The 283,911-nt window shown below is 34.7% G+C and overlaps 10 protein-coding genes and 1 long non-coding RNA gene across 13 annotated transcripts; 5 read left to right on the forward strand and 6 right to left on the reverse strand.

The window, feature by feature from the left end:
* The first annotated feature begins 1,158 nt into the window (after window positions 1-1,158).
* On the forward strand, window positions 1,159-2,059 carry LOC114367425 (glycine-rich protein 23-like). The gene is made up of 2 exons (XM_028324605.1): window positions 1,159-1,702; window positions 1,832-2,059. The coding sequence occupies exons 1-2, from the start codon at window positions 1,225-1,227 to the stop codon at window positions 1,903-1,905; spliced, it is 552 nt and encodes a 183-aa protein (XP_028180406.1). The 5' UTR covers window positions 1,159-1,224; the 3' UTR covers window positions 1,906-2,059.
* An 8,176-nt stretch (window positions 2,060-10,235) lies between these two features.
* LOC114367801 (187-kDa microtubule-associated protein AIR9-like) lies at window positions 10,236-103,866 on the reverse strand. 2 transcript variants are annotated; one of them, XM_028324998.1, is made up of 37 exons: window positions 103,701-103,866; window positions 102,746-103,531; window positions 102,274-102,345; window positions 98,552-98,617; window positions 98,387-98,458; window positions 98,199-98,264; window positions 98,036-98,098; window positions 97,872-97,937; window positions 77,722-77,821; window positions 77,200-77,534; window positions 76,988-77,102; window positions 64,206-64,326; window positions 63,895-64,070; window positions 58,523-58,658; window positions 58,178-58,278; window positions 58,047-58,094; window positions 57,020-57,201; window positions 56,814-56,931; window positions 56,494-56,621; window positions 50,079-50,244; window positions 40,001-40,119; window positions 33,898-34,066; window positions 33,673-33,757; window positions 33,497-33,570; window positions 33,293-33,415; window positions 32,153-32,345; window positions 31,945-32,066; window positions 31,441-31,648; window positions 24,517-24,590; window positions 24,242-24,377; window positions 19,400-19,581; window positions 17,805-17,960; window positions 15,353-15,484; window positions 12,083-12,141; window positions 11,082-11,114; window positions 10,854-10,985; window positions 10,236-10,744 (listed from the first exon to the last, which is right to left on the reverse strand). In XM_028324998.1, the coding sequence occupies exons 2-37, from the start codon at window positions 103,520-103,522 to the stop codon at window positions 10,568-10,570; spliced, it is 5,082 nt and encodes a 1,693-aa protein (XP_028180799.1). In that variant the 5' UTR covers window positions 103,523-103,531; window positions 103,701-103,866; the 3' UTR covers window positions 10,236-10,567. The 2 variants fall into 2 exon arrangements, with proteins under 2 accessions (XP_028180799.1, XP_028180800.1); XM_028324999.1 differs by having other exon boundaries at window positions 33,293-33,412; window positions 103,701-103,865.
* A 1,697-nt stretch (window positions 103,867-105,563) lies between these two features.
* Window positions 105,564-111,865, reverse strand: LOC114367911 (periodic tryptophan protein 2-like). Its single transcript, XM_028325166.1, has 7 exons — window positions 110,513-111,865; window positions 110,105-110,356; window positions 109,925-110,017; window positions 109,240-109,611; window positions 106,995-107,339; window positions 106,239-106,466; window positions 105,564-106,151 (listed from the first exon to the last, which is right to left on the reverse strand). The coding sequence occupies exons 1-7, from the start codon at window positions 111,764-111,766 to the stop codon at window positions 105,981-105,983; spliced, it is 2,715 nt and encodes a 904-aa protein (XP_028180967.1). The 5' UTR covers window positions 111,767-111,865; the 3' UTR covers window positions 105,564-105,980.
* Window positions 111,866-117,177: 5,312 nt separating this feature from the next.
* Window positions 117,178-118,497, reverse strand: LOC114368150. Its single transcript, XM_028325491.1, has 4 exons — window positions 118,276-118,497; window positions 117,958-118,096; window positions 117,761-117,828; window positions 117,178-117,336 (listed from the first exon to the last, which is right to left on the reverse strand). Exons 1-4 carry the CDS (start codon window positions 118,495-118,497, stop codon window positions 117,178-117,180), a joined length of 588 nt encoding a protein of 195 aa, XP_028181292.1.
* A 3,554-nt stretch (window positions 118,498-122,051) lies between these two features.
* On the forward strand, window positions 122,052-127,246 carry LOC114367515. The gene is made up of 5 exons (XR_003657230.1): window positions 122,052-122,146; window positions 122,613-122,698; window positions 122,785-122,874; window positions 126,403-126,843; window positions 126,932-127,246. It is a non-coding gene; the product is annotated as an uncharacterized LOC114367515 (long non-coding RNA).
* A 14,831-nt stretch (window positions 127,247-142,077) lies between these two features.
* Window positions 142,078-146,208, reverse strand: LOC114367530 (cationic amino acid transporter 1-like). The gene is made up of 2 exons (XM_028324728.1): window positions 145,784-146,208; window positions 142,078-143,605 (listed from the first exon to the last, which is right to left on the reverse strand). Exons 1-2 carry the CDS (start codon window positions 146,202-146,204, stop codon window positions 142,242-142,244), a joined length of 1,785 nt encoding a protein of 594 aa, XP_028180529.1. The 5' UTR covers window positions 146,205-146,208; the 3' UTR covers window positions 142,078-142,241.
* An 11,520-nt stretch (window positions 146,209-157,728) lies between these two features.
* On the forward strand, window positions 157,729-162,583 carry LOC114367802. Its single transcript, XM_028325000.1, has 4 exons — window positions 157,729-157,988; window positions 158,780-158,995; window positions 160,601-161,011; window positions 161,141-162,583. Exons 1-4 carry the CDS (start codon window positions 157,782-157,784, stop codon window positions 162,152-162,154), a joined length of 1,848 nt encoding a protein of 615 aa, XP_028180801.1. The 5' UTR covers window positions 157,729-157,781; the 3' UTR covers window positions 162,155-162,583.
* A 5,702-nt stretch (window positions 162,584-168,285) lies between these two features.
* Window positions 168,286-169,277, forward strand: LOC114368152. The gene is made up of 2 exons (XM_028325492.1): window positions 168,286-168,410; window positions 168,506-169,277. Exons 1-2 carry the CDS (start codon window positions 168,286-168,288, stop codon window positions 169,275-169,277), a joined length of 897 nt encoding a protein of 298 aa, XP_028181293.1.
* Window positions 169,278-173,761: 4,484 nt separating this feature from the next.
* LOC114368153 (putative lipid-binding protein AIR1) lies at window positions 173,762-174,136 on the reverse strand. The gene has a single exon (XM_028325494.1). It carries the CDS (start codon window positions 174,134-174,136, stop codon window positions 173,762-173,764), a length of 375 nt encoding a protein of 124 aa, XP_028181295.1.
* Window positions 174,137-179,028: 4,892 nt separating this feature from the next.
* Window positions 179,029-179,486, forward strand: LOC114368154. The gene has a single exon (XM_028325495.1). It carries the CDS (start codon window positions 179,079-179,081, stop codon window positions 179,484-179,486), a length of 408 nt encoding a protein of 135 aa, XP_028181296.1. The 5' UTR covers window positions 179,029-179,078.
* Window positions 179,487-244,658: 65,172 nt separating this feature from the next.
* LOC114368807 (nitrate regulatory gene2 protein-like) lies at window positions 244,659-250,363 on the reverse strand. Of its 2 annotated transcripts, none has more exons than XM_028326069.1 (6): window positions 250,139-250,363; window positions 248,421-249,363; window positions 247,827-248,011; window positions 247,043-247,266; window positions 246,034-246,421; window positions 244,659-245,435 (listed from the first exon to the last, which is right to left on the reverse strand). In XM_028326069.1, the coding sequence occupies exons 2-6, from the start codon at window positions 249,154-249,156 to the stop codon at window positions 245,034-245,036; spliced, it is 1,935 nt and encodes a 644-aa protein (XP_028181870.1). In that variant the 5' UTR covers window positions 249,157-249,363; window positions 250,139-250,363; the 3' UTR covers window positions 244,659-245,033. The 2 variants fall into 2 exon arrangements, with proteins under 2 accessions (XP_028181870.1, XP_028181869.1); XM_028326068.1 differs by having other exon boundaries at window positions 250,000-250,363.
* Window positions 250,364-283,911: the final 33,548 nt, after the last annotated feature.

The following is a 283,911-nucleotide window of genomic DNA, read 5'->3' on the forward strand; positions in this document are numbered from 1 at the left end:
TAATGATGATTGTATCACAGCATGTTTCGAAATTTAATATAAAGAAAAATAATCTTTATATATATATATATATATGCTTTTATTATTTTTTACTACAAATAAAAATCTTGATAAGTTAAAGTGAATGTAAATCAACAATCTCTTTAAAGAGATTTTGTGTCACTAGACTGCGTAATTTGATAATTGATAATATTAGATATATTACTCATGTCATATATGTTTCCTATTGGCGTAATCTTAATTACTTAATATCCCAGAAACTTATTACTTTACATGATACTTAATAAACATGTTATGAAGTGATAAAATTTTCTGCACGTGTCTTTTTCTTAATACCTAAATATGTATGAAACAACTTCTACATCTACTGGGGTGGAAAATAAAATATAAAGCCCACCAACGTAATTGTTTCTAAAATAAACTAATCACACTCTGGGAGTTGTTGTTATAAACTTTTAATAGTGATCATGACTAAGTAGTTTACAGTAAATCTTAGTTAATATTAAATGGAGGAGGTAATTATTGAACTAATGGGTCAAGATGAAAAGATAGGGCCAATAATTCATTTTCAAGTTAGCACTAACATATAAAACAAGTTTCTTAAGAAGGTTAAGTTGGACAACCTTTTACTATTTTCCTTGTTTTTAATCTTTCGTTAGTAGCAATAAGATTCTTGGAAATTTAGTTAATTAGGAGATATACACGATACGCACACAATTTTGAATTTATTTTTTCTTATTATGTGTAAATTTTATAGCAGTCTTAAAAGATAAAAATTAAAATTCATATAATTTGACAAATGATATACATATGTAAATTTTATTAATTCATTCAGCAATAATATTTTTTTAAAATCAGTTGCATTCTTGGAGTTTTAGGTAATTAGCAAATATAGAAGTGGCTCCATGTGCACCCATATTCTTAAGTGTCAAACATTGAAAGGTAAAAAAAATATGAAAATCTCCTTGTGAGTTTTTCAAATTAAAAAGTTGGTAAAATAGGAACGTACAGTTAAGTTTGAATTTTGTGATCTAGTGTTGGATACCAGCAGCACCAATCAACATGGGTAGGCATACTGCAGGGAAAGAGAGATCTCAACTACTTATATTAGCTTTTTGCACTACTACTATAAATACTACTCCTTGTTAGGTTTTAAATTTCAAGTAAAACAAACATATCTATCTATTTAATTAGCTTTATTTGATTTGGGTGGTTGTAGAAATTATGGGGAAAATACATGGTGGTGTGTTGCTTCTTCTATTGGTGATCATAGGAGTGGCAGATTGCCGAAAAGTGAAAGAAGTATTTGTTGACATTGAAGAAGGTGATGATCATGGAGGTGCTAGTATTGGATTTAGTGGAGTTTTTGAGGAATGTGGAGGAGGAGGAAGTAATGGAGGCAGCACCACTTGCCATAGCCAAGGTGGTGGTGGTGGTGGTGTCGAAGGGGGTGCTGGTCATGTTGGAGGCAACAAAACAATCATTGGTTTTGGAGGAGAAGTTGTTTTTGGTGGAGGAAATGGTGGTGGCATTGGGGGAGGAGTTGAAGGTGGAGCAGCTATAGGGCATGGAGGTGCTGATGGAGTTGGAGGTGGTGCTGCTTTAGGGTTTGGAGGTGCTGATGGAGTTGGAGGTGGTGCTGCTTTAGGGCATGGAGGTGCTGGTCATGGAGTTGGAGGTGGTGCTGCTTTAGGGCATGGAGGTGCTGATGGAGTTGGAGGTGGTGCTGCTTTAGGGTTTGGAGGTGCTGATGGAGTTGGAGGTGGTGCTGCTTTAGGGCATGGAGGTGCTGGTCATGGAGTTGGAGGTGGTGCTGCTTTAGGGCATGGAGGTGCTGGTGGAGTTGGAGGTGCTGCTGCTTTAGGGTTTGGAGGTGCTGCTGCTGGCTTTGGAGGTCATCCATAAGTGCAGCAACCATATACTATAAGATAAAATAAATAAAAAAGAATGAGTTCTGGATGCTAGCTCGTTCTCATAATCTCATGGATGCAAATGAGTTATTAATGTATAATAATATTAAATACATATAAATCCGAGTTTTATTATGATCTTATGCTTATTATTTTTGTTTTTCCTACTATCTAGCTACTCTTAGCTCACACTGCTAGTTTTGATTTACTCTACATCAACATGAACCGCGACAGCCACAATTAGCAGTACAAACGGCGAATCTAGAAAATTCTTTTAGTGGAAGCACAAAAATGTATATGATATTTTTACAAACAAAAATATTTTAAATATTTATAAAATACACAATTTCATGATAAAAACAACTAAAATACCTAAGTTTTTATAAATTCAATGAAATAAAATAGATAAAATTAGTATCAATTTATTTTTTCTTTTGTCTTTCAATTTTTTTACATTCTTTTCTTTTTAAAAAAATCATTTTATGGGGGCAATTCTCATTTTTTTATGGGGCAAAATAATAACTATTAATATAATAAAGTCAATAATTTACTTTGTGGGGACCATTATCCCATAATCAACCATGTGTATCTACCCTTACTTAAAAGAATCCAGTTCAATAATACTTGAATCATTGATAAACATGTAATTAATACTTGAATCAATGATAAACATGTAATTAAGCATAACAAACACATAAAGCAACCCCAAAAAAATCACCTATATAATGTGACATGTTTCTTATTTAACTTGGCGTCATTCTTGTTATGCACAAGATATATCAATTTTGCATCTATAAATTGTTAATAATTTACATAGCCCAAATTGATTATAAATAAATAACTTTCCTATAAAATTTTGAAAGAGATACTAGTCTTGTGTAAATTTGAAATAATGTAATAACTTTTTATTTCTAAATGTGAACATTTTTTGTGTACAATAATTATATTTTCTATGGCACACATTACACGGTTCTACTTTTGAATCTATATATATATATATAAAATAAGGATATGTAGTGATAACCTTTTTGAATAAGTTATATTTATATATTTAACAATCTTTTCAAAAAGATTTTATGTCACCCTAACTATTATATTTTTATAATAGTTAGGTTTGTGTAACAGTAAGTAAATAGGAAGAGAGTATATGCATATTTTTATTCATAAATGTAATTTTTATTCCATGAATAAATATTTTTTTATCAGGTGAATGGAAATAAAAATACACCCCATTTGATCATGTAAAAATATACTAAAAGATAAGCATGCCATGGAACAAAATTATAATATACTAAAAATATATTAAGTTGTGGAGAAAATTATATTATTTATTGAAAAATTTGAATTGATACATTATAGGATCAGATATATATATACAGAGGTGTCTCTCCCTCATTCTCAAAGATCTAACAAACTTTTCTAACAATTTTCTAACAAACTATAACAGAAAAACTAAAAGTTAAAATACATGTGTGTGTTGATACTCCCCCTCAAGTTGGAAGATATATATCTAAAGTACCCAACTTGGATATGAGGGACTGAAACAGTGGTCTGTGCAATGCTTTTGCCATAGGATCAGCTAATTGGTCTTGAGACTTAACTTGGACAAGGTTGATGAAGCCAATCTGGACATGTTCCCTGATAAAATGACAGTCTATATCAATGTGTTTCGAACGTTCATTGCATGTGGGATTGCTTGCAAGTTGTATAGCAGATTTACTATCGTAGAAAACAACACTTGCCTGTAAAGGCATATCAAAAGATCACAGCAGTTGCTTAATCCACAAAAGCTTAGAAGTCAGTGTTGCTAAGGCTCTGTATTCTGCCTTTGCAGATGAACGAGCCACCGTGGGCTGTTTCTTGGACTTCTATGCAATGAGTGATGAACCGAGAAACACACAAAAACCGGTGGTGGAACGACGGGTGACTTGGCAACTGCCCCAGTCGCCGTCCACATATGCAGAAACCCGCATGGATGATGATGAGGGAAATAGAATGCCTTAGCCAGGTGAGGACTTCAGGTACTGCAACAGATGATAAATTGCATGTAGATGAGGAGTTCTCGGCTTGGACATGAACTGGCTTAGGCGATTAACGACAAATGAGATGTTTGGGCGCGAGATTGTAAGGTACATTAACCTCCCAATTAGCCTACGGTATTGAGAGGCATCCTCCAATGGATCACCATCAGTTTCATTTAGCTGTGAATTAGGATCCATGGGGACAGATTGAGGCTTTGATGCTGCAAAGCCGGTTTCAGTCAGGAGTTGCAAAGTATATTTACGTTGGCAAAGATGGATGCCACGAGGAGACTTGGAAATTTCCAAGCCTAGAAAATACTTGAGATCACCAATCACTTTGATTTTGAAGTGTTTGGCAAGCATTTGTTGGGTTTCCGCAATCAACTTTTGATCTGGCCCAACAATGATAATGTCGTCAATGTACACCAACAATGTGACTAGAGTTGCTCCACTCCCTCTGGTGAACAAAGAGTGATCTGCAGGGCATTGCTGAAATCCTTGATCAAGGATGGTGGTGGAGAACTTGTGAAACCATTGTCGGGAAGCTTGACGTAGACCATACAAAGATTTTGTGAGTTTACAAACCATGTTATCATTCTTGACAGGATAACCAAGAGGCATGTCCATGTATACTTCCTCAATCAAATCACCATTGAGAAATGCGTTATATATATCAAGCTGCAACATGTTCCAATTTCTATGAGCTGCAATGGAAAGAAGCACTCTCACTAAGCTTGGCAATAGGTGAGAAAGTGTCCAAAAAATTGATCCTTGCTTGTTGTGTGTACCCTTTCGCAATGAGACGGGCCTTGTATCTATCAAGGAAGCCATCTGCTCTATACTTGACCTTATAAATCCATTTGCAACCAATGGTTCTCTTACCGGGTGGTAGAGGTTGAACAACCAAAGTGTTGTTCATTTCAAGGGCCTAAATCTCCTCATTCATGGCTTGACTCCATTCAGCAAATCGAATTGCTTGATGATAGAACTGAGGCTCATAAATTTTTGAGACTTTAAACACATAGTCTCTGTAAGTTGGAGAAAGGTTGTTGTACGTGAGGTGATTCTGGATGGGGTAAGTGACATTAGAGACATAGTCATGAAGATGAGTAGGTGGTCTAATGACTTTGGTTGACCTGCTCACATGTGCATTGGGTAGAACATCAGGTTGGGCAAGGTCTGGTTCTATCTCAAGTTGTGGTTTAGGTTCAGGTGGTGGTTGAGGAGTGGGGTTTGGATTAGGAAGCATGTCAAGAAAAGGTCTGAGTACAACAAGGTTTGGAAACATATCAGATGTTGTATATGTGCTTGTGGCAAAAGGAAAGCTATTTTCCTGGAAAGTCACATCTCTAGATATAAGGAATTTATGATTGTCTAAATCATAGAGCTTGTATCCTTTGTAACCAAACAGATACCTAAGGAACACACATTTAATGGCCCGAGGAGTGAACTTATGTCTTTGAGCAGGGATAGTGGCTACATAGCACAAGCACCCAAACACCTTTATCAAATCTTAGGCTGGTACTTTACCATATAACAACTCATATGGTGACTGGTTCTGCAGATTTGAGCTTGGTGTTCTATTGATGATGTAAGCTTTCATGGATACACACTCTCCCCAAAAATAAATTGGCAACTGAGCTTGAAACATTAAAGCACATGCTACATTCAATAGGTGTTGATGGCGCCTCTCTACTACCGAATTTTGTTGGGGTCTGTGTGGGCAAGAAAACTGGTGAACTACTCTTGCATTCTGCAAAAAATTAGTCAAGGCTAATTCTTTAGCATTATCAGACTGCAACCTTAATGCTTTTGGAAAATTGCGTCTGAACAAGCTTGAAGAAAGCTTGTAATAGATGTGGTGCCTCAGACTTGTTTCTCATCAAATGAACCCAATTGTACCGTGAATTATCATCCACAATGGTTAAGAAATATTTCTTGCCATCATGAGTGTCATGAGGAAATGGTCCCCAAATGTCACAGTGGATTAAGTCAAAAGGCGACTTAGAAAAATTATTATGAAAATCAAAAGACAAATGTTTAAATTTTGACTGAGGACAAATCGAGCAACAATTAGATGAGAAATCTTTTGGAATATGAAATGAAATTTTATTACTCAGAATTTTTAGAACATTGTCTGATAAATGTCCCATTCGGGCATGCCAAACATTGGCATCTACAACATTATTACATTGACTCAAAATAGCAGTGTGCATGAAACTACATGCATATTCACTGTGTGGTTGGAAGTGGTAGAGACCTTGATGGAGGTTACCCTTGCCAATCACTCTGTTCTGTTGCTTGTCCTGAAGCAAGAAACAGTTACCAGAAAAAATACACATGAGTTAGTGTTTGAGCACATAAAAGAACTGACGAAAATTATATTGACATGGAATTGAGGGATGTACAAAACATTGGACAGTTTTATCAAATGAGTGAGAGTGACTAAACCAATTGCTTTCACATTTATTTTGTAATTATTTGGAAGTGTGATAGTTCAATTTGACAACTGAGTATATTGATCAAACAGTTTAAGATCATGACATATATGAGATGTAGCTCTTGAATCTATAATCCAAGAACTAGAGTTAATGCCAAAAGATTGACCATGAGTTGAAAAGATCATACCAAGATTTGACTGATCCGACTGTGATGTCTCTGAATTCATTGCCCGAGCCATCTGACTCTGTATGAAATTCAGCAGTTGTTGGCATTGGGCGATGTTGAAAGAGTTTGAAGACTCTCCTTGATTGTCATTGACAAGATTAACCGTGCTCTTGTGCTTCTTGTGACCTGGAGGATATTTAATAATCTTGAAGCACTTGTCCTTAGTGTGCCCAAGGAGACCGCAATGTGTGCAGAGTGGATGACCTTTGTCCTTCTTGTTGCCAGATTTTGAATTCTGAGAGCCTTGAACAACACATGCCAATTGTGAATCCAAGGGAGTTTGCACATTACCTACCTCCCGCTGCTTTTCTTTTTGAATCACCAGAGAGAAAGCACGTTGAATGGAGGAAAATGGATCCATGGTGAGAATCTGGCCACGAATCGGATTGTAACTTTCATTGAGGCCTAGCAGAAATGTGAGGACATACTCAAAATGAAAGTGATCTAAGAGTGGTTGAACACCACCACAGTGACAGTGATGTACAGGCTTGTACTCACTGAGTTCTTCCTAGATCGATTTCATCTTTGTGTAATATTGCAAAACAGAGCGGGAACCTTGCAAGCAATTTGACAAATCACGTTTGAGTTGAAGGATGCGAGGTCCATTGTTTTGCTGGAAGCGATCCTCAAGATCCTTCCATATTGCTGCTGCATTTGAGGAATATGTGACACTCACAACAACTTCTTTTGAAATGGAATTCATGAGCCATGATGCAACAATGTTGTTGTTACGGAGCCACGCATGATGCAAAGGATCTTTAGGATCAGGTGGAGGAATTGTTCCATCAACAAATTCGAGTTTGTTTCTTCTACCAAGAGCCATGAGCATTGCTCGTTTCCATGAGTTCCAATTCTCCAATGTGAGAGGCTTTGATACGAGAATCAGACCAGGACTATTAGCATTGTTCATGATGTAAGGATCATATGGATCGTCCATGGCAGAAAGCTCGAATGGTTGAAGAACTTTGGAGATGAAAGATGAAGAGAGGAGAAGAGAGAAAAAAGGTTACGAAATTTACACTTCTGATACCATATTAAGTTATGGAGAACATTATATCATTCATTGAAAAATTTGAATTGATACATTATAGGATCAAGTATATATACACAGAGGTGTCTCCCTTTCATTCTTAAAGATCTAACAAACTTTTCTAACAATTTTTCTAACAATTTCCTAACAAATTGTAACAGAAAAACTGGAAGTTAAAATACACGTGTGTGTTGATATAAATATTTTTTATCTTGTGAATGGAAATAAAAATACACCCCATTTGATCATATAAAAATATACTAAAAGATAAGCTTTCATATCAATATGAATGAGAATTATTTGTTATAAGGCCTGATGACTTATTTGGTTCTTTATTTTATTTATTTTTTATTTAATTTAATTTTTTATCTTTTAGAAAGTTCATTTCAATTCTTTATCTTTTTAAAATGATTCAAATTGATTCTTTTGTCCATGAAAAAGTAACACAATTAACTATTGAAAAATATTAATGGATAAAAACGATCACACAATATGTTTCTTCTCCTTCTGATAGAACACATAAGAAAAAATTCGTTTGTCTTACCCCTTCTGTCACCCTGACACCGCTACCATCACTGACTCCATCAAGCGTTGCCTTGCAAGTGACTCAATGCCACTCTTTCCATTGCTCCTTCGTTGAGTGAGGAAATCACATATATTATTCGAGACAACTACTACTTCCGCACCCAGCACTCTGCACTACTCTTTCTATTGCTCCTTCGTTACACGTTGTCGCTACTTCTACTATTTATACTCCTTCCCATAATGAAATGCACCACCCCCTATCACCTGGATCATAAAACCCAACCCAATTTATCACTACGCCTTCTTGTTCTGCACGAATCCAACCCCTTATTCCCACTCATCACTTTTCAAACATGAAGCAAAAGAACAACAATTATCATTTTACTCCTCTATTGAAAACACTTCACCCCCTCTTTCTTTCTCCCTTCCACTTATCCGTGCCCTTCTTCTCCTCACTCATTTAATAACGAAAACATGATTTCGTTGTAATCTTTGTTGAAATACACAATCAAATCGCATTTTTGTTTTGTATTTTTTTGTTGAAAAAAAAAACATAACGGAATCATATTTTTCGTTGTGTTTATTTTTTTTGTTTTTATGATTTTTTATTAATTATGAATGCAAGTTACCTTTTTTAAAGTACTCAAATTAATTGATATAATTTACCATTTTTGATAGTACTCTATATTTTTTTAATTAAAATTAAATTAACTGAATGCAAATTATCATTTATAAAGATAATCAAATTAATTATTATAAGAATTACCTTTGTTAATCGTAATCAAATCAATTTATGATATTATTTTGATTACAATTAAAAAAAGCAATTTATGTTATCATTAATTTAAATTTAAATAAAAAGGTAATTTATACAACTATTAAAAAAAGTAATGTGTGTTTTCATTAATATAATTTGTATTAAAATTAATTCAAAGAAAAAATAACTTAATTCTGCAATTGATTTTTTGTGAAAAAATACCTAATAGGAAAACTTTTTCGTTGTATAAAAAGAGGTGCAAAAAATTACACAATAAAAAATGTTTCCATTTTAAATTATGTACATGAAAACATATTTTCGTTGAATATTTTATATGAAACCTCTATACTACAACAAAAGCATGTTTCTATTGTGATATTTTATATTATTTTGTTTGAAATCTTAATTCCCTTGTGTTACATAAATTATTATGCAAAAACTTGATTTCATTGTATAACAAGACTTGTAGGCCGAATTTTGCACCTTGCACCACAATGGTAAAGGTAATGGACACCTAAAGCCCACTCATGACAAAGGCATTATAATCAACACATGCAAGTTTTCAAATAAATACAATTTCATCCAATTAAAAGATCCCAATATGTAATAGACCTTTATAGACAATTCAGTCATGAAAATCATTAAATGTGCATCCAATTAATTTTATGAGTGTACCATAATACATATCAAACATTTATATGTATTAATGTATTAAGTAAGGTTTACTCTATAATCTATTATTAGAGCAATTATGATTAGTTAGAAATAATTGTGATTTTGTTATTTCTGTTATTATATTAGAGTTGTTATTTGTGTTATTTTGTTAGAACAATAATTAACTATGATTACTTAATCAAGTTAAGTGTAACCATGTTTATTTCCTCTATAAATAGACAAACATAATTAATTATAATTGACTTTTCATTCTAAATCAATAATAATATCTTTAACTTTTTTTCTCTCTCTCAAACTCTATGACTATGAAGTTGTACAACGAAATCTTCCTTCCGTTGTACATTTTTTTTTCTAGGAAAAAAAGTGCAACAAAATAGTAATTCTATTACACATTATACAATAGAATTTCAGTTCGTTGAACATGTTTTTATAGAATAAAAATCAACAAAAGTGTGATTTCATTGTACACTGTATAACAAAATCACACTTTTGTTGTACAATATTCATTTAACTCACTTTTTTCACAAATCAAGATGCACAAATGGAATTGTAAATTCACTGCACTAGAAATCTTGATTTCGTTGTGCATTTTAGAGATGGATAATTTTGAAATTTTGAGGGATGTTAGGGACCAATAGCAACTCCCAAACTAGAATACTGTCATGCATGCAAACGCAGCTGACAAATCTGTATACGCTAGCGAGCAAACTACAACAGAGTAAACCCTACTTGTGTTTCATTAAATTGCATGTCATTCAGACATCTAAAATATGCACGAAAATCTTAATGCAAAACCTTTAAATGGTCTTGCGTTAAGCCACACACACAGATTTACCGAGCAATGGCCAGCAATGAACACGGCATTAAAAACTGTTCTCTTAATATAACAATACTTACACTTAGGACAAGCAAAATGTGAGAAAACTGGCCTCAACAACCCAGTTTCCCATATCAATATGATGACTATACAATGTAACATAATTTATGCCTCTATCTTGAGAAGGGAATTGAGGGAAGTACTATTGAATCGCTGAGCAAGTCCTCGAATCACAAGAACAATAACATCCCGAATGTGTCGCGAGTGCACCATCAAATCTGCTTCTCTCTCGCTGTCCACTACTATACGTAGACGGTGTTGATCATTCCTGAAAAGCTCCACCTGATACATTTAAGATCAATACAAGAAAATCAAGGATATGATAGCCCAAATTTAAAACTACATACATAATGGATGAGGGAAAATGAGTTTCCAAGGAAATCAAACTTACATGAAAGGGAGGGGCATAACTACCACGAATTTCTGTAGTTGGAAAAGAAGTCTTAGTGGCAGGCTTTACCACCTTGACTCTTTTCCTGTTAATTTCAAGGATACGTCTCTCGTATGTTCCCACTGATGAAATCTGAAATAGAAATAATGATAAAATTGGTACTAGTCCCTTATAGGCTTTTCCACCACTTAAAAATGAATACATTAACATCAGAAGACTATAAAATACCTTTTTTGAGGTTTGGTCTTTGTCACACAATACCTGTCACCGAAGACAAGTAATGAACTTATGAAGGATAAAAACTAAGGTAAAAAGAGAGAAAAGTACAAAGCTTAAGAAGACCAAAGTTGAGACGGAGAGCTATCAAATTTTAGATGATATTATTCAATGAACAATATCTCAAACTCATACAATGAATCAATGAGATACAGGAAGACTCCAAAGGGAAGAGACATGGCAGTCAATCTATCCCAAAAATAATTTTAACATTTCAGAAACCAGAACACCAGTAGAGCTGTATCTTGGAGCATTTAACCAACCATGTGACCACACTTGAGTAACCATCAAATTATTTTTCTCCTGTATAATTAACTTTTATTCAGTTGTCATAGCTATATAGGTTTCTTGTTCCGATAAGCACATATCAACTTAGTTGGACTAGAATCTCCAGACCGAACTTAATAACTAATCATCCACACAAATATATCACAAAGTTTTCATTTTGTTGATATACCTAGTGATGGGGGTAATGAGAACATTTAATAAAAAAGAATTGCTTACAATACACTCTTTTAACACGCTTTTTACTATTGAATGAAATTCATTGGAAATTACTAAACTACTAATAGAGGTTTTCATTAAATAAGGAGAGTGAGACAGACAATATTTTGATTTCCAATAAATTACAGCAAGTAATAAAAAGTGTTTTAAAGTTTTATTGTATTACAAGTGTATTACAAGCATTTCTCAATCCACGAGACATTTTCAGACCATGGTTATTGTAAGAAAAGTATTTACTGTGTTGCCTTGTGTGTATCAAGGATGACCACACTAAGCCTTTATTTATAATAAACAAATAGGATCAATATTGATTACATAGGATCAATCTAATAATGAGAAATAAGGACTAAATCACTAATTACTATCTAATCATAAATAGCATAATAATATGTAATCTTAACAGTTATTATGCCAATAAAACCAAACTTTTATATATATATATATCCCACCTCAAACTTCACTGATCCAAGTTCAAGGTTCTGCTTTACTTCTTTAAGAACATCAGGCTCTGCATTGAATTAAAGATCAGATACAATGTTTAGTGTGGAAATTCTTAGAAAAATGCTAGAACTGAAAAGAAATCCAACTATCCATACCCACAAACCAAAGAAACAAAACTGCAAAAGACAGTAGAAAATATAGAAAGATGAAAAGATACGCACAAAAAGAAACACCACTGCATGTGGAATACTTGCAATTGCAAATACAATAAACGACAAGACTGAGTCCCATTCAATTATTTGTAATACCCATACCACACATGACAATAATAACACCAGGAATGGGATTTCCTTATTCCAATTGTTTAATTTATCTTAAGATTTTTGGGTGAATCTGAAGCAGTATAAAAACTTGGTGTTTTGCTCTCTTAACTTTACATCCTTAATCGTTGCATCATAACTGGTGTCCACTCACAGCACTACTTGTTGAGAAAGCAGAAACCAAATAGCAAGAACACATGAGGAATAGGAGGTTCCTCCTCACAAGCAAGAGATCTCAATAAAAAAAACTATAATCCTTGGCATGAAAGACTCCCCCTTTACCTATAGTACTAAGGTTTTAAGAAGGAAAGAAACTAGATGTGTTAGGAAGGTACGTAATGCATTGCATTTCATAACATATTTTTCAGTGTTTTTAGTTATTTGCATGCACTTTGTTGTTAATTTAGGATTAGATTTGTTAATAATTCTTTCTTTTTTCATTCTTGTTCTTTGTTATGCATATTTGTGTTAATTAAACAAGGGGTCAATCAAGTTAAGTGATAAATCAAATAGGAAATCATTGTGTGAAACCACAATCCAAGGAATATTCCTATCATTAATTTTATCTTTATGTTGAATTTAATCTTTTTCACCCTCAACCTTTTATAATTTAATTATTACTCAATTTGCAATAATATTTAAGCCAAACAAGTAATCCTTGTGGAGACAATCTTATAATTTTATTACTTGACGATGACCGACTGTACCACTTGCAATTTTCTGACATCAGTATGTCAGTGAGAGCAACAAGACTCGAACACAATCCCACTTAGTCATATGTGTAGGCATTATAGAGAGAGAACGAGTAGAGAGAGAAACAGTGGGTATGTTAGAGTTAGGAACAGAGGAAGTGTTAGAGAGAGTGGTAGTGTGAGGTTGAGAGAGGATCCCCGACATAACTACACCGGGAACAAGGATGGACAACAACATTGCTCTACTCGGGCAAACTAGAGGGATCAGAATGACATCTCATCCTTCTATTTCACGCAATTCCCAGAAGACGCAACCGAGAAGGACCTATGATACCAGTTCAAAAAGTGGGGGGATGTGAAGGAAATTTTCATCTCCAAACAAAGAAACAAAAACGGAAGGATGTACGGTTTTGCACGATTTAAGGGAGTGAATGATGTGCACAGCTTAGAATGGCAGTTGGACAATATCGTCATTGGAGGTTTAAAGTTGTATGTCAACATTCCAAAATATGGGAGAGTTAAAAGTATAAGAAATACCAGAAAACAAAGCAAAGGGGTATGAGAGACACCAAAATGAAGCAGCTCGACGAAGACAACCACAACAGAGAATAAATCCAGTCTCGTATGCAATGGTGGTGGCAAGAAACACCAGGAACTCAAGGCAAAGGTGGACACAAGACAATGAGCCTTACAGTCGTGAAGGTTCACTCTCATTGGTACACCTTGATATCCCAATGGACGAGAAGAAGTGGTTCAGCGATGCTTGGGTGGGGCGATTGAAGAACTTGGTGCTGTTTGATAGAGTTGAAGACGAACTATCGTGGGATATAGGAGCAGACATAGCATCAAAGTACATAGGGGATGATTTGGTTCTTCTACTTGGCCTCACTGATGTCAGAGCAAAACAAATGATCAAGGAAGAAATCACGAGTGGAGCTTCCTTATTAAGTGATTAATCTAATAGGAAATCAGTTCTTTCAACAGATGGGAGCTCACACGGATAAAGGATGAGAGTGAGATTTTATATGGAGGAGACCACTGTTTGACAATGAGATCGACATGGCTGACAGTTTCTTAAGAGATATTGAAGGCAATCAAATCCAGCCACATAGAAGAGATGATTGGGTCTGGAAAGCAAACCCAATGCTTACAATCTGTTGATGGGGGAAACAATAGAGGAGACAAAGGATGGAACTTTTGAGGAATTATGGAAATTAAAGATCCCAAGCAAAACATCAATCTTTGCGTTGAGGTTAATTAGAGATCGACTGTCAACAAAATTAAATCTGCGAAGGAGACATGTAGAGATTAATGATATGTTATGCCCATTCTGCAAGAACAGGGAGAAGGGTGCAACTCATTTATTTTTCCATTGCAGCAAAATCCTTCCTATATGGTGAAAATCTTTGTCTTGGGTGAACATTTTAGGTGCTTTCCCGCCAAATCCGAGGCAACACTTCCTTCAACATGTACATGTGTTGGATGATGGAATAAGGGTTAACAAGCGGAAGTGTTGGTGGATGGCTATGACATGGACTATATGACAGCAGAGGAACAAGATAGTTTACTCCAACGACACCTTCAATGGCAACAAACTGTTGGATGATGCAATATTCTTACTTTGGATATGGCTCAGAAATATGGAGAAAGATTTTGTAATCCATTTTAATCAATGGTCAAGTAACCTTAGAGATGGTTTTTGTTATCAGCGGAGGGTAGCAGTTATAGGATATCAGTAGCCTATAAATTAATATGTATGTAGCTTTTGATTCCTATCAAGACTGTATTAAGTCTGATTTTGGAACCAAATGACTGGACAATCCCAAATATGTAACTTTTGTACCTTAGGTGTATATATATATATATATATATAATTTATCTTTGCTGATAAAAAAGAAAACTTAGTCTCTAGGAAGTAATATACATGAACCTACCATTTCCTTAGTACAATAAATGTCATTATTTTCAACATGAGGGATTGAAGGCTGACACAGGATTAATTAGTGCAAAAGAACCAGGCATTAAAGGTTGTAGTTGTGGGATCCGCAAGAATAGGGTTTGATGGGAATAGCCCGACACCCATTTTTCTAAGGGTATCGATACTCTGGATAAGTGCCTGTTAATCATATTTAATGAATTCATTAACATTTAGCTAAAAGTAAAAATGAACAAATTTTTCAACACTTGCCCTGGATTACTAATGTCAAGGATAATTTAATTATATACACAAACTATGTTATTGATTAGATTAAGAATTTCAGCTTACCAACTGCAATTGGCTCTGTTGATACCGAAATTGATTGCCCTTCTACTCCATCCTCTCTTACAGGAGTATAGATGGCCACCAGCCTATAGCCAACATCATCAACATTCGCTTCATACATTCTGCCAGTTTCTCCTGTAGTTTAATTATTGAAAAGAAAAAAGCAGTTGGATTAATGAAGATATATAACAAGTAATATAAGCAATGGAAGATGTTGAAAGGAAGAGAAAACGAGACAATAGAATTTGTGTGTATTACACAACAGAGAATATTATCCTCTATATATATTGAGATTCTGTTTTGATATTATTCCTAATATTATATTTATTATTAGAATATTATATTTCCTATTGATCAGTAATTGATTTCCTTTTCCATATTATAATTACATGAGGTAAGGTCTACATTGAGACACAACACTATACAGTAAAACATTATTACATATATATATATATTTATTTATTTAGAAAAGTTAGCTTGAATGAGAGTGCTTTTAGAATTTTTCTTCAATGAAAACATTTTTAGGAATTTTTCTTAGTGTCTTATCTCTTTCGATTTATGTTTTTCATCTTTATTTCTAAATTGAATTTCAATATTTTTTTAAAAGAATTTATCAATAATTAAAAATAACCTTGTATCACAATATAAAATATAATTTATATGTTTTAAAATATTTATTTATCACAAACTTTAACAAAAATATAATTTATATATTTAAAAGTATTTATTTTCTTTATAGATTTTAGTTATATAAAATAAAACATTTAACATGTGCATCGCATGAGATAAAATACAATGAGGGTTTATATTTAAAGAAAGACTTGAAAGAAACCTGAATTGTACTTTTGACTTGAGTTTATAGAGAGATTACATATGGTATTTATTCACGGCATCTCACCTAATTAAGGAAATAAAAAGGAATAAAAAAATATACAAATCACATCAAATCTGCCTAATTCTAAGAAATGCAAATCAGTCTAGTCCTAGTAATAAATCTTCAGTTCAGCCTAACTTTAGGAACAACTTAATTTTCCCTAATTATATTTCAACACTTCCCCCCTAAACATGGTGAATGGATATATATATTATTCCTAGCTTTATGTGGAAAGTCCCTTAGTGAATATAGGCTAAACTCTCGTTAGCGAGGGGATCTAGCTCAGTTGGTTAAATAAGATGTGAGTTGTTATAAACCCCAGGTACTTGTCTTCAATTCCTACATCAAGAAAAGGCTAAGCTCTCATTGGAAAATAACTTTGTATACCAGTACCTTCTAATAGTGGTTTCAGTTTATCAGAGGTGCAACAATGAAGTCTTCATTATAGAAGGGGAATAATGAAGGTGCCAAAAGTTGCAACGAAGGCAGCAAAAATGGGAAAAAGAAGGTGGCAAATGTTGCAATGAAGGTAAGCTAGACAAAGAGAAAAAACACAATGAAGGCAATAAAAAAGGGACTATCAACAGAAACTAAGGCAGCAGCCAAACAAGTGAATCTTTTGAAAAAGAGATCCAAAGACTAAACAAGGTCAAAACAAAACAGCAAGAGCCAAATAGTTGTAAATGTTCATCAACAAACAAAATTAGATCTACAATGTAGAAAAGGAAACAATGGCATGAATGATGAGTAATTTGAAGATAGAAACATGAAATTAAAGTAAAACTCCAAAATTTTGGGAGCTCTGCAGCAAAGTAGTGGTGGGACAAGTCATAGAGGATGATCTGCTTTGATACTGTTGAGAATAAGGAATTTAATGTATAATGATGTGAAAGGATATGATATCTGATTTAGAAGAAATTGAATATCCTCTAATTATGTGTAATCAATACTATTTGTCTATATAAACAAGCATCCGTTGTGTATTCTGACACACAGTTTCAATCTATCATCCCTCTATATTTGTTCTCATTTTACATGGTATATCTCTTTTCTCTCATTTTACAAATACCATCCCATGTGTACATGGACATACGGATTGAGTAATGTCTCTTGCTCTTCTTTTCAACAAGCTTTTGGGTCATTTATGACCCCCCCCCCCCCCCCCCCCCCAACAAAAAAGGAAAACTTTTACGCAATCAAGAATATTCTCAAAACCAAGTGATCTCAAGTTTGATCCTTGTCAGTTGCCACTCCTTTCTCAAATTCCAATACTTAAACAAGAGAAATGCTACCATATTGTTGACTGAAATTTATTGAAAATCATGAAAAATTTGTAGGTCCCACTTCTCATTTAATGAGCTGAACTCATGATTTTGTAGATTTTCATAAATTTTGACGAACGATAGAAAGTGTTAGGAGTGCGTTAAAAAGTGTATTGCTAGCACTCCTCATCAAACAATAGGACAAGGTAAAATTTCAAAATATGCAATATGGACCCTGTGTTGAAATAAATCATGATACTTCTCGATTTCTTTGATTGGAAACATCTTAGTTTTAACTAACTTAAAGCATTTAACATACCTGGTATAGAGATAAGGTCAGGACTTCCAACCATTGATCTAAGCCATTGAACTCTACTTTTGCCTTCCTTCCCACCACTGTAAATGCCACGAACAGCATAGAGATTGGTATGAAATCCCATTCCCTCAATCTCCAGCTTGTGTATTCTAGGAATCCCTAAGAATGCACGCATAATACTTACACAAAGGGATAGTACAAAACAATTTTTTTTAAGAAAAATAAATTACAAAAGAAATGGCAATAATGTTTAAAACACTACAATCTTTATTACATAGCAAACTGCATGTATTTTAGTGGGAAATGATGGGATGAAGAATCACATGGCTGGGTATCAAACAATACAATTTCAATTTTCCATTTACAAAGCCATTGTGTTTCCTTTGAGAAAGGGAAACAGGTCTTTGATGTGGGCAACTGGGCAACTGGGCAACATGAATGCCTAAGAAGTATTTCAGAGACAAAATCTTTGTTGGAACTGTATGTGTAATAAGGAGTTTAAAGCACAAGCATCGTCACTATCACAATTAGAGATGATCATGTAATCAGTTGACACCATAAGAAAAATGTTCAAAACCAGACATGTGGACATCCAAAGGGGCAATGCCCAATAGGAGTGTTCATGGGTTCAGGTTGACCTGTGACCCAACCCGACCCAATTATATTGGGTTGGGTTTTAAAAGTGTTGGGGTCAAACTCAACCTGACCCAATATAGCCCTGATTGATTATATTTGGGTTGGGCAACGGATTATGAATTGTCAATCCGTGACCCAACCGAACCCGGTCATATAATAATAAAAAAATATTAATAAGAATATAATAAAAGCTAAATTGTAATATTTTGATTCTCCTAATTTTTCAAATCCATAATTTTGGTTCCCTTGATTTTTAATTGTAACATTTAGTCCCCAAGTTTTAAAAATTAGCAATTTTGGTCCCCTTGGTAGATCATTAACAAATCATTATGATTAATAGAGTTATTCAGTTAACTATAAATTAATTAAAAAATTCATTAAAATTTTTTTAACTCTAACTCTCCACAACATCATGTTCCTCCTCTTCTCCATAAACACCTCTTTCACCTCCACCGCCGCATGTGAGTCCACTAACAACAACACCGCATTAGGGTTTATAATCTTTTATTAAATTTTTTGAATGATTAACAGTTTTTATTTAATTTATAACTAATTTAATAACTCTATTAATCATAATTATTAACAAGCTGGGTTATAATCATGTTCACTAAAGCTCCGGGTTATAATCAGGTTACTTATATTTTTAACAAGCTGGGCCTGATAGCATCTGGGTAATGGCTAGAAAGAGTTCTAAACTAAAAATATTATTAGATTTATAAGGAAGGGCTTTGTTCATGCTACATTTGAAACTGATCTTGTTCTTTTCATATAAATACATAGATAGGAAGCCTATCACATAAAGTTACTGCATTCCATTCTCCCTCTATATACTTCTCTATACCCAACTGACTCTTTGTTGCTGTAGACATGTCAAGAAGACCCAACTAAACAGGCAGACTAAAGAAAATGCAAAGAGGAATAAAATTCTAAAGTAAGAATGCTTAAGTATTCAAAGCAATTACCTGGCAATATAGGTGTTGTCTCAATGCATACCGCCTCACCTGACCTTCCAAACACATCAGTAACAATACACTCGCATTTCAAATGATGACCAATATCCTCTAGCTGCACCTTATAGGAGCAAGAACTCTGATTAGGTAATGGATCATATGAAAGATTGTCTGCCACTTCTGAAGAACAAAACCTGAAATGATGTTAATGTGATACATATAATCAGCATTGATTACAAGCACTGTTGAGTTTGCATTTAGCATTCTCCTGATAATAAAAAAGAACCACTGCAATAATTGTTACTTTGTTAGATATACATGCCATCACCCAACAGCTTCAGCATTTGGGAGAATTGATCTTTGACATGGGAGTATGGAACAAAGTCTACTGACATGGTTAATTGTATGATCATTGATGCCCTCACACTCTTCAAAATTGAAAGAAACTAGATTTAGGCACATGCGATGCACAGAAGCAGTAAAAAATAGGTTAAATTTAGGGTGCGTTTGACTTCCATTTTTAAAAACTGTTTTTACTTTTGAAAAATTAAAAATAGAAAAACTTGTTTGATTGGCAGAAACAGCTTTTAGTTAGTTTAAAATGTAAATAGCTGCTGGGATTGTGTGAGCGTTGCCTGCTACCATTTTTCTTTTTCTTTTTGTCGGTAGATATTTGTTCCTCACATGATATCATCGAGTCTTGCTTGCTGCTGGCTGCTGAGTCACTCAGGCCCTGTAGAAAGGGGCCTCACTGCTGCGTCACTCCAACCCAGTATATATTTTAACTCACGTGGTGCCATTGACATTGAGAAGTGAAAACGTAAACATCTTCCAGCTGTTACTCTTTTTTAGTTTTTTAAAACACTTCTTTTGGAAACCAATTGATAAATAAAGTAGATTTTTTTTTTAAAAAAAGTTTTTAAAACAAAAATTGAAAAGGAAATCAAACACACCCTTAGGATTTTTCTATTAATTTTCATGCGTGATACATGCTTTGATTCCTGTAGAACAAGGTCTTGGGTTCAAATCTTGTGTATGAAAAAAACCCATTGAAAGAGCTAACCCTAACCCCACTATGTAAGGGATGTTCCTGATTTAAATAAGATTGTCTCTCATAAAGGATAGATAATACCTATAATTATAATAAATAATATTTCCCCAAATTTACAAAACACATACAATTCACAATATTTCATAATATCCCTAATCCCTAATTACAAATTTACAATATTTGCATAATCTCTAATATTTCTCTTAGAATATAGATTTGAACCAAAAATCCAACCCTACAAAACCAACTTGTAAGGTAAGGGTTACCTCCCACTTATATACTCTATCTTAACACTATCTCTAGCCGAGGTGAAACTTGAATTTTTTCCAATACATTCCTTCACACCAAGTACTTTTGGGTTTGGTACGTAGATAATATGATAGGTGCCCTGTTTAATAAATATAACATAGGCTCTAATACCATCTTACAATTTGGGTTTATGACTAATTCAACCCCAAAAGCTAGCTCAAAAGGTGAAGGTAACCCCCCACTTATATACATTATTGGCACTATCTCTAGCCAATATGAAACTTGGAGTTTTCCTTCATGTCCAACATTATTGGGCTTGGTGCGTGGATAATATGACAGACAACCCAATAACAAATCTATAATAGGCTCTGATACTATCTAAGAATGTGGGCTTAGGCTTAAATCAATCTTACAAAATCAGCTTGTAAGACCCCCACATATATATATATATTCTATCTTGACACTGACTCTAACCAATGTAGGGCTTGAGTTTTCCTGATCATTTTATTTTCTGTTACCAAAATCTATTATTTTCTAAGTGGATAACTTATTCAAAAATGAAAAGACATCACTGTCCATGGTGATCATTTCTTTTACCTATTTATTTGGCTATGCTTTTAAGCTACTTATCAGCACTTAAAGTTGCCTATTACATGTTAACTAACACAAACGATTTTTTTTCGTTTAATCTTGATTATTCATTTGTTTATGGTACAGTATTTCAAAATTATTCAGATTATTATTTTTGTAGGTTCTTAATATTTTAAAAGTATTTTCATTCTAGCAAATCTTTGGTGTGGCAGCCACTCTGAGATCTGCTATCTAGTATAGCATTTAATTTTGGTTGGCTGCTCACACTGCCATCTAAGATTAATCATAGTGGTAAATGAATCTCACCTGGGAAATAAAAATTAAATTTGTTAATTGGGCAACATGAAAATAACTTGCTGGTGGACATCTTCACTGAGGAAGAAATAAGGAGAGGGGTATGGGATTGTGGTAGTGAAAAGAGCCCGGGCCCGGATGGACTCAATTTCAAGTTTATTAAGCACTTCTGGCAGATCATGAAATCTGATATCCTGCGCTTCCTATGCGAATTCCATGCTCACGGCAGCTTTCCAAGAGGAGGCAATGCCTCTTTCATTGCTTTGATCCCTAAGGTGCAGGACCCACAAGATTTGAACAGCTTCAGGCCTATTTCGCTTATAGGATGTGTCTATAAGATAGTGGCTAAGGTGCTAGCAAACAGATTAAAAAAGATCATGCCAACAATTATTGATGAAAGACAATCCGCCTTTATAGCTGGAAGACACTTACTACATAGTGCAGCAATTGCTAATGAAGTGGTGGATGAAGCAAGGAAGACGAAAAAACCATGCCTAATATTTAAAGTTGACTTTGAAAGGGGTTATGACTCAGTATCGTGGAATTTTCTCTTCCATATCCTAAGGATGATGGGATTTTGTGATAAATGGATTCAATGGATGGAAGGCTGCCTTAAATCAGCCTCTATATCGGTGCTAGTAAATGGCAGCCCAACACTTGAATTTAGCCCACAAAAAGGACTCAGACAAGGTGACCCCCTGGCACCCCTTCTATTCAACATAGCTGTGGAGGCCCTAACTGGTCTCATGAGGGAAGCAATAAAAAAGAAGCTGTTCACTGAATTTCTGGTGGGAGCAAATAAGGTACCGATTAGCATCCTACAATATGCTGACGATACCATATTTTTCGGAAAGGCTACTATGCAGAATGTTAAGACAATAAAATCCATTCTCAGAGCTTTTAAACTAGCATCTGGACTTAAAATAAACTACGCAAAGAGCTGTTTTGGGACTGTGGGACAGACACAACAGTGGACAATGCAGGCTGCCAAGTATTTGAATTGCAAAATTCTGTCTATGCCTTTCACATACTTGGGTATTCCAATAGGGGCTAATCCAAGACGTAGTCAGCTGTGGGATCCGATCCTTAGAAAGAGTGAGAGAAAATTAGCTAGGTGGAAACAAAAACACTTATCATTCGAGGGGCGAGTGACTGTCATAAGATCAATCCTAACATCTATTCCAATTTATTTTCTCTCTTTTTTCAGGATCCCCGCTAAAGTGGCAGCTAAGCTGACTCAAATTCAGAGAAGGTTCTTATGGGGTGGAGGGCTGGACCATAAGAAAATTGCGTGGGTTAAATGGGAAACCATTTGCCTACCAAAAGAAAAAGGTGGCTTGGGCATAAAAGACATCACAACCTTTAACAGAGTGCTGTTGGGTAAATGGAGGTGGAATATGATGCAGCAAAGTTTAGACCTTTGGGCTAAAATATTGGACTCAAAATACGGAGGGTGGCAGTCTCTAGCTGACGGCAGAAGATCAAGCAACGGATCCTTATGGTGGCAGGATTTAATGGAGGTCACACATGAACACCAGCTAAATAACATAATCCAACAAGAAACAATTTGGAAGGTTGGGTGTGGAGACAAAGCCAGATTTTGGGAGGATAAATGGGCTAGTGATGGGGAGACATTAATGATGAAGTGCCCAAGGCTTTACCAAATATCCAGCCAGCAACACCAAACTGTTCAACAAATGGGAAGACATACCGACACAGCATGGGAATGGAATTTTCAATGGAGAAGACCTCTATTTGATTGTGAAATTGAGACAGCTACCAGATTTTTGGAAGATACAACAAAGATTCATATTCATCCACACTCAGTAGATTGCTGGAAATGGAGAGCAGAACCTAATGGACAGTACACAACAAGGAGTGCATACCTTTTGATGCAAGGAGAAACAACTGAGGAAAATAGTGATGGAGTGTTTACGGAGATATGGAAATTACAAATCCCAGCATAAACAACCATCTTTGCATGGAGATAGGTTAAAGACAGACTGCCAACCAAGCTTAATCTAAGAAGAAGACAAATACAGCTAAGTGATCATCTATGCCCATTCTGCAGGAATAAGGAAGAGGATGCTTCTCATTTATTCTTCAACTGCCCAAAAACACAACCCTTGTGGTGGGAATCCCTCTCTTGGATTAACACACTGGGAGTAATGCCAGTCAATCCGAGGCAGCACTTCATACAGCATCCAAACAGCTTACATGGGAAGAAACAATACAGCAGATGGAAAGTTTGGTGGGTTGCCTTGAATTTCACAATTTGGCAACACAGAAATTGGCTCATTTTCTCCAATGAACCATTCAATGGCAGCAAGCTGATGGAGGAAGCAGTGTTTTTAGTATGGTCTTGGTTCAGACAGTTGGAGAAAGGGTTCACAGCACATTATAACTACTGGTCTAGCAATCTACCAGCAGCTTTTTGCAATTAGGATAGATGGGCTGTTTTGACTATTGTAACTATGTACCTAGCTTAGATTTTAATTGTGAACCAAACATCATATCTGTCTATTATTTGTACTCTTAGTACCCCTGGTACTTTCCCCATATATATATATATATATATATATATATATAAATATTACTTTTGCCGATCAAAAACAAAATTGAGAAAAATATCAGAGCATGCAGCATCAGTGTAATGTATATCCTCATACCATTGGTATCTTATATCTTTCTTGTACTTGCTCCAAACATGTTGAGTCTCACTATTTGGAATCACTTCAACAGCTGTAAGTATGTCACCTTCAACTGTGTTTCCAGTCAGAGCAAGCATCTCCACATATGGAAGCTCTAGAGGAAAATGCAAGAACCACACTTATTTTCTATGAACAACTTCAACATCTTGAAGGACAAGGTCCTTCACTATTTAAAATAAATGAAATGTAAAAAAGCAAGGCTTGCACAAACATGGGAAATGGACAATAGTTACCTGGGAGAACAATGTTAGTTGGATCAGATAAGACAAGTTCTCCCACAACTGAATCTGAACGAACAGGTGTATATCTAGGGAAAAAATGATGAAAATGTTAACATCAACAGGATATATAGGTTGAAATTACAGGGTGGGGAAGAAAGAAAAGAGACTGTCACAATAATTAGATATTTGACTGATATGACATGTAATGATGTGATACAAGACGTTACAATCATCCTCTTTACACTAATAATTAGGTCAAGCACCAACGTAATAATACTAGCACAAGCTCAGCCCACTAATAGAATAAGACTATTAACCCTAATTAAATTAAGTGGAAAATTAGGGAACTCCAAAAATTGCTTCTTTCAGCAATCAATCATCTAATTTGTTTTTTTTTTTGCACAGCAAAAGATAATTTATATTATAATTAAATGTCAGTACTAGATGTACTGATGATTACAACATATACCATAGACATTGGGAATCACTGCTCAAATAAGATTAAATACAATGACATTAGTACTGATGATTACAACATATACCATAGACATTGGGAATCACTGCCCAAATAAGATTAAATACAATGACAGGATAAGTCAGCCCCCCCTAGTAGAATTCCTCCCTTAAATTAGATGACCAGTGATTAAAGTGGTCATTAAAATCCTTCTCCATACATCTTAGCCACGACCAGGTATGGAATAGTGCCTCGTCCATGACTTTTTCGGGAGTGAAAAGCTGGTTGTTGAAGACCATGCTGTTTTTGTGTTTCCAAATGGTCATAGACAGTGCTATCCATAATGCTTCCCATCTTTTGTCCGTGCTTCTTTGCGTGTTCCAGTGTGAGAACTGCAAGAAATGGTTCTTTGGTTCTGTGGGGAGAGGACCCACTCTATTGACCCAGCTCATAGCCTCCCACCAAAGGATCGTTGTTTTAGTGCAGTTGAACAACACATGGCTAGTAGTTTCCTCTGCAGATTCACATAAGGGACAGCTATATGATGGCATCTCCACCTGTCTTCTTCTCAAATTAGCCCTGGTGGAAATCCTATTTTTGAATAATCTACATGAAAACGCCTTTGCTCGTGGAGGGATGTGTAAGGACCAAATTATCTTCGATGCATTGTCCTCAAGAGCCTCCCTGCCAGCTTCCTGCAGCAGTATATAAGCTGACTTTGTAGAGTAGTTACCATTAGGGTCAGGTTGCCAAATTAGAGAATCCCTGCTGGACTGAGTAATGTGAACATTGTCAAGCTCAGCCAAGAAAGCTGCTACCGTTTGGATTTCATGGTAAAAAAGATTCTTCCTTCATTTGAACTTCCATTCCCACCTTTTTGCTACCAATTTCCCCATTAGGTTGATTGTAGAGGACTGTTGGCCACTGATTTGATACAAAGTAGGATATTTCTGTTGGAGAGTCAGATTATGGTGCAGCCATTTATCCTTCCAAAAACTAATTTTATCACCCAATCCCAGCTTCCACTTCAAGTGATTGCAGATTGTGTTGCTTGGCTGCTGCTTGAAGACAACCTTGAGATCTTTCCACCAAGGAGAAGCTACACTGCAGTTCCTACCAGAAATCAATTCCTTCCATCCACCATATTTGGACAATAGAATTCTGGTCCAGAATTGATTCTGATTATTTGCCAACTCCCACTCCCATTTGGCAAGCAAAGCCTCATTAAATTTAGTCAAATCTTTGATCCCTAACCCCCCTTTACTCTTAGGTAGGCAAATTGTGTCCCACCTCACCCAAGGAATCTTGATGGAGTCTTGGTGACTTCCCCATAAAAAATTCCTTTGAATAGATGTAATCTTTTGCACCACATGTTTAGGAATCTTGAAGAAGGAGAGCAAATAGATGGGTAAGGCTGTTAAGACTGAATTAATGAGAGTTATTCTACCCCCCATAGATAGATTTCTTTGCTTCCATGTTGCAAGCTTGGCCTCAAACTTGCTAATAATAGGCTGCCACACAGACCGACATTTAGAGCTTACCCCTAAAGGAATACCAAGGTAAGAAAAAGGAAATTCCAGTTGGCTGCAATTGAGAGAAGAAGCTGCCTCCCTACACCAGCCCACAGATTTACCCAAACACCCAAATTGGCTCTTATTATAGTTTATCTTTAAACCAGAAACCAATTCAAAGCTTTTCAGGATACACTTTAAAACTTTAACATTATCATTAGTGGCAGTCCCAAAGAACAAGGTGTCATCAGCATATTGAAGTATATTAACTTCCTCTTTTTTCTTTCCCACTTGGCAGCTATTGAAGAGATTTTTTTCTACTGCTGATCTCATCAACCCAGTAATGCCTTCCACCACTATATTAAATAGCAAAGGTGCAAGGGGGTCACCTTGCCTTAAGCCTCTCATAGGTACAAATTCCTGAGAAGGACTTCCATTAATTAAAATGGAAATTGTTGTAGAAGACATACAGACATTAATCCATTTCCTCCATCTTTCACAAAAGCCCATCCTCTTCAGCATATAGTCTAGAAAACCCCAAGAGACCGAGTCATAGGCCTTTTCAAAATCCTCTTTGAAGACCATGCAAGGTTTTTTCTTTAATTTGGCCTCGGTTATAACTTCATTGGCAATCAATACACCATGAAGAATGTGCCTCCCCTTCATAAACGCTGTTTGCCTTTCATCAATAAGATGAGGCAACACAAGGGCCAGCCTTTTAGCCAGAATTTTGGCCACAATTTTATAGATACAACCTATGAGAGATATGGGCCTATAATCATTAAGGGATTGAGGGTCTTTGATCTTTGGGATGAGAGCTATAAACGATGCATTACTGCCTTTTGGAAAGGAAGCATTAGTGTAAAACTCATCCATGAACCTTATGAAGTCAGGTTTCAAAGTCTCCCAAAACAGCTTAATGAAGTTGAAATTCAGCCCATCCGGGCCCAGGCTTTTGTCCCCACCACAATCCCACACATCAGATTTAATCTCCTCTTCTGAAAATCTAGCTGTAAGACTTTCCTTTTCTCTTTGAGGAAGAAAAGGAAACTGTACACCATCTAGGGTTGGCCTACTAATATTCTCCTCAGCAAATTTGCTGTTGAAGTATTGAAGAGCTGCAGATTTTACACTTGCAGGGTCATGCACCCATACTCCGTTTATGGAAAGCCCTTGAATAGAGTTTTGTCTCCTTCTGTAGTTGATTAATCTGTGGAAATAATTGGAGTTGTTGTCCCCTTCTTTTAGCCATTTCACTCTAGCTTTTTGTCTCAACATAGATTCAACTGCATAGGCTGCATTCCAGAGTTGTTCCTGGAGTGATTTCCTAAGATTGACTTCATCTTGGGATAAGATTCTGTTGTTGAAGCCATCCTCCAAAACATTCAACTCCCTTTTTAGGTTAAGGACTTTTCTAGGGCTGATGTGACCCTGAGATATGCTCCACTGCCTTATTTTCTGTTTGATGAACTTGATTTTCTGTTTCAAAACTAAACCCCCCCATCCCGGGGGGTGATAATTACCCCATTCAAGTTTCACCAAATCCTGAAACCCTCTATCCTTTAACCACTAGTCGATAATTCTGAAAGGTTTAGGCCCCCAATCAATGGTTCTAGCCTTCAGAAGGATAGGGCAATGGTCAGAGAAATCCCTTTCCATCACAAATTGAGTAGAATCCGGCCATTGGGTCAGCCACTCATCAAAGAGTAAGAACCTGTCCAATTTGCTCATGACACTGCCATTAGGTCTACACCATGTGAATCTTCTCCCAATAGACTTAACCTCCTCTAAAGCCATATTTGAGATCCAGGAATTAAATTCAGATATGCTGGGTGGAGTATCCCTTGTCTGAGATGAGCTGAGCCTCTCCTCTCGATACCTTATGGAGTTAAAATCTCCCAAGACACACCAAAGGCCTGCTGGATAGGGTGATCTCAGCTGCAGTAATTCATCCCACTGCTCTCTCTTTCTTTGAAGATCGCAGGGGGCGTAAACATTGATAATAACAACCTTCTTATCCTCTTTTAACCAAGTGCCTTCCAGCATTATGAAACCTCTCCCCAGCACCCGCCTATCAACTAAGAATGATCCATTATTCCAAATGCATAATAGTCCTCCAGCAGTGTTGAAGGAAGGAAGACACTCCCAAGAAGCACTGTTGTCACCCCACAGGTACTGACATAGTTTTGCATCAACAGATTCCTTTTTAGTCTCTTGAATACAAAGAACATCTATGTTGTTTGCCATAGTCAATTTTCTGATGGCTGACCATTTGACGCCATTCCCCAGCCCTCTAGAATTGTAGGACAAAATATTCATGAGGCATTGTCTTCATTTCCCAACACATCTGCTGATTTTGTTGAATTTTCAGTATTGTCCATATCAGTCTTCAGCTTTGCATCACTGCTTTTATCATCTGCGAAACAAACTCCCAATTCCTTGGCTAAGTCCCAATAGTCATCATCCTTAACCTCCAGATAATTTTTATTGGGACTGGTTGAGGAGGAAGGACTTTGATGGAGAATCTGCTGTTTTGGAGACTCCATTACTTCTTTCGAAGTGCATGAGGCAGCATTGTGGTTGTGATTGCTGGGTTTTTCTGCAAAATCCAGTGTCTTTGGTTTAATCTGCTTCCCCCTGTCTTGGGCCCTTTTCTTTAAAAACCCCTTTTTTCTGGAGTATACCTGCAAAGTATTTGCAGGTTTTTTCTGCGGAGTGATTTCCTGGTTCATTGGGGTTGTAGGTCTATGAAGGCCCATATTATGATTAGGCCCAAATAAATCCACAGTGTCACGTGACTTATTAAAAAGCTTCTCCAGAGACCCGTTGCTGTATATTTGAAAATTCTCCCCCACAAGTCCTTGGTCCAAGGTATGAAACTCCCCGTTTTGATTCTCCCCTGTGGTGGCCAGTAGATGTTGAGGGCAAACTTTCCCTTTTTGCATAACCTGTCGTTCTGCCCCTACGAATTGACTTTCCAATTCCACGATTTCTTCTGCTGGTAAGTCCAGGTTGCCATCTTCGAGGTATATCTCCTTTCCATTTTCAGCCGTTGAGGGGGTAATAGCTTTACCCAGGCCATGATCCTTTCTGCTACGGGTAATACCCAGTGGACTATCCGTGCCGGTTTGACCATTGGGTTTTGCCAAGCTTTGCCGGAATGAGTTGTCGCCATGCATGATGAAGGCGGTGGAAAGCGGTGAGCTATCGGTCGGCCACGATTGCAAGGTGCCGGTATCGTCCACGTCGGAAAGGATTTCCTCCAATGACCCCCACACGCTCCGATGATGCCTTGCACAAGCTACTCCCGCGTTACAGTGCTCCTCCACGATTGAGATTGTGTGGTCGACACCATCTATATGGGCTATGACGTTGTGCTCTACTGTCGGCGTCCATGGGGTTCTGACCAGAACCCGAGCTCTGTCAAGCCTTTGCATGTCTTCGAAGTTGTCGTCGACATCGACCAAGTCACCCAATTCAGCCACTATTTTGCGCATTTGTTCAATACTCCATGCCACTAAAGGGATACCCCAGCATTGCACCCAAATCAATCTGTTGCCTGGTTTGGTTTTCGGGTTCCATTTCTTCAATTCGTAAAACGCAGTTGTGCCGTGATTGGATTCTTCGTTCATCAGGTCCTGGGCCTTTGTATCGGAGAGCCCGATAAGGAGAACCAGGTCATCTCCAAAGTATTTCAATGATACTTCTGCGCCAAGGGTCCACGAGAGTTCTTCCTCAACCCGTTCGAACACCTGCGGTCTCTTCAATCTTCCTACCCAGGTATGTGCGTATCTTTTCTTTGTCTCCTCCGAAATCTCAAGTCTAAGGTGAGAATGGGTTCTCCCACGTGCCATCGTCAAGGGGAAGGTACCGCTTCTTCTTTCCTTGTTCTCTACGTGTGAGGTGACGACCTTCGCGTACGATCTCTTCGAATTTTGCTCTGGTGCCATGTTGCACCGCGGAATATCACCCACCTTATACCCCTTTTGTTTGGCCGCGGTTGATTCTTTTTCCTTCTTTCCTCTCCCATACTTTGGGATGCTCACGTGCAACTTGAGACCCCCAACAATCATGTTATCTAATTTTCTTTCCATGTAGCTCACGCTTGAGATTCCTTTATACCTCATGAACCCATACCTTCTTCCTTCTTTGTTTCGTTGTTTAGGGATGAAGATTTCCCTCACGTCCCCCATCTGCTTGAAATGGTACCACAGCTGCTGCTCCGATGCGTCCTCCAGGAATCTGGTGAAGTAAAATGTCGTGACATCAGGTTTGTCACGCCAGTTTACTTGGTGGTAGTTACGTTGCTCTCCGGTCCTGCGTTGCCGCCGTCCGCCATGGCGTTGTCCGAGGCCCTCCTTCGGGTGTTGCCATCCACGTTGTCTCTCTCTCTTCCGGTTCCTCACCGTTATCCACTCTCGGTCCCTTACTGTGACTCTCAGTGTTTCTCTCACACACGTTAATTCTGCCTCTGTGTCTCTCGTTCTCTCTCTGTGTCTCTCTCTGTCTCTCATTCTCTCTCTCAATCTCTCTCTCACTCATTCTCTTCCTTATTCCTTAATCATCCAGTTAAGTCAACATTTACTTGAAGGTACAAACAAATTCTACAAATTATTCTGCATAGGATTCTAACCACCAAAACGATGTAACGAAAACGTTCTACACACAATTTCATCATGTAACCCAAAACCAAAAGCACATTGCTGTTGTGGCATACTAAAACAAAATCAAACCTGAGATGAAAAATTCACTAAAATGCGCTTGAGAGTAGAGGCAGTATTCTTCTTTTCCTTCATGTTCACATAATAATTTATAAAAATATAAAGCAACAAGGACTTAAAAGATGAAAAATCATTTCTTCTTTCACACTTTCAAGTTGAAGTTAGACAAGCTAACATGTTTAACATGGCATCCCAAACACTATCTTCAAGGTCAAACATAAAAGGCTGAAAGATAAAATAGAATAATTACCCAAACAACAAATGACAATTGTAATCTGAATCAGTAACTTCATAGATTTTAGAATTTCCCCCAATAATCAGTTCAATGGTTCCTTCATTATTTTCTCTATACCAGCTAAAGAGACTTTCTCCTTCATGTCCACCAAAATATTCACCTTCTCCAGAATAAATTCCCGACGACAACTCTTTCACGCATACATTAGAAACTACTGGAGGAGCTGCAAATTATTAAAGGAGTGAGACAATAAAATGTGCTAAATACCACACATATTAGATGCCAGTAAGGCAAACATAGTTTAGAAGATATGAAAATCTAAAACATAATGAAGCTTATTGCATGCAAAGATAGCCAGATACAGCAAATTACAGTGAGCACACCCTGCATAAGATGTATAGGTGCCAAGCTGTGCACACTGCACACTACCCACAACAAAATAATTTTCAATCCATGTGATGAAAAGCTATCATCAGACAGTGAATAATGAACTTCCAGCAAAGAACCATATAGAGCTACCAGGGGAAACTGGGGTACTGCAGATTGCAATCAATGGCTCCCCACATTTTCCATCTGCACGAGTAGGCACCCAATACAGAGCCAAATAATCTCCAACATCTTTAAGTAATGGTTTATATGTTCTGCCATAACAAGGAAAATAATCACAAAATCCTCAACTACAGGTACAGTTTCTCATAGAAAGCATGAACAGTATATCAGTACTTACAGCTCCGTCCCACATATTACAACATCAGAAGCATTAGATATATCTAGTAGTTCAGATCCTTCAAGTTTATGCTTTGTCTGATACCAAATATACTCTCCAACCCCTTCATGTCCACCAAAATATTTTCTCAATGGTATAAGCTCTCTGTCTTCACAACAGTCAGGAATTACAAGTTCCATTCCCTTAGGATCCGCTGTGCAAAGGGGATAATAAAGAAAAATTACATTATAACTATCTCACAAAACATAATAGAATTTAATAAATAAAAATTATACCTCAAACAAACTGTTGAAATACAGAGAAACGAGAGGCATTATGAGAAATCATATAACAAAGAAGAAAACACTATATTTAATTATTTATAGGATGTGGGCTAGAAAGTAAAGGGCTGGGGCACAAAGACAATTGTTCTAAGTTTGATTTTAAAAATGGTTTTGGCCTTATGGAACAGCATAATAGAAAGGATGTAGTACAAGAGAAAACTCATTCTGTTACTCAGGAAACTAAAGGACAACTTTTTGTCCCATGTTAAATACTACCAAACAAAAACCAAGAATAACCGACCCACCTCGTCACTACATCAAACCCCTCTCTGATCAAAACTGCTGCAGAGTGGTTACCAAGCTAAAACCATAAATGCAGGGATTATCAAGGCTTGCATTGCATTTCCATTAATCAAAAAAATTAACATCAGAAACTATCTTGGCCATGCCATCCACTTTCACCAACCTAAAATCATGACTAATGGCAAGGCTTTGCAAAAATAACAGCTTGGATTTTGGCTTTATTTCTCTACAAACAATGGTCAACAAGGATATTACTGGAGTTCCATGAAACCACCCAGGCACTCCAGCATCATAACGAAACCAAAGAACAAAGGGCAAACATCGTCATTCACCATCAATCCATGCAATATACTGCCTCACATAATCCAACACACCAGCAGAAAGCTCCCCATGCATATTTCTATATATGCAGAAAACTCTACAAAATAAGTTTTATTTTTGTACTTTATTTAAAAGTACATTAAAATTTTGTCCTGTGCATTGTGTATACTGTAGGAAATTTTGCATAACTATCCAGTACTCATGATAGACACATTACACAGGTCTTAAGGAGGAGGGGGGAAAAAAATCTTACCAGGAGAAATCAGATCAGACACTATGCTCTTCGGGCTTCCTCTGATTCCATCTTTGCGCACAGGAGTATAGATTATTTCAATGCACACACCAACATCCTCGAGAGTCAAGTCCAAAAAATCTGCTAATCATAAACATTAAGCATTTACTTTTGCCATCACAAATAAAGAACACTTAGCTGATAAAACAATAATAAAATGGTCACCATTGCTACTTATTTTGTCTTGTAAACCATTGTCTTTTATCCTAAACCACTCATGGGTACAATCTCCTTGCTCCCTGAAAAGCAAGCAACAAATTTCCTAATCAGGCAAAGTAACATAAAATTAAAAGTACTAAAAGTAGAGAGAAGTTATAAGCAATGGATAACAGAATCCTGACCCTCCAGTATACACAGCATTAAAGTTCAAGCGCTGCCCTTCTATCATTGATCCAAGGAATTCGAGAGAATGACAAGTTGGGGAACCTAAATTTGCAGAGTAAAAAATAGTTGAATCATTAAAATTGTCTATCCGTGGAAACATAGATGTCTGAAAAAATCTGTATGCCTTTTTGAACAATATAAAGCTTCAAGAGCACACTAAGAAAATAAGATATGCTTAGTACCAGGTATTATAGGCCCAATTTTTTCAGACAAAACCATGGGTCCACGAGCCCAATCGCTTCGGACAGGCTCGCATGAAACAGAAATAAAGGAGCCAATGTCATCAATTGAGGGCATATACGATGCAGTGGTGGCACCCACAATTTCCTTTTTTGTGCCATCAGAACTGGTCTGCATAAAGCCATAAAATAGTAAGTCGATCAACCAAATATTTAACTGACCACTATAAATAGTAGCATCAAGACAGTAACCACAATAAAACAAGATATGGAGGAATGTGCTACTAAAGCCACAATTATATGGCAACCACATGGAAGTTTTTGTCTATGGCCTTGCTTTATTATTTTACAATAGTTTAGACATGTTTGCATCACCCCTCTTTCAAGTTCAGATCATGATATATTAAGGCAGTTTCTAGAACTTGAAACTAGAAAAATTTGAAAGGAAGAAACTAAAGATAATTTTATTTCTAATTTTATGATTACAAAATGGAGGAAATCACTCATATATATAGACTTTATAACATTTAATTCAGGAACCTCAATATAATATAACCTCCATTTATGTAATTAAAACATGGGCCCCACCATAGTCACTTTATTTTTTTCTTTTAACAACGACAACTACAAAGATAGGGTAAGAACCCAATAAAGGAGCAAACTCTTGACAAGTTGGTTATGGACATTCTAATACCAAGTGAAAGATTTATAAAATATCTAAGAGCAAGGAAAGTAAGAAAATCACCAGCAATTTAAAGTTTAATTAGAAACATAAATGCAATTTCAATATTGTCATTATTAATAAATGTAAGACAATGCCGTCATGGGTGAACTGGTGGATCTAGATGACTCAGTGGAGGAGAAGAGGAGACTGGACAGAGCGAGGGTCCTCATTAAGACTCCATGGAGGCCTCTAATTCAACACACGGTGGAGGTGGTGATTGGAGAAGAGAAGTTCACGGTTCAGGTCGTCGAGGAGTGCTGTAGTAGTTATCAAGATTGTTTCCGGAGAGGGAGAAGCGTCAGAGGGTCATCGGAAGAGATTAACTCCGATGACAGTTTCCTCGATAGCTCTTCGTTTACTAACTGGGGTCTTGGGGATAATGCGTCACTCGTGCCGGAAACGGAACCTCGCAGTGCTCGTCTTGGCACAGTCACGATGATCGTCGACGGCGCCGAAAACCACGGGGAGCAGCAACCGCCACACCTGCCGGCTTCGGAATCGCATAACGCTCCTCATGGCGTCGTCGCGGAGGCCGTCGCCGGAGCAGAAGACCAGGAGTCTCCCATTTTACCCAATGGTCAAACCGTTAGTTGTTACCCTTTGGACAATGAAAACAATCCTCGGGTTGATGGCGGAAACCGGTGGGTAACCACGCATGGACCAAATTTGAATTCTCTGCAAGTTTCCGCCACCAATAAGCCAGAAGATATCGCAAAAAAGGGGGTCATGCAGTGGGTAAGAACACTTAACACAGACGATACTTTACAGAGCTATCACCAAATTGGTAATGAAGGACATGGAGAGTCCAGCGGATTGGAAATGGGTCAAAAGGGGGATAATGCAGTAGTGGGTGACGTGGAGAGGGCTGAGGATAGCTTCATGACACGGGGCACATGTGAATACAAGGAGGTGGAGGCTTCTATTGCTGGAAAAGAAGCACGTGTAACACTCAAGGACCAGGATAATTCCATTTTTACCCCCAGTGACAAAAGGTCCAAGTTGGGCCTTAACCCATTAGTAGAGGGGGATGCAAATACTTGCCAGGTATATTCCCGGCAGAGAAGGTGCAAGAAGAAACCAGCCTTGGGCTTTATTCCATCTGGCTCAGGTGCTGCAGCACATAACGGACTCACACAACCTCAACACATACAGCTTTCGACACTTCAAAGGGAACCATACAACGAGAACCAGGAAACTTCATTCCAGCCACAGGTCAGCAATGGAGTCAAGGAGGCAACCACTGACTCTGATAAAATATATAATCCTAAAGCACTTCAGATGTGGAGCATGGCCAAACAATTGGGCCTCACGGGAGAGGGGAGCAAGGAGGTAATTATTCAAAAGTTTCAACATATGGAGGAGAGGGACAGGGCAGAAGCCAATAGAAGGGAGACAGCAACAGACATCAATGAAAATAATTTCCTATAATGTTAGAGGCCTTGGGAAGGGTGTGAAATGGGGTGCAATAAGGAGATTGGTAAAGCAGGAGGGTGTGGACATGATTTGTCTTCAAGAGACAAAGAAAGAGTTGGTGGACAAAGCCATGTGTCAGGCTTTATGGGGACATGTAGAGATAAATTGGGAAATGCTGCCAGCTATAAATTCAGCAGGTGGCATTCTTTGTTTGTGGGGTGATAATTCTTTTAGATTGCAGAGGAAAATCAGTGGTACTGGCTTTATTTTAATGGTTGGGGAATGGGTCCAGGAAGCACAAATAGTCACAATTGTTACTATTTACTCACCATGTGATATAAATAGTAAAAGAATCCTGTGGGATACAGTAAAGCATTTGAGACAGTCAATGGTTGGGGGGTTGTGGTGTATTTTGGGGGACTTTAATTCCATAAGAAGACCTGATGAAAGGTTTACCTCTGGCCAAAGCTTGGCTGAGGACAGCTATTCTAGAGAATTTAATGAGTGGATAGAGGAATTGGAGGTTATGGAGGTTCCGTGGCTTGGCAGAAAGTTTACTTGGTATAGACCTAACGGCGCCTCTAGAAGCAGACTTGACAGGTTCCTTCTTTCTCATGAGTGGCTTGATAGATGGCCTAACAGCATTCAAGCTACACTTGCAAGGAATTTTTCGGATCACTGTCCAATTGTTCTTCGTTCTAACGAGATTGATTGGGGCCCCAAACCTCTTCGGATAATGGATTGCTAGCTTCTTGATAGGTCTTTCAAGGAAACTGTCTGTCACAGCTGGACATCCTATCGGCAATCAAGGTGGGGAGGTTATATCCTTAAAGAGAAGATTAAGAATTTAAAGAACAGCTTGAAGAGATGGAATAGAGAACACTTTGGAGATACTTTTACTAAGGTAAAAAGGATTGAATCAGAATTAAATAAGCTGGAGGAAGTCACAAGCCAAAGGCAACTATCCCATCAAGAAGTTCAGAAAAGGAAGAAGCTGCAGGAAGAGCTTTGGGCAGCAGCCCAAGTTCATGAGTCCATCTTGAGACAAAAATCAAGATCAAGGTGGATCAAGGAGGGAGATTGCAATTCTAGATTTTTCCATATGATGATAAATGCAAATCGGAGTAAAAATTCTTTAAAAGGGGTTCTGGTGGATGGCGCTTGGACAGCTGAACCTCATAAAGTGAGGGAGGAAGCTAAGGCTTTCTTTTCACAAAGATTCAGTGAATCAGATCTTCATAGGCCCAAATTGGATGGCATTACTTTTCAAACCATCACCCAACAGCAGAACAGCTTGCTAGTGGCACCTTTTTCGGAGGAGGAAGTGAGGATGGCAGTTTGGGATTGTGGTAGTGACAAGAGCCCGGGGCCTGATGGACTTAACTTCAAATTCATCAAGAAGTTTTGGCAGCTGATCAAACCTAACATCCTCCGGTTTTTAGATGAATTTCATGTCAATAGTGTTTTCCCTAGGGGATGCAATGCATCCTTCCTAGCCTTAATTCCTAAGGTGGCTGACCCGCAATATTTGAATGATTACAGACCTATATCTCTTATAGGCTGTATGTATAAGATCGTGGCAAAGCTATTGGCTAAGAGATTGAAGAGAGTGCTGCCTACTATCATTAACGAAGCGCAATCTGCGTTCATTGAAGGAAGACACTTACTTCAAAGTGTACTTATAGCTAATGAAGTGATTGATGAAGCTAAAAGGAGCACCAAACCTTGCTGCATCTTCAAAGTTGACTTTGAGAAGGCATATGATTCGGTGTCATGGGATTTTCTGATTTATATGTTGAACAGATCAGGATTTAACTCTAAATGGATAAGCTGAATGGAGGGATGTTTGAAATCTGCCTCAATTTCAGTCTTGATAAATGGCAGCCCCACATCAGAATTCATACCCAAAAGGGGCCTTAGACAAGGAGACCCTCTAGCTCCATTTTTATTCAATGTGGTTGTTGAAGCCTTGAATGGTTTGATGAGGACAGCTGTGGAGGCTAATCTGTACAAAGGTTTAAGTGTTGGAGGCAATGATGTGACCATTAGCATATTGCAATATGCGGATGACACTATCTTTTTTGGGGAGGCTTCTATGGATAATCTAAAAGCTATTAAAGCTATCCTAAGAACTTTCGAATTGGTTTCTGGTTTAAAAATCAATTTTGCTAAGAGTTGCTTCGGTGCTTTTGGCATGAATGTCAATGGAAGCAAAGGGCAGCTAATTATTTGAACTGCAGTCAGCTGGTTCTTGCTTTTGTCTATCTCGGCATACCTATAGGGGCTAATCCGAGGCGAGCTCGTGTGTGGGAACCCATTATTCAAAAATGTGAAAGAAGACTAGCTAGGTGGAAGCAGAGATTTATCTCTTTTGGGGGGAGAATAACACTTATTCAATCAGTACTTACATCTATTCCTATTTATTACTTTCATTTTTCAGGGTACCACAATCAGTTATCAACAAATTAACCAAATTACAACGGAGATTTCTTCGGGGAGGGGGACATGACAACAAGAAGATTGCTTGGATATCGTGGGAGAAAGTGTGCCTACCCAAACACAAAGGGGGTCTAGGCATCAAAGATATACAGACTTTTAATCTGGCCCTTCTCGGTAAATGGATGTGGAATCTTATGCAGCACCAAGGGACTTTATGGGTTGCAGTTTTGGAGGCTAAATATGGGGGATGGAGGGGTTTAAATGAAGAGGGAAGCGCCAACCTGCAGTCAATATGGTGGAGGGACTTAAAAAGAGCCATTCAGCATTCACACCATGGTAAGAGCTTACAACAGCAACTCAAATGGAAGGTAGAAGCTGGGGATAAGGTAAAATTTTGGGAGGATAGGTGGATTTGTCATGAAGAATCTCTAGCTGAAAAGTATCCTAGGTTATACTTGATTTCTTCTCAACAACAACAGCTTATTGGACAAGTGGGGGAGCATATTAACTCGGCATGGGAATGGCGTTTTAATTGGAGAAGACCGCTATTTGATAGTGAAATCCAATTGGCCATCACTTTCCTCTCTGAAGTTGAAGGCATCTATTCACAATCATGGAGCTGATAGTTGGGAATGGGCAGCAGATCAGTTGGGTATTTACTCTACTCAAAGTGCTTATGAAGTGTTATGGGAGGAGGCAGCAAAGGAGAGTATAGAGGAATGTTTTGAGGTGTTATGGAAAATTAGGATTCCAAGTAAGATAGCAGTTTTTGCTTGGAGGCTACTTAGGGACAAGCTACCCACAAAGTCAAACTTGCGGGCTAGACAAGTGCAGATTTTGGATATGACTTGCCCCTTTTGTAGAAGGATGGAGGAGGATGCATCCCACCTTTTTATCCATTGCATTAAGATCCAACCTTTATGGTGGGAATCAATGTCTTGGATAAATTTCAAAGGTGTCATGCCATTGAGTACAAAACATCTATTCATGCAGTTCTCCTTTTTGCAGGCTGAAGGCAGTAGGAATAGGAGGTGGCAATATTGGTGGTTGGCTATCACCAGGTCCACTTGGCAACTACGAAACTGAATTTTATTCTCCGGAGCGACTTTCGATGGAAACAAATTGGTCGAAGACGCGACTTTTCTGATGTGGACTTGGCTTCATAATTTGGAGAAGGATTTTACATTGCATTTTAATCAATGGTCTAGTAACTTCAGACATCATTTTTTGCAGTAGTAGGGGTTACATTTGGGATCAAAACATATGTATACTTTTCTTCCCATATTTTGGTTCCCAATCAGACTTATGCTGCCTGATTGAGGAACCATTTTTATGTTGACTTATACTGTAATCAGTACCTCTGGTACTTCTTTATTATATAAATATAACTTATCTTTGCTGATAAAAAAAAAAATACAATACCATACTAGTTCAAACATTCACAAAGTAAAACCTAAGACTTTAATCATAATTAAAACTTAAATTCATATCAAAAAGACTTTGACAACAAAAAGTTGAGGTTACAAGTACCCTAAGCCAGCGGTAAACTGAATCTCCCTCTTCACCACCCCAATACTTCTTTTCAATTCTTAGAATCGTTCCTTCAACAGCATTTCCTACTATGTGTAAAGAAAGCAATCTTGGGCTTCCTGATCACCAAGAAAAAACTTCACTAAATGAGAATCAAAATATATAGCAAATAAAATGACCTTAGATAAAGCAAAAATGCATCAATAACTCGTGCAACCAAAAAAGTTAAGCAAATCTTATCCATTACTATTATCAATCATACAGTGTGGATGAAATCATTCAGTGAGATTCGAGAGTTCAGAGTATCATATTCTTATTTATGTTTTACAGATAATAATTTACAATTAGAATGTTTGAGAAGAAAACCATGTGACTAATAAGTCAAAACAAATATATATTTACACAATTACACTACATACTATATTAACTACATGAGAAATATTGTTTAAATTAGACATAATCCCTAATCATCTCCAAGTCAGTAACTGACTAACCGCTAATAATACTCAAATTCATGCACTTAATCTTGTATTTGGATCTTAGATCATTCAAGATGCTTTTTTCGAGGTCTAAGCTCCCTTGATGGACAATACTTTCGTTTGGACATTGGAATTTGATATATTAGGATTAACTCTGTTGACTTGCACAGACTAACAAACCTAGAGTCATTTTCCCAATTTTAGCATTGTGCTTTAAAAACTCACTAGAAATAATGTAAATAGGGTAACTATCGGCTAAATTTTTTTTTTGAACGGCCAAAAGTATTTATATATTAGATATGAATAGTACCAGAGGTACTACAAAGATACATATAGGATGCCATTTCCTGAGACTAGAAAACATAGACAACAAATTACCACCCCAACAAGTAAAACTACAGAACCCAGCCAACCATCCCACACTAAATAAAGACAAGAGACATGGATGAGGACCATTGCTGAAAAGGAACAGCAAAGTCCTTCTCCCACCCCCTCAACCAAGACCAGGTGAGAAAGATTGCATTATCCACCAACTTAGAGATAACAAACGGTTGATTTTTAAAGATCATATCATTTCTAGCATTCCAGATAGCTACTGTTGCTGCTATCCACCAAATCTTCCACTTTCTATTAGAAGCCCTCGAAGCAGCCAAGGAGAAGTGCTGAGTGAAGTTGTCCCCAGACCTACAATGCAAGACTCTGTCTTCCTTGACCCAAGAGTTGAACTCCCACCACAATGGCATAATTTTTTTGCATGTGAAAAAAAGGTGGGAGGCAGATTCAACTTGACTTTGGCAGAAGGTGCAGAGATCACTGTCGATAACAACTTGCCTTCTAGTTAAATTTTCCTTTGTCGGTAACCTATCCCAAAGTAGTCTCCAAGCAAAGGATAGGGCTCTCGAAGGTACTTTGACTTCCCACAACTGTCTGAATCCACGATTTAGGTAGGCTGTTGGCTGATCACCTTTAATACAAAGGTATGCAGTGGTTGTGGTAAAGATTCCTTTTGGATCAGCACCCCACACCCAATGAGCCTTCAAAGCTTCATTAGGGCTTAGAGCTGTGACCTGTTCGATAAATTCTGAGGCACTTCCCTGCTCATTGTCAAAAAGGTTTCTTCTCCATGAGAATTCCCACTGCCAACCTTCTTCTCCAAAGGACCCCATGCTTCCCACTAACAGAAGTTTGTGAGAGGATATTTGATACAATTCAGGATATTTTTCTCTAAGAGTTATTCCATCACCCACCCAAGAGTCTTCCCAAAATAATATTTGGTCGCCACTGTCCAATTTCCACTGGAACTGTTTTAAGACCTCAGCCATGCTGCTGTGATGCATTACAGACTTCAAATCAGACCACCAAAAGGAATGGGTATCGGCTAAATATGTTCTATACATGATTGTCATACTCACAAAACTTGGGCAAGTTTGCGAGTCCAGGGTAAAAAATATGTGCTGTCCCACTAGGAAAATTGGACCTTATCAAACTCAGGTAGACTCGATTGGAATTGTACAAAATTGGTCAAACTTTCAAGTCCACACCTAATTCAACGAGTTTGCTTCAAGTACACTCAGGTGAAGCCACAAACAATAAAAGGCAAAAAATAACACAATTTTATTTTTTTGATCAGCAAAAGTATTAATATATTATATATATATTTTTTTTATCAGCCAAAATAATATATATATATTAACAAGTACCAGAGGTACTAAAATACAAACTACATTTCTGGTCTAGTTCAACACCATAACAGATTGGTTGATGAACCAGAATAAGCATATAGTAAGACTAGTACAATTAATAAGCCTAAATTCGAATCCTCATCTACGAAGAAATCCTTCACTTAGGTTTGATGACCACTGATTATAGTGGGTGGTGAAATCCTTCTCTAAGTTTTTGAGCCAAGTCCATAACAGAAACACTGCATCATCTACCAATTTGTTTGCATTAAAGGCAGAATTGGAGAAAACTATACTATTTCTATGCTTCCAAATAGACCATGTCAGTGCTAACCACCACCCTTTCCATCTGTCCAGCTGTATCCCTTCATAATTAGAAAACCAGTGCAAGGGATACTGTTGTATTTACAAAACAACACCAAAATATGCAGAAATATGGTGTCCTAATACAAGCTGAATAGAAAGAATTAAGTAACCATAAATCTGACTGTATATTTTGCACAATACAACCCATTATCTACATGCTAATCCCCCCTGCTTACAAAATCCATCCCTGATATTACTGGACCAGTAGTGGAAAGGTATGTCAAATCCTTTTTTCAGGTTTTTGAGCCCTGTCCAGCAAAAAAATAGAGCATCCTCCATCAGTTTGTTTTTGTTGAAACTGTCATTTGAGAACACGATCCTATTTCTATGGAGCCAAATACACCATGTGAGGGAGATCCACCAAATCTGCCAGCATTGCAACCTAATACCAGAAAACCTGCTGAAGGAATGTTGGAGGAAGTGATGTCTTAGACTTCGCAGGAATACTCCCACCATGTTTATCCAAGACATCGATTCCCACAAAAGTGGCAAAACTTAATGACAGTTGAAGAATAAGTGTGTTGCATCCTCTTCATTATTTCTGCAGAATGGGCATATAACTTCCACGTTCCTCCTACGTAAGTTAATCTTTGTTGGTAATCTGTCCTGGATTAATCTCCAAGCATAGAAAGAGGCTTTGCTTGGGATTTTGAGTTTCCACAATTCACTATAGACTCCATGCTGATTCTCATCTGTCGAATCCCTTGTCAAGCAACATGTACGCATTCTCGACTATATACGTCCCGCTTGAATCTCCCTTCCAAACCCAATTATCAGATCGGTGAGTATGTACCATGAGATCATCAATTTCGTCCATAAACTTAGCAACCATTTCCTTTTCAACTTCGAAAAGGAATCTCCTCCACTGCAAGTTCCACTCCCAGCATACATTTGAGATCATTCCCACTGCTAGATGTACTGCTTTTGCTGATGAGAAATGAGGTAGAGTCTAGGATACTTCTCCATCAGCGGAATACCATCTTCCTTCCACCCACCTCCCAGAACCTCACCCTTGATCCACACCCAACCCTCCATTCTATCCCTTTTTTGAACTAGCACCCCTCCCTAGTCAAATGATAAATGAAACTAAGGTCCTTCCACCATAAGGATTCTATGTTGCTCCTTCTTGACCCATTCAAGTTCCTCCATCCTCCATATTTTTATTCCAAAACTCGAGCCCACGATTGTCCTTGGTGATGGAATAAGTTTCACCGCCATTTACCAAGAATCATCATAGTTGAATTTCATCAAGTCCCTCATTCACAAACCCTTTTGCTCCAGGTCTCCTCCCCACAAGAATCATCATTGTAACCTCACCAACATGTCCACCACTTTTTTCGGAACCCTGAAAAAAGAAAAGAAGAAAATAGGAATCGAGGTCAGGACTGACTTTATGAGGCTATCCTACCCCCAAAGGAAAGATACTTTTATTTCCATTTTGTCAATTTTCTCTCACTTTCTGACAATAGGATCCCAAGTCGCACTATGTCTTAGGTTTTCCCCAATCGGGATACCCAAGTATGAAAAAGGTACAGACAACAATCTACAATTTAAATAACTCGCAACACTTTTCATCCATTGCTCAGACATCCCAATCGTCCCAAAGCTACTTTTTGCAAAGTTAATCTTTAGCCCTGATACCAACTCAAAACTCCTCAATATCACCTTGATTGCTCTAACATTTTTCATCGATGCTACCCCAAATAAAATCGTATCATCTACATACTGTAAGAGACTGAGTTCCACCTTATTTCTTCCAACTGAGAAACCTTCAAACAAATTTTTCTCTGTTGCTTCTCTCATCAGACCATTTAATCCTTTTGCAACAATATTAAATAGAAGTGGGGCTAGTGGATCTCCTTGTCTAAGTCCTCTTTGAGGAGTGAACTCAGCCAAGGGGCTTCCAATTAATCCATCTAGAGCAGAAATCCATCCTCCTCAACATATATAGCAGAAAACCCCAACTTATTAAGTCATAAGCCTTTTTTATAGTTAACTTTGAACACCAGGTAAGACTTGTTACATCCTTTTGCTTTCTCAACCGCTTCATTAGCAATAAGAACACTGTGCAATATATGTCTGCCCTCTATGAAGGTGGATTGTCACTCATCTATAATGATTGGCATCACCCTCTTCAGCCTTTTTGCTAACAGCTTAACCACAATTTTGTAAATGCTACCTATTAGTGAGATAGGTCTATACTCATTGAGGTTCTGGGGATCATGAACCTTAGGGATCAGTGTTAAGAAAGAAGCATAGCTTCCCTTCGGCATAGAATTCGTCCAAAAAATGGAGCACATCAGGTTTGATCACATCCCAGAATTCCTTGATAAACTTGAAATCTAACCAAAAGTTCATTTTGCTGCTAGCCAATGACTTGAAATCTGACCTCATCTAATCCAGGTCTCTCCCACTCAGACTTCTCAAATCTCTTGAAGAACAATCAAATTTCCTCTTTGATCTTGCTAGGTTCTTCAATCCAGCACCCATCAACAAACATTCCTTTCATCATATTGTGTTTGCGATTATAGTTTACTATCAGATTGAAGAAGCAAGAATTGCAGTCCCCTTCCTTGATCCATCTAATCCTTGTCATCTATATTAATAAGGATTCATGAGAATGAACCGCTACCCACAAGTCCTCCTGCACTTGTTTTTGCAACTTTAATTCTTGATCATTCAGTTGTCTTTCATCCCCTTCCATTTTCAGCTTGTTCAACTCCATCTCAATACTTCTTAACATCTTCTGAGTGTCCTCAAACTGGTCCTTGTTCCAAGCTTTCAGCCTCAGCTTAATTCTCTTAATTTTTTCTTTTAACACAAAGCCCCCCTAACCCCTTATAGAGTTTTCTGTCCAACATTCTCAAACCACTTTTCTGAATGATTTGTCTTGAAACCAGCAGTCCAAAACCCGAAAAAGCTTTAGGCCCAAGTCCACACTTGAAGATCTAAGCAGGATTGGGCAATGATTTGAGAAATTCCACTCCAATATAAATTGAGTACTTCCTTGATTTATTAAACCATTCAGCAGATACAAAAATTCTATACAATCTACTTCTAGCTGTCCCATTTGGTCTATACCAGGTGAATTTTCTCCCTACACAAGGCACATCTTCAACCTCTACGCCTGCAATCCAGTCATTGAATTCCTTCACAATCCTCTCATCCTGCCTCCTATGACAAAGGCCTACCCTTTCTGATGATCTTCTGATATTGTTAAAGTCACCTAGTATGCACCATAAACCTCCCAAATTTGCATTTCTCAGCTGTCTAATTTGTTCCCACAAGTTTCTCTTCAGAACCACATCACATGACAAACAGATGTTCACTATATTTACTTTTGAACCATCAGCAACCCAAATGCCTTCTAAATAAATGAAACCACATCCATTGAACTTCTTCTCCAGTTTGAAGGTTTGTTCACTCCAGAGGCATAATAATCCTCCAGCACTATTGCATGCTAGCTGTAATTCCCAACCAACATCTGAGTCACCCCACAAGGCTTGACATACAGTCTTATCTAATTGCTCCTTCTTAGTCACTTGTAAGCACAAAATATTTATTCTTTCTTTTTTTACCAATTTTCTAATTGCTGCCCACTTTACCCCCCTCCCCAGACCCCTTATGTTGTAGGTTATGATTTGCATCAGTCACCCTCCCTATTTCTCAACCTTTGAGCCTCTTCCTTATCCCTTTCTTCCATATTAATCAACTTAGACACCATTGAGTCCTCCTCTTTGCCACATGTTACTCCCAAATTTTTTGTCATGGCCTAGTTCAATGTTGCTTCCTTTACCTGTTCACAAATTGTAGGACTTGGGGCTAATGTTAAACCCTCTACTTCCTACTGTTCAAAATTCTATTCCTCCCAACCAGAAACTTCCTTCAGTCTACTGCCCCTCATCACTGGTGGAGAGATGTCATGTTTACCTGAAACACTGTTGGCCTGCTTTTGTTCATTGCTATTTGATTTTGTTAATTTACCAACATTGGACTCATCTATTTTGTTATGGCCGATGTGTTTTTTGCACCATTTATTTCGTGAGTAAACCTTCCAAATGTGGGTTGGCCCATTTAGTTTGGATTTCAAACTATTATTTTCCCCTTCTTTTATTTCAGCACAGGTGTGTTTAGCAAAACCCAACAAAGAATTGTCACCTTTCTCATCGTCAAAGTACTTACGTGACCCCCTCCCCTTTATTTCAAAATTTTCTAACACAAATGGCCCATTTCATGCTCAGTATTTCCATTGTTGTGATTACTCCCATCCTTCTCTTTCAAGGCCACACCTATCTTCCCCCTTTCTGTCATAGACCTTCCTGCCAATTCCTCTTGCCCACTACCTACTGTCTACCTCGTGACCATACCACCACCCTGTCTCTGTTGGGTAAGCCTGTGTTTTCCACCTAAAACTGTCTTGTCTATTTTGCTTTGGCCATAACTTTCATCTCTGTACCTGAGATGATTTGGTCCTCGTGTCAATAACCCAAGGGTAATACCCACAAGTCCTGACAAGAGATATTGTCCATCAGACAATTGCATCTCGCAACCAGCCCCATTCTGCTGTCCTTCTGCGTCTGCTGTCTTAGCTCTCGTCAGAAATTCACCTTCCGACAAAGCATATCCAGCCATTAATTTCACTCTCATCGGAGAGTATCTTATCCGAAGACCCTACCAGGCACCCCTTAAGGCATTTGCACCTGCAGGGGTTGTAGCATGTCTCCTCTACTATATGAACCATGTACTCCTCCCCATTAATTGTAACTGCTACCGCATGTTGAATTGTAGGATGCCATGGTGTTTTGATTAACACCCTTGCCCTGTCCAAACGCTTAAGTTCTTCAGCATTATCATCCAGCTCCACCACTTCCCCTACCGCCGACGAGATACTCTTAATGTTCTCCAGGTCCCATGTGTGTAATAGGATTCCCCAGCAAAGGATGCAGACCAATCTGTAGCCAGTCCACAAGCTCGGATTCCACTTCTCCAGCATATGGAATAGGGACGTTCCATTCTCATCTATACTCATGCATTGCTTTAGCTCTGGTATCAGTGAGCCCCACTAGAAGCACCATGTCATCCCCTATGTACTTTGGCGTAATATCTTCTCTATCCCACACGAGTTCATCTTCCAATCTATCAAACACTGCCAGGTTCGAGAGGTTGACATGTAGTTTCAGACCACCAACAATCAAGTTGTCCAGTTGTCATTCAAGCTTCCCCACATCACCCACTCCTTTGAATCGAACAAAGCCATACCTCCAGTCACTCCTGTTTCTATTTTTTGCAATGAAGACCTCTCTCACATCTCCCCATTTCTTAAACTCGAACCACATCTTTTTACTTCATTTTCTCCGAAAATTGTGTGAAGTAAAAGGACGAAACGCCCGTTGCGTCCCTCCAATTTTTTCTTTCACCTTCCCTTCGACGTGCCAACATTGCCACCGCAGCTTGATGGTCGTACCCATTTCCAACGTAGTTGCGACGGGATCCTTCTCTCACCCACGCTCTATTTCGCTCCCTCACCCACTCTCTGTTTCTCTCTACCTTTCTCATCTCTCAATTTGTGTCAAATCATCTAATACCCAAAAATAAAACTATTTTGTAGGCTTTTTCCCATTTTGTTAATTACTTAATTTGTTTTAGTCCTATGATTACTTCCTCAATTCCTCTTTCCATGAAACTATTTTCAGCATTCTATGCCTTCACAATTAGCATCTAACCAGTGGCCATTGTGCATTTATTTCTCTAACTAGACAATGGCAATACCAATCTCTCCTCCAACAACCCACTCATGTGCTTCAACCCATCCCTTCAAGATCAATCCCTGCGATCTGGGTGACAAATCTGACAGCTTGGTTACTTACATAGGATGAGAGTTGCCCTCCATTTATATACTCTATCTTGACACTATTTTTAACTAATGTGGGACTTCAAACACCCTCTCACGCCCAGGGCTTAGTGTGTGAATAACACGGCGGGTGACCCTTTGAATGGATCTAGGATAGACTTTGATACCATCTTAGATTGTGTGTTTAAACCTAACTCAATCCCAAAAGCTAGCTCATAAGGTGAGGGTTACCCTCTACTATATATATTTTATCTTGGCACTATCTCTAACTAATGCGAGACTTGAGTTTTTCTCAATACTTACTTGCTTGGTTGTGAAAAGGCTGCAACTACTTCATTGCTTGGCAGCCAATCTGAAACAGAATATTGTGAGCAAGGTATCCTTTGGCCTCAAGGCGAACAAGGTTCCTTTGTTCTTATTCTTCTTTTTTTCAGAACTTACAGCAATCATTGAGAATTGAGAACATCAAAATTGCGAATCTGCCACTATAGTTAACCAGTGTGTTTCATTAAGAAAATAAAATATTCATTATGAGAACATCAACAGTGGGTTTTTTAATACTAAGTAAATAATTACATTTTTTTTTATCAGCAAAAATAATTATATATATATATATATATATATATATATATATTTCTGAATAGATACAAGTACCAGAGGTACTATGTACATAAGTAGAATGCCATACACAGTTTGATTAGGAACCAAAATATGGCTACATAAGTAGAACAACTGCTAGAAATTCAAGAAAAGCTACCCCCTACTAATACAAAAATCCTTGTCGAATTTGACTTGACCATTGATTAAAATGAATGGTGAAATCTTTCTCCACGTTTCTTAGCCAAGTCCATATTAAGAATATAGCATCATCGAGCAACTTGTTGCCATTGAAAAGTGCATTGGAGAAGATAACTCTGTTTTGCATCTGCCAAATGGACCAAACTACAGCCATCCACCAACATTGCCATCTCTTGACCCTTATGCCATCCACCTGAGCATATGAGTGTTGTATGAAATGTTGTCTCGAGTTTGATGGAAACACACTTTTAATTACATGTTGAGTCCACAAACCCTCCACCAGTGTAGGTAAGACTCTCAAGTTTGACTACCTTATTATGTAATTATAGTAACTACAAATCCTTGTATTCAAGACCCACAGTATATGCATTATCCTCCACAGTGTAATTGAGACACGATTTTCATTGCCTCTTTCTCAATAGCTCTGAAATAAATGAATGACTACCTCAGTTTTTTTCGCAAGGTAGCATGGCAGCTTTTGTGTAAATTATTCAGAAATTTTAAAGAGTACTGGACATGTCTACCTAATTAGTAAGGCCTGCTTGGATAAAATTCCCAATAACAATAAGCATGTATAGAAGAAAATAAGATGATAAATTAAGCTTCTCCATAAGTCCCATAAGTTGAAATTAGCTTATGTATGCTAAGTTATAGAAGTTATCTTTGTTTAGCTTTTCCAAAAGCGGATTTTATCCATAAGTTAAATTTAAAGCTTAATTGATTTTACCTTTTAATTCTGTTCTCCTATAAATGCTTGTTAAAAAGTTTATCTAAACAGAGGCCAACTCATGTTCCTAATTCAATGTAAATGCCTTCCTTCATTAATGCGAATTTCTTTATATATTATTAAAAAATAGACCAAATATGAATTCATATTCTGCAGCGTAGTCCCATAAATGTTTTACCAGGGCGAACGCGCTCCTGGCCCATGAGAATTCTTAGGTCACCTACAACACCGTCATCACGTACTGGAGTACACTGGAATGAAATGAATTTTCCAATGGCTTCTTTGGTAATGCGATACTGCAGCCCTGAGACCCCCGGTATCAAAGAACCCGAATCACCTTCAACCTGCACATACCAGAAGACAAGCATAAAATTTCAATTTAAAGGAAATTTTTGTCACTAATAGGAATATTTTTCTATTTATTTCAGTAGGTCAAATCTGCACCCATTTTCCGACCCCTTGTGCTTGATTAAATTTTTCAATAGTCGATGCATTTTATTATCTTCCACTAAATGCAACAAAAACAAGGGCTAAAATGAAGTAAAACACGAGACAACCCATAAAGTATATTAAGGAGCTTTCACTCAATCAATATGAAAACGCTGAACGCCCACTCGGGAATTTTACAACCAGCATCCACCAATACACGTGATTAATGGTTAACTTTACTTCACAAGTAAAAATAAAGGATTATGATTGTATACAACTACCGATGTGGTTAACATTAATCAGTAATCACTTCTAAGGCACAAAATATGTGTTTACATATTTACTTTTTTATTAAATATGTTTTCTTATCATTTCAAGATGACGATGCATTTATTTTTATTGTAGGAGTTCAAAAAAAATATTACTAATTCAAGCAAATGCATAAGAAAAAGATCATTATTAAGCTTTAGTAGAAATTAACTCAAAAAGCAATCACTAAACGTCAAATATTCTAGTGTACATAACAAAAATGGTAGGGCTGGTATAGTGAATAGAAATACAATGCTTAGTTGATAATTATATTTAGCTCAAAAGGCAAATCAGGCCGTTCTCAGGAAATCACCGTTGAGTTTTAGTGCATATTTTGTAAAGTACCATACATGAGCAAAATTTTACGTTGTTGCTAAGATAAGGTTTGTGTCAATGGAATTGATCAGCAAAATACTAGTTATTAATTGACACAAATTGCAGAATATTTATTAATATTAGCACAGATTTGTTGGCCATTCAAAATAGCAGATTTTACATTATTATACAAGCGTAATTATCTCCTTAATTAGTTATCCCAACAATAGGATAACATTTATTACAGATTGACTATTTAATGCACAGATGTAGAAATCAAATTGTACGAGCACTATTTAATGCAGAATTCTTCACAGGAGAACACAATTTTTCATCTGCAACTTTCTTAGTCTAATATGATATCAATCTAGGTTGCAATTCTATCATAATTATCTCCCAAATTTCTAGCCTTAGTTTTGCAAGCCTATCCAGTTCTTGCTCCTTGTCCTTTTGTCATTTCTCTCTTGTGATTACCCTTTTTTCCCTTAGCCTTATGTCTAGTGACAAGTATGATGTCTTATTCATTCGCCTTAATGGCAAGAACCATCCTGCTTGGGCATTCCAGTTCCAAATATTTGTCAAAGGTAAGAACCTTTGAGGTCATGTTGACGACACCAATTCTGCTCCTAACAAAGAAAACCAGCCGAAAGAATATGTTGTGTGGGAAGTCAGGAACGCCCAAGTCATGGCAAGGATCATAAGCTCTATTGATCCCCATATTGTTCTCAATCTCTGACCATTCAACACTGCGGCCAAGATGTGGGCCTATCTCAAGAAGATTTATAGCCAGAATAATACTATCAGAAGGTTCCAACTAGAACATGAAATTGCCATATTTAAACAGTATAGTCTCTTAATTTCTAAATTTTATTCTCAGTTCATGAATTGTTGAATTGAATACACTGACATTATCTATGAAGATTTGTCAAATGAAACTCAAATTGCAGTACAACAAGTTCATGAGACTACAAAAACAGATTAATTTCTTACAAAATTGAGATCTAACTTTGAGGGTATTCGGTCCAATCTCATGAATAGAACTCTTGTCTCATCCTTGGATACATGCCTCAGTGAGCTTCTTCGTGAAGAACAGTGCCTCTTAACTCAAGCATCCATGGAACAACAAAAATCTGACTCTTTTCCAGTTGCATATGCTACACAAGGAAAACCCAAACGTCGAGACCTAAGTGTTGTCCAATGCTTTTGTTGCAAAAAACTTGGACATTTTGCTTCACACTATCCTAAAACGTTTTGCAATTCCTGCAAAAAAGATGGTTATGTCATTAAAGAATGTCCCATAAGACCACCAAGGAAAACTGAAACAGCCTTTACTATTGCGGCTGGTCCTTCTACTTTTGGTGGTTTTGTGAATCAAAATGATTTTATCTCTGCACAACCAATGACCACTAGAATGGTCCAACAAACGATAATTTCTACATTTTCTGCTTTAAAACTTTTAGGTAAACCTTTTTCTTCTTGTACTCCGTGGTATTTTGACTCCGGTGCATCCAATCACATGACCAACAGTGTTGAATTCCTTTAAAATGTCACAAGATATTCTGGTAACCTTCAAATTCATATTGTTGATGGAAACAATCCACCAATCACAGCTATTGGTGACATTTCTTCCTCTTTAACCAATTGTTTTGTTTTCCCCGGTCTCGCTTATAATCTTATTTCTGTTGGTCAACTAATTGACAATGATTGCAAAATTACATTCTCAAAATCTGGTTGTCTTGTGCAGGATCAACAATCAGGGAAGATGATCGCAAAGGGACCTAAAGTCGGACGTCTTTTTACTTTTTATTTCTCTCAGCCTCAATGTCCTTTTTCGCCTTTTGTTTCTTGTAATTCAGCTATTGTTAATTTTCAAATATGGCTTAAGCACCTTGGTCACCCAAACTCTTATGTACTTCATGACTTACTGAAATATGGTGTTCTTGACAATAAAAGTTCCTCATCTCTTAGTGTTATTCAATTTGATTGCAACTCTTGCAAACCTGGGAAAAGTAAAATTCTACCATTTCCAATTCATAAATTCAAGAAAAATGAGCCCTTTGATATGATTCATAGTGATTTATGGGGGATTGCACTAGTTATATCTCATGCTAATTACAAATACTTCATCACTTTTATTGATGACTATACTCATTTCACTTAGGTCTATTTTTTGCGCTCTAAAGCATTCTCTATTTTCAAAACTTTACATGTCTATGCTCGGACCCAATTTTCTTCCAAGACTACAATTTTGCATTCTAACAACGGGAGGAAATATACATCTTATTTATTGCAGGAATTCTGCAGACAAATGGCATTTTATCTCAAAGGTCAAGTCCTTCCACACCCCAACAGAATAGGGTAGCTGAAAGAAAAAATCATCATCTTGATGTTCTCCGTACCCTTTTGTTAGAATCTTTTGTGCCACCTCGATTTTGGTGTGAAGCTCTCTCCACTGCTGTCCACCTTATTAACCACCCACCTTCTCAATCATTAAGCAATGATTCTCCTTTCTTCAGGTTATTTGGTCACAAACCCACTTATTCCAATCTACGCACTTTTGGTTGTATTTGTTATGTCCGCCTTCTCCCACAAGAACGCACCAAGCTCACAACTCAATATATTAAATGTGCTTTTCTTGGTTATTTTGCCCCATCATAAAGGGTTTGTGTTATGATCCTAATCTACATAGGCTACGAGTTTCTAGAAATGTCATCTTTCTAAAAGATACATATTTTTTCCCAACTAACCAAGACACTCTTCTACATTCACATATGTTTTGTCATTGTTTCCTAATAATTTTGTAGGAAAACCACCAGAAAAATAAGGTTTTTCTTCCCCTTTTATCATTGACAGCAACTATAGCATCTATTCCTATTCTTTCTTTTTATAGACAGGCCATGGAGCATAAATGTTGGAGAGGAGCTATTGAAACAAAACTTCTAACACTAGAAGAAAATCAAACATGGGATGTTGTAAACTGTCCTTCTGTCAAATTCCTTGGCAGCAAATTTGTATTCAATATAAAGCTTTGTTTGGATGGATCGATCGATACAAGGCCAGGCTGGTTGTTCTTGGAAATAAGCAAAACTTTGGCCTTAATTATGAGGAGGCCATTGCACTTGTAATCAAAATGACTAGTGTGCGCATTATTCTTGCAATTGTTGCATTTGAATCTTGGCAAATACACCAAATGGATGTTAAGAACACATTCCTCCATGGTGACCTTAAGGAGGAAATTTACATCAGACTTCCTACTGGTATGTCTTCACCTTTGCCTAATGTTTTTTGCAAACTAAAGCGTTCATTATATGAATTGAAACAGGTACCGAGAATATGGTTTGGAAAATTTCGCATGACACTACTTGGTTTTTCCTTCATACAAAGCAGGTATGATCCGTCACTTTTCATACAAAGGAGCTTAAAAAGAATTGTCATACTTCTTGTTTATGTGGACGATATTGTGGTTACCGGATCAGATCAAGAGACTATCGGTACAATCAAGAGACTGTTGCATTCAACTTTCCACATGAAAGACCTTGGCCAACTCACTTATTTCTTGGGATTAGAAGTACACTTTCAATAGAAAGACATTTTTGTCAATCAACACAAATATATTCAAGATCTAATTCAATTAGCTGGTCTCACTAATTCTGCTCTTGTTAACACTCCAATGGAAATTAATTAGAAATTGTGACGAGATAAATGTGACCTTCTACAAGACCCAACTTTCTATCGTAAGCTGGTTGGAAGTTTTATTTACCTAACCCTCATCATACCAGACATCTCATTTGCTGTCCACACAATTAGCAAATTCATGCAATTTCCTCAACATTTGCATCTTTCAACAGTACATCGTATTATTAAGTATCTACTTCATACTTCCAGCCTTGGTCTTTTCTTCCCTATTGGTGCATCAACACAACTTCAAGCATACAGTGATCCTAATTGGGCTGGATGTCCAGACACACGGAAATCCACTATTGGCTGGTGTATGTTCTTAGGGGAAGCTCCAATCTCTTGGAAATGCAAGAAACAAGACTTAGTCTCCAAATCATCCACTGAAGCAGAATTACGTGTCATGTCTGCTGCATACTCTGAGCAGTGTTATTAAAAAGCGGCCATGGCGGCGCCATGGCGGATTGGCGTCGCGGAATTTTGGAAAAACGCCACCAAATAGCGCTGGCGTTGCGGGTTGCTTATGGCGGCCGCCATAGCCATGGCGGAATCGCGTGAATGGCGGAATAACGGATTTTTTATTTTAAAAAACGTGTTTGACAGGGGTTGGGCTGACCCGAGCCAACCATACCGGAGTTTCTCCTCTTCAACAGCGCAACCAGCAGCAATCTCCAGCGCGACGAACGGCGGCGCGAGCGCTGGCGACGCACACGACAACCGCAGACGACGTTCTCGAGCGCGACGGCAGCAGACCAGTAGACGACTTACGAGAGAGACCGACAACCAACGCACGTCGACAGCGACGGCAACGGCAATGGCAGTGCTCTGGTGCGCAACGGCGACGGCGACCGCAATGCTCTGGTGCGCGACGGCGACAGCAAACTGGCCTCTTAAACAAAGAAGGAAGAAAGTCTAGGTATTTGAGAATTGTCTGTTTTCTTTTTTCCTGGGCTTAGGGTTTTTTCTTTTTTCCTGGGCTGACACTCGTTTTTTATGAGGGTAGCTTTTTTTTTCCTTTTTCTATTTGACACCCGTTTTTTTTTCTGTTATTTGAATGCAATCCATTGTTTTTTTTTTAATTTTTTATTTATATTTTTATTATTTTCTTGTCCGCCATATCGTCCGCCATTTTTCGCTACGCCATCCGCCATATTTTTGTGGCGGATTTTTGACTTTCTGCCATGAACCGCCATCCGCCATTAACAACATTGACTCTGAGATTATTAGACTACGTAGTCTCCTTACAGAGCTTGGTTTTTCACAAGCAAAACCAACTCCACTGCATGCTGACAATACAAGTGCCATTCAAATTGCCACAAATCATGTTTACCATGAAAGAACAAAGCACATAGAGGTTGATTGTCACCCAATCCACTAGGCGTATGACCATCGAGTTATCGCCTTGCCTCATGTTTCTACATCTGTTCAACTCGTTGACATTCTCGCAAAATCCTTGACACATCAGCTCCATAATTTTCAAGTCAGCAAATTGATGCTTTTAGACTTACCAGCATCAATTGAGGGGGGATGTCAATGGAATTGATTAGCAGAATATTAGTTATTAATTGACACAAATTGCAGAATATTTGTTACTATTGACACAAATTTGTTAGTCATTCAAACAACAAATCTTACATGATTATACAGCCGTAATTATCTCCTTAATTAGTTATCCTAGCTGTAGGATAGCATTTATAGCAGATTGGCTATTTAATGCACAGATGTAGAAATTAAATTGTATGAAAATTCTCCACAGGATAACACAGCTTTTCATCTGCAACTTTCTTAGTCCAATAGTTTGGACTCCCATAACATTAATTAAATAAATTAGACATAAACTATGGAATATTAATGTAAGTACATACCTCGTGAATATACCAACTGTATACACTCTTTCCTTCATGACCTCCAACATATCCATATGAAGCTGTCAATATTTGATCTTCACTGTATTCTCCAATGATAGATAAAAAATTCAAGCTTGGAGGAAGAGCTGTAAGAAATGCAGAAAGTTTTTATGATAGATGCTGATTTTGAAAAGAAATAAACATGAAATTTGAGGGAAAAATCAGTTTGTATAGATTTTGGGATTTATTTTCTTGTTACCAAAAGGATTTATATTCAGTTTATATTCTCAACAGATCAACAAGAACAAATGGGAGTGAGAAGAAACAAGTACACCTACTCTCAACTGCTTTATCAGATATTACAAATGCTGGTTCACCAGAATCACCATCAGGAGTCATGGGCGTAAATTTTGCCACAATGTAATAGCCAACAGCTCCAAGAGGTATGCGGAATGCCTGAATAGGTCAAAACCCAACAAAAAATTGAAACTCAGTGTATAGGGGGAAAATGGTGCCATGTATTTGAAAAAAAAAAAAAACCTACTTTAGCAATTTTGGAAGTACTTAATGCTTCAAGACTGTTTTCTTCCAAAGTTGACGAGCATGTTTTATACCACTGAACTCGGCTAGATCCTTCGGTTCCTCCAGTGACAATACCAGTTGCAGTGATCTTGCTATTCTCTCGTAGATCACCAACTATTTTGATATTTGTTACTTTTGGGGGTGCTGAAAACAAAACAGAGCATCATAGCCATTCATACTGTAGGTATAAATCAGCAGCATTTGAATTTCTAAATCATCACCTTAAACATTTCATCATGTTACCAAAAGAATGGAAAAGAACTAAACACAAGCAATAGAGTATGAACGCAATACATTAAAATTCTTGAAGAATGAATGCTGCTGCGTCAAATATATAAAAATTATTGTCAGAATGCAAAGTGTGAAAGGTGGAACTTGGAAGCCTTCTTTTCTAGGATGGACACAGAAAAATCCATAGAGGCAGATATGAAACTGAGGACAATCAATATAAAGAAAGAAAGCACAGAGACAAGAAAATACTAACAATTCCCTTGTAATAGAAGGATTAAGCATACCAATAGCTGAGATCAAAGCAAGATGAAACCCATCAGAGTATTGTCCAGAGCCAACAATCACACATTAATTGAAGATGAATGTCAAAGACTAACTCTCCCAATGACTTAAATTATTAGGTGGAGGCTCAGGATGATTTTATAAATCCAATACACCCCATTATGTGAGAGTTGTTTGTGCTTGATATGTTGGCAATCCATAGGCTCTTTGCACCTTGTATTGATATTTAAAATTGAGTCAACAAGAAATGACCTCCTGACTACTGTACACAGAGGCTTTCATATAATGCCGAAGGCCAATTCTCCTAAAAGCTTACGTTGTTAGGTGGAAGCCTAGGAATGGCTTTATACCTCTACGAAAGAGAAATTGGTATATGACAAAGAGCTCAATACCATTCAGAGACCAAAAAATGGCACCAGATATGACAGAAAACAGAACCAAAGTACAAGAGACATTGCTAATAGTCATCAAGGTACCTTGTTTCACAACAGGAGACATTGCTGACATAGATTTTCCTTCCTGACCTGAAAGATACACCACTGAATATATTACAAAAACACACCACAAGGATTTGGAAAAGATATATTCATCAAGTCTGGATGCTAACCTTCAAAATTAATGGGTATGTACACAAAAGCTAAACAACAACCAACATCTTCTTTGGTCAAGGTATACTCAGATGTACCCGCTGACACTAACAAAAAGCCTCTGCATAGATTTGCCACCATGAAACAAGAGAAAAGAGCTTAGTAAAGTGCAATAAGGGACTAAAAAGAAAATAAATTTTTAAACAAAATAAAAGTAGGAAGAATCCCCAAAGCATTGCAATAAATGCAACAACACACTTTCAAACTTGCAAAAGCACAAATCAAAAGTCTAGAATAAGAGAATTTTTTTTTTTAACTTGATACTTCCATGCCCTTCAGTGAAGCTCAATGAAGAGAATACTTACCCAGAATCCCCATTCTCCCGCAACCATTCAAACTTGCTAGGACCTTCCCTTCCACCAAAATAATCACCAACTCCTTTGATGGTACTTCCCTCAACAGCATCTCCAAGTATTTTCACATTACTGACAGAAGGAGGAGCTGCCATATGAGAAAAATATGGCAATCAGAGAACAATTAGACAGTAGCATGAGAATATTAGAGTATGTTCTTTGTCAACTATGAAAACAGTTTTGTAAACTAATTGTAAGGGCTGTTAGCCTTTGCTAACAGCACCTATCTTAGAGTTGGTTAGAATCAGTTAGAGTTGGTTAGGTTCTGTTAGTTAGTTACAATCTGTTACAATAACAGAACAGATGTCTATATATACCTCTTTGTAACCTTCTGTAATTAACTTTGATAATCAATAAAATCAGCCTTTCTGTTCAACAAGTTTTCTCTTCCTTCTCTCTCTCAGTTTATTCAACATGGTATCTAGAGCCATTTTTTCGAATTTCTAGTTCCTTTGCAAGGTCCAGTGTTCTGTGTTCATGGCTTCCGCTCCTTCCAATTCAGTTCCTCAATCATTTCCCAACTCTGTGGTTGAAAAACTTGATGATTCCAACTATCTTCATTGGCGTCAACACATTGAATCGGTTATTAAGTCACACAGATTGTAACGTTTCGTGGTTAATCTGATTATTCTTCCTCATTATCTCACAGAGGATGATCGTGTTGCTGATCGTATCAACCTTGATTATGAAGCCTAGGAGGTCCAAGATCAAACACTCCTGGTATGGCTGCAGTCAACTCTTTCTTGGTCATCAGATGTGGATGACAGGCGTTCTATCTCGGGGACTGCTATTTTTCTTGGTCCAAACTTAATCTCTTGGTGGTCTTGAAAGCAGAAAGTTACTGCCAGGTCTAGTACAGAAGATGAGTATCGCAGTATAGCTCAGACTTCCACTGAATTAACTTGGATTCATACTCTGCTAACAGAATTGCACATTTCATTCATTACTACTGTTATTTTTTGTGATAATCAGAGTGCAATTTCTATTGCACATAATCCAGTTTTCCACAGCCGTACCAAACACATGGAAATTGATGTCTTTTTTGTAAGAGAGCAGATTTTGACCAAGCAGCTTACTATTGTCCATGTTCCAACTCTAGATCAGTTTTTTTTTGGAAGGCATCAAGTATAATATATTATTGAGATAATCAAAACAGTATAAGTGGTACTGAATGAAAAGAAAATACAAAGCACCTCTGGTGCTGCCTCCCAAAATAAAACCCAAACTAACCCATCAATAAAGCCATCTCCACATAGGTTAACCAAAGTACTCCTTTATATTAGAGGACCAATGATTAAAGCTAGTGTTGAAGCCTTTCTCTCCAGATTTTAGCCAAGACCAAGCTAAAAACATAGCCTCTTCCATGACTTTTAAGGAATCAAATTGTTTTCCTTGAAAGATGAGATTATTCCAATGTTGCCAAATAGTACTAGTTAGAGCCACCCACCACCCACACCATCTGCTATGGTTTATATTAGCTCCAAATCCTTCACAAAATTGTGTTAAATGACTTGCTGGGACAGCTGGAAGAGATCCTACAGCCTGGATCCATGTCATGGATTCCCACCACAGGGGCATTGTCCTTTGGCAATTAAAAAATAGGTGACCCACTTCCTCCTGCACTTGACCACAGAGAGGGCAGTCAGCATCTTGGATAATGACATTTCTTCTTAATAGATTACCCTTAGTAGGTAATCTGTCCTTGAGGAGCCTCCAAGTAAAGACTGCTGCCCTTGGGGGGATTTTCATCTTCCATATTAATTTGAAATTTTTGACATCTGAGGTTGAGGCATTGGTATTCAGCATTATTCTATAGGCTGACTTGGTGGAATATACTCCTGTAGATTCAGCTTTCCACATCATATTGTCCTTCACATATCTCTGAATAGAGATAGAAGTAATATCCTCGATAAAATTCACTGCCAAATCATTTTCGTGGTCAAATAAATTCCTCCTCCATTTGAAATCCCATCTCCATCTATCTTCAGAGAAAGTCCCCATCTTTGAAATGGTGTTGTGTTGCTGTCTACTGATCATAAAAAGTGAATTATACTTCTGCTGTAGAGTGCAGTCTTCCCCTACCCATTTGTATGTCCAGAAATGAATTCTGTCACCCCCACCAACCTTCCAAGCCAGGTTTTGTTGAAAGAGGCTTTGACCAGAGTGATGATAAATCTTCCTCAAGTCCCTCCACCAGTGTGAGCATCCCCTTTTATCTCTGCCCGACTGAAACTCTTCCCAACCTCCATATTTAGAGTTAATGATTCTAGCCTATAACTGCTGCAGGTCAGAAGCTAAGGCCCATATCCATTTGCCCAACAAAGCTTCATTAAATTTCGATATTTCTTTAATCCCCAAACCACCTTCCTCCTTAGGTAGGCAAATAACCTCCCATTTTACCCAGGGAATTTTCTTGTAGTCCTTGTCTCCCCCCCACAAAAAGTTTCTTTGCAATGCTACCAATTTATGAGCTACCAATTTATGAGCTACCTTTTGAGGAATCTTGAAGAAAGAGAGCAGATATATTGGTAAAGCATTGAGGACCGAATTGATTAGAGTCACCTTCCCTGCCATGGAGATATTCTTCTGTGCCCACTTAGATAATTTGGATTCACATTTGCTGATCAAAGGCTCCCACACCAATCTGCTAGAGGGTTTAGCCGCAACAGGAATACCCAAATAGCAGAAGGAGGTTTCCAATTGCCTACAATTCAGGGTTTGGGCAGCCTGACCTACCCAATTGACCCTACCTCCTATAATCCCAAATTGACTTTTTGCATAATTAATCATCAGACCTGAGGCTAATTCAAATCCTCTGAGCATAGCCTTCAAAACAAAAACATTCTCCCAAGCAGCCTCCCACAAATACTGTGTCATCTGCATACTGCAAAATATTAGTGGGTTCCTTTTTCTTTCCAACCATGTAACTTCTATATACATTCTTCTGAACTGCTTCCCTCATCAATCCTGTGATGCCTTCTCCAACTATATTGAAGAGTAAGGGAGCTAAAGGGTCCCCTTGCCTCAAGCCTCTAGTAGGAGCAAATTCCTTTGTAGGACTGCCATTCACAAGAATTGAAATGGTTGCTGAATTGAGACAGGCAGAAATCCATTGTCTCCATTTGGGGCAAAAGCTCATTCTTTGCAGCATATAATCCAGAAAAGCCCATGAGACTGAGTCATAGGCCTTTTCAAAATCCACCTTGAAGACCATAGCTGGCCTTTTGCTTCTACAAGCTTCCTCAATCACCTCATTGAGAATTAGTATGCCATGAAGGATGTGTTTGTCTTTGATGAAGGTTGTCTGTCTCTCATCAATAAGGCCAGATATCACATGTCTCAATCTATTTGCTAATAACTTAGCTATCACCTTGTACATACACCCAATCAGCTAGATTGGTCTGTAATCATCAAATGACTGGGGGTGTTTAATTTTGGGAATTAGAGCCAAAAAGGAAGCATTACTGCCTCTAGGAAAGCTGCCATGCACATGAAATTCATCTACAAATCTTCTGAAGTCAGTTTTCAGCATTCCCCAAAATTCTTTAATGAATTTGAAGTTGAATCCATCAGGTCCAGGGCATTTGTCCCCATCACAGCTCCACACTGCTTCTTTGATCTCCAAATCCGAAAAAGGAGCAATCAAAAACTCCCTCTACCAAGCCTCTTTCTGCATCCCGATTTGAAGTTCTTCGAGGCAAACTCAATGTGAAGAGTGTTTCTCCTGAAAACTCTTCCCCTTGAGTTTGAGGGGGGTATTAGAGTATGCTGTTAGTCAACTGTGAAAACAGTTCTGTAAACTAATTGTAAGGGCTGTTAGCTTTTGCTAACAGCACCTATCTTAGAGTTGGTTAGGTTCTGTTAGTTAGTTACAATTCTGTTAGTTAATACAATCTGTTACAATAACAGAACAGTGGTCTATATATACCTCTTTTGTAACCTTCTGTAATTAACTTTGATAATCAATAAAATCAGTCTTTCTGTTCAACAAGTTTTCTCTTCCTTCTCTCTCAGTTTATTCAACATAGAATTGTGTGATTCAAGAATATTGGTGACTCCATGATCTCACTTATCTAATTTTGAATCATTGCCAACTTTATACTTCCCTGTCATATAATTAATCCCATGTTGATGACATCAATCTTCAAATTCAATCACTTCTTTCATAATGAGCCATTAATCCGTCTATGTTCATCTAGAAATTTCCAACACTTTACAAAGCAGCAAATAAAAAGAGTATTCAGAATAATAATTAAGAAATTAATTAATGGAGCTCTGTGAAAAATACCCAAATTTTAAGTGTTACACATACCCAATCCAAACATCTGCAATCTCTGGTGAGCAAATCTTACAAAATATACTTTTTTTTTTTTTTGCTCAGCAAAAGTATAAGTAGTATTAATTGAGTACCAGAGGTACTAAGCTTACAAATATTGATGTCAAGCACTAGGTTCCAGATCAGACTTGCTGCAGTCTTGATAGGAACCCAAGCCTGAAATCAGAATTACATAATTTGAACACAACTGTAACATGATACTCCTACTCTAACTCCTAAAGGCTAATCGAAGATTGGTCGACCAATGGTTACAAAATATACTTATTGAATCATTATATACCGAAATATATCAAAAAACTGCATAATATAATAAAAATTAACATATGTCAAGTACAATAAACTAATGGCTTAATTGGACTTTTAACCCCTTCAGTTTGGACTGAACAATTTTTTTTATTCCCTATTTTTTTTTCAACTCAATTAAGTCCCTCTAGTTTTAAAATTAATTCAATTCAGTCCCTTAGTCAATTTTCTTTTTCCTAAAACACTCCAAGTCTCATTTTCTAAGCTACATCAGGTTTAAAAACTTTTACAACTTTCCACTCCATTGGTGCAATTATCTAAGTACTTAAAATGGACCGAATAAATCATCTCACAAAATGATTTTTCAATCATAACTCATAAGACCCTATTGTTTATATAAGAATTGATTCTTACTGCAGGAAGCCATGTCAGCCTCCTCCAATGGTGATTCTGAGTACAAACAGATTCTTAAACTTAAGAGCCTCACAAGAACTCCCAATGGAGATGCTCTAATATAATAATAATCAAACTAAACAGGGAAGTAAATTAACAGATCGAGGTTAAAGTCAAATTACTCCTAACAATAAGAAATCATAATTATCATTGACCATATATTCTAACAAGAGCTAAATATGTTGATGAATCTAGATTAGTATATTGGCAAAGGCTATTCAAGCATATTCCAAACGGAGCTACATGAAAAGTAAAGAACATAAAAATGGAAGAAAAAAAAATCAATCCTTACCAGCTTTTACAAAATCTGTATATTTGTATTGAGGTTCTCCTTTGGCCCCTTCTTCGGTTACTGGTGTGTACATGAAAACTACACTTGAATCAACATCATCAATGGTTAACTGATACACCTCATCTTCTGCCCCAACAATGACCACAGGACTGCTGTTCCACTTCCTCCGTAACCAACTAAAGCAAGAAACAAAACAAGATAAATGGGATAGTTGCATCACACCATTTTTATAACGAAAAATATTTTGTACCTAGTCTTATGCTATACAAATGATACAGACACATGCATGAATACAAGAAATGTCATCTCACCTAGCAACACCTTTTCCTGGAATTCCACCACACCATGCAACCTTAGCACAACCCCTAATGATACTTCCTTCTACCAGCTCCCCATGCACTTCTAGATTTACAACCTTCGGAATTCCATTCCCTGGAGAAAATAGAAGTGTAATATTATTCATGATGCATGAAGAATGTACACATTAAGAAATTATTAAAAGAACATGACATTGATATGGAACCCTGAAATCAGACAGTTTCTTGTTCTTTGAGTCTTTGACCAGTAAGAACGACACGTCAGTCAACAATAATTCAGTAAACTTTGAACAGTGTAATAGAATACATCAAAAAATAATAGACAGCTCATATTTCTATGCATTTAATGATAGGGGAAATTAATTAGGAAATCACACACATAATACAAGTAGGATGGATAAAATGGAAAAAAGCATCAGGAATATTTGTGATCACAATGTGCATACCAAGCTCAAAGACAAGTTTGATTGTATGGCTATATGTCTGATATACTCTATGGTAGTCAATGTTGTTAGGCTTTAAAGGAGCAACATGAGAAAAAGGTAATAGTAACAAAGATGAGTGTTAAGAAGGATGTGTAGAGTGTAGACACAAGAAAGGACAAGACATGAAATGATTGTAAACGAGAACTTGATATAACAGTTGAGGAAAAGATGACAAAATTAGTTAAGGTGGTCTGGACAGTTAAAAAAAAAGGCAACTAGAAGCACTAGTGAGAAAAACATATTGCATGGTTTTTAGTCTTGTGAAAAGGGAGGAGACCAAGAACAATGGGAAAACTTATTACAAATCTTAGGGTATATAATATCTCTAAAAATTTGGTCTTTAATCGAGCCAAAAGACGTGTGATTTATGCAGCCAACTTAATATAGTGGAGAAAGGCTTTTGTTGTTGTATATTTTTCTCTAAATTAAATTTTGATCCATAAACAATGTAGAGTTCCACACCATCAAATGTTAAAATAGTTTACCAAAAGTAAAAATTATGGTTTCTACAATGAGCCTTCTAGTCTACTTCTCCCTTGTTAGTCTCTACAATTTCTCATGTCAAATAGCCTCCCACTTCACCTCTTGCTTCCTCTCCATTCCTTTCTATCTCTACCACTGCTCAATACCAATCCACTCCAACTCATCTAACTCCTCTAAGGTAGTATTTTGATAAGGGATTTCATATTTTTAAGGGATTTAAAATGCAGGGAAATTTAATTATTTCAATTAAATTCCTTTCATTTTTAAAATAATTAGTTTGAATAACACAATTAAAATTTCCTATATTTCAAATTCTTTGTTTACACAAATATTTTAATTTACATCATATGTAAATATTAAAAATGATCTCTTTTATTATTCAATTGCAATCTCATCTATTTGAAAACCACCTTAATTGTAGTCCCCCCTTACCCCACCTTAGTTGTTGCAGGTAGGGCCTAGGCATAAGGGGAGTGTTGGAGTTCTCACATCGACTAGTGATATGGTCGAGTTATAAGTAGGGAACAACACTCACCTTTTTTTTTTTGCACAGCAAAAATTAGTATTATATATTATGAATAATGCAGTACTAGATGTACTGCAGATAGGAGAAAAAGTACAAGGCAAAATTGCCTAACCCAACTGAAATAACAGAATAACAATAGATAGGCCAAAAGGAAATCATCCCCTAAGACAACTCCTCCCTCAAACTAGTGGACCATTGATTAAAATGAATATGGAAGTCTTTGTCCATATATTTTAACCATGCCCAAGTGTGGAATAAAGCTTCATCCATGACTTTTCCGGAGTCGAAAATCTGGTTATTAAAAACCATTGAATTTCTATGCTTCCAAATAGTCATGGATAGAGCTATCCAAAGCACTGCCCATCTATTATCTATACATCTATTGCTACTCCAGCTTGAAAATTGAATAAAGTGGTCTTTGGGATCAGTGGGGAAAGGACCCACTCTGTCAGCCCATCTCAAAGCCTCCCACCAAAGACTCCTAGTTCTTGAGCAAGCAAACATGATATGGCCAGCAGATTCCTCCTCTCCATCACATAAAGGACAAGAATACGATGGTAGGCACACCTGCCTCCTTCTAAGGTTAGCCTTAGTAGGCAATCTATCTTTAAAAATTTTCCAAGAGAATGCAGCTGCTCTTGGAGGAATTTTCAATTTCCACATAAGCCTGGAAGCATTATCTTCATATTCTGAGCTGCCATCTTCCATGAGAGTTATATGCTGACTTTGTAGAATAGGATCCACTAGAGTCGGCCCTCCAAGTGAGATGATCCATTCTAGAAAGGTGAAGTTGCACCCCATCGATCTCATCCATGAAAGCTGCCACCATGTCAATTTCGTGGTCGAAAAAATTTCTCCTCCATTGAAACTTCCAATCCCACCCATTTTCAACATGCTGACCCATTGAATTGATAGTAAGGTCCTGCTGCTGGCTCACCTGATATAAAACAGGGTATTTGTCTTTAAGGGTTATATCGTCTCCCCTCCATATGTCTTTCCAAAACTGGATTCTGGCCCCATTACCCACCTTCCACCTCAGGTTATTGATCAAACTATTCTGGTGATGTTGCTGGAATAAAGATTTTAAATCCTTCCACCAGGGAGAATTATCAGCATTGCCTCTACCATGTAATAAGGCATGCCATCCCCCATAGATAGACACTAAAGTTCTTGCCCAAAGCTGGTGAGGATTATTTGCCAGCTGCCACCCCCATTTACCTAGCAAAGCTTCATTAAACTTGTTCAGATCTTTAATGCCCAATCCACCTCTAGCTTTAGGTAAACAAACCGTATCCCATTTTACCCAAGGGATCTTAGATGTGCCATTATCACCACCCCAAAGAAAATTTCTTTGAATAGCAACTATTTTCTGAGTAATTTTTTTGGGAATTCTGTAGAAAGACAACAAATAAATAGGCATTGCTGTCAAAACAGAGTTGATAATGGTGATTCTGCCCCCCATGGAGAGGCATCTATGCTTCCAAGATGCCAACTTGGTCTGAAATTTGTTGATGATAGACTGCCACACAGTCCCACTTTTTGGATTAGACCCCACTGGAATTCCTAGATACATGAAAGGAATATCCATCTGTCTGCAATTGAGAAAAAGGGCTGCATCTCTACACCAAGATTCTGATTTGCCCAAGCATCCAAACTGACTTTTAGAATAATTGATCTTGAGACCAGAAGCCAGCTCAAAACATGATAGGATTGACTTTAGAACTCTGACATTGGCCGAAAGAGCATTGCCAAAAAATAGAGTGTCATCTGCATATTGCAGGATATTTATATCTTCCTTCAAACTTCCCACTTGATAACTGCTGTACAAGTTCTTGGATATAGCTGTCCTCATTAATCCTGTAAGTCCTTCTGCCACCAAATTAAAAAGGAGGGGAGCAAGGGGGTCACCCTGCCTTAAACCTCTCTCGGGAACAAACTCCGAAGTGGGACTTCCATTGATTAAGATGGATATTGAAGCAGTAGAAAGACACCCATGAATCCACTTTCTCCACCTTTCACAAAAACCCATCCTTAACATCATATAATCAAGAAATCCCCAAGAGACCGAGTCATAAGCTTTTTCAAAATCAACCTTGAAAAACATGCAAGGTTTATTTTTTGATTTAGCTTCAGCTATGACCTCATTAGCTATCAACACTCCATGCAAAATATGTCTTCCTTTCATAAAGGCTGATTGCCTTTCATCAATGAGCTGAGGTAAAATAAGGGCTAACCTATTAGCCAAGAGCTTGGATACAACTTTGTAGACGCACCCTATAAGAGAGATTGGCCTGTAATCATTAAGAGCTGGAGGATCCTTGATCTTGGGAATAAGAGCTATGAAGGAGGCATTGCTTCCTTTTGGGAAAGAAGCATTATAATAAAATTCATCCAAGAAACGCATAAAGTCAGGCTTCAAAATCTTCCAAAACTTCTTGATAAAGTTGAAATTAAGCCCATCCGGGCCAGGACTTTTATCACCATGACACTCCCACACAGCTGAGGTTATTTCTGCATCAGTAAATTTAGCCACAAGGGCTTCATTCTCACTTTGACCAAGGGAAGGTAGGAGAACACCATCCAGGGTTGGTCTATTAAAATTCTGCTCAGAAAATCTATCTTTAAAGTGATTGAGGGCCTCATTTTTAACCCTACTAGGGTCCTGAACCCACTCCCCATCAATGATCAAACCTTGAATAGCATTGTGTCTTCTTCTATGATTAAGCATATTGTGGAAATAGGCTGAATTTCTGTCCCCTTCCTTTAACCATTTCACTCTAGCCTTTTGCCTCAACATAGATTCATAGGCATTAGAAGCATGCCACAGTTGCTCCTGAAGAGACTTCTTGAGATCCACTTCAGATTGATTCATTATTCTGTCAGAAATACCAGCCTCCAAAGCGTTCAGCTCCTTCTTTAAATCCTGAATTTTCTTAACATTAATAACTCCATTGGATGAGCTCCACTGTCGAATGCACCCTTTAATGAACTTCAATTTTTGCTTGAGGGCAAAACCTCCCCATCCATTAGGGTGATAATTGCTCCACTTAAGGGCCACCATGTCCTGAAAACCCTTGTCCTGCAGCCACCAATCCAGGACCTTGAAAGGCTTAGGTCCCCAATCAACAAAATAGGATCTTAGAAGGATAGGGCAATGATCTGAAAAATCTCTGTCTAGAACAAACTGTGTTGTGTCAGGCCATTGAATCAACCAACTATCAGATATGAAGAACCTGTCCAATTTGCTCATTACACTTCCATTAGGTCTGAACCAAGTATATTTTCTGCCAATAGATCTAACCTCTTCTACTGCCATAAGAGAAATCCAAGAATTGAATTCAGCAATACTGGATGAATTAACCGAATTCTGAGATGAACTCAATCTCTCACTTTGATTTCTTATCGAATTGAAGTCTCCTAGGATGCACCACAATTCATTTTGATAAGAGGATTTCAGATGCAAGATCTCTTCCCATTGGTTTCTCTTCCCTTGTAAATCACAAGGCGCATAAACATTAGTAATGATGACTTTCTTATTTTCCTTTACCCACAGGCCTTCCAGCATAATAAAACCACTTCCCACAATCTTCCTATTCACCACAAAGGAATCATTATTCCAAATACATAACAAACCGCCAGCTGAATTAATAGAAGGAAGGCATTCCCAAGAAACATTGCTATCTCCCCACAAGTATTGACACAGCTTCTTATCAATGGAATCTTTCTTGGTTTCTTGAATACATAAAACATCAATTTTGTTGGCCAGGGTTAATTTTCGAATGGCTGACCTCTTGACTCCACTACCCAATCCTCTAGTGTTGAGAGACAGAATATTCATGGATCAATTGTCTTGTTTCCCATCTCTGCTGTTACTGCGGTTAAGTGACTTATATTATCCTCATCCAAGCTCTCCTTACCCCTGTTTTTGAAATATTCATCAGAAGCTAAACCCAGTTGTCGGGCTATCTCCCAATGCTGATCTTCCTCCACACCAGAGAAATCATTATTAAAACTACTAGGGGGATTAGGACTATGGGGGGGAGGATCCTGCTTAGGGGTCAATGGGCCTGATTGAGTGCCACCATAACCATCCTCTACTTTATGAAGATCACAATTACTGCCTGTTACCATCACCCTTGCTTCCTTTTCACTTCCAATTTCATTTAAAACTGGGCCAAGATTTAATCGGGCCATAGACTTTGCTATTTGACATGTCCTTCTTCTGCTATATACTTTAAAAACAGAGTTGGAGATGCCCTCTTTTCTAACTGGGCTTTTGTTCTCCTGGCCCATCTTCCAAGTAGCTACAGACTCCTTCTCACCTTGGGAAAACGAAGCACAGTCCCTATCCGCCAAACCCGACGAATTTGAATCCTTATTGACCATTGGAAATTCGTCATATCTGTTGACTAAAAGGTCTTCTTCCAAGGCCCGTTGGTCTTTCATTCTATCCCCAGCATCTATTGTCCGAGGGGTCTTCAAAAAAATCCCTGCCGCTGCACTTTCCTCAAAAGGCTTCTGAGGTTGGGTCGGGCAGGAAGACCTATGCTGATACCTTCCATAATCATGCATGGTCATAGGGGAAGGAACGTTGCAATTTTGCAGGTCCAACGTGGCGTGGTTCAGACTCTGAGAGGCGTGGGTAGGCGAGCGCCAACGAGATGGCGACACGTCATTAGTGTCGACAGGAGCTGCGTTCCTTCTCCGCGAACGGAGCACTAACTCCCGGCGGCCCCGACGGTGGTCCCTATTAACGAGCGACGACGTTTGGCTAGGAAAAACGCCGACGTTCTTGATCGAGAGGCCGTCGGGCGATCTCCGTCTGTGGGTAAGGGTGTTTGGCTCGTCGTCTTCTTCGTCCATGTCCAAGGAGAAAGGAGACAAGAACGATCCTTCGTCTGGCTTCAAACAACTGTTTCTTCCCCACCCAGAAGCCATATCCTCCCTCACCTCTAACGAATATCAGCATCCATCCACTACGGCATACAGCTTTTCATCAAAGAGAGGTTTCTCCTTCGTGCGGACCAGAACTCGGGCAATGTCCATCCTTAGCTTGTCCTCCGTTGCCGGGTCTAACTCCACCAGTTCACCACATGTCGCCACGATGTCTGCTAAGTGTATTGCATCCCACGCTTGCAGCGGAACTCCCCAAATGAGAAGCCATGTAAGGCGATATGACGGCGTCATCGCCGGCGTCCACCTCTGAATGGAGGAGAAAGGGGTCTCGCCTGTAAGGAGTTCCTTTTGATTTATGGTGTTAGCTATTTCTTCATCTATGCCATGAAGAATAACCATGTCTTCTCCCCAATATGCCGACTTCAACTCTATTCCATCCAGTCCCTGCATCTCCTGTAGCTCCTCATCAACCCTCTCGAACATACCTTCATTTTTTAGATGACCCACCCAAACCTTATCAAACCACTTTGTCTTTGACTTGTCTGTTTGGATAACTACTGACTCTAGTTTGGCTTCTGTTACTACTTTCCCCGTCATAAGCCCCCGTGTCCCCTTCCCTTCCTGCAAATTATCTTGCTTCACCACATCCGCATATGTCTTTGTCTTAGACGGCCATGTGTGTTGCTGTTTCAGTTGATCACGTTGTTCACCCTGCAAGAATTTTCCTCCTGTTCTGCTATTGCTCCCTTTTTGCTTGTTGTCTACCTTATATCCTCCTCGTTGAAATTTTGGTTTATTGACAAACAATTTCATATCGTTTATGTATATGTTATTGTCTAGACTTCGTTCCAATCTATCCTCGTTCTCCACCCCTTTGAAGCGTACAAAGCCATATCTATGGCCTTGTTTGTTCCTTTTCAAAGGTATGAAAACCTCCCATACTTTTCCCCACTCCTGGAAAATCTTCCAGAGTTCCTTTTCTTGGACAGAGTCAGGGAAATGGGAAAAGTAAAAGGAGGTTGTGTCTGGTCTGTCCCTCCAAGAACGGAAAGGTCCCCTTCCACGATTGATATTCCGGTTAGCAGCATATTGTCCGTCACCACCCCTTCCAGTCTCTGACAGGGCCTTCTTCTTATCCCTTCTCCTGCTCCTCACTTGTGTCCATGCGCCCTGCTGTTGGTTAAAGCGATTGTCACCTTGCTCTCCATCTTCGTCATAGGTTGTATATGCTTCCAAGGTGTATCTCCCTCTTCTAGACACATGTCTTCTATCGGATTGTTCTCTGCCATACTTTGTTCTCCGGGTATCTCTAACCATAGTGCGTCCTCTCTCCCTCCATGTCTCCGATCGACTCTCTCACTCTATCTCTCCCATTCTCCTTTCCATCGGCTCTCGCTCTCTCTCGCTGTCTTTCCCTCTCACTTTCTCTCTCTCTATCTCTCTCACTGTCTCTCTCTCTAACTTTCTCTCTCATCATTTCACCAATGCAATACTATTTGTTGCTGCCTACCTTGTATAATTTCTGTTTTGGGCATTCGAGAGGATTTTTCTCAGAATAGAGGAGCAACAGTAGAATCAATTAATGTGTTACCGATATTCAAGTTCAAATTGAAGAACAATGAAAATGGTGATGACCAGGATGTCAATGCAGCTATAGATGAAGGTGGAATTTTGGCTTGCTCTCACTTTTTCCACGTAATGTGTGTTGACAAATGGTTAAAGATAAATGCAACCTGCCCTCTTTGTAAAAACGAAGTTGGTACGAGTAATGGAGGGTCCCCTTCAGCCTGGAACTCCAGTACGTAGCTGAAGGCACGTATCCCCCATCAAGTTGCAGCTTTTCAAGTGTACATCATCAACTCTATAAGATTGAGTTAGGCCTGCATTCTAAGATGATATCAGAGTCTATCCTAAATCCATTGGTGAGTCACCTCAATTTGCCATGCTCCAAGCATGAGGGAAAATGTTGAAAAGTCACCTTAATTGTGGTCACCCCTAGCCCACCATAGTTTTGGCAGGTAGCCATGGGCATAAGAGGAGTGTGTTGAAAATCTCACGTCATCTAGCTTTGAATTCATTGAGCTGGACGAAGACACCGACGATCGCCGGAGGCTTGATCGTGCTCGGATATTGGTAAGGACACCTCTCCCGCTGTCGATAAGGAGAGAGGTTGCTGTTTGGGTGGACGAGGTTGAGTATCGGGTGTGGTTTGTGGAGGAGACAGGGTCACACGGCGGGACGAAGCATAAATGTTTGGTTCCGTCCGACGACTGGTCGGAGGAGATACCCTCGAATGACGGCGGAGACTTCGGTGACGCCGACGACGATAAGGATACAAACTTCTCCTTCTCGCCGGAATTATCCAACAAACTGGGCTTCTGCAATAACCAGTGGTCAGGGGAAGAGAATGATGGGTACTGTTGTGATGGTCCAATGGGTAAAACCCAAAATTGCGATACCCACAGTGATGAGGCAAAAGGTACTGAAGGGGAGACTCATGATCCCGATAAGGCAAAGGTTGACCTTGATTTAAGCAGGGCAGAAACGGACAATGAGAAGGCTTTCTCTAAAACGGCAACCTGTGACGCGGCTCAGACTGCTGCTCGAAAGGATAATAGTCAGCAACAAGGAAACATTTTGAATGAAGGAGATAAAGTGTATTCGGGAATATATTATAAAGGGGAAGCAGAGGAAGAGATAAGATGCTGTCAACCCCACTCGGACTTATACCCCAAGCAGCCTAGTGGTTTTGGGAATATATTATAAAGGGGAAGCAGAGGAAGAGATAAGATGCTGTCAACCCCACTCGGACTTATACCCCAACCATCTGCACCTGTCATCGTTCCTCCTGAACCTCCTTTCTGAGCCACCACCTCCACGTATGATCTCACCCGAGGTCTGTTAGTAGCCTGAAGATCCTTGACAGCTTCTTTGCTTTGCTTTTCCCCTTTATCTACTCTTGTGTGCATATGAACATTCGACGCTAACCTTGTGAACCTGGGAAGATTGACGAATAGCTTATGGTCGTCGATGAAGATATTATCCAGGTGCGTCTCCAGAAGCTTTACATCCGAAACACCCTTGAACCTCACGAAGCCAAACCTTCTGCCCTCCTTGTTATGACGTTTGGCGATGAAAACTTCACACACATCACCCCAAGTCTTAAACTTCCCCCAAAATCGCACTTCATTAACGTCGTCTGTGAAGTTAGTGAAGTAAAAGGATGTAATATCCTCCTTGTCTCTCCAGTTGGGGTGATTTGACGAGAGGTTATGGAATGTTCTGTTCTGTGAAGAATTCTTCTTTACTACCTTTGCTTCCCTCCTACTAATCACCTTTGTCCATTCGTCCTTTCTACCAAGGTTGTCATCACAAACGTTCTTGTTCCAGCATTCCTCGTCGTGTCTTTTGTGTTCCTGGTTCCCCCCCTTCGAGCTTCCATTTGTTTCTTCATATCGCGTCTTTCTGGAGTTGCTCCAACAACGTGGGAAAAATTCCTCGTTTCTCCTATCTCTATCTCTCCCCCTCTCCCTGCTATGTCTGCATACTCTTCTGTTGTCGCATGATCGATCTCTCGCAAACTCTCGTTCTCTCAGAAAGCCTCTCTCAGACACTCTTCCTCTAAAGAGTGTCTCTCTCTCTCCCTCACTCTCTCTGAAGTGTTTCTCTCTCTCTCTAAAGTGTTTCTCTCTCATCTCTCTTTACAAGACATGTGGGGAGATTCACAAAGTTGTATTGATCAAGACATTGATAATTGATCTATTTTGAACCAATGTGATGGTTGGACAACAAAGTTAACCATAGTTACACAAGTGGTTGAACCAATGTGATGGTTGGACAATGGATGGAGAATTCTCAACAGTATGTTAATCACTACCTTTTTCTAAAAGAGGAGGTTTGTATGCAACAATACCCAAGCTTTGAAACAAGTAGCAACCGACAAGTCTCTTCGTTGCAAGTTGTTAGGTTTCATCATAAGATTCATAACATCGATTAGTCTTAAGTAAAGTTTCCCAATAAGTATATAAGTTGCACCCTCAGAATTAAGGCAAACGATGTGCGACTTTTCAACATCCCCACTCCACCAATGTAGAAAAATAGGCAATACACAAAGATGGGTTGTAAGGCTTTATACCATGTTAGATTTCATCTTAAAATCAAATAACATTAAGTGAAGTTGTCCAACAATTTTATAAGTTGCACCACATGAATTATGGCAGGCAATATTGGACTTCCCAACACAAGTTACTCAAGGATTTCTATGGGTTGAAGCAGACTCCTCAAGCTTGACTTGAGTCCTTTGCTAGCACATTGCTTAGCTTTTTTTTTTTTTTTTTGCACTGCAAAAATCTGATAGTATTAATATTACTTCAGTACTAGGTGTACAGAAAATGATAGGTAATTACAAAGGCAGATTCTGCCAAACCCAACTACAAAATATATCACACAAGCTGAAGACCGAAACATCAAACACCCCTAAGACATTTCTTCCTTCAGTCTAGTAGACCATTGGTTAAAATGAATATGGAAGTTTTTCTCCATACCATTTAACCAAGAGTCCAAGACCAAGTGTGAAATAAAGCTTCATCCATGACTTTTTCGGAGCAGAAATTCTGGTTGTTGAACACCAAGGAATTTCTATGCTTCCAAATAGTCATGGATAGAGCTACCCATAGGACTTGCCATCTTTTATCCATAGAGCTACACATTGCTTAGCTTTGTGTTTAAATATAGCAAATGTAACCTCTTTTAATTTGTTTTTACCACTTCCCAAAAACAGCATGTGTCCTTGTTTTTATGTAGATGTAGATGACACACATGACAGCATAGTCAACAGCAGTTCTACATGGTTGCTTCAGCAACTTGTTACTAAACCACATTATGCCAATGTTGAAACAGTTAGAAAATTCAGACTTTTAAGTGTTAAAGTTCAGCTCCTTTCAAATGGTTCTTTGCTGCTATCCCAAAAAAGTACATCTAGGATCTCTAAGCTGAAGCCCAGATGGCTGACACCAAAGGCATATCTCATCCTATGATTGGGGGATGAAAATTGTCTAAGTTTGGGGATGGCCATGTTCAAGATTCACGCCTCTAGATAAATTTTAGGAGCATCGTGGTATGCCACTTTAACCATTTCAGAAATAAGCAATTGCATGAATAAGGCCTGTCTATTCCTTTCCCAACCTCTTGAGGAGCATGTGAATGTGGTAAAGCATACTCTAGTGCTTCAAGATCACTATCAATCATGGATTGTTTCTTCAGTCTGCCAATTCGCCTCAGCCATTTTCCTTAGAAGCCTATTGTGATTAAGATTTCTCCTCAGAGGCTCAGATCCAAATGGCAAGAGGTCGACATCTGGGTCTTGTGTGTATCTTCTAATCTCATATTGTGGTGGTCCAAGAAGCAGCCCCTGTTTGCCATATCCAGCAGTGTAACCAAATACAGAAGTTTAGAAGACACTATTAGCAGAGTTGTAATGGATTCTTTTGGAAAGTCTCGCATTCTCGCCTCAATTACTCGGGTGCTGTTTATATACCTATTGAACAACTTCATTAATGCCAATTGGTTTTTAGATAGAATATATGGTATCAAAGTCTAGCCTATTACTATTGCTCTGTAGTCTCTGTTGTATATCACCTGGTCTAGCAAGAATCCATTGATGGGGGTATTGCAAAGTCCCACACCACCTGTCTCAATAGGATGCGGTTTATATACTTATTGCCAGTTGGTCTTAAGATGGAATAACAGATTCAGACTCTAGTTCAAGAGTTCAAGGTGTTGGTTTTTACTCCTATCATCTACTCCAATAACCTTAGCATTGTTTCCCTCATATAATGCAGTCCTTCACTCAAGGACGACACATATGGAACTGGATCTGTTTAGTCAGACAGAATATCATTGAAAAGAGCATCAAAGTCTAAATGCATACATACATACACCTGTTATAAGAATGGAAATCCATAAAGTTTAGAATTTTGATAAAAGGAAACAAGTTATTTAATACTATTTCACACATCTCAATGCCTACAAAGTACTGTGCACAACAAAGCTTCAGCTCTCTCGTGCATTTAGATTTTAAATTCAACAGGGATGTTAGAAAGCATATTTGGAAAATGCATACAAACAATAACATAAAGAGAATATGAATGTTTTAGTTTCAAACAACAATAAAAGCAAACAGCAATATGAAGAATACCAGCAAACAAACAAACAAAAAAGAATCCACAGTACATCATTTTAAGTAAATATCATGTGTACTTCCACAGCTTAATGCTAATAAGTATGTGGGTCACTTTATTCCTATCAGGTTAATCAGGATCTAAAAAATTTAGCTGTTCATCTAAATAATACATTATACATTATATACACACACAACACAAGCCTACCTCGTGAAATACGAGAAGAGATGGCAAATATAGGAGGATACACCATTTCTCCTAAAGTAAGAGAGCATTCCACTTTCAGAACTTTTCCAATGTCATTATGCTTTGGCCAGTAAACCTAAAAATCATACAAATGTCATGAACACAAATAACATGAACAAATATACAAAGAAACAAAATATGAAGCAGTGACAATGATGTAATAAACTCATTACCTCATCAGTAGCATCTGGAATAGGGATAAAATTTGAAAGTGATATATCACCACAAAACCATTGATATTTTAAAAATAATGGTGGGTCTGTACTAGCTGCACCATCATGAATAATTGTGAAATGACAACGACACATATCTTCTTCCACAGGTTTATCTATGGATGCTTCTTTGAGAAAAAACCCCAGAGGAATATGGTCCTTCCACTTCTCAACTAAAAAGCAGAAAGTTGACTCTGCAGCTTGCTCAGGGCGACTAAACTCCCAACCATCTCTAATGCACAAAGCTGTATGTGCAGGATAACGATTTGCTAGTGCCACTTCCTCACGAGAGAGATCTGCAAAACTTTTCATATTCAATAAATAAACTATTTTAATACATGATATACGAGCTCAATGATGCCAGTAGAAATTACTTGAAGAAAACATATATGGCAGGTACTCCTTAACCTATAGTAAAAATTATGTCTATCGATTCAACCAAACAATATAGATACCAAAGGCTAAAAACCTTACTACTCATACCTCTATCATTGAATTTTTTCAAAGTAGGTCCAACTAGCAATATTGAGGAAGCTTCCAAATGAGGCATCTTAAGTATAGGATTCTCCTCCACTCGCAAATGCTACAGTACAGAAAAAATCATAGAAAGTAGCATCAACCAGTCTAAATTTATGTATGCACCCACATATGTAAAAACATAAATTTAAGTCTCTAAAAGTTACTAGAAATTGAAACATGTGGGTTAACTACCGTGTTTATCCAATTTTAAACTAGTACCTATATTGTGAAAGTTTCCAATTAGATTGCACAAATACCAAATGTTTCTAATTGTACCCCCACCATGACCAGTCTATCATATGATTGAGTTTTGACCTCTAAGAAAAACATCACCTGCATCACATGACTAAATTAATGGATACATAATGGCCAAGGTGCAAATCCAATTAGAAACATTTTGGAATAAGAATCCAAAATAAAATGAGTTTAATTTTGATACATGATTAGCGTAATGATTTTTCATTGTAAGCCAATTAGAAATCACCCTAAATATGACTTTTAAAACAATTATTACAAGTCAACAATTTTCAAATACATTTTTTTTTTTTGGTCTGCAAAGATAAATATATATATATATTGAATAAAAAGTACCAGAGGTACTATTACAAAATAAAAGTCCATATAATTGGTTCCTGAAAGCAGACAACACAGTCTGATAAGGAACCAAAATATGGAGGGAATACATATAAATTAAAACCAAGAGTGTAACCCTACTACTGCAAAAAATTCTGTCGAAGGTTACTCGACCATTGATTAAAATGTAAAGAGAAGTCCTTCTCCAAATTGTGAAGCCAAGTCCATACTAAGAAAGATGCATCTTCAACCAGTTTGTTGCCATCAAAAGTTGCATTGGAAAATACAATGTTGTTTCTAAGCTGCCAAATAGACCAAGTAACCGCCATCCACCACCACTGCCACCTCCTAGATCTTATACCAGCCTCTTTCAAGGAAGAGAACTGCATGAAATGATCTGTTATACTCCATGGAAGGGGTCCCTGCATATTTATCCAATTCATTGTTTCCCACCATATAGGCTGAGTCTTACTGCAGTGAATAAAAATGTGGGAAGCAGTCTCCTCCCCCCTTCTGCAGAAAGGACAAGTCAGATCCAAGATCTGCACTTGCCTGGCCCTTAAATTAACTTTTGTAGGTAATCTGTCCCACAGTAACCTCCAAGCAAACATTAAAAATTTGCTCGGGATCTTGATCTTCCAAAGGTCCTTAAAGCAGTCGTGAAGGTTGTCAACAGCTACCTCCTCCCAAATCGAAGAGTAAGCACTTCGAGTAGAGAAGATACCCGATGCTTCTGCTGTCCATACCCAAGTGTCGGAACCTTGAGGATTAATGGATATACCTTCAACTTCAGCGAGGAAGGATATGGCTGATTCTATTTCTCTGTCAAACAGCTGGCGTCTCCAAGTAAAGTTCCAGTTCCACCCAAGGCTGCTATGCTGCCCCATGGAACCAACCAGCTGGTATTGATGGTTGGAATTCACATAGAGCCGCGGGTACTTTTCAGCTAAAGATTGGTCGTGACTAATCCACCTATCCTCCCAAAATCTGACCTTATCTCCAGCTTCTACCTTCCACTTAATTTGCTGATAAAGAGTCTTTCCATTGCAGGGCAAATGCATAACTTTTATTAAATCCCTCCACCAAATTGACTGACAGCTTGAGTTTCCTTCTCCAACTAGACCTCTCCAGCCCCCATATTTAGCTTCCAAAAGTGCAACCCATAGAGCCCCTTGTTGGTACATAAGGTTCCACATCCATTTTCCAAGGAGGGCCACATTAAAGGTATGGATGTCTTTAATGCCTAAACCTCCTCTGTCTTTGGGTAAGCAAACTGTTTTCCAAGATATCCAGGCAATTTTGTTGTTGTCATGACCTCCTCCCCAAAGAAAGCTTCTCTGAATTCTGATTAATTTGTCAGCCACCATACGGGGAACCCTGAAAAAAGAAAAATAATAAATAGGAAGAGAAGTAAGGACTGATTGGATAAGAATCACTCTCCCCCCATATGAGATATATCTCTTCTTCCAAGTAGCTAGTCTCCTCTCAAATTTTTGTATAATAGGTTCCCACACATGAGCTTGCCTCGGGTTAGCCCCAATGGGTATACCAAGATAAACAAAAGGAAGAGCTAACTGACTACAATTAAGGTAGGTAGCTGCCATTTGCCTCCACTGGTCATCCCTACCAAAAGCACCAAAAGAGCTTTTGGCAAAATTTATTTTTAAACCAGAAACCACTTCAAAAGTTCTAAGTATAGCTTTGAGAACTTTCACATTTTCCATAGAAGCTTCACCAAAAAAGATCGTGTCATCCGCGTATTGTAATAAGCTAATACTGATTTCAGAACTAGCAATATTGAAGCCTTTGTATAGGTTTGCTGCCAGCGCTGTCCTCATCAGACCATTCAATGCCTCAGCAACTATATTGAATAAAAAAGGAGCTAGAGGGTCCCCTTGTCTAAGACCCCTTTGAGGCTTGAACTCCTTTGTGGGGCTACCGTTGACTAAGACTGAAATTGAGGCTGATTTCAGACACCCTTCCATCCAGCTGATCCATTTAGGACTAAACCCTGTTCTTTTCAGCATATACAGCAAAAATTTCCATGATACCGAGTCATAAGCCTTTTCATAATCAACTTTGAATATGAGGCAGGGTTTATGGCTCCTTTTAGCTTCATCAATGACTTCATTAGCTATGAGGACACTCTGAAGAAGGTGTCTCCCTTCAATAAACGCTGATTGAGCTTCATTAATGATGGTAGGCAGCACTGTCTTCATTCTCTTAGCTAGGATCTTCGCCACAATCTTATACATACAGCCTATGAGGGATATAGGTCTGTAATCGTTCAAAACTTGTGGATCAACCTTCTTTGGAATTAGAGCTAGGAAGGAAGCATTGCCTCCCCTAGGAAAAATTCCGTTAGCATGAAATTCATCTAAAAAACGAAGAATATCAGGTTTGAGTAACTGCCAAAAGCTCTTGATGAAATTAAAGTTGATCCCATCAGGCCCGGGGCTCTTGTCACTCCCACAATCCCAGATTGCTTCCCTCACTTCCTTCTCCAAAAACGGCTTCACCAGCTCTATATTTTGTTGATGAGAAATGCTTTGAAAGGGGGTGCCATCTAAAGTGGGTCTGTGGAGGTCTGGTTCCATAAACCTATGCAAAAAGAAAGATCTCACCTCCTCCTTCACAACAGGAGGTTCAGTTGTCCAAACTCCATCCACCATAACTCCTTTTAGAGAGCTGCTACTGCGGTTGGCATTTATCACCATGTGAAAAAAGCGAGAATTGCAATCACCCTCCTTGATCCACCTTGATCTGGATTTCTGTCTCAGCAAGGACTCATGGGCTTGGGCTGCAGCCCAAAGATCTTCCTGCAGTTGTTTTCTATGCTGCTGTTCACGAGGGGACAAAATCCTTTGGCTTGTGTCTTCCTCCAGCTTGTTTAGATCAGCCTCAATCCTATTAATCTTTGATAAAGTATCTCCAAAAAGATGTTTATTCCAATCCTTCAAGCTGTGCTTCAGGTTCTTGAACTTTTGTTTGAGGATAAATCCACCCCAACCTGGCTGTTGAATAGCATTCCAGCTATGGTGAACAGCCTCCTTGAAAGATTTATCTCTAAGCCAACAATCCAAGATACGAAAAGGTTTTGGGCCCCAATCAATTTCCTTAGAGCGAAGTACAATTGGGCAATGGTCTGAGAAATTCCGACCAAGAGTGCATTGAGAACTGCTGGGCCATCTAACCATCCAGTCATGGGAAACCAAAAATCTATCCAGTCTGCTTTTAGATGTACCATTAGGCCTATACCATGTAAACTTCCTTCCCAGACAAGGGACCTCTAAGACTTCTAAATCATCAATCCACTGATTAAATTCTCTGGTACAGCTATCTTCATGAAGGCTTTGTACATCAGAAAATCTTTCACGAGGGCTCCTTATAGAATTAAAATCTCCCATTAAACACCACAAACCCCCCTCCATAGATTGCCTGAGCTGCTTTATAGAGTCCCAAAGAATTCTTTTGTTATGAATGTCGCAAGGAGAGTAAATAGAAACTAGAGTTATCATTTGAGCTTCTTGAATCCATTCCCCAACCAATATAATAAACCCAATTCCAAGAATCTTCCTTTGCAATCTTAATGACTTCTCACTCCATAAACAAAGAATACCACCGGCAGAATTAATAGCTGGGAGCATTTCCCACCTTACATCTACATTACCCCATAAAGCCTGACACATAGGTGAATCTACCAAATCTTTCTTTGTCTCTTGAAGGCATATAAAGTCCACAGTCTCCTTCTTGATCATTCTTCTGATTGCTCCCCACTTAACACCCCTCCCAAGGCCCCTAACATTGTATGAAATTATCTTCATGGATTCCTACTATTATTAGCCCTTCTTGTTGCATCCGCTCTATCTCTTTCCTCCATGTGTTGGAATTTCTCCAGAATTTCCTCCCTACTTCCTTCTCCAGTAAGACCCAACTGTTTTGCCACATCCAATATGAGATTTGCCTCATGATCGTGTTGGGTGTCTGATATTGGGGTTGCCACTGCTGCTTCCATTGTGAACTGTTGCTGTAAAGAATCCTGATGAGTTTCCTCTGGCTGGATCGAACTATTATTCTGGTGCTGTTGATTATTTTCAAAGATTGTTGAAACATTAGGATTAGATGAAGGGAGGCCCATATTTGATTGCTTTTGGGACCTCTTCTTCCTTGAATAAACTTGCCACTGATTTCCGTCTGGCCCAACTTTTGTTTGAAGGCCCAGCAAAGAATTTTTGTCTTTGGGGGTAGAATAGGAAAAATGCTCATCTTTTTGTGCTGACCATAGACTGTTGTTTGTTGGGTGCCCCTCCATTTCACTGTCCATAGGCTTATCATATGTGTCAGCCCTGTCTTCAAATAATGCCACGTTTCTGTCTTCTGCATGATCTTTCTTTTGGCCCGAAAACCCCCCCCTAGACCTCCCGTTACCACCATTACTCTTTTTGTGATGTTTCTTAGCCTCTACACTCCTGGCGTCAGGGCTAACCACATGCCTCTCCTCTGCTTTTGTCTCCATAAACTGGGAAAAGGATTTGAATTTATGACCAGGCAAAGGAGTTACCCGTGTTTCCGCTATGGACCGAGGGTAAATACCCACCGGGTCGCACCCGTCTAAATATCCAGCGGGTAACATCCATGTCTGCTGGATTTTGGTGCCCTGCGATGACTTCGCGACCTCATCCTCTCGCGCGGATAGCAGTTCCGACACCTGCGGAGGTACCCGACTTGGCCCCCCTCGGTCATCGGCGCCGGCGAGGTACTGAGAAGCTCCCCCGTGAGGATTGCTACAGGACTCCAACTCCGATAGGTCTGAAGCGGTATCGCCGTGATCCCAGTTGATGTGGGATGAGCTATCGAACATGGAGTCATCGGAGTTAATCTCCTCCGATGACCCTTCTGCGTTTCCCGCCCTCCGCGAACATCCTACGTGGCCTTGACAAGATTCCTCAGTGATGTGGACCATGAATTTGGCGCCGTCGATCATCACTTCCACCGTATGTTGAATGGATGGCCGCCATTGAGTCCGGATAAGAAGCCGCGCTTTATCCACCCTTCTTTTCTCCTCGACTGCGTCGTCGATGTCCACCACCTCACCCATAGCAGCTATAATCTGGTTAAAGTGTTTTGGGTTCCATGCCTGAACAGGGATCCCCCAACATTGAATCCATGTTAACCGATAATCTACTCTCATGTTTGGGTGCCATCTTTCAATAGATGAGAATAGGAATGTTCTGCCTCCATTGATGAGCTGGTTTGCATCATGTTCAGAGAGACCCAGCAGGAGGACTTGGTCATCACCCATGAATGTTGTGCGTATATCCTTTCCCGTCTCCCACAGTAACTCTTCCTCCACACGATCATACACTGCTGGGTTTTTTAAGTGAGCTACCCATGCTTCCTTCAACCACAAAGTATCTTCTAGTTCAAGTTGTATTTGGGCCACCGATAAGGAAGTATGTTGGTTGTTGGGGATGAAAACAGACTTCTGATCTCCCTCTCTGCTTGTGTTTCGTCTCAGTGCGTCTGCATATGAGATTGGCGGCGCGTTTCGATTACGAAATTCCCCTCCTTGCTTTCTATCCATGGGTAGCTTTGCCTGGATATTACCCCTTGTCTCTCGACATTTCTCCCTCCCATACTTTGGGAGATTAACGAACAGTTTCAGACCCCCTATAACGATGCTATCCAATTTCTTCACCAAGTAAGGGATGTCTTGAACCCCTTTAAACCTGACGAAACCATATCTTCTTCCCGCCAGGTTCCTTCTTTTCGGAATGAAAATCTCTCGGACATCCCCCCATCTCTTGAAGTGATACCACAGATCTTTCTCTGTGATGTCTTCGGCAAAGCGGGAGAAATATAAGGACGTGATGTCCTTATGATCTCTCCAATTAGTCCCTGAATGAGTCAACTTAGCTCTTCCTATGTTTCCGGCATAGCTCCGTCGAGACGTCTCCCCGAGGCTCTCTCTCTCACACTTAGCTCCGTTAGCCCTCGGTGTAACTCTCCATCTCCCAGAGTTTCTCTCTCTCCTCACTCTTTCTCCCTCTCTCAATCTCTCTCTTTCTTTCTTTCTCTCTCTCACTCTCCTCTCTCTCTCTCTCATCTCAACTTTTTTTGCTTTCTCAATTTTCAAATACATGATAATCCATGATTAGAAGACAATGTAAAAAATCTTTACATTACCAATATATTCCAACAAAATTCATAAAAAAAATTAAAATGTAAGGAGGGACTAATTTAAAAACTTGATGAGAGAAACCCTTGGCCAAAAACACAACTTTAGTCACCCCTGAATAGCAGGAATATTTAAAATTTTATTTTAAGAAATAAAATTCTATACTAAACTAATTTTTACAATCTATATAATGGTTATCATCATGCCTACAACGATGTTAATACAATGGTTGGTTAACATCAGTCAATACTCAAGCCAGGTCAACAAGTTTGATCCAATAACTCTGATATCTATCTATATTATAGGTAGATAAAAGTAGCACAACACTATAGATTGATGAGAGAGAATAAGAGGAGAGAGAAACAGGGGATGGGAGAGAGTTAGGCACAGAGGTGAGAAATTCGAGAGGGCAAGGGCGAGATTCACCACGGGTTTTCATAGGACACAAACCAGGACAACAGCAACTCTATAATCAAACAAACTGGAGGGATCGGAATGAGATATCAACCTTCTACTTCACGCGTTTTTCTGACGGCATCAACGAGAAGGATTTGTGGTACCAATTCAAAAAATGGGGAGATGTCAGAGAAGTATTCATATCCAGGCAACAAAATAAAAGTGGCAGAAGGTACGGGTTTGTTCATTTCAAAGGAATAGAGGATGAGCACAGGATGGAGAGACAACTGGACAGTCTTGTCATCGCAGGCTTGAAGTTATACGTCAATCTTCCACGCTTCGGACGACAGGGGGGAGGAAAGGTAACTTCAACAGATAAACAACATGAGCAACAGACTATGAAGGAGCATGTAGCGCATCGTTATGTCCCCGGAGGAGCAAGAACAAACCAAACATCCTACACGGAGGTAGTAGCGAGGAAAAAAAGTGCAGCACACAGCTGCAAAGGGGGGCGATCCTCAATACACATTGAGCCCTCGGAGGAAATGCTGAAATGGCTTTCCGACGCATGGGTTGGGAGATTGACGAACCCAACGACATTTGATGAGGTGGAGGATGAACTGAGGTGGGATTTCGAAGTGGACATCTCAACCAATTACCTGGGGGACGACATGTTCCTACTATTTGGGCTAGACGACGTAAAAGCAGGAAAACTGATTCAAGAAGCTCGTCACGGCACCGTCCCTCTGTTTTATTCAATGCAAAAATGGACACCGAGCCTGCGTCCAGGCTATAGACTAGCCTGGGTCCAGTGTTGGGGAATTCCGATCATAGCTTGGGATGTGGTGACCATAAAGAAGATTGCGGGGGTAATGAGAGAGGTGGTGGAAGTTGACAACGAGGCCGACGGACGACGGTGTTTGGATAGAGCTCGGGTGTTAGTGAAAACACCATGGCAACCCGACATCCAGCATACCATAGAAGTTCATATAGGCGAAGAGATGTATAACGTGCGCATACTAGAGGAGTGTGGTTACAACACCGACACAGGGCAGAGGAGAAGAAGCAGTGGCACACCGTCCTCGGAGGAAGTCGACTCCGACGGCAGCTTCATGGGGTTGCCGGTGTCGGAGCAAACATAGGTGTCGGTGTTCAATGTCAGAGAGTGGGTAGCGGAGACACAGCCAAACAAAGCGAGCCCGTGACGGAACACCACCATAGCAGGGGGTGGGAGTGACGCATGACAGGGCTCGCAATTACTCAAGGATCCATCAGACAAACAAGAACCAATGGGTAAAGGCATGGACCGCCAGACAAAAGGGGCGAGTCTGGTTCTCAACGCAAAGATTAACGAAGAAGGTAAGGAAGCAGAACGGGCAACGGGAAAATCGAGGGAGTCACCAATCAAGCTCCTCTATAAGGAAAGAACACAAGAGGGGGATGAGATATGTGTCGGGAACAGTGAAAAGGAAACAGGGCCTGAAAAGGGGAGAGAGTTTGAAAGTAGGAATGGGTATGAGGAAGGGGAAAGCAGTAGGCAGCAGGGAAAATCACGTGAAGATAAAGGGGGAAAAGAAAATCCAATGGATACGGGCTTTACTAGCCACACCCCCCTAGAGGCACTATACCCCAAGCTGTAAGCCCAATAAGTAAGAAAATGGCTACAACCACCTTCCGTAAAGTGTACTCCCGTACCAGGTGGTGTAAAAAGCAAGTGAAGGAGAGTGGGCAAACTTCAGAAGGACGGGACAGCGGACCAGCATACACAAAACCAACAGCCAGCCACAGAAAAGGGTAAACACCACACAGCAACAGCAAATATCGGACAGTAAAGAGGAAAGTCAACGCACTAGTCATAAAGAAGAGAAAACAAATTGGGTGATAGAGGAGGAGATATGTGAAGGAGAAGGTGAGAAGCAAGAAGCAACCAGGATATGGGAGCTCGCAAAGCAACTGGGGTGACGGGAGTAGAAGACCGAGGGAGGATAGTGGAAAAGCTCATGACAATGGAGGATAGGGACAGAAAAGAGGCAGAGAAAGTGGAGAATAGGAACCACAACTCATGAATATTATCACATACAATGTGAGAGGGTTAGGGGAGGGGTGAAATGGGTAGCAATAAGGCGATTGGTGAAAAAAGAGAGTGTGGATTTGTTGTGCATTCAGGAAACCAAGAAGGATACAGTAGACAAATCAATATGTCAGGCATTATGGGGGGATCCAGCAGTCTCATGGGAGGTTCAGCCAGCACTGAATTCCGCAGGGGGAATTCTTTGCATCTGGAGTGAAAAGGCATTCAAGCTAGAAAGGAAAGTTATCGGAAATGGCTTCGTTTGGTTGACAGGTCAGTGGATTAAGGAGGCGGTGCAGGTGCATATCATATCCATATACTCGCCATGTGACATGCAAAATAAAAGAATCCTATGGGAGGCCATCAAGCAACTGAAAACAGCAAACCAAAGGGGTCTTTGGTGCATTACGGGGGACTTCAACAGCATCAGAGACCCCTCGGAAAGGATGGGAGTTGGTCAAATGGTGGCGGAGGAGAGCAACATCAAGGAATTTAATGATTGGATTGATGAGCTTGAGGTGGAGGAAGCCTCATGGGTAGGAAGAAAATTCACTTGGATAAGACCCAACGGAGCTGCAAGAAGCAAGCTGGATACATTTCTAGTATCTCCAGAATGGCTGACAAAATGGCCCGGGAGTACTCAACATACATTGGATAGGAATTTTTCTGACCACTGCCTGGTTCTACTTAGGTCCAAGTTTGTAGATTGGGGCCCAAAACCGTTCCGAATCCTTGATTGCTAGATGTTGGACAAATCTTTCAATAAAATAGTACAAGACGGTTGTCACAACAACAAACGGGGTGGGGAGGGTTTGTGCTTAAAGAAAAATTGAAGAGCTTGAAAGCAAGGTTGAAGACCTGGAACAGAGATCAGTACGGGGACACCTTTAAGAAATATAAGAAGATTGAAGGTGAGCTAAACCAGTTAGAAGCAATCTCAAAGTGACAGACATCTTTCTTCCCAAGAAGCCCTTATCAGGAAACAATTACAAGAGGACTTGTGGGTAGCTGCACAATCTCACGAATGCCTACTTAGGTCCAAGTTTGTAGATTGTTGTCCATCCCTTTTGTCTACCTAGGTTTACCTATTGGTGCAAATCCGAGAAGGGGGCGGGTGTGGGATCCTATTATCAAAAAGTGTGAAAGAGTTTTATCTAAGTGGAAGCAAAGACACTTATCATTCGGGGGGCGGGTGACGCTTATCCAGTCAGTCTTAACTTCTATTCTCATCTATTTTTTATCTTTTTTAAGGATTCCCAAGAAGGTGGAGGACAAGTTGGTCAGCTTGCAACACAAATTTCTATGGGGAGGTAGTGCAGACACAAACAAGATTGCTTGGATCAAATGGGAGACAGTATGTCTTCCAAAAGAAAAAGGAGGCTAGGGTATAAAGGATATAAATACCTTCAACCTTGCTCAGCTTGGTAAATGGAGGTGGAACCTTTTCCAGAACGAAGGACAGCTGTGGGTTAAGGTCTTGGAGGCAAAATATGGAGGTTGAAGGGGTTTGGATGAACCACCTAGCGATAAGTTTGAGTCCTTGTGGTGGAGGGACCTAAAGACGATGATCCAAACAACACAACAAGGGGAGGAGGTCAAAGAAGGTACACAATGGAGGGTTGGGTGTGGAGATAAGGTCAAATTTTGGGAGGATAAGTGGATAGTTAGTAAGGTTTCATTGGTAGTTAAATATCCCAGATTGTTCCTAATCTCGGGTCAACAAAACCAATTAATACAACAGATGGGAGGCTACAAGGATGGGGAGTTGGAGTGGAATTTATCTTGGAGAAGGCCATTGTTTGATAGTGAGATACCAATGGCTATCAACTTCCTAAATGATGTTGAAAGGTTGGTTATTCAAACAGATAGAAGAGATAAGTGGGTGTGGAAGGCAGATCCAAGTGGGAGATACACGGCACAAACTGCATACAAAGTAATGAGGGGGGTTGTAGTTGATGGGATCCAGGATAAGGCTTTTGAGGAGCTGTGGAAGCTGAAGATACCGATCAAATTTGCAATATTTGCATGGAGACTATTTAAAGACAGATTGCCTACTAGACTAAACTTATACAGAAGACAAATAGACATATTGGATAGGAGCTGCCCATTTTGCAGAAGAGCGGAAGAGGAAGCAGGACATTTGTTCTTCCATTGCAGTAGAGTCATTCCTATTTGGTGGGAATCATTATCCTGGGTGAACAAGTCTGGAGTTTTCCCAAAAGACCCAAGACAGCATTTTCTACACCATGGAGATATATTGAATGATGGGAGCAGGGCTACTAGGTGAAAATGTTGGTGGGTGACAGTGACTTGGTCTATCTGCAGCAAAGGAATAAGATGATATTCTCCAATGAAACATTTGACAGCAACAAATTGATCGATGAGGCAGCTTTTTTGTTATGGACATGGCTGAGGCACTTGGAGAAGGATTTCTCTTTGCACTTTTATTTTTGCTCAGCAAAAATATATTATATAATTAGAATAGTACTAGTGGTACTGAAAATACATAGGGATAGATGTGAGTCCAGCTTTCCCAGGGTTATGATTGAGAGAGAGCTAGAGACACAGTATTATGTTACAAAAGTCCAGCCCCACCTACCCTCTCCTAATACCTAAATCCTTCCTTAAGATTAGAGGACCATTGATTAAAATGGAGTGTAAAATCCTTGTCCATTGCTTTGATCCACGACCATAGTAGGAGTAGGGCATCGTCTAGCAGTTTGGTTCCATGAAAAGTTGCATCTTGGAACACCACCTTATTTCTATGTTGCCATATTGTCCAAGTTAAGGCAATCCACCAGCATTTCCAACTTTTGGACTTGACTCCATCTACTAGCTCAGTTCCATGTTGCAGAAAATGGTCCCTAGGATTTTGTGGCATTGCATTGATAAGATTAACCCAGGACATTGATTCCCACCGTAAAGGGAGGGTTTTGCTACAATTGAAGAACAAGTGGTTAGCCCCCTCCTCCTTATTTCTGCAGAAAGGACATAGCATATCATCTATCGGTATTTGTCTCCTTCTAAGGTTTGTCTTTGTTGGTAATCTGTCCCGAAGTAGCCTCCAAGTGAACATTGTTGTCTTTTTGGGTATTTTGAGTTTTCATATTTCCCCATATTCCTGTTCCTGTCTTTCCTCCATCAGATCCCCCCATAACAAATCATATCCACTTTTTGTTGAGTAGTGCCCTGCAGATTCAAGTTTCCAGATCCAAGTGTCCTCCCTTAGGGGGTCAAGTTGCTGCTGTGATTGTATGTCCCCGAGAAAAGTGTTTCTCTTTGCACTTTAACCAATGGTCTAGTAACCTTAGAAAAGGGATAGTGCACTAGTTAAGAATAGAACTTTTGATTAGCACTTTCACTAATATGGTGTGGCCTGGCTGTGGTTCCTAAATAGACTCCATTTAGTCTAATCTGGAACCATTAGCTTGGGCAACAAAACATTTGTACTTCAATACCTCTGGTACTCAGTTATCAATATATATATATTAAATTTGCTGATAAAAAAAAATATTATAGATAGACAAGGATAAGAGCAATAGTACCAACAAAGGTACTTAAGTGAAAATATAGTATTATTAATAAGAGCAATAGTACCCGAGGTACTTAAGTGAAATTTACAAGAGGTACTTAAGTGAAATTTACAACAATAGCTATGCTGCCAGCCTCCCAAAAAACACATATAAACCCATCACAAATCCCCACCAACAGACAAAACACCCCAGATTAACCACCAAAAGCCTCCACAAGGTTGGAAGACCAATGATTAAAAGGGATATTAAATTCTTTATCTCTAGCTTTATACCAGGACCAAGCTAGGAATAAGGCGTCATCCATCACTTTGGAAGATACAAAAGGAATACCCTGAAAAATCAGTAAGTTCCTGTGCTTCCAAATAGCAAAAGTTAAGGCAATCCACCACACACACCATCTAGAATGGTGTCTCCCTACATCAAAACCATCACAAAATAAGCTGAAATGACTTGTTGGAGAAACAGGGAAAGCTCCACTAGCTTGAATCCACCTCAAGGATTCCCACCACAGGCCATTAGTTTGAGTGCAATGGAAAAAAAGATGTCCTGTCTCCTCCTGCTCCACATGGCAAAGAGGGCAGGTAGCTTCCTGCAGGCCCACATTTCTCCTGTGGAGATTAGCTCGAGTAGGGAACCTATCCTTTATAAGCCTCCAAGTGAAAATGGCAGCCTTTGGGGGGATATTTAATTTCCAAATAAGCTGAAAATTCCTCCCATCTGAGGCAAAACTATTTAGATTTGACAAAAGTCTATAAGCTGATCTAGTATAGTACATCCCAGTAGGATCAGCTTTCCACAGTAAGTTATCTTTCAGATGACACTGAATAGGATAAGCACTGATCTCTTCCATGAAAGTCACAGCTACTCCCTCCTCATGTTCGAATAAGTGTCTCCTCCAATTCAGATCCCATCTCCAGTTGTTCTGGTAGAAGCTACCCATGTTTGAAATTAGATCATTCTGCTGCTTACTAATAATGAAGAGTTGAGGATATTTCTGTTCCAAGTTGCAGTCCTCCCCCAGCCAGTTGTCTTTCCAAAATCGAATTTTATCCCCACAACCTGCCTTCCAAGCCATGTTTTGATGAATAATCTTGAAGTCATTGTGCTGATATATCTTCCTGAGGTCCCTCCACCAATGAGAATCCCCACAATGAACTCTGCCATTCTGCAAGGCTGGCCATCCTCCATACTTGGAATTTAGAACCCTGACCCAGAACTGATTCTGTTTAGAATATAAATCCCAAATTCATCTTCCCATGAGAGCTGCATTAAACTTAGACAGATTTTTGATTCCCAAACCCCCTTCCTTCTTGTGAAGACATATTTCATCCCATTTGACCCAAGGGATCTTCTTGTGATCATGCTCCCCCCCCCCCCCCCCCCCCACATGAAATTCCTTTGCAGAGAAACCAGTCTATCAGCTATTCTTTGAGGTAGTTTAAAGAAGGATAAGAGATAGATTGGTAAAGCATTCAAAACAGAATTTATCAAAGTGACCCTGCCAGCCATAGATAAGCTTTTTTGATTCCATTTAGTGAGTTTAGCTTTAAATTTTCTGAGCAAAGGCTGCCATACCACCTGACTTGAGGATTTGACCCCAATTGGGATACCCATTTGCCTACAATTCAGAAACCGGGCAGCTTCATGAGCCCAATTAACAGAATCCCCAAAGATCCCAAACTGGCTTTTAGCATAGTTAATTTTCAGACCAGAGGTCATCTCAAAGCCTCTAAGCATTGCCTCAAAACAAGAACATTTTCCAAAGAAGCATGACCAATAAAAACAGTGTCATCAGCATATTGGAGGATATTAATAGGCTCTTTCTGTTTTCCCACCAAGTAACTTCTATAAAGATTTTTCAAAATGGCCTCTCATCAATTCAGTGAGACCTTCACCCACTATATTAAAGAGCAAAGGGGCTAGAGGGTCCCCTTGTCTCAGACCTCGAGTAGGGGCAAATTCATTAGTAGGACTACCATTCACTAAAATGGAAATAGTTGCTGATTGAAGGCAGGCAGCAATCCATTGTCTCCATTTAGTACAGAAGCCTAGTCTAGACAGCATATAATCCAAGAAAGACCAAGATACAGAATCATAGGCCTTTTCAAAATCCACTTTGAAGACCATGACTGGCTGCTTTCTCTTCATAGCTTCCTCCACCACCTCATTAAGTATCAGAATTCCATGAAGGATATGTCTATCCTTTATGAAGGCTAATTGCCTTTCATCAACAATGCCAGAAATGACACTCCTCAGCCTGTTTGCCAAAAGCTTGGCAATGACTTTGTACATACACCCAATGAGAGAAATAGGCCTGTAATCGTTTAAAGATTGAGGATGATTTGATTTAGGAATAAGAGCCATGAAGGAAGCATTGCTGCCTCTAGGGAAGCTTCCATGATAGTGGAATTCATCCACGAATCTCCTGAATTCAGGTTTCAAAATCTTCCAAAAAGCCTTAATAGAATTAAAATTAAAACCATCGGGACCCGGGCATTTATCTCCCCCACAACTCCAAACAGCTTCTTTAATCTCTTGGTCAGAAAAAGGGGCAATGAGTCCCTCTCTTTGATTCTGATCAATGGACTGGAAGAATACCCCATCAAGAGTGGGTCTGAACATCTTGTCTTCTGTAAATCTATGAAAAAAGAAATTAAGAACTTCATCTTTGACCCAGTCAGGCTGTTGGACCCAATTACCATCAATGAAGAGACCCTGAAGAGCATTGTAATTTCTTTTGCAATTTAAAACTTTGTGAAAATAAGTTGTATTGTTATCACCTTCCTTAATCCATTTCTCTCTAGATTTCTGTCTTAGCATAGATTCATAAGCATTTGAAACCTCCCACAGCTCTTGTTGAATAGATTTCTTGACTTTGGCTTCATCTTGAGATAAAGGTCTATCAGCAGCTGTAGTTTCCAAGTCATTAAGCTGCTGCCTCAATCTCTGGATTTTACTAACATTAATATCAGCATTCACTTTACTCCATTGTTTGATGGTATTCTTAAGATTTCTCAACTTGTTTTTAAGAGCAATGCCCCCCCATCCACCTTGCTGATCCTTAGACCAAGTCTCCTTCACCATCTTTTGATACCCTTTTTGATTGAGCCATGAATCCAACACCCTAAAGGGCTTGGGACCCCAATCAACCAGCTTAGTTTTCAAAATTACAGGGCAATGATCTGAGTAATCTCTGTGAAGAACATGCTGGGATGTGTCAGGCCATCGGGCTAACCATTGGTCTGAAACTAGGAATCTGTCAAGTCTGCTCTTGGCAGATCCATTGGGCCTGAACCAAGTGAAATTACCACCAAAACCTTTGATTTCATGAAGATATATTTGAAATCCAAGCATTAAATTCTGAAATGTCAAAAATATCAGCCCCCCTTTGAGATGATCCAATACGTTCCTCCTGGCTCCTTATGCTATTAAAATTCCCAAGGAAGCACCAAACACCATTCGGATTGGCCAACTTCAGCTGCCTTAGTTCCTCCCACAGAATTCTTTTCCCAGGAAGGTCACAAGGAGCATACACATTGACTATGTGAAGTCTCTGATTTTCAGTAACCCATGTTCCATCTAAAAATAAAAAGCTATGGCATTTAATTGTCCTCTCCACTTGAAAAGCTGAGTTGTTCCATAGACAAAGAAGGCCCCCAACAGCATGAACAAAGGGTACACTGTCCCAAGAGACAGTGGAATCCCCCCACATTGACTGACAAATGATTTTATCAAATTTGTCCCTTTTTGTTTCTTGAATACATACAAGATCAATCTTGTGAATTAGATTGATTCTCCTTATAGCAGTCCATTTGATCCCCCTTCCCAGCCCTCTACAATTGTATGATAGGATAATCATTAGTGATGATTCATGATACCTCTCTCAACTGCCACAGCTTTGTCTCTCTGCTCCAACTGGATCATGAAGTCCATGACCTTTTGGGTTTCCTGACCATAGGTGAGGCCCATATCACCAACTAAAGCCATTTGTTTTTCCAAAGAGGCCTGGTCACATATGCTAGTACTCGGGTCCCTGGTGTACTCTTTAGAAGAAGCTTCATAATTCTGAAGAGTTATTTGTATGGGAGGTTCCAGAACAGATTGGGCCTCTACATTAAACTCCCTATTTCCTTTTCTTCAAACATAAAATTTGACAGCAGAGGTAGTTGGGCCTATTGTTTGCTGGCCCAAGTCCCCCCCCTTCTTTTTGAAATTTAGGGCCTACTAATAAAGGAGGTGGAATCTCCACGCAATTAGGTTGACCACCTTTTTGCTTCTGATTCAGTTCTGCCAGCTCGATAGCTGCTTCTCCCTGCTCCTCCCCTGCACCCCTTTGACTCTGATTACCTTTTTCCTTTTGCATGTCTTCACAGGTCCCATTGTGAGATAAAGCAATTAATATTTTCCTTTCCTGGATCAATTCACCGTTGCTGAGGGCCTGAATGAATTCGTTCTCCACAAGCTTGTTGTCACCATGCAATTGGGTCACGTCAGGCCTGTCAGCAGCGGACCAGTCCAGATGACCGATGGGTTGGGTTGGCTGGTCATTACCCACGAGTAACGAATGGGTATGTCTCCGTTTTGTGGAGAAACCGCCGTCGGAGCTGTCGAAACCGCCGTCCATGGAAGCACCCTCTATTTCGGCCCCTGGGCTTTGGTCTGCGAGTGATATCGGGGTGTTTGGCTCCGTTGAGAGTGGGGATGGCAGAAACCACGTAGTGGAGTGATTATGTCTCTTCTTCATTCCAAGCCCATGGATGTCTTCGACAATGTAGAGGCCGACTTCCACTCCATCAATAACAGCTGGTACCTCCGTCGCAATGCCCGGTCGCAACTGCGTCCTAATTAGAATCCTTGCCGCATCCAGCCTCCGCCGCTCCTCCACCATCTCATCTACTTCCACCAGCTCCCCAAGCTCCGCCACCACCTTCGCCATATACACTTCCTCCCACGCAGATGGCAATAAGCCCCATATCAGGACCCAGGCCAACCTATGTGTTGGGCGTATATGGTGGGACCACATTTGGAGATCCAGTAGAGGTGTGGAGCCATTCATCCTTTCGTCATTCACTAAACAGGACACCCTCTCATCTCCCAAGTTCGGTAGGATAACCCAGTCATCTACCCAGTATCGAGGTTTGATATCAGGCTCTAAAACCCACCTGAGTTCCTCCTCTACTCTTTCAAACATGCCCCTATTTTTCAGTCTGCCCACCCAAGCCTTTTGTAGCCACTCCTTGTGTTCCTCGGTGGGGTTCAAGATCACAGGACTCTGAACGAGTATGCTATCTCCCTGGAGAACCACCTTCTGACTGGACAAGATACCCTGTACTGGTGTTACCCCCCTAGCCACCTCAACATAAAACCGAAGTCTTACTCCTGTGCCATTTGTTTTCTGACCAACTTTATCCACCTCCTGTGTTATCTCCTTTCCGTGCTTAAGAGTATGAAGTTGATACCTTCTGTTCCCCTTATCTCTTTCAAACTTTGGTCGATTAACAAACATTTTGATCCCGCCAAGGAAAATGCTATTATCCAACTGCCTTTCCAGCCTCTGTACGTCATGAACCTCCTTGAATCTGACAAAACCAAAACGGTGTCCAGCTTTGTTTTTAGTTTTATGGATGAAAACCTCCCACACCTTACCCCACCTTTGAAAAGTTTGCCATAGATCCTTCTCAATTAGCCCATCAGGGAACTTGAGAAGTAAAAAGATGTGACATCCTCCTTATCTCTCCATGTACCTCTCCTATCTTGCCTTTGACACTTGTTGAGCTCAGGAAATCCTCTGTTAACAGCTGATTTCTTCCTCCTCCTATGAGATACTTCCACCCACCCTTCGTCAGTTCTAGTGGGGCTGTTATCCACCTCGTAAGATGGTCTCCTACACTCTACAAGACCCCTATCTTCTCCATATACAATATTTCTTCTCCTTTCTCTATCAGTGTACTTCTCCTCATGTTGACCCTGGCCTCCTTTTGCCCTTTCTCTCACTGAAACACACCCTCTTACCCTGTCACGATCACTCCCTCTTACACTGTCCTGAGCTCTCCTATGTTTTCTCCCTCTCCGACTCACTCTTTCTCTCATTCTACCCATAGAGAGAGATCTTCCTAATGGTAATATTGCTCCATGGTAAAGAAGCACACCCAATAATGGTCCTAACTGTATTTAATGAAGAATTTAATTACTGATATTAAGGCTATTTATATATAATTTTAATAATAACATTAATTTTGATCATTTTAATATTAAACAGCAACATTTTACTTATTATACAATTTTTTAAAATTAATAATTAAGGATAGAAATTATTAAAAAATTATGTGTGTGTATATATATATGTATCAACATACTTTATATTTTTATTTAATTTTATTCAAATCTTACATAGTATAATAATAATAATAATAATAATATACTATTAGTTTTTTCTATCAATAATATTAAAAAAATTAGTAACATGTAAATAATAATTCTTATAAATAGATATTACTTATAATAGTTAAATTATAAGATATAAAATTTGAAATATATAATAACTGTTATGGTTAACTAACTTTTTATAAAATTATATATTAATAACTTTAAAAATATCATTTTAAAAAAATTACAATAAATACACTTAAAAATTATTAATTATAAACACACAATTTAAGTACATGTAAACATTGTATTCACAGTGACAAAAATGATCTTCCACAATTTTAATGTAATTATATTTAATATGCTACTAAATTTTTAAAAATTGATAATTTTATTTGTATACATATATTTTTTAAGAAAATACTAAATACAAATATAAAAAATGTATAATTAAAATGAATTTGTGCAATGCATGGGTAAAATATGGTTAATAATCAAAGTGAACTTCAACACAAGGCAGGCATGTATTTCTACACCCTCCAAAACCAAGAGGGCTTTTGTGTGGTGCAGTATTAGACATGTTATCAAAAACAATCGACCATATGAAAACAATAGGTTTCTAGACAAAGGGAATCAATGATAAAATTCCGGACAATCTTAGCCAAAATGATGACATAGAACCTAACCACACATCACATCGACCCATACAATTTCCTTAGTTTTTTTTTTTTTTCTCCAAAAGCCAGCAATTCACCAAAACAGAAAAACACAATCCATAAAATTAAAATAAAGATTAGTGTCCAAAACTCACTAAAGTAATATATGATTTGAAGAGATTACTAGACATCTCCCAGACTCGCACAAAGGATAAGATAATTTATCAGACAATAACACAAAATGGTGAACTATGTCCAATAGAAAGTCTACTAGAATAAAAGTGAGATGATGTCTGATCACTAAGTTAGGTTAGGCCAAATAAAAATGGTTTCCTACTAACCTCAAGAACCGGTAAATATGGGAAACCCTTAAGAGTAGAAATTTTGTTTTTGCTGGCAGCTAAGACCTGCACCAAATTATTTCATTCATAGAATTCAGTTATACACATGCGTACACAAAAACACACCGAGTACATATTACCAATACTCCATACAATTGAACAACCTGGAGTCGAGGTTGGCTAGCCATAGTGAGAGACTTCAACTTATTCTGAGCTACTGACAGGAACTGCAAAAATGAAACATATAAAAAAATGAACACTGAACTTGAAGACCACAATAACATCAGAATTAAAAATCACAAAGATAGCAGGGTTTTTTAAGCTTGCCTCCAAATTAGGAAGTTGCGGGAGACTTGCCAAAGATGTGATTTGATTTCCAGCAAGATAGAGTTGCTGCATACAAAATTAAGGATTTCACACTGCTATTATTAAATAAGTATTCACATCTTTAAACTTTTCTATCTCAGTCATAAGACAACAACCACATAAAAAAATTAAAATTAAATACAACACACCTGCATTACTTTGCAATTCTCAAGAGGCTCAAATCCAGGTCCCTTAAAATCATTAAAACTCAAATCAAGAACCTGAAAGAAAATAGTTTCTTTCAATCAGTCTGTAAAAATTATATTTGAAATTATCCAAACATAACACCTCAAATGTAAATTACTAAATAAAACCTTCACTCTCGTCAATACTTCTACTCCTTCCAGTGTAGACAAGAGATTGTCTCGGAGATAAACGAACTGCCAATAAGAATCATAAGTTAAGTGCTATGAATTATCAAAATCCTCAAAACAGGGAACTTAATTTGAAAGTCATATTTCGACCCGGACATTTTCGGGATGCCCCGATAACCAGCGAATGACAAGTGTTTTTCCTTGTGTGGATCCTATCTCAACGGGAAATAAACTAGGTACAACAAAATACAACTTGAAATTCGGTCCTTTACACACTGAATGCTTGGGATAAACTATGGAAAATCGGAAACTTTTGTTTTATAATCTTAAAGAACAAAGCCTAAAGCCATTGATAGAAACAATTGCAGCTGAATCAACATCAACTAACTCATTCTAGGGGCAAACATTTGGGAAAATGGTATGTATTCAGCTAAACCAATCTGACCACACAATAAAATCATAGTTATTAATCGTAAGTAGCAGTGCATAACAGCTTGCTCTGAAAACACTATAGCAGGAGGAAGAATGACTGCAATTTTAAATATTATAATACAATCTATGTTGCACATATAAATACTCAAAAACATATAAATACTAAAAAACCAAAAAATTAAAGAAATTCATGATAAATATAAATAGTAAGTCACAATTTATATACACAATCACCATCAATCTAGGAGTAGTAAAAACATAATAATGAAATAAATAAAAAAATTAAAGATGGCGGTGAAAAATGAAATTAATAGAAAAGGAAAATAACAAATTAAACAAAAATTAGCAAAATGCAAACTGGGAAGTCTAAAGGAAGAAGAAAGAATGAAACACAAGATAAATAATAGTGTTGTAAAGTGTGAAGGAATTGAGATGAAAATAAAGGTAATATTTTTGTTGAATTCTCAAGGACGAAGGGTTTCAAATCCAACTATTTCTAAAACAAAATATGCATTAACAAATGGGAGAGAAAATACATTTTTACCCAAAAAATAAACTAAACAACATTTTTTCAGGGGTAAAAATAGGTTTCTGAGGCCTATATGCTGTTATAGCACGTGAAAAACTGCTATTTTGGCCACTATTTTTAGACTAAGTGAAGAGAAAAAAGTAAAGAAAGGGAACTGATATTATTGAATCTGAAAGTTAGTTACAGAGTTAGTTACAAGGGAGTATTTATAGACCTCTAACCCTTCAAACTAAGTACAAAACAGGATTAACAAATAGGAGAGAAAATCTGTTAATAGACTAACAGCCTGATATTAGTGAGGTGCTGTTAACAGCCCTTGCAAACTGTTTTCACAGTTACTCTAACATATACTCTGATACCCCCCTCAAACTGAAGGGGAAGAGTTTTCAGAGGAAAAACTCTTCACATCGAGTTTTCCCGATAACTTCAAATCTTGCTGAAGAAAAAGGCTTGGTCAGCACATCTGCCCACTGATCCAGAGTTGGGATGTGTAAGACTGAAAGTTGCTTGGCCAAAACCTTTTCCCTAACAAAAAAGACATCAATTTCCATATGCTTCGTCGACTGTGGAACACAGGATTATGAGCAATGGATAGAACACTTTGATTGTCACAATAAAGGACAGGAGTAGTGAAGGGAACTCGCAATTCTGTTAAAAGAGCTTGAATCCATGTTAATTCAGTAGAAAATTGAGCCAAGCTGCAATATTCAGCTTCAGTACTGGACCTAGTTGTGACTTTCTGCTTGCGAGACCACCATGATATCAAGTTTGGGCCAAGAAAGATGGCAGCCCTTGAGGTGGAACGCCTATCATCCACATCAGATGCCCAATCAGCATCACAGAATGCATAAAAAGCCAAGGGTTTCGCAATAGAAGTAGGCTGAAGAAGTAAAACATGAGACAAGGTACCCTTGAGATACCTTTAGATCTTTTTAACCACTACCCAATGAGAGTCCAGAGGACAAGCCATAAATTGACAAACTTTATTAGCAGAAAAACTGATTTCAGGTCTAGTGAGAGTAGCATACTGCAGAGCACCCACCACTGATCTGTAGAGAGTTGGGTCATGAAACAAATCAGCACCATGTTTGGACAGTTTACAGTTAGAAACCACAGGAGAGGAAATAGAATGTGCTTCAGTCATTTGAGTTTTGTGAAGTAAATCACGAATATTTTTGCTTTGAGTCATTAGTATAGAATTATTGGGAAGGTATTTGATCTCTAGTCCCAAAAAATAATCCAAATGACCCAGTTGCTTAAGAGAGAAGGTAGTGTTTAGTTTGGAAGTTAGTTGCTGAATAAGAGAGACAAAACTGTTTGTGATGAGATGATGATATCATCCACATAGACTAAAAGATAGACAGTATGATCCTTATGTCTGTAGATGAACAGAGAAGAATGACATTTGCTTCCCACAAAACCAAACTGAAGTAAAGTAGATTTCAACCTGCCAAACCACTACCTTGGGCTTGTTTTAAGCCATGGAAAGCCTTGTTAAGCTTGCAGACTAGGGATTCATTTGCAACCTCAATTTGCAACCTCTTCTCCACTGCTTCTCTCATCAATTTGTTTAGGCCTTCAGCAACAATATTAAACAAGAGGAGTGCTAGTGGATCCCCCTGTCTGAGTCCTCTCTGCAGGCTGAATTCAGCCGATGGACTTTCATTCACCAATACCGACATAGTAACAGATTTGAGACACCCCTCAATCCAATTAATCCACTTGGAGCAGAATCCTCACCTTATAAATTGATTTTGTGAGGTTGAGTTAGGTCCTTAATCCAAAATTCTAAAATAGTATCAAAGCATATCCTAGATCCATTGTTGAGTCACTTGCATTGTCAACTTGCCACGCTCCAAACCCATAGCCCTAGGTGTGAAGGGGTGTTGGAAAGTTACATTAGTTGCAGTCATCCCTAGGCCACAATGTCTCAAAAGGGGATACCTACGAAGGGGCTAACCAAAAAGATTAAGTGAAGCATCATCATGTGGAGCCATTGAGACGTCAACTTTTAATAGGTTCATGTTCCACATCGATTAGAGAAATGACCAAAATAGTGCTTACAAGTCTTGGGCATCCTCATTTTACAAGTCAGTTTTGTGGAGTTGAGTTAAATTAGATATGGCCTAAATAATGCTTATAAGGCTTGGGCATCCTCACCTTACAAGTTGGTTTCGTGGGACTAATTTAGAACCTAAGTTCAAAATTCTAAGACTATCAATATGTTTTTTCTAAGGCTCGCTATACAAGAAAATAGAAACCTTGATCACTACTTTAGACCTTTTGTTGTGTCACTTACATTTGACTTCATGTGATATATTGCACTACTGGACAAAACATTTGATATATACATATATCATGCCCCAATGCCCTATATTTTTTACGTTAGCCACGTCAATGTCGTGTTTAAGCTTTCATAGTTTATACATAATGGGGAACCAAGAAAGAGGTGCACTTTACTCGAACCTTTTCTTTCTTGCCAATGAATAAGTTGCCCTACTCTGTTTTTCAATACAGATTGTGGAGAGAGTTGAATTCCGAAATATAAAGAGAAAAGAAAAATGATCGAAAATAATCACAGTAACAAATAGAGAGCATATCCACATAAATCTATTCATGCGACGATGCTAATTTGCTATATAGGACGTTAATAAAATATGGCCATTGCCTGGCATAAATTAATTTTTTTACAACACCGCCATAAACAACTTTGAACATGTTCTCTAAAATAAATAGTGAGCTAAACAGAAGATACATTTACCTCTAGGTTTGAGGATAAGTTTAATCCACTGGCATTGAGACTACGAACTCTGTGTCCCCTAAGATCCAGTCTCTAATAAAATATCAAGATGAATCAGAAATCAGAATTAGATAATGACTGCTTCTGAAAACTCCATCATAGTTGCTCCATTTCATGAATACACCAACTAGTAATAGTTACTGAATAGTAAATACATACAACCGGGTCAATCAAACTTCAACAAGCAACATCCTGCACGCTACTATATTAACTCCAACGTGGAGCCTTTCCCCAACTCATTCCAAAAAAAATCATTCAACTAGTATACATAATTCCTTCTTTTTTCAGCAATTATTTCACTTCCACACCTATGCAGCTATAATTCCTTCTTTCTATTCCATCCCCAATCATTCCACCTTCACATGAAAATCAACAGTAACTCACTAATGATATCCTAAACAGTAAAAAAGTGCTGCCATAATCTCAAACTTACCAAATCATCATTGGCCTTAATCTCAACCTGCGGAAGAACAATAAACCGCGAATCCCTGCTATCAGCAGTGCCTCCCTTCCTCCTTCCGGAAAGGGACGACGACGTCCTATCCTGCGACGTCGACAGAGACCCCGCCTTCAACCCGCTCGAAACCGTTGGCGACGAAACCCTCGAAACCGTCCTCCGAGCAGAACCGCCGCTGCTGGCAGTGCTATCCACCGACGAAGAACCAATCCTTCTTGAAACAGATGAAGCCGAACTCGAAGCCGACAATGCCGGCTTACTCACTGTCACCGGCTTCTTCGCCACCTCTGCCTTACTCGCACCGGAAGTCCTCGAAGCCGAACCCGCCAGCGAGGCCACAGCCGGCTTCACCGCAACTCGCGAAGAATTCACCGAAATTAGCCGGAGCTCCGGTAGTGAACTCCGCACAAGCTCGCCCACCGACGAAGCGCCGCTCCTAGCTCCGGCGGCAGATTCGGTGCCGGTTTTTCTTCTTCCATCGGAGATCGACGCTTTCTGAGACAATCCCCCGGTGCTGTTCCTTCTCGGCGCAGTAACCACACTCGAAGAACCTCCGATTGAACCCGATCTCTTCGTCGCAGCCGTGACCGAACCGGTTCGCGGTTCGACTCTCCTCTTCGCAGAAACCGAACCGCCAGGTTCCGCAACCGTTTTTGCAGCTCTTCGGGAAGCTTCTGGAACGTTCTTCTTCAGAGAACTCTGAAGCTTTTCCAGCGTCACGCCTTCGCCGGATTGCTCCGACGACACCTCCATTATTACGAACTGAAAACCAAAACAAGAAAGCAGCGAGTTAAGGAACTGAACTTAAAACTACTAAACGCCGCGTTTTAAACTAAACGCCTTGGATCTAAGTGAGAAGAAAAAAAAAAGTGAAGTGAGAAGCGCAATGTGAGTGAGAGTAGTTGAAGAGTGGTTGTTTCACGAGCTCTACCTAGAAAGAAAGTGTAGAGACCTAGAAAGAGGGTGAAACTGGAAGTGAATGTAAGTGAACTAGAGCTTAGATAACATTTGATTTTATTTGAGTTGAACAGAGAAAGAAAGAGGATGCGGGGAAGTGGGTAGTGTAGTGGGTGGCAAAAAGGAAAAGGGGGTGTGAAAGAGACAGAGGAGCTGGAGGCAATAAACGTGAGTATAGAAATGGGGGCAAAAGTGGAAAGGGACACCCGTGTGGGGTAGGGCCAACTTGAAATTTTTCAAATAAAATTTGTCGATGAGACCAGCGAAGGAAAGGGCGGGTTCGGACAGAGGAGCGTAATTTGGTCTCAATTTTAGCAAGGAAAAAAGGCCAACAATAAAGTACTCTTTATTGTCTTTCTCAATTCATTAATTTTCTTCGCTGTATGATTAAGCTTTGAATTTAATACTACAAACCTTCATCTGTTTTGGTTATCTGTAATAATAACGACAAAACATTAGTATCTGTCTTGAGTCTTAATCATTTTTTAACTATCTTGATTTTTGGTAGAAATCGTGTATGGCTTACAAAAAGTTACACCTTGGAGTAACATGTTTAACATGAACTTTCTATAAAAAGTAAATGAGTGTAGGTTAGTAAATATTTAAAACAAAGATTATAAATTATATTTGAAATATATAAATATATATAATATGCAACTTATTTAAACTAAACTAACTTTAAAATAAGAAGAAAAAAAAGTGTGTTTTCTAAAGAAAATTATTAATTATTTAAGTCACTTATAAGAATGTATTTTAATTTTGCATGTACAGATAAATTGTTAAAACATATCTAAAAAATTAGTACAACCAGTATTAGCGCATTTTTTCCTATAAAAACTTTTTATTCAATTTAGCTCGTAAATAAAAGATAGGAAATTAGTTAGATACTTCGTTTGTCCAATTTAGACTGGAAATATTTATAATATTATATTATTTCTTAGAAACTCAATAGCCAACTTCTAAAGTTAAAATGTTTGTCAAGAATCAAGATACTGTAATTTCACTTTGAAGACTTTTGGGAAATTGTATCATTTGGATTTTAACTTTTCCACATCAGAAAATCTTACTTCAATCCATTTAAAAAAAAATCCTAAGTTTTTACTTAGTAATAATAACTTTGATTTGAAGACTTAGCAATAGTATAGTTGGTTAACATTTATTAGGGTTGTGAGAAAGATATCTAATTATTAGGATATTTATGTACTTAGAAGGGATAATAAGCTTTTCCAAGTTAATGAGATATTTATTCTAAGACCCTAAACCTTCTTAACACATAGGTTAGAAAGTGATTAAGTATAGTTTTTTGTGAATAAAATAGTTCATAAGACTTGAAAGTAGAAAGGTTAAAGGACCAATTCATAAGATTAAATAACGAATTTTATTTATGAAATAAAAGATTATAAAAATTGGTTGGATATAGTAAGTGTCTCACTCTCAGCCTCTTCTTGATAGGAATTGGTTATTAAACCTCCTACATGGTTGTTGGTGGTGCAGATTAGAATCTTGAGACCGACCATGGACATTATGGTGGGCATATAGATCCCGTACTCCTTACCACAAGAGTAACTAAGCACTCCACCCTGGAAATCTTCATTGAGTAGTCGATATTGATATTGCGTTTGTAAAGTTGTTGATGATGCTCCATGGACATTGTTGTGTTGTACTTTTTATGGAACATTGTTGATCTTGATGGTGTGCACATACATGTACAAGTATGAAGTGTGTGGTTGCGTTTGGCAAGTAGGCACGTAACTTGAGTAATAGTTAATGGGGGAAAGTGCTTTTTATTCTTGATTCTTATTGGACAACATTGCGAACAATAAATAGACAAGTTATATCATGGCGAAAATTCTGACCAAAAATTTCTATCTAACATTTTTCATTAATTAACTATAAAATATTTCAACCTCTGCAATCTGTTATCAACCACCGCATTACAAAAAATGTCACTGTAGAACGTAATTATCAAAATGTCTTGGTTGAATTACAAGTAGGCCGTGTGAAACAAACCAGGCAGTGCCACACCTTCCAGAAAATTGAAACTTCATTCAAGGATAAATTCCTTCGGAAATGGGAAGAGGAAAGTGTGCTATGGAACTAGATACATCAAAATTTTGCTTGATTCTTTATAGGTTGCTAGTTGTACATGCGAACCATGCTCAGTAGTAACGCATTAAAATAATACTTGGGTTGTACATGAGAACCATGCTCGGCAGTAACGCAAAGCTGTTAAAAATCCAAGAATTCTTACCTGTCATTTCTTGGCACCAGAAGAACATAAATATCGCAGCATATATTCATTGGAGGAACATGTATCTGCTAGATCTTGATGAATTCTAGTGATTGCTTTCTGCAAAGATTTTAATGATGGTAACAGATTTCTAGAGTTCTGCTGAATAGAATTCCCATGGGCTTTGCAGAGCTCCTGTCATATCAAAGATAAAGATCATTTTTATAAAACTACTATGAACCTAAGCAAACTTATTTAAAAACTAAATCTAAGCAAGAATACCTGAGACCATCTAAGTATAAATTCCAAATGTGGGCAGTTTTCTAAAAGATCTGCAAGTGCCTCAACTAATCGCTGGATATATTTGTAGGGGATTGATGTGGCAACGGCTGGAATATCTGCTGGACTAACCGCAAATATACATTTTTTAACGAAAGAATCCTCATTCAGGCGAAGGCTAAGGATCAAGGCTTTACTTGGTTGATTTTCCCGGAGAGCCTCTTCAACAGCCTGTTAAGCAATGCCATCCCAAGTTACTAACAACATCAGAAAATGAAACAGTGCAAAATGAAGCATGAACATCATATACAGCAAGATGGAGTGAAATTAAAATTATATATGCTGCATTTTCAAGCTGCTCAATGTTGATTTTGATTCCTTGTTTTCATGATTGAAAAGGAAAGCATGAAATATAGGAAATCATTATCTTGATTATATCATCCACAGAAATTTTAACATTTTCAATAATTTGTTGAAAAACAAAATTAAACTTTTCTTGAGTTTTGTATTGACTTGTCAAAAAAAAAAAAAACAATGATGCGAAAAATCCACACTACCAAGAGGAAAATCGCATCCTCTTCTTACAAGTATATGTCAACAACCACCATAACAATTCAAACATGATTTTTTGCAGGTTGTTTACTCATTTTCAAAGCAGGTGTTCGCTACATCATTTCCTACTACAGAAAATAGTTTATGTGATAATCTTATATTCTTTGAAGTAAACAAAGCCCTAGTTCTTTCAAGAAGATAAAATACCTCTGGTGTAACATTTATGTCTAGGTCAGTTGGATCAAATATGAATGATTCATCAACAGAATAAACCAAAACTCCCTCAGTTGTTGCTGCAACAAAACTACGCCCTGTAGATGCAATTCTCAGGCTTTTTGTCTGAATAATAGGCCTTCCACGGTTAGGCATAGATCCTGGCAAGTCTAATCCTAGCTTCCCTCGTGTTTGTTTGTCAACACCTTCTTCAATGTCACTGCTGTCATCATCAATCAAATCTAGTGGGCCAGCTTCTGTCATATTCTTTGAGTTTAAAATGTCAAGCACTCCATCTAATGAGAGATTGTGAGTTATCTGGAAACGTCGAAGCAAAACCTGAACAAAAGAGATTCCAATTAATAAACAGAACTGTGCTATCATATGGTATGTAAACAAGTACGGAGTAGTCCATTTTAAATATGCATACACTTCGAACACCCCATAAATACAGACAGACAAGGGATGTGAATAATAAACTTATTAAATCAGCATAAAAGTTCTGGAAGGCAATAGACAGAATCAGGCACAGATGAAAGAAGATTTTAGGAGTCACATTTTAACCATCAGATACATTAACGTTCAACATAAAAAAGAACATAAATAATCTAAGTGAAAAGAGATTTCAGAGAATAAAAACAAAAAGCTTTCCTCGATCTTTGCATCACATAGATGGTGTCTCCCTCCCCTATAAAAGATGAACTGATTTGCCTATTGAGAAATCTAGGTATAAAATAAATTAATAATGGAGGAGTTACGGCAGACAGATTGTAACAAGGAAAGGTCCCCATGGAAGGGACACTTCACAGATGTACGCTCTTCAGGTGAAATTCCCCAACCAACAAGATAATCTTTTTTCAATATCCTATAGCTGACCAAAGGAAGTTCCTCATCATCTCTATCTTGAGTATTTCGAATAGGAAAAAGTGAGAAAATGGAGAGGAATACTGGACTAGATTGATCTAAGGAATAAGCACCCTTCCAATTATCTGGCACTTGGAGATCTTATTGATGATTGAATCCTGGAAAGAACTAGCCCTAGGACTGACATCTAAGGAAAACAAAGTGGTTCGATAATAGAAATGCCCTTATGAAAACTAGGAAACAAGCGAAAATAAGCCTGCAAAAGAATCAATTTGTCGTGGAAATGGCAGGTTACAGCTCATGGTGGAGGTAGAGAAACACATTGCCAAAAAGAAACAAAAGTCTTCTTCAATCGAGGATTTATTTTAGTAAATATCACAAGAATGGATCAACTTTGTGAGGAGCGATGAGGCTCAAAAGTCTTCACTCTGCAGCATCTAAGCAACATCACCAACACAAAGGTGTGTTCGGTAGGGAAGTTGCAAAATGATATGCATCTCAAATTTTCAACCTATCATTTACTAAAGGACAACAGTACATATTGACCCCAGACAGCATTTAAGCCTCAATAAACAAACAAACAACAAAGCCTTATACCACTAGGTGACATTTAAGCCTCAATATTTAGACAAACCGTTATGGCAAAGATGAGGGCTTTAACATTATATATTTTTTTTTTTGGAAGGCACAAAATATATATATATATTAATAATCTGATCAAAGTAGTACAAGTGGTACTGAAAAACAGATATACAAGCACCTCTGGTGCTGCCCTCCAAAAAAACCCCAAGCTAACCCAATAAAAAGGCAAGCCGACTTAGATTAACCAAAGGATTCCGATATATTGGAAGACCAGTGGTTAAAACTAATGTCGAAGCCTTTCTCTTTAGATTTAAGCCAAGACCAAAGAAGGTACAAGGCCTCATCCATGACTTTATATGGATCAAAAGGTTTTTCTTGAAATATCAAAAGATTCCTGTGTTGCCATATAGTACTAGTTAGGGCAACCCACCAAGCCCTCCATCTACTCTGATTTATGTTTGCCCCAAAACCATCACAAAATTGAGCAAAATGATTCTTTAACATTATATATAGTGTGTCAGTGTGTGTATCAGTATCATTATAATACAAATGATTGCAAAATATTTCATGCTTTTTTGTTGTTTATGAATTATCTAATTGTCCCGCATCCAAAACATATCTGTTTAAACAATAATGTGATGGACTAAACTGAACTGCAAAAACTCATGGAACATTAACATGAACTGTGCAATACAGAAGCTTTCTAGAGGATCAAATTTTCAGAAATAATTAACAGTTGATATGCTGTGAGATCTACATATGTGAAAATCAACCAAGGTGCAAGCAGGCCAACCTGATCTGCAACATCATACATGCAGATGTATCTGCTACTTCCCCCAGCTAATATATAGCTTCCATCAGCTGAAAAACACAAGGTTGTAAAGAACTTCCCTGAAGTTGAGTTAGCAGCTGATCTGCGGTCAGTCATAAGGCGCCCACCAGCTATATCTCTAGAACCTTCTATGGTGTACATTAGCAAACCATCTATTGGGTCCCAAAAATGAATTTGCCCATCTAATGTGCTGCAAGCTAACTGCCTTCCATCTGGACGATAAACTACAGTAAGAACATCGTGTGTGTGAGGAAACGTTTCAACTGCTCCTTTTCCATCAAAGACATTCCACAGCCGAACAGTTTTGTCATATGATGATGAAGCCAAGACAGCCTGCACAAAGTGAAAAAAGATGATGCTAAGTTGTTTTTGATATAACAGATGTAAAAACTAAAAGACATAAAAGAAAATACAATCTTTAGTCACTCCCTTCATCGTCATATCTCAAGAGACATTAGTATTGATATTTGATCATACTACAGGCTTAGAAAATAATGTTATTTTAAAATGAACCATGGCTTCACAGAAATTTCTACTAGAGGCACTGTAGCAACAGAAATTTGGAACCAGCTAAAAATAAAACAGATGAACAGAAGATAAGACGTTAACTTATGCAGGCAAATCAGCAGAAGAAAATATAACTAACATTCGTAGGAGAAAACACCAGACCATGGACAGGAGCTTCATGACCACTAAGCACATCCATCAAGCGCCCCGTTTTCATTGACCAAACAAAAACCTGTTAAATATCATTGAGCAAAAAGGCTGAGTGGTAAAATAAAATAACGATATAGTCAGAATCAACCTAATTTGTGCAAAATTATACCTCAAAGGAATCTGAAGTGCCAGCACATATTACTTCACCACTTATATCAGCTGTCAAAGAAACAAACTGCCTTGGAGAAGGGGTTGTAAACGTCTTAAAATTCCGGTAACGTAATAAGTCCCATGCACGAATGGTCCCATCAAGAGATGCACTAAGCAGGACATTGTTACTTGGCATAAAATGTAGAGCCGTAACAGCATTAGTGTGCTCAGAAAATGTAACAAAGCAAAAGCCTGAGGAAAGAGTCCACACCTGTAACACACAAGAACAAAACATTCACTTCTGAATATTCAATTTCCAAAATAGTGCATGCAATCCACACACATAATCAAAGACACAATGTGCAAAGCAAGCTGTTAAAGACAGATCAATTTTTCAAAAACACAACCACAAGCCAAATCCAATCACCTTCACTTTATTATCATCTGCTCCAGTTGCAAGGAGCTGCGAGTCCGGTGAATACGCAACGCAGTTCACATCAAAGTAGTGACCCTGCTGCTTCAAAATGTAGCTCTCAGACCTCCACTCCCACACAAGCAGCTGTCCCAATTTGGCACAGCCAAAGGTCAACCAGTTGCCAAACTCATTAAACACGGCAGTGGTAATCTTCTCCCTCGAAATAGACAACAAATGAATGCACACAAAATCCGGCATCTGATACAACCCAAACACACCATTAGAAAATCCAACAACCACCATATCCAGCCCTCTATGATAATCACACGCCGTCACCTTCGCCCATCCCTGCATAAACCCATCCTTCCTCAATAACTCCCACTTCCCTCTACTCAAGTAACCCTCATCACCATCCTCAATATCAATTTTCTTTCTTTTCTTCACACCATCATTCTCACTAATTTTCTTCATTTTCTTCACACCATCATTCTCACTAAGCTCAAAATTCTCTTCCACATCCCTCTCTGGCGTCCCCGGCGAGGGAGGTTCCAAACCCTCACCACCATCTTCCTCACCCTCACCATCATCATCAGAAGTAAAACCCCAGCTAAACAAATAACAATCCCTACTAACCGTATAAGCCTTACAAACCCTATTAGTCTTCGAATTGACACCGAAAAACGAACCTACAACAGAATCCCTATGCCCTAATAGCAAAAAAGGTCTTTTCTTAACACCACCACTGTTCAATTTTTTCAAGCACAAGATTCTCGCGGTCAAATCCTTGGACCCGGCGATAAGATACTTCGAATCGGGGCTCCAATCGAGGGAGGTGACCTTCGCGTCGAAGTCCGCAAAGGTCCGAACGAGCTCAAAGGGGAAGTACTCGCGGCGAAACGCCGGCGAACGCCAGATCTGGACGAGCTTCCCGGCGGCGACAGCGATGAGGGCGCCGTCGGGGCTGAACTTCGAGGCGGCGACGCGGTGCTTGAAGGTGATGCGGTGGAGGAGGGCGCGTCGGCGGAGGTTGATGAAGAGGCAGCGGTTGCGGTCGTCGATGGCGAGGAGGAAGGTGGCGTCGGGGGAGACGGTGATGCGGGTGACGTTAGAGGAGGACTGGAGGGGGAGCGTGGTGGTTTCGGACTTGAGGAGGTCGGTGACGGCTACGCGGTTACCGACCGGGGAGAGTAGCACGGTGTTGCTGGAAATGACCACGTTGCCCCCTCTGTAGGGGGCGCCCAAGAGGTTTTGGAACCGGAAGTTCATGGCTTTGTGGAAGTAAGTGTTGTTGGGGGCGTTCCCTGCATGAACTGCGAGAGGTCACCGTGTGTGGTTGGAATGGAGGTTTATGGGGTTTAGGGTTTTAGGAATTCTCCGTCGTTAAAGACGAAACCAAACGGTAGCGTTTTGATTATCTATCATATAATTAAAATAATTATAATTATAATAATTGTAATTATAATCATCAAGAGGGTTTTTTCTTTTTGCACCCAACATAACTTTTTTTACACCCAACGTATTTATTAAAATTCCAACCTTACTCCTGTTTCCTTCTTCTTTCCTTCGTTGTTTTATTTTCTTCATACATCATTCTCCATTTTTGTTTTGGTTGAGCTCCTCATTAGTTATTGTGCTTGTTTTGATCAAGGTGCATTGTCGTGATGGTTTGTTCGCAATTTGTGGTTGTCATCGTAATGGGTGTCATAGGGATCTGCAACTTCAGTCTACCGTAAGAAACTTACGGATTTGCAATCCGTGTGAATCATAAGGATTATCAATCCGTAAGATTCATAGGGATTATCAATTCGCATATGGTTCTTACAGATTATCAATTCATATAAACATTACGGATTGTCGATCCATATGAATCATATAGATTGTCAATCCGTATAATTTATACGAATTCTCAATCTGTATAAATTAAAAAAAATTACATAAAATTTATTTTTAATGTTTTTTTTATAAATTTAGTTATAATTTTTAATATATTTGTATATATAATATTAAATTAAATAGTTTATTCAAGTGTATAAAATATGAAAAATTAGATATAAATTTTGATATATATGTTTATCAATTTTAATGTAATATATTAGTATATGCAATTAAAAAAATTTAAAATTGTGTCATAATATAGGTTAAAAAACATATTTATTGATATATTTACATACTTATCTAGTGTAGAAGATTTTAAAATAAATTTCTACATGTAAGTTTTTTAAAATAGATATATATTTATAAATAATTAGAATTAATTATAAGTGATAACAATTCATATATTTTATTAAGAGATAAATTATTGTTATATGTATATAGAGGTATGAATTATTATATGTTAATCTATATAAGCTATACATATGAAATTTTATTAGTTGTCGTTAGTTTGTTATTGAATTTTTTTGTAATGTTTTGTTAAGATGGACGAAGATCAGTGGATATATGAGAGCATAATGTCTGAAGAAATTAATATGAATGAAGACAATGAAGAGGAATTTGATGTGTTTGAAAATATTCATTGTTCTCATGTCTTCAATACTTCTCAGGTATTGATATTATTTGTTTTTTTTATTAAAGTAAATAAATGAATATCCCAGGAAGATTAACACATGTATTATCCATTTTGTAGGTGTTTGTTACCCGTGAGGATGTATTGCAATGGGCTCATAATGCTGCATATGATATTGGTTTTGTGATTGTGATAATGAGGTCAGACACAGATACTGGAAAGGAAGGACCTCATTTATTTTAATTGGTTATGAAAGGAGTGGAAAATATAAACCATACAAGAAAGATTTAGTACGAACGATGACTGGCGGTAGAAAATGCGATCAAAGCCAATGTTGGACTCATAATCATGCATTGACTAAGTCATTTGTTGGACATCCATATGTGAGGATGAAAAGATTATTATTGGTGATATGACAAAGTCAATGATCAAACAAAAGAATATTCTGTTTACTTTGAAGAAGCACAATGTCAACAGTTGTCAACATTGAAGCAAGTATACAATGCAAAATATGCATATCATTCTTCTATAAAAAGCATTAATAGTGAAATGCAACAACTAATAAAGCTTCTTGAACACAATTTGTATATTCATTAGCATAGACTGAACGATGAACATGTTGTACATGATATATTTTGAACACATCCAGATGCAGTGAAATTAAATAATGCTTGTAACTTGGTATTTCTCATAGATAGTACTTACAAAACAAACAAATACATGTTGTCTTTACTTGACACTATTGGTGTGACACCTACTGGGATGACATTTTCAACTGTGTTTGCCTATTTGGAGGGAGAACATGTAAATAATGTTGTTTGGGCTCTTGAACGGTTTCGAGGTATTTTTTGAGATGTGATGCAATCCCCCAAGTTATTGTTATTGACAAAGATTCAATATTGATGAATACAGTGAAAACTATTTTCCCTAAGGCAACTAACTTGTTGTGTCAATTTCACATTAATAAGAATGTGGAGACAAAATGTAAAACTCTTGTGGGTCAAAAAATGCATAAGATTATGTGATGGAAGTATGGGGTGGGGGAGTCTCTTGGATTGCCCTACTGAGTTAGACTATGATGATTGTCTTATGAAGTTTGAAATTCTTTGTTCACCATGGCTAATGTTTGTTAACTATGTCAAACAAACATGGTTGATTTCCCATAAGCTAATATTTGTTAAAGTGTGGACGAATAAGATGATGCATCTAGGAAACACAACAACTAACATGTATGAAAATCGTAAATGTATATTGGTTTTAATACGAACACATTAATGGATAAAAATAATTGTTTGTGTTTTTCAAATGCAGGATTGAGTCTGCACATTGGATCTTAAAGAGACTACTATAGAATAACCTTAGAGACCTATGTAGTGTTTGGAAAACCATGAACAACATGATCACTCTGCAACACACTAAAATTAATGCATCTTTTGTGACAAGCACCCATGTGGTTGAACATGTTTTTAAAGTTACCTTATACAAGAGACTAATTGGCATGGTATCAAGGTATGCATTAAACCAAATTATTGTTGAGTTTGAGTGAGTGAATTATGCTGACATTGATAGTTCTCGTTGTGGATGTATTATGAAAACTACTCATGGTCTTCCATGTGCATGTGAGCTAGCTAGATATGTTGTTGGTAGCATACCACTTGACACAGTCCATATGTTTTGGCAGACGCTAAGTTTTTTAGACCAAGGTTTATCTAAGCCCGAAGTTTGCATAAGCGAATAGATGGAAGTCATATCCAAGCGGTTAGAAGAGCTTGATGTATGTGGCAAAGTGACTTTAAAGAGTAAACTTTGGGAAATTGCCTACCCTGATCTAAGTTCTATGTGTGTTCCTCCTAAAAAGGTCAAAACAAAAGGGGCTTAAAAGAAACAAATCACCAAACAATAAAGATCAACGAAGCACGATCCGTCTTACTGGGAGTATGTGAATGCATTACATTCGGTGCAAAATAACAATTCTTCAGTTAAACGTTGTGCATCATCATTTGAATAAACAAAAACGAAGAGGAAGATGTCAACGTTGGATCAATTTCATTCATGCATTCATGATTTCATTGAAAACATTGTCGATGTCAAAGCTTATGGTAATTATGGATATCGTGCAATTGTTGTCTTATTAGGTATGGGTGAAGATTCATGGTCTTTGGTTAGTAATCATTTGCTGAAAGAACTTGGACAATGGTGTGATGAGTATTTACACCTTCTTGGTGTGGCATAGACAAATATGAGGAGTTGAAGCGATCGCTACTTGTTGATGGACTATCCATGGTATATAAGTTTTTTATTATGTATTCATGGATATTTTTTTAAAAAAATAATACTAATTAAAATTGTTACGTGCAGGTTACCATGGATAAGTGGATGAATATTACCGATATAAGTTATGTGATTGCATCAAGGTATAATATCATCCTTGTTTCTCTTTCTCTCCAACAAAGCATGACAATTTTTCCTCTTAGAAGCCAACCACCGAGAGATAGTTATGTACATTGCATTATATGTATTGGTCATGTGTTTGACAACCATTTTGTTCAGGTATAGCAATGACCATCGTGTTTGTTAATTTTTTATTATAACATGTGTTATGAACATTTGAATATGTATTTGTCTATGTAACAGGTATTTCTAAGAGATAGTTGTTCCTTGCTGCTAACATCTTTGTTATGATCAACACATTGTCACTATCAAGCAAAACAGTGATCTACTCCTTATATTAGTAGAATGAACAAGTATACTAATTCCATGAGGTTGACCACACAATTTGTTGATTCAAGAGAGGATTGAACCTTTTGCTATTGTTTGGACAATGTTTGTAAGTTACATAGTTGTGACAATATGGATAATGCATGTAATGTGGGAATTAACATGTGTTTGAATGGACATTCATAAAATTAATTTTGAAGTATGATTGAGTTGTTGAAATATTAAGATTAGAAAAAAGACAGGTTTGCCAGAGATAAAAGGAAAAGTAAGTGCTCTAAGTTCGCAATAAAAAACTAATTCAATTACATCACTTACTAGGTACGGTACATGTGTCACACAAATTTATAAAAATGTATGATAAAAAATATAAAGGTTAATGAGGTTTCCATCTATATACCAGATTAAGGATTCATAGATAGAGGACATTAAACACGTGTTAATTTTTAATTTAAAATTTAATTACTTATTTTAGGGTTTAGGGAGTTTAGAGTATATGGTTTAGGGTTTAGGATTTGTGTTATGGTTTATGGGTTATGGTATAGGGTTTAGGGTTATACATTCTTACATTATCAATAATATAGTTTAACATAATGTATTTAAGTGGAAGAATATAATAGTCAAATACTAAATAAACTCAAATGTAAACCATAGTCATATACATAGTCAATCAAGTAAAAAAACAATATTAAAAAGTGTTCAGACATATTGCATACAAATATCCTATAGTACTTAGTCAATCCTAACTATCATCATCGTCATCCACCACCATCTTTATCCTGTGTATCCCTCCTTCGTCTAGATCAAACATAAACATTGTATTGCTCAGTGAACCCTGGCTAATCTTAGACAGTGCTCAGTCAAAGTGTATGCATCAATTTCAATAGTGACAATCCTCATGTTGATCATGTGTTCTAAGGTTTCTGCTATCTTTTAGCAAGCGACCTACGACATTGACAACAATGTCAATAATAAATATGGGAAGCATGTAAGAAAAAATAGTAATAGTGAATTAAAAATATGTTATACCACTACATGTCGAGGTATGTTAGCATCAGCAGCTACAAGTGCAGGTGGTTGTGGCATAGTTGCTGAGTGAACGGGCAACACAGGTGGATCTGGTATAATATATGTATCATCATGCATAGGTGGATATCTAGGAGGCTCCCCAAGCTATGACAGACTCAAGAATGGGTGACATATCCTATAAAACTACTCCATGTAGTCTGTTGCACACTGACAAGGAGAACTACAAATTTGTCCAACCGATACAAGATATTCAGAAAACTAAAGCCATATATTGTCAATCTCTTATGCGGATAGAGATGGAGCAATATGGAACGGAGGAATGGCCTGAACATAACCAAAATTGTTGTACTACCCATCTGATATGTCCAGAAAATAATGAAATGAGCTCAAATTCTCTGAATGCATAGTGGTCACCATAAGAAATTCATCACACAATATCTGACATCAACCTATCCAAGCGCTTACGATAGGTCATAACTGTTAATGCCTTCACACACTTCCACTGACATGCACATGATTTCCTCTCATGGTAATCCTCATTAACAATAATGGACACAATTGTAGGGAAATGCTTGTAGATCCAATACTACACATATTAAAAAAACAATAAACAATTATAATCAATAGCACATATAAAGTTTAAAACATTTAACAATGATAAAAATTATTATAATTACTTGCAACAGAGTGATATATCCTGCAAGATGTTTTGTCGTATGCTTTGACACAACATTCAAATTGTCATACATATGGACTAGTGCAGTCGCTCCCCATGAATAGTCTTTAGATTGGTTGAGGTCATGAAATGCATCCAAGAATGCCACACTTATGTGTGTGGCACGCTTGTTAGCAAATAGTATACAACATACTAGATGCAATAAATATGCTCGAGCTGCTAGGGTCAACTATCTTGCGTCACATTTGCTACGATAAACGTCTCGCAGCAAGGCTAGGCGAACATATGCTCATTTGCATTACTCAGTCTCATCTTTTGCTTCTTGTCTACTGACCTCAAGTAACTCAACTAACAAGTCGACAACTTCCTCTATATCAATAGCATCAAAGGTATGGAAGACACCTGTAATGGGTAGATGTAATAAGGATGCCACATCATCCAGGGTAATAGTCAGTTCTACTATCGGTAGATGAAAACTACTAGTTTCCTTGTGCCACCTCTCCGCAAAAGTAAATAAAAGTCCTCTGTCACCTGTCTCCATCATTTCCAACGAACATGAAATCAAATAACTTAGTACTGTAGCAACCATTATGCCTTTAATCTCATGTGCAAGTCTTTCAAATTTCTCAACCTTCCTCTCATAAGAGGTCAATTTCAACTCAGTATGTTCCTGCAAATAATTAAAATTAATTAGGTAAATTAAAATGATAAATAGTTATTCAAATAAGTTATAATTAAATAAATAACTACCTCTTCTACCCTAACTTTGGTTGTCACATGATCAACATATGACGTCAACACTAATATATCATACGACCTACCTAGAAAACCCTATGTATTAACACCTACATGATCCATAACTGGCTCATGAGGCTCCTCATGAACCTCGTCAGCAGCATGATCCACATGTTCAACATCCTTAGCAACAACTATAACTACTCGTTGCCTATGCATCGATGTTGTCGACTTTCGACACCGAGGGACTTCTTCCTCATCACTAGTAACATATTTACCTAAGGCTCTTCCTAAAACTCTACCTAAAGCCTGACGCAATCCTCCGGTTCTAACCATAATCTACAAATTTGCACATTAATATCAATTAATGTTATCATTCAAATAATAGTTGAGTATTATATTTCATAACTAAAATCTTTTTATTCTATTACTAAAAAACTAACTAACAAAATAACTAATAAATCTTCTAAAATCCTACTACATTATTAAATGTAGTATATTTTAACAAACGTAATAAAAAAAATTAAATTAACATTAAATGATTAATCTATCGAACTAAAATATATCATCAAAATCAAACTACTATTTTATTTTAAATATTTTATAAATTACAATTTAAAAATTCATAAACAAGTATTTAATTATTTTATAAGTCAATTTACAAATTCATTTTTAAAATTTTTATACTTCAAATCACAATTTCATCCAAACTAAAATATATGATCAAAATCAAAGAACAATTTTATTTTTAATATTTAATAAATGACTATTTCAATATTTTATAAATAACTATTTTAATACTTTTATATATTTGTAAATTAAATAAGAAATTTATTTATATATTTTTATACTTCAAATCACAATTTATATAAATATTTAATAGTATTAATGTAATAATATTTATAGAAATATATTAATAAAAACATTTTTCTTATACAATATTACCTATTTTTGCTTAAATAAATTTTAAAAATATATATTATAAAAATTGGTAATTTTAGTTATTTAATTATTTTATAAATAAATATTTAAAATATATACAAGTATTAAAATAGTTATTTATAAAATAATTAAAAACAACAAAATTTATACAATAATTTTAAAATAAACAAAATTATTAATTGAATTATTTATTAAATAAAAAATATATGAAATTGACAAAAATATGGATTCTCATTTCGCATCTTTGGAGTAAACTACAACTTAAAAAAGAAATAAAAATCATGAGTGTTTTACTTTAATAAATTATGAGTTAAAATTTAATGTATTTTATATTTAATAATTAATTTATACGTAGTAATAAATTCAATTATATGATATATGAGTTGAATCATGTTAAAAAGTAGGACTTGTAACTCAATCTATATATGATTGAATCTAAATTGGATTGAGTTGAATCATATTTAATGTGAATACTTAAAAATGTAATCCAATATAATTAGATCTCATTATTTCATCTTGTTAAATGTGTCGGTAGTTCTTTGATTAATATATATAGAGGGAGAAAATAATTTGTTTAGGATTAGAATGAAGATATGATAATATTGATTTTGACTTTTAATTTTAATTGGGTAAAAAAATTGATTCACGTGAAAATCTCAAACATATTGTTGACATGTCATTTTTGACGGTTGGGAAAATAATTTTAATCAAGTATTGAGAAATAGTATTTTAATAGATTATTTTGACTTGTTAAAATATACTATTGGTGAAAATTATAAGAACTGTCACTACTACAAAAAACAGTTTTAACATCAGCTTTGTCCAAAACCGATGTTAAGTTAAATGCGGTGGCATGTTTGTAAATAAACTATCCTTCTTAACATCGGTTTTCCAAAAAAACGATATTAATGCATACACGTTTACATCGGTTTTTTGAAAAACCGATGTTAACGTGTATGCATTAACATCGGTTTTTTGGAAAACCGATGTTAACTAATGATATTAACATCGGTTTTTGAAAAACCGATGTTAACGTATATGCATTAACATCGGTTTTTTGAAAAACCGATGTTAATATAAACTTTTTTTAATTATTTATATATTTTTAAAAAATCGTGTTATTAATTATATTTTAATTAAAAAATAAAAAAATTAATAAACAATAATAAATTCAAAAGGTAAGCAATTAAAAATTAAACTAAATTTTTAAAATGAATTTTGTAATTTTAATTTTATTATTTCATGATTATCATTTAAATATAACACACATTTATATAAATTATTTGATATTAGTTAATTTGAAAATATAAAAAAACTGTTTTTAATAATAGAGTTTAACTTTTATAGAATTTTTATAGAATGTTGGTAAAAATAATTATATCATAAAAAAATTAAAATCTTTGATTAATATATTTTTATTTAATTATTATAAAAATAAAAAATTAGTTTTTTTCTTCTGAAAAAGGTAAATGGAGAATATTGTTTAAAAATTGTATGAAATCCTACTATATTTATATTATCGTATTATCTTTAAATTTAAAGTAAATTAAAATATTTGTATATATTGATTTGATTTATTGAAAATATATGTTACAGTGGTTTAATTTAAATAATTATAGTTATCTCATATATTTGTAGGATTTTAAAAAATTGATATTTTCATTATTTTTAAACAAATTTTTCAGAACAAAAATAAAAATATTTTCATGATACGAAAATTATGTTCTTAATCTTTAAATTTAGAGTTAATTATAATCCACATGTAATTTATTTTTATTACATTTGTCATTTTTTTATTATTTTTAACCTCATTTGTTAATTATGTGAATTTTTTGTTAATAAATTTAATAAAAAAATTATTTAGGAAAGAAGAAACAAAGAAAAAGAATTATATTTAAATAGTGATGAATTTTTTTGTCAAAATTTATTTTAATACTCAATTAAATATATTTTAATACTCATTTAGGAAAGAAGAAACAAAGAAAAAACATTTTGGATTAATTATTTTCAGTCTCTATTTTTTTAAAATTCTAATTTTAATATTTGAACAAATATTTGGCTTGTCAAAGTGTTCAAACTTTTCTTTATTATCTTTAAATTTTGTCGTCAACTTTATTTGTTTGACAAAATGATATTATGATAAACATTGAGACTATCACATGTTAGATAAAAAAAATATATATTGAATTTTATTATTAACTTGTGTTAAAAATAAAAATCACTAAACATGAATTATATCACCCAAAATCAAAATCAAATATGCAAAACCAATTCCATTTAAAATTAATTTTGAAAATGCTGAATATGCGAATATAATTTCATTTGTTAGACTTAACTTCTCGTTAATATTGATGACATGTTTTTTTTTAATTTATAAATGTAATAAATTTTTACGCAAATTCATTGTCGAATTTATATCTAAGGTAATAATTAAGATTATTGATTTATTCAATAAATTATTTATCAATTGATTAAACATTTGATTATTGATTGCAAATTTATTCATGAATATAGCTTGATTAGTGTCACATTCAATTAAGAAATATAATTTAATTTAAAATCAATTTAAATAAAATACAAATTTCAGCACCAAAACTATACAATTTAAACGAAATACAGAATTACATACATTTGATATCAATTTAAGAATTATATTCTTACATACTAATTAAAAACGTTAGTTTTGTGAAAAAAATTAAAAACTTAGCATTTTCATCCTAAAATTTTAGATAAAAAAAATGAAATTGAAAAAAGATAATGAGATGGTGATATTTATTAGAAAAGTAACCGCTAAAATTTTCATCCTAATTTTTATATGTAATGAATTGACATGTAAAGAAAAAATGAAAAGTTATAACTAAACTGTAAAAAATGAAATTTGACATCATATAATAATATAATATGTTATTTAATCGTAATTTTAATTCTTCTTTTCTCATATATCTTAAGTAACCTAATTTTACAAAGCTCTCTCGTCTCTCCCTCTCCGTCACGGCGTCGACGTCATTCACTCACTCACTCTCTCGTGTTACTGTATCTTAAGGTGTGCTTTATTCCGGCCCTGTTTCTGTTTTGATTTTTATGGTCACAGTGTCATGGCGGTACTTGATAGTTTGATAGTTAGTCAAAAGCTTTGCTTGTGCATTTTGCGTGTTGCCTTACATTGAAGTTTACAGTAATGTTTTATGGAGGACTCTTAGTCTGCCAGTGCATTTTGTGTCTTTTTATTACTGTTTTCACTTGAAGTTTCAGCATTTCCAATTTTTTTTATTTAACATTATTGTTAATTCCTCTTAACTTTCAATTTTTATAGTCTTCTACATTTAAATGTTCTTCGGACTTAGAAATCAATTATATCTAAAATTTTATTTAAGGCATCGTACTTTTTAATTTTCCCTGCACAAAGGCACAATTCTTTAGAGCTGTTGTTTATTTAGTCAAAATTCGATACCGTGATTCTGTTATATAAGCTTAACTTATTTTGCTTTTTAATGATACATGTTTTGCAGGCCTTGGACACACTTGGCAACACCAAGTGGGGAGTTAATAGAAGATTACTTAATTAATGTTGTGGAGTCCCTCTAGGCTGACGGAGGTAACATTGCAGGTCGGATTGACAGTGCATTTTTTGTGACCATAAGAAGCCAACTCTGTTTCTGTTTTGATTTTTTCTTTGCCTAGGTGTTATTGTGACTGAAGGTGAACAATTGCTGCTCTCTTTTGGTGTTGTCATTGAAAGAATTTGGTAGCTGAGAAGTAAGCATTTAACTGGTAAGTTCCATGCCTGAATCAACTTCAATTAATCAAAGAATATTGTTAAGAATAATATATACATTGTGACTTTGTGACTCTTACATGGGTTTATCATCAATTTTTTATTTTGAAGAATGTATTTATCGTCATACTTCATGTGCTTGTAGATACGTATATTTTGAATCATGAAACTATTTCACTCAACTCGTAGCACACAAAGGGATAGATTAGGTGAAGTCTTGGTGTATTACCTGCTGGCTTATACAAGTTAGCATGTGAAATCTACGAGTTGAATGTCTATTTATGGACTTGTAGATCATTCTGTATAATTTTTTTAAAAGAATAAAATATTCAATTACTAATCATGTAAATCAAGTATATATTTCAACTTACCTGTAGAAAAATTATTATCTTAAAATACATCAATAATAAAACTTGTTAACGTATTACTATCAGCAAATAAGTTGGTGTACACTCACAAATGTACAATTTTATTTTTTTAATTTTAAATGTACAACATGTCCTTTATCCACCAGAAAATGTACATCAATCTCTGCGCTTCTGGGTAGCTTTTCTTTGACTAGCCCAAACCAAAGTTCTAAATTAGGTAAAGACTTGAGTCAAATCTGATTTCTGAATTTTGAAAAATAAGGATGGTTTGTGTTCGGATGGGTAGGTGAAATATAACTTTGTGAGAATGCAGTCTACTCTAAGAAATAAACCTGCTTTACTTTGTTGACCATAAATAAAGACAAGAATTTCTCACACTCATTTATTATTTAAATATTACATACTAATATCATATATAATATTTTATATATAAATTAACGTCTATACAACTCAATTAAACAGTTATACAATGCTTGAATTTTGAAATCCTCTAAAGTACTCTTATTCTAGCTTTTTGAAAATCCCTCTTAAGGTCAACTTCAATACCATGAAAGATACAAAGAATAAATCATATTCAAAACAAAGTGCATCATTTTTTAGCAAATTATTTATTGATATATATTTATGGAGTAAATTAATATATGCTTTGCTCAGCAGATTCAAGTTTCTAACCAAGTGGGTTGTCTGGGTCTTAGGATGCTGACTAATATGACATTCAACTGCATAAATAAAAGTACAAAGAGATAAAAACAAAAGACGCTTGTTGCGGGCATTTTTCATGCACACACTTCAGAAATTAGAACAAACACGCTACCAATTAAAAGGAATAAAATTCACACAATGAAACAAGACACTACAGTAACATAACCCACGGCTGCAGTTGGTGAAAATTCAGAGAGATCAAGCTCCGAGTATTTTAAAATATATGCATATGATATATATTAGTCCAAAAAAGACCCCAATTATAGAAAAACAAAAATAGTATATAACAGAGCGAACTTGGCAATCGTAATGATTAGTTCCAATGTTGAGAACATGTCTACCATAGCAAAAAATGGAAATCACAATCTGAAGAATCATAATCCAAAGAAAACCAAAACAAATATAGAAGGAGCAACAAATGAGATTATTTAGAAAGAGAAAGAAAATTAAAAGAAAAAAGGAAAAAAAAAACATATTCAAGAATCAAGAGTTTAAAAAAGTGACTAGTCCTTGAAACAAAACCAGACCCTATGTCCCCAATAGATTAAAGCTAAAGAAGATGCAAAACTAATAACAGAAACTGTTACCTTTTGAACGGGAAGAGAAACTGTTCTTCTGCAAGAACCTGCATCATGTTCCTCACTCACAGTCATAGGCTTTTCCTCTGTACCATTCATTTTTCTGTAGCAAAAAAACTGGAAACCCGAAATTTGGAATTCCAAGAGCAAGCCAAATTACAAATAAATTTCAGTCCTTGGAGACACCAATATTGCCCATACCACTTATTGCTGGGAGCATGCAAGAGATGAATGATGACAGAGAGAACTAAAATAGTAGTACTATGGGTTGCAAAGATAAGAGGAATAAGCACAAAGACCAAGCTTTGACATTGATGACACATTTAGTGGGGTACCCTTCCCTATGATCTGCTGCCACTTACACTTCATAAATTATTCTTCCAGCCACCGTTAAAAATGTGTAGATAATGTTTATCTTAACAAAAATTATCATACAATGAGATTAATTTATGTAGCATTATTCAAAATATTATATTTATATGCCCACTTATTTGCAAAAACAAGTCTCAATTCCCCACAAGGTGGGAACCTAAAATAATAAAGGAGTGCAGCGAAAGCTAGGAGAAGAAAAGGATTCACACCTAGCTCTGCCTCTGACTCTCAACTTCCCATATTGAATGACATTGAATATCTTTTAAACTGAATTTAACTTTAAAACAAATAAAGGGCTGTGTTTAATTTTAATTTAATTTAAAATATTGTTAGATTGATAACTTTTTCTTACCTGAATATAATGGGATTCCTTAAGCATGCATATAAAAATTAATTCTTTAGTCATGTATTTGAAGAAGATTTTATGGAAAGCGAGAATTTATTTTAATGATATTTACGTCTTGAAAATTAGTCTCTTTTTCTTGTGCATTAATTATTTTATTACTAAAATATGTTTATTTATTTTAATCTATAATTAAATGTTCCTCTAGATTGTCACCTTCTTTTTTCTATGAAGATTGAAGATGAATAAGTTTCCATTAATATTAAGGTGAAATTTTAAAAAAATATTATAAATAAAAAAAAATTTAATGTTAATACTTAAATTAATTAATTTTCTTAATTTTGCCAATTATATTTTATAAATAGGGATGAAGGAAGAACATTACTTACCTTCAGAAGAAAAAAAATTAAAGATAAATATATCTTCAGTTGTACTATCACTTATGAAATTCTTGCTTTAAGTTTGATTTACAAAACTTTACGTTAATTACAAAGTAACACATGCTATTTTACATTTAATAAGGTATAAATATGCGTGTCAGTATAAATATTTTGTTTTTAGCTACTATCTACTAGTGTTTACTTGTCTTGGGTTCACTGGTGTGAGTTAGTTGTTGTTATTTTGTTCACTAGCTGCTATTTATCTGCACACGTAAATGAAGTTGTTTAGGTAGTATATTTGTTAATTTGGACAATGTGAAATATCAATCTCATAGTACTTATTGTTTAAAAAATATTTTATGATGAGATTCACAAAAAGTGAGATTCTAATAGTTTTTTAAGTGAGATTCTAATAGTTTTTTAAGTATACAAAGTTGATTTCTGAAACGTGAACAAAAATCAAAATACATATTGTCATGTTATAAGAAAACATTAACTTGAAAAAGTCATCATTTATTTGAAAGTCATATTTTTTAATTATTGTTTTTAGCCGTAGTGGCTTAGACCCAACCCATTTTTTTGGGTTGGTTTGATTTGGATTTGAAAAAAAACACAAATTTAATGCAACCCTTAAAACAAATCCCTTAATAATTTTGTATATACTTTTTTCTAGTTAGGCTGATTTGAAAATTTGATGAAAGTGTATGAAAAGGCATGAAAGTTCAGTACCCTATTCTTAAGATAATGTATTTTATTGCTAAGCCTCATCCGTATATTGTAGGAGTCAATCACAGAAAAAGTGACTCGAAAGATGATGACATCCTTCAGCCAGATGCAGTCCCAGTTTCAGTCTCAGATGCAATTACAGGGACTTGCACTACCTCCAGAGCCAGAGGTTGGTCCCTCAGATCCTCGTGTCAGCACAAAAGAGAGTTGTGTTGCTCCCTCAGGGAACGATCCAGGGACGGGTGACTCAGACAAATGCGGGCTATACATTGAAGAAAATCCTTCCCGCCTGGTTGCCCTAGGAAGACTTTATGAGGGATCCACAACAGTTCACAACATCCCTTTGTTGCATGGCCAAGTCAAGGTTGGTGTTGAGGAGGTTAAAGATGCAGAGGCTCTCGTTCCTGTACCCACTGACGAGGTTACCTCAGTGGGGCAGGCATTTAACACCTTCCTTGCTTGGCCAACACAACTTGTGAAGCGTTTATCAGAATAGGTATTTTACTCTGATTATATGTTTATTTTTTTCAATTAATTTATTCACTGTAATCAAAACTTGCTAATTAACTATGTTTTATCAACAGACAGCTGTGTCTCCAGCAAAACCTCCAGAAAGCCCGGATGAAGAGGTCGATGATCCCTTGTACCTGATGACATTGATCATCCCACAACTGTTTTTGAAGCCTCTCCAGGTTATGTGGGATGCTACCATATTCGAGGTGTTTAATCAAAACTTCCCGTTGTATATAAAGTACGAAGATCTCTCTGAAATTGCACACGGTGATCAATGTCTTAGCATATCTGTTATACAGTTGTGGATTCTGTAAATCATTTTAGATTACTATTAATTACCAAAGTAATTGTTTTAAATTCATACATAATTAACTTTGACTTAACAACACAACCATCTGACTGAGACAAGTGTGCGAGCGGGGAATTCTGATGTGTATGGATTCCTCGAGCCACAGTCCATTCAGAGATTTGGGCAATCACAATTTGAATCTGAAAGTTACATCAAGAGTTGAATACAGAGTTCAAAACGAGATGTTTACCTTGGAGCCTACCTGAATGGGTAAGTCAAACACAATAATTGAATTTAAATAATCTATACTACTACAATAACCCATATTCGTCTCTACTGTAGCGGACACTGGCAAATGGTCGTCATTCTGTCTAAGGAAAACCTAGTTGTCTGGTTTTGTTCTTTACATAACAGGCCTGACAACTACCTTAAGGGAATAATTAACAGGTCAGTATTGTTTTCAATACATTTTCATTGACATAACTCAACAACATCAATATTTTAATGTTCCTCATATTCAACACTAGTGCTTTGAAAGGACTTGATGATACTCCACAACCGAAATCCAAGGCTGCTGCTAGGTGGATTGTTGTTAAGGTACGTGATTTAAATAAAAGTTCTACTTATATATATTTTATGTGTGTGTACACTAATTGTAGTTAATATTTAATTAATATCCAAATTTCATTATGTATTTAGTGTAATAGACAAAAAGGAATCACTGAATGTGGCTACTACGTGATGCACTGGATGTCCACGATAATCTTAGGATCTTTCAGGAATAATTGGGAGACGATAATTGTTTATTTCAAACAAAGTTGGTTTTCTTATAATTGTTATTACATTATTGATTTATTTTTTTATTTGATCATGCAGTATTTTAATGAAGTTAGACCATTGGAAACAGAGAGATTCAAGGCGCTTCGCATCCAATGGGCACAGTATTATCTAAAAGTTAGAAATCAAACATAGGATGTTAGACAACTATGTAACTTTAGGTTTCTTGATTAGTTTACATACTTTGCATTACATTTTTTACAATTGTTTCATCTTAACATTGAATAACCTTTGTTGATAACTAGTTTTTTGCTAAAACCTATTTGAAAATAGAATGCAAATGATATATGTTGTGTGCTGTGTGGTCTGATTTTAAATTTACAGGTTAAATTTTGTTTTTTTTTTTTGTAAAAACAGAGACATTATTTAAAAAAAAATTCCTGAAAACAACATCGATTTTTTTAAAAATCGATGTTAACTGTCAATAGTAGCACATTCGTTAACATCGGTTTTTTCAAACAATCGATGTTAACATCGATTGTTTGAAAAAATCGATGTTAACTGTCAATAGTAACACATTCATTAACATCAGTTTTTTTACAGAAAACCGATGTTAACTAACGTTAACATCGGTTGTTTGAAAAAATCGATGTTAACTGTCAATAGTAACACATTCGTTAACATCGGTTTTTTTATAAACAACCGATGTTAACTGTCAACATTAACAAATTCGTTAACATCGGTTTTCTGTAAAAAACCGATGTTAACTGTCAACATTAACACATTTGTTAACATTGATTTTTTGAAAAATCGATGTTAACTTTCAACATTAATATATATTTTTTGGGTGTAATTCATATAAGCAACATCGGTTATTTATATAATCGATGTTGGTAATTTTAAGTTAACATCGGTTTTTAAGAAATCGATGTTAACGATAATACTATCAACGTCGGTACTTTCAACATCGGTTCAAAAATCGATGTTGAAAGTCATAAATAACCGATATAGAAAGCATATTTTCTAATAATGTGTTATTAGAAGTTACATATAATTCAGTTAGTACCATATAATAAGGATTGAGACCTATAAACATTCACATGTTCTCCTTGTTATTATACTTAGATGAAACTTAATATAAGAAAACAAAAGTTTAACCATAGACTCATGACAAAGGACATACCAACAGAATAAAAAACAATTAAGAAAGAATCATCCCTTTCTTCAAATATACTTACCAACAGAATAAAAAACAATTAAGAAAGAGACACACACACACACATATAAGAATGTAAATGCAAATAAACATCACCAATCTATAAAAACGCATACCAAATGACCATGACAAAAAGCCTTATAGAATTTCGATCAACTTCCCATTGTGTATTTGGACTATACTCACTCTGAAACATACATTCATGCTAGATATGTTCATATGGAAGAATGAAATTTCTTTAATAACTACTAAACTTTTCAAAAATTCTTATACATTTTATCCATGTATCAACTTAGAGACTACGTAGAAGACACCTTTCCATCTTCCATCTTGTTTATAGAATTTTCCATACTACGTTGTGACTCACACTACTCAACCGTATCATAAGAAGCATGCAACCCAAAGAAAACATAGTAAACCAAGAGAAACATTGTCCTAACACAAACCTAATAAACGAGTCTTTATCTATAGACCTAAAGAGGAAAATGTTAATAAAAATAGATATGAAAGGTATCCATGGAACCAAAGGCACCCCCCAAAATTTAGGCTCCTTTGCTTGCGGAACAAAAAGCCAAAGCCCTCCAGTAGATAAAGCCCAAATAGGCTCAAAAATAGCATATCAAATCCACCCTTCACTAAGAGTCCAATAACATGAAATCCCACATGAAGATGCAATGATAAACACAATGAATACAATGAGCATGATTTGGTTTCTCTTTGTAGTGACCCCACTAGAGTAGTACCTCCTCACAATGAGAGCAATGACCACAAGCATAAGATGAAGGGAGTAGAGATTGATAAAAGGTTGGAGAGAATTTGAAGGTCGGTGAAGAAAGCAATCACAACGGACGCCACAACCATGGCGATCGTGGCATTCACAGGCATTCGCTATGATTGCCTTCTTCATCGACCTTCAAATTCTCTCCAACCTTTTATCAATCTCCACTCCCTTCATCTTACGCTTGTGGCCATTGCTCTCATTGTGAGGAGGTACTACTCTAGTAGGGTCACTACAAGAGTGTTAGTATAAAGCAATAAAAGAAGAGAAAGAAATAAAGGAAAGAAAGAAAAAGACACAAAGTTTAACGTGGTTCAGTACATAATGTATGTGCCTACGTCCACGGCTACACTAGGAGAACTTTTTATTACTTGCACATAAAAGCTTACAAGGTGTCTCTATATATAACACTAATGAGACACAAGATTTTACAAACCAAGCGATGTGGGACTAAGACCACACAAATTTTACAGACCAAGTGATGTGGGACAAAGGAACTAAGACCATAAACTCTAACAATTCTCCCACTTGGGTTCTAAGTTCCAAACTCTAGCAGCTCCTTGTAAGCAATGAGTTCATCGACTCTTTACCTAGTGTAGCGCCTTCATCTTCAATTATCCTTGAAGGCCAACTGAGGCAATGCAAAGCCTCAGTTTGTCAATTGTAACAACTTTTGTCAACATATCTGTTGGATTCTCTAATCCTAAGATCTTGAATAAAGATAATTCTCCATCATTTATCAACTCCCTGATAAAATGGTATCTTAATTGAATATGCTTGCATCTAGAATGGAAAACTGGATTCTTAGCAAGACTTATAGCACTTTGACTATCACTAAACATTGGAGCATTATCTTGTTCTTTCCCTAATTCATTGACAAAATTCTTTAGCCAAATCATCTCCTTAGCTGCTTCTGAGATAGCTATGTACTCGGCTTCCGTGGTTGAGAGAGCAACTCTATCTCGAAGTTTAGACTTCCAACTCATAGCAGTACCTCCCAAAGTAAAAATGTAGCCTGTGGTGCTTTTCTTGGTATCAAAATCTCCTCCCAAGTCTACATCTGAAAATCCCTGTAAAGTGAGATTGCCTTTTCTGAAGCACAAACACATCTCTAAAATATCCTTCAGATATCTGAGTATCCACTTTACGCCTTCCCAATGCTCCTTTGCTGGATTTGATAGGAACCTACTGATAACTCCCACTCATGTGCTATGTCAGGTCTGGTACACACCATAACATACATCAACCTCCCAACTGTTGATGCATATGGTACTCTTGACATGTAACATTTTTCTTCATCTGTCTGCAAAGATTGCTTCTTTGAAAACTTCAAATGAGATCCCAAAGGGGTATTCTTGGTCTTAGAATCTTCAAGGTAAAACCTGTCAAGCAACTTGTGTATATATTTCTCCTGAGATAGCTTCAAAATTCCTTCTGATCTGTTTCTAAGAATTCTCATACCAAGGATTTGTTTAACTGGACCAAGATCCTTCATTTCAAAGTTTTCTGCCAACTGCTGGTTCAACTTGTTAATTTCTGCCATACTAGATCCTGCAATCAACATGTCATCAACATACACGACAAGGATAACATAACTATTAGTATATTTCTTAACATAGCAGCAATGGCCCATGTCACATCTGTTGAATCCTGAGTTGCTCATAAACTCATTAAACTTCTTGTAACATTGCCTCGGTGCTTGTTTCAAGCCATATAAACTTTTGTGAAGCTTGCACACAAGATTCTCCTTGCCTGGCACTTCAAAGCCTTCTGGTTGGGTCATATAGATGTCTTCCTCTAAATCCCCATGCAAGAATGTTGTTTTAACATCTAACTGCTCCAAGTGAAGATTCTCTACAACTATTATACTTAGAATAACTCTGATGGTAGTCATCTTTACAACTGGAGAGAAGATCTCTGTGAAATCAATTCCTTGTTTCTGCTTAAACCCTTTCACCACAAGTCTCGCCTTGTATCTTCTTCTACCGTCAGATTCTTTCTTTAGCCTATAGACCCACCTATTATGTAACGCTTTCTTTCTTTCTGGCAATTTAGTTAAAGACCACGTCTTATTCTTCTGAAGGGGTGTCATCTCATCTTTCATCACTAGCTCCCACTCAATAGTGTCATTCCCCTGTGTAGCCTCACAGAAACATTCTGGCTCACCAGCATCAGTTAACAACAAATAATGCAATGAAGGGGAATACTTATCTGGTGGTACTGAAATTCTGCTAGATTTTCTTGGAGGAGTTGATGGTTCTGGTTCTGACTCAACCTCTACGCCTATACCCTGGTTTCTGTTGGCTACATCACTTTCTGAAATTTCTTCAAGTGTTGCTTTCTTAGAAATTTCTGACAGTTTACTTGCACATGTAGATTCTGCAGAAAATTTGTCCTTATAAAATAAGTTCTCGTTAAAAGTAACATTCTTGCTTCTGATAACTTTCTTGGTTTGGTCATCCCAAAACCTGTAGCCATACATGTCAGATCCATAACCAATAAAATAACACTTCCTCGCCTTCGGATCCAATTTATCTCTACTATTAGAGTCTGTCAGTATATATGAAACACACCCAAAAATTCTCAAATGTGAAAGTTTTACCTCCTTTGCAGACCATACTTCTTCGGGCAACTGATAATTCAAAGGAACTGATGGTCCTCTATTGATGAGATATGCTGCTGTGTTTATTGCTTCTGCCCAAAATGCTTTAGGCAAGCCAGATTGGATCCGCATACACCTTGCTTTCTCGTTCAAGGTTCTATTCATCCTTTCTACAACACCTTTTTGCTCAGGTGTTCCTGGTATTGTCTTGATCATTCTGATCCCATGTTCTGAACTGAAGTCTTTAAACTGCTGACTATCATACTCCCCGCCATTGTCAGATTTCAGACTTTTAACCTTTAGACTTGTCTGATTTTCAACTTCTGTTTTCCACCTTTTAAACACAGAAAACACATCAGATTTATTTTTAAGAAAATAAACCCATACCTTCCTGGTAGATTCATCGATAAAGGTGACATAATAACGTGAGTTTCCAACAGATTTCACTGGGGCTGGCCCCCAAACATCTGTGTGCAACAATTCTAGATTTTCAACTTTAAGAGTCTTCCCTGACCTTGAGAAGCTGACCTTTTTCTGCTTTCCAAGGATACAATGTTCACAAGCACCAACATCAACATGCTTGAGGCTTGATAGCTTACCCTTTGCCGCCATAAGCTTCATTCCTTTTTCACTCATGTGTCCAAGTCTTTGATGCCACATGGTTGAATTATTGACAGCCTCAGTAACTACTACCATATCCTCATCTACAATCATGTAAAGAGATCCTTACTGCTCTCTAAGGATACAATGTTCACAAGCACCAACATCAACATGCTTGAGGCTTGATAGCTTACCCTTTGCCACCATAAGCTTAATTCCTTTTTCACTCATGTGTCCAAGTCTTTGATGCCACATGGTTGAATTATTGACAGCCTCAGTAACTGCTACCATATTCTCATATGCAATCATGTAAAGAGATACTCGCTTCTTTCCACAAGCCATAACGAGATTGCCTTTGTTTACCTTCCAAGCTCCATCTCCAAAAGTGGTGTGATGTCCCTCATCATCCAACTGCCTTATAGATATTAAATTTCTCTTTAAGGCGGGAATATGTCTAACATTGTGCAATGTCCATAGGGATCCATTGGAGGTCTTGATGTTGATATCACCTTTTCCGACAATGTCAAGAGATTTTCCATCTGTAAGGTAAACTTTCCCAAATCTTCCAGAAATATAGTTAGACAATAAATCTTTCTCAAATACCACTTGTTGGGATTTTAGGGGACATCTCTCCATCTTCCATCTTGTTTATAGAATTTTCCATCTTCCATTACTCTTAGATTATTGGGATTTAAAGTTATTTGATTCCAATTATACTTGGATTGCTTTGGTTATTTGAACCCAAGTTTATTTTTTGGAACAACACATATTAATTGTTAGTAAATTGGATATTTGATTTAAATTCGGGTATATTTTGTTTTTTTAACATCATTATTTGGATTTATGAACGACTTCTCTTCATGGCTATTGTTCATAATATATATAAGGAAGTTTTTTGTGCATGCAATTTTTTTTTTTGTTAAAATTGAAGGAGGGGGAAAGTTATACAAGGGAGTACATAATGAAAATGTATAACTTGACATCAAAACTGAAAGCACTTAAGATAGAGCTTAGTAAAGAATTGCTCGTGCATTTAGTTTTGATCTTACTTATTGTACACTTTGGGCAATTCAAAATAAGCTATAAAACTTGGACAAATGGTCCATTAATTAGCTTATATATCATTATGTGTAAGAGGAAGAGAGGCTATACAAAGACATATTTGAAAGTGCTCATTTAAGCTTAACCTCTAAGAATAAAAAAAAAAGGAGAACTAAGGTTGCTCTAAGCAAAAGAAACAAAAGAAAGATGCTTGTGGTATTTTAAGTATAAATCAATGATAGCATTAAATATAATTTAAGGATATGATATTTACTTGTCGTAATTAATGTTTTATATTTTTTGCTATCATGATTGAAGTTAATTTAACAGTACCAGATTTTTCCCATTTATTTGTATATCTAGTGATTTTTAATTAAATTGATTGATGTGATATATTGTTAAAGCAATCTCTATTGCGTAAATTAATTTAATTAGAATTGCATATATATTAGTATAAAATTATTTATGCGAATTGTGCTCAGCCCAAAGGAAGACACAATTTGGCCAAGTAATTTTGTACCCGTGATGATACATGTGTAACAATTATAAGGTGTTTTCATGTGAATTATAGTCGGTCCAAAGAAAGACTATGATTTGACAGAATTTATTGTCAATATTTGACCATTGGGTTAAGAGTACCAATTACAAATTAATTTCTCTGTCCAAAGACTATGAATTAATGTTGTGCTGGGTATCTTGTGATGAGTCTATTTTGCAAAATATTTGCATGTTTTGTTACATATTTTTATATAACTAAATTATATGTGAAAGTTATGTAATTTTAAAACCTCACATTTATTATATTAAATTGTCTTGTATTTTTGGTTAAATTGATTGAAACAACATGTTGTCAAAGTTAACTCTCTTGCGTAAGTTGATTTGATTGAATTTATATAGATGTTGCATGGAATTATTCATGCGAATTGTGCTCAGCCCAAAGGAAGACATAATTTGGTAGAATAATTACATGTTTGCAATGGTAAACATGTGACGATTATAAATTATGTGATTTTCCATGTGAATAATGAAATGATCAAAGGCAATCATTATTTGACCGGAATAATCATCGTATAAGTTTTCCATGTGAGCAATGGAGTGTCCAAAGACAATCTTTGTTTGACATGACTTATCACCAATGTTTGATCAATGTGTTGAGAGTACCACTTGCAGTTAGTCTTTTTCAATCCAAAGATTGAGGATTAATGGTGAGCTAGGTATCTTGTTTAGGTCTTGGAATTTACCATAAAGATTATTTGAGCATTGCATGTTTATTGTTTTCTTCTTTAATTGTTGTTTTTGTTGTTACTACTATGGTTTAAATTACTCATATTATTTAAATCCCAAAGTTGAATGCATAAAATTTAGAGTTTGAGAGGAGTCAGTTCAGAGTTGAAGATATTGCATAATTTATTTCTTATTTCTTTTTTCTAGAGAAGAAACAAGAGAACAAGATAAGGAATTTCCTTTTTGCTTTTGTAGGATGAAACATATAATAAAAGGGTCTCATTTACACTATTTAGTGTGTGAAAATGATAAACTTCTCATTTTTGTTTGTTTTAAAGTTAATTTCATTTTGTACCGAAGAATGTTAGTGGGTAGATTTTGGTTGTACTACTCACAAAAGCATGTCTATACGATGCTACCTATGAAGTCATCTGCCAAGTGATAATGAAAGATTTTTCTATGTGGGCGATGACATAAAGTCATAGTTGAAGCTATGAGAACTTTTATGTTGCTTTAAAAGACTCAATTTCATTTGAATTTGGTTGAGACATATATAGAGCTATTTATTAAACCAAATTTTATTTCTAATTTGGACAAATATAGTTATTTTTGATCAATTAGAAATAATAAAGTTAGTCTCTTGTATGATTCAAATGTTGTAAGTTATGAGTTCTTTTATGGATATTTGAATGCTCCTATTGCAAACATTTTTTTTGGGTGGTACAAAACTTTAAATTAAATGAGAATTTTGTTACTTTATAACATAAGCGCTTAAGTCATATCTCTTAATAGACAATTTGGATGCTTGTGTGTATAGGAAATTCTGGATCCTTTATATTGGTTGGACCTTATAGTATATATTGAGTATACAAAGGAAAAATAAACAAACATAATGGAATTCATGTGTTGAAAGAAATAAGGATGTCTTAGAAATAATACATGCATATATTTGTGTTCTATTCCTTATGGATTCATGGAATGAACAAATGTATATTATTTTGTTCATAGATGATTCCTCTTTATTTAAATTATGAGAAGTTTTGGCCTCTAGACATTTAGTCTTTCAAAGTTGAAGTTGAACTTCAACTAAGAAAAAGAAAAAAAATTAAGGTTGTCAAATGTGATCGTGGGGAATACTATGATATATATGATATAAGGTACAACGTTTGGAGCCCCCATGTGTTTTTCTTCAATAATTGTGATTTTTTTTACGACATGTAATGTTAGGCAAACCTAGCATGAACAAAGTTGTAGAATGATGAAACCAGACTTGTACAGATATGGTAAGAAATTTAATTCTTCTATACCAAAGTCGCTTTGGGAAAGACATTAAAGAATGTAATTTATATCCTTTTAGGGTATCAATTAAAGTAGTCATTACCCTATAGATATGAGTCAGGGAAATTCCAACATTAGGCATATACACATTTAGGGATGCTCAGTCGAAGCAATGTCTTATAGACTGCATGAAGGTAAGTTGGACTTAAAGATAATTACTTATAATTTTTTTTTGTTACATTTAAAGCTCTCACATGTATAAGTTTTACAATCCCACTTTAAGTTTATGTTTGACACATGCAAGACTCCTTGAGGAAATTGAGTTTGGAGGGGAAGGAAACACAAGGAGTGTTGTCTTTAAAGAATAATATGTTATTAGCAATAGATAAGCCTTTGTACTTACCATTGTTCAAGAAACAAATATGGTAATTGAATAATGATGTTACTCCTAACATTATTAAAATACAAGACAACACTATGATTCCCTCTCAAGCACCACCTAAAGTTCAAACTCAATAACCTCAAGAAGTGTCATTAAGAAGATCCACTAGAGAAAGAAAAAATGTAATTTGATATGATTATGTCATATTTCTTTAAGAACATGAATATGACATTAGGTTGACTGAGAAAGTCTAATTGACCTTATTCAAGTCATGTTGTGTTCTAACTCTCAAGTGGATTAATGTCATAAATGATGTAATAAAACCGATGGTTGAACATGACATTTAGGATATCATCAAATTGCTTGAAAGTGTGAAACCCATAAGTTATAGATAAATATCCATAGTTGAAAGAGATTCAATGGGTAATTTTAATATATATAAAGATTGTCTTGTCGCCAAAAGTTTTATAAGAAGAAAGACATGGATCACAAAGAGACTTTCTCTCTGATTTCTTAGAGAGACTTTCTTAGGACTATAATGACACTGTAGATCATTTTGATAATTTTTTTGCATAAATTGATGTAAATATTGCGTTTCTAAATGAAAACATTGATAAAACAATTTATACGGTACAACCAGAAAACCTTGTTTAAGATGATCTAAAGTCTATGGTATGCAAACTAAAGAAATTCATTTATACTTTTAAACAAGTCTCTCGTCTATGTTATTACAAAATTCAAGATTATCTCTTATGGTGTTGAGGTAAATTTGGTTGATGATTGCGTATACTAAAAGTTCAGTGGGAGAAAATTTATTATTTTGGTATTATATGTTGATGACATTCTACTATCATCATACGATTTATTGTTGCAAAAAAGTTATATTGTAATTTATGATGTATGCTTAAGTTTATTTTTTTTATTGTCTTGAAATAATTTTTAGTGAGAGTCCTAAGGTGATATATGAGTAATCTTGATATGCAACACTAGAAAGTAGTAAAGTGCATTATGCATTAATTGAAGAGAACAAGAAACTACATGTTTTCATATCAAAAGTCTAGAAGTTTAGAGATTATTGGGTATTCTGACTTTGATTTTTTCACAATGTCTTAATAGCAGTCACTTCACATAAGGATCCAAATTTAACCATGTAGGTGGAGTTAATATTTTGCTATGAGACATTATACTAGAATTTATGATTGCTAAATTGTTATAATTGACTTGCCTGTTGTTGCCAACATTAAGTAGCCATCGGGTGTTTATTGAGACAATATCTGAGCGGTCTTATTAATGATTCAACTAAGTAGAAGTTTGTTGACGTAAAGTATTTGATTGTTAAATAAAGAATCCAGAAAATATAGATTTGCATAGAACATATAAGGACTCATTTCATGTTAGCTGATCCACTTACTAGAGGTATGACACTTAAAGTTTTTCATGAGCACAATGCTCATATAGGTGTAATTCCTGATATTATCTTAGTTGAGTGAGAGTCTTATGTCCTATATCTTATGGTTTACAAATATTTTGTTGTTTGGACTTTTTGCAGAAATAAAGTAAAAGTTAATTATTTCATTATAAGCTTGTTTTGTTTGCAATATTTATGTTGTGTTTGGATTGATCTTTATAAATAATAAAGTTTGGACCAATTGGAAATAGACATGGCTGAGATCACATTGCATGTAATTTTCATGTTGTTTATCCATATTGACCTATGTCATTGAGTGTACTGATGTGGTAGTAATTGGGGTCTAGTTACATTTATTGTAGTGACAAAGACACAATGATTCCATTATTGATGCATGAGATGGACCAGGTTGTTAAGGTGGAAGTCTAAATGTAAATAGCATACAGATGCGCGCTTAAGGATTTTTGATAAAATTGTTACAATATGTAACACAAGTGAGAGATTGTTGGAATTTTCTATTCCAATAATTAATGTGGGCTAATATTATATGACAATTATATTAGCTATTTATCATTAGTGGGCTTTATTTTATGTGATCAAATTAAGTGAACCCATTAGACAACCAAATCAAATGATATGAACTTAAATGAGCAGCTGTCAATGTTAGCCCATTAGGGGATAATGGAAACCCTGTTAGGTTAACACACTATAAGAAGACTATGATGGTTATTGGTATCTCTGTTAGGATAATTGATCCAGGTATTTCTAAAACTCTTCCTGATAATCTAATGTAATATGTTCTTGGCGGTTATTGATATTTTATAAGGATCCCCTTAAATCCCAACACTTATTTGTTGAAAAAGTAATTATTTTAATAAAAATAAGCAATTTTATGTTTTTAATGTGTTTGTTTAGACAGATTGTGCTTAGTTTTCTATTTATTTTGATAAACAAAAATCATATATTTATAAATAGCATTTTTTTAAATAATTATTTTCAAATTATTTATTTTAAGTTTAAAAAATTGATCCAATAATGAAATGTGATGGGAAGAAAAAGATAAAGAAAGAATGAAAAATATTGATAAAGTGTTTCAATTTTGTGGGTGTCTAAACATAATCACAATTTTCTCTATTCTATCTGGTGCCTAAGTGTAAAATAAGTTAATGTTTACATAACTACTAAAAGAAGTCACATACTCATTCTCTCTATATTTATATAAAAGATAGTTGTTTAAGTTACACCGGTATAATTTGATCCCATATATATATATATATATATATATATATATATATATATATATATATATATATATATATATATATATATATAATATTATTAAAACTTATAAAAACATTATAATTATTGATTTAGTTTATATTATTAAGACTTTTTTATGATGTTTTCAAATATTTTTATTTCTCAATTATGGAATTTTTTAAATCATTGAAAGAACATAAATAAATTTTCATATAAAATTATTTGCTCTTCAATTATCAATTTTTTAATTAAGTTATTGAAAGAACATAAAATAATATTTTGAAATTTTTAGTTATTGAAAGAGTTCCAAACAAATAACCCTTAGTTATTTTCTTTATTGTTATTATAGATTATTTTATATGAATATTGCACTTCAAGTTTTCGTCTTGATAATATCAACTCATATGATTGATTTAGTAACATGTTTTATACATAAACTATTTCACTAATTAATTGACTATAATATTAACTATTTTTGCTTTCACTTTTCAAACCTATTTTTTCAAAAAACTTTTATATCTACATCTTAGAATAAGAAAATTTATATATAGTTTGTCATGAACCTGCGTATTTTTCTCATATGAGAATTTTTTATTGCCACTTTTTTTTTATATAAATTTTTTTTGTCCATTTTTATTTGTTTCAAATTTTGCTATAATTTTGTTAAAAATATGATTGTTTTCTTAATCTCGTTGAAAAAATATATGAAATTAACAAAAATACGGATTCTTATTTCGCATGCTTGGAGTAAATGACAGAGGTCACAGTAGATCGAAATTTTAGAGAAACGGGGAAGCGGGAGCTGGAGCGTGAGTGTTCATGAATTAGCGTGCAAAACCTTATAAACCTCAATGTTAATGATGGTGGGTCAAGAAAAACGTCGTTGACATTCAAAATTTCAACGATGGTGTTTTCAAATACACCGTCTTAACTTACCTGTTGCGTAACATACAAAGACAGACTACCCAGTGAACGTTATTGAATGTGTCACGCGCCATGCACATGGCACATAAAATGGTAACATATTTACGGAATTGTCACCGCTACTCCTACCATGACGTAGGAACGATGTGGATAACGCGTCGTAAAATGATTTTTTTTAGTAGTGTGTTTTAATTTAATAAATTATGAGTTAAAATTTAATGTATTTTATATTTAATAATTAATTTATATATAATAATAAATTTAATTATATGATATATGAGTTGGATCATGTTAAAAAATAGAACTTGTAACTCAATCTATATATATATAATTGGATCTTAATTAAATTGAGTTGAATGTATTTAATGTGAACACTTAAAAATCTAATCCAGTATACTTAGATCGCATTATTTCATCTTGTTGTTAAATGTGCTGATAGTGCCTTGATTAATATATATATCCTGTGTCATGGTGCTGTTTTCTTTTACAACCGAAGTTGACGTATAGATTGTAGAGTGCGAAACAGCTTAGATTTAGTTTTATTAAAAAAAAAACAAAAAATAAAGAAGAGTAGCTTTGGACTGTACGGGGACATGAACAAATTTCCTTAGTATACCATATTCTTTAATTAACATAGATGATAAAAATGTAGGTTTCTTTTTAAAAAATATATAATTTTTTAAATGAATTCTTATTTTTTTTATTAATACTGTAGTTTAAATAAAAATAATAATTTTCACAAAAAAAACTACAAAACTAATGTGAGAAATCAGGTGAAAGTAAATTAATTTGTCTTTGTCTACAATGTTTTGTACAATTAAAGGAAATAAATTCTAACTTGTATCATTTTGGATTTTTATATTTTTCAGGTGAAAATCTCAAACATATTGTTGATATGTCATTGTTGGTTGTTGGGAAAATAGTTTTAATCAAGTATTGAGAAATGGTATTTTAATAGATTATTTTGATTAGTCAAAATATATTATTGGTAAAAATTATCGAATGTGTTATTAGAAGTTACATATAGTTAAGTTTGTACCATATAATAAGGATGGAGACTTATAAACACTCACATGTGCTCCTTGCTATTATACATAGATCAAACTTAATATAAAAAAAAAATAACCATAGACTCATGACAAAGGACTTGCTAAGAGAATAAAAAATAATTAAGAAAGAATCATTCCTTTTCTCAAATATACTTATTAGATTATGTTTGTTAATCAAATATACTTATTAGATTATGTTTGTTAATTAAAATAAAAGTAAATTTCACGATTACGTGTATATATTCTTTTTTTTTTTTGCATAAAAATCGACCCTCTTGATGGAAAGCACTGACACAATTATTTAATTTTAACAATGTATAATTTTAACAATGTAAATGCAAATAAACATCACCAATCTATAAAAACGCATACCAAACGACCATGACAAAAAGCCTTATAGAATTTCGATCAACTTCCCATTGTCTATTTGGACTATACTCACTCTGAAACATACATTCATGCTATATGTTCATATCTAAGAATGAAATTTCTTTAATAACTACTAAACTTTAGAAAAATTCTTATACATTTTATTCATGTATCAACATAGAGACTACGTAGAAGACATCTCTCCATCTTCCATCTTGTTTATAGAATTTTCCATACTACGTTGTGCCTCAAACTCCTTAGCTGTATCATAAGAAGCATGCAACCCAAAGAAAACATAGTAAACCAAGAGAAACACTGTCCAAAACCCAAACCTAATAAACGAGTCTTTATCTATAGACCCAAGGAGGAAAATGTTAATAAAAATAGATATGGAAGGTATCCATGGAACCAAAGGCACCCCCCAAAATTTAGGCTCCTTTGCCTTCGGAACAAAAAGGCAAAGCCCTCCAGTAGATAAAGCCCAAATAGGCACAAAAATAGCATATCCAATCCACCCTTCACTAAGAGCCCAATAACATGAAATCCCACATGAAGATGCAATGATAAACACAATGAATACAATGAGCGTGATTTGGTTTCTCTTTGTAGTGACCCCACTAGAGTAATACCTTCTCACAATGAGAGCAATGGCCACAAGCATAAATATGAAGAGAGTCGAGATTGATAAAAGGTTGGAGAGAATTTGAAGGTCGGTGAAGAAAGCAATCACAGCAGACACCACAACCATGGCGATCGTGGCATTCACAGGCGTTCCAGTGTGCTCGTCCACTAAGGCAAACCAAGGGGGCATCATGTGGGTGCGTGCAATGTGAGTCAAGTACCTAGCTTGGCCCACAACACTCACCAACAACACTGTGGTCATTCCCTTCAAAGCCCCCAAAGAAACAATGTACTTAGCCCAATCCCACCCTATGGCACTAAACGCAACCGAAAAGGGTGCATTCACATCGATGCTAGTGTAAGGTTGCATGAGGCATAGTGTAGCTGAAAGCAAGCAATATGCTATTGTTGTAACAACCATTGACCCCACTAACCCTATTGGAATGTCCCTTGAAGGGTTCTTGGTTTCTTCAGCCATGGTTGCAACAGCATCAAACCCTACATAAGCAAAGAAAAGAACAGCTGAAGCTTGAAAAACTCCTCTAACACCAAAGGGTGCAAAGGGTACATAGTTTTGAGGCTTGACATGAATAAGACCCACTATGACAATAAAGGCAATGATAACCACATGCACCACCGAGGCAATGTAGTTGAAGATTGAGGAGCCTTTGGTGCTATAAATCGCGAGGATGCATATGGCTGCAAGGACTATGACTGCAATAGGGTCAAAGTGGTTGTAATTAGGGTTCATGTTGTGAACCACTATGCGGAAATCATCAGGGTTTTTGTTGCAAAGAGTAGCAAAATATGAGGTCCATGATCTTGACACTGCGGCACAACTTATTACATACTCTAGAAGGATGTTTCCAGCAGCTATGAAGGCCACAAAATCTCCTAGCTCCACTCTCAAGTATGCAAATGAGCCACCTATAAGGAAAAAAGAAAAATGAAACAAAGGTGAAGTTAAATAGTTAATTAATGGCTATCAAATCCATGACATTGATTGATGATGATGGCATATGGTATCATGAGTCAATTGTAAGAGATAATAAATTTTGTGGAGAAATTCTATGAATTGGTCGTAAGCATGGTCCTGTTGAAAAATGAAAATTGAGCAAAAGGCAAAAGATTAATCAATTATATAACTCACTTTGTAGAAAAGTATTACTAGCTATGAATTGATTTTTTTAAGATACATAAAAGTATGATTTCCTACTCTCTAAAGAATGTTTCTCTATCTCTTTTTAGATTTACATGTTACACCTTGAACAACAGCTTTCGAAATTATAAACTAAAACAAATTAAAATTTATTAAAAATATATTTAGTTAAATTAGAATTTAAAAAGATAAGTTAAAAATGACATAACATTATTAGATACTTTCGGTTTAACACATTAGTATATATAATAGATTTAATCTAATCTCTCTCTTAGAATATACAATGATGATGGCATATGGTATCATGAGTCAATTGTAAGATAATAAATTTTGTGGAGAAATTCTATGAATTGGTCGTAAGCATGGTCCTGTTGAAAAATGAAAATTGAGCAAAAGGCAAAAGATTAATCAATTATATAACTCACTTTGTAGAAAAGTATTACTAGCTATGAATTGATTTTTTTTAAGATACATAAAAGTATGATTTCCTACTCTCTAAAGAATGTTTCTCTATCTCTTTTTAGATTTACATGTTACACCTTGAACAACAGCTTTCGAAATTATAAACTTAAACAAATTAAAATTTATTAAAAATATATTTAGTTAAATTAGAATTTAAAAAGATAAGTTAAAAATGGCATAACATTATTTACATGAGATAAAATTAAAAGATTAAGATACTTTGGGCTTAGCACACTAGTATATATAATAGATTTAATCTAATCTCTCTCTTAGAATATATAATGTGAGAAACCTAACTTTTCAACAAACTCCCTCACGCCAAACCCTTCTTGAGCTTGATGTGTGAACAACAAATGGTGGGTGCTCGTCATCACAAGCGAGGGCTAGGGAAACGTGAACCTGCTCTGATACCATCTTATCTTAGAATGAATAATGTGAGAGACCTAACTCAATCCCAAAAGCTAGCTCATGGGGTGAGGGTTGCCCCTCATCCATATATTCTAATGTGGGATTACTTTTAGTCAATGTGGGACTTAAATTATTTTCAACACTTATGATGATTTTATTTGTTTCATTTGACAATATAATTTTGATGAGAGAGCTTTGTAACTAATTATAAAATCATAATTTTTCTTATATCAATAAACTTTCATATACTAAATACTCTCCTGTTAATAAAATAACATATTTTAAATTTATCTCAATATATCTTTTTATATCTTTCTTTTCCACAACTTTCTCCTCTCATGACTCTCCTTTTTTCTATACTCTTTTCATACCTTTATTTACATTGTTCAATAATAGTTTTTACAAAATTGACAAGTCACAAGAATCATTCACTTTCATTCGTAAACACAAAAAAACCTTTATTATTAATTAATTAACAACAAATTAAAGGGTAGATTAAAACTAAAATTCTTAATATATTGTCTCTTTTAATTTATATTTGAAAAATATTCCAACTGGACCTTACAAATATATTAGCACGTAAAAAAAAGTACAATTATGCGTAAAGTCTTAATTTAAAAGTATACTTCATAAACTAAGTTAGTCCCCAAATTATATATTTTTTTCAATTAAGTTAATCTCGGAAGTGTGTATCACATTTATAAGCTAGTACCGTTTACAAGCTATTTTAAGGGTTAAGTTAAGAATGCTTATTTAAGAGAATCAACATATTCTTCAAAAAAACAAATAAAGAGAATGAACATAAGAATTTACAATTGATTTATAAAGTAGGTCTAATTTAGATTTTAAATAAACTTTCCCATTTCAAAATTATTATAATTTTTTACCTATTAATAGCTTAAAGTTTTAAGTAAAAAAATCCATAAAAAACACTAAATCTACTTAACTTTAAAAATTATAAAAAGATTGAATGCCATAAAAAAATTAATAAAACAAAATCTCACATAACCAAAAAAATCTACCAAAAGGAGCTAGTAAAAGGTGAATAATGTGATACTTAACAGACACATACGTACCAGCGACGGGGATTTCGACGGCAAACTCTGTGTAGCAGAAGACGGAGAGCATGGCGGAGAACCCGGACACCACGTAGGACAGCACCACCGCAGGCCCGGCCACCTCCCTTGCCTCGATTCCGGTGAGAACGAATATTCCGGCGCCGATCACCGCCCCGATCCCGAGCCACATCAGATCCCACCAGTTCAGCGTTTTCTTCATCTGGTGGCTGCTACGCGCCCTCATCTCCCCCACCTCCGCGCTCTCGTTGGACCGCGTCAAGATGCGATCCTTCAGCCTCCGCGGCGTCTCCATCAGCGCCCTCCCGTAGCTCCCCCAGCTCCCAAACGATTCCTCCGGGAGGAAGTCGTTCTTCTGAAACGTGCAACCCCTCCTCCTCCGCATCACACCTCCCTCTCTTCCTTCTTCACTCGTTCTCATGGTCGCTCGCTGTCTCTGAATGAAATTAGCAATACTAGTTATAATTTATAAGATTCACCTATGATTATTTGAAATTTGAAATTTCTCTGGTTAAAAAAAAAACTAATAATTAATATTAATATTTATGGATAGAGATAAAAATTAGCAATAGAACTTTTCTGTGTGAATCTTTATTATACCAGTTTTCTCTCTACTACGTAACACGTACCTATATTTTTTGTTTTTCTTCCCAAGAACGACATGCATATATATATATATATATATATCGAAATATGAATAGGTGCATGCAGCAAATTATTAATTAGCAAGATGGTTACTACGCACTTACCACTATTAGAGCAATTTTTGTTTGTTGCTCAATTAACCGTTTGGTAAACGATAACAAAACAAGCTTTATCTAAAATTTGATAACAAAAGAAAATTCTAATATTTGATAAGAGTAGCTATAACAAAACAATACGTATCTTTATCTTTTTTTTTTAATAGAAAAATATGAATCTTTATCTAACAAGTTCTTTTAAATAAGTTTATTTTAATAATTAAGTTTCTTTATCTAATAAGTTGTTTTGCAACCGTTTTTTTCTTAAAAAGCTTTTTAAGTATTTTAATTATTATTCGTTGAAATTATTTGAAATTACAAAATTTAGAAAGATATATGCTTATTATCATCTAGTTAATAGAGGCTCCATTTATATTATTTATATAATTTTTAATAACTTTTAAATAAATAATTGATTTGATGGAGTGCTACTTCTAATTATTGAACCAAATCCGAGTTGAGTTTTCGATCTTCGTTACATCTTATTTTTTGACATGTCGTTACATCTTAATTAATTTGTATAATTTATCTAGATAAAGAGACTCTAAAGTGATCTTTCTTTGGTACAACGTTAACCAGGAAAGTAAAGAACAACTCTAAAGTGATGTGTCACTTTAGAGAATAAAGTGAGTTTATCTAATGATTAACATTAATCTATTTTTTAAATTTTCTAAACTTTAAAAATAAAAGGCTGAACAAAAATACTCACGCACTATTTTATTTACTGCATTATACTCGTGCATTGCTTTTTGTTGAGAATACTGATGACAAGCAAAAGTATCTACAAACAGATTTGCTTTCATTGCCACAAATAATCAGGTGAACAAACCTACGAATCATTTTCTAGGAAAAACAAAGTTTAATTCTTCCAAACAAAATTGGCTCTGGTTCCTATAAAACTTCAGACGTTCTTCTGTGGCTCATATATTGTTGATAAATATAATAATGAATTATTTTATCATTTGATTGAGAACTTTGAAATTACATATTGGTAAAAGTACAATCAGTTGATCACACCCTTTTGATTGTTAATTTAGCACTTGCACAATTTAAGAGGAAGAAAATTTGCCAAAATAATAACAAATTGTGGTAGCAAGGTTTTATTTGTGTTACGTCTCTCACTCATGTGTTAAGGATGATAAAAGAAATGAAATAGGTCCGCGGCTTGGAAAGTGGAGGAAATAGATGTGTCCGCACAATAGCTAAAGCGAAAAAAGAGGTTAATGGAAAAATATTTTGTATTTTGATTCAGGTCTTCTCAAGTGTCATGTTAATATATTTCTATAAATTTGGTCCAGATCGACCATGTATTAATCATCGACATAAGTAAGTAAAAAATATTTAACAACCTAAAGATATAAGCAAAAAAAAAGAAGCTTAATTAACCACCTAAAAAACAAAAATAGTTTAATCCCCTAAAAAACAAAAACAAAAAATCAAATTATAACAACTGGAATAAATTAATCTATGATATCAATAATCTAACACTTTTATCGCTCATCTATTGATAAATAATGAACTATTTTATATTTTGATTGATAGCTTTGAAATTCCATATATTGATAAAACTTCAATCAGCTGTGAACCTGTGATAGCACCATTTTGATTGTTTAGCTTGTACAATTTAAGAGGAAGAATTTACCAAAACAAAAACCAATTGTGGTTGAAAGGTTTTATATGTGTTTCTCACTCTGTTAATGATGACAATATATATATATATATATATATATATATATATATATATATATATATATATATATATAATTTTTGTTTCTTTATTTTGTTAAATATGTGGTTTTAGTTTTTTAATTTTTAAATTGTGATATTTTATTTTCACTTTAAAAAAATTCAACAATTTTAGTCTTCCTATTTTTAATTTAGATATTTCATCCCCCACTTTTTTTAAAATATATAATTTTAGTCCTATTTTTCAATTTTAGACTTGATTATTTATTTTTAATTTTAATAAATTAAGCGTCTTAGCAATTAAATAATTGAAAAAAAAAATTCATGTGAATAATAAATAGACATATGTCAGTCAACATCTACATAATACATGAAATTGGTCACAAGGATAAAAATTTGTAGATTTTTAAAAAATGAAGAATCAAATGTCTTGATTAAAAAACAAGGGACTAAAATCATAAACTTTTTAAAAGTTGGAGATGAAATTTTTCAATTAAAAAATATGAGAACTAAAATTATAGATTTAAGAAAATAGGAGGACAAAAATTATATTTTAGCCTAAAAGAATTGAAATATGTTGGGGAGGAGAAAGTGGAAAGGAAGTAGATGTGTCACGCAACAATAGGTAGAGATATTTTGTATTTTTGGTTCAATTGTTTTGTTTTTCAAATTTTAAAAATTTTAAACAGATTAATCATAATCATTAAATAATTGAATGGTGTAATATCAAAGTTCTATCATATAAGAATAACCCTACCTGAAAATAAGAATTAAATGATTTAATCTCGATTATTTGATTAAAATACAAGACTTAGATTTAAAAAATTCAAAATTAAGTATCATATAATTAATGTATCTTTGAAATATTTATAAAACAAAAATCAATTTTCTAAAAGATTTTAATTATCACATGATCATTTTCTTATGATATGTAATATAAAGGACATATCATACTTCTATAGATGATATATCATATGAGAGAAAAATATCTTATATGAGAACGAAAGGATTAAATATGGATCATATAATCAAATATGCACAGATAAGATTTAATGTCATGTGAACACTTAAAAATTATGTAAATTTTTTACATTAAATATTAATCATCCATATATGTTTATACGGTACAAATCTAATTATCTCTCTCTCATATAAAATATTTTTTCTCATAAGATATGCACTCACGTCTTATATATATATATATATATATATATATATATATATATATATATATATATATATATATATAAGTTTAATATTTTTTTCATTAAAATAAATTTATACCGTCATCTAATCATAAATCATCATTTGAATGACTTTAAGATAATTATTTTAAAAGTCAACAAACTAACCATACATAGTAGGTTGTTATTGAATGACCGTGTAAATTTTTTTATATTGTCAATGTGTAACCCTCTTTCTCTCTCTCTCTCTATATATACATATATGAGTTAATTATAATGACTACTCATGTGATTTGCTTTTATTATACTTGCCACCCTTCTATTTTTTGGCATTACTTTTAACCTCATTTGTTAACTCCATGAAACTTTCGTTAGTAAATTTAATAAAGGAAAAAAAGACATTCATTTATGAAAGAAAAAACAAAGACAAAAGAAAAAAATGTTTAAATTGTGGCATAAAGAATTTTGTCCACAACCATTTTAATACTCAATTACATGTAATTTTTTTGGTTTACTAAATTGAACTTTAAATCTTGATTCAACTTGTTGAAATCTAATGTGAACCATTTTACACACATACACTTCTCGGTAGCCATTCTAACATAGAGGAATTGTGAAGTTTAAAAAATGAATAAAGACATTTTAGGCAATGAAAATTCATTAAAAATCACGTGTTTCTCATGTGACAGACTCAAACTATCATTCCTCACGTATAAACCATCAAAGGGTGGTCAGTGAAGCAGAAAAATCAACAATTAGAATGTTTTTTGTAGGATTAAAAAATAGGAGTACCCAGTGTAATAAAAGTGTAACGCCCTGAAATTTTGATAATTAAAAATAGATGTTTGATGTTTTTCTTATGTTATTTGATTACTTGATTAATTTGGATGAGTTAAGGTATTGTGTGATTTAGCCATGTGCGATCTGCTTGATGCGGATGTTGAGTCATGTGGACTTTTATTGACTTTAGGTTGAAATTATGAGATTTCAAGTTTTACTTAAACCTATTCCACTAAAATCACAATTTTGGATTCGTTAATCGTTGGATCAATTTCAAATTTGGAATGTAGTCTTGCAACCCAATTTTGCACGTTCGGACCGTTGGGATTTGCAATATAACATTTTGAGTATGAAGCAATAAAATTGAAGCTGGATCAGCTCGCCCAGGCGAGCCAAATTTCGCCTGGGCGAGTGTTACAGACTACAAATATGTCTAGCAGCATAAAAGAGCCATTTCTTTCTCATTCTCTTCCCCTAAACCCTCCCCCAACACCCCCAACCTCCTCCTCCACCACCATTGACGACCGGTGACCGCCACAAGCCGCCTTTGCTTACCGTCGGACCACCACACAGAGAAGAATAGTTTAATCGGAGCAGAATCTTGAAAACTCAACTCAAGGATTCGGTAGAGAACAAAGTCTCCAATCCTTCATTCACGGTTTCTTTGAGCTAATCGTGATTCTAAGTCTTCTCCTTGTTAGTTTGAGCATATCTTTGCATCTCTTCTGACTTGAAAATCATTATTGGATGTTTTTACACTTCCTTTGAAAAACCCTTAAAAAAGAGACGTTGTAAAAGTTGCCTTTTTATAAAATAAACTTTGTTTTTGTAACATTTGTTGAACCCTGGTCACAGTGGCGTGATCAAAATTTCAAAATGATCTCTCTTTGATATGAATCTCAAAACACTCCTTTAGCCCATTTTTAAATTAAATGGGTATTTGACCCTAAAAGTTAATATTAACCTTGTCTTTGAAATCTATATTGAATTATCTTTGATTTGGTATATAGAGCTTTGCATTTGGACGAACGGACGTAAACCTAAGAGATCTTAGAACAACGCCGCAAGGAACTAAGAGAGATATAGATAGGTGATGAGAGTTTATTGTTTGTTTACAACTTTTGATACCATAGTTGGGGTCAGAGAACCTAATTATGTCTGTCCCTGTGCATGTTAGTTTTCAAGGGAAACCATGTTTTTAACTAATGAAATGTGATATATTTGTTATTAACATGTGTGCTGGTTTTCAAGTAAAACTGTGTTTTTAATTAATGAGATGTGATAAGTTTGTTATTGATGATTGAAATTGTCAATGATGTTGTTGTTGTATTGATTGAAATTTTTGGGAAAAATCTTAATTATAGAGGAGACTTTGCCCAAAATTTTATATTTATTCTTCTATTTACTTCGTTATCAAAGGTGAGTTTATTATTGTTATTGTTTTCTTATTAATGAGTATCACATACTCATTCTCTCTATATTTATATAAAAAAGTAGTTGTTTAAGTTGTACCGATGTAATTTGATCCCTTATATATATATAATATTATTAAAACTTATAAAAACATTATAATTATTAAAATATTATTATTTTTTAGTTTATAATATTAAGACTTTTTTTATGATGTTTTTGAATATTTTTTTATTTCTCAATTATGGAATTTTTTAAATCATTGAAAGAACATAAATAAATTTTCACATAAAATTATTTGCTCTTCAATTATCAATTTTTTAATTAAGTTATTGAAAGAACATAAAAGAATATTTTGAAATTTTTAGTTATTGAAAGAACATTTTTAGTTATTGAAAGAGTTCCAAACAAATAACCCTTAGTTATTTTCCTTATTGTTATTATTATAGATTATTTTATATGAATATTGCACTTCAAGTTTTCGTTTTGATAATATCAACTCATATGATTGATTTAGTAACATGTTTTATACATAAACTATTTCACTAATTAATTGACTATAGTATTAATTTTTTTTTGCTTTCACTTTTCAAACCTATTATTTCAAAAAACTTTTATATCTACATCTTAGAATAAGAAAATTTATATATAGTTTGTCATGAACCTGCGTATTTTTCTTATATGAGAATTTTTTATTGCAACTTTTTTTTATATAATTTTTTTATATAACTTTGTTAAAATATGATTGTTTTCTTAATTTCGTTGAAAAAATTATAGATTTTTTCTCTCTTATATTTTCATACAAATTTTGAATCGCATAAGAAAACAATATTTCTTTCAATCTTTTCACAAAAACTTGTAGAAAAATTTCTAGTTTTTATTCAGTACTAAATGGAGATGAAAGTCATACGAAAAACTTTTAGGAAGTATCATAAAAACAATTTGTTACAAAAAATAGTTAATATTTAAATAATATTATTAAATAATAAAATTGTCTATAAAATATCATATCATTAAAATTATGTTTAATTTATACATTATAATTTTATCTATTTTGGCCCTCCAAATTATATTTTAAGATCTGCCACTGCATAAAAGCCTTAACCCAAGTTATTTCATAAAACCAGTATGGTCTGGTCTTGATATAAATGGCATGTTCGGTTCAATAAGAGGCCAATACTTCCATGGACAACCTTGCATATGGTTCATTATGAACCACTTTTATACACCATTGGATAAATCCCCTCAAAATAGAGATTTAGTGTACCATATGTATCAAAACACCACCCTCCAAAATGAGTCAATAATTGATATTTTTTTTTACTTAAATATATTCTGATTCTTGATATATACTTAAATTTTGTATTTGGTCCCTAATAAATATTTGTTTTGTGATTGGTTTTTAACATTTGAAAAGTTTTATGCGGGATCCCTACCGTTAGAAAAAATTCATTAATTATTGATGTGATTGTTAATTCGACATGTAGACAAACTACTTGTAATATCTCATCGAATTAAATGTGACACGTAAGTTGATCATGTGATGTTTGACATGATATTATATTTTAATTAAATTAAAAAAACAATTTTAAAGATTAGGGTTCATTTGTTGGTTAAGCCCCTGCATTAGTAGGCCCCCTCCTTTCCTGAGGAATAACAGATTGATTAATGTACGAAATGGACCCAAAAATGGATGAAGGTGAGGGAGGTTATGGTGAGAGTGGCGATAAGGGTTTCTTGGGTGAGGAAGTAGATGACAATTAAGAATGATGATTCGGGGTTCTAGAACAGCGACATCGAAGAAAAAAAGCCTCTGCCGCCACCATCAGAGGTTCCGAATGTTGTCGAGGTTTCAACGATATAGGAGATCTAAATACCTTCGACTTCGATTTCGACCTTCTTGATAAACTCCACTCTAACCCCACCGATGTCTTGCCCTTGGTACTATCTCTTTCTCTCTCTCTACTCAATTGCACATGTTTTCTATTTTAACTTCTTTTTTGTTTTTGTTGTTTTAGTTTGAAGCTGCAACAACTTAGGTTCTCGTGAATTTGAAGACGAAGGTGGGTGGGAATACCAAAGATATGGAGGATTAGACCTCGTGATGTTCAGATTTTAATTTTCTCACATCCAAACAGGATCTTGTGTCGATGATATTGCTTGGGGTAAGTGGGTTTGATTATGTTTTTTGTGTTTATTATTCAATTTGAGATGTTTTCTAAATGCTTGAAGTTTCTTGGCATTGAATCAACAAATCTTATTGGGGTTTTCTTTCTAGAGGCTGAATATGTATCAAAGCTTGTAAAAATTGCTGGATTACTAAGGCAAAGGCCACTTGTGTTCCACTAATATGTAAACATAAATCAATAGATGAACAAATTTATTTTTTTTTTCTCAAGAAAGGAGGGGACCAACTGATGTAGGGGCTAAACCTGCAAATGAACCCTACTTTTTTTTTATTGTTTTAATTTAATTAAAATATGATGACTAGCTTATGTGTTACATTTAATCCAACCTAGTATCACAAGTAGCTTACTGACGTATAGAATTAATTAACTACCAAATCAGTCGTTAATGAATATCTTCTAAGAATAAAGATTTCATACAAAAATTTTAAAATATTAAAGATCCATCAGAAAGCAAAATTTTAATAAGAACTAAATATAAAATATATATTACAAATCAAAAACATATTTAACCCTTTCTTCCTCACGACAACTCAGTCACCGTCATGGTGAACAAGGACTCCTTTGATGAGAAAGACACCCGCCGCAACCTTATCAAGCAGAACCACTGCAAGCTTCTATTCCACTCATCGCCACCACAATCTCGTCATGCAGAACCATGGCAAGCAAAAAAATGACAACAACGAGTTCAATTCGCTTTTCCTTATGCAACTCCACAACAGGTGTCTTATGCAACTCCACGCCTCCGTCGTGTTCTCCACCAAGTACATCATGAACGAAACCATAACGAAGCACTTGCAAATCTGTGTTTCAAATATGATAATTTTTGTTTTATTTTTCACATCTATGTTTGAATATGATAATTTTTGTTTTATTTTGGAGAGGGATATGTAAATAAAGGTGGGGGATTTCGAATTTAGGCTGGAGAGAGAGAAGAGAGAAGAAAAAAAAGTAGAAAGAACCGTCACTGCCATATATTGTCTCCAACAACGGTGAGCGGTGAGTGGTGTCTGATGGCGGTGAGTGGTTGCCAGAAAGATTGTTGGAAGAATCTGTCGTGTTGTGCCTATGATAATATTTAGGCAAAATTACACTTTTGGTCCCCCATTTTAACTCCAATTTCACATTTGGTCCCCAGATAATTTAATTCACGAATTGGGTCCTTTATTTTGTAAAAAAAATGCAATGTTGGTCCCCGACGTCGCAATTGTATGTTGACCGTTAAAGTGATAACGTTGACTGCGGTCACCTCCAGTGCTGCCTCACCGTCTTTCCTTTTCCTCCTCCCAAAAAAACGCCAAACAAAGATAAAGCAAGTGAAACGGAGAGAGAGACTCAGTGAGTTTCTCAGAGCAAGCTTTTTCCTCTCCACCGCCACCACCCATCCTCCTCCTTACCCCTTCGTCGAGTCCAAGCTTTTTCCTCTCCCAATCCCACCCCCTCCCCTTTCTCGCCGCGCCTCGCCTACCTCATCCCCAACTCCTCCGCCGACACTGCCGCCATCCTCCGCACACTTTTCGCCCTCTACCACCCTCGCAACCGCTATGTCCTCCACCTTGACCGCGACTCCTCCCCGGAAGACCACCGCGACACCTCAAGCGAAGTGCTTCTCGGGACAAATGGCAGAAGGGAAGGTTGCTTGTTATTCTCAACTTCAACAATTTCGCTGTAACACTTCTTCTCTCATTCTCGCAGTTTCACATTTTTACAACATTTCTCCATATTTTATGTTTTAATTTATGGGATATGGAGATTGTCTCATACAACATTTCTCCAAATTTTATGTTTTTATGAGACAACTTTTTATATATGAAAAATATGAAATTTTCAATTGTCTCATATAAGAAATCATTGTAAAACCAAGGGGGAGTAAACTATATGCAAATAGATATTTTCTTTGTTGTTGCTCCTAACTACAGGTGGTTGTCATCATCAAAAAGGGGGAGAATGTAAATCATGAAAATTTTGATGATATCAAGAAGAATTTGCTTGAGAAAGGGGGAGGGGGGGGGGAATGTAAATCATGCAAGCTTTGATGGTGTAAAGAAGAAATTACATGTTTGTCATCATCAAAAAGGGGGAGAATGTGAATGTATGTATACATGATTTTGATGATGTCAAAGAAGAATCTAACAAGGCTGCTTCAAATGATAAGCATTTCCTTCATGAATAATTCAAGATTGCTTCAACAAACAAAACCTTGTTTCAAGATTCACTAAAGACCAAGCCTTGCCTTAAAACAAAGTGCTTTCAAGATATGCAAGGCTCTGGTAATCGATTACCAGGAAGTGTAATCGATTACCAGAAGACAAGGTTGAGAAATAGCTGTTGAAAAAGGTTTTGAATTTGAATTTTCAACATGTAATCGATTACCATATGTCTGTAATCGATGACCTGCAACGGAACTTTGGAAATTCAAATTCAAAAGTCACAACCCTTCAAATTATAACTGTGTAATCGATTACACAAACATTGTAATCGATTACCAGTGGAAAGTTTTCAGAAAATCTGCCAACAGTCACATCTTTTCATTAGATTTGTGAATGACCATCAAAGGTCTATAGATAGGTGACTTGGGCACGAATTTTAAAGAGAGAGTTTTGCTTGGCTATCCTCTCAAAAGACAATGAGAGAGATTCCAAAAGAACTTCATTGTCAAATGCTCTCTCAAAAGAAATCCTTGACCAAACACTTGCAAAATCTATAAGGATTCTTACATGATCTTCATTGTAATATTCTTCTCTTGAAGAGAGATTTCTTCTTCCATTCTTCTTATTCAATGAGATTGGCTAAGAGATTGTGAGTCTCTTGTTGTAAAGCATCTTAACACAAGGGATGGGTTGTCCTTGTGTGGTTCAGACTTTGTAAAGGATTTTACAAAGATAGTGGAAATTTCAAGTGGGTTGCTTGAGTACTGGACGTAGGCATGGGAAGTGGCCGAACCAGTATAAAATTGTGTTTGCATTCTCTCTTCCCTGATCTCATTTATGTTATTGCAATCAATTTTGCCTTGCATGTTTAAAGAACATTATTAAATTGATTGTTGCTGCTTCTTCTGCATTCTAAGCCTATCCCTCTTAAGATTATTGAGGCCACAAGGTCCAACAGTGATTTGGGTCTGATTTTGATTTTGCGTTTGTGGGATTATGGTTCCTAAGAGAACGTGTTTTGTGGTGCACTAATGTTGTTTGATGAAATGCCCCACTGTCGTGATATTTTTCATTGGCTGGACCCTTTGCATTGGAAAGCTTAACCCATTTCTAATTCTTTGTTTCATTTTATATTCAATGTCAAGAATTGTTCTCTATGGCTGCTTGTGCTTGCTTGAGCTAACATGCTCTGTTGAAAGCATCATTCTCAGTTAGTTTGTATTGGGAGTTTCATGCTTTTGCTTGGTTTTAGGAAGAGTAATCGAAAATAATCTGATTCACGAGCTTGTCCAGGTGGCGCTGGGTAAAAAAAAAATGCAAGGCTTTCCAGAGAATCACTCAAACGTTGACACGTGGTAGTTAACGTCAGAAGTAAACGGTCAACGTTCGATTGAGGCGTCCAGGACCAATTTTGCAGGAATTTGTAAATACGGCGACCAAATGTGTGAATTAAATTTTCAGGAGACCAAATAGAAAATTAGAGTAAAACTGGGGGACTAAAAGTACAATTTTACCTGATATTTATCTAATGATTAAAAAACATAATTCATAATGAACCATCTATAAGGTGGTCTAGCGTAGTCTACTCCTCAATAAGAGGTTCGAACAAGTCAAACTATCAATTCCTGATTGGTCCACCAAGATGCCTGTGAGGTTCAAGCCAATTTTTTAAAAAGTTAAAATACATTTTTTGACATATCGTAGCCAAATTAAAAGTATACTAAAAATAATAACTTATTCTAAAAATTCAAAAAAACCACATAAAGCAAAAACGGCGTCGTCAAGCGCCGCTTCTCTAGTGCCAAGTGAAAACAGAGAACCCTATTATTCTCACTGTTGTTGGGATAGTAGTAGTAGTAGGCATGGAGGATGAAGCGGAAGAAACGAAGAGCGCGGCAAGAATATTCGTCGGAGGATTGGCAGAAGCCGTGAGCGCCGAGGACCTTCGAAGCTTATTCGCCTCTCTGGGCTCCGTCCAATCCGTCCAAACCATCCGAACCAAAGGCCGCAGCTTCGCCTACCTCGACTTCCTCTCCGACCCCAAATCCCTCTCCAAGCTCTTCAGCAAGGCAAGCACCAACTACTCTCTCTCTCTTTTTTTTTTTAACCGAGTCGAACGACGTCGTGTGATTCATGTAGCGGACCTCATCTGATAGGATTAGTAGTATAACTCTAGATAAAGTGTTTACACGTCACAAAGGTCGTAGATATGGAGCAAGGTTTTAAATATCGGTCACGATGTAGCAAATCGCAGACAAATGCGGTCCCAATTGTGGATGCAGATAGTTAAAAAACCTTGATGTTGCTGTCCAAATCACGGCTGCGGACCGTTTCATTTTTAAAACCTTGATGTGAAGTGTAAAATGATAGAGATAACTCCCAAACTTAAGGAACAATATACCAATCGTACTACTAAGTAGATAGTTGTAACAATGGGTGCGAGTTGTATGATTTTGATGTATTGCCTTGTTCTGTGTAATGTAACTTTTTTTTTTATCAGCGTGTAATGTAACTTAGTTGTGTATGTGTAAGATGTTTGTGAATGAATTATGTTTGGAAATGTCGTTTTCCATTTGACTATGAATGTGACTTGTGTATGCTGAGACGAATATGATATATTGATATGTGATGCATGATGCGTATGTGTATGAGATGAGGATGAAGTGATGTCACGGTAGATGAGTAAGATTTGAAATGTTAAGGGAACCTACATGTGGGATAGGATTCTTCAAGTGATGTGTTAAGTAAAGTCATGTGCATCCTGTGTGATCATGCATCATGAATGTGCATAAGTTTTTAAACGGGAGATAAGACTTTGTTGTTTCCTATAACTAATTTTAACTTTCTGTTGATGTGGCAGTATAATGGGTGTCTGTGGAAGGGTGGAAGGCTGAGGCTGGAGAAGGCCAAAGAAGACTATCTTGTGCGTTTGAAGAGAGAATGGGAACAAGGCACTCTAGATGATGCTACTCAAAAACCACCCACTGCTGCTTCTGAGGAGGAAATGCCCAACACCGCACAATCTTCCAAGTCAAATACCAAACACCTCAATATTTTCTTTCCCAGATTGAGAAAGGTCACTTATTTAGGTGTTTGTTTATCATGTCTTCATTTTTTAGAATATGCATTTTAATCTTTTTTTTTGGTCAGCTATGCATTTTAATCTTGTGGGTTGGTCTTGTGATGGTTGGGTATTGGGAGGGTAAGGATGATGTGTAGGCAAGGCAATAGGATTGGAAGGAGTTAGATTGGTTATCTTTAGGTGCTGTGAATGGTACGTGTGGAACTAGTGATTGAGGTGTCATGTGTTTCATGGTAAGGGGAAAACTTAGATGCACTTACTTGGATGCTTTTGGTGTTGTTCTCTGACCAAAGTTGGAGTTTCACCTTGGTAACCTATGCTGACTTTCAATGCAAGTTTTTTTTAGGTTGATTGTCGAGGTAAAACTCTAATTCTGATTCGATAGCAAACACCAAAAGCATATAAGGAATTGCATCCAAGTTTTCTTCTTATGTTAAATTGAAGGAAGAAACTTTCGTTGAGTTAATATTCAAGAATGTGTAGAAATCATGTTAGGCCTGTTACTGTTAGGATGGGCCCTGTTAGTTAGGCCTTGTAAGTTGAGAGTAGGACTTGTTAGAATAGGTAATTAGTGCATCTCTAATAAATAGAGGCTGAACTGCAGAAGATGAAAGGGGAAGGGAGTTAGTTGGTGAGGATTAGTTTTGGGTGGGAGAAACTCGGCTCTCTTTTTCCTGTGGCAGTCATTCTTGTAGATTTTGCCCTCATTCATTCTGAATTCTGATACCACACTGGTGCAGATTAACCATTAGGGATTCATTCAATAAAAAACTCATTCCATTCTAGTTTCTGATCTAGTTTCTATCAGAGACAAAGAACAGACATTTAGGCTTGATTGTATCGCATATCTGGGCAAATGGAAATTTTTTTAGATATCCGAGAGCTGAATTTTAGGTCTGAACAAAATCATTACATGTCTCCCAGAATTTTGGATTAGAGACATAATCCCATAATGATGGAGACAATCTAACAGTGTAAATAAAATAACACCTAAGTAAGATAAACCCAAGCCCGAATACAGCCATATGCATGGGGACATGTGGACATTACTGCATAGCCCTGGGATGGGACTAAAATATAAAATAATGCCAAAAAAAAAATTTCTTATCTTGACTATGATCGATTTTGGAATCAGCCTATAATTGTCAGTAGTGCAGAATGTAGAAAATATTTGCTCTTTAGTTTACACTTTAGATTTCTTGTTGCTATTTGCATAAAGTGTTGTCTGTTGATGCAAGATCCAACTATGAGGATTTACTTCAATCAACTAATAAATAGTGCTCCTCTCTGTTGCTGCATCTTTGCCAAGGAAATGCATTATCACCAATATTTGCACTTACCAAAATCTGTATGTACTCACGATGGTAAATTGTTGTTTTATAAGTTATGTAAAATGCATTTTCAGTGCAATGATTTTGATTTTTAAATTGCTCTATTGATTTATTACATACAACAACAACAACAACGCCTTATCCCACTAGAATGTTAATAATTATATAGAATGTATTCTTGCCTTTGCATTATTACTAATTATGTATAAATATATTAGTTCTAAATTATTTGACTCGGTTTTTACATGTTACATATAAACCTTTGCAGGTGAAATCCATACCTTTCAGTGGAACTGGAAAGCACAAATACAGTTTTCAGAATATTAAAGTTCCTCCTCTCCCTGTGCATTTTTGTGATTGTGAGGAGCATTGTAAGCCTTTTGTCCCTGAAAGAGAAAAGCTATCTATTGATAGGACAGCTGAAAGTGGTGGAATAAATGATGAGGAGATTAGCATAATGAATGCTGTGATGAACAAGCTATTTGAAAAAGAACAGGTTTCCAATGCCAAGAACCTTGGAGAGGAGAAGGATTCTTTTGAATCACCTGATGCTTTACATTCTGATGAATGCGAAGATAGTGCAACAGATGAAGATGATCTCATTATTAACGTGGAGACAAAGAAAAATAAAACATCTTTAACAGAGGACAAGGAACTTCAAAGGATCTTGGAAAACCAGGTATTTATTTTCTTTTTCTGGGCTGGGGTGGGGGGAGTTTAATAAATTAAGGTCTAAGTGGTAATGCCTGTTTCCTTTTATCAAGGAGTAGGTAGTCTATTCTATCTAATTGTTGTATTCAATCTTCAGGAATCATGGTTTAATAAAAGAAAAATTGCTAAGGAAGAACCCAACAAGAGCACGCTTCTAGTGCAAAAAAGGAGTAATAGCAATCCTGACAAGAACAAGAAGAGAAAATCACTTCCCAAATTGGAAGTGTCTACTACCCCTGGAAGCAAGAGTAATATGCAGACCCTTCCAGATGAGGTGGGATCTGATGCACAGCCTACTGAACTAGAAGATGATTTTGGGGAAAAAGTTTCATGGTCTCAGAAGTCTTCATGGAGAGAACTTCTTGGTGACAAAGGCAATACTTCTTTCAGCGCTTCTCTCATATTGCCAAAGTTGGACTCTGGTGAGAGTCAACAAAGATCTGACGATCAATCCGCACCTGTATCTACAAACAACAAAACTGAAAACATGGAAAGGGATGGGCACCTAGGGAGCAAACCTGCCGATGCACCCGTGATAGAGGAGCATGCCGAAGCTCAACCTACCAATAAACAAGTGATAGAAGATGTTGCCAATAATAAGCATAATGTGGCACCTAATAAGACAGGCAGAGGAGCTTCATGGCTGCAAAAACAATCCTGGACACAAATGGTTGGTCAGAATAACAATTCATTTAGCATTTCAAATATTTTGCCTGGCATTACTTTCCCAGAGCCAATGGCCAAGGAGGCCATTATGGAACCTGCCATTTCCAATGATTGCAAGCACAATGGCGTAGCTAAGGATACTGTTAATGTTGTCTGTGATGGGTTTAACTCAAGGGAGACTATACCAGGAAAGAGTCAGCATACCAGTGCCAATGACATTGCTTCTGCTTCAGTAGGTGAGGAAAAAGGTGAAACAAGTCCGAGGGAAAAATCCACTGAAAATGTTGAAATAGGCGAAACTTGCTCATTTATGAGAAGTGCTGCATCTTTGAAGGAATGGGCAAAAGCTAAGGCTGCTATGAGTGGATCACTCAAAAGAAAACACGGTGAGAAGGGTGAGAAGGAAGATCGAAAGGTTCCCGTAAGGCGGAAATATGACGGTTGAGCTACATTACCTTTCGCATGGTTTTGTGCTGTATCATATGCACTCAGTTATTGTTTGCTTAGTGCAAGCAGATGAAAGTAAAAGGTAATGAAGGGCAAATTAATTTCCAGACACTTGGATAAAAGCAAAATGATATTTATTTGGACACCATTTTCCACGCTTTTCTTCAGTGATATCAAGTCTGGCTCAGACTGGTTCGATCTGAACCGGTGATAAAACTGGTTCAAATTGGTTGTTGGATCGGAAATCTTATGTAACCATTGTGATCCAGTGATTCGATCATTTGAACTAGTCTGAGTGAATTGGTGACCTGCTGGGTTTCCAAGTGAATTGGTGTATTTTGAATTTTTTTTTAATTTTTAAGGTACAGTATGAATTTTTTGAAGTTTGAAATTTACAAGTTATGAATTATTTAGAAATTTTTTTACCTTTTTTTTCCTATCAACTAATGTTAGTTGTTAATTTTTGTTTCGAGGGACATATTTGAATCCAGAATCTTTTTTTCTTTCTTCTTCCTTTACTATTAAACCAACCTATCAATCTTATTTATTTATTTTTTAACTTGGTTCATGTGGTTTGACAAGTATATAATGTGAAAATTTCCTTGTTTTGTTATACGAAAATGAAGCAGAATGACGAAAGAAATTACAATGAAGTTAACATTGCTCATGAAAAAAAAGTAAAAATGCTCAACTTTGATGTCATTGTTTGATTGTGTTGCTCTACGCGCTAGTTGAAAAGATAATATTGATTTTTTCAGGGTCCAGAGTATATTTCAGTAACCATATAAATTTTGAGCAAATTATAGCAACCGAGGTTTCCAGTAATTAAATAAATACTCTTTGTTTTTTAAACAATTACATTCACTTTCTTGTAGGGGATGTTACTGTAAGATTTGAGAGAGTGTTAATGGGATTGATTTAATGTTTTCAAACATAAGAGGATATTTGTGTAATATTTTCAAACTTAAAAAGAGATTAGTGTAAATAAATAAATAAATAAATAAATAAATGGAGTTATGTGTATTATGTACTTTGATAAAAACATAGTGTTATAATTTGTTCTATTTTTATTATATGTATTTCTTTTTATTTGATTTTATACATGCTTTTTTTGAGAGAGTTATGCATCATTATTAGAATATAAATGTAAGATAAAGTCCTATATCAAATAAAAATAAAAAAGTTAAACATTATATAAGTGAGGAGAAAACCTATAAACTTGATTCTTAATATTCTAAGATGTAGTGTCAAATTCATTTATATGATTGCCTTAAGTTTAAGGGAGAGATTGTTGGAGTATAAATGTGAGATAAAGTCTCACATCAAGTAAAAATGAAAAATTTAAATAACTCATGTTTACCTCCTCTATTGCATAACATGTTGTATGTTGCAACTAAAATGACACCAAACATATTAATTTGTAGAGTAATCTTTTAAGTGTCTTATGATTATTTTAGTAATGTAGTTAAAAAAAATATTACCACTGGATACAAGCATGTTAGGTAAGTGTATGACAAAAATTTTATTTCAAACTTTTTTTCCCCAAAACTCGTTTTAAACGTAGCATAGAGATTTTTTTTTAGTATAACTAGGAAAAGCTATACTTGCATAATTATATCACAATTATTGATATAACTAGTGGATTTGGATCCTTTCTAGCCGCATTTCATTCCAAATATGGAGCATTTTGTTCTCTCTCATATTAGTGGATTTTTTTTAGTATAACTAAGAAAATCTATACTTACATAATTATATCACAATTATTGATATAATTAGTGGAGTTGACAGCGAAGGGAGAGACAGCGAAGGAACAAACCTTTAACTCAAGGGGACTCAAACTACATGTCAGCATGTGGTTCAAACTATTGACACAAACTACATAAGGAGGTGGCCATGGTCAACAACATTCGTATGGAAGAAGCTTCTCGCAGAGCAGCAGGGAATAAGCCAACCCACAGGACCTATGCAGAGGTGTTGTCTTCGCCGATAAACAGGGGAAATCACTCGAGCAAGGCAGACAATCATTTTCCTAGCAATCGGGGATCATGCTCTACGCTCACATTGGACATTTTCGATGATGACAAACTGCGTTACGAAAACGTATGGGTGGGAAGATTGAAGAAGTTGGAGATTTTCGAAAGACTAGAAGAGGAAATGGCATGGCACCTAGGCCCAGGTGTCTCGGCCAAGTACTTGGGGGACGACATGACCCTTCTTCTCAGAATCTCCTACACGAGAGCGGCAACGATTATACGAGATGAGACAAAACAAGGATTATCCCTGTTCTACTCCATGGTGAAATGGAATCCTCAGCTACGGACCGGTAACAGGCTGGTATGGCTTCGCTGCTGGGGTATTCCGCTAGTCTCGTGGAAGATGGAGAACTTTCGCAAGTTAGTGGCGCTGGTGGGGGGATCTTGTCGACGTTGACGACAATGTCGAGCACATGCAGAGGCTTGATAGGGCTAGGATCCTTATCAGGACACCTTGGCCACCATTAATAAAACATGAAGTTGTTGTCCATATTGAAGGCGAGAACCATCGCGTATTCATGGTCGAAGAAAACGGTGGTGCGGAGTCAAATGGAGACCGGTATGGGAGGAGTGCTTGGGGATCCTCTGATGAGATTCTTTCTGATGAAGCTGACACGGCAACCTTACAGTCGTGGTCGAACGTCGCGTTTTCGATACTCGACGCCGGCATTCTCGCTGTTGACGGAGAACTTGTCGCCGACTGCCACGATACTCCCCCAGCTCTATTACCCACTAGTCACGCGAGTGTAGACGACCCAGTGGGTAACGACCGTACTGACAACGAGCCTGCTTCAACTTTAATCTCGAACAGCAAAACCAGCCCAAAGAGGAAAGATTTTGAATTTGTCAAAGGTCAAACTTCAGCCTACCCTGCCGGTTTTGATGAAATCGCAGTAGATAGAGGAGAAAAGTGTGATAAGGTTGCTGAAACCAGTAATCAATGGACCACACCTTTAATTCATGCCTTTGCAATCCTCCCTGCTGAGCTTGCGGCTGGCCCTATGGTCGGTCATAATATGGACAACAACTATGACCAAATTGGTCCTCACACCCCCCATTATATCTATTCTCAACCCCACAACATGAAGCATCTTGGGCCTTGCCCACTTACCACCCCCGAGGCCCAAGTTAAGGAGTATGATAAGCATAAAGAGCAACAACAGGAATTGCAGGTGTATTCAAGGAGAAGGGATTGTAAAAAGAAAATAGCCCAACAAGATGGCCTGACTGATGAAAGTAATGCTGTACCACAAAGAGAGAATGAAGATAGTACTGACAAGCAATGTGAGCTTATTTACCAAATGGGCCTCACCCATCAGGGGGATATCAAGCAGATTAAGGGATTAATGGAAGGCATGGAAAAGAGAGATAATGTGCTGGCAGCTGAGATTGGAGAAAACATTTTTAACCATGATGATACTCTCATATAATTGCAGAGGTCTGGGCAGGGGAGTGAAATGGGCTGCCATTAGAAAGCTTAATTTAAAGTACAAAGTGGATCTGGTATGCCTGCAGGAAACAAAGAAGGAGAATTTCACCAAGAACATTTGTCAAAACATATGGGGTGATTCCACTGTCTCCTGGGAAAGTGTTCCTTCAATCCACACAGTTGGAGGCCTACTTTGCATGTGGAACAACTCACATTTCGAGGTGGATAGGAGGGTTAAAGGCAGGAGTTTCCTAATGATTGCAGGGACATGGATTAAGGATAATTTGAAGCTGTTCATTGTCAATGTATATGCTCCATGCGATCTTGCTGGGAAGAGAGAATTGTGGGAGGAGCTGAGGCAGCTAAAAGAATCTAATCCTGAGGGCTTATGGTGCTTCCTTTGGGATTTCAATAGCATTAGAAGCCAGGATGAAAGAATAGGTTCATCTCACAGGAGTGTGTGCACATTTGACAGTTCTGGTTTCAATGATTGGATATCAGACATGGAAATTCAGGAGATTAAAAGCTTTGGTAGCAGATTTACTTGGTGTAGGCCAAATGGATCTATGAGGAGTAAGCTCGATAGATGCTTGGTTTCAGAGCAGTGGCTAGTGAAATGGCTTGACTCTTCTCAGCAAGTTCTCCATTGAGATTATTTTGACCACTGTCCAATTATTTTGCAAACAGATTTGGTGGATTGGGGCCCTAAGCCATTTAGGGTGAGGGACTGTTGTCTTAATAATAAACAGTACCAAAATATGGTTAAAGAAATGTGGTGTGGAGACCAACAACTTGGATGGGGTGGTGTTGTGCTCAAAAACAAATTGAGGAACTTGAAATCCAGAATTAAACAGTGGAGTATACAGAATGAGGATGTCAATAATAATAAAATTCTGCAACTGAAACAGAAGCTGCATGAAGTTGATTTAATTGCCCAGGATAGAACCCTGTCGGAGGATGAAGTTAAGTCCATGAGGTCCATTCAGCAGGATCTGTGGGAGGCTTCATTTGCATATGAATCACTCTTGAGGTAGAAATCAAGGATTAAATGGCTTAAAGAAGGTGATAGTAATACAACATTCTTTCATAAATCCTTAAACTTCAGAAGACATTATAATGCGATTCAAGGCATCTTCATTGATGATGTTTGGGTTCAGCAATCTAAAGTGGTTAAGGAAGAAGCTGTTAAATTTTTTGCTAGTAGATTCACTGAGGAAAGCTTAAACAGACCTACCTTGGATGGGGTTCAATTCAAGAGGATTACTCACACGCAAAGGGAGGAGATGATTGCCCCTTTTACAGATCATGAACTTATGGAAGCTGTGTGGAGTTGTGGAGGAGAGAAATGTCCTGGGCCGGATGGATTCAACTTTAATTTCATAAAGGAGTTTTGGGGGGTCTTAAAACCAGAATTTAGGAGATTCGTGGATGAATTTCATGTTAATGGAAGCTTCCCTAAAGGCAGTATTGCATCCTTTCTGGCCTTAATACCTAAATCACACCACCCCCAATCGTTTAATGACTATAGACCCATCTCCCTCATTGGCTGTATGTACAAAGTAATAGCCAAATTATTGGCAAACAGACTTAGCAAAGTGATGGCTGACCTTATTGATGAAAGGCAATCGGCTTTCATAAAGGATAGACACATCCTTCATGGAGCCTTGATTCTCAATGAGGTAGTAGAGGAAGCTAAAAGGTGTAAGAAGCCAACACTGGTTTTCAAAGTGGACTTTGAAAAGGCCTATGACTCGGTTTCATGGTCATTTCTGGAGTATATGCTGGATAGGATGGGTTTTTGCCTTAAATGGAGAAATTGGATCAATGCTTGTATGCAATCAGCCACTGTATCAATCTTAATAAATGGCAACCCTACAAAGCAATTTGCCCCCACTAGAGGGTTGAGACAAGGGGATCCTTTAGCCCCTATGCTTTTCAATATTGTAGCAGAAGGCTTGACTGGTATGATGAGGGTGGCAACAAACAAAGATTTGTTCAGAAGCTACTTGGTTGGGAAACAGAAAGAGCCTGTAAATATTCTGCAATATGCAGATGATACAGTGTTTGTCGGTGAAGTTTCATGGGACAACATAATTGTGTTGAAGGCAATGCTTAGGGGTTTTGAAATGGCATCTGGTTTGAAGATTAATTTCTCAAAGAGCTATGTGGGGATATTTGGAGATGATACCAGTTGGGTTCATGGTGCAGCTTAGTTTTTGAATTGTAGGCATATGGTGACCCCCTTCTACTATTTGGGGATCCTTATTGAGGCTAAACCATCTAGCTGTATGGTGTGGGAACCACTGATAAAAAAATATGAAGCCAAACTATCTAAATGGAATCAAAAAACTCTATCAATGGCAGGGAAGGCTACTTTGATTAATTCTGTTTTAATAGCATTACCCATATATCTTCTGTCTTTTTTTAAAATCCCATGAAGAGTAGCTCTGAAATTGGTATCCTTGCAAAGAAATTTTCTGTGGGGAGGGTGTCAAGAGCTCAACAAAATAGCTTGGGTGAAGTGGGATGTCATTTGCCTCCCCAAGGAGGTTGGGGGCCTGGGGATCAAGGATATTGCCAAATTTAATGCAGCCTTGTTGGGAAGATGGGTGTGGGCCTTATCCTCTAACCAGAATCAATTATGGGTCAGAATTCTAAATTCCAAATATGGTGGTTAGTCAGATCTCACAACTGGCAGAGATAAAGTTTGGCATTCCCAATGGTGGAGGGACCTTCGAAAACTATCTCAACAGCCTCAATTCAGCTCTATCCATCAACATATGGTTTGGAAGGTAGGGGGTGGAGACAAAGTCAAATTCTGGGTAGATAAATGGCTGGGGGCTGATTATAACCTGCAACAACAATTTAATCAGTTGTTCTTGATCAGTGGACAGCAGAACAATACTATTTCCAACATGGGAAGATTCTTTCAGGGCCAATGGAGTTGGGATCTAAAATGGAGAAGGAATTTATTTGACCATGAACAGGATATAGCAGTGGATTTCATGCAAACAATTAATAATATTCAGATTCAGCCTCATCTGCAGGACACTATGCTGTGGAAAGCTGATTCTTCGGGTGTATACTCCACTAAATCAGCTTATAGACTGCTACTAACTACTAACAGTCAGCTTCCAGAGCCCAACATCTACAAGACAATATGGAATCTGAACATCCCCTCAAGGGCTGTGGTTTTCTCTTGGAGACTTATCAAAGACAGATTACCCACTAGATACAATCTACTTAGAAGAAATGTATTCATTCCGGATCAAGTGTGTCCACTGTGTGGTTATTACCAAGAGGAAGCTGGCCACTTGTTCTTCAACTGTAAATTGACCAGCGGATTATGGTGGGAATCTCTGAGGTGGAGTAGGATAGTTGGTCCACTTGCAGCTAAGCCAGCAGCTCAGATTGCCCAATTCTGTGATGGTTTTGGAGGTGGGAAGAATCATAAAAGATGGTGTCGATGGTGGATTGCATTATCAAGCTCAATATGGCAGCATAAGAATCTCTTGGTATTCCAAGGCCACCGGTTTGATCCAGCCAAAGTGATGGAAGACGCTTTACTCCTAACATGGTCATGGGTAAAGACCAGAGATAAAAAGTTCTGTACTTCGTTCAACCACTGGTCTTCAAATCTTGGGGACTATTTTGGTTAATTTGGGTTACTCAGATCTAGATATGTGGTGGGGTCATAGCTTGGTTTTTATTTATGCTGGTAGATGTTATCAGGTGCCTTGCACTTATGTATAAGTCACCAGCAGTACCTCTGGTGTTGCTGTTTCTATGATTAATAAAATATACTATATTTGTTGCCTTCCAATATATATATATATATATATATATATATATATATATATAGGAAGTTCTATTTTGGACTTTTCATGCCAGTAGCTTGTTTGGACTGCATTGGGGGACTAAGAGTGGAGGGTGTTTTCTATTGGACATTTCATATGAACATGGTTCTACATTTTGATTATATATTTTGGATGAGTTCTTATAAACATAAAAAAAGCAATTTTTACGGCGGATTTATGAGTTCTTATAAACATATTTTGTAAAACACTTTTTAAAGTATTTTTTAATGTCAATTCTGACTCTTATAACAACAAATTTTTCCTAAGCTTTAAACAATCTATATATTCTTTTACTATCAAGCCACTCTAGATGTTCCTTTGCACACAAATTAGTCTTAGCATTTTACAAACGGTTATACAAGTCAAACACTTACCTTGTGTTTAGATCATGAATTTTAAAATTTTAGATTTGAAATGCCTAGAATTTAAATTGTTTTAATTTTAATTTCTTTCATTTTTGAAATGCTTTGCTTGGATAAATCAATTCAAATTTCTTTCATTTTAAATTCTTTGTTTAGATAGGGTAATTCAATTTTCTTCATATGCAAAATTTCAATTTTATATTTTAAATAGATGAAATTTTAATATTAAACTTTATAGAAAATAAACACAATCTAATTTTAAAATATTAATTAAAAATATTTTTTAATTTTTAATAATTATAAATACAAAATATTGATAATTTTAACTAGGATTGTTTTGTCTGAGCACAACCAATGATGTTTTTAAACCGACATCAACCAAGGCTATTTTTCAGTCGACATCAAATAGGGTTTTTTTTTGTCAAAGTATGCTGGGAATATTTGTCAGCTGATGTCAGGCGGGACTATTTTTTGGCTAACGTTGATTGAGTCTATTTTTCAGCCGATGTTGGCTAGGTTTTTTACCAACGTCGGTTAGGGTTTGTTTGGCCGACACCGGTTAGGGTCTTTTCGAATGACATTGACCAAGGCTATTTTTGGCCAACGTCGGCCTAAAAAATCCTAGCAGGTGTTGACAAAAAAATCTACTCAATATCGACTAAAAAATAGCTTGGTCGATATCGACCAATAGAACCTACCCGATGTTGGCCAAAAAACATGATTGGTGAACATTGGCCGAAAAATCCATAGTCGAAGTTCGCTAAAAAATAGCCCTGACCAATGTTGGACAAAAAACCCTACCTAACACTGGCTATAAAATAGCCTTGGTTAATGTTGGCTAAAAAATAGCTCTGACTGATGTCGACAGAAAAAATTCTAGTGGATGTCGACTGTAAGAACCTAGTCGATGTCGACTAAAAATAGTCATGTTCGACGTCGGTAAAAAATGCCTAGCTGATGTTAGCAGAAAAAACCCTAGCCAACATCAACCTAGCTAATGTGGTTAAGAAATAGCTCTAATTGATGTCAGTCAGAAAATCCTAGTCGATGTCAGCAAAAAAATTCTAACTGTTGTCGGTTAAAAAAATCTAGTTGACATAAGCCAAAACACCCTATCTAACATCAGCTAAAAAATAATCCTAGCCGATATTAGCTAAAAAATAGCTTTTGCTGATATTGGTTGGAAAAACCTAGCTGACGTCAGCTAAAAAATCCTAGCAGGTGTCTACTCAAAAGTTAGTCATGATCGATGTTAGTAGAAAAAATCTAACCAACGTCGGCCAAAAAAATCATTGGTCAACATCAATTGAAAAAACCTGGATGACAATGACCAAAAAAATCCTTGGCTGACGTTAGTAAAATTTTTCCATGACTGGCGTCAGTGAGAAAATAACCCTAACCAACATCATCTAAAAAAAATCTTAGCCAATATCGGCAAAAAATAACTTTGGTTGACATCATACAAAAGAATTCTGACCGAAAAAAACTCGACCGTAAAAACTTTGGTTACCCGTAGTTATGAGTGTTGAGCGAACAAAAGTCGCGAGCAAGAACCTGAGTTAGAGTGAACATCTCCGAAAAAAGAATTTCAAATTCTATATTTTTTGAGAGTATTTGAAATCCCATTGTTTTAGTCAATCAAAATGATTCATAAAATACCAAAAATTAAATATCCTTTCAAATATTCTATCCAAACAAGCTATTTTATCATGAATCCTTTTAAATTCCTTGAAAAAATGAATTCTCATGTTGAATTGCTCCATCCAAACACACTATTAGTATTTTTCTTTCAAGATATACAAAATATTTTGAGAGTTTTTCAACTTAGGCAATTAGAAAGAATAAACTTAAAAAAAGAGAAAAAACTATATTTTAAATATTAACTTATGGTTCGTAACTTTAAATATTCAAAGTTTATTATATTTATAATCATTATCCAAAAGGTGTTTCTTGTCCCTAAATGGTTTTATTTTCTTCATTCTACTATTAAGCTGGCCAAACAATTTTAAAAATAAGTCCTTAAAATTATAAGCTACTTATTTTCTAACAAAATAAAATAAAAGACAGGCAGCTTTTGAAAAGCTACCTAGAGGAACTTATTTTTAGCTTATGTGGAGCTTCTTCTCCATGGACCTCCCTTTGATTCATGAGTGATAGCATTTTATCTTTTTTTCTTTCGATTTTACGTATACAAGAACGTCACATCTTTTTTATTTTTATTTTTTATTTTTTAACTGGGCACTTATATATGTTACCAGGTATAATTCCCTTTTTTTAACTGGGCAAAATATGTTACCAGGTATAATTCACTTAAGTTGTATACTTAAGTAAACATAAAGTTTAATTATGTTAATTAGTTTAATAGTTATAATAAATTGTCTAATATAAAAATATTCAAAAAAATATATAATATTTATCATTATTAATTTCGTAAAGTATAATGTTGGAATAATAAATTAAATATTATAAATAATATAATAGCTAAAATAAATAGTGTAATATAAAAAAGGTGTAGGGAAATGAGTGAAAAATAAATAAATAAATAATATATTTTATTTAAAAATGATAATAATAAAATTTAATAAATATTTAAAGATAAAAAGAAATAAAATATAAAAGTTTGAAACTAAAGTTTTAAAAACATTACTTTAAATAACGTTTTAAAAAAAGTTAAAAATTATCAAAAAAAATTTATTTACCATATATTCATATAAGTTTTTGAGCTCGTGAAAAAAGTATGAGTACTCACGAGTCAATACAGACTCATTATCTAACCCGACCCAATTATATTAGATTAGATTTTTAAAGTATTTGAGTTAGACCTAACACTATCCAATATAGACCCGATTATACTCGGGTTGGGCAACAGGTTGTGAATTGTCAACCCACAGCCCAACCCAACCTGACCCAATCATATAATAATCATAATAAATATTAATATTATTAATAAGAATATAATAAAATAAAAAAATAAAAATAATGAAGATCTGAAATTTTTTTATGCAACAAATTTGTATATTCTATATAATTATATTGTACATTTTAAAGAAAATTAATTGTTTTAAAAAATCTATTTTTTTTTAAATTTCATATTCTGATTGACTCAACTCGATCATGATCCAGTTAAGTTGGATTGAGTTTGACAATAAAATTATTAGAATCCAATCCAACCCAATCCAATTCAAGATTTTTTTAATTGGATTGGGTGATAGATTTTACTAAATTTGATTTAACTCAACTCGTGTATATCCCAAAAAAATAATTAAAAACTAACTTAAATGATTAAATGACTTGCAAAACATAATATTTATATATATCACTTTTTGTTCGTAACTTTCTCTTCTTCTCTCAATCTTTTTCCTCCCTCTACCCAAATAGGGTGAATGTTTAATTTTCCATTTTGGATAATGTAATATTATACAGTTCTTGTGGAATGCATGTGATAGCACCTAATTGATGGATATGTGAGTACGATCAAAATGTTAATGTTTTTTTTTTAATACAACTAATGCTTACATAAAGCTTTTTTTTTTACTCTTCAAATAATATGTTTGAAGCTAAGACAAATTAAAAATAAATTATATATGTACCCGTAGAAAGTTTTAAAAAAAGTGACAAATGACTTTAGGAAATAGGAATCATATAACTTTATTTGTATAACAACTTACACATGCAATGCAATGAAAGAGGCTAATGAGTAATCCTTCGTCCGATAGTAGAACAATGTCGAAGGAGTGAGAAATTATTATTAGGATGGAAAGCGCTAAAAAGGGGAAATACATGGAGTACAACAAGAACTGAAAGAAAAAAAAAACACCATAAAAAGATACGAAATATGAGAGAGACAACATGTGGAATTGTGGATGGAGGCGATGAGTTTATTTTTTCATAGACCACATGTATATTCCACTAGAGAAGATAAATTTAAGAACACTGGATATTAGGGATGTTCCCTCTGCAGGTATTGAGAAGCAATGTCAAGGAAATTGGCAAGTTTAAGTTGATGCCAAGAAGGTTAGCTCTGAGGGCAGTGCAAAGGCAAACACCAACATCAACATCAGCCAAACCCTGAATGAGGGTGCAACAGGGGAGGGTTGGTGGTGATCCTAGTGTAACATTGACCAGGTTCAACACATTGGCACACACACCCAATCGAAGTACATTTATAGGACATGTACCGTTTTGAGAAGGCATTGGTGGTGGGGTTGAGATTTGAGAGCTCACCATGGTGAATGAAAGCAAATAGAGACACATGAGTAGTGCAACATAAGTGGATGCAACATTTCCCTTGGAAGCCATCTTACACAACTAAGTAGCTAGCACAATAGTTAGTTTTGGGATGCTTAGATTGTGAATGGTGGAGAATGGTTGGAATGAATGTTGGAGAAGAGCAATGCGGGGTATTTATAGTCAATTGATTTTGTGATTTTTGGGGTCTTTGTTTTAAATTAAATGGATAGTATTTCAGCAAACCCATCACATTAATTATAAGTGAGATGTCGAGTTGTTTACCTTGAGTGGTAATATCGATTTTAACACATTATTATTCGAGATAACAAACATATCTCATTAATTATGAGTGAGATGCCGCATGAGTTGTCACCTTAACTGACAATGTCTATTACTACATTTTACTACTCGGGATAAAATATTTTATTCGTTCCAAAATGATTGTAGTTTTAATCTTTAATTTTTCTTTTATAAATTATCTGATATTTAAATATATTTTCCAAATTTATCCTCTAAAAAAATTATTATCTAAAAAGATTTAATAATATATTTATTAAAATTAAAGAAAAAATAAAAATATTAAGTAAAATTATCCCTTAATAAATACTATTTTTTTGAAATACTTATTTTTCTTAATATAGTATATATAGTTTTACACACATGCATGTGTGACTCTTTTATTTAACAACCAAAAGGATAATACATATTTTCTAATCAAATGTAACATATTAATTTAGATAAAATGAAACAGTAATTTCAATCTATTTATGAATATAACATAAAATGATTTAAAAAAAAAACTATTACACGAACTATTTAAACATTTTAATTTTTTTTCCCTTGGCCATTGCTTCTTCGGATAAGGCCAAGGACCAACCCTGCTAACTACACCAGGGTACTTGTGAGTCTAACATTTAGAAAAAATAAAATGTTACTAATCCTAACATGTCTAAACATTTAATGCCACAGTTCATAAAATTTATTTAAATGACATAACCTTGAGTGTAATTCATGACATCCTACCCAACTCTAATAAACCTAACTCTTTTGAACAAGTCCAGTAACTGTTTTAGAGCTGACCAAAAAGATATTCCAATTCTTATATAAAAATTATGATAAAATCACATTTACTTTAAAGAACCTATACATAAACATAATATAATTTCTGTTAAAAAATAAATAAATTAATATCTATACATGTGTAAAATAATTTTACACCATCATTCAATTACAAATCATTATTTAAATTAATTTAAGATAATTATTTTAAAAATCAACAAATTACCATACATGATGTGTTGTGATTAAATGATTATGTAAATTTTTTTACACTTTTAGTAAATAACCTTTTTACTAAAAAAAAAGCATAATACATTTGTGTACAACTAGTGTCGTATTTTGTGATGTTTGAGCTTTCTTTCATTTAATTTTAAAATATAAATAATTAAAATAATATAAAATAAAATTTATTTTAAAAGCAAAATATTTTAAATAATAGTAAATTTTTATTTTAAAATAAAAGATGATAAAATATAAAATTGTCTTAGTTTTAAATTAGCATAATAATATTTTATATTTAAGTCAATCAAGACATTTAAGCCAACCACATAAAAGTGTGTGTCAAATAACTTTCTTAATTTTAGGAGCTTAAGAAAGATGACTTGTGACGTGAAAATATTTAAACAAACAAACTCCTCCATAGAAGATAGCATAGTACCCTTAGAATAATATTTTTTATACACATTGAATATTTTTTTTTTAATTTTTCAATAGACAAAAAAATATCGTATAAAATTCATAACAATAATAATTTAAAATTGAATTGAATTTATATACATTATCATTATAAAATATTTCTATAAATAGACACTAAATCAGATTTTGACTATATTTATTTATTTTTTTCATCGATAACAATCAAAGATATATATCAATAATTTTATAATAACTCATACATTTTCCTCAATCACTAGATGGCTTATATTTATAAATTCAATTCCTAAGGCCATGCAAAAATAAAATGTACAGGGATCTAATTTCCTACTTTGGGGCCGGGATGCTCTATATCTTTTAGCCAAGATATAAAATGAATTAATTTTCCAAGTAAAATATTTTAATTTAATGTAAAATTATATGGATTAGAGAAAAAAGATAATATAATATAAAATCATCTTTCATGTTTAAATATCTTCTATGTAATTTGATTCGCATTCTGGCTAAAATATAATTGGATGAAATTTTGTATTCAAAATTTTATCTTCTTCTAAAGATTGATCTCACATACATTTTGCCAAAGGACTACTTAAAGAAATAGAATAATGAATACACAACTTGCAATAATTATATATATATATATATATATATATATATATATATATATATATATATATATATATTTAATAAGTTATTAAATTAATTTTCTTTCTCTTGAAAAAATTAATTTCTTTTTTATACTTTTGTTATCTTTTTCATGAATCTAATATTACTTTCTTAATACATTATTTCCTATTTGTATATCTAATTTATATGATTTGTCAAATTACTTTGCTGGATAAAGTTAAACATTTTGTTTCAGTAAAAAAAAAGTTAATCATTTTGTATGACATATAATATTGATTTTATTATTGTTATATACCTAAGAGTTGGTTAAAATTATTATATAAAATTGATAATAACAAATCAAAATGAGTTTAATTTATATGTTTTTAAATTTAATTTATAACAATATTCTAATAAATATTTCTATGTACATAGACAACAAATCAAATTTAGACTATGTTTATGAGTTCGATCTGTAGGCCTGTGCGAAAAAAAAAGCCCGTATATATGAGGATGTAATTTCCTATCTCGCAATGCATATGATATTTTAGTCTTTTTTTTTGAAAGTGAAAAATTAATATAATAGAAAATCAAATTAATTTTGAAACTAAAATATTTTAAATTAAAGTAAAAAATATATATTTTAAAGAAAAAAAGATAATATAATAGTATAAAATCATCTCAATTTCAAGCAGTGGAGTCAAACCCGTCATAGCTATTTTAACTAACCCTAGTAATGCTCACATAAATTTCGAGTGTTATGATAGGCATTATTAGTCATTAGAAGCCGTTTCCAATAAAAGAAACAAAGACATAGTACATCATTTATGGGTCTAAAGAATCTATCCGGGCTCACTCTACTTTCAAAAATAATTTTATATATAGTATTAAATTTCTATAAAATATATTATAAGAAATTAAATATAATATAGTATAAAAAATAATTCTTTTACATTACTATTTTATTAACTATCTATTTATTCTTGGTGTTACAAAAAAAATATTAGTGAGTGATTTATTTAACTTGTAAATCATTTTATATGAGTTCATTTATTTAACTCTTTCTCATAGGATTCATATATATAAGAAAAGAGTCAAGAAAATAAACTTATGTGTTCTCATGTTCTCATACAAGCATGTGTTTTCATACATACACTTTTATGAGAACACATGTTTATACGAGAACAATGTCACGATTAACATGGAAAATGTAAGCATATCTCTCATTATATATTGGTAAAGATTTTTGTAGTTATTTTAAGTTTTGAATTAAAGGCTCATTTTTTTCCTTTTTTTTTTCTCTCTTTCCTTTTTTACCTTTCCCCCCTCTTATGTCTCTCCTTCTCCCCCTTTGTGCTTCTATGCAAGGATTGTAGCTGTGAAAGTAGTGTCATGAACATCGGTTGCTCGATGTTGAACATGGAATTGGATTGAGTCAATGTGTTCGACACGAGTGAGCATATGTTCTTGATGAAAAAGTCCTTGTGTACCTACCTGAGACTGATGAATTGAATGCATTATTGTAAGATCTCGTTGAATCTGATCTTAGCAACTAAACCAACTTGAATAAGAAGGATCGTGCATAAACTAAAGTCTTTTTTCATGCTTTCTTCATTAGATCTCACCAAATCCAAAAGCTTGAAAACTGAAAATTGAAAATGATCTTGCATAAATAAAGATTCTTTGGATAATTTATGAATTTTATTTTTGCAAAGGATCACAAAGACGGTCTCTTGAAAGTCTTAATTTTATGGTTTTATAATTTATTTTTTATTGAGTTAGTTCTCCCACCATTGTAAGAGTAAAAAACAAAGCCACAAGCAAGCTTGAACTTTGCAAAATATTGGGCAAATAACTAGAGAAAATGATGGAAGATACATACCTATGGTAGGGGGAATAAGGGGTAGTTTGGGAAAGAATGAGAAAAAAAAAGAAAAAATAAATCTAAGCCTTTAATTCAAAAGTAAAAAAATCTGGCGGTTCAAATATCTTTTCCCATTACGGGCGATCTTTATACCTTTTCCATGCTAGCCGTCACCATGATAACAATGAATAATAACCATTGGATTAAATTTTAATATCAAGATTAAATCCCAAATTAAAAAAGTCATGTGACAAGAAATTCATGTTCCCTTTTTTTCTATTCCTCAGGTCAAAAACTCTTTTCTTTAATTATCACGTCACAGGCATGTCACAGTTTCACATACTCTTTTGAACACACCATCTTATTGGAAATCACAAAAAGAGAGAATATAAACAAATACGAGAGAATATGTATGGATGAGTTGTTGAAATATAAACCTTATTTGGGCCTAAATTAATTATTTGGTTCCTTGGACTTAGTTATTTTGGGCTTAAGTAATTATGGGTCATGTTTCTAGAGAATTCTTGTAGTGTTTGAAGTGTCTAGATATTTCTTATGGTTGTAATATTCTCTAGAATACTCTTTGGATCTCTAGAGTTGAGAACTCTCTAGAATTAGTGTGTCTAGAGTTCTCCTTAGAGTAGTATAAATAGAGATGTAATCCTACACATTTGTATTAAGCAAAAATACAAAGTTCTCTCCTCCATAAAGAATTCTCCTTCCTATCAAGTTTCTATTCAAAGTCTCCAATATTCTTAAACACTTTTCCTAAACATAAAAAGCCTTATTTCCAACAAAGTGGTATCAGAGCTTCAAGATCCTCAAAAGATGGCGAATGAAGATTTTCCTTTCCAAATGCCGATGCTCACAAAGAACAACTATGATAATTGGAGTATCAAGATGAAGGCACTACTAGGAGCTCAAGATGTGTGGGATATCGTAGAGAATGGCTTCGAGGAGCAAGATGAAGTCTCGCTAAGCCAAGGTGTAAAGGAGACGTTGAAGGAGTCAAGAAAGAGAGACAAGAAAGCTCTCTTTCTCATTTATCAATCGGTGGATGAAGAAACATTTGAGAAGATATCCAACGCAACGACGGCCAAAGAAGCATGGGATAAGCTTCAAACTTGCAACAAAGGAGTTGAGCAGGTAAAAAAGATTCGTCTTCAAACTCTTAGAGGTGACTTTGAGCGTTTGTTTATGGAGGAGTCCGAGTCAATTTATGATTATTTTTCTTGAGTATTGGCCGTAGTCAATCAACTTAAAAGAAATGGTGAAGATGTTGATGAGGTGAAGGTCATGGAAAAAATACTTCGAACTTTAAATCCAAGTTTTGACTTCATTGTTACCAACATTGAAGAAAACAAGGATTTAAAGACCATGACTATTGAGCAACTCATGGGTTCCTTACAAGCATACGAAGAAAAACAAAAGAGAAAAATTAAACAAAAGGAGGCTACGGAGCAACTACTACAACTCAACGTAAAGGAAGCAAACTATGCAAATTACAAGAGCCAAAGAGGATGAGGTCACGGCCAAGATCGTGGACGTGGACGAGGACATGGAGGAGAAGGAAGAGGTGGTTACAACAACCACTCCAACAAATTCAACAATGGAGAAAGAAGTTGGAATCCACAAGTAACAAGAGGTCGTGGAAGAGGAAATTCATGGTCGAGGTATGACAAATCACAAATCAAGTGCTTCAATTGCAACAAGATTGGTCACTACGCATCCGAGTGTAGATTCTCGAAGAAGGTTGAAGAGAAAACTAACTCTGTAGAAGAAATAGGAGAAGAAGAAGAAACTTTGCTACTCGCGTGCCAAAACAAATTTGAAGAGAAAAGAAACAAGTGGTACCTCGACACCGGCGCAAGCAACCACATGTGCGGCGATCAAAGCATGTTCGTGGAGATCAATGAAGCGACAATTGTCGATGTCTCATTTGGAGACGACTCAAAGATACCAGTCAAAGGCAAAGGTAAAATTCTCATACGTTTGAAGAATGGGAGTCATCAATTCATATCCAATGTCTACTATGTGCCTAACATGAAGAATAATATTTTGAGCTTAGGACAACTATTAGAGAAAGGCTATGACATCCACTTGAAAGAACATAGTCTTTTCTTAAGAGATTGTAGACATAACTTGATTGCTAAGGTGCCTATGTTAAAGAATAGAATATTCCTCTTGAACATTCAAAATGATGTGGCAAAGTGTCTCAAGGCTTGCTATACCGACTCTTCGTGGCTATGGCATCTACGGTTCGGGCACCTCAACTTCGATGGTCTAGAACGTTTAGCGAAGAAGGAGATGGTGAGAGGTTTGCCTAGCATCAACCACCCAGACCAACTTTGCGAAGGATGTCTAATTGGGAAGCAATTTCGTAAAAGTTTTCCAAAGGAATCAACAACAGGAGCAACAAAGCCGCTAGAGCTCATACACACCGATGTCTGTGGACCAATCAAACCCAATTCATTTGGTAAGAATAAGTACTTTCTCCTCTTTATTGATGATTATTCCAGAAAAACCTGGGTTTATTTCTTGAAGGAGAAATCAGAAGTGTTTGAAAACTTTAAGAAGTTCAAAGCCCTCGTGGAGAAAGAAAGTGGTCTTTCCATCAAGGCCATGAGATCTGATCGAGGAGGAGAGTTCACTTCAAATAAGTTCAACAAATATTGTGAAGACCATGGAATCCGTCGGCCACTGACAGTGCCAAGATCGCCACAACAAAATGGAGTAGCAGAGAGAAAGAACCGGACCATACTTAACATGGTGCGAAGCATGCTCAAGAGCAAGAAGATGCTGAAGGAGTTTTGGGCTGAAGCAGTGGCATGTGCAGTTTAACTAACAAACTGTTCCCCAACAAGAAGCGTGCATGAGAAGACACCACAAGAAGCATGGAGTTGAAGGAAGCCCGAGATCTCTCACCTCAAAGTGTTTGGAAGCATTGCCTATACCCATGTTCCAGACGAAAAGAGGACAAAGCTCGATGATAAAAGTGAGAAGTACGTGTTTGTGGGTTACGACTCAAGATCCAAGGGGTACAAGCTCTATAATCCAAATAGTAGAAAGATCGTCATAAGTCGCGATGTGGAGTTCGACGAAGAAGATTGTTGGGATTGGAGTGTTTAAGAAGATAAGTATGATTTTCTTCCTTATTTTGAAGAAGATGATGAAATTGAACAACCAATCATAGAGGAACATATTACACCACCTGCCTCACCGACACCAAGGCTGGATGAAACAAGTTCAAGTGAGAGGACACCGCGACTAAGAAGCATTGAAGAGATTTATGAGGTAACCAAAAACCTAAACGACATTAACCTCTTTTGTCTTTTTGGTGATTGTGAGCCTCTAAGCTATCAAGAAGCAGCGGAAAACATAAAGTGGAAAGATGCCATGGACGAAGAAATCAAGTCAATCATGAAGAATGATACGTGGGAACTTACTACACTTCCACGAGGACACAAAGCAATCGGAGTAAGATGGGTGTACAAGGCAAAGAAGAATGCTAAAGGAGATGTGGAGAGATACAAAGCAAGATTGGTGGCTAAAGGCTATAGTCAAAGACAAGGAATTGACTATGATGAGGTATTTGCTCCTGTTGCTCGTCTTGAAACTATTAGACTGATCATTTCTTTGGCAGCCCAAAATAAATGGAAGATCTATCAAATGGATGTAAAGTCAGCCTTCTTGAATGGTTTTCTCGAAGAAGAAGTCTATATTGAGCAACCACTGGGCTATGAAGTAAAAGGGCAAGAAGAAAAAGTCTTGAAGTTAAAGAAGGCGTTGTACGGTCTCAAGCAAGCATCGAGAGCTTGGAATGTTCGAATCGACAAGTATTTTCAAGACAAGAACTTCATCAAGTGTCTATATGAGCATGCACTCTATATCAAAGCGCAAAGTGGAGATATTTTGATTGTGTGTAGATGACTTGATCTTTACAGGGAACAATCCAAGCATGTTCGAAGAGTTCAAGAAAGATATGTCAAATGAATTTGAGATGACGGATATGGGGCTCATGGCATATTATCTCGGCATCGAAGTAAAACAAGAAGACAAAGGAATTTTCATCACCCAAGAAGGCTATGCCAAAGAAGTCCTTAAGAAGTTCAAGATGGATGACGCCAATCCAGTTGGCACCCCGATGGAATATGGCAGCAAGTTGAGCAAGCATGAAAAAGGAGAGAATGTGGATCCAACTCTTTACAAAAGTTTGGTTGGAAGTTTACGTTACTTGACATATACAAGGCCGGATATTCTCTATGCTTTAGGAGTAGTAAGTCGCTACATGGAAGCTCCAACCATAACTCACTTCAAGGCGGCAAAGAGAATCCTTCGATACATCAAAGGTACAACAAACTTTGGCTTGCACTATTACTCTTCTGACAATTATAACATTGTTGGCTATAGTGATAGCGATTGGAGTGGAGACTTGGATGATAGAAAGAGCACTACTGGTTTTGTGTTCTTTATGGGAGATACTGCTTTCACTTGGATGTCAAAGAAGCAACCAATAGTCACACTATCAACTTGTGAAGCCGTGTATGTTGCTGCCACATCATGCGTTTGTCATGCAATTTGGATAATGAACTTGTTGAAAGAGTTAAAAATGCCACAAGAAAAACCTATGGAAATATGTGTTGACGATAAATTAGCACTCGCTTTGGCAAAGAATCCAGTCTTTCATGAAAGAAGTAAGCACATCGACACCCGTTACCACTTCATAAGAGAATGCATTGAGAAGAAGGAGGTAAAGTTGAAGTATGTGATGTCTCAAGATCAAGTTGCCGACATTTTCACAAAGCCACTTAAGTTGGAAACTTTCGTGAAGCTAAGGAGTATGCTTGGAGTCACAAATCAAGGTTAAGGGGGGATGTTGAAATATAAACTTGATTTGGGCCTAAATTAATTATTTGGTTCCTTGGACTTAGTTATTTTGGGCTTAAGTAATTATGGGTTATGTTTCTAGAGAATTCTTATAGTGTTTGGAGTGTCTAGATATTTCTTATGGTTGTAATATTCTCTAGAATACTCTTTGGATCTCTAGAGTTGAGAACTCTCTAGAATTAGTGTGTCTAGAGTTCTCCTTAGAGTAGTATAAATAGATGTGTAATCCTACACATTTGTATTAAGCAAAAATACAAAGTTCTCTCCTCCATAAAGAATTCTCCTTCCTATCAAGTTTCTATTCAAAGTCTCCAATATTCCTAAACACTTTTTCTAAACATAAAAAGCCTTATTTCCAACATGAGTATGTTAAAAAATATGTTACTAGCACTATATATATATATATATATATATCCCTCTTATCTCAAGTATAAACAACAAAAGTTTTTATTTTTTTAACAAATATAAGCAAATCACAAAGTGGTATCGAGGAAGTGGTTTGCAAATCTCAGAGCAGATCCTAGGCAGAAAGGAGGTAGTGATGGTAGTAGATGGTTGAAAGACTCAACAATGGAGTAGGGTGTCAAAGGAGGGGTGGAACACTAGACAAAAAAGGAATCAAAGCCAGGGTAGTCTAATAATAGTGGGGAGTGTAGAAAAGAAAAAACATTGTTCCTAAGCATGCTAACTTGAACCCTTATCAAGTGGTGGTGTATTGGAAAGAGTTAAGAGGATTTGAGTATGGAGAGGATGAAGGACAAGCAATACTGTGAGAAAAAAGAAGGAAAAGTGGCCCAGGTCTTAACAAAGTGCAGGATGAGATGGGTCTCAACCCCAACCTAGTACTTTTTATCAGCAGAGCCTGGCTCCCAGACCTGCCAGACATTATGAAAATATTATGTTGGAATTGTCGAGCCTGACTCTTAGGGCAGTTTCAGTCCTCAGGGACTTGGTTAGGGTTCAGAAGTCTGACATGGTGTTTCTTTCGATGATGTTAGTGCAAGCTTCTTGCATTGAAGATATTCATATAAAGTTGGGTTTTGAGAATGGTTTTGCTATTGATAGAATTGATCGTAGTGGAGGTCTGGCTATGTATTGAAAGGCAAACATTAAAGGAGAAATTAATGAGTATTCTACCTATTTCATCCACCTACGTATTAATGATGCTAAGTATGGGAAATGGGTTCTATCAGGTTATTATGGTATTGTAGATCATAGGCGCATGAAGGAGTCTTGGGATTTATTGAGATCTGTGGTTGCTTGTATTCAAGATCCTTGGTGTGTTATTGGTGACTTCAATGACATTCTTGTTGATGAGGATAAATGTGGAAGAGTTCCTCACCCTTTTTGGTTTCTACAGGGATTTAGAGAAGCTGTTTCTAATCGTGGGGTCTTGGATATTACGCTTGAAGGGTACCCCTATACTTGGGGGCATTGTAGAGGGTCTAATAATGCTGTTAAGGAAAAGCTAGATCACACTATGGTTAACAAGATATGGTCTGATCTATTCCCGAATGCGAGGTTACTTAATTTGGTGGCTTCATTATCAGATCATTCCCCCATTATTTTTGTAGAGTGAGGAGATTAGGGAGGAAGGTTTGAGAATGCCTGGCTTAGGGAGGAAGGTTTAGAGGAAGTTTTTTTCAAGAGTTGGGAAAATAACCCGTGTAGGGATGTCATCGGGAAGTTGGACTATTTTGCGAAGAACCTAGATGTTTGGGGTAAAAATCTAAAGTCACAATTCTGTGATGATATTAATAGAAATCATGGGGATTTGGAGAAATGGCATGAAAAGGATGATGAGTTTTTAGTGGCCAAGCTTAATGAGACAAAAGAAAATCCCACTGCCCTCCTTATGAAGGAAGAAGACTTTTGGAAGCAAAGGGATAAAGTTTTTTGGCTGAGTGATGGAGACAAGAATACTAAGTTTTTCCACTCCTCAGCTTCTGCTAGGAAGAAACGTAACTGAGTACTGTCACCTACTAATGACAATAGGATTGAAGGACCCGTGCCCATTTCTTTATGTAATGTGCTTTATAAGATTCTTTCTAAATTTTTGGTTAATCGCTTGAAAAAGGATAATGGAAAGCTTATTTCTATAGAGCAATCAACTTTTATCCACGAACATTCTATCCTGGGCAATGCTCTCATTGCTGATGAGATTCTCCATCATATGAAGTGTAAGGTCAAGGGTAAAATGAGAGAGGTTGCAAATTGTGCTGAAGACGGATATCAACAAAGCGTGTATGACCGAGTCTATTGAAATTATTTAAAAAATGTCAAGACCAAAATGGGATTTAGTGCAACTTGGGTTAAGTGGATTTTGATTCGCATCCAATCTGTCTAGTACTATGTTACTGTCAATGAAAGCTTGGTGGGTCTTATCATCCGATGGTGGGGTCTCAGAAAAGGATATCCCCTTTCTCTTTTTCTGTTCATCCTTTATGCTGAAGGGATTTAAGCTCTTATTAAGAAGTTAGAAGGGTGAAGACATACTCATGGCATCAAAATCTGTAGGGGTGTACCTATTATATCTTACCTACTCTCCGCTGATGACTGTTTCATTTTTTTAGAGCAGCTTTGGTAGAATGTGGCTGTATTATGAATGCATTGAATGATTACGCTAAAGCTTCTAAGTCATCAATCTATAGAAGTCAAAAGCATTCTTTAGTAGAAATTTTGACCCAATTCTAAAACAAAACATCTTATCCAAGCTTGGTCTTAAAGAAGAACTTGCTAATAGGCGTTATTTGAGGGTCCCCTTTATTATTGGGCAGAACAAGAAGTCAAATTTCAAGTTTGTTAAGGATATGCTTTGGAACAAGCTTAACACTTGGAAGAGTAGATATTTAAAACTTTTATATAGACTGAAAACATGCTTATCGTCTGATCTAGATAAACCTAAAATCACTTAGAAAGGTTTTGATTTAGACTTTATCGCACAATGAGAAAAATAATTTTCTTTGTAAAATAAAATGAGATATAAGATCTAAAAAAAAAAGTCATAACCCTTTGTCAATTCAAGCAACAAGAAAGCACACAAAGAATTATATTGGTTCATCTTAAACCCAAACTACGTCCAGTTCTTGGCAACCATCAAGTTTCCACTAACTTATTAAAGTTATAAATATTATTCACTGACACTTCTGGCTCTTACACTTGCAGGCACTACCCCAAGCTTGAATTAAATCCAGTATTCTTTGTCCTACCAAACCAATTCTGAATCTAAAAAAACCAACATGATTTGTTGGAAGATTTCATAGTGACTAAATATGTGATCGTCTTACAGACGAATATATCACTTAACACTTTTAGTCTTTTCTCTCAAGGTACACAAGGTGTTTTGAGAGCTTAGTATCTTTATAAGAATTTATAGAAAGCTTTACAAGAAAGAATGAAAGATTAATTCGCGTAAATGATTTGTGTCTTATTTCTTCAAAGATTTATATATATATATATATATATATATATATATATATAGCCTTCATCTCCAAGTATTCGTTGTCTCACAACGACTGGATTCTTCACTCTATTCTTCATCTAAAGTCTTGAGTCCATTAGGGCATTTAATGTTTACATTAAATGCACCCCCTTCTTCATGCAAAGTTCATGCTGATAGGTTAGAGTTTCTTGTACTTCAGCAGGGAAGTCACTTCTTTCATCATAACAGGTCTACAACATCAAAACACTCTTTTTTATGAGGATCAACGTTTTTCAGAGTGTGTACTTCATTTATTCTTCATAGGAATTTGACATATCCTAGAAGAATGTTTTCTGCATGAAAGAATCTCAGACGCAAAGTATTAAATGAAGGTCTTAAATGCATTACTTAAATTCTATATCAGATCATCTTATGAATGCATCGTTTGAAACTTTGGGCGCACAAATACAAATTATGATATGATAGTATATCAAACACAACTTTACTCATTTGTGTTTATTTGTTTCTAATCAAAATAATTAGGAATCATGATTCATCTTTAAGGCATAAATGTCTTTTGACTTAACAATCTCTCACTTTTTGATGATGTCTAACAAACACATATGTAAAAGTTAAAGACATATATATGATATATATATAATGATAGTTTAAGTGAAATATATGTCTTATCATATGTAATATAAGAAAATATAAAAACATCATGCATCATAAGACTTTGAGATAAAGCCATTTAATAAAAAAAATTCATTTTATTCATCAGAAGTATATTACATGAAGAATAGATGAGCAATAATAGAATAAAAGTTTAAAGATTTTAAAAAAATCTCCCCCATAGATGATGTGATCCTGCTTAGCTTGTGCTTGCTATGGCTGCATTCTTCTTCTTTTTACTTCTTTTCCCCTTTTTGTTTGGAAGCTGCTTCTTCTTCAAATTTGTGAAAGAACTCATCCCTAGATGAAGTATCCAAGAAAGCATTAGCATACTTCTTAAAAATGTTCTATCCAAGGATCTTCTATCTTTTGACTCCTCTTCCAACATGAGCCTTATCTTGAAGAGCTTCAGCAAGTGCCTCCCTTTTTTTTTAGTAGAGTTGTCTCAAGAAATTTGACATACTCTTGGGATGGAGAATTCCATGGCTATATCAACAGTAGGAACAAGGGCCTCATCATTAGAATTCACCTCTTCAATGATGGGTTATACTTGATGAATGAAGGTGAATGTGGAGTTTGGAAGTTCAACAGTGAATGAGAAATTTCGCTTGGAAAGAACAACAAAGTCTCTCTTCCATTGACAGACGCATTTAGATGGTGAATCAACCACAAAGGGATTGTGATTGATAGTCTGATAGCAATGACTTGTCTTATGATGAACTCCATTTGATGGTGGCTTCTCTTTAGGTTCCAGATTAGAGTAGTGAGCTCCTAGTCTGTAATACCTTTGCAAGCTTGCCTATCCTTGCTTGTGAGTTCCTTCTTCTGATGCAGTGCAACTACTTTATGTCTGGAGAGTTTGCCTAGCCTTGCTTTCACATAGCATGAGGGGGGTCTTCATTATTTTGAAGCATCTTATCCTTCCTTTTGTAGCAATCTTCCTTAGGGATCAGTCTTGGCTTGTCTACTGCTAATTGGAACTTAGTTCCAGAGTCCGCAAGGCATAAAAAATAAGAGCCTAACATAAAAGGTATATGCACATTCAGTTGTTGCAGTCGTCTGAAGGAAGCTTACCTTACCCTGATTTTTTCTTTATATTGGTTTAGGCACATACATAACTACATGCCATAATTAGAGAACTCCCATTGTGAGAAGGTTAGACTCATCTCAGGATCTTCAAGGTAGAAGGATTCCCCAGATTCTAGGGAAGAACTACATTAAAGGTAGCCATCATACCAAGAAGTTGTTGTAGGTCTAGAGGAATGGAGAAAGGAATTTCATTAGAGGCAACCTCCCTACTTTTGTAAACTAGAGCTCTAAAAGGTAGGCCCTTCTATAAGATGGTCTTTCTTCAAAGATAAGGCTGTTGAGGTTTGGAAGAGAGAGATTCCTTGAGGGAAATTCCCTTATATGACTTGCTCTTTCAAAGTAATTGGACAGAGCATGGATCTATTCTTCCTATAAGCTCTCAAAAGATGGATAAGAAAAAAGATCAATCCTTGAAACACCTTTTTCCATAGTTTGACCATATTTAACTTCTAGAGCTCAGCCTTCTGCATCTGTGGGTCCAAGCATTGGGTTCCAATATCGATATTCTTTTTCCATGCTTGGTTGCTAGTTTTCCCTTCAAACAGTTTGTATCCCTTGAAGCCATGGTAACGTCTGATGTTTCTATCTAAAATAGGCATTGGCTTAGGTTGAGTCTGAGGTTGAGATCTTAAGGGCACCAATCAATCAGTTGAGTCTCCTTCGGTCTACTCAGACATTGAGACAATTTGTTGAAAATATCAATGAAGAGTTAAGGTGCTCCAATAGTGTCAACCATCTTCTTGATTCCCAATCTAAATGTCATAAAATCAAAAGGAACAGACTCAATAGCTCCATAGATGCTTTCTAGTCTTGAGATGTCTTCTTTTGATTAAGCAAGTAAAGCATCAACAACAACTTCATCTTCAACTGTGACTGGATGGGGGTGCAAGGGTGCAATCCCAAGGTTTATTTCAACAATGTTTGATTCAATAGCAGTATCATACCTTTGCAATGAAACTTCAATAACACACTAAAGTATTACAACATCTAAAACCTCTCTTTTTTTCTTTAGCTATTGTTTCATGCACCATAGTTGGTTGGAGCTTTGCGGTCTCTTTTAGTAAACGTTGCATAAAATATATCAACACTTGTTTGAAGGCTAATTGAACTCTTGCATCAAATTCTGCTTTCTGCAACTCTTCTTTAGAAGTAACTTTGACAACCTCAAGCACCACTTCATTAGGTACTTGGTCATTAGCAGTTGCCTGTCTTAGCTCCTCTTCCTTTTTCAAGGTATTAAGAGATTCAATTATGCTTCTTTAAGAATGTCTTCTAAAGCCTGTCGTTCAAGGGTAACAGTCTTATTTGTTGCCTCTACCTTTGCCTTGTTTTTCATGGCCTTCTCTCCTTTTGATTTTCTCTCAGCATATGCAAGAGAGTGTTGCTTGGCCTTGGCATGGTAGCAACTACAGTCTTGCTGATAAGAGGTGAAGTTAACTTGGGTAATGGTTGGGAAGGAAGGGCTAAGGAAGGTGATGGTACATGGGTAGGTGTTTCTAAGATTTCTACCTCAGATGATGATGTGGTCGGTTTAGGTTGAAAAGGTTCAGAGTTCTGAACAGGTTGAAGAGATGATGGTAAATGTTCAATTGTTGGTTGGGTCTAGAAAGGTTTGTTTCTAATTGTAGTATTTTTTAGTTTGGGTCCATGGTCTGAGTTAGAGTCTGAACCCTTTCTCTTTTTTGGGGGTTATATAGAGGTTGCATTCTTGGCTTTTTGGTTGAGGAAGGGGGTTGGGGGTTAGAAGATGGATGGCGATCTTTTTATTTTGGTTGATAACTTGTTTCTAGGTTCTTATGTCTATTGAGAAGACGCTCTAGACTCAAGATCCAAAGGATTAGCTTGAGTTCATACAGTCTGATCAACATCAGATACAGGAGTCTCAGTCACCTTCTTCTTCACTTTCTTCTTTATGTGCCTTTGCACATACTTTGGGATTTTTTCAACAATTCCCATCTTCAAGAAGGTAGCCTCCTTTAGCTGTGTGGCTCTAGATGATGGCTCCATCAAAGAGACCTCCACTCTAGCTAGCCTCAAAATCTGGGTGAAAAGCATTCCATAAGGAATAAGGTTTTTCTTCACCTTGGGGTTGACCTATCGTTGAAGGCCTACATCCAATAGAAGAAGATGATCTTAAGCAGATTCATCTTCTCACCTACATGAATTTGTAGATGCATAAACAATATTTGTTGGTGACATAGTCCCTTGAGCCTACCCTAGGCTTGACTATGTTGAACAACACATTATGGACCATCTTACACATGTATGTAAAGTTCAATGTCCTCAAGAAGGTTTGTAAAAGCCTTCTTGTCAACTTCGTCTGGGTGAGGCTTTCCATAGAGCAACTTATCCACAGTCTCCTGGGTTATCTCTTTCTCCCAATCTTTGCTCGTGGTTAAACCATAGAGCATATTCAGATGCAGCAGTAATGGTGGTTGGAGAGATCACCACCTAAGTCCCAGTAACAATCCACCTAATGATGACTTTATCTTGCTTTTCAATTCCTTATAAAAATACATAGGGGCCATAATGTCAGGTACTAAACTTCTCCAAAAAAGATGTCCCGCCAATCGTGTCAAAGAGTCCCTTCATGTCAAAGCCTTTCTCTTTCAAGCTTTGGAAGTTTATCCACTTCCTAGGGACAAACCAGTCCTTAGGGATAAGGAAAACTTGAGTAGCATCTCCAACATTGTTGATGGTGGGGATGCCAACAGACTCGTTCTTCCTTAGACGTGCCATTGTTCATAAAAAGTTTTTGAAAAAAGAAAAAAGATAGAAGTTTTTGAAGTTTTAAATTTCTCAGATGATGATTTTGCACAACCACAAATATCTCTGAGAGTGAAAAAATTTCAAGAACTTGTCTAAGTGCCCACGTTTTCCTTTTTTAGTTTTTCAAAGAAAAAAGGATAAAGAGTTGGATTTAACTGCTCAAATATCAGTAAATATATTTTGAAAACAATTTTTCAAGATGGCAAGAATTGTGGCGCATGTTTCTCAATAAAAACTAAAACATTGGAGGCTTGGAAACATGCATTGGAGTTTTCATAGGCATAGCATCTTCCCGTTTAAACTTCTTAAAAATTTCCTTAGTGTATTTCTGTTGGTGGATGTAGATACCTTTTTTGTCTTGCTTGATCTGAATCCCTACAAAGAACTTAAGTTCTCCTATCATGCTTATTTCAAACTCACTCTTCATAAGATAAGAGAAATCCTTACAAAGAGATTCATTAGTAGCTCTAAAGATAATATCATCAACATATATCTAAACTATAATGAAGTCCTTGCCAACTTCTATTCTAAAGAGAGTTGTATCTACTTTGTCTCTACTAAAATCATTTTCTAAAAGAAAAGAGTCTAGTCTATCATACCAAGGATGAGGTTCCTAATTTAGACAATACCAAAGCCTTTCCAAGTTTGAAAAGATGGTCTGGAAGTGTATGGTCTTCAAAGCCAGAAGGTTGTTTGGCATACACTTCCTCTTCAATAAGCCATTTAAAAAAGCACCTTTAACATCCATTTGAATTTTTTTATGTTTTTATAAGTAGCAAAGGCAAGCATGATTCTTATAGTTCAAGTCTAGCAACAAAAGCAAAGGTTTCAATGAAATCAGCACCTTCTTGCTGGTTATAGCCTTAAGCTACTAACGTAATTTTTTTTCTTACCACCTTTCCTTGTTCATCTAGTTTATTCTTGAAAACACATCTTGTTCCAATGATGTTCTTGCCTGTAGGTTTGGAAACAAGAGTCCAGACGTTGTTCCTCGTAAATTGGTGAAGCTCTTCTTCTATGCCAATAATTTGATCATCATCTGTCAAAGCTTCTTCTATGGTCTTAGGTTCTATTTCAGACACAAGAGCATATGAAGTAATATCTTTTAATGATGATCTGTTCTTGTGAAGAGAAGTTATGGAAAATACCATTCTTTTCATAGAATGATATGAACTTAGAATTTTCAAACTCAGTTTCATGGTCACTTCTGATAGAAGAAATACAAAAGCCTTTTTCATTTTGAACTTTTTTACATAGTATTTCAAATACTTTGAAAGACTCATGCTTTTGAGCAAAAAGTATACCCAAGTATATCTTGAATAGTCATCGACTATGACAAAATCATACTTCTTTCCTCCCAGACTCAATATTATGGTTGGTCCAAATAGATCCATGTGCAATACCTTTAACGGTCTGGAAGTGGAAACAACATCTTTAGATTTAAAATAAGTTTTGATTTGTTTCCCTTGCTGACATGCGTCAAAGAGAATATGAGTTTTCCATTAAATCTTAAGTAGTCCTTTAACAAAATCTTTTTTGGATAGTTTTGAAATATGTTTTAAGTTGACATGCCCAAGTCTTTTATGCCAAAGCCATCTTTCATCTTCTCTGGATGGTAAACATGTTACATTTTGTTGACTAAGATCTATGAAATCAATTTCATATAGATTGATGTGTCATTTGGTAGTAAAGAAAAACTTGTCATCTTCTGTCTTAACTAAACATTTGTCTTTATTGATGGAAAAGATATAACAACTATCACAAACTTGACTTATGCTAAGAAAGTTTTACTTCAAACCTTGAACATATAAGACATTGTCTATGGAGGCTAGAAAGGGAATACCAATTTTACCTATACTAGAGATTTTTCCCTTACCTATGCCTACAAAGACAATTGTTCCTAATTCATGTGACTATAGGTCTAGGAACATAAACATTTCCCTTGCCATGTCTCATGAAGATAGGTAAGTGCCAAATTTCAGTTATTTATGATTAAATTGTTAGCATTTATCTTTTAATTACAATAGTTTTCTTATAAACTACCCTTAAATTTAGTTATTTTATATATATATTGTACATTTACTAATGTTGTTGTTTAAATATGAAAGATTCATCCATAATTTTGTAGGTTTTGATGGTCACAAGAAACAAAGCCAAAAGGAAGGGCAAAATGATCTTTTCACAAAGATTTTTTACCCTAAATTCACCCAGGCTAGCAACCAATTCGCCTAGGCTAAAGATCTTACTTCAGCCCTAAGAAAGCAACTCGCCTTGGCGAGTGGATGCCTTCAACAGTAGGAAACAAATTCACTTGGACGAGCTACAGCTAGCCTGGGCAAATTTGTCTTCTCTCCTAGGCTGTTTTCTATAAATATTCATGCATGTTGAAGGAAGAAATCATCCCAGCAACCTTCAGTAGAGAGAAAAACTCAGAGAGAGCCAGCAAGAAGAAGGAGAAAAGGAAAAGTGGAGCCGAGGCACTATAAAGTTGTGGTCGTGAATCACATCCTTAGTCTTGTGCTTTGCGCAATGATGAGTTAGTGTTTCATAAGGATTGGATGTAATCTTTTTACCCTTATGTATCCCTTTTGATATTATATGTGTATGAGTCTTTTCTACTCATTATTGGTGATTTCATTTTACTTGTAATGCTTGATTCTATTTGATCACTAGTGTCATGAAATTGGATTTTAAGTGAGACTAGAAAGTAATCTTAGAATTTGAACTAAATAATTTTACTCTTTACGTTATGTTGCTAGGAATAGAGCATAACATTTTGAATGCAAAAAGCACGATAATATAATTGTAATGCTGGGGTATTTACTGCATATGCGAGAGATCGATATTTAGTAAATATTCTAAGGTTCCAAGTGCGAGGGATCGACTTGGGATAACTTAATGTGTGCATTAGTAATGTTATAAAATGATTCATATATGTTAATCTTATTAGGATACTAAGGGTATGAACGATGAAATATAATCCTATGTTTTCTTGAATTAATTTAAGTCGTTATTATTGTTTCCGTAATTTACGTATTTCTAACACATTGAATTCCATTATTTCTGTTAATTTTGTTATTTTTTTTATTCCCATAATTTCCGTTATTTCAGTAAATTCGTTATTTTCGTTATTCTTTTACTTTAAAGTTATCTTTAGTTAGTTGAACCAAAACCAATGACATTCAATTAAATATGTACATAACTATTGAACTGGTAACATTTATCCGAATGAAGTAAGTAAACTCAAGTTCACGTGGAGACGAACTCTTTTATAAATGTGTAACCTGCAACAACAATTGGTACGCTTGCCAAGAGTCTAACAAGTTTCTGGTACCGTTGCCGGGGACTTGAGTCATCCACCTAGTTCTTTTAGATTTAAAGTTTTAGTTTGATAGGCTATTTTCCTTTGTAATTATTTATTTTATTTTGTATAAATTTTCTCTTAATTTTATTTTCACTAACCTTGGTGCTTACGGGTTGTTCTAGTGTGTTATTTTTTCCTTAATGTGAGGTAAATTTCTTGCAGATAAATTGCCATTTGATCCAGAAATTACCAAGACTGAAAGGAAGAATAGAAAGAAAAAGAAACAAGCAACTACTAAAACATTGGGTGAGTCTTCTTCTTCTTATTATGTTTCAATTGATAAACCACTTGTAGAAAATAACATGGCTGATCGAGGAGGAGAAGGAAATAGACCACCAAGGAGGACTCTTGGTGACTATGCTTATCAACAATGACCAAAGGATTACAACAACATAGTCATTCTTCCTTTCACCAATAAGGTTATGGAACTGAAGCCAACACTGCTTATTCTAAATGGCTCACATCCCTTTGTTGGAATGGATCATGAGGATCCATACACGCATTCATCTACCTTTATGGAATTGTGCAGTACCATGGAAGCTTCTGACAAAGATGCTGAAGCTGTCTACCTTAGATCTTTCCTATTTTCATTGGCAATTAAGGCAAGAACATGGTTCCAATCACATCCAAACAAAAGCCTTAACACTTGGGAAGAGGTAGAGGAAAAATTCATAGCAAGGTTCTTTCCTCCATCTAGATTCATCAGTGCAAAATCCGCCATCGCGATTTTTTTGCAAGGGTATCACGAACCTCTCTGTGAGATGTGGGAGAGATTCAAAGCTTTGTTGTAGAGGTGCTCAAACATAACTTTGATGACATTGCACAACTGCATATCTTTTATAATGGTTTGAAACCTCAAACCAAGATGATCCTTGATGCCTTAGCTGGAGGCACTGTGATGTCCAAGAGTCTTGAGGAAGCTATTGTAATCATTGACTCCATAGTAGCTAGTGGTTATCAAAGTCATCATTATAGAGCTGGACACTCAGAGTGCAATTCTAGCTCAAAGTAAACTCTTGACGCAACAAATTGAGGCCTTAACAAAGCAGATAAGCCAACTTCCTCAGCAATATCACCAAGGTGGACCATACAAAACACATCAAGCTCACCAAGTTCAACAAATTTTGAGATGTGATTTCTGTGGTGGTAACCATCATAATGGCCACTATTCAACACCTGATGATGAAGAACAAGAAGAGGAGGCCCATTATCTGTAGAACCAAGTCAGACCTTAACAAAACTTTCAAGGAAGCTACCAAGGCTGTAGAGGTGGCTCAGGTTCAAATCAGCCTTATAGCTGGAGACCACAAAATTCTGGTCCTGCAAACACTTCTTTTGTAGGTCCTTCTAACAACTCTTATGAAGGTTTTTCAAATAAGGGTCCACAACAACAGTAGGCTCAGCCAGATAGAATGTCAAAGATGGATGATACTTTAACACAATTTATGCAGGTATCTATCGTAAACCAAAAGAACACTGATGCTTCTATTAAAAATCTAGAAGTTGGACAACTGGCAAAACAACTATCTGAACATGGAAGTAGATCCTTCTCAACAACCACATAGGTCAACCCAAAGGAACATTGTAATTTAATTACAACAAGGTGGGGGATTGTGTGCAACCATAAATTTTACATTGAGTTTCATCATTGATATGTTCTACAGTTGGTTTTGTATGAATTTCTAATTGTCATAACATATGATTCATGAATATGATATAGGCATTCTTTTTTGTTTACATTTTAAGCCACTGACCAAACAACTATCCCAATGTATCTTATTTTACCATTTGCAAGCCCTTTGAGCCAAACACTTGATATTTTGTTGGAACACTAACCTAGGATAAAAGTTTCCTACCTTACTTTAGGTTAGGAGAGTAAGGGTGTTTTGATGGGGATTTCTACATTTGGCGTCTAATGAGATGTGTGATGCCCTCTACCCCTCACATATATACTAATAAAGGAATAAAAAAATCAGAATTAATTTAATTTTTTTTAATATCACATTTAAATACAAATCTTTCAAAGGGTAAAAGACTCACATTCACTTTTCTAACATCATAATGAAATTTGTCTAAATAAATAATAAATTTACTTTGGCGCAAAACAAGACCGTCCAAAACTTCATACAATTAATATAGAACTTATACCTTAATGTCACATCCTATCAGAACATTGTGTTCCCGTGCCCTCTAGCATGAGGTTCTTCATAGTCATCCACCTATTCATCTGCTCCCACGAACACAAGGTTCAAGATCATCGTAGGATTCAAACACAAATAGCACACTAGGAGTGAGTTATCACATTCCTAACTAATGAAGGGTATGTTGGATCGAGTGGCCTCAGAATAATTAAGAAGGGGGGCTTGAATTAATTATTCCTAAACCTTTACTAATTAAAAAATTACTCTTCTAGGCTTTTACTATGTTGTTAAGAGAATAAGGAGTAGAAGAGAAACTTAACAAAAGTAAAAGCGGAAATTAAAATGCACTGCGGAAAGTAAAAGAGTAGGGAAGAAGGAGACAAACACACAAGAGTTTTTATACTGGTTCGGCAACAACCCGTGCCTACATCCAGTCCCCAAGCGACCTGCGGTCCTTGAGATTTCTTTCAACCTTGTAAAAATCCTTTTACAAGCAAAGATCCACAAAGGATGTACCCTCCCCTGTTCTCTTTGAACCTAGTGGATGTACCCTCCACTAGAACTGATCCACAAGAGATCTACCCTCTCTTGTTCTCAGTCAACAACCCAAGTAGATGTACCCTCTACTTGTACCACAAAGGATGTACCCTCCAATGTGTTAAGACAAAGATCTCAGGCGGTTAAACCTTTGATACTTTGTGAATGGGGATACAAAAGAATTCTCAGGCAGTTAGTCATTTGAAAACTTTTGTATAAAGGAAAGGGAAGAATCAAAAGAATTCTCAGACTGTGTCATTTTGAATTCTTTGACAAGGGAGAAAGGAGACACAAAAGAATTCAGGCGGTTAGTCCTTCGTTCTTTTGAAAAAGGGAGAAGAGAGACACAAAAAGAATTCAGGCGGTTAGTCCTTGGTGAATTCTTTTTGCCAAAGGGAGAAGAAATGAAAAGAATGAATAGCACAAGTTTTCAAGGTTTAGAAAACCATAAAACTTTGGAAAGCTTTTGGCACAAAGAAGAAGAAGAAGTTCAAAGAGATTCAAAGATTGAAAAGGATTGTATTGTAAAGGTTGTTCAAGATACTTGAAATGCAAATCAAAGCCTTGCTTTTATAGACTCTTCATGTCTGGTCAAGAGAAACATTAAAAGAGTTATAACTTTTAGAAAAACTTAAAACCAATTTGAAAAAGTCAAAAACCATTTGAAGAGTTACATCTTTTGATTTGTTCAGAAACTAACACTGGTAATCGATTACCAAATCAGTGTAATCGATTACACAAAGCTTTTATGTGAAAGGATGTGACTCTTCACATTTGAATTTGAATTTCAATGTTCAAAGGCACTGGTAATCGATTACCAAAACATTGTAACCGATTACAGCTTTTCTGAAATCAATTGGAACGTTGTAAATTCATTTGAAAACTTTTTCAAATTCATTTTGCTACTGGTAATCGATTACAACAATCTGGTAATCGATTACCAGAGAGTAAAAACTCTTGGATAAACATGTTTTGAGAAAAATCCATATGCTACTTAATTTTTGAAAAAACTTTTTCACACTTATCTTGATTAAGCCTTCTCTTGATTCTTGAATCTTGAGTCTTGAATCTTGATCTCTTGAATCTTGATTCTTGATTCTTGAAATCAACTTTCCTCTTGAATCTTGAAGTGTTCTTGATTCTATCTTGAACATCTTGAACTCATTGAGCTTTTTGTCATCACCTTTGTCATCATCTTTTGTTATCATTTTTTGTTATCATCAAAACATCTTTGAACCAATCTTGATTCATCATGAAGTTTTGCTTCTACAGAGTAACGATACAAAATGTAGGTATAAATATCATAAATACAAAATAAAACTTACTTAAACATAGCTCACATCATTTCACCACTTTGTCACCCAATATCTCATCATAACACAACACGTCTCATTCATTTTCACAACATTCACGTACTCAAGGATCAACACACAATATCACCAAGTCAATCAATATCGATCAATACACAAGCGTTATGCAACATATACACTAAGACTCAATCCAATATGCAATGTGGTACCATGTCAGTGAAAAACCTCGTCGGGCGCCTAGGAGTACATGACAAGACAAACCACACACTAGCAAGTCAGGTCACTCTCAGTAGGTAAAATCATAGGGAGACCAGTCAGGGTCACAATGTTTTGCAAGAATGCTCCAACCATATGAGATCAACATAGGCTTAAAGGAGCACTCAAACCGGGTGACCCCCAAGGCCTATACTCCGAAGAGTCCGTCAGGGCCTCTCCCTCCTGATTCAGGTCCAACCCAGAAAATATTTTAGCACATAGACTATGTCTATGAACTATACAAAACACACAACTCCTCAATTGTTCTCAAAATAGTTTTAACTCGTCGCCCTTTAAGGGTCTTAGCATTAACTCGTCGCCCTTAAAGGATCTTAGCATTAACTCGTCGCCCTTAAAGGGTCGTATGGTCGTGTAATTGTACAATTCATAGTTCACAACTCAATGCACACAACACCTCAATGCATATATATATGACAATCATATACATACTCAATTTATCACTTACACTCAATCTCAATCACAATGGTATAATCTCAATTTAACACGTTATCACACCTCATGAAACATATACACTTTACCTATGAACTATGCAATACACATAACTACTCAATTGTTTTTCAAAATTATTTTATCTCGTCGGGTTCCCATAGTGGATCCCATCACAATACTCATCGCCCTTAAAAGGTCTTACAATTGTGTGATTGCACAGTTCATAGCTCACAACTCAATACACACATCTCAATACACATTTATTTCACCATTCATCACCGGTTTAATTTATTACATACTCACAATTTGAATCACCATTTCATAATCTCATTATAACAATTTATACAAAAGGTTTATCACAACATGGGCAGTAAAATCCCTCAAATAATTTCACACAATTATATAAAATCATGGGTCAAAACACCAAACATCAAGAGCACTCAAGTTTATCAATTAATTCTTATCAGAACATCAATTAGTATGTAAGGACAATAATATTGTATTTATAATTGTAAAGGAAAAATTATAATTTAATAAACACGTTAAAATAAACTCCAATTTAATCATCTAAGTATCCCTATACATGTTCTCACTAATCCGCAATTGTGAATAACTCATCCCTTATCTCTAAGTGGGCTCACGTGTCTTCCAACAGCGATGACGGCATCTCTAGCAATTTCCTGAGATTCCTCAATTTTTTCCTCTGATTGCTTTGATCGGGTTCCCAAACGTTAGAGAGAAGGAGAAGAGATGAAGCCTCCATTTGTACTGTCTTTGTGCGATTCCGTTATCTCCCTCCATGAATATTATCTCACAAATCCCACTAGTGAAGGTGTGTGGAATTAAATCTCTAACAACATATCAAAATTGTATGCCAATCAAATGGTTAAAGAATCCAGGATCATAGTTTTACCAAGACAGTTTTGGGTTTCTGCGGGAAAAGAAAAGACTACGATGCAAAGTATATTTCTCTTAGCTTCAACATTTTCTCGTAATTCCCAACGGTGGAAAGCCTTGGAATTGAGTTTCAAACCTAGTGCTTAAATTTCACAACGATCCAATGGTGAATGAGTCCGAGATCTTTGTTTTTTCGAGACAAGTTTGGTGGTCTGCGGGAAAAAGAGAGGATTTTGGGAGGAGAAGGGGGAAAACAAAAATGAGCAGAAGAGGAGGCATTGTCGATGTGAAAACTGACCTAACATCGTTATTTATACCTAGGGTACTCACAACTTATTATTTACTCTATTTATTTATTGTTATAGTTTTATAAAAACAAACTATATTTTATTCTCTATCAAATGAATAAATAAAATACACTCTTTATTTTCTTTAAAATCATTATTTTAATTAATGAAGTTATTTCTCCTTATTTATTTAATTACAAAAAACCTTATCATTTTATAAAACTCTATTTATTTATAAATAATAATCCTTTTTAATTTAGTCTACGAAAAATGGGATGTTACAATATGCAAATACTCTATTCTTGTGGGTATTAAAGGAAATTAAATATTTATCAGAAAAGAAAAGAACAAAAATAGAAAAAAAAGGAAAAAAAAAAACTTTTTTGTGGATAAATAAATGTTTGAATCATCTACAAAGTTGTTGTAAATATCTGAATAGAAAGAAATGATAACTTGGTTGAAACAAAAAAGGATAGGAAGTGATCGTTCGTTTAAGTTACTAGCTAGATTTTTATGTCCGCTCTCATATTCTTAAGTTACTAGTTGCAGCTTGCTTGAGCAATTTTGTCTGCTCTCCTATGTTGTTTTCTATAAATAGCCATGCATGTCGAAGGTAGAAATCATCCTAGCAGCCTTCTGTAGAGAGAAAAATGCAGAGAGAGCCAGCAAGAAGAAGGAGACAAGAAAAAGTGGAGCCGAGGCACTACAGAGTTGTGACCGTGAATCACATCCTTTGTCATTTCTCTTGTTAGTCTTGTGCTCTATGCAATGATCGGTTAGTTTTTCTTAAGGATTAGATGTAATCTTTGTACCCTCATGTATCTTTTTTTATATTATATATGTATGAGTCTTTTCTACTCATTATTGGTGATTTCATTATACTCGTAATGCTTGATTATATTTGATCACTAGTGTCATGAAATTGGATTTTAAGTGAGATTGGAAAGTAATCTTAAAATTTGAATTAAATGATTTTACTATTTATGTTACGTTGTTAGGAATAGAGCATAACATTTTGATTTCAAAAAGCACGAGAATATAATTGTCATGTCGGGGTATTTACTGCATATGTGAGAGGTCGATATTTAGTAAATATTCTTAGGTTCCAAGTGCGAGGGATCAACTTGGGATAACTTAATGTGTGCATCAGTAATGTTAGAAAATGATTCATATATGTTAATCTTATTAGGATACTAAGGGTATGAATGATGAAATCCAATCCTATATTTTCTTGAATTAATTTAAGTCATTATTATTGTTTCCATAATTTACGTATTTCCGACGCACTAAATTTTGTTATTCCCATTAATTTTGTAATTTTTGTTATTTTCGTAAATCTGTTATTTTTATTATTCTTTTACTTTAAAGTTATCTTTAGTAAGTTGAACCAAAACCAATGACATTTGATTAAATTTGTATATAACATTGAATTGATAACCTTTATCCGAATGAAGTAAACTCAAGTCCCTATGGAGACGAACTCTATTATAAATGTGTAACCTGCAACGAAAATTGGTACGATTGCCAAGAGTCGAACAAGCATCTACTATCCAGGCACGAGCTTAAACCCTGGCCTTTTTCTACCAAGGATATCTGCAATAGGCACTGTTTGAGATTTTGGAACCCATATCTTTTTGGGTCCAACATAGTTAGTACCCTTAGACATCTATTTCTTCTTAAGGATGCATCTAAACTTGGAATGTATAGACTTACCACAGAGTCACATTTGTCTGAAACAAACTATGACTTGGAGGATGTTGTTCCCTTTTCAAAACCCAGGCTAGACTTGTCATGGCGATGTTGATGGAATTTCAAAAGAGTGGTGAGAATCTTTGGAATTTCCAAGAACTTCCAAAAGTGATTAGTAAGCCATGCTACTTTTTCCCTTAGTTTTTCAATAGTGGAAGTTTCATCATTCTTACTAGTCAGGCTCAAACTCTCTTTATAGTTTGGATCTTTTTTTTCATCTTTATTTGATTTTTTTAATTCGATGTTTTCAGAAGCTGAAGCTTTGAAGTTTTCTTTAAACATTTTACACTGAAGAGAAATCATATGTCGGTTCTTAAGAAGAACATCATACGGAATATCCTTTTCATCGTCTAATGAAGCACAAAAAGAAGCATCAAATTCAGAACAAGTTTTTCCTCGACCTTATTGTCTGTATTTTCCATGAGACAAATGTTGGCTTATTCATCATCTAAACTGCTACTCTTCTCATTGTCTGAGTCATCCCAAGTGACCATCAAACTTTTCTTCTTGGTGTCCCTAGAATATGCCTTCTTCTTCAGCCGGGGACATTCAACCTTTATGTGTTCAAGCTTTCTACACTTAAAGTAAATGATCTCATTGCTTTCCTCCTTGTTCTTCTTTTTGGAGAATTTTTGAAACTTTCCTTTCTTCTTCATCATATGTTTTAACTTTCTGGACAAAAGGGCTACTTCATCATCAATAGATCCATTAGAGTTGTCTAATCCATCAGATTCATGCATATGCACTTTTAGAGATTTAGACAAGCTCTTTTTTTCTTCTCTTCTGAAGCTTGTCTCTTCAGACTTGAGGGCAACAAATTCTTCTTTTCAGATGTTCCTTGTTTTGAAGGTGGACTTCATGGACTCTCGAGATGCCCAATAACTCATCCCATGAAAGATTTTTCAGATCTCATGCTTCTTGGATGGTTGTGGTCTTAGGTTCCCATACCTTGGGGAAGCTATCCAACACCTCCAAGTTTATTTGAGCCTTGGAGTACATCTACCCAAGAGCTTCCAAATTATTTAGAAGAACTTGAAGTCTTCCAAACATATCATCCTCAGAATCTCCATCCTTCATAGTGAAGCTTTCATAATGTCTGGTCAGAGTCGTGACTTTCCTAAATCTGACATCTTCAGTGCCTTTGTGATTTATGCTAAATGAGTCTTAGATCTCTTTAGTAGTTCTTAGTTTGCAAATATTTTTGTACTCATTGTTTGATAGGGCACAAGTTAGAGTATACTTGGCTTTTGTGTAGAGCTCCATAATGGCTATATTGTCATTTGTCCATTTAGCTTTAGGTCTAGGAATGGGAATATCCCTATTGGTGATAATAAGCTAGAATTGTGTTTTTAGAAATTTAAAACTTTTCTACATACTAAAAACATGTTTACTGTCTAATGAGGATAAACCTAAAACCACTTAGAAAGGTTTTGATTCAAACTATATCAGACGATGAGAAAAACAATTTTCTTTGTAAAAAGAAGTGAGGTATAAGATATGAAAACAAATTCAAAACCATTTGTCAGTTCAAGCAACAAGAAAGCACACAAAGAATTATATTGGTTTGTCTCAAGCCCAAGACTACGTCCAATTCTTAATAACAACTAAATTTCCACTAACTTATCAAAGCTACAAGTATTGCTCATTACCACTTCTGGCTCTTATACGTGCAAACCCTACCCCAAACTTGACTTAAACCCAGTGTCATACCCTAATTTTGTCCGGGGACAATCATTTGATAACATTTTGATTATTACTAGCCGAATTGAGCTGCTTGACACCAACTGTCGTGCAATATGAAAGCTTTTTCGATGTTTCAGAAAAGAACACGGAAAATACCTAAAAGGGAGGACAAAAGGGTCATTTGGAAGCTTTTTCTGACCCCAGGCGTCTGGCTCGCCTGGGTCACCAGATAATTTCATAATGAAGTATCCAACTCGCCTGGGCAAGCAAGGTTGCTTCAGGATGAAGTAACAGCTCGCCTTGGCGAGCTGTCATGACCCCAAATGCTTTGTTTTGCTATAAATAGGCGTGAAGAGGGGCTGAGAGGGGGGTTTTGAGGTCTAGAGGTGAAGGATTGGAGAAAAAGAAGAGAAAAGAAGAAGGAAAAAGAGAAAAAGAAGCTAAATCATCGTCGAATCACGACTGCAATCAATTTCTACATCGTTCTTTGGTCATTCTTCGTTCTTCATCCGGTTAGTGTTTGTCTTTAAGGATTTGAACATGGTTTATGGATCCTTAGGGGTCCTCTCTAATTTTTTGTGCATCTTCATCTCCTTCTCCTATCATCGGTGATTGCTTTTCTTTTGTAAAGTAAGTTTTAACTGATCGTTAGTGTCGCAATTTATCTTTAAACAAAGGATTGAAGGTTAATAAACAAAAAAAAAAACAAAAAAAAACCAACTCATAAACTTCTTCATTTTATAAAAAAATCAAAAGATCGTTTCAAGGTCCAACACCTTAAATGACTCTCTCCGCTTTTAAAAATAAAGCGAAACATCGTTTTGAGGTCCAACGCCTTAAACGACTTTTGTTCGCAATTAAAAACAATCTTTCAAAAAACATAAAATCAATTTAACAAACAAACTTTCAGACTAAGAAATACGTAGGTCTGAATTCCACATCGCACCTGAGGATACGTAGGAGCAAGGGCAACACCTTGTCGACCCCAAAAAAATAATAAACATAAAAAGGGAAAATACATAATTTTGAAGTCATGTTTTGCAAACTCGATTAAGGATTGTCGTCCCTTGTGATGGGCGCGTGGGGTGCTAATACCTTTCCCATGCGTAAACAACTCCTGAACCCATATTTTCAAAATTCGCAGACCCGTTTTTGGGTTTTTCTAACGTTTTCCTTGAATAAACGTTGGTGGCGACTCCACTCGTTCTCTCCCTTGGAGACAAATGCTTTGGCCCATCTATTTTGGCCTTTTCGCGCCCCCGCCGAAGGGTAGGTTGCGACACCCAATATTCTTTGTCCTACCAAGCCATTGCAAGCTCTAAACAAATAAACAAGATTTGTTAGAAGATTGCACACTGACTAAATATATGATCGTCTTATAGACGAATATATCACTCAACACTTTTAGTCTTTTCTCTCAATGTATACAAGGTGCTTTGAGAGCTTAGTATCTTCACAAGAATTTACAAAAAGCTTCCCAAGAGAGAATGAAAGAATAATTCACATAGATGATTCGTGTCTCATATCTTAAAAGATTCTTTTATATATAGCCTTAATCTCCAAGTATTCATTGTCTCACAACGGTTGGATTCTTTACTCTGTTCTTTGTTTGAAGTCTTGAGTTCATTGGAACATTTGATGCTTGCATTAAATGTGCGTCCCTTCTTCATTCAAAGTTCATGCTGATAGTTAGCGTGCCTTGTACCTCAATAGGTAAGTCACTTTTTTCATCATAGTAGGTCTACAACAACAAAGCACTCCTTTTGAAAAGGATCAATATTTTTTAGACTCTGGACTTCATTTATTCTTCATAAGACTTTAAGAAATTCTAGGAGAATGTTTTGTGAATGAAAGAATCTTAGACAAAAAGTATTAAATGAAGGTTTTAAATGAACCACTTAAATGTTATATCAGATCGTCTTATGAATGCATCGTCTGAAACTTCAACATCAAACACACAAATACAAATTATGATCTAAAAGCATATGAGACACAACTTTTATCATTTATATTCATTTGCATCTAATCAAAATAGTTAGGAGTCATGATTCGCTTTTAAGACATAAATGTCTTTTGACTTAACAATTTTATTTTCAAAAATTTAAATATAATTCGTTTAAAAACAAAGGATAATGTAATCGAGTGTCCTAAGAACACTCTTTAATTAAGGATTTTAAAGTAGGAAGCTTTTTTATTGGGAGACAGAAAATTACGTTGCTCCTAATTTTTTTTTGCACTCTTTCATAATTTCTATATTAAATAGTTATTTCTTTTAATTCTTTAATCAATATTTTAAGGACATTGGTTAGAAGATCCCTAATAAATCAAGAATCAAGCTTTAAAACAAAGAAATTATTACCAATACCCATGGCTTTAATTATAACTGGATGCCTCACGAGCTTACACCCTTACTCCCTAACAGCAGGTACTTCTTTTAGACGGTAGGTACACCACATAATGGTGAGCCTAAACATTTAGAAGTAATAAAAGAATATTAATTTTAAACAAATGTTACTAACCTGTCTAACATTTAGTGTCACAACTAAGGATAATTACTCAATTTAATTCTTGTATCGGTAAAATGCTGATACTTGAATCCTTGAATTATTGAAAAATAAAATTTTGTCCTCAATTTATAAAAAGTACGACAAATTTATTCAACAATCAAATATCTCTATTAACTTTATATGACATCCTTGGACCTTTTTGACCCTGAAAAACTTATTGTGTATATCCCAGATGGACTAAAATATCATCAACAATTTCAATGGAATAATTTGTCATCCGAAAAAAATGTCCATTATTCGATGGTGTGACAGATTTGTCACTCACTTATACAATTGAAAGATAGAATTTTATTTTTCTAAAATTTAGATACCAAATCAAAGTTAATGATTTACAAATTTAATGACTAAATTAAGTATTTACCCCATAAAATTTATTTAAATTGCATAATCTTGAGTGTAAATATTGATGATATATATTACAACTAACTCTAATAAAATTAACTTCTTTTTAATAAGTTCAGTTACTGTATTAGAGTTTACCAATAGGATATTCCAATTGTTACATACAAACTAATTATGATAATTATCACAGTTTCTTTAAAGAACCTATACATAAACACATATATAGTACATTCACTACATTGCGTACATTAATGTTGTACCTGTTTCATGATGAAATTCTAAATCACCAAATTCGTTAGGTTTGTTAGGTAACAATTACTCCAATATCTTAGTTTTTTTTATAAAAAAAACTACTCCAATATCTTACATTAAAAAAGCGTTACTCTGCGTTTGGGTACGGCATTTGATCGAGTAATGTAATTTTTTGAAGGGATTTGTTTTCTTGAAAAGTTAAACAAACTATAAAATCCTATCTAAAGCCATTTAGAAGAGGAATTACATATCATTTTAGAATGAAATTGCATTCTATTTCTACAGAATTCAAAGTCTATTTCTACCAAAAATGGTTCATTAAAATAATGTTTAAATATTTTAATGATTTTTCGAAAAAGTAGCCTAGTTAGGAAGGATGGATTCTCAAGTTTAAGGGAAAATCACATAGTTATTGTTCTATAACTTGAATTCTAATTTCTATCGAATTACATACCCTTGATGACTATTATTTCTTTAATAATAGTTTGTGAAATCTAATAATAGCAAAAGTGCTCACTTTCATATTTTATTAAGCAAATGACATGCATCATTTAGAACTTATACTCTTTTATGGGTTAAAATAAGGGTTTTGGTAAAAGAAGGAATGATGGACAGGGTTTATAAAGAGAGCATCCAATATATAATTTAAGCATACCTACACCTTAAATTAAGTTTTGTTTCTCCTTTCATAGAAACTTTGTTTTTATAAAGAAATAAAGAAATGGGTTTGGGTACTTTGACTAAGAGTGTATGTTTGAAAACCTGTATTTTGTTGCGTGTTTTCCAAAGCAGCAGCAAACGTGAGAGGAAAAAAATATTGCTTCTCCGGTCAACGGAACTCAACTTTTATACTAACATAGCCAGAGAGTTTGGGTGACGGGTTGTGACGTATTGTATTGTTGGTGTGCGATTGTTTGAATTAACTCCTTTATGGTCTGTGTTGAATCCTTTGTGGATTGGTTGTTTGCTCTGTGTTGAAGCCCTTATGGATGGGTTGTTTGATCTTTTATGGAGTATGTTGATTGTTTAATTTCCTTTAGCCCTGTTAGTTAGGCCTTATAAGTTGAGAGTAGGGCTTATAATCTGTTAGAATAGGTAATTAGTGGAGCTCTAATAAATAGAGGCAAAACTGGAAGATGAAAGGGGAAGGGAGTTAGTTGGTGAGGATTAGTTTTGGGTGGGAGAAACTCGGCTCTCTTTCTCCTCGGGTAGTCATTCTTGTAGATTTTGTCCACATTCATTTTGAATTCTGATACCACACTGGTTCACATTAACCATTAGGGATTAATTTAATAAAATTTTTATTTCGTTTTAGTTTCTATCAGAGACAAAGAATAGAGATTTAGGATTTTCATATCTGGGCAAATGAAAACTCTCATATCAAATAGAAATAGAAAAAATGTGAATAATGCAGGTTTTGATGATGTAAAAAAAAATTACTTGATAATGATTATCATCATAAAAAAGGGAAAGGATGTGAATCAGACGGGTTTTGATGATGCTGAAAAGAATTCACTTGATAATGATTGTCATCATAAAAAAAGAGGAGAATGTGAATGTATGAATATATGATTTTGATGATGCTAAAGAAGAATAAAAAAAGGTTACTTCAAAGGTTAAACATTGTTTCAAGATTAACACAAAGTTGCTTCAACAAAACAAAGTCTTACTTCAAGATTAACTCAAGATCAAGTCTTGCCTCAAAACAAAGTGTTTCCAAGACATCGAAGGCTCTGGTAATCGATTACCAGGCAGTGTAATCGATTACTAGAAGACAGTTTTGAAAAAAAGCTTTTAAAAAGGGTTTTGAATTTGAATTTTGAACGTGTAATCGATTACTAGATGTTTGTAATCGATTACCAGCAACGAAACTCTTGAAATTCAAATTCAAAAGTCATGACCCTTCAAAATATAACTATGTAATCGAATACCAGAAACCTATAATTGATTACCAGTGAAAAAATTCAGAAAAAGCTTTTTGGAAAGACACATCTCTTCAAATCATTTTGAAAAGACACGAAGGGCCTATATATATGTGTGTCTGATTTCAAAAAGTAAGAGAGATATTCCAATAAAACTTCATTGTCAAATGTTCTCTCAACAACTCTTGGACAAACACTTACAAATCTATTGAAAGTTCATTTAGAAACTTTAAATTGTATTATCCATTCTAAAGAAGATAAATCTTTTTGTTCTTTTCAGAAAGTCAATTGTAATCAAGAGACTGGTTGTCTCTTGAATTGTGAGTTTCCTGAACACAAGGAACGAGATTCTTTGGGTGTTCAGAAGTTGTAAAAAGGATTTTTTTTATAAAGTAAGTGAAAATCTCAAGTTGATTGTTTGAGAACTAGACGTAGGTACGGGAAGTGGCTGAACTAGTATAAATCAAGTTTTCATTTCTCTCTTCTCTTGTCTCATTTATTTTATTGCAATCAATCTTGTCTTGCATGTTTAAAGAATATTGTTAATTTGATTGCTGCTTCTTCTTTTGCATTCTGAGCTTATCATTTAGAAGGGGGTTAAAAGTTTGTTAGTGAAAATTTAGAAACTTAATCAACCATCCCTCTTAAGTTATTGAGGCCACTTGTCTAACAAAAAATTAAACACCATACAAGTGAGAAGAAGACTCATAAATTAGAATCTTAAGATTTTGAGTTAAAGTATGATATGAGGTTCAATTAGATGTAAATCTCTCCTCCTCGATTGCATAATATGTTACAACTAGAATGACACGAAACATATTAATTTACAGAATAATTTTTAAGTGATTTATTTATCATTCTTTTTAGTAATGTAGTTAAAAAAAATATTACTACTAGATATAAGCATGTTATGTAAGTATTTTTTTTTCCCAAAACTCATTTTAAAAGTAGCATACAGATTTTTTAGCATAACTAAGAAAAGCTATACTTGCATAATTATATCACAAGTATTGATATAATTGGAGTTGCTACATGCCCCTCATATTCCCTATTGACACTTTCGCCTCTTTTCCTATGCATTGAATATCAACATGTGGTTCTTTGATACTTATATATATATATATATATATATATATATATATATATATATATAGGAAGTCAGTCTGTTAGTTGTATATCAAACTTTGTACCTTTTTTGGATTTTCCATGACAGTAGCTTGTTTGGACTGCATTGGGGACTAATAGTGGAGGGTGTTTTCTATTGGACACTTCATATAAACCTGGTTCTGCATTTTGATTATATATTTTGGATGAGTTCTTATAAACATAAATAAAAGCAATTTTTACGGCGGATCTATGAGATTGGTTGTCCACCCGCAGATCAATAATTATATTCATGCCACTGAATTTAAATCAAAAATAATGAACGGTCCAAATTGTTGTTGATATTTTATTTTTTTAAATTTTTTTCCTTAATATGTTTTTGTATTAATTGACATTTTTAATCTTAATAAGTGAAATCTGTTAATTGGCGACTTTTGGTTGGTAATACGGTGGCAAACTGCTCCCTCTAGTGTACTTGGGTTTATGGTTTACGGATCGTAGAATGCGGCCATTTTTAGAGCTCGAATATTTTAAACTCTCCATCCTGTCTTCTCTGTTCCCGCAACATCCCCATTTTTGTGTCGATCTTCTTTTTTTCTATGATGGCGGCAAAGACGGTAGTGATAGCGAAAACTTCAAACGAATCTGGGAGGTTCTGGTCCATTACAAACCCAACTTAAAAGATAAATATCATAAGTAGAGGGCTGAATTATGATTTAAATTTTTTTGCAAACCTTTTTCTAAGAAACACTACTGTGTGATAACTAACATATTTTGTAAAACACTTTTTAAAAAAAAATCAAATTTAAATTCTTTATTTGTTAATTAAAATATTCATTCACTTTAAAAAAAAGTTAAAAATATTTTTGACGGTCACTTCTAGCTCTTATAACAACAAAACTTATCCTAAGCTTTAAACAATTATCAAGTCATGCTTAATGTTTATTTGCATAGACTAATTTTAGTGTTTTACAAATGGATATACAAGTTTAACACTAACTTTTTTCTCTCAAAATATATAAGGTGTTTTGAGAGTTTTTTAACTGAGACAATTATAAAAAATAAACTTGAAGAAGAGAGGAAAAACTATATTTAAAATATTAGTTTATAATTTGTAACCTTAACTCTTTAAATTTTTTCGTATTTATAGTTTTTAGCTAAAAGGTGATTGTTGTCTCTAAACTATCTTATTTTGTTTATTCTACTATTAATCTTATATTATGATATATTTGGCCCAAGTTATTTATAGTTTTTTTTTCTCCTTAAAAGGAGAAGCTGGGCCAAACAATTTTTAAAATAAATCCTTAAAAATATAAGGAGGTATTTGGTATAGTTGTTTTCTATTTTCGTTTTCACTAGAAATAGAAAATGATGATGAAAATGCTTTTGGTTAGATTTTTGAAAATATTTTCAATGAAAATAATTTTCCAAATGAACCAAAAACTGGAAACAATAAAATCTCGTTTTCAGTTGAAACCAAAAACTTCATTTTGGGTAAAATGAAAACGTGGTGGCAAGGAATGAAATTTTAAACGAATCTAAAAATACATTTCCTTTTGAAAAGTGTTTTTATTTCTTGAAAGCAAAAAACAAGAAGTCAAATCAAACATGTTTTCGGAATTCTAATATTTTGAAAATGAAAATAATTTTCAAAAAATAAGAAAAATAAAAAATGAAAACAGAAAATGAAAATACAAACCAAACACACCTTAAGCTACTTATTTTCTATTAGAAAAATAAAAAACAAGTAGCTTTTGAAAAAGTTACCTAGAGGAACTTATTTTTAGCTTATGCGGAGCTTCTTCTCTACGGACCTCCCTTCGATTCATGAGTGATAGCATTTTATCTTCATTTTGGGTAAAATGAAAACGCGGTGGCAAGGAATGTGATTTTAAGCAAATATAAAAATACATTTCCTTTTAAAAACACATTTTCAATGTTTTTATTTCTTGAAAGCAGAAAACAAGAAGTCAAATCAAACATGTTTTCAGAATTCAATATTTTGAAAATGAAAATAATTTTCAAAAAATTAAAAAAATTAAAAATACAAACCAAACACACCATAAGTTACTTATTTTCTACTAGAAAAATAAAAGACAAGTAGCTTTTGAAAAAGTTACCTAGAGGAATACAATCGAAGTACATTTATAGGACATGTACCGTTTTGAGAAGGCATTGGTGGTGGGGTTGAGATTTGAGAGCTCACCATGGTGAATGAAAGCAAATAGAGACACATGAGTAGTGCAACATAAGTGGATGCAACATTTCCCTTGGAAGCCATCTTACACAACTAAGTAGCTAGCACAATAGTTAGTTTTGGGATGCTTAGATTGTATTAGACATAAAATTAATTTAGTTAGTTACTAGAAGTTATTTGAGTAAGTTAGTTGGTTACTTAAGTTATAGTTACTAGAAGTTATTTGAGTAAGTTAGTGTTGGTTACTCAAGTTAGTTATTTTCTATCTTTGTATAAATACATCAACTTTGTAATACTTTGATCAATGAATGAATTGAATGAATTCGAAAACTATCGTTAATTTCTTTTATTCCTAATATGGTATCAGAAGTTTTTGCTTCTGTGTCTCTTGCTTCCTATTGAAGCTATTTATGGTTCTGCCCGGTGGTGTGGATAGTGCTGCTAGCCCTCGCTTTGTGGCGTCGAGCCCTGACTCGAGGGGGTGTGTTGCGAGTCCCATATCGGGTGGTTCACGGGGATGATTAAGTTCTTATATAACTGGGTAGGTCACCCCCTTAGGCATCATTTTTTAAGGGGACCTTTCGGATGCTTAGTTTGTTCTTTTTTTTTCTCTCATGGTCATGGATGCCATTGATGATTAAGTTCTTATATAACTGGGTAGGTCACCCCCATATGAATCGTTTTTAAGGGGACCTTTCGGATGTCTGGTTGATTCTTTTTTTTCTCTCATGGCCATGGCTGCCATTGATTATTCTAACCCTTTCATTCTTCATTCTTCTGACAATCTTGGCATTGCCTTAGTTTCTCATCCTTTCATCATGTTCTCGGCAAAGGCTTAGTTGTTGATGTGGTGTTGTGGATGAATTGGCGTGGAGCGGTTGCGGTGCTCGTTTATGCCACCGCATTGTGGTACCTCTTCGATCGTGTCGGTTACAATTTCTTGTCCTTCGTCACCAAAGTTTTTGCCAACAAGCTTTGATGCTTGCTTTGGACTCTTGAAAGCCGTCGAAGTTGGTCGAAGATTTCTCGAAGTTTTTATTTTGACCAATGTATTTTCGACATGTTTCTCTATATTTCATGTTTTCATATTTTTTTTTTCTTTTCTTTTCTCTTTCTTCTTTAATGTTGATGTACTGTATTCTCCAAGCTAGAAGTGTTTTCAACACATTCCAGCTTGCGGGGGTATTAGACATAAAATTAATTTAGTTAGTTACTAGAAGTTATTTGAGTAAGTTAATTGGTTACTCAAGTTATAATTACTAGAAGTTATTTGAGTAAGTTAGTGTTGGTTACTCAAGTTAGTTATTTTCTATCTTTGTATAAATACATCAACTTTGTAATGCTTTGATCAATGAATGAATTTAATGAATTCGAAAACTATCGTTAATTTCTTTCCTTCCTAATAGATTGTGAATGGTGGAGAATGGTTGGAATGAATGTTGGAGAAGAGCAATGTGGGGTATTTATAGTCAATTGATTTTGTGATTTTTGGGGTCTTTGTTTTAAATTAAATGGGTAGTATTTCAGCAAACCCATCACATTAATTATAAGTGAGATGTCGAGTTGTTACCTTGAGTGGTAATATCGATTTTAACACTTTATTATTTGAGATAACAAACATATCTAATTATGAGTGAGATGCCGCATGAGTTGTCACCTTAATTGACAATGTCTATTATGACACTTTATTACTAGGGATAAATTATGTTAAGGTACAAAGTCCCTAAGTTTAACGTGTAATTTACTGATAAATGCATAATAAAATAGTTTACGTGACACAGAAAGATAAATTTGTCACTGAAATAATTGTTAACGTAGATTGTCATCATAAAGACATATTTGTCATAATATTTTTTTACTTTTCATCTTCCCACTCTGTTGACAAATGCGTCCCTAAAAGATGAAAATGCAAAATTTAGTGCTCGAAAGTACAACAAATGCGACAAATATATCCAGACGTTAATAATAGATTGTGACTAATTATTATTATTATTATTATTATTATTATTATTATTATTATTATGTGTTTGTAATTTACTGTTCTTATTCATTAAGTATTTATGCAATATATTTTTTAAATTTCCTTTTAATATATATATATATATATATATATATATATATATATATATATATATTATTTTGATTTTCTGGTCAAACCTTAATCTTTGTTGTTAAAAAAAAACTTTATCTTATATTTTATAATTTTATCAAAATTCTACTAAATTTTTCACTTTTAATCTTTAAAATTATTCAATATCTCAATTCCAACTTAAGTACCCCTAGATTTAGATTGAAAATAATATGTCGAGAGTTTTGAGTAAAAACAACTCAATCGGTCGTAGGACCAAATTTATTTATTTATTAATTTTTAAAAAAGAATTTAATCAATTATTTTTTTAAAAAAAATTCTCATAAAGTTTAAACTAGATAGAGCTAAAGTAAAATTACAAGTCTTTTTCTTTAGTCAATAAAATGTATATATATACCTCAAATATGAAAATCCCTTTGATAAATCTTATATGTTTCTACTCGATACAACACTTATTATACATTATATGAATGAAATGAAAATAGTTACTAACAAATAAAGAACACAAATAAATTTAAATAAAAAAAGACAATAATGCTCAAACTAATACAGATATTAACTTTAAAAAAAACTAATACACAAGTTTATTTTTTTTGCCTTTTGGAACGTTGAGTTGTATCTCTTACTGATTTGGGGGCTGCAACGACCTTACATTTCATTTGACATATTATGGCAGAGTACGTAATAAATATTAATAATTAACTGAAGAAACAAAAAATTTCAAGAAATAAAAGACTTTCATTTTTTTAAATGATAACTCAATTTTTTTATATCATAAAACTAAAGAAATTTATTTTATTCTGGAAAATAAGTAGTTATATTGATTAATTAAAAAACTAATTAACAATTTGATAGGTGGATAAATAGATAGATAATCAAAGTATAAGAATTCAAATCTTAAGCTATATTTTACTATTTTTCTAATCCCTTTTCCCCTAGTTTCTCTCCTATACAATTAATTATTAACGTTCGGGTTTATTTGTCGGACTATTTATACTTTCGGAGACTAAACTTTGCATTTTCATCTTTCAGGGACACATTTGTCATTGGAGTGAGAAGACGAAAAGTTTTAAAAATATTATGACAAATATGCCCCTATGCTGGCATTCCACGTTGGTAATCATTTCAATGACAAATTTGTCCATCTGTGTCACGTAGGCTATTTTATTAACGGTGACGAACGAAAGTTAACGGCTGGATATATTTGTCGCAATTTTTACACTTTCATGGACTAAATTTTGTATTTTCATCTTTCAGGGATGTATTTGTCAACAAATTACACACTGAGGGACAAAAGTGATTATTTACCCAATATTTTATTTGTTCCAAAATGATTGTAGTTTTAATCTTTACTTTTTTTTTTAAAATTATCTGATATTTAAACATCTTTTCCAAATTTATCCTTTTAAAAAATTATTATCTAAAAAGATTTAATAATATATTTATTAAAATTAAGAAAAAAAATAAAAATATTTTAATAAAATTATCCCTTAATAAATACTATTTTTTTTAAATACTTATTTTTTCTTAATCTAGCATATATAGTTTTACACACATGCATGTGTGACTCTTTTATTTAACAACCAAAAACATAATACATATTTTCTAATCACATGTAACATATTAATTTAGATAAAATGAAACAGTAATTTCAACCTATTTATGAATATAACATAAAATGATTTTAAAAAAATTATTACACGAACCATTTAAACATTTTAAATTTTTTTTCCCTTGGCCATTGCTTCTTCGGATAAGGCCAAGGACCAGCTCTGCTAACTGCACCAGGGTACTTGTGAGTCTGACATTTAGAAAAAATAAAATGTTACTAATCCTAACATGTCTAAACATTTAATGCCACAGTTCATAAAATTTATTTAAATTACATAACCTTGAGTGTAATTCATGACATCCTACCCAACTCTAATAAACCTAACTCTTTTGAACAAGTCCAGTAACTGTTTTAGAGCTGATCAAAAAGATATTCCAATTCTTATATAAAAATTATGATAAAATCACATTTATTTTAAAGAACCTATACATAAGCATAATATAATTTCTGTAACAAAATAAATAAATTAATGTTTATACATGTGTAAAATAGTTTTACACAATTATTCAATTATAAATTATTATTTAAATTAATTTAAGATAATTATTTTAAAAATTAATAAATTTTCCATACTTATAATTAAATGAAATGACTATGTAAAACTTTTTACACTTTTAATAAATAACCTTTTTACTAAAAAAAAACATAATACATTTGTGTACAACTAATGTGGTATGTTGCGATGTTTGGGCTTTCTTTAATTTAATTTGAAAATATAAATGATTAAAATAATATAAAATAAAATTTATTTTAAAAGAAAAATATTTTAAATAATAGTAAATTTTTGTTTTAAAAATAAAGGATGATAAAATATAAAATTGTCTTAGTTTTAAATTTGGATAATAATATTTTATATTTAAGTCAATCAAGGCATTTAAGCCAACCACATAAAAGTGCGTGTCAAATAACTTCCTTAATTTTAGGGGCTTAAGAAAGATGACTAGAGATGTGAAAATATTTAAACAAACAAACTCCTCCATAGAAGATAGCATAGTACCCTTAGAATAATATTTTTTACATACATTGAATATCTTTTTTTAATTTTTCAATAGACAAAAAAATATTGTATAAAATTTATAACAATATATATCAATAAATTTATAATAATTCATACAACATACTCCATCACTACATAGCTTATATTTATAAATTCAATTCCCAGGCCCATGCAAGAATAAAATGTTCAGGGATCTAATTTCCTACTTCGGGCCGGAATGCTCTAAATCTTTTAGCCAAGATATAAAATGAATTAATTTTCAAAGTAAAATATTTTAATTTAATGTAAAATTATATGGATTAGAGAAAAAAAATAATATAGTATAAAATCATCTTCCATGTTTAAATATCTTCTATGTAATTTGATTCACATTCTGGCTAAGATATAACTGGATGAAATTTTGTATTAAAAAATTGATCTTCTTCTAAAGATTGATCTTACATAAATTTTGCCACAGGACTACTTAAAGAAATAGAATAATGAATACAGAACTTGCAATAATTATATATATATATATTTTAATAAGTTTTTAAATTAATTTTATTTCTCATGACAAAATTAATTTCTTTTTTATACTTTTGTTATCTTTTTCATGAATCTAATATAACTTTCTTAACACATTATTTCCTATTTGTATATCTAATTTATATGATTTGTCAAATTACTTTTCTGGATAAAGTTAAACATTTTGTTTCAGTAAAAAACAAATAAGCATTTTCTATGACATATAATATTAATTTTATTATTGTTATATACCTAAGAGTTGGTTAAAATTATTATAAAAAATTGATAATAACAAATCAAAATGAGTTTAATTTATATGTTTTTAAATTTAATTTATAACAATATTCTATAAGATATTTCTATGTACACAGACAACAAATCAAATTTAGACTATGTTTATGAGTTCGATCCGTAGGCCTGTGAAAAGAAAAAAACTGTATATAAGAGGATCTAATTTCCTATCTCGCAATGCATATGATATTTTAGTCTTAATTTTTAAAAGAGAAAAAAAATAATATAATAGAAAATCAAATTAATTTTGAACTAAAATATATTTTAAATTACAGTGAAAATATATATTTTAAAGAAAAAAAAAGATAATATAATAGTATAAAATCATCTCAATTTCAAACAGTGGAGTCAAATCCGTCATAGCTATTTTAACTAACCCTTGTAATGCTCACATAAATTTCCGGTGTTATGATAAGCATTATTAGTCATTAGAAGCCGTTTCCAATAAATGAAACAAAGACATAGTACATCATTTATGGGTCTAAAGAGTCTATCCCGGCTCACTCTACTTTCAAAATTAAATAATTTTATATATAGTATTAAATTTCTATAAAATATATTATAAGAAATTAAATATAATCTAGTATAAAAAATAATTCTTTTACATTACTATTGTATTAACTATCTATTTATTCTTGGTGTTATGAAAAAAAATATTAGTAGGTGATTTATTTAAGTTGTAAATTATTTTATATAAGTTCATTTATTTAACTCTCTCTTTTAGGATTCGTATATATGAGAATAAAGAGTAAAAAAAATAAGCTTATATATATGTTGTCATATAAGCATGTGCTTTCATATATATGACTCTTATGAGAAGTGAGAATACATGCTTATATGAGAACAAGATCATGGTTAACATGGGAAAAGTAAGTAGGTCGGGAAAATATTTTTGAAAAAAGTTATTTTAACTTTTGAATTAAAGGCTCAAATTTTTTTTCTTTTTCCTTTTTTTTTTCTCTGTCCCGATTTACTTTTTTTTTCCTTTTATGTCTCTCCTTCTCCCCTTTGTGCTTCTACGCAAGGATTGTAGTCGCGATGGTAGTGCTGTGAACATTGGTTGCCCCATGTCAAACCTGGAATTGGATTGAGTCGACGCTTTCGACACGAGTGAGCATATGTTCTTGATGACTTGAATGCATTATCGTAAGATTTTGTTGAATCTGAGCTCGAAAACTAAACCAACTTGAATAAGAATGATCATGCATAAACTAAAGTCTTTTTTCTTGCTTTCTTCATTAGATCTCACTCAATCCAAAAGCTTGAAAATTGAAAATGATGTTTGCATAAATAAAGAGTCTTTGGATGATTTACGGCTTTTATTTTTGTAAAGGATCACAAAGACTACCTCTTGAAAGTCTTGATTTTATGGTTTCATAATTTTTTTTTTATCGGGTTAGTTCTCCCACCACTGTAAGAGTAAAAAACAAAGCCAAAAGCTAGAGCTTTGCAAAATATTGGGCAAATAACCAGAGAAAATGATGGAAGCTACATACCCATGGTAGGGGAAATAAGGGGTAATTTGGGAAAGGACGAGAAAAAATAAAAGGAAAAAAATAAATCTAAGCCTTTAATTTAGAAGTAAAATAAAATCTGGCAGTCCAAATACACTTTCCCATTATGGGATATATACCTTTCCCATGCTAGCCGTCGCTATGTTCCCTTTTTTCTATTCCTCACGTCAAAAACTCTTTTCTTTAATTATCAAGTCACATGCATATAGCAGTTTAACACTCTTTTGAACACCATCTTATTGGAAATCACAATAATTAACGAGTTGTACATCTTATTTAATGACCTCTCATATATATATATATATATTACCTCTTATCTTAAATTTAAATAACAAAAGTTTTTTATTTTTTTATTTCAAATATAAGTAAATCTCAAAGTGGTATTGAGGAAGTAGTCGTAGATCTCATAGCAGATCCTAGGCGAAAAAGAGGTAATGAGGGGAGTAGAAGGTTGAAAGACTCAACAATGAAGGAGCGTGTCAAAGGAGGGGTGGAACACCAGACCGGAAAGGAACCAATGCCAGGGCCCGGGGCCTGATGGGCTTAACCCGAGGTTTTATAAAAGGTTATGGCACTTGTGTGGCAAGGATATTATGTGTACAATGTCTACAATAAGAGTCTTTTTCCCTATGCTGTTAATGGGACGCATGTGGCCCTTACCCCGAAATGTGAGATTTTGAAAGGTATGAAGGACTTGTGCCCCATTTCTTTATGTAATATGCTTTATAAGATTCTTTCTAAATTTTTGACTAATCGCTTGAAAAAGGATAATGGAAAGTGTATTTCTGCAGATCAATCAACTTTCATCCATGGGCATTCTATCTTGGACAATGCTCTCATTGCTAATGAGATTCTCCATCATATGAAGTGTAAGGTCAAGGGTAAAATGGGGGAGGTTACAAGTTGCGCTGAAGATGGATATCAACAAAGCGTATGACCAAGTCGATGGGAATTATTTAAAAAACGTCATGGCCAAAATGAGATTTAGTGCGACTTGGGTTAAGTGGATTTTAATTTGCATCCAATCTGTCTACTCTGTTATTATCAATGAAAGCTTGGTTGGTCCTATTATCCAGGGGAAAGGTCTCAGACTAGGAGATCCCCTCTCTCATTTTTTGTTCATCCTTTGTTCTGAAGGGATTTAAGCTCTTATTAAGAAGTTGGAGGGGCAAGGACATACTTATGGCATTAAAATCTATAGGGGTGCACCTATCATCTCTTACTTACTCTTTGCTGACGACTGTTTCATTTATTTTAGAGTAGCTTTGGTAGAATGTGACCATATTCTGAATGCGTTGAATGATTATGCTAAAGCTTCTGACCAAGTCATCAATCTGCAGAATTCGAAAGTGTTCTTTAGCAGAAATGTTGACCAAATTCTGAAACAAAACATCTTATCCAAGCTTGGTGTTAAAGAAGGGCTTCTAATGGGCGTTATTTGGGGGTCCCCTTTATTATTGGGCGAAACAAGAAGTCAAATTCCAAGTTTGTTAAGGATAGGCTCTAGAACAAGCTTAACACTTGGAAGGGTAGATATTTAAAACTTTTATACAAACTAAAAACATGTTTATTGTCTGATCTAGATAAACCTAAAATCACTTAGAAAGGTTTTGATTCGAACTTTATCTGATGATGGGAAAAATAATTTTTTTTGCAAAATAAAATGAGATATAAGATCTAAAAATAAATTTAAAACCCTTTGTTGGTTCAAACAACAAGAAAGCACATAAAGAATTATAATGATCTGTCTTAAACCTAGACTACATCCAGTTCTTGACAACCATCAAGTTTCCAATAACTTATCAAAATTACAAGTATTGTTCATTGTCACTTCTGGCTCTTATACTTGCAAGCACTGTCCTAAGCTTGACTTAAACCCAATATTCTTTGTCCTACCAAGTCAATGCGGGATCTAAACAAATCAACAAGATTTGTTGGAAGATTGCACACTGACTAAACATGTGATCATCTTACAGACGAATATATCACTCAACACTTTTAGTCTTTTCTCTCAAGGTATACATGATGTTTTGAAAGCTTAGTATCTTTATAAGAATTTACATAAAACTTTACAAGAAAGAATGAAAGAATAATTCGCATAGATGATTCGTGTATTGTTTCTTCAAAGCTTCTTCTATATATAACCTTCATCTCCAAGTATCTGTTATCTCATAACGGTTGGATTCTTCACTTTGTTCTTTGTCCCTTCTTCATGCAATGTCCATCCTGATAGGTTAGAGCGCCTTGTACTTCAACAAGGAAGTCACTTCTTTCATCATAACAGTTCTACAACAACAAAGCGCTCTTTTCGATGAGGACCAACATTTTCCATAATGTGTACTTCATTTATTCTTCATAGGGCTTTGACATATCCTAGGAGAATGTTTTTTGCAAGAAAGAATCTTAGACATAGAGTATTAAATGAAGGTAAAAGTTGAAGACATATGTATGATATATATATATATATATATATATATATATATATAATGACAACTTAAGTGCAATGTCTGTCTTATCAGATGTAACATAAGAAAATATATAAGCATCATGCATCATAATACTTTGAGATAAATTCGTTTAATCAAAAAAATTTCATTTTATTCATTAGAAGTATATTACATGAAGAATAGATGAACAATAATAGAATAAGAGTTTAAAGATTTCAGAAAATCTCCCCTTCAGATAATGTGCTCCCTCGTAGCTTATGCATCTTCTACTATGGTTGCATTCTTCTTCTTTTTACTTCTTCTCCCCTTTTTGTTTGTTAGCTTCTTCTTCCTCTTCAACATTGCAAAAGAACTCATCCCCAGATTCATCACCAAATGAACTATCTAAGAAAGCATCAACATACTTCTTAAAAATGTGCTTTCCAAGGATCTTTCATCTTTTGTCTTCTCTTTCAGCATGAGCCCTATCCTGAAGAGCTTCAGCAAGTGCCTCCCTTTTTCTGAGTAGAGTTGTCTCAAGAAATTATGACATACTCTTGGGATAGAGGAGGGTCATTGTAGACTTGCATGGCTATATCAGCAGTAGCAACAAGGCCCTCATCATCAAAATTCACCTCTTCAATGATGGATTGTACTTGATGAATGAAGGTGAATGTGGAGTTTGGAAGTTCAACAGTGAATGAGAAATTTCGCTAGGAAACAATAACAAAGTCTCTTAAATTTAAAGACGTGATTGGATGGTGAATCGACCACGAAGGGATTGTGACTGATAGTTTAATAGCAATGACTTGTCTTGTGATGAACTCCATTTGATGGTGGCTTCTTTTCAGGCTCCAGACCAGAGTAGTGAGCTCCCATTCTGTAATACCTTTGCAAGCTAGCCCATCCCTCCTTGTGAGTTCCTTTTTTTGATTTAGTGCAAGTACTTTATGTCTGAAGAGTCTGCCTAGTCTTGCTTTGACATAGCATGTGGGGGGGGGGGGGGTCTTCATCATCTTAAAGCTTCTTCTCCTTCCCTTTGTAGCAGTCTTCCTTAGGGATCAATCTTGGCTTGTCCTCTACTAATTGGAACTTGGTTCCACAGTCTGCAAGACATAGAAACTGAGAGCCTAACATAAAAGGTAGATGCACGTTCAATCTTTAACACCCTGATATATATATATATATATATATATATATATTATTAGTAATTATATTTGATGTTTGATTATTTTGTTGTGTTATTTGACTATATGATAGATTTGAATGAGTTGAAAGTATGAAATTTTTTATTTTACCAAAACCTAGTTCAATGAAATCGCGATACCAGATTCGTTAACCATTGGATCGTCTTCAACTTTTGTCTGGATATCCCTAAGATACGTTTCTGCAGTATGACCGTTGGGATATTGAAAATAATAACATTTGGTCTCCCACTAAGCGAAAAAGGCGTGCTAAGCGCAATTCCAACCTAGGGGAATTACGCTGAGCGGCCCAAAGTTGCGCTAAGCCCAATTCCAATTGAGAAGAAGTGCACTGAGCGCCCAGAGGGTCCACTAAGAGAGCCCTAGTGCAGAGGGGGCTGCGCTAAGCCTAAATCCTTGCGCTAAGCGCAAGAAGTGGACTTGATGATTAGAGAGATGGATCTCCTATAACAGTTTAGAGACCTTAGCCTTGCATGTGAGGTTACTCCTAATAGTGTGAGATTAGGAACTTTGAGGATTACCGGTGAGTTACTAGGAGATATCAGGGAAGGCTAGAAGGCTGATCCTTTTCTGAGGACCCAGTTAGAAGCTATAGAGTCAGGAAGAGATAGTAGTTTCAAGGTTGGATCAGAAGGAGTCTTGAGACTTCAAGATAGGATTTGTGTTCCCAATGTTCCTGAACTTAGGAAGATGAACCTAGAGGAAGGACATAGGAGTAACTTGAGCATACATCCTGGTGCTACCAAGATGTATCAGGATTTGAAGATGATGTTTTGGTGGGCCAACATAAAGAGAGAGGTTAGTGAGTTTGTGTATGCATGTTTAGTCTGTCAGAAGGCTAATATAGAACACCAAAGACCTTCCGGGAAGTTACAACGCTTAGAGATACCCTAGTGGAAGTGGGACAATATTTCCATGGATTTTGTCGTAGGACTACCTAGAACCCCCAAAGGTTTTGATTCTATCTGGTTTATTGTTGACAGGCTGACCAAGTCTGCTCACTTTATTCACATTAATATCATATTTTCCTTGGAAAAGTTCACCTCCCTATATATTAGTGAGATTGTTAGATTACATGGTGTGCCATCTAGCATAGTGTAGAAGCAAGCTTCATGATGAATCAAGATTGATTCAAAGAAGTTTTGATGATAACAAAGGTGATGACAAAAAGCTCAAAAGTCAAGAACACTTCATGATAACAAAGATGATGATCTCAAGAATCAAAGAATGAGTTCAAGATTGAATCAAGGATACTTCAAGGTTCAAGAGGAAATTTGATTTCAAGAATCAAGAATCAAGTTTCAAGATTCAAGCTTCCAAGAATCAAGATCAAGATTCAAGACTCAAGATTCAAGAATCAAGAAAAGACTTAATCAAGATAAGTATTAAAAAGTTGTTTCCAAAACTTAGTAGCACATGAATTTTTCTCAAAACCTTTTACCAAAGAGTTTTTACTCTCTGGTAATCGATTACCAGTAGCAAAATGGTTTTCAGAAAGCTTTTAACTGAATTTACAACTTTCCAATTGATTTCAAAATGTTGTAATCGATTACAATGATTTGGTAATCGATTACCAGTGTGTTTGAAAGTTGAAATTCAAATTCAAATGTGAAGAGTCACATCCTTTCACAAAAAAGCTTTGTGTAATCAATTACACTGATTTGGTAATCGATTACCAGTGATAGTTTCTGAACATATCAAAAGATGTAACTCTTCAAATAGTTTTTGACTTTTTCAAATTGGTTTTAAGTTTTTTCTAAAGGTCATAACTCTTCTAATGGTTCTCTTGACCAGACATGAAGAGTCTATAAAAGCAAGGCTTTGTTTTGCACAACAACTATCTTTTCAATTCATTCTTTAAACAACAAACTTCTGCCAATTGATTTCTGTTCCTTTTGCCAAAAGCCTTCCAAAGTTTTCTAGTTTTCCAAACCTTGAAAACTTGTGCTATTCATCTTTTTCATTCCCTTCTCCCTTTGCCAAAAAGAATTCGCCAAGGACTAACCGCCTGAATTCTTTTTGTGTCTCTCTTCTCCCTTTTCCAAAAGAACAAATGACTAACCGCCTGAATTCTTTTGTGTCTCCCTTCTCTCTTGTCAAAGAATTCAAAACGACACAATCTGAGAATTCTTTTCATTCTTCCCTTTCCCATATACAAAAGATTTCAAAGGAATAACCGCCTGAGAATTCTTTTGTATCCCCATTCACAAAGTTTCAAAGGTTTAACCGCCTGAGAACTTTGTCTTAACACATTGGAGGGTACATCCTTTGTGGTACAAGTAGAGGGTACATCTACTTGAGTTTGACTGAGAACAAGAGAGGGTACATCTCTTGTGGATTAGTTCTAGTGGAGGGTACATCCACTAAGTTGTTCAAAGAGAACAAGGGAGGGTACATCCCATGTGGATCTTTGCTTGTAAAAGGATTTTTACAAGGTTGGAAAAGAAATCTCAAGGACCGCAGGTCGCTTGGGGATTGAATGTAGGCATGGGTTGTTGTCGAACCAATATAAAAACTCTTGTGTGTTTGTCTCCTTCTTCCCTACTCTTTTAATTTCCACTGTGTATTTTAATTCCCGCTTTTACTTTTGGTTAAGTTTCTTTTCTACTCTTTATTTACTTAACAACATAGTAAAATCCTTAGAAGAGTAAATTTTTAATTAGTAAAGGTTTAGGAATAATTAATTCAACTCCGCCTTCTTAATTATTCTGAGGCCACTTGATCCAACACATAGTGTCTGATAGAGATCCTAAGTTTACCTCTAGATTTTGGGAGAGCCTGAACAAAGCATTGGGGACCAAGCTTAGACTAAGTTCAGCCTACCATCCTCAAACTGATGGCCAAACTGAACGGACCATACAGTCGTTGGAGGACCTTTTGAGGGCATGTGTCTTAGAGCAAAAGGGAAGTCAGGAGAGTTTTCTGCCATTGATAGAGTTCACTTACAACAACAATTTTCACTCTACCATTGGCATGGCTCCCTATGAAGCTTTGTACGGTAGAAGGTGTAGGACACCTCTATGTTGGCTAGAGCCTGGAGAAAACCTCACCTTAGGACCCGAAGTGGTACAGCAAACCACCGAGAAGGTGAAGTTGATCCAAGAAAGGATGAAGACTACTCAAAGTAGACAAAAAAGTTATCAGGATAAGAGGAGGAAAGACCTGGAATTTGAGGTTGGTGATCATGTATTCTTGAGAGTCACTCCTTGGACTGGGGTTGGTCGAGCATTGAAATCCCGAAAACTCACACCTTGCTTTATCAGTCCTTTCCAAATTCTTAAAAGAGTCGGTCCTGTGGCATACCAAATTGCATTACCCCCATCACTTTCTAATCTTCACAATGTCTTTCATGTGTTTCAACTCCGTAAGTATATCCATGATCCATCTCATGTGGTCGAATTGGATGAGGTACAAGTAAAAGAGAACTTGACATATGAAACATTGCCTTTGAGGATCGAGGATAGAAGAACAAAACACCTAAGAGGGAAAGAGATTTCGTTGGTCAAGGTGATCTGGGGAGGTGCATCAGGAGAAGATGTCACATGGGAATTAGAAAGTCAGATGCGAGAAGCTCATCCATCCTTGTTTGAGTAAGGTAAATTTCAGGGACGAAATTTCTAAAAGGGTGGGAGAGTTGTAACACCCTGATTATATATATATATATATATATATATATATATATATATATTAGTAATTATATTGGATGTTTGATTATTTTGTAGTGTTATTTGACTATATGATAGACTTGAATGAGTTAAAAGTATGAAATTTTAGATTTTACCAAAACCTAGTTCAATGAAATCGCGATACCGGATTTGTCAACCGTTGGATCATTTTCAAATTTTGTCTGGATATCCCTAAGATATGTTTCTAGAGGCTGACCGTTGGGATCTTGAAACTAATAACTTTTGGTCTCCCTCTAAGCGAAGCACTAAGCATAATTCCAACCGAGGGGAATTGCGCTAAGCGGCCCAAAGCTGCGCTAAGCCCAATTCCAACCGAGAGGAAGTGCGTTGAGCGCCTAGAGGGTGCGCTAAGAGAGCCCTAGTGCAAAGGGGGCTGCGCTAAGCCTAAATCCTTGCGCTAAGCACAAGAAGTGGACTTCAGCTTAGCGAGACAGGCCCGCTAAGCGAAAGTTGTAGGTTATAAATACGTCCTTAGCGTGAAAAACACGATTTTCACTCTCCTCTTCCCCCAAAAATGTCTCTCAAACCCTAAAACCTTATTTTCCACCACCCAAGACCACCGGTGGCCGCCGTGAGCCACCGTTGCTTTCCATTGGACCCCCACACCAAGAGGAACACTTTAATCGGAGTGGAATCCTCAGACTCCTCCTCGAAGATTCGATGGATAAAATCTCTCAATCCTCTATTTCAAAGTTTCTCTGAGGTAATCTTGACTTCTAAGCCTTCTCCTAGCTAGTTTGAGTTCCTCTTAGTGTCTCTTATGTGTTGGGTACTATAATAGGGTGTTTTTACACTTCCTTTGGAAAACCCTAGAGAATGATACATTGTAAAAGTTATCTTTTTATAACCTTGAGGTTGTTTTTGCGGCATTCACTGAACCCCGGTCGCATTGGTGTGATCGGAATTTCAAAAAGATGTTTCTTTTCTATAGAACCCGAAATACCCCTCAGCCCTTTATGTTTTGACACGGGTATTTGACCTTGAATGTTACCTTTGACCTTGTCTTTGAAATCCATACAAAATTCCTTTCGTTTTAGCGTAATAGAGACTTGCGTTGGACCGACAAGCGCGAACGAGAGAGAGACCTCTAAGTGACGCAAAGAAGAACTGACGGAGAGCTCATGATATAGGAGGGGAGTTATTATAAAATTTACCATTTTGACACCATAGTTAGGGTTACGGAACCTAGCTATGAGAATATCTGCTTGTCCCTGTTGCATGCTGATTTTCTTTCAAGAAAAACTATGTTTTTAACGAATGGGATGCGATATATCTATTGTTGATGAATAACATTATTGTTTATTAAACTTGTGTTGTTTGAAGACCTGGGAGTGTGAACCTCAGGCATGGAAAATATATTTATATGCGGAATGCGACTCATTGTTGATGTTGCTATTGGTGACTTTAATTGATATGTGGTGATGTTGATATTTATGATGATATTGATTTGAGATGACGTTGTTAATGGTGATCATGTCAACATGAATTGATGTTATTATTGATGGTTATGTCAATATGGAATGAGGTTGTTGTGGTTATTGGTGATGTCATTGAAATGAAATGTTGATGATGTTGGAAATGCATTGACAAGTGCATGTTGTGTATGTTCGTGGGGGGCGGAGTGCGCTGACCTTGTCAGATGGCCCATTCATGGGGGACAAACGTGGTTAAAGAATCTAAGCATTCGTTGCGGGGATGCTTAGGCTCTTTAATTGGTCCTTGGTCTTTGGCACTTTCTTTTGGCCACGTTCATTCGTCGTATGTAGTGTATGTTCATGGGGGGTGCATTGAACTTGTCGGATGTCCCTTGTGTGGGAAACTAAAGTGGTTAAAGAATCTAAGCAACTCTGAGGGGATGCTTAGGCGCTTTAATTGGTTCATGGTCTTTGGCACTTTCTTTTGGCCATGTTCATAGCTCACACGACACATGAAATAAAATAACTGTGGAAGAGTGTACTTTGTATTGAGGGGGCTTGTCAACTGGTAGGGAACTCCTTTGGGCCCCAAGCTGATCACCTTTGGGGGGGGGCAATTACATGCACAACCGAGTGGTCTCAACGAACTCTGCATGGTTTCCTAAGTGAGAGTTTCATGTGGACATGCTTAGGCTACTTCCTGGGATTTGGTTGTTGGTACGTACCACATTGCATCTAAGAGTTGAGTCAGGTGCATGCATCATTCTGTGCAGTCTTGATTGGATCCATGGATGGATGATGAGTAATTGTTGAATATGGATGATGAGTAATTGTTGGATGTGAGTGTTGAATAATGAATGTTGTGTAAGCTCATAATGTTTGCTTATGTTTTCTTGCTAATTGTGACTATTTGGATTTAACATTGGTTCTTTTTATAATGAACTCAACCTTGCAATTTTGTATCGTGTGGTTGATACCTGTGATGATCGTAAACCTTGTTCGTGGGAGCAGAATGACAGATGTATGGTGTAGGGATGAGATTCTGTAAAGGAGCCGCCAAGCCGACATGATGACATTGGGATTATTTTGGGGAGAGAGTTGTGTTTTGTTAATCAATTCCTCCATAGTGGTTCGTGATTTCTTTTGTTGGATTAAGGATGTAAATCACAGATTTAATTATATCTACAAATTGGTTTAATCTTCATTATGTGTATGATGTGTACTGAACCACTATATTAATATTCATGTATTCGGTTAAACATTGGTGTGTGTTTGGGGACATATATATATATGTGTGTGTGTGTGTGTGTGTGTGTGTGTGTGTGTGTGTGTGTGTGTGTGTTTGTGTGTGTGTGTGTATACAATTGTGAAATTCAAATTTAGATCCATGGTGTGCCATCTTGCATAGATTTCTACAGGCGGACCGTTGGGATCCTGAAAGTAATAACTTTTGGTCTCCCACTCAGTGAAAAAGGCGCGCTAAGCACAATTCCAACCGAGGGGAATTGCGCTAAGCGGCCTAAAGCTTCGCTAAGCCCAATTCCAACCGAGAGGAAGTGCGCTGAGCACCCAGAGGGTGCGCTAAGCGAGCCCTAGTGCAGAGGGGGCTGCGCTAAGCCTAAATCCTTGCGCTAAGCGCAAGAAATGGACTTTGGCTTAGCGAGACAGGCCCGCTAAGCAAAAGTTGTAGGTTATAAATACATCCTTAGCGTGAAAAACATGATTTTCACTCTCCTCTTCCCCCAAGAACGTCTCCCAAACCCTAAAACCTTATTTTCCACCACCCAAGACCATCGGTGGCCGCCGTTGCTTACCATTGGACCCCCACACCAAGAGGAACACTTTTATCGGAGTGGAATCCTCAAAATCCTCCTGGAAGATTCGATGGAGAAAACCCCTCAATCCTCCATTTCAAAGTTTCTTTGAGGTAATCTTGACTTCTAAGCCTTCTCCTAGCTAGTTTGAGTTCCTCTTAGTGTCTCTTATGTGTTGGGTACTATAATAGGGTGTTTTTACACTTCCTTTGAAACACCCTAGAGAATGAGACATTGTAAAAGTTATCTTTTTATAAACTTGAGGTTGTTTTTGCGACATTCACTGAACCCCGATCGCATTGGCATGATCAGAATTTCATAAAGATGTTTCTTTTTTGTAGAACCCGAAATACCCCTCGACCCTTTATGTTTTGACACGGGTATTTGACCTCGAATGTTACCTTTGACCTTGTCTTTGTAATCCATACTAAATTCCTTTCGTTTTGGCATAATAGAGACTTGCGTTGGACCGACAAGCGCGAACAAGAGAGACCTCTAAGTGTCGCAAAGAAGAACTGACGGAGAGCTCATGATATAGGAGGGGAGTTATTATAAAATTTACCGTTTTGACACCATAGTTAGGGTTACGGAACCTAGCTATGAGAATATCTGTCTGTCCCTATTGCATGCTGATTTTCTTTCAAGAAAAACTATGTTTTTAACGAATGGGATGCGGTATATTTATTGTTGATGAATAACATTATTGTTAATTCAACTTGTGTTGTTTGAAGACCTGGGGAGTGTGAGCCTCACGCATGGAAAATATATTTATATGTGGAATGCGACTCATTGTTGATGCTGCTATAGGTGACTTTAATTGATATGTGGTGATGTTGATATTTATGATGATATTGATTTGAGATGACGTTGTTAATGGTGATCATGTCAACATGAATTGATGTTATTATTGATGGTTATGTCAATATGGAATGAAGTTGTTGTGGTTATTGATGATGTCATTGAAATGAAATGTTGATGATGTTGGAAATGCATTAACAAGTGCATGTTGTGTATGTTCGTGGGGGGTGGAGTGCGCTGACCTTGTCGGATGGCCCATTTGTGGGGGACAAGCATGGTTAAAGAATCTAAGCATTCGTTGCGGGGATGCTTAGGCGCTTTAATTGGTCCATGGTCTTTGGCACTTGCTTTTGGCCACGTTCATACGTCATATGTAGTGTATGTTGCATTGACCTTGTCGGACGTCCCTTGTGTGGGAAGCTAAAGTGGTTAAAGAATCTAAGCAGTTCTGAGGGGATGCTTAGGAACTTTAATTGGTTCGTGGTCTTTGGCACTTGCTTTTGGCCATGTTCATAGCTCACACGGCACAGGAAATAGAATAACTGTGGCAGAGTGTATTTTATACTGAGGGGGCTTGTCACCTGGTAGAGAACTCCTTTGGGCCCCAAGCTGATCACCTTTGGGGGGGGGCAATTACATGCACAACCGAGTGGTCTCAACGAACTCTGCATGGTTTCCTAAGTGAGAGTGTCATGTGGACACGCTTAGGCTATTTCCTGAGATTTGGTTGTTGGTACGTACCACATTGCATCTAAGAGTTGAGTCAGGTGCATGCATCATTCTGTGCAGTCTTGATTGGATCCATGGATGGATGATGAGTAATTGTTGAATATGGATGATGAGTAATTGTTGGATGTGAGTGTTGAATAATGAATGTTGTGTAAGCTCATGATGTTTGCTTATGTTTTCTTGCTAATTGTGATTATTTGGATTTAACATTGGTTCTTTTTATAATGAACTCAACCTTGCAATTTTGTATCGTGTGGTTGATACCTGTGATGATCGCAAACCTTGTTCGTGGGAGCAGAATGACAGCTGTAGGGTGTAGGGATGAGATTCTGTAGAGGAGCCGCCAAGCCGACATGATGACGTTGGGATTATTTTGGGGAGGGAGTTGTGTTTTGTTAATCAATTCCTCTATAGTGGTTCGTGATTTCTTTTGTTGGATTAAGGATATAAATCACATATTTAATTATATCTACGAATTGGTTTAATCTTCATTATGTGTATGATGTGTACTGAATCACTATATTAATATTCATGTATTCGGTTAAACATTGGTGTGTGTTTGGGGATGGGGACATATATATATATATATATATATATATATATATATATATATATATATATATATATATATATATATATACAATTGTGAAATTCAAATTTACTATGATTTTCATAATAAAAAAATAATGGAGTTTTCATAAAAAAAACAAAATAGAATTTAATTTTCCAGTTATTAGAGTGGTGATATCGTAGTGACGAGGCGGGTCGTTACACAATCACTGCAGTCATCTAAAAGAAGCTTGCCTTGCCTTGATTTTTTCTCTATATTGGTTTAGGTGCATGCACAATTGTGGGCCATAATTAGAGAACTCCCATTTTGAGAAGGTTAGACTCATCTCAAGACCTTCAAGGTAGATGTCTTCTGCGTAGAAGGATTCCCCAAACTTAGCAGAATTCCAGGGAAGAACTACATTAAGGAATGGAGAAAGGCATTTTAGACCAACAAGTAGTTGTAGGTATAGAGGAATGGAGAAAGGCATTTCATCAAAGGCAGCCTCTCTTCTTCTATAGATTGGAGCTCCTGGAGGTAGACCCTTCTGTCAGATGGTCTTTGTTCCAAGATAAAGTTGTTGAGGGTTGGAGAAAAGAGATCCCTTAAGGGAAATTGCCTTATATGACTTGCTCTTTCAAAGTGATTGGACAGAGCATGGACCTATTCTTCCTACAAGGTCTCAGAAGATGGATAAGAAAAGGGATCAATCCCTGGCACACCTTCCTTCCATAGTTTAACCAGATTTAACTTCTAAAGCTCAATCTTTTACATCTGTGGGTCCAAGCATTGGGTTCCAATATCCATCTTCTCTCTCCATGCTTGGTTGCTAGTTTTCCCTTCAGATAGTTTATATCCCCTAAAGCCATGGTAAATCTAATGTTTCCGTCTAAAACAAGCACTGGCTCAGGTTCAATGTGAGGTTGAGATCTGAAGGGCAACAACCTATCAATTGAGTCTTCGTCTGGTCTGCTCAGACATTGATGATGTTTGTTGAAAATATCAGTTAAGAGTTAAGGTGTAGCAACATTGTCAACCCTCTTCTTGATTGCCAATCTAAATTTCATAACATCAAAAGGAACAAACTCAGTAGCTCCATAGATGCTTTCAAGTCTTAAGATGTCTGCTTTTGCATAGGTTGAGCAAGCAGAGCATCAACAACAACTTCATCTTCAACTGTGATTGGATGAGGGTGCAAGGGTGCAATCCCAGGGTCTGTTTCAACAACAACATTAGACATTTGCAATGAAACTTTAATAACACACTAAAGCATTGCAACATCCGAAACATCTCTTTCTTCTTCAGTTATTGCCTCAGAATCTAGGTAAAGAGCATTCCATAAGGAATAAGGTTTTTCTTCACCTTGGGGTTGAACCTATCCTTAAAGGCCTACATCCAATAGAAGAAGATGATCTCAAGTAGATTCACTTTCTCACCTACCATGATTTTGTAGATGCAGGTACGATATTTGTTGGTGACATAGTCCCTTGAGCCTACCCTAGGAGTGACTATGTTGAACAACACACTGTGGACCATTTTACATATGTAAGTCAAGTTTGCTATCCTCAAGAAGGTCTTAAGAGCCTTCTTGTCAACTTCGTATGGGCAAGGCTTTCCATAGAGTAGCTTATCCATAATCTCCTGGGTTATCTCTTTCTCCCAGTCTTTGCTTATGGTCAGACCATCCAGAGCACATTCACAAGCAGCAGTAATGGTGGTTGAAGAGATCACTATTGGAGTCCCAGTAACAAATCCCTTGATGATGACTTTATCTTACTTTGTAATTCCCTAGAAAAAGACATAGGGACCATAATGTTAGGTATTGAACTTCTCCAAAAAAGATATCCATCCAACCCTGTCAAAGAGTCCCTTCATGTCAAAGCCTTTCTCTTTCAAGCTTTGGAAGTTTATCCACTTCCCAGGGATAAACTAGTCCTTAGGGAAAGCTCGAGTAGCATCCAACATTGTTGATGGTGGGGATGCCAGCAGACTCATTCTTCTTTAGAGGTGCCATTGTTCACACAGAGTTTGTGATAGAAGAAAAAAGATAAAAGTTTTTGAAGTTTTTAAGTTCTCAAACGATGATTTTGCACAAGCACAAATACTCCTGAGAGTTCAAAAATTTCAAGAACTTCTCTAAGTGCTTGTGTTTGCCTTTTATAGTTTTTCAAAGAGAAGATGATAGAGAGTTTGATGTAATTGCCCAAATCTCATTAAATATATTTTGAAAACTGTTTTTCAATCATGGCAAGAATTGGGGTGCACATTTCTCAATAAAAACTAAAACATTTTTGTCTTTGTGAACATATTTCCTCTTCTACATGTACACTTCAACAAACATTAGTCCTAACAGATTAATGATAAAAAATAATAAGATGATGTTATTGTCTGAAAATAAAATTTCATTAATTTGATAAGCTAGTCATATTTAAATGTTCCCTTATTTAGATGAAACATTCTTCAGACAAAGGCTTAGAGCCCATTAATGATCTGTATCTACAAACTTTATATCAAAAACACTTTTTTTGCACATGGTCACGAATGAAATGATATCTTATCACAATATTCTTAGCCTTTGAATGTTGTATAGGATTTTTAGATAGGTTGACTGCCTTAACATTGTCTTAATATACCGGAATATTGTTTTTAATACTAGAGTAATCTTCCAACTAATATTTTACCCATAACAGTTGTGAACAACAACTTGCATCAGACACATATTCAGCTTCAGTTGTAGATAGAACAATGGAATTTTGTTTCTTGCTTGCCCAAGATATCAGACAAGGTCCAATATAGTGACATCCTCCACTTGTGTTTTTCCCTTCTACTCTGTCTCTTGCATAGTTTGCATCACAGTAACCTACTAACCTGGAATCTTGATTTTTCTTATAAAAAAAATATTGGTTAGTGGTACCTACTAGATATGGTAAGATCCTTTTTAAAACCTCGAGATGTGATTCTCGAGGATCAAACTAGAATCTAGCACACAGACATACACTATGCATAATATTAGGTCTAATTGAGGTCAGATAAAAAAGAGATCTAATCATACCTCTATAGATCGTCTTATCTACTGGTTTACTTGATTTGTCTTTGCTTAGAGGATTGGAAGCATGCATTGGAGTTTTCATGGGCTTATCATCTTCTAATTTAAACTTATTCAAAAGTTCCTTAGTGTATTTCTGTTGGTGGATGTAAATACCTTTTATGTCTTGCTTGATCTAAATCCCTAGAAAGAACTTAAGTTATCCCATCACGGTCATTTCAAGCTCACTTTTCATAAGATCAAAGAAGTCCTTACATAGAGATTCATTAGTAGCTTCAAAGATAATATCATCAACATATATTTGAACTATAATGAATTCCTTGCCAACTTCTCTTCTAAAGAGAGTTGTATCTACTTTGCCTCTCATAAAGCCATTTTCTAAAAGAAAAAAGCTTAGTCTATCATACCAAGCATGAGGTGCCTATTTTAGACCATACATAGCCTTTTGAAGTTTGAAAATATGGTCTGGAAATGTATGGTCTTCAAAGCCATGAGGTTGTCTAGCATACACTTCCTCTTCAATAAAGCTTTTTCAAAAAGCACTTTTAACATCCATTTGAAAAAGCTTTTTGTTTTTATGAGTAGCAAAGGTAAACATGATTCTTATAGCTTCAAGTCTAGCAATAAAAGTAGAGGTTTCAATGAAATCAATACCTTCTTGTTGGTTATAGCCTTAAGCTACTAACCTAACTTTGTTTCTTACCACCTTTCCTTGTTCATCAGTTTGTTCTTGAAAACCTATCTTGTTCCAATAATGCTTTTGTTTTTAGGTTTGGAAACAAGAGTCCAGACGTTGTTCCTCGTAAACTGGTGAAGCTCTTCTTCCATGGCAATAATCTGGTCATCATTTGTCAAAGCTTATTCTGTGGTCTTGGGTTCTATTTCAGACACAAGAGTACATGAAGCAAGATCTTTGAATGATGATCTAGTGTTGACTCCTTCAGTCTTATCTCCAATTATATGATCTTGTGGATGATGGTGGACAAACTTTCAGTTGTTCATCTATGGTTTATGATCTGAGGATTCTTCAATCTGAGGAAGGATTTCTTCAAATTGTATAATCTCTTTTTCTTTAGGTGATACAAACAATCCTATTTGCATATCTATAAAATCATCCTCTAGATCTTATAACTTCTTATCAAACGTTAGTCCATCATTGAATTTATCATGGATGGATTATTCTACAACTAAAGTTTTAGTATTAAAAACTCTATAAGATTTACACGTATAAAAAAAAGCAAGGAAAAATCCCTTTATCCACTTTAGAATCAAACTTAGCAAATTGATCTTTATTGTTCAAGATAAAACACTCATATCCAAATGGAAGAAAGTATGAAATATTAGGTCTTCTTCTTTTCCATAATTCATAAAGAGTCCTTTTTATCAATGGTCTGATCAATATTCTGTTCTGAACATAGCATGTTGTATTAACCACTTCTACCCAAAAGTGTTTAGGAAATGAATTCTCACAGAGCATGGTTCTAGCCATCTCTTGCAGAGTTCTATTTTTCCTTTCAACTACCCCATTTTGTCGAGGTGTTCTCGTGAAGAGAAGTTGTGAAAAATACCAATCTTTTCACAGAATGATCTGATCTCAACATTTTCAAACTCAATTTCATGGCTAATAGAAGAGATACAAAAGTCTTTTTCATTTTGAACTCTTTTACAAAATATTTAAAAGACCTTGAAAGACTCATAATTATGAGAAAAAAGTATACCCAAGTTTATCTTGAATAGTCATCAACTATGAAAAATCATATTTCTTTCCTCCCAAACTCAATGTTCAGGTTGGTCCAAATAGATCCGTGTGCAATACCTACAATGGTCTGGAAGTGGAAACAACATCTTTAGATTTAAAAGAAGTTTTGATTTATTTCCCTTGCTGACAAGCTTCACAGAGAAGATGAGTTTTCCAACAGATCTTGGGTAGTCCTTTAACTAAATCATTTTTGGATTGTTTTGAAATATGATTTAAGTTTGCATGCTCTAGTCTTTTACGCCAAAGCCATCTTTCATCTTATGTGGATAGCAAACATGTTACATTTTTTCGACTAAGATATATCAAATCAATCTCATACAGATTGTTGTGTTGTTTGGCAGTAAAGAAAAACTTGTCATCTTCTATCTTGACTATATAGTTGTCTTTGTTGAAGGAAACAATATTACCACTATCACAAAATTGACTTATGCTAAGAAATTTTTACTTCAGACCTTCAACATATAAGACGTTGTCTATGGAGGTTAAAGAGGGAATACCAATTTTACCTATACTAGAGATTTTTCCCTTACTTATGCCTACAAAGGAAACTACTATTTCTTCATCTGGCTTTAGGTCTAGGAACATAAACCTTTTCCCAGCCATGTGTCCTAAGCATCCACTATCCAGGCAATAGCTTAAACTCGGCCTTTTCCTATGAAGGATACATGCAACAGACACTATTTGAGATTTTGGTACCCATATCTTTTTGGGTCCAACATAGTTAGTACCCTTATCCATATGTTTCTTCTTATGGATGCATCTAACTTGGAATGTACATACTTACCACAAAAGTCACATTTGTCTGAAACAGACTGTGACTTGGAGGATGTTGTTTCCTTTTCAAAACCCAGGCTAGACTTGTCATGGGATGTTGATGGAATTTCAAAATAGTGGTGAGAATCTTTGGAATTTCCAAGAACTTCCCAAATTCATTAGTAGCCCATGCTACTTCTTCCCTTAGTTTTTCAATAGTGGCAGTTTCATTAGTCTTACAAGTCAGGCTCAGACTCTTTTTATAGTTTGGATCTTCTTTTTCATATCTTCATTTGATTTTTTTAATTCAGTGTTTTCAAAATTTGAAGCTTTGAAGTTGTCTTCAAACATTTTACACTGAAGAGAAATCATATGTCAGTTCTTAAGAATATCATCATAAGGCATATCCTCGTCATGGTTTGATGAAGCACAAAAAGAAGCATTAGATTCAGAACAAGTTTTTCCTCGACCTTATTGTCTGTATTTGCCATGAGACAAATGTTGGCTTGTTCATTATCTAAACTGCTACTCTTCTCATTGTCTGAGTCATCCCAAGTGACCATCAAACTTTTCTTCTTGGTGTCCCTAGAATATGTCTTCTTCTTCAACTAGGGACATTCAACCTTTATGTGTCCAGGCTTTCTACACTTAAAGTAGGTGATCTCATTGCTTTCCTCCTTGTTCTTCTTTTTGGAGAATTTTTGAAACTTTCCTGTCTTCTTCATCATCTATTTGAACTTTTTGCACATGAGGGCTACTTCATCATCTGTTTGAACTTTCTGTACATGAGGGCTACTTCATCATCAGTAGATCCATTAGAGTTGTCGAATCCATTAGATTCTTGCATCTGCACTTTCAGAGCTTTAGACAAGCACTTCTTTTCTTCTCTTTTGAAGCTTGTCTCTTAAGACTTGAGGGCAACAAATTCTTCTTTTGTAGATGTTCCCTATTTTGAAGGTGGACTTCATGGACTCTTAAGATGCCCAACAACTTATCCCATGCAAGATTTTTCATATCTCTACTTCTTGGATGGTTGCGATCTTGGGTTCCCATACTTTAGGGAAGCTATCCAACACCTCCAAGTTTATCTGAGCCTTGGAGTACGTCTACCCAAGGGCTTCCAAATTGTTTAGAAGAACTTAAAGTCTTCCAAACATGTCATCCACAGACTCTTCATTCTTCATGAAAAAGCTTTCATAATGTCTGGTCAGAGTTGGTACTTTCTTCATATTGACATCTTTAGTGCCTTCATATTTTATTCTTAATGAGTCTCAGATCTCTTTAGTAGTTCTCAGTCTGCAAGTCTTGTTGTACTCATTTTTTGATAGGGCACATATCAAAGTATACCTGGCTTTTGTGTTGAGCTCCATAATGGTCATATTGTCATTTGTCCATTCAGATTCAGGTATAGGAATAAGAATATCCCTATTGGTGATAATAAGCTAGATTCTATACTTGGTGGACTTGATGTACATCTCTATTTTGTCCTTCCAGTAAGGGTAGTCTTCTCCAGCAAAGCCTGGTGGCCTTGTGAGAGATGCTCCCTCAGTGATGAACTAATGTTGGTTATCTGCCGTCTGGATCTTTTCCTTTACACATTGTTTAAGTGCTCAACCCTCAGAGGCTAAGCTCTGATACCAAACTCTAGAAGCAAATAACACAAGAAGTGAGGTTGAATTGTGTTTTTAGAAATTTAAAACTTTTCTACATATTGAAATCACATTTATCGTCTAATGCAAATAAACCTAAAACCACTTAGAAAGGTTTTGATTCAGACTTTATCAAATGATGGGAAAAAATTCTTTATAAAATGAAATGAGATATAAGATCTAAAAAAAATTCAAAACCCTTTGTCAGTTCAAGCAACAAGAAATCACACAAAGAATTACATTGATTTGCCTCAAACTCGAGACTACATCCAGTTCTTGACAACCACTAAGTTTCCACTAACTTATCAAAGTTACAAGTATTAATCATTGCCACTTCTGGCTCTTACACTTGCAAGCTTTATCCCAAGCTTGACTTAAACTCAGTATTCTTTGTTCTACCAAGCCACTCTAGGCTCTAAACAAATTAACAAGATTTGTTGGAAGATTGCACACTGACTAAACACGTGATCGTGTTGTAGACGAATATATCACTCAATACTTTTAGTCTTTTCTCTCAATGTATATAGAGTGTTTTGAGAGCTTAGTATCTTTATAAGAATTTAAAGAAAGCTTTACAAGAAAGAATGAAAGAATAATTCGCATAGATGATTCGTGTCTTGTTTCTTAAAAGCTTCTTATATATATACTCTTCATCTCCAAGTATTCGTTGTCTCACAATGGTTGGATTCTTTACTTTGTTCTTTGTTTAAAGTCTTAAGTCCGTTGGAGAATTTAATGCTTGCATTAAATGCATGTTCCTTCTTCATGCAAAGTCCATGATGATAGTTAGCATGCCTTGTACCTTAATAGTGAAGTCACTTCTTTCATCATAACAGGTCTACAACAACAAAGTGCTCCTTTTGATGAAGATCAGCATTTTCCAGACTGTGAACTGCATTTACTCTTCATAGGACTTTAACAAATCCTAGGAGAATTTTTTCTGCATGAAAGAATATCAGACAAAGAGTATTAGATGAAGATCATAAATGCACTACTTAAATGTTATATCAAATTGTCTTATGATTGTATCATTTGAAACTTTAGACGCACAAATGCAAATTATGATCTGATAGCATGTTAAACACAACTTTTATCATTTGTATTTATTTGTATCTAATCAAAATAGTTAGGAGTCATGATTTGTTTATAAGACATCAATATCTTTTGACTTAACAATTTTATTTCCAAAACTTTAAATATAATTAATTAAGGAATTTAAAGTAGGAATCTTTTATTGGGAGACAAAAAATTACACTGCTCCTAATTTTTTTTTGCACTCTTTCATAATTTCTACATTAAATAGTTATTTCTTTTAATTCTTTAATCAATACTCTAAGGACATTGATTAGAAGATCCTTAATAAATCAAGAATCAAACTTTAAAACAAAGAAATTATTACCAATAGCCATGGCTTTAATTATAACTGGATGCCTCACGAGTTTGCACCGTTACTGCCTAACACCAGGTACTTTTTTTAGACGGTAGGTAACACCAGGAAATGGTGAGCCTAAACATTTAGAAGTAATAAAAGAATATTAATTTTTTTTTTAAAATGTTACTAACGTGTCGAACATTTAATGTCACAACTTAGTGTAAATACTCAATTTAATTCTTGAATATGCAAAACGCTGATACTTGAATCCTTGAATTATTGAAAAATAAAATTTTGTTCCTCAATTTATAAAAAAGTACGATAAATTTATTCAACTGTCAAATATGTTTGTTAACCCAAGCAGTCAAGTTTACATGACATCGTTGGACCTTTTTGATAGTGAAAAATTTGTTGTGTATGTTGTTGACTCAGATGCACTAAAGTATCACCATGAATTTCAATGGAACAATTTGTCAGTTGGGAAAAATGTCCACTATTTGATGGTGTGACAGATTTTCGCACACTTATACAATTGAAAGACAATTTTATTTTTCAAAAATTTAGAGACGAAACTAAAGTTAGTGATTTACAAATTTAATGACTAAATTAACTATTTATCCTAAAATTTATTTAAATTGCATAATCATGAGGATAAATATTCATGATATATATTACAACTAACTCTAATAAAATTAACTTTTTTTAATAAGTTCAGTAATTGTATTAGAGTTTACCAATAGGATATTCCAATTGTTATATACAAACTAATTATAATAACTATCACGGTTTCTTTAAAGAACCTATACATAAAAACATATATAGTACATTCACTACATTGTGTACATGGGTGTTGCTAGGTGGACCAGCATTATTGCTTATGCACCCAGCAATTTCTGGTAATTCCAAAATTACCCCTGCGTCTTCTTCTACATTTAATAAGTTGTTTTTACTATGTGTACCATTTGTGTGTGCTTCGCTTTTTGCTTTGTTGGTTTTTCCCGTTGAGAGAGGTGTCGCTTGGGTAGAGGTGAAAGTGTTACCGGCCAATGGTGATTGTTGCAGTGGTTGGTTCGATAGCAACATCGTCGGAGGTATGCCAGGTACGCGAGTTGTTGTTTCTAGTTTCCCGTTGAGTGAGTTGATCCGTATGTTGAAGTTAAAGTTATAGATTACATGATCCGTATAAAATATATGGATCATGTTATCCGTAAGTTTAATTTAAACATACGGATCACTTGATCCGTATAAACCATGCGGATCACTTGATCCGTATGGTTTATACGGATCAACTTGATCTGTATGGTTTATACGGATTACATGATCCGTATAAACCATACGGATCAAGTGATTCATATGGTTTATATAGATTTTTAAATTTGTAAAAATTGTTTAAAGTTTCAATTCTTTTTAATTATAAATATGTTAGTATGTAAATTTGTAAATAAAAATTATTTGTTTATATGTGTATTTGAAATAATTCGTATGTAGATTGATATAGGGTTTTTGGTTTTTAATATATATGGTTATGAATTGTAATGTTTATAAAATGGTATGCAGTAAAAGATTACGTTGAGTTTTGTATGATATTATATGTATAGTGTGATTAGGTGTTGTATGTTTGTGATGTGGAAATTTTGAATGTGTTGTTAAGATGGACGAAGATCAATGGATGTATTACAGTATAATGTCTGAAGAAGTTGATATGGATGATGAAAATGAACACGAATCTGGAATGAATGAACAATATGTTGATTGTTCGGATGCGTTCAATACTTCTCAGGTAATAATGTTCATTATTGTTATTAAATTGATAAAATGAATGTCCCTTTGAAGACTAAAATTGTGTGGGTTGCGTTGTAGGTGTTTGTTACCCGAGATGATGTTTTGTAGTTGGCTCGATCAATTTCTCATGAAAACGAATTTGTGGCAATGATTATGAGGTAAGGCACAAACACCGGTATGAGAGGAATGACTTCATTTCTGTTAATTGGTTGTGAGAGGAGTGGTCAGTATAGGTCTAGGAAGAAAGATTTTGTTAGAAGAGACACTAGGAGTAGGAAATATGGGTGTCCCTTCAAGTTTCGTGGGAAACCAGTGGTTGGAGGGCTAGATTGGATGGTGAAATTGATGTGTGGGAGTCATAATCATGAATTGGCCAAGTCATTAGTTGGACATCCATACGCTGGACGATTGACTATGGATGAGAAGACAATTATTGAAGATATGGCAAAGTCAATGGTCAAACCAAGAAACATTATGCTAACGTTGAAGGAGCACAATGCCAATAGTTGTACAACAATCAAACAAATATACAATGTAAGAAATGCATATCGTTCTTCCATTAGAGAAAGTGATACTGAAATGCAACATCCAATGAAGCTTCTTGAACGGGATCAATATATTCATTGGCATAGATTAAAGGATGAAGATGTGGTACGTGATATCTTTCGGTGTCGACCTAATGTAATGAAGTTATGCAATGCATGTAATTTGGTGGTTTTGATAGATAGTACCTATAAAACAAACAGGTACAGACTCCCACTACTTGACTTTGTTGGTGTGACACCAACGGGGATGACATTCTTTGCTGGTTTTGCATATCTGGAGGGTGAACATGTTAATAATGTGGTATGGGCTCTAGAATGGTTTTGAGGTCTTTTTATAAGACGTGATGCCCTCCCTGGAATTATTTGTTGAACAAGTGGCCTCAAATATCTCAAGAAGGGGAGCTGAATTAAGATATCACAAACTATTTCCCAATTAAAAATTCTACTTTGATTTTAACCCAAGTCCCAAGAATCCTTTTAAAATGAATTCCTAAATAATAATTCAAATTAAACTTACTGAATAGAAACAATAAGCAACAATAAATAAAAGAGTTTAAGGGAAGAGAAAATGCAAACACAGTTTTTATACTGGTTCGGCAAAGTTTGTTGCCTACATCCAGTCCCCAAGAAACCCGCTTGGGAGTTCCACTATCTCACAAATCCTTTACACCTTCTAAAACACACAAGGACAATCATTTCTTTGTGCTCAGATGCTTTACAACAAGAGACTCATAGTCTCTTAGCCCTTTTTCAGAAGTAAGAAGAAGAAGAAGAAACGATCTCTCTTGAAAGAGACAGGTATTACAATGAAGCCCTCAATTCCTTATTGAATAACACAAGTGTTTGGCCAAGGAATTTTTTAAGACAAGAGATTTTTGTTTGAGAGGATTATGCCTTTTGTGAACAGTGAAAGCTCTAAAGAAAATTCGTGCCCAAGTCACCTATTTAAATGCCTTTGATGGTCATTCAAAAATCCAATGAAAAGTTGTGACTGTTGACAGATTTTCTCGAAAATCCTCTCTAGTAATCGATTACAACATTGGCGTAATCGATTACACAATTATTTTTATTCAAAATTTAAATGTCCAACGTTCAAAAGCTTTGGTAATCGATTACACATGATGTGTGATATGTAATCGATTACACAGTTACAAAATCATTTTTAACCATTTTAAAGCATTGGTAATCGATTACATAGTTTTGGTAATCGATTACAACTTTGAAAACTTAGAGCCAAATCTGTTAGGAATTGATTTTAATACATTTTGAAATGATTGTTCCTCCTGAAAGGCAATTTTGGAAACATATATTGGATTAAAGGTAAATTCTGGAAATGGAACGAATTCCGGAAAAGCAATTCCGGTATAACATTACTAGCTCATAATTTACGGATATTGATCTGGAAGCTAGTCAATCCGGAATTATGACAAAGCACCACACCAAGCCTGAGACTAGGACATTTTGATGGTAGCACTGCTGTTTGTTTTGTTTTTTCTAAAGGTCAATGCTAGTTGTTAATTTATTAATTTTTGTTAGCAGAAAGAATTTGAACTCACAATCTCCCCTTCTCTCCATTCTTCCCTCAACCATCAATCCAACCTTATAAATCCTGATAACAGTGCTGTTGTTGCAGAACAAGTATTTGAGAAGACAAAAGCCAAGTTTCCTCTGTACTGTTAAGATCTGGTTAAGGATGATATTTATTCACTTTCTAATGTGTAACAAAGAAGAAGGGTAATCTGTAACTTTTAGTTTATTATAAAATTAAGGGGGTGCAGGATGATGTTTATGATGTACAGGAAGAAACAGCCTATGTATGGCATACTAGAATTTATATAATTTGCTGGGATAAAAACTACAAACTTGATATATTAAAATTGACTTAGCAAAAAATTAATTATAATTAATCCCAAATACAAAATGCGTATTTAGTATTTACTAATACTAATCGTGCAAAAGTACCTGCCAGTCTCAACATAATGATAATTTCCAAATCATACTTAAAATATTTAAAACCGTCCTTGCCCCTCATTTGCTCTTCACACAACCATTGGATTTCTAACCATCCTAGTATACACCCTCTATGTATGAGTACTTTTTTTTTTTTTTTCATTTTTCCATTTGCTACAATGTAAATAGCCTTAAGCCCCCCATTGAAAAATTCAGTACTTGGTGGCTTGAAAGGGATATACAGAAGTGTATAATTTTGATACCATCAAGAATGGCTCAACATAATTTTGTTTCAGTTTTCAAACTGTCAAGAACACAATTTACAATAACATATATTTTGTGCTCATACCATCCAAAGCACCAGGCAACAGAAAAAAGTTATGCGATGCAAAGTCCTGCACTCTACTCTACTGGCTTTCCTGGGGCATTGATAGCCTCAATAGCCTGAGCTGATTCACTTGAAAACTCCATCAGTGACTGGAAGAGAGGGGGAAGTGTCTTTTGGAGGTGATCAAGGGTCATTGCCCTACTGTACTGAACAGAATCCAAATAATTTGCTTTCGCACTTTCCACTTGCTTCTTAAGGGCTTCGGTTTCAGTTTTCTTAAGATGTATTGGATGCTTGGGGCTTGTATCAGCCATACCTCCATCTATTCTTTGCTGCATCTCAGCCATGGAGTTCAAGCATTTTTGGAACTTCCTTTCAAGTTTTTGTAACCTTTCCAGAATGTTATCTTCCTCAATCTGTTGGCCAGTTATGAAACGAAGGCATGACATCAGGCTTTTTATTGCTTCAGAGGTCTCCTGTAACCACACCAGAGTGCATGCACATTTGTAAGTCTTGCTAGTTACAAGAAAAACCACTCATAAAATTCTTGACACATTTTGCAATATAAAGAAAAGAAAGCGCTTATTCAAATTCAAACAAGTCATTTAATACTTTAGATCGACTTTTGAAAACATCCATGAGCAAGGAAGCAGATTATATTTTGAAATCAAAGTTTTTGGGCAAAGAAATTGCTATATATAAAAACATTCATGAGCATTTATGCAACATATAGTTCTTGACATGATATCTGTACCAGATGCTCTACAACCATGTGGTCTAGAGTTTGAAGTTACATAGACAGACAGGACTAACAAATATTGGCAATGCGGAGCCAAGGCCACTAGTGTTAAGTAGGTGAAAACAACAAGAACAGAACTATTATGAAGAGAGCATTACAGACAAAACAAAGCAGCTTAAGATAGTCTGACTTTTGAAAATAATATTTGATATTTTTTTGTTGTTGAGAAGAAAGACATGAAAGAGAATAGCAAAACAGTTTTGACTAAAGAATTTCTACTTTTCCTGTCAAAATAAACAAAGCCCAAGGAATAGAAGAATTTTGACCCAATGTACCTTGTCAGGTAACTTGTTAAGCCCACGCTCCCATTGATCACAAATGGCAAGAATAGAAGAATGATTGCTACATTCATTACCATCCTTGAGGCTTTCAGCAAGCTTAATCCACTCATAGAGGGTCCTCACATACTCCCGTTGAAATTTTACAAGTTTGCCAAAGCTATTATACCAATAAGAAACCTCAGTCTCAAATTGTTGAAATTTTACAAGTTTGCCAATGCTATTATACAAATAAGAAACTTCAGTCTCAAATTGAATAGTAGCCTGGTGATGATATCCAGAATTTAGTATCGTGTTATGATTATCACTGAGGTTACTCAAATGTTGGGAGATGAGTGCTTGGGCTTTATGGGACTCATGCATTGTCCTCCACATTTGTGTCAACCTACAAAACAATCAAGAGGTTAAAGCAAAACCCAACCCAGGACATGATTCAGTTATAATTATTACACTGTTTAACTGTTTCCAATATATGACACCTAAGTTACTCGATATGTATTTAGAAGACCTTCACCATAGGGCATGAGAAAACGACAATAGACATTTATTTTTTATCAGGTAAATTCAACAAGGAATTTTTTTAACCTCCCCTCTCTCTTTTTTTTACTATTATCAATCTTTTGTTCCTTGGTTACTTACATTATAAATTTAATTTTAGTTTTTTCTTTATTTTAAGAAATTATTTTCTTAAGATGTATGCATTATACCAACTCTGATGATACATTTATGAACTACATTGCACAATCACGGCCATAGATCTAATACTGCATTTATTTCTTAAGGGTAGTATTAGAAAGAAAAAAAAGTAATTCATACTTTCAAGATATTCTAAAGTGACAAATGATTTGAGAAAACAATATTCCAAAAGTGACAAATAAATGAGACAGAGGGAGTATATTTCTTCAAACATTTTACTAATAGAAAAACATTATTGTGAAAATTAGATTAATATTAACACATCATTAAGTTGGAAAATGTCTAATGCATCCAATTCTGAGAAATATACCCCGCAGTTAATGCAACCAGCTGGGGCAAAAGCTCCTCATCTATCATTTCCAAAATTGATGAAGTTGTTTCACTGATGCACTGCCTTAGGCTTATTAAATCAGACTCCAACTTCTCAACACTTGATCGAGTTTTGTCAATCTTGACTATGTCAAGGTTCTCATCCTCTTGTTTACACAATAACGTGGACTTCCTGTCGAACTCCAATGCAACAATTCCCTCCTCCTACATTATATCACAATTGAACAATGAGACAAGAAGGCCATTCATGCCAAAAGATTTGAAATCCAAAATCAGAGATTTCCTTTCAGATGAAAGAAGAAAAAAATATAATGATCAAGATAAATTTGAAATCAATGTTATAATCCGGTGCAATATATGGCAGTTTAACTATATCAAACAAAGGAAAAGACTATAGTTTCATTTTCAGCATTTATATTCTTCCACTTGATTACTAAGACAAAAGAACCAATGGATGTCAGTATGACTAATTCTAACTAAAAAGACTGATGCCAATTAATTCCCTCATCCTGACTAAAAATATTCAATACATTCCATTTATTTTTCTATGTTGCCACTATTTTCATTTTAAAATACAGACATTGCTCCCCCTGTATATGGCTTGAAGTTCTATTCCTGATCTTTCTTTCATAGTTTCATTAGATAACTTTTGCATTAAAAGGCTGTCAGTCCCTTATACAGACCCATAATACATGGGCCACACTAAATTGCCAACTTTCTAATTTCCTGTCTATAAAGTCAGATAGCTAGATTTATTAGCTTACCTTTAATGCCTTGAAAAGTTTCTTCTCTGCCACATATAATTTTTTAACTGTGGCACAATGAGCTCCAGGTTTGCATGGTTCACTATGACCAGAAAATTCAGCACCATCTTTGGTGGATGGGGGTGACTTTGAATACCTACTCCATGACAGTACACTGAAGACCTTTGCAGAATTGCCTCTCTTCCCTACAAATAACATAGCCACAGTAAAAAAATATGTCACCACCAACACCACATAGGGAATGAATGATGTCTAAAACAAATGTTAAGTACAATAAACCAGCCACAAAACATGGTATATCACAAAACCCAAAATGTGATAAGTTTGATAGTTATTTGATGGATGTAATTAAGAAAAAGTAAGCATAGTTTCCATGTTCATCAAATCAATCAATTTCACAGGCAACAATGGTTATGGGACATGTTAAGTCAACTGACACTCAAGTTGACCCACATATTATGCAATCACTTAAACTGCGATAACCTTCTAAGTTACCCTTAATAAAACTGCACCCTTATCAAGTTGACAGGAGCCAACAGGTAAGGACCAACCAATAACAACATATAATCAAGATTACACAATATGTAGCCTTACTATCAAGATGCCCAGAATTCTGCCGAAGAAGAGTATCTCCTCCATTGATATCTATAAGAACAGCAATTTCCTTTATACATCCAGATGCTTTCAGGAAATGATCATCCAGCTCTTTACCTATACCCTCCAATGTTTTCCCACTTCTACCAACCGCCACAGGCATAGCTGTAGTGTCTCTTCTATACAAACTCATAGCAGAGGAATTTTCGTCAACTGGTTCAATCAACTTTTGTTTTCCCCTACGCAATCTTTCAGCAATTGCAGCAGCTTCTGCTTCTGCTTCTTCATCCTCAAATTCTGTTTTCATTTCTTCCCAATTGTCCTCCTCCACTGATTCTACTATTTCTCTTCTATCAGTGCTTTGAAACAGCCGTAACGAGCTCAAACTTGAATCAATTTGCAGCAGAGGCACATTGCTGTCACCATTCTCTAGCATTTCATCTTCGTGCACCATGGCCTTGTCGGCAAGAAAAGGAGGCCATGGCGGCGGCCGCAGAGGGGATGCAGGCAGATGATGAGATGGAGAAGCCGCATTAGAGGCAGTTTCAAACTCAATCATATCAGACTCGGTGATTTGCCTAAGGGTGGCACCAGTGTTCCTCAATGCTTTCAAATAAGCCAATAGAGAATCAGAAAAATCCCCTCTAATCTTCACCAACTGCTTAATCGCCCTCTTCCTTTCCTTGCACTTACGAACGTTCTCATCCTCATCAATGCTTGACAAAACACACCCCATGTTGGAAATTGGAATATACAAACCTCACAAGTCACAAAAGGTGTCCCAAAAATCTCTTAATGGAATTTCTATATTTTTTCTTTCTTCAAAATAACTATGTATCAATCTTAGTATTGCCAAGAACTCAGTTGGTAAGCTCAATCAATAGACTCCATTAATTCAATAGTCTTCACAGCGTCCAATTTTTCTACAACCAAAAACTGTCACCTACAATACAAAAACCAAATAAACATATTTATTAAACACAACACACACACAAAAAAACAATTAGAAATATTTCACAGTTGTCAACCATAACCATAAATAAAACAATAAGGTTGATGTAAAGCCTCGCTGCGTTTCTATTGTGCAAAATGCCCTTGGCTGACAGTAATTACACACCACATGCGGAATTAGTCCCTCACTAGTGGGTTGGAAGACACACGTACTCTATGACTTGGGACAAAAAAAAGACGACCTAACATACTTAACTCCCAGCTTCATTAATTTTTCCAATGTATTTCTTGCACGATTTGTCAAAACTCCTATAACTAACCCAGAATATGTAGAACAGTATGTGCAATACTCTCTCGCAAGAAAAGCACACCGTAAACGATTTCCATTGCGATTACCAAACAAAAGAAAAAAGGATCCAAACACACACACAAAAAAAAAGCAGATATTCCAAGAGAATTTAGGAAGGGATATTAAAATGTTGAAAATAGGAAAATAAAATAAAAAAAGAAAAAGAAAAAAAAAACAATAGTTGTTCTGAGTTCTGACAGAGAAGGTGTGTGGAAGTGGAACAGAGGAGACTGCAAAAACACGCAAGCAGAAACAAACGCATTGCAAATTGCAACTCACCAGTCATCAGAGAGGGGCATTTGGGTGGCAAAATGTGAAGACAGAAAGGTGAATCTTCTACTGAAGGCCACTTTGTTCGGTCTTTCGAGAACAAAGAGGAGAGAGAGAGAAGAATGGTAGTTGCAAATTACAGTAATACCTATGAGAAGAGCACGTGGTTGAAGTTCTCTGCGTGGAAGGAAGGGTGTGTTGTGATAAGAGTAAGATGATGAAGTTGTTGAAGTAGAGCGTGATGATGCACCGCACTTGACAAGTTTTGCATTGCTGAGAGAGGAGTGGGGGTAGTAGTAGCTATGAACTTGAATGAGATAGAGAACTTTTCACAAAAGCTTTATTGGACTTCACAGACAGACAGACACATACCTCTTGCTTCGGCCACTGGTTTGGTTTTCAAAGTAATAATGCTAATTAATTTTTATTAATTATTAATAATAAAGTATAGAACTAAAAGACAAGGAAACAATTAGTATAAATCTATTAATCTATAATTATTATAACTATAATACATGTTCGAGATTTTATAATTTAAGGGGGAGTTTATGTAAATTTTTAAAAAATTAATTTAAGAAACAGATAAAAAAAATTTCAAAATAAGTTAAAAAAATTATTATTTTTGGAAACAGAAATAATTTAAACAAATATATTAAAAAATAAAAAATTATTTATTTTATTAAAATAAACACTTATTTCAACAAACAAATTTATATAAATTGACCCTAATTCAATACAAAAAGTACTTTTAATTTAATTTAAGAAATAACTACTTTTACTACAATTTTATTTTAAAAAATTAAAAAATTATTATTGCTCTTAAAAATAATTTTTATAGGCGTTATAAATGCTTTGTATTGAATATTTTATATTTTCAAATTCCTTGGCAAGGCAAAGTGTTTTAAACGTTGTTAACATTATCCGAATGTGAATTAATAAACAATTTCCATGAATATATTAAGAGAAATATTTTTTGAATGAACACAAACCCAACATCTTATATTTACACACAATCAATAAAAAACTTATAACTAATAATAAAAGTATTACAACCTGTAAAATAGAAAACAAACATTTAAAATAGATAAACAAAACCCACGATTTTCTCTCCATTATTCTTCTTTTTATTTCGGTATCAATATGTTTTCACGCGTGTCTCTGTTTTTAGTTATCAACACCCTAATAGTAATACCTTGTAACTTTCTCTAACACCTGATTCACCTTGATTACCAAACTTTATATTCTTGCTGCAAGAACCAACAATACAAATGTTTAAATAATTCAACTTGATACAGTAACATTTACTTTCGCATTTCTGAATCACATTACAGAACTTTGATCCTGCACAAATATTTTTATATGCAAATAGTAATTTATTAGAATAAAAAAATAGAAAACTGAATACTGGATTAAGAAATGCCATAAATCAGCAAATTAGTCTGTTACTGTGTTACATAACCCATTAACCCACAATCCCTCGTACAACATCAAATTCATAATTGATACAAATGCCCAAGTCACAACAAATATGGTGAAGATTATGAATAATATAAACGTGATAGTATATTGATTCCTAAATAAAAGGAAGAAGACGGTTAAGCACAAATAACGGAGATTCAAATGTTTTTAGTTTTTTTATTTATTTTACAGGTTGGAATTTTTGTTTTTATTTTTTTAGTTGTAATTTTTTTATTAATTGTATTTAAATATGTGGTGTTGGGTTTGTGCCTACCCAAAGATATATTTCTCATATATTAAGCATGTTTCTTGAGTTATTACAAGTGTTTATTTGCCTCTAAAAAAATTATAAGTGTTTACTTACTGTTGATTTTGACTATTAAATATGATTAAAATATAAACGTATATTGATTTAAATTATAAATTTACATTAAATCGTCTCTTTTTTTGGAAAATATGAAAATTAGTTTTCTAACTTTAAAATAAAGAAAGATAAAAATTCCTTTAGATCTGTTGTTGATAGAATATATTTGTTCGTAAATTCATAATCTTTTAAGGATAAATTTGGTGATAAGTTAGTGTACCACTGGGAAGTAATTAAGGCTCCCTAATGATCGATCGAGTAGTAGTTGTTATTTGTTATTAGAGAAAAATATGATAAAATCATATTTTTTGTTCTTATTTATATCATCTGACGAAAAAAATTGAAATATTTTATTCAGTTTTATCTTTATAAAAGAGATCAATTCAAATAAATAAAGTCTATTTCAATTTATATTATGATATTTTATTCAATTTTATATTTATAAAAGAGATCAATTCAAGCAAATCAAGTCTATTCCAATTTATATTATAATATATATTTATACTTTTACCTTACTAACTTGAGTATCACAATATCATCTTAGGTGTATTTCACCACTATCCAGTTGTGAGGAGCAGACAAAGGATTTACATGTTCTGGTTAATGATTTTATTAATTAATAAATGTATAAAAAATATTATTTTATTAACTAATCGTAAAGTATTATTTTATTATATACTAATACAGCATATTACGTTAACAATACGTCAAAATTTAAATAAGTTAAATTCTATATTTTTCTCCTAAGAGCAGCCTCTTGTTTTTGCAATTTTGATAAGTGGAATTCCGAGGCAGCAGCGAGTGTTATGGGTCATATCTTAGAGTTTAAGATACATCTAATACTTATCATTAGTCATTAGATTATTTGAAATGTTGGGCAGTGCAATTTTCCTTTTCTACCTTTTGGTGTCAAGCAGCAAAAGCACCACTATAAGTATAAAGTATTACTTTATGACCTGACAACTCGATGGAACGCAGCAGTAATATTATTGTCTTTGCATTGGCCAACCAAGCTTGAACAATAACAGGCCAATTTTGCTAGCAATTCTTTTAATTTCTTTATAATAATAATAATAATATTTTTATGCATGCTGGCAGTGACATGTTTATCCATGTTACTTATTAGCTAAGGGAGTGCATGTGCTTTTAGTAATCCCTAGTTTCTGCATGTTATGTCTCCTTTGTTATGCCGGAGAGGGCCCTTATTTTCAACTTTCTAGCAAATTTTATTCATTTCTTGCAATTTATTTTACTTCATTTTTATTTTATATATTTGTATTAATTTATAGTTAAAAATAAATGGGATGATCATCCCACGAACCATCGTGTGTCCCTAGTTTGCTATTTCCAAAAGTTGTCCAAAAGAAAAAGGGTATAAAGGTCATATGAGTCTAAGTCAAACGGGTTAGTTTAGCACTTGAAAAAAAAATAGTTTAAGGTAGGTTTTTCGGTCTAGCATGTTCTACGTACTCAACTACATATATTGACGCCTTAAGAAAAGGTTCATCAATCGATACGAACAGTATCTTTATAACTCGGATGCAGGTTATAGGTGATTTATTATATGGATTATAAATTTTAGCTTTTGGATTAATCTCATATGCAGGTTATATCTTACATCTATTACACTAGATTATCCACAATAGTGTACCCTCCACCTCCCATTGTCTCAAAAAACCTTCCATGTCTGAAAACTCCAGTTTATTGCAATTGTATCAAATCAAATGTTGAAAAAACCTATATAAAAAAAAAGGTGAGCACTCAAATATAAAAAGAAAGAAAGATGACAATTAATGACAAGCGGAAGAGTTACACCTGCCATTTTGTTATTGATGAGGTCATCATTTTGTCTATAAGGATTCATGCTCGGATATGATGAAAATGATGTCATCATCATAAGTGGCAATCCCAATGGCTCTGTCAATGTCATTAAGAAAACAATACGAAATTAGTTCAAGACTTAATTTGATAATTGATTTATTAAACTTTACTCTTAAATCAAGTAAGTTAAACTTTAGTTGAAAATTAAGCTCCGTAGTGAATGTTTCAAACGAGAAAACTTTTATAATGAGAACATTTAATGTTAACCTTTGGATCACAATTAAAAATAATTAACACTTGAGATTAAAGCAATCCTTAAGTGAGAGCACATGCTTACCTTTTCCCTTGGTGTTATTTTTCTGTATAATCAACAAATTATTCATGAACGGGAGTAATGTATTGTAATTCTCATGTTCATGAACAGAAAAATTACTATTAAAAAATTAATTTATTAATACTTCTTTAAATAAAATTATTTACTCCCACAAAAGATTGTGAAAAAATTACACGATAGGAAAAATATTAACAAATTCAAAAATTTAGCATGGTTTGATACTTCTTGTTATGTCCACACGGAATCGTCTCAAAATTATTTCACTATCAAAAAAAATGATTACAAAATTCTAACCCACACTAAATAGTGTAACACTCTACAAATCCCTGAGTACCTCACTCAATAGTTACAAGAAATGATAACACTTTCGCACAAAGACATTTTTCTCTTAACAAAATGACTTTGTTTCTCAATTTCTCTTCTCAGACACTCTCTCTTCATGTGTGTCTTCTCTACTAATTATCTTCTTTATTTATAGAGAAGATTGTCATCAACTATAATAAATAAGTTCTCTTGAAAGTTGAAACAAAAATAACTCTCAATGCATCCATTCAAATACGTTTCTTATAGTAAAATGCAATCTTCCACTTTGCATTTAAACCACCTAAACTTTAGTGATAAAAATTCAATTCTCACTATGCATTAAATTCACCTTATCTTTTGTCTTGGAACTCTACACTTACCTGGATTGGAGGTTTTTCAATGGCCAACAAACATGGACAAAGAATCAGGCGAGAGGGCAAGTTATTCACGATTTTATGTTACATGGAATAACACAACTTTAGTGTTGGTAACTGCAACATGCATGACTCCAAAATCTCGTCATAGCTGAACCTAAATCTTAGATTCAAACATCCCTTCTAGCAACACATGCTTCTTCTCATTCTTCTTTTTATTTTTTGCAAAATTTAATTTGTTTCTTATGTTAGGAATTTTATAATTCATAATTAATTAATTAATGTGGGCTACATATTATATTATAATATTTATATTAGTTATATACATTTTTTATGGGCTTAATATAAGTGATCTAATTTGGTGAGTTTATTAGACTATTAACAGAAAATTGATATGGACTTAATGAGCGGAAACCAGTTTGCCCCATTAGGGGATAATAAGAGTCCTATTAGGTTTAAAACCTGAAGCATGGTTATGGTCCTCAATACATCAAATCAAGAAATAGTTTTTCCTCTCCTCATCTAAAGAGAAAATGGCAATTCCATAAGGAATAAGGTGATTTGGTTAAGGAAGGTCATTAAACCAATTGTTCGTGATTATTCTCCAGATTCCGCTACATTTTTTTTATCAATCATTATGGATCCAGGTATTCCTAAAAATCTTCTCGATAATCTAATGTAATGTGTTCATGTTGGTTATTGGTATTTTATAAGGATCTCCTAAAATTCCAACAAGTGGTATCAGAGCCACCATTACTGTTAGATTATTGGAATTTTAAGTTATTTGATTTTAGTTATACCTGAATTACTTTGGTTATATGAACCCTATTTTTTTTTTTTTGGAACAACACATACTTATTGTCGGTAAATTTAGATATTTCCATATTGGATATTTGATTTGAATTCGAGTGTATTTTGTTTGTTGGCATCGTTATTTGGTTTTGTGAACGACTTCTCTTCATGGCTACTGTTCATATCGTTTCTGATATATATATATATATATTTCAGAAAACTTTTTGCGCATGCAGTTTTTGATTTTTTTTTTGTTAAAAAAAGGAAAAAGTAATATAAGGAAATACATGATGAAAATGTCTAACTTGCCATCAAAACTAGAAGCACTTAATCTAGAGCTTGGTGAAGATTGGCTCATGCATTTAGTTTTGATATCACTTCCTACAAGCTTTGGGCAATTCAAGGTGAGTTATAACACTCATAAGGACAAATAGTTCCATGATGAGCTTATATCTCATTGTGTGCAAAAGGAAGAAAGGTTGCAGAAAGACAAATTTGAAAGTGTTCATTTAAGTTTGGCCTCTCAAAATAAGAAAAGAAAGAAAACTAAGGGTGCTCTTAGTAAAAAAAACAAAAGAAAGATGAAGAATTTACTTGCTACTTCTACAAGAAGTTGGGACACTTGAAGAAAGATTGTCCAAGGTACGTTGGATGGTGTGTAAAGAAAGGTAAATATCTTGATCTTGTTTGTTTTGAAGTCAATTTAGTACTGAAGTATCTTTTCCATTTATTTGCATATCTAGTAATTTTTTTAATCAAATTGATTGACACGATATATTACCAAAATAATCCCTATTGAAAAAAAATTGATTAAAATTACATAGATTTTCATATGATATTATTTATGCGAATTGTGTTTGGCTCAAAGGAAGACACAATTTGATCAAATAATATTGTACATGCGATGATAAATGTGTGACAATTATAAAGTGCTTTCATGTGAATAATAGTTGGTTCAAAGACAGACTATTATATGACAGAATTTATTATTAATATTTGATCATTGGGTTGAGAGTATCAATTACAAATTAATTTCTCTGTCCAAAGACTAGGAGTTAATGTTGTGCTAGGTATCTTGTAATGGGTTTGTTCTGTGAAATATTTGCACGTTATGTTGTATATATTTATATATAGCTTAATTATATGTGAAAGTTATGTAATTTTAAGACCTCTCATTTATTATATTAAATTGTCTTGTATTTTTTGGTTAAATTGATTGAAATAACATGTTGTCAAAGTAATCCCTATTGCGTAAGTTGATTTGGTTGATTTACATAGATGTTGCATGAAATTATTTATGCGAATTGTACTCGACCCATAGAAGACACAATTTGGTAGAATAATTACATTTTTGTGATGATAAACATGTAGTGATTATAAATAGTGTGATCTTCCATGTAAATAATGAAATTTCCAAAGACAATCATTATTTGACCAGAGTAATCATCATATAAGTTTTTCATGTGAGCAATGAAGTGTCCAAAGACAACCTTTGTTTGACAGGACTTATCACCAATGTTGAATCAATACGTTGAGAGTACCACTGGTAGTTAGTCTTTTTCAATCCAAAGATTGAGGATTAATGGTACGTTAGGTATATTGTTTGGGTCTTAAAATTTATCATGAAGATTATTTGCGCAATGTATGCTTATTGTTCTCTTTTTTAACTGTTGTTGTTGCTACTACTATGGTTTAAATTACTCATATTATTTGAATCCCAATGTTGCATATATAAAATTTAGAGTTAGAAAAGAGTCAGCTGAGTGTTGAGGATATTGCATAATTTTTTATTTCTTTTAGCGAAGAAACAAGAGAACAAGATAAGAAATTTCCTTGTTACTTTTGTAGGATGAGGCATATAAAAAAGTCACAATTACACTATTTAATGCGTGAAGAATGACAAATTTCTCATGTTTGTTTGTTTTAAAGTTAATTTAGTTTTGTATCGAAGAACGTTAGTGGGTAGATTTGGTTCTACTACTCACATAAACATGCATATACAATGCTACCAATAAAGTCATCCGCCAAGTGATAATGAAAGATTCATCTATGTGGGCAGTGACATAAAGTTGTAGTTGAAGCTATAGGAACTTTTATATTGCTTCAAAAGACTCAATTTCATTTGAATGTAGTTGAGACATATATTGAGTTGTTTATTAAACTAAATTTTATTTCTAATTTGGACAAATTCAGTTATTCGTGTTTAATTAGAAATAATAAAGTTAGTCTCTCTTGTGATTCAAATGTTTCAAGTTATGAGTTCTTTTATGGATATTTGAGTGTTCCTATTGCAAACAATTTTGGGTGATACATAACTTAAAATTAAATGAAAATTTCATCACTTTATAACATAAACGCTAAATTCATATCTCTTAATAGAGAATTTGGATGCTTGTGTTATATAAATTTTGAATCCTTTATATTGGTTGGACCTTAAAGTCTACATTATAAAGGGAAAATAAACAAACAAAATAGAACTCAGATGCTGAAAGAACTAAGGATGTCTTAAAACTAATACATACATATATTAGTGTTTTATTCCTTATGGATTCATGGAATGATCAAATGTATTTTATTATGTCCATAGATGATTCCTCTTTATTTAAATTATGAGAAGTTTTGGCATCTAAACATTTAGTCTTTCAAAGCTGAAGTTGAACTTCAACTAGGAAAGAAAATTAAGGTTATCAAATCTGATCATGGGGAATACTATGGTAGATATGACATAATATGCAACGTTTGGAGTCTCCTTGTGTTTTCTTCAATAATTGTGAATTTGTTTTACAACATATAATGTTAGGCAAACCTAGCATAAACAAAGTTGCAAAATGATGAAACTAGACTTATGCAGATATGGTAAGAAGTTTGATTTTTCTCTGCCAAAGTCAGTTTGGGAAAAGATATTAAAGAATATAATTTATATCTTTTAAGGGTATTAATTAAAGTAGTCATTAACAACCCCTATAGGTGTGAGCCAGGGAAATCCTAACATTAGGCATATGAACATTTGGGGATGTTTAGCCGAAACAATGTCTTATAGGCTACATGAAGGTAAGCTAGACTTAAAGATAGTTAGTTACAATTTTTATGTTACATTTAAAGTTATCGCATGTATAAGTTTTCAATCCCACTTTAAGATCATGTTTGAGACATGCAAGACTCCTTGAGTAAATTGAGTTTAGAGGGGAAGGAAACATAAGGAGTGTTGTCTTTAAAAAAATAACCTATTATTGACAATAAATAAGTCTTTGTACTTACATTTGTTCAAGAAATAAATATGGTAATTAAATAATGATGTTACTCCTAACATTATTAAAAGACAAGACAATACTAAGATTTCCTCTCAAGCACCACCTAAAGTTCAAACTAAATAGTCTCAAGAAGTGTCATTAAGAAGATCCTCTAGAGAAAGGGAAAATGTAATTTGATATGATTATGTTATATTTCTTTAGGAATATGAATATGACATTAGGTTGACTGAGAAGGTCTAATCAACTTTAGTCAAGTCATGTTGTGCTCTCACTCTCAAGTGATCTGATGTCATTAATGATGTAATAAAACTGATGGTTGAACATGACATTTGGGATATCGTCAAATTGTCTGAAAGTGTGAAACCCATAAGTTGTAGATAAATATCTATAGTCGAAACAGATTCAATGGGTAATATTAAGATATATAAAGTTTGTTTTATCGCCAAAAGTTTTACAAAAAGGAAGACATCGATCACAAAGAGACTTTTTTTTCTGATTTCTTAGAAAGACTTTTTTAGGACTATAATGACATTGTAGCTCATTTTGATGATTGTTTTGCATAGATGAATGTAAAGATTACATTTCTAAATGGAAACATTGATGAAATAATTTATACGGTGAAACTAGAAAACCTTGTTTAAGATGATCCAAAGTCTATGGTATGCAAACTAAAGAAATCCATTTATGCTTTTAAACAAGTCTCTCGTCTATGTTATTACAAAATTCAAGATTATCTCTTATGGTGTTGAGGTAAATTTGGTTGATGATTGCGTATACTAAAAGTTCAGTGGGAGAAAATTTATTATTTTGGTATTATATGTTGATGACATTCTACAATCATCATACAATTTATTGTTGCAAAAAAGTTATATTGTAATTTATCATGTATGCTTAAGTTTATTTTTTTTATTCTCTTGAAATAATTTTTAGTGGGACTCCTAAGGTGATATATGAGTAATCTTGGTATGTAACACTAGAAAGTAGTAAAGCGCATAATGAGCTAATTGAAGAGGAAAAGAAACTACGTGTTTTCATATCGAAAGTCTAGAAGTTTAGAGATTATTGAGTATTCTAACTTCAATTTTATGGAATGTCTTAATAACAATCACTCCTCATAAGGATCCACATTTAACCATGTTGATGGAGTTAATATTTTGTTATGAGACTGTCATACCCTAATTTTATCCAAGGACTATCGTTTGTTGATCTTTTAATCCTTGCTAGTCGACTTATGGTGTTGAATGTCAGTTATAGTGCGAAACAAATGATCATTCAATGTTTTGATCAAGAGTGCCAAAGATACTGAAAGGGAGAGGCAAAATGGTCATTTTAGGGAGTTTTCTGGACCTTGGCTCGCCCAAGCTAGCCTCTGGCTCACCTGGGCCTCCAAATTTCTTAGGAGTGAAGGAACTAACTCGCCTGGGCGAGCCAACTTACTTTAGGATGAAGCATCAGCTCGCCTAGGCGAGCTGCCATGGTTCCAAAGGCCATTTTTTGCTATAAATAGGCGTGAGAGAGGCTGAGTAAAGGGTTCCAAGGTTCAGCATTGAAGGATATTGAGAGAATTGAGAGAGAAGAAGAAGAAAGAAGAGAAAATGAAGCCTAGGCGCTACCGAATCGCGACCGTGATCGAACCCTACATCGTTCCTTATTCGGTGTTCTTCGTGCGACCGTCGGTTAGTTTTGTTTTTGATATTTGAATGTGATCTATGCACCCTTAGGGGTCCCCTTTGTGTTTTGTGCATATTCATTTCCTCCATCTATCATTGGTGATCTTGTTTTCTTTGTAAAGTTCAATCTTAACCGATCACTAATGTTGTAAAGTTATCTTTAAAGAGGTTGGAAGTTAACGAACGAAACCAAGATAAAATCAACTCATAATATCACTTGAGATCATTTCAAGGTCCAACGCCTTAACGATTCTCTCCTTTTTTCAAAAGTTAAAACATTATTTCAAGGTCCAACACCTTAACGATTCTCTCCGCTTTTCAAATTCTAAAACATTGTTTCAAGGTCCAACGCCTTAAATGACCTTTGTTCGCAATTAAGACCAATATTTCAAAAATATAAAATCAATTTAACACACAAACTTTCAGACTTAAAGAACTACATAAGTCTGAATTCCTCATCGCTCCTGAGGATACGTAGGAGCAAAGGCAGTCGACTCCAAAAAATAATAAACATAAAAAAGGAAAATACATAATAATATTGAAGTCACGGTTTTTGCACACTCGATTAAAGGCTGTCGTCCCTTATGACAGGCGCGTGGGTGCTAATACCTTCCACGTGCATAAACAACTCCCAAACCCTTATTCTCAAATTTCACAGACCTTCTTTTTTATTTTTCTAACGTTTTCCCTCGAATAAACGTTGGTGGAAACTCCACGCGTTTTCTTCATGAGAAGACACACTTTTTTATTTCACCTTGCCCTCCCGTCAAAGGATAGGTTGTGTCAGAGACATCATACTAGAATTTATGACAGCTAAATTATTGTAATTGGTTTGCCTGTTGTTGTCATGCCAACATTAAGAAGTCATCAGGTGTTTATTGGGACAATATCTTAGTGGTCTCATTAAGGATTCAATCAAATAAAAGTTTGTTGACATAAATTATTTGGTTGTTAAATAAAGAATTCAGAAAATACAAATTTATATAGAACATATATGGGCTCATTCCATGCTAGCTTATCCACGTACTAAAGGTCTGACACTTAAATTTTTTTCATGAGCATAGTGTTCATATGGGTGTAATTTCTGATAGTACCTTAGTTTAGTGAGAGTCTTACTTATGTTCTATATCTTATGGTTTACAAACATTTTGTTGTTTAGATTTTCAACAGAAATAAATTGATGTTTATCATCTTATTATAAACTTGTGTTATGTTTTATATGCGATATTTGTTGCATTTGGATTAATCTCTATAAAGAATAACGTTTGGACTAGTTGTAAATGAACATGGATAAGATCACATGACATGTTATTTTCATGCTGCATATTCATATTTGATCTATATCATCAAGTATAAGTGACAATGGTGGTTATTGTTGCTTAGTCACGTTAGATTGTGATGAAAACCATAGCGGTTCCTTATTGTTATATAAGATGGACCAGATTATTTAAGGGAAGTCTAAAAGTAAATAACATATGATTGTGCGCCTGGAGAATTTTGTGGTATAAATGTCTAAAGTTAATATGAAGCCCAAGTGAGAGATTGTTAGGAATTTTATAATTCCTAATTAATTAATTAATGTGGGTTGTATATTATATTATAACATTTATATTAGTTATTTACATTTTTTTTATGAGTTCAATATAAGTGATCTAATATGGTGAGCTTATTAGACTATTAACAAAAATTGATATGGGCTTAATGAGCAAAAACCACTTTGGCCCATTAGGGGATAATGGGAACCCTAATAGGTTTAAAACATGAGGCATGGTTATGATCCCTAATACACCAAATCAAGAAAGAGTTTCTCATCTACCTATCTGAAGAGAAAACGACAGTCTCATAAGGAATAAGGTGATTTAGTTGAGGAAGGTCATTAAACCAATTGTTTGTGATTGTTCTCCAGATTTCGTTGCGTTTGTCTGATCAATCATTATGGATGTAAGTATTCCTATAAATCTTCTTGATAATCTAACGTAATGTATTCCTGTTGGTTACTGGTGTTTTATAAGGATCTCCTAAAATTTTAACAACTTATTCTTGCTTGTATTTTTGCAAAATTAAATTTATGAAAATTACAGCACATTCACTAGTGAACAATTTGTTGATTACAATAATGTAAACCAAAAAGGGAAATGGGAAGGGGAAGTTAGGCACGTGATCTCACTTAAGGGTTGTTTTAATCTCAATCATTAATTATTTTTAATTGTGATCCAACAGTTAATTTTAATAATGTTGGACAAGTGGCCTCAATAACTTAAGAGGGGGAGTGAATTAAGTTTCAAAATTTTCCCACTGACAAACTTTAACCCCCTTTTAAATGATATATGATAGGCTCAAAATGCAAAAAGAATAAGTAATCAGTTTAATAATGTTCTTTTAATTGCACAAGAAAAGTAATCTGTAATAAAATAACTGAGATAAGGAAAGAGAGAAATGCAAACTCAATTTATACTGGTTCGGCCACTTCCCGTACCTACGTTCAGTCCTCAAGCAACCCACTTGAGATTTTCCACTATCTATGTAAATCCTTTACAGTCTTTGAACACACCTTGGGATCCTTCACCCTTATGTTCAAAATTCTTAAAGTCAAGAGACAAACAAACTCTTGATTACAACTGAGTTTATGAGATGAACAGAAAGATTTATTTCCTTTAGAGTAGATAATATAAATTGAAGTTCCTAGAAGAATTCTCAATAGATTTACAAGTGTTTGGCCAATATTTGTTTAGACAGTATTTGACAATTAAGTTCTCTTAGAAAAATCTCTCTTATACTTTTCAAAGTCAGACATACATATATATAGGCTCATTGTGCCTTTTCAAAATAGTTTCAAGAGATGTGTCTTTTATAAAAGTTTTTCTGAAATTTTCTCACTGGTAATCGATTACAAAATTTTGGTAATCGATTACACAGTTATATTTTGAAGGGTCATAACTTTTCAAAGTGTTTTTTGAAGTATCATTACTGGTAATCAATTACAGACATTTGGTAATCGATTACAAGATTTAAAATTCAAATTTCAAAACCTTTTTGAAAAACCCATTTGCAATCTTGTCTCTAGTAATCGATTACAATACCTGGTAACCGATTACCAGTGCCTTGAGCTGTTTAAAATAATTGTTTGAGGCCAAAACTTATCAACCAATGTGAGATTCTTTTAACAAATAAACTAAGGTCTTATCTTTTTCTTGATCTTGTTTGCTTGACCTTGAATTAATCTTGAAGCAATCTCTGTTTGCTTAACCTCGAATGTTTCTTGAAGAAATCTTGTTTGCTTATACTTTGGCATCATCAAAAACCTGTATACATACATTCACAAATAATTCTCATTTTCTCATTATAAAAGTTTTTTCATTTGAAACATTACACACACACACTTATATTTCTTGCTTTTTATTCTTGTTTTTGTTTTTGCAAAACTAAATTCGCTTCTTATTTGTTATTTTATTTGTCCTTATTATACCACATAACATTTTAGGTGCTCTATTCAGTAAATCATCACGTAACATTCTAAGATTTTTAGGTGTTTATCTATTCATTTTCATAATGACATTTGAAGAAATAAATGATGTTGGTGATTGACCCATACAACTTCTTAAATGTTGTGCTTTTACACATGAAAATGTAAAAATATAATAATCTCTTTTAGAGTTGCAAATCGAGTTTCTTAGAAAAGTCAAATATTTAACAATGATTAAAATGCTTATGATTTTTACTCTTTATTTGGAAAGAAAAGTGATATTTTAAATTGACATCATCACATTTTCAAATGTACTAAAAATGATAGTGAAAAGAATCCATTAAGTGTTTATAGAAAGGAATTTATTGGTCATTGTGTTGGTACAACTAAACAACATAAAGTTATTGAATTGAAAAAATAAAGAAATTAAAAAAGTTAATGAAGTACTTTTAATGCAAGAATGTGGATTGCTAAAACAAAAATGGATCTGAGGAGCAATAGATAGTTAAATGTTTTAATAATTTTCATAACCACGAGTCATTGAATGACAAATAAGTTTAATATATTTCTAATAAAAGTAATTTAATAGTCATATATTATTTTTTCGAAAGTTGGTTGTTTCGTGAGTCTCACAATAAGAGTGTTTGAGTTAGAGAAAATAAAAGATATGCATATAATCTATCATTTATAGAAAATCATATCACAAATTTTATTCAATGTCAAGGTATTATTTGTAAAGAAAATAATGCTCTAAAGTTCTAATATTATTCAAAAGTTTAAAAGACAAATACGATGTCTTTCTATATGATTTCACAAACAAGTGGTGTCACATATACAAATGTAATAAGAATATGAGTGAAGAGTATCCATTAGGTATTTCTATAAGGAAATTTATTTGTTATTGTGCTAATAATATTGAACAACAAAAAGCTATTGAATTGTAAAAACCAAATGTACAAATAAAGCGTTCAAAATAAAATTCTAGTGCAAGAATGTTCGATGCTAAAAGAAAAAATAGATTTAAGGAGTAATATAGTTCTATGTTTTACAATCATGTCTTCCATAATCACAATTTGTTGGATGATAAAGAAGTTCAATATGTCCCTAATAAGAGCAATTTTACAATCGTATACTATTGTTGTCAAATGTTGATTGCCTCGTAAGTCTCACAATGAGTGTTTGAGTTAGAGAAAGAAATAGATATTAAGTCATCTGTCATTTTTAAAAACAATTAAAAAATTATCCGGTCTCAAAGTGATAAAGAGAATAATGCTTGAGGTTCTCAAGTTACACCAAAGATGATCTCACTTAGAAAGTTTTTGATTCATACTTTATTAGACGATGAAAATAACAATTCTCTTTGAAAAACAAAATGAGATATAAGATCTAAAAACAAATTTAAACCATTTGTCAGTTCAAGCAACAAGAAAATACACAAAATTTATATTGGTTCGTTTCAAACTAGAGACTATGTCTAATTCTTAACAACAATCAAGTTTTTATTGGGGATAAATATGTATGTCCAAGATCCAATCCATCATGTCATCAATTTTAGTAAAGAATTATTCTTTATTTTATTATTATATTTAGTTTTATTAAATTGTTAATTTTACAAGTCCTTGATTAAAATTAGAGGTTTGTTATCATGATAGAGATTATGATAATGAGAAACAGGTCCTTTATAATTTTAATCTAAATTATCCTCGATTGTAGGATTATGTAAATAGGACATCAATAATCCGGACAGATCAATATATATATGTCATGATCTTTATTGGATAAAGGTTAATATATCTCCTTTATTAAATTGCATATATATATATATATATATATATATATATATCTGTATGTATGTATGTATGTGTGGATGTCATCCTTGAATTGACTTAATTGAGAATTTCTAATAGTTAATATTACTTTGATATGTCAATTGGAAGTTCTCTAAGAAGAAATATAATAGTTTCCTTTGACTTGAAATTACTATAGTAATTAACAAGTTATTTGTTATATTTTAATTCCAAACACCTAATGTCTTAAGGCATTAGTTGAATGAATATTGAATATGATTAAATACTTGTAGAATTAATGATTAATCAAGAAGGAATATATCAACTCTAGGTAATGAGCTTGAACTTTGTAATAGAATTAAGAGCTTGGGCACGACAATTGAATGAAAAAAGAAAAGAGTTTCTTAAGTCATTCATTGATTAAGTGTGTTAGCTTATTAGAGTTTGACAATAATACTATATTCTAAAGTTAACCTTGAGCTATAAATGATGGAAGGAAATATTATATTATTATTCTATTGGTTCTTGAAGGTAAAATATGTTATTTCATGTTATCCAGACGTTAAAGAATGTTGCTAAATGCCTACCTTGATTAGTAAATTAATTTAGATTAATTTTTATTTTTACAAAGATAAAGAGATATGAAATTATTTTAAATAAAATCCTTTCAATTTTTTTCTTTGAAAAAAGGCTCAAATCCATATCTCTTAACATTATGAATAGAAGTATATACTCAGGCAAAGTACACCATACACAAACTAGAAAAGTTCAAGCCTAGTTTTAGACCTGAAAAGTAGAAAGAAGATTTTTTTCTTTAGAGTTCCACTCATCAAAGAGTTGATGAGTTGATAACAGAGTTTGGTCTCGTTATGGATACAAGTAAAATCTTCACACTATTGAAGAAAATTTTTGTTGCTTCAAGAACCCACATTTGGGTACATAAATCTATTTTTCTTTATTTATTATTGTTGTATATTTTGAATGCAAAAAAGATCATAATTTTCTGTTGTAAGTGTTGGGAACACTTCTATTTAACTATCAATTTTCATTAACTTATCAAAGTTATAAGTATTGTTCACTGTCACTTCTAGTTCTTACACTTGAAAGTTCTACCCCAAGCTTGACTTAAACCTAGTATTTTTTTGTCCTACCAAATAAATCAACAAGATTTGTTGGAAGATCGCACACTAACTAAAATATGTGATTGTCTTACAAATAGATATATCACTCAAAACTTTTTAGTTTTTTCTCTCAAGGTATACAAGGTATTTTCAGAGCTTAGTATCTTTACAAGAATTTATAGAAATCTTTACAAGAAATAATGAAAGAATAATTCATCTAAATGATATGTGTCTTGTTTCTTCCAAGTATTAGGGGTGGATAAACGGACCCAGGTCCATGGACTGGCCCGCGGTTCGCGCGGGTAACATACCAATTTTTTAAAACAGTTCATGGTTATGTCATATTTTTGGGCCTGCCCCGCTTAACCCGCAGATTATGTGGGTTTGGCCCACGGGATCCGCGGGTTGCCCGCATTAGGATTTTATTGCTTCAAATATGAAATCATTTGTTGTTGGAAATGTTTAAGTTTCATATTTTAGATTTATTGCTTGGATTTTTTCTTTTGTTAAGACATTATTTATTTTATTGATGTAATTGACTAATTGTTAAGATTTTTTATTTACATTTGTATTGGAGTTAATTTGATTGTGTTGTATTTTTATTGAAATTAAAATTCTTTTAAAACTAGACCCACAGACTGGCCCATTTGACCCGCGAGGTCCGCGGGGCGGGGGTCGACCAATTTATTTGGCCCGTGTAAGAATGCGGGGCGGGTTGGCCCGATCCGCTGCCAATGCGGGCTTATGAAGACAAACCTTACACGGGGCAGGCCGGCCCACTTACCCACCCCTACCAAGTATCCATTGTCTCATAATAGTTGGATTCTTCACTATGTTTTGTGTCTAAAGTCTTAGTCTATTGGAGCATTTAATGCAAGCATTAAATGCATGTTCCTTCTTCATGCAAAGTCCATGCTAATATGATAGTGTGCCTTCTAATTCAATAGGGAAGTCACTTCTTTCATCATAGGAGGTCTGCAACAACAAAGCACGCCTTTTGACAAAGATCAACGTTTTCTAGACTCTGGACTTTCATTTATTCTTCATATGAATTTGACAAACCCTAGAAGAATGGTTTCTACATAAAAGAATCTCAGACACATTATTAAATGAAGGTCTTAAACGCAATACTTGAATGTTATATCAAATTGGCTTATGAGTGCATCGTCTGAATCTTCAGACACATAGAGACAGATCATGATTTGATAACACATTAGACACAACTTTAATCATTTGTATTTATTTTCATTTAATCAAAATAATTAGGAGTCTAGATTCATCTTTAAGACATAAATATTTTTTAACTTAATAGAATCTTTTTCTATAGAATGACCAAATACAAAGATTGCATTTTGCATATGATATATTGTGGCAAAATTATCAACTTGATTATCTTTTTTGGGGGTTCAAGATAGGATGACTCTAAATTTCAAGGTTATAAGTCATAAGTTATTCAATTAGAAGACAAACCAACAAAAAAAATCAAAATATAATTATAATGCAAGAATGCTAAAAGCTAAAAGAAAAAAAAAGGATTTGAGGATATTATTATGAAATATCAAAGATCACACTAGAAGAGGAGTTGGATAGTGTGTTAGACAAATATGATAACTTTTTTGCAAAGAATTTGTTTTCACAAACAGATATGTAAAAGCAAAGTTTCTGACTATGTCATCCAATAAGTGAAAAAACAACTTTAGTGAAAACAACTAACTATCGTCCAATGAAAGGTGAAATAGGGTTTTTACACAGGTTTTCAAATAAACACTTGGTAAACAAGTGTGTTTGTGTAAGGTTAAAGAATACTAATCAAATAACTTAAGAGAGAAGTAAAAACACTTAGTTTATATTGATTCACTCAAACAAAGCTACGTACAATTCTCCTTTACAAATTTGCGAAGGATTCCACTAATCAAAGTTTATTGCAAACAAGTATTTTAGATTGTTACTCCTGGCTACAATAGTACTCTTTAGGTCACTACTGGCACACCCTTAGACTCCCCTTGAATCTAAGATACCCATGTATTTTTTGACACTAAGTCACTTTTGGCTTTCACAAACAAAAGTTTGAATGAATACAACGATTCAAATCACTCAGTACAGTGGATAAACAATACGCTTGAATACACATTAATTTTGCTAGGCAAAGGATGAGCTATTTAAGTGCAAAGTATTTTGTCTAAATATTTTAACAAATTTCTCTTTAGAGTTCTTTTGCTCATTTTCTCTTAATTACTTTGTTATTCAAATGCAGTTTTTGAGTTGCCTTTTATAGACTTCGGAGAAGGATCCGTTACAGGATTAGCATTGACTCCTTGATATAATCGTTGTCCCACAGCTTGAAGTAGTGCAGTGTGTCACACTCTAGTTGGAAAGAGAAGGAACATTAGTACAAACAATTGTATGTGCTTCTCTTCCATGGTGAAAGCGACCTTTGACCAATATTCCTTTTCATCCATTCTATTATATTCTTTTGTAAATTCAAATAAAGAGAGGTAAAAATGAAATTTTGAAAGCTAAGCTCATGCTTTGTAGCTAACACTGACTTTCAGTACAATGTTGGATGTCACTTACACTTATTATATAAATAAAGTGTGTAAGTAATTTAAATCCATTGGACATGAATAAAACAACACAATGTATCAACACTGGTCTTTACAATAGTGGACGCTAGTCAATTAACATGTTGGATGCTAGATATTCTCTTTAATAAAACAGTTTTCACTTGTGATTGGGCGCACATTTATAAGAGCTTGTATGATAAGAAATAATGTCAAGTGTGCTCCTTATTGAGTTGGTCATGTTTACTTAAGAATAACTCATTAGTCTATCAATAATTTATATCTTTGTAATCATTAAAATCAAAGGGTAAGGATGGATCATCTAGTAAACAATGGACCGTTCAGACTTAACAATTATTGTCAAATGTTGGTTGTCCCATAAATCTAATAATAAGAATACGTGAATCAAAGAAATGAATACACATATCAATCATCTACCTCTTTTAAAAAACATATAAGAAAATTTATTCAACCTCAAAGTGATATGGGTAAAGAGAATAATACTTCTAAGGTTCTCAAATCATGCAAAAGTTTAAAAGAAAAAGATGATGTTTTCTAATACAATTTCTTTATTAATAAAAGTATCAAATTGGAGCATATTTTTTGGATTGTTAGCTATTCAATTTGAGCATTAGAAGCTTTTAGAGATATCATTTGTCTTAAATACTACATATAGAGTTATTATAATATGCCTCTTAAACTATGAGATGGACTATATGTTAGTGTTGATAATCATGAAAAATCAATTTTTTTTTGTTCTATTGTGAGATGAGAAAATTTCTTCCCTCACATGCTCTTTAAAGGTAAAATCATATTATTTAAATATTTTATTGTTACTCTAGTTTTATCTTTAACATTTTAGTATTTTTTATTATTTGTATTTTTTTTGTTTCATGTACTTTGTCAAAGGAAAATATTCACAAACAATCCTTATTGATGAAGGTCTTACACTTATAGAAGCTATTTGGACAAAATGGAAAAACACAAATTCATTTTTCATATGGTATATTATGATAAAGTGATCAACTTTATTATTTTTATTTAGCTCAAGATATAATGACTTCATATGAATCTTATAGTTTATAGAATTTCTAATATAAATATGATTATAAACACTAATTAGAATTGATGGTTGCATGGTTTCGTCTATGCTTGGACAAACGTTAACGAGTCTTCCAGAGTCATAAATTGAGCTTTTGGCTCAACCAGGAAATATTGATCAACAAGAGTCTTATGAAGGTTAAATATTTAAAAAGGATGAAGATGGTTATGAATTTGACTGTGTTTGAAAAGAAGTGATTTTTCAATTTGACATCATGTTTACAAATGTTGTAAAGATAAGAATGAGAAGAATTCATCAAGTATTTATAGGAGAGAATTTGTTTGTTATTGCACTGATAACGTTAAACAAAATAAAATTATTTAATTAAAAAAATAAAGTAACAAAAAAATTCAAAATGTAATTATAGTGCAAAAATGTGAATTGCTAAAAGAAAAATTAAACTTATGAAATAATGGGTAATTACATGTTTAAATAATTACTATAATCACGGGTAGTTGCATAACAAATAGGTACAACATCTTTTGAATAAAAGTAATTTCATACACATTTATTATTTACTAGTGCGTTAGTATTGTGTTATGCACAAAAGAAATATTTGAGAGGAGCCAACTAATTATTTTAACATATATATAACAATATATTAACAAAATTATGCGTGATTAGAGATAGACTTGCACCAAGGGGGTCTAGCTTAGTTGGTTAGGCAAGATGTGAGTCTTGGAAAACTGTCTAATACCGTGTCCAATTCGTCCCTTTGTTATAATTTCAATTTAGATTGTGTGTTTAAAAAATATTTCAACAACACTTAAACATTTTCATTCAATTACAATTTTATAATCAACATATTTAAACAAAATAAGTTAAGATCATCATTTAAATTTTTATAATTATTTTTAAATTTAAATTAAAAAATTAATTATAGAAATCCTTAAATAGGTAAAAAAAAATAGAAGCACTAAATATGTTAAAAAAAATACAAGAACTTATTTACAAAAATCATTTTTTGGTGTGCACTAAGAATATCATTCATTCGATACTCAAATACTAATTATTTTTTAGGTATAAAAATTATCGAAGCGAGTTTTATCTTATCCCAACAATGTCTTTTTCTCTATTCACATGACCAAGAATTGAATCTTTAACAACATGCTTAAAAAATTCAGTTATCTATCAATTGTGTTAAACCTTGTTGATCTTTACACAAATCATTAAAATCATTTCTTGAAGAAAAACAGTAATTAACACAAAAATAATAAATAAATATGTAATATCAATGTAAGTTTTTTTATATTCTCAATCAATCAAACACAACTTTGGATATATCTTTTAAGATAGTTTAATGTAAAATAAACTTAAGATAATGATGTTTTATAATTGAATGACATTTTGCACCGTTAATGAATGTATTTTCATTATTAAGTTAAACTTAATCAATTTTAACTCAAACTTTCAATATTTCATTGTTCAAGAGTAATATTATTTACAAATTTTATTAACAAATGTTTTGAAAAGGATATTTTCTAATAAACACACAAAAAAATCATGATATGACAATATGCATGCATTAGAACAAAATAGATGTTTTTATGTGCTATTTTCAATCAATTGAGATAAATTGATTTCAAATATCGTAATAATCGATCCAGGATCATCCTTTATAATGACATGAAGCTTAAACCTAATCAAATAAGACAAAGATAAGAGTTAAAAAACCATAACTTTAATATGTAATTTAAAACAAAAACAAAAACAAAATGACACCATCAAAAGATACTTGGAATGCGACATTCTTGCCGCACTTTTCACAATAAAATTTGTTAAATGTATTTTACCTTCTTTGCATGCTTCAAACATAGATCATACTTTCAAATTCAACATCAATAATTTGAGCAAAAACAACACCAATTTCTTGCTAGAACAAAAAAAAATTGTTCAATAAAACACCATGCGTCCAATACAATAATCATTAAAATAAATTAAGCAGCAAGCGGAAAAGAAAGTTAAAAGTTATGTACTCTTTTTCATCTAAAAGAACAAGGTTATTGACATGACTCCTTTATTGAAACCAATCATCAACCACAATTGAATGAAACAAACTAAAATTTTACACTTGATCCTCTCAGTCTAAATAACATAAACCATATCATTGACATCTTTGCAAGAAGTATTATGAGATAACATTCACAAAAAATTGACAATAGAAGAGAAGCATGTGCATCTATATTTATATTGAAATTTGGTGAAAATTTATTTATTGATTTGTAGAGATAGAGATGATCATAACAAATATTTATATAGAGATAATAACACAAGTTTATAGAGGTAATATTATTCAGGAATTTTTAAAAGGAATGAAGAAACTATTTTAAATTTTATTTTTATATAATCCTATAATATATGAAAAATTATTTCTAATTTTCAAAAGAAATAGATACATTAAATTAAGAATGTGGCGAAAATTCTTTCACGAAGGTAATGACAAAAATTTATAGAGATAAATTATTCAGGAAAATTTGAAAAGGAATGAAGAAACTTTTTGAAATTCTTAATTTCCAAATTTAAAAATTTTGATTTATATAGATAATATTATTATGAGATTTTCAAAACCAATGAAGAAACTATTTTAATTTTTCAATTTCCAATTTTTTTAAACCAATTTTTTAAATTTTGAAATTCTACCTATTTGATAATTAAAACTGTTCATAATATTTGGTCTAATTTTTTCCATCATTTGCATAAGAAACTACTTTAGTTTTTAATTTTTAAATTTTAAATAATTATATAGAATGTGACATATTATTTATAATTTATAATTTCCAAAAGCAATAAGTGCACTAAAATAACAATGTGGTGAGAATTGATTTATAGAAATAAAAAAAAATTATAAACATAATATCATTCGGGGACTTTGAAAATGAATGAAGAAATTATTTTAAAATTTAAATTTCCAATGTTAAACGAATTAATTTATAGAGAGATAATACTTTTATGGGATTTTCAAAATAAATGAAGAATATGTTTTAAATTTTTTATTTCCAGTTTTTTATTTATTTCTTAAAATTTTGAAAATCTACCAATTTGATAATGAAAATTGTTTATTATATATTTATAATTTTCCTTTAAGTTTTATTTTGAATTTTCATAACTGTTTTAATACATTTGAAAATACATAAATGATCTTTAAACTTTTGGAGGGAAATTTTTTCACCAAGTGTATACTACTTAAAGAAATAAAGGATTAGATTAAAAATTGATGTTGGTTTAAAATATTATATCTAATCCCTAATTTTAGTGATCTAATTATCATAGTTTAAATTTGAATTTGAACTTAAGAAGAAGAATTTGTTCCAAACGCTTTTTTTATGATTAAAGAATTATAAATATGTATGTCTAAATTAAATTCATATTATTAGTTATGATTATATGTCTAAATTCAAATTTTCAGAATTAAATTCATATCTAACTACACCAGAAAAAATACCATATAAATTAGAATTCTAAATAATAACTTTGTTATATAAGATTTACATTCAAATTTGTAAATGATTCTACAATCATGTCTAAATTAAATTCATACTATTAGTTATGATTATATAAATTCAAGTTTTCACAATTTTGATGCTTTAAATTTTTTTAACAAAATAAAAAAATATTTTTTATACATTTGAAATTTGTAATATATTTATTTTTCAGCCTATTACCTAAAAAATATTTTTTTTTATTTTACTATAAATATTTGGATATGATCAATTTTTTACGTTTTATAGTCATCGTTAGTTTAAGTTTCAATTAAATAAGGACGTAGTATTATGTCAATATTAGAAATATCATGTAGTAAAATATAAAAAAGTGATATATTACATATATGAAAAATATACGTAAGCCATAAATATTTATCTAATTCAAATTAATTTCCATTCTTCTATTTTAATTGGTTGTTTGACATAATAATTTAAATCAACATAATATTTTATTCTAGATATTATATTAAATACTTAAATATTTTAAATTAGTTCAAATTAGTTCTCAATCCTAAATAATTTATCTGGTTTTTTAGAAATAATGTTTCAAAACAACAAAGTTGAATTGCATTAGTAATAGATGGCAAAGGCTTTCGGGAGATATCAATATATTGTTTTTTGGGGGTGGGGGATAGGGTAGTATATGATTTAGACGAGATTCTTTGCTTGACATCTAATTTTTCTTTGTAATTTTCTAATACCTCTTATGATAATTCCTCAATCTCTTTATACTTTCCTTTTTTTTTATAGTACCATTTTTTTCAATCTTCCTTTTCAACCTTCAAGAGATCCTACAAACCCACCACTTGCTCATGAATAATATTAACATAGGATAAGTTTGTTTGGGTTAAAATAAGTGATTATAAAAAAATAATTTATTTATAAGTATTTCTTGTAAAAGCATAAACACTTTTATGTTTGGTTATAATTATAAAAAACACTTTTTTCAATTAAAAGTGTTTTTTACACTGTTTGGGTATGCCAATTGTACAAGTGTTTTTTATTAGAAAATTACATAAATAACCTTATAAGCACTTATAAAATAACATGTTTGTTTAGGAAAAACACACTTGTTATAAATGTTGTAAAAATACACTTCACCATATGTCCATTTTTTTATTAAGCTAACATCCACATATGCCTAATAGATAAAGGAAAATTGCATATATTTTTTTTAAGTTAACAACCATGTTCATAAGGTTTTACAATATAAAATATTTGCTACTTACATTAATTACTTTTAGTAGCAAACAATCAAAATTAAAATGTCAAACAAAAATTCATATTATTTCTTCCATGCATCAAAATTAGGGTAGTATATGATTTAGACGAGATTCTTTGCTTGACATCTAATTTTTCTTTGTAATTTTCTAATACCTCTTATGATAATTCCTCAATCTCTTTATACTTTCCTTTTTTATGATAGTACCATTTTTTTCAATCTTCCTTTTCAACCTTCAAGAGATCCTACAAACCCACCACTTGCTCATGAATAATATTAACATAGGATAAGTTTGTTTGGGTTAAAATAAGTGATTATAAAAAAATAATTTATTTATAAGTATTTCTTGTAAAAGCATAAACACTTTTATGTTTGGTTATAATTATAAAAAACACTTTTTTCAATTAAAAGTGTTTTTTACACTGTTTGGGTATGCCAATTGTACAAGTGTTTTTTATTAGAAAATTACATAAATAACCTTATAAGCACTTATAAAATAACATGTTTGTTTAGGAAAAACACACTTGTTATAAATGTTGTAAAAATACACTTCACCATATGTCCATTTTTTTATTAAGCTAACATCCACATATGCCTAATAGATAAAGGAAAATTGCATATATTTTTTTTAAGTTAACAACCATGTTCATAAGGTTTTACAATATAAAATATTTGCTACTTACATTAATTACTTTTAGTAGCAAACAATCAAAATTAAAATGTCAAACAAAAATTCATATTATTTCTTCCATGCATCAAAATTAGGGTAGTATATGATTTAGACGAGATTCTTTGCTTGACATCTAATTTTTCTTTGTAATTTTCTAATACCTCTTATGATAATTCCTCAATCTCTTTATACTTTCCTTTTTTATGATAGTACCATTTTTTTCAATCTTCCTTTTCAACCTTCAAGAGATCCTACAAACCCACCACTTGCTCATGAATAATATTAACATAGGATAAGTTTGTTTGGGTTAAAATAAGTGATTATAAAAAAATAATTTATTTATAAGTATTTCTTGTAAAAGCATAAACACTTTTATGTTTGGTTATAATTATAAAAAACACTTTTTTCAATTAAAAGTGTTTTTTACACTGTTTGGGTATGCCAATTGTACAAGTGTTTTTTATTAGAAAATTACATAAATAACCTTATAAGCACTTATAAAATAACATGTTTGTTTAGGAAAAACACACTTGTTATAAATGTTGTAAAAATACACTTCACCATATGTCCATTTTTTTATTAAGCTAACATCCACATATGCCTAATAGATAAAGGAAAATTGCATATATTTTTTTTAAGTTAACAACCATGTTCATAAGGTTTTACAATATAAAATATTTGCTACTTACATTAATTACTTTTAGTAGCAAACAATCAAAATTAAAATGTCAAACAAAAATTCATATTATTTCTTCCATGCATCAAAATTAGGGTAGTATATGATTTAGACGAGATTCTTTGCTTGACATCTAATTTTTCTTTGTAATTTTCTAATACCTCTTATGATAATTCCTCAATCTCTTTATACTTTCCTTTTTTATGATAGTACCATTTTTTTCAATCTTCCTTTTCAACCTTCAAGAGATCCTACAAACCCACCACTTGCTCATGAATAATATTAACATAGGATAAGTTTGTTTGGGTTAAAATAAGTGATTATAAAAAAATAATTTATTTATAAGTATTTCTTGTAAAAGCATAAACACTTTTATGTTTGGTTATAATTATAAAAAACACTTTTTTCAATTAAAAGTGTTTTTTACACTGTTTGGGTATGCCAATTGTACAAGTGTTTTTTATTAGAAAATTACATAAATAACCTTATAAGCACTTATAAAATAACATGTTTGTTTAGGAAAAACACACTTGTTATAAATGTTGTAAAAATACACTTCACCATATGTCCATTTTTTTATTAAGCTAACATCCACATATGCCTAATAGATAAAGGAAAATTGCATATATTTTTTTTAAGTTAACAACCATGTTCATAAGGTTTTACAATATAAAATATTTGCTACTTACATTAATTACTTTTAGTAGCAAACAATCAAAATTAAAATGTCAAACAAAAATTCATATTATTTCTTCCATGCATCAAAATTAGGGTAGTATATGATTTAGACGAGATTCTTTGCTTGACATCTAATTTTTCTTTGTAATTTTCTAATACCTCTTATGATAATTCCTCAATCTCTTTATACTTTCCTTTTTTATGATAGTACCATTTTTTTCAATCTTCCTTTTCAACCTTCAAGAGATCCTACAAACCCACCACTTGCTCATGAATAATATTAACATAGGATAAGTTTGTTTGGGTTAAAATAAGTGATTATAAAAAAATAATTTATTTATAAGTATTTCTTGTAAAAGCATAAACACTTTTATGTTTGGTTATAATTATAAAAAACACTTTTTTCAATTAAAAGTGTTTTTTACACTGTTTGGGTATGCCAATTGTACAAGTGTTTTTTATTAGAAAATTACATAAATAACCTTATAAGCACTTATAAAATAACATGTTTGTTTAGGAAAAACACACTTGTTATAAATGTTGTAAAAATACACTTCACCATATGTCCATTTTTTTATTAAGCTAACATCCACATATGCCTAATAGATAAAGGAAAATTGCATATATTTTTTTTAAGTTAACAACCATGTTCATAAGGTTTTACAATATAAAATATTTGCTACTTACATTAATTACTTTTAGTAGCAAACAATCAAAATTAAAATGTCAAACAAAAATTCATATTATTTCTTCCATGCATCAAAATTAGGGTAGTATATGATTTAGACGAGATTCTTTGCTTGACATCTAATTTTTCTTTGTAATTTTCTAATACCTCTTATGATAATTCCTCAATCTCTTTATACTTTCCTTTTTTATGATAGTACCATTTTTTTCAATCTTCCTTTTCAACCTTCAAGAGATCCTACAAACCCACCACTTGCTCATGAATAATATTAACATAGGATAAGTTTGTTTGGGTTAAAATAAGTGATTATAAAAAAATAATTTATTTATAAGTATTTCTTGTAAAAGCATAAACACTTTTATGTTTGGTTATAATTATAAAAAACACTTTTTTCAATTAAAAGTGTTTTTTACACTGTTTGGGTATGCCAATTGTACAAGTGTTTTTTATTAGAAAATTACATAAATAACCTTATAAGCACTTATAAAATAACATGTTTGTTTAGGAAAAACACACTTGTTATAAATGTTGTAAAAATACACTTCACCATATGTCCATTTTTTTATTAATTGCATATATTTTTTTTAAGTTAACAACCATGTTCATAAGGTTTTACAATATAAAATATTTGCTACTTACATTAATTACTTTTAGTAGCAAACAATCAAAATTAAAATGTCAAACAAAAATTCATATTATTTCTTCCATGCATCTAATATCTGCCAACAAATCTTGATATGGACTTAAAACAAAAATTCCATTAGCTATTGTGCCCTTGAAACATTTCTACAGAAAACTTAGGAATTTAGTTTTTCCTTGCTTCCACTTCAAGATATCAAGATCTTCCTATAATCAAATAAAAATAAGTAAATAAAAAATCATAAAAACAAAACATAAATCCAAAATTATTTACATAGTATAACAAAAACATTAACATACCTTGCTTTTTCTAACCCACCATTCTTCTTTTGCTACGATGCTTTGCTCATAATTCCAACCAAGACTGGTCTCTTTCTCAACCAACTTAGCAAAAGATTGAAATTTTTTTTTAATGAATCTTATTTGTTTTATAATTGAGTAAACTTTATCTTATTTGAGATTAAGATACTAAATTAAATGATTTAACAAAATAGTAATTTGAATTGGCATCAATTAACAAATATATGTCTAAGAATATAATATATAAATGATCAATGACTACTAAAATCATGTCTATCAATTAATTACACTTAATTGTATTGATGGCTTAAAAATTAATTAATTGCATTATACTTAATTTGAGCCCAAAAAATTGTCATTGACTATCTTTAATTTGCTGCAAATTACCTTATTGTATCAGTACACTTTTTTGTTTAAAATAATTCTCGATGTGAATTTAGATAGTGATCTGTTTTATACCTTCAAAAATATATAAAAGATTATTACAATGATAATTATTATAATAGAAAAGGGAGAATAAAACAATTATATTTAGAGGCGGGCAACAGACATGTGAATGAGTTAGAAAATTAAGGAAATAGTGTTTGGTGAAAACTTATTAAATTACTAGTGTTTGGTAAAATTAGTTGTTGAAACAACTGAAAAAGTGTAAAATGACATGAAATTAATAAAATCATAATTTATTTATAAAAGATAATTAGGAAATTTGATAAATATATGAAGAGTAAAAAGAAAAAAATAATAAAAAGCCAGAGGTTAAAAGCTAACTCTTTTAAAAATTGCTACTTCAAGTAATATTTCAAAAAATAGAAAAAGTTACTAAAAAAAGTTTGTTTACTAAAGAGTCTAATAAGCTTTTCAACTTTTAACAAAAATTAAACTAAAAATTAACCAAAATGTCTTGTCAAACGTAACATTGATAGATAGATAGATAAATAGATCGGTTAAAAAAGATAGATAAATGAATGTTAAAAGTTGATTTTTTTTTCCGAGTTACATAATAAAAATGTTTGAGTTAGGAAAATGAAAAGATATGCAAGTCATCTTTGAGTTTTAGAGAAAGATATAAAAAAATTCATTCAATCTTAAAGTAATATTATTAAAAGAATAATGCATATGAAGTTTTCAATTTGTTCAAAAGTTTAAAAGATAAAGATAACACTTATTGGTGCCTCCCAACATATTTTCTCAACAAATTAAAATAACAAAATGAAGCATATTATTTTGGTTTTTTGCAATTCAATTAAATTTATGAATTTTTTTATCATGTCGTAGTCTTTGATATCATTTTTACTTTTACTTCGGCTCTTCGCTATGCGAAGGTATGGGGGAGGGATGTTGTACGCAGCCTTACCCTTGCATAGGCAAAGAGACTGTTTCCGGATTCGAACCCATAACCAACAAGTCACTAAGGCACAACTTTACCGCTGCACCAGGGCTCGCCCTCGTAGTCTTTGATATCATATATAGAATAAATCATTATAATATGCTTCTTGGACGTTGGGTTTAGATTAATAATCATAAAAATTCAAATTTTGTTCAATTGAAATTTTAGTTCTAATTTATGATTAGAGTTTTATGTATTTTGTATAATAAAAATAATCGCAAACAATTTTTACTGATCAATGTGATGTACTTAAAGATTATTTCGGCAAAATGGTCAAACACAAAGAATGTGTTATGAATGCGACATATTATGACAAATTTATCAACTTGGTTCTCTTTTTGGTTCAAGATACAATTACCTATGAACCTTATAGGCTTATAAAATTTAAAATGTAAAGATAATTTTAAATAATAATGAGAATTCATTATTGCATAATTTGGTCTACGTATGGACAATCACATTGACATAATTTTTAAGAGTCCTAAAGATTCACAAAAATAACATTTTGCTTCAACCAAAAAATTTATGAAATCCTCATGGAAGTCAAATTTTAATATTGATGACAATATTTCTGTAAAAAAAAATATTGATGACAATACTTATGATTTTAATCTTTTTATTTGCAAAACAAACATGATTTTCAATCTATTGTCATCACATTTATAAATGTAATAATAATTATGAAAAAAAGAATCCATTAGGTAATTCTAGAAGAGTATTTGTTTGTGATCGAGCTTGTTATGTTAAGCAACACAATTTTTGAATTAGAAAAATAAAAGAACAAAAATAATTCAAGATATAATTATAGTGCAAGAATGTGAAATTCTAAAAGAAAAATTGGATTTGAGGAGTAACAAGTTACATGTTTTTATTAATTCTCATAAATATAAGTTATTGGAAGATAAAGAAGTTTGATGTCTTTCTAATAAGTGATTTAATAATCATGTATTATTATTGTCAAAAGTTTATTGTCTTGTAAATCTCATAATAATATTACTTACGTTAGAAAAAAAACAATAGATATATATAGGTCATCTACCGTTTTTAGAAATCAAAAAAATATATATGAAAGTTTATTCAATCTCAAAGTTATATTTGTAAAGAAAACAATGCTTTAGAGGTTTTCAAAATAGGCAAAAGTTTAAAGGATAAAGTTGATATATATAACACATTTTGTTAAAATAACAACCCGTACTAAAAGAATATGAAATTTCAAGATTATAATAGTTTGAAAATACATCATATATAATAAATAAAGTCAAACAAATAAGTGTTTACACAAGTAAAGATGTTATTATCAAAATATGAGCATCTAAAGTAAATGAACTCTAAAACTATAATAAAAGTGACCATATTCGGCGTCTTATTCTGAAGTACTAACCAAGTTAAAATAAATGTAACTAAGAAAATTATACAAGTCTCCTTAACCTCAACAACATTTTCCTTGTGCTATGAAAACAACACTTACAATGAGATGAAAATCCCAATGGCTAATGTTTTTCTCAGGGCGCGATAATTCAAAAAATCAACCATGGTATCTGCAATAAATTTAAAATAAGATTGTATATGTATATATTTACACACCAATAAAAATCATATTACAACAATTACAATTCATGAAATTTTGAATAGATAAAATATTTAAATAAACGACAACACCTCAACACATCTAAATAAATCTATCAAACACAACTTAGTAATTTCCAGAATCACGAGACTCGATTCTTTAGCTCTCAAAACTATTATAAATCTGAGATTCTTCAAAGGGTCTATGAGCTAATATTTCATGGAATGATGTTCTACTGCCTTCCCCATCATAAATGAAAGTGTCCAAAATCTTTTCTCCATCCCACATGGAGGTATCTAATATAAATTTTAGCTCCATCCTAGACAAAGGTATCTCATACATGTCTATAGTCAAATGAATATATAAATGAATATGTATTCAATTATCCAAATGTGAGACACAAACACACTAGAAAAGATTCATAAATTAAATTAATGAATTTATGTCAATGTATGTCATTTGAATATTTCATTCATTCTTTAACTACTAACATTTGAAATTCTCGCAATTTAACTCATGAATATAATACAATCGATTATAAAGCAAGTGCATATAGGCATATATTATATACATCATTATTCGGATTTAAGAAAGAAAGAACTGCAATGCACGTAAATTTAGTGTATGAGAAGAAACAAGAAGTGTTGTAACCATAATTTTCAATATACCGAGAATTTATTAATTTCAATTTCTTTGCATCAAATCACAAAATACATGCTTTGAAAACCATACCATGGAAGTTTCAAGAAAAGGTAAGTGGTTTACTCACCTCTTGAAGCAAGAAATTCGTATTCTTCCTTATTCTTGTTCTCTTCTTCCAATTGCGTCAAAAGGATTTTCTTGCTTTCTTTCTTTTTCTCAGACCTTGAGCAACTCACTAATACCAAGAGAGTCATTTACGTGTGATTCTAAGAGAAGAAACGGTCTATCCTTATATAAGAATGGTACGCAATTTAAAATTTGTTTAATAGATCTTTCTTTATCTATTATTTCTATTATCTTTTATTATAATTATCTTTAACCAATTCAATATATTATTGTACTAACCTCTTTTCAAAATAAAAATGACAATCTAATATCTTAAAACAATTTAATCTATCTTTACCCTTGCTAAAAGATATATTTAGATATCCTTATCTAAATAAAAATGATGGTTGCCCAAAAATTTAACATATTGTGGTAAAGATATATCAACTTTGTTATCTTTTTTTTTTAAGTTTAAGATATAATAACCTCAAATATGAATTTCATAGATTATATAATTTAGAAAGTGCTGATTTTGAACAATAATAAAATCTTGACTCTTATTCCATGAGCATATCAAAATTTTACAAATATAGATTACTAAAAAAACTATTTTTTGTTTGTTTATTTAGCTTCATTGAATAATAATATCAATTTACATATTTATACTAACTTACAAAGTGCCATAACCTACTTTATATTATAAATGATTAACAAAATCATTTCTAAAAAGAATATCTAAATACCAAATACAACCTCTATATAACCTTTGCAAAATAAAATAAGTTTTTTGAGAGATCAAATAAAAAATACATTCATTAATTGTTTTTGTATTGGGATCGGATCGAACTCACGCTGTATGGTCTAATTGTAAAACAATTAGACTCGAGATCTTAATAATATCTTCTATTGATAGTTGAAGGGTTTGGTTTATGTATGGACAAATATATTGACTTAACCATTAAAGAGTTTTCTAGAGTGACTAAAATCTTTTCCTTAACCATAAAACATTGACATGAGTTCCTTATGATGGTCAAATATTTAACAATGATAAAGATGCTTATGATTTTTACTCTTTAGTTGCAAAGAAAGAAAAATGATTTTTTTATTTTGTTGTCATCATGTTTACAAATGTAGTAAGAACCAAAGTGAAAAGAATCCATCAAATGTTTATAGAAGGAAAATTATTTGTTATTGTGCTAATAATGTTAAACAACATAAAGTTATTGAATTAGAAAATAAAGGAACAAAAATGTTCAAGATGTAATTGTAGGACAAGAATATAGAATACTAAAAGAAAAAATAGATTCAAGGAACAACAGGTAGTTACATATTATACTAATTCTTATGAGTCATAACAATGAGTTATTGAATGATAATGATATTCAATATCTTCCCCATAAGATAGATCTTATAATGGTATCTTGTAAATATCAAAAGTAGGTTGTCCTATAAGTCTCATAATAA

This window comes from Glycine soja, chromosome 9 (assembly GCF_004193775.1).
Source record: "Glycine soja cultivar W05 chromosome 9, ASM419377v2, whole genome shotgun sequence".
In the NCBI taxonomy this organism is placed as follows: Eukaryota; Viridiplantae; Streptophyta; class Magnoliopsida; order Fabales; family Fabaceae; genus Glycine; species Glycine soja.

Excerpts from the sequence above, each read along its gene's own strand:
- LOC114368152 (XM_028325492.1), top strand. The coding sequence starts at position 168,286 with ATGGTGGTTAGTCAGATCTCACAACTGGCAGAGATAAAGTTTGGCATT. Across the intron at positions 168,411-168,505 it reads ATCAACATATGGTTTGGAAG|TGGACAGCAGAACAATACTA; the intron begins GTAGGGGGTGGA and ends GTTCTTGATCAG.
- LOC114368150 (XM_028325491.1), bottom strand. The coding sequence starts at position 118,497 with ATGGTTAGAACCGGAGGATTGCGTCAGGCTTTAGGTAGAGTTTTAGGA. Across the intron at positions 118,097-118,275 it reads ATGAGCCAGTTATGGATCAT|GAACATACTGAGTTGAAATT; the intron begins GTAGGTGTTAAT and ends AATTATTTGCAG. Across the intron at positions 117,337-117,760 it reads TGTTAGTTGAGTTACTTGAG|TATTGGATCTACAAGCATTT; the intron begins GTCAGTAGACAA and ends TAATATGTGTAG.
- LOC114368153 (XM_028325494.1), bottom strand. The coding sequence starts at position 174,136 with ATGGCTTCCAAGGGAAATGTTGCATCCACTTATGTTGCACTACTCATG.
- LOC114367801 (XM_028324998.1), bottom strand. The coding sequence starts at position 103,522 with ATGGAGGTGTCGTCGGAGCAATCCGGCGAAGGCGTGACGCTGGAAAAG. Across the intron at positions 98,099-98,198 it reads CGCAACTTCCTAATTTGGAG|TTCCTGTCAGTAGCTCAGAA; the intron begins GCAAGCTTAAAA and ends TCATTTTTGCAG. Across the intron at positions 33,758-33,897 it reads AATTGGGCCTATAATACCTG|GTTCCCCAACTTGTCATTCT; the intron begins GTACTAAGCATA and ends CTGCAAATTTAG.
- LOC114368807 (XM_028326069.1), bottom strand. The coding sequence starts at position 249,156 with ATGGGGTGTGTTTTGTCAAGCATTGATGAGGATGAGAACGTTCGTAAG. Across the intron at positions 246,422-247,042 it reads CTGGTTGCATTAACTGCGGG|GTTGACACAAATGTGGAGGA; the intron begins GTATATTTCTCA and ends ATTGTTTTGTAG. Across the intron at positions 245,436-246,033 it reads TTAACAAGTTACCTGACAAG|GAGACCTCTGAAGCAATAAA; the intron begins GTACATTGGGTC and ends GTGTGGTTACAG.
- LOC114367911 (XM_028325166.1), bottom strand. The coding sequence starts at position 111,766 with ATGAACTTCCGGTTCCAAAACCTCTTGGGCGCCCCCTACAGAGGGGGC. Across the intron at positions 107,340-109,239 it reads TGTATGATGTTGCAGATCAG|GTTTTGCTTCGACGTTTCCA; the intron begins GTTGGCCTGCTT and ends TCTTTTGTTCAG. Across the intron at positions 106,467-106,994 it reads ACATAAATGTTACACCAGAG|GCTGTTGAAGAGGCTCTCCG; the intron begins GTATTTTATCTT and ends ATTGCTTAACAG.
- LOC114367530 (XM_028324728.1), bottom strand. The coding sequence starts at position 146,204 with ATGAGAACGAGTGAAGAAGGAAGAGAGGGAGGTGTGATGCGGAGGAGG. Across the intron at positions 143,606-145,783 it reads CGTCGAAATCCCCGTCGCTG|GTGGCTCATTTGCATACTTG; the intron begins GTACGTATGTGT and ends TTTTCCTTATAG.
- LOC114367425 (XM_028324605.1), top strand. The coding sequence starts at position 1,225 with ATGGGGAAAATACATGGTGGTGTGTTGCTTCTTCTATTGGTGATCATA. Across the intron at positions 1,703-1,831 it reads TGCTGCTTTAGGGCATGGAG|GTGCTGGTGGAGTTGGAGGT; the intron begins GTGCTGATGGAG and ends TAGGGCATGGAG.
- LOC114368154 (XM_028325495.1), top strand. The coding sequence starts at position 179,079 with ATGGCGAATGAAGATTTTCCTTTCCAAATGCCGATGCTCACAAAGAAC.
- LOC114367802 (XM_028325000.1), top strand. The coding sequence starts at position 157,782 with ATGGAGGATGAAGCGGAAGAAACGAAGAGCGCGGCAAGAATATTCGTC. Across the intron at positions 157,989-158,779 it reads TCTCCAAGCTCTTCAGCAAG|TATAATGGGTGTCTGTGGAA; the intron begins GCAAGCACCAAC and ends TTGATGTGGCAG. Across the intron at positions 158,996-160,600 it reads TCTTTCCCAGATTGAGAAAG|GTGAAATCCATACCTTTCAG; the intron begins GTCACTTATTTA and ends AAACCTTTGCAG.